Consider the following 288,358-nt stretch of genomic DNA (forward strand, 5'->3'; position numbering starts at 1 on the left):
TGACAAGGCACATTTGGATCTTATGAATCTGGATATAGCAAATAGCTTTGAAAGAATAGCAAAAACAGACTTTTCACACATTACAAGTCAGAACCAGACTGCTGAAATAGACAAAAGGCAGTATGATCATGCTGTTTCATGACTTTTACTATGGACAACATGAAGAAGATGGGCAGGCAGATCAGAAGACTCACATGAATTTTAAATGTGTCAGCTGCTTGAAAGTTCTAAAAAAATGTTAACTTTTTGAAGCACATGAAGCAACATTTGGAGCATGAGAGGGAGAAGAGTGACAGTTGGGAAATCCACACCACCTGCCAGCACTGCCACTGACAGTTTCCTACTCCCTCCAGCTGCAGTGTCACATTGAAAGTGTACACATCTTCCAGGAATCTTCCTCAGTTTGTAAATTCTATGAACTGTCATTTGAACTAGATCAGGTTTTCTTACAACACGTGAAGGACAATTATAAACCTGGTGAAATGCCCTACTTGTGCCAACTTTGCAATTACAGATCATTAGTCTTTGCTGATGTGGAAATGCATTTTAGAGCATGCCATGAAACACTGAACATTTGCTGTATCTGTTTTGTATGAAAAGAAAAAAATAATTCCCTTCTTTAATCCTACCCCAAAACACCAAGAAAACTACTAACCTCCCTGTTTTGTCTGCAAAAATGCAATATCATACATGAATCATTGTTGGCAGCATTGGAACAAGGGAGTCTTTCAGTGCTCCAAGTGCAGGCTACAGTTTTGACTTTGAAGGAGAGAATGATGCACAGAACCAAGGATCATCGATCATTTAAAAAGCCACAACTGGAAGGGTTGCCATCTGGAACAAAGGTTACTTTTCAAACTTCAGTTCAACCAGGGTCAAGACAGGCAACACCCATTACTGTGAGTGTCACTGACAATAAATGACCACAAGATTGACACCCATTAAAACCAAAAAGAGAATGGCTCTGAACACTAGACTTTCCTGACTCCTTTGCAGCTAGTAGTCTGGAGGACAACTATATCCTATGCCCATTTACAGTAAGTAGGGAAAACACAATTTACGCTAGGCCATCTGTATATTTTGGTTGTGGATACTCATGAGCAATGCCATCAAATGCGGGTTTTCCAATAACCATTCTTTAGCTTTCTGGTTTCAAAAAGTAACTCAAAGTTTCCTTCAAAAAGCCTCCCAGTCACCTTTCCTTTAAGTCATATGAATTCTAACCTCTACCCACAACCCCATAGGTTAGTTTTGCCTATTTTTTAACTATAAATAAATGGAAACATAAAGTGTATTCTTGACTTTGCCTTCTTTTATTTATTTTTTTAAGTTTTATTTTTATTTATTTCTCTCCCTTTCCCCCCCCCACCCCAGTTGTCTGTTCTCTGTATTCATTCGCTGCGTGTTCTTTTGTCTGCTTCTGTTGTTGTCAGCAGCATGGAAATCTCTGTCTCTTTTTGTTGTGTCATCTTGTGTGTCATCTCTCTGTGTGTGAGGTGCCATTCCTGGGCTGGCTGAACTTTTTTCGCACTGGGAAGCTCTCCTTACAGGGTGCACTCCTTGCATGTGGGGCTCCCCTACGCGGGGGACACCCCTGCATGGCAGGGCACTCCTTGCGCACGTCAGCACTGCACATGGGCCAGCTCCACATGGGTCAAGGAGGCCCAGGGTTTGAACCACAGACCTCCCATGTGGTACATGGATGCCCTATCCATTGGACCAAGTCCGCTTCCCTGCCTTCTTTTAAATACTGTCTGTGAGATGCATCCTTGATGTGTGTAGCAGCAATGCATTCTTTTAAAATTGCTGGCCAATTTCTATGAAATGAATATGGCACTTTTATGTATCCATTTTACTTTTATGGGCTTTAAGATTGATTCTTTAGCTGTTTTTAATAAATCTGTTAAGATCATTTTTGTGTATCTCTTGGTAGATATTTGGACTCATTTTTCTTTGCTATATATGGTTATGAGAAGAAGTGTTGGAACTGCAGATAAAGAATAGATACTATGAAATACTTTCCAAAACTAATTGAATCAATTATATTCTCAGTAGTCTGAGGGTTCCATTGGTTCATATCCTTTCCAACCTTTGGTACTGTGAGTCATTTTAATGAGAGTCATTCTCTTGTGCTTGTGAGTCTTGACTTTTTTTTGTTAAACTTGTTTGTCAGTTGTGAGGGATTGAGGGAAATGCTGGGGCACCTAAATGGCCTATGTCCTAGCCTGGCAGTGATTTCATGGGTATATATATATATGTGCTTTATGGTTCAGGACTTGCCTGTCCTTATAAAAATATTTTGCCTATGAAGGATATAAAGATATTCCACCAATGTTTTCTTCTAGAAATTTTACTAACATTTTATACTTAGGTGTATGATACATCTCAGATTGATTTTTTGTTTAAGATGTGAGAAGTCGAGGAATGAAAGATAATATTTCACTACATGCAAATCCAAATAAATCAGCATCGTTTCCTAAAAAGACCACTCTTTCCACACTATATTGCTGTAGAATTTTATATTAACCATGTAGGTGATTATATATGTGTTTCTGGAGTTTTTCCAATCCATTTGTCCTGTTCTCTATCCATGTCCTAATTCCTCATTATCTTAATTATTGTAGGTTCATATAATACTCATGATAAAAGAGAAATCACTAGGGGGAGTGGTTATGTCTGAGAGGTTGAGTGCCTGCTTCACATGTACAAGGTCCTGGGTTCAATCCCTGCTACCAAAAAAAAATCACTAGGGAATTTATGAAATACATGGGACTGAATGATAATGAATATAATGCAGTAAAAAACTATGAGACACAGCCAGATTGGTTCATAATGGGAAATATATAGCAATAAACAGAAAAAAGTGATCAAGAAGGAAGAAAATAATAAAGACTGTTTTAAAAAATAAAACAAATAAAGAAGAAAACAGCTTTATAGATGAATAAATCCAAAAGGTGGTTCTTTCACAAGATTAATTTTTTCATTTTTTATTATCATTTTCTTAAAAAGATACATACATCACACAAAACATAAGATTATTAATATAGACAAACTTCTGGCAGAATTACACCATGGCCTGGGCTACACTCCTCCTTACCTCTCTCACTGAGGTGACAGCCCCCAAAGCAAGGGACCCTTGAGTCCTTGGGACTGGTGTTTTGTCTTCCTTTTGCTCAAGTTCACCAGGGCCACAGCATTAAGCTCATAAGAGTGTGTTTTTTGTGTGCTTTCAGGGTCATGGACTCAGCCTGTCTGTGTCAGCCTCCCTCATTGTCCAGGGCAATGAGCAGAGGGGAACCCTCTCCTGTGCTGGAAGCAGCAGTGACACGGGGTGCTTTAACCAGGTTTCCTGGAACAAACAGCACCCATAACAGCCCCCAAATTCCTGTTTCATTGTGTCAGTTCTTTGCCCTAGTGTCCTGATCTCTTCTCTGGCTCCATGTCTGGCAGCACAGCCTCCCTGTACATCCCCAGCTTGAAAACAAGGCAGATTATCATTGCATCTCATACACGGGCAGGAACACTGACACACTGGTCCAGGCTCACAGGTAGTGAGACTACAACCTGCCCTGAGCTCACCAATGCCCTCCTTGCTAACTTCAGTCTTTCACTCCTTGTTTTCTTTTGTCACCATTTTTCATTAAAATAATTACAAACTTGTGAAAAAATTGCCAAAACAGGACAAAGAATTTTATATTCTTTACCAATAATGACAGATCTCAGTTGGACTCATTTACACTCTCCTCTCTTATTTTTTTAAGTTAATTTATTTCTCCACCTCCCCAACCCCCACCCCATTGTCTGCTGTGTTCATTCATTGTATGTTCTTGTCTGTGTCTGCTTATCATTAGGTGGCTCCAGGAACCGATCCTCGAACCTTCTGGAGTGGGAGAGAGGTGCTCATTCTCTTGCATCACTTTAGCTCCCTGGTCTGCTGTGTCTCTTATTGTCTCTCCTCTCTGTCTCTTTTTGTTGCATCATCTTGCTGCACCAGTGCTCCTGCACAGGGCAGCACTCTCGTGTGGAACATCTCTCCACTTGGGCAGCTCGCCACAGAGGCCAGCTTGCCTTCTTCAGGAAGCCCAGCATATTGAAACCTGGACCTCCTGTATGGTAAATGGGAACCCAATCGCTTGAGCCACATCTGCTTCCCTATTTTTTAAAGTAAATTTTATTTTAACTTCAAAAAAATATACTAGTAGGCGAGAGGCAGTTTAACAAATTATGAAAGCATTACTTTTATAAACCTACCCAGGCACATTTAACTTATTTAATCTTTAAATGAACTCAATTTTTTCTCCAGTATACAGAAAGATAAAGAAAAGAACAGAGGTTAATTAAGAGACATGACCAAGGTCTTCTTGTTAATAAAGAAAATGAAGAAAAAATATGCTTGACCATATTCATATCTCATAACACTAAATCCCATATTCTTTTTTTTAACTTTAGAATTCTTATCATATCTTCTTTGCCTTTGTAATAGAGGAATGTTCTTATATTTACATGATTTTTTAGGTTTACATTATGGTTTATATTTTAGACTGTACACTTTTATAAATTTTTGGTTACATTATGGTTTACAATTTTTTTGAAAATGAAATTTTTATTGTCTTTTTTAAAAGATACATAGATCACACAAAATGTTACATTAAAAAATATAAGAGATTCATCTACCACTAAAATCACTATGTTATACAGTCCCAAGATTATCCTCTAGTTGTCTTTCAATTAATCTTTGTTCTTTCAAGACCTTTTCCAAATTCCATGTTCCCTGAGATTGCTCTCCTGTGTTCATCCTGTGCTGATAAATTGTCTAGTTTAAACAAAAGATCTTGTCCACCAGGGGGCACTGAGGGCCCAGAATTGGCCAGTAGGGAGTTCCCACAGGGAAAGGCAAGGGTGGGAAATTGTGTGACAGTCACCAAGGGGAGACGGGAGAGGAGGTTGGAGAGGAGGAAACAGGAGAACCAGGGGATTGTCTCTGGCTCCAAGTCTGGCAACACGGCCTCCCTGAGCATCTCTGGGCTCCAGCCTGAGGACGAGGAAGGTTTTTATTGTAGCTCATATGCAGGCAATGGCATTTCCCACAGTGGTCCAAGTTCATGGGGAAGTGAGACCATAACCTGCCTGATCTTACTCAGGGACCTCCCTGCTAACTTCAGTCTAACTTCATTTTCCTTTATTACCATTTTACACAGAAATAATCACAAACAAGGAAAATATTGCCAAAGTAGCATAAAGAACTGTATATTCTATACCAATATTGATGAAATTTTAACGTTTGCCTCGTGCTTCATCATTCTCTTTGTCTCCTGGTCTCACTGTGCTGCTCTCTCCATCTCTGTATCTATTTATATATAAATCCACACATATGTGACAATATTTAATCTATTTGACTCTACATAGTACACATCATGAACCTTAACCCAAATATAATTATATTTATAATTAATTCATGTAGAGAAAGTTCTCCTTAATGACAAATTCTCCTTTTTAAAGACTGAAACAGTGTACATATTCTCTCTTACAGCAAGCATGACCACAGTCTAATTTCAGAATACTTGCAACACCCAAAAAGACACAATCTGCCCATTATAATCTTTTCATGTTATCCCTCCCTTCAGAACCTGGTGATCTAAATGATTTCTTTTCTGTTTTTAAAGATATGCCTTTTTGGGTTCTATGGTCATGGCAGATAGGGTTCACTGCCATGTCAGATGGCCCTTCTTTGTAGCTGGTGTTTCTGCGTGATGGAACTGGACTCAGATGGGATCTCTTTTCACAAGACTTTCATGCTACTTTACTGGAATTGTAGCTGGTTTTGGGGTTTAAGATATATTTAGGGGATTTGAATCTCTGGACTGACAATATGATGGCCAGACCCTGAGCCTCAACAGACTCCAGCTCCTACAGTCTGATTTATTGGACTCACCTCACTCAGCTAAGATGGAGTTGAAGAAGGACAACCACCACACCATGGAGCCTAGAGTGCCTACAACTGAAAGCAGGAGGATTGCATCCAGTAACCATGTGGAATCTGAGCCTCCTCTTGACATAGAGGTGCAACGGACACAACCAATCCAAGGTCCACAGAGAAAAGGTGGCATTGGAGTGGGAAAAGTGGACATGGTGGCTGATGGGTATGGGGAATGGCAGGAAGAGATGAGATGTGGAGGCGCCTTTGGGACTTGGAGTTGCCCTGGATGGTGCTTCAGGGGCAATCACCGGACATTGTAAATCCTCCCAGGGCCCACTGGATGGAATGGGGGAGAGTGTGGGCCATGATGTGGACCAATGACCATGAGGTGCAGAGATACCCAGAGATGTACTTACCAAATGCAATGGATGTGTCATGATGATGGGAGTCAGTGTTGCTGGGGGGGGAGTGGTGGGGTGGGGGTGGTGGGGTTGAATGGGACCTCATTTTTTTTAATGTAATATTTTTACAAAATCAATAAAAAAAATTTTTAAAAAATAAAATAAATTGACCAAAGTGAAAAAATAAATAAATAAATAAATAAAGATATGCCTTTTCTGATCATTTTTTAAATGCATTAATTCAGTATGTGTCCCTTAGTATTAACTAAAATATTTATACTATTCTGCATTTTTCTAGTATTTGCCCCCATTGTAAGCCTAGGACCATCCCCTTCTTTATGTCACATCTTTCACATAAAATGTCATTCATCAAACACCAATAAATGTCTCTAATAAAGTTTTAAAGGAATTATTCATCAAGACATGTGCCCTAGCACAATTAAAAATGCAATTTGGATCTTGAGAACAATAAAACTGGATTTAAAGTTTTTATTTGCAAAGCACTTTCATTTCTTAGAGGTTTATCAAACACATCTTAGACTCAATCTCTAGGAGGTTAATCATTTCCAGACACTTGTTAGTGCTGCAGCCAATGAGGCCCATGTACTGAGGCAGATGGACCATCTTCCAGGCAAAAGCAATGTATTGGGGACATCTTGGAAACAAACTGAACCTACACTGTCATGTCTAAAGTGTTCAACCCATTTCTAGAAAATGGGGGCACCCACACCCCTTCTTCCTCTTCTTCAAGTGCTTCCACATATTAGAAAAAAAAGACTAAGTTAACAGACAACCAGCACAAAGCCACAAGTCCTGGTTCTCTGTTACTTGGATCCACAGATAACAAGGCTCCTAGGTATCCAAAAAATACCTTACAATAAAAAAAATGACCATGTGATACTTTGCCAAATGGACCAAACAGCATAAGCAACACTTCACCAAATGGTGCTGGCTGGAATCTAGGGCTTCTAAGCTCACAGAAATCCAGAGGGGCAATTTGGATGTTAAATAGTCTTGTTTCAGTTGGAGGTTTTAGAGAATGGAAGGAGGTTCATTTTAGATCAAAATAGCAAAAGTCGAATAAATGATTGGGTTCAAGTCTCCCTGAAGTTTCTTTTGGGAAACTGACTTCTGGATGCACGTGCAGAAGGGGGCACTGTGGAAGCAAGTACCTGTGCAAGGGGACTTGACTCAGCTCTGAAACTTTCCTGCTGACATTGACATGTCCCATAAGTGCTAGTGAGTGTGCTCTGCAGCTGTGGATGTCCCCACACTCAGAGACAGAAGACAGCCGGACACAGGAAGACGATGAGAACCTTGAGCTTGTTCTTGACTGCTGAGTTTGAGAATTATGAGAGAGAAGCAGGTATGAAAAACAAGTTTAAAAGAATTATTAGGTGATGATAGGTTTGAGATGTAGACATTTGTGATGAAGAAATCAAGTACAGAATAACACACCCAGAATAATCTTATTCACATAAACTGATAAATATGCATAATATCATTTCTTGTATTCATTTGATAACTCTTTGCAAATGCCTTCCATGGTCTTTTTACTCTGAAGGCCCTGGGAAGAAATTGTAAGCACATCACTGTAAGAGCACCTTTTTTAAAAAAATCTTTATTTTGTACATTGGATAACTGAAAATATAAACAATTAAAAACTAAAAAGAAAACAGTTGAATAAAAACATGCATTTCTCAATTACATCCATTGGATACATATAATATTTTTTAAATCATACAATATGTTACACAATATATTTGGTTCACAGTAATGCAATCATACAGTATTTGTCCTTTTGTGTCTGGCTTGCTTTGTACAACATAATGTCCTCCATGGGTTCGCCCATGTTGTCATAAAATCTACAACTTCATTTCTTCTTAAAAGTGCATAATACTCTATCCTGTGAATATACCACAGTTTTTTCATCCATTCATCTGTTGATGGAGAACTGGGCTGTTTCCAACTTTTAGCTATCATGAATAATGCTGCTATGAACATCAGTGTGCAGATGTCTGTTCATGTCGCTGCTCTCAGTTCTTCTGGGTATATACCCCATAGTGGTATTGCAAGGTCACATGGCAATGCTATATTCAAATTCCTTAGGAACTGCCAAACTGTCCTCCACAGTGACTGTTCCATTCTTCATTTCCACCAATAGTGTATGTGTTCCTTTCTCTACACATCCTCTTCAATACTTGTAGCTCTCTGTCTTTAATAGTGGCTATTCTGATAGGTGTGAAATGATATCTCATTGTAGTTTTGATTTGCATTTCCCCTAATCACTAGATAATTAGTGAAGTTGAACATTTCTTCATGTGTTCTTTTTCGCCCTTTGTATTGTATTTCTTCTTTGGACAAATGTCTATTCAAATCTTTTGCCCATTTTTAAATTGGGTTATTTGTCTATTTATTGTTGTGTTGTAGCATTTCTTTATATATCCTGGATATTAAATCCTTATCTGGCATGCAATTTCCAAATATTTTCTCCCAGTAAGCAGGCTCCCTTTTCACCCTTTTGACAAACACCTTTGAGGTACAATAATGTTTAGTTTTGAGGAGGTCACATTTATCTGTTTTTCCTTTTGTTGCACATCCTTTGGGTATAATGTCCAAGAAACTGTGGGGGTTAATTCCACCTCCTCAGCAAGGGCATGGTTAAACGATTTATAACACTTTTAAATATTGCTTATTTAACTTACAACATATTAAATGAATTAACTATTTTATTACTTTACTTCTTTTAAGGTAAAAGAACAAATCCTTTCCAAGAGCCTGAAATAAAAGATACTTTTCAGGATTTGACTTTGAGAAAGGATGTTTGAACATTAAGTTCTCTTAAAGTGGTAAGACTTGCTTTTTCTTAAACAGCCAAGGACATGATATGGTTAAAGTACAAGAAGCTATTCTGATAAAACAGACTTTCTTTGTATTCTGATTATTCATGAAAAAAAACTCTTTATAATTTTTTACTAAAACAGACCAATGACTTAAGAGACTTTATGGAATTATTTATTTAAACACTTCAATTCAAACAATGTTTCTGTTGCTGCATCCCTTCCCCCAGCCTTTGTTATCTCCTTCCTCCAGCCGTTGCTGTCCTTCCCGCCAGTCCCGCCCACGTTGCCAATATATAATCTGCCTTCTTCCCTAGCTACTGCCTACCTCATAGCCGCCTGCACAACTCCACCTATCCACTACCGCCCCGTAGTTAATCCGCCCCAGCTCCTGCCCCTCCCTCTACCCAACCCTATATAACCAAGTGTATTTCCGCAATAAAGCAGACTTGTTCCTGCGCTCAGGCTGTCTCCGTGGTTTTTACCGCGCGTCCCCCACGCCTGGAGAACCTAGGCCTACGCGCTGGCCTAGGGGCTTCCCGCCGAGCCGTGGAAGGCTGCCCGGACCTCGTGGGCCGCTAATCACTGCCAGCGAGCCCACACTTGGGGGCTCGTCCGGGATCCTTTCCTTCCACCGCCTTACGGCCCCTGTTGTCTGCTGTTGCTGTTGTCTACTGGTGACCATTTCAGCTCTCCAGGTAGGGACCCCGTCGCCGTCTTTTCTTCTCCCACTGTGGGCACCTCCCTCTCTTCACACCATACCCCTCAGGTTCGGCTTTTAGCCGCCCTGCTTGATACCAATGGGGTTCGCGTTTCCCTGAAACAGCTCCAAAAATATTGGGACTTACTACTCCCCTTCAATCCGTGGCTCGCCACCTGCCAGCTCTGGAGCCCGGACACGTACTCACGGCTAATAGATCGAGTTACCTCTGCCATAGAGCATGAAAGGCGGTCTTTTCCGCCCGGCCTGCTGCCTACTCTTGTGGCCGTTCGTGCCTGCCTCCTTGGTGCACCATCCGAAGTCATCCGGGACAAATCGATCAAACAACCCAATGATTATGAGCCCGATGATCTTAGAGACACGAATTCTCTGTCTGACCAGCTCGCCGCAGCTCTCGAGCGCGAGCCTCCCCGCTCGCGCTCCCCGCCGCCTACAGAAACCGTTTCTGTGGCTCCTCAGAATAGCGGACCTCCTCCTCCTTCCTCCACCCCTGCCCAAGATGGCGTGCTTCCTGCTTCTTCCTCACCCGGATTAGAGCCCGCCGGCGGGAACAAAGGTGCTTCCTCTCGCCTTTACCCGCCCCTTCCTGTCTCGTCATCCCCCGGGCCGGCCCCCGGAAATGATGTAGCTTCGCCGCCATCTTGGCCGGCCCCCGGAAATGATGTAGCTTCGCCGCCATCTTGGCCGGCCCCCGGAAATGATGTAGCTTCGCCGCCATCTTGGCCGGCCCCCGGAAATGATGTAGCTTCGCCGCCATCTTGGCCGGCCCCCGGAAATGATGTAGCTTCGCCGCCATCTTGGCCGGCCCCCGGAAATGATGTAGCTTCGCCGCCATCTTGGCCGGCCCCCGGAAATGATGTGACTCCGCCGCCATCTTGGCCGGCCCCCAGAAGTGACGTAACTTCGCCGCCATCTTGGCTGGCTCCCGGAAATGACGTGGCTTCACCGCCATCTTGTCCGACGCTCAAAAGGGTCCCGCCACCAGCTTGTTGCCGCCTTGACGCTGCTAAGCTGCCACTCCCTCACTTGTTTCCTGCTACCGCTCATCCCTCGCCACCACCATATAACGGCGACTCCGGAAGAGCGCACCCTTCCGCCCCTCAGCTTTACCCGCTCAACCCGCTGCCTACGCCACAGCGCCCTCAGACCTGGCTTCCCTTTACGGCCGAAGAGATCAAGACACTGCGAAAGGCCATGAAGGAAGATGGTATAGGTAGCCCATATGTCCAACAATTGTTAGAAGAACTGGGAGTTCAACTTGCGCTCCCCTATGACTGGATTTCCTTAGCCCACGCCATCCTTCAGCCCGGTCAGTTTCTTGAATGGCGTGCCTATTATCAGCATGCTGTTGAGCAGCAAGTAGCAGAGAACGCCTGCATCGGTGTCAGAGATCCACCAGACGCCTACACCGGAATCAACGGCTTTGCTAATCCTCAGTCTTATGTCAATATAGATCCAGGGTTTTGGCAACGAGCAAAGAACCTTGTCCAGCGGTCATTTTTGCTAGTCTCCTCCAAGCAATCTACCAAATTTGCGCAAATGCTTCAAGACCCACAAGAGACCTTTCCTGCGTTTGTCGCACGCGTTCTAGAAGCCTGTCAGCGGAAAATCACCAATGAAGACGCCCAATTTATGTTAGCAAAAGAGCTTATTCTCGACGGATGCCTCGCACCCTTCCGGACTGTCATCCTCCCTCTTCGCGACAAGCAGATACACGAGTGGGTCTTAGCCTGCCGAGATATTGACCCTCAAACTAAAGCGCTTACTACTGCCTTCGCCTCCGCCATGGCTGTGTCCTCTGCCTCTGCTTCTGCCTGCTTTCGATGCAGTCAACCTGGTCATTTCATCCGCGAGTGCCCTCAACAAGTGGCTCCCCGCCCTGCCGAGGCACTGCGCCGACCGAGAGGCCCCCCCACACCATGCCCGCGCTGTGGAAAAGGGTACCATTGGGCTCACGATTGCCGTTCCTCGCAACAGCCTTTAAACTTCCAACGGGGCAGGCCTCAGCCCCTCTCCCAAGAGGCCTTCAAGAGAGCTCCAAAGCCCTAATGTGGACAATGCCTATCACACGTCACCAGAAACCTTCCCTCGAGCTCAAAATCAACGGGCAGTGGCTTGAAGGGCTCTTAGACTCTGGTGCTGAAATCTCTTGTATTCCCTTTGAAATCGCTGCCTTCAACCACTGGCCCCTCGAAACCGGCCCTCAAGTCATTGGCGCCACGGGAGCTGCTACCTCCTGGAAGACATCACAGCCTTTGCATTGGAACGATCGAGAAGGTCACGAAGGCCAAATTCGTCCACTCGTCCTTTCTTCAGTTCAAACCATCCTGTGGGGACGAGATGTCCTCAGCCAGCTAAAAGCTCGAATCACCACAGAAGCCTTCTCAGCCGCGCTGCCCCCCCCCCTTCTAGGGGCCACTGCTCCTGTCTCAAGACCTGACCCTATCCCTCTGGAATGGGACACAGAGGAGCCCATCTGGGTCGAGCAGTGGCCCTTGCCCGTGCACAAGTTACAGGCTCTCTCTGCCCTCGTCGAGGAACAACTACAAGCGGGGCACATTGAGCCGTCCACCAGTCCCTACAACTCACCAATCTTTGTCATTAACAAAAAAAACACTAGCAAGTTCTGCCTTCTCCACGACCTTCGAGAAATCAACAAGCACATCAAGCCGATGGGGTCACCCCAGCCAGGCTGCCCCCATCCTACTGCAGTCCCCCAGCATTTTCATGCGGCGACCATCGACATCAAGGACTGTTTTTTCTCCATTCCTCTTCACCCGCGGGACTGCCCACGATTTGCATTTACAGTCCCACGCACTAACAACCAGGGCGCAGCACGCCGATTCCAGTGGAGAGTGCTACCACAAGGTATGCGGAATAGCCCCACCATGTGCCAGCTTTATGTCAACTGTGCCCTCGAGCCGCTGCGCTCTCATTTCCAGCCTGAAGAAACATACATCATCCATTATATGGACGATCTTCTCTTAGCAGCGAGTTCTAGTACCCTTCTCAATGACCTGCTTTCTGCAGTGATGACCAACCTCTCGAGTCTCGGGCTTACCGTACAGTCAGACAAAATAAACCTCAAACCTCCTTTTCAATTCTTGGGCTTTCATTTCCATCACTTTATACAACCGTCAAGCCCTCGGCTGCACATCTCTCCCACTATGACACTGACTGAACTTCAGCAACTTTGTGGGCAAATCAATTGGCTTCGATCAGCTCTTCCCATCACGACAGCACAAATGCAGCCTCTCTTCGAGCTTCTGCAAACCAAAGATAGCCCACCTGCTGCAGTCCGGCAAAAGATCACCATCACCCGCGCTGCGCAAGAAGCCGTCCAACAAGTCAGTGATGCGCTTCAGCAATGCCGCCTCGAGCGATTCTCTCCAGATCTTCCAATCTTTGCCCTGGTTCTACCAACGCCGGTCACCCCTACAGGTCTCCTGTGGCAAGATGGTCCTCTTCTTTTTCTGCACACGTCAAAGAGCAAACTCCCAAAAATCTGCCCTTTCCTAAGGGCCTGGATTGCGTTGGCCACTGACTTAGTCTTCCTTTCCATACAAACGTATGGTATCCCACCGCACACTATTATTTGGCCTCTTGATGCCAAAGAAGTTTCTTCCCTTATTATGAACAATACCCAGATGCAGAGCTTAGTAGAGCTCTTTCGCGGCTCCTTTGATAATCACTACCCTCATCACCGTTTGCTGCAAGGGGTGTCTCAGTTAGCATTCTCTAACCCGTTCCGCCCGTTGCCTGCGCGGAACCCCATTCCATCAGCCATCACTGCCTTCACAGACGCCTCAAAAACAGCGTTTGCAGCCGTTATCTACACTCCTGGAAAACCTGAGCCCCAGCACTTAGTATTGGCCAATGACTTTTCTGTTCAAGTAGGCGAGCTCCTAGCGGTCGCAGCGGTCCTCAATCTCCACCCAAGCCAGCCTCTCAATATCTTTACAGACAGCCTATACACACTACAAGTTTGTCGCAGCCTGCCACTTGCCACCTTTTTGCCAGGCGATTCAAACATTGACCGAGCACTTGCCTTCATGCAGCGCTTACTTGAAATGAGACAGCAGCCCTGGTTCATCACACATTTGCGAAGTCATTCCAACCTTCCGGGGCCCCTTGCCCACGGCAACAACCTTGCCGATGCGGCGGTGTCAAGCTTTAGAGTATTTCCTTTAGCCTGCAAAGATTATGTTGTGGATGAAAATCTGCTTGGAGACCCCATCAACCACGCTAAGTTGCTGCACTCGCGGTTTCATTACTCAGCGCGGACAATTCGCAAGCTCTATCCAGAATTACCCGCTGAAACCTGCAAGCACCTAGTGCGCTCGTGCCGCGTGTGCGCCCCTCTCCTCCCTCTGGGGCCCCTGCAACCCCGAGGTGTCAACCCTCGCGGCCTCCGACCTAACTCGCGGTGGCAACTAGATGTCACTCATGTCAGCGCCTTCGGCCGCTTCAACTATCTTCACGTAGCCATTGACACCTTTTCCCATCTGTGCTACGCGGTGCCCCTCGCAGGGGAGAGTGCCAAACATTGCATCAAGGCTCTTCGCCAAGCCATTCTGTTCATGGGAGTCCCGTGGGACCTCAAAACAGATAACGGGCCAGCATACTGCAGTGCTTCCTTTGCCAACTTTGTGCAAATGTATCACATCACACATCACTTCGGCATTCCGTATAACCCACAAGGACAAGGAATTGTCGAACGCACTCATCAACAGCTCAAGCTACTCATTCAAAAAGAGAAAGCCTCTTCCCCCCACAAAGCTCCAGCAGATGTTGTAACAGCTTGTCTCATCCATCACAATCTCCTAACTTTTGATAGTCAAGGACTCTCTCCCACGCATAAGCATTGGGGACCTATGTGGCCGCCTTCCCAAACTCCTGTGGTCTACTGGAAAGACCCAGCTTCCAATCGCTGGCAAGAAGAACCTGCCCCTCTGCTAGCACAAGGAAGAGGGTTCGCCTGTATTTTCCCAGAAACAGAACGACAGCCTCTTTGGGTCCCAGGAAGGTACATCCGGCCTGCAACACAGCAGCTTGACCTAGATGATATCCCGCGCCCACTAGCGCCAGACCCCGAAGACATCCCACGTCCTTTGATACCAGAACACAATGCTAATGGCAATGATTGAGACATCGGCCAAGCCCCCTCCTAAAAATGTTTCTATTCCAATAAGTGCTCTCTCTAAGTTTCTTTCTGCTGATTGCCCCTCCTCTATGGGGGCTCTTTTTTCCTTTTTGTCATTCCAGATCTTTCCAAAGACCCAACTCTGCACAAGAGAAGCCTCTGCTACCTCCGCAACCCGCCGTTGACAAGTGCCTGACCTTCACCAAAACGTGCCTTATAACCTATCAATAAAGGGAACTCACCGTGCAAATGCTCCTCAAGCTCCCCTCCCACCCACTCTTACTTTGCTTTTTTCTTGCAATTTTCATTTTTCTAACAATCTTTTCAGCTGTCTGTCTCGCAGCCACAGCCCCAACAGACTGGAACCTTCGTCAACGTCTTCTCCTCGCTATTGCCTGGTTGCTTCTAATTGCTATCCTCATCTCTCTTGTAGTCCTTCTCCCATGACCACTATGCACCCCCAAGTACATTCATCTGAGCCTACTACCCCAACACCGTCGCCCATGGGGACCACACCAGCTCTCTCTCGCCGCGAACGACTTCGACAACGCTTCTTTGCCCGCCGCCTAAGCCGACTTTCTCTTGAAGATGATGACCCCATCGAACGCCAAATTCTTCAACTCCTCAGACAAGCCCGCTCTATCCAGACCCCCGCCTCCTGCCCCTCCACCCTCCCCCGTCTCATTCATCTCCTTATCCTCATGCTGTCTCTAGCCTCCTCTGCTACCACCAACCTGAATCATCAGCCCTTCAATTGGACCCTCAGCCTCTGGCAGTTTGAAAAACTTCTCGCCTTCAACGTGACTGCTGGAGCCCCCTCCTTCACGCTGCACGTTTGCCGGCTAGGTGGATACGATCACACAGATACTAAAATCTCAGGCTCTGTTATAAATACATTTAACATGGGATACATCAGTAATAAGTTGCCACCCCGACCCAAGTGCTCAGGCACCCCTAGCAGTGGCCTTACTGGCCCCTACGGAAAAACTCTTTCCGGTTACTATATATGCCCCCCTTCAGTGAGAGGCTGTCATGATCCAACACATTACTACTGCCCATCCTGGGGCTGTGAAACCAAAGCCTATGGCCTGTCTACAACCCCAAAAGACAAAGACCCATATCTCACCCTCAAGTATGGAAATCGATGGGACCGCGTCACACTTTCTGTCAAAGACCCTAATTCAGATCAGTGGTTCACAGGCCGCACTTGGGGGATCCGTCTGTATATGACCGAGTATGACCCTGGTGCCTTTTTTATTATAATGAAAAGACCTGTCTCCGCCCCACTCTCTGCTATTGGTCCCAACCACATCCTTAACCCTCCTCCCCCACCCACTGTTCACCTTCTTCCGTCCTCATCTACTCCCCTCAAAATCTCTTCCACCTCGACCGCCTTCGTTCCTTCTACTAAGCCCACTTCCCCCCCTGCTTCAGATTTACAACCACATCCTCTCATCTCCTCTAGTCCCTACTTCAAGCTCCTAAACGCCTCCTATTTCTCTCTCAACGCCTCCCACCCCAACCTCACTCGCTCTTGCTGGTTGTGTCTTTCCCCCAGCCTCCCCCTCTATGATCCACTTGCTATTCCTTCACCACTCTTTACTTCCTCCACCGACGATTCCCCCTCTTCCTGCAATTGGAATCAATCTACTCATGTCCCACTCACTTTTACGCACATCTCTTCCAAAGGTTTATGCATTCACCCCCGTTCTTCTCGCACTCCCAGCCTTACAGCCTGTGCCAACTATACCTCCCCAAATATCTCTACCAAATACTTAATTCCTCTAAACACTACCCTATGGCTTTGCTCTTCCACCGGACTTACTCCATGCTTATCTGTTGCTACACTTAACAAGACCAAAGAAACATGTGCTCTTATCCTCCTCACACCTCGAGTCATTTATCACACTCCTCTACATTTCTTTGAAGCCTTTGATCACACGCAAGAAGCTATTTACCTCCACAAACGCGAACCTATTACTGCTGTACTCACTGTCACTTCCCTCCTAGCTGCAGCTGGAGCTGCCACTGGTGTTGCAGCTCTAGCCACACAAGCATCTGCCCTCCAAAACCTCAGACAAGCAGTAGACTCTGATATCATCTACCTCCGTGATGCAGTCAAATACCTTAAAGACTCTCTTAATTCTCTCTCTGAAGTTGTCCTGCAAAACCGCCGAGGCCTTGACCTCCTCCTCCTTAAAGAAGGTGGCCTATGTGCTGCTCTAGGAGAAGAATGCTGCGTCTATGCCAACTATACCGGTTTAGTAGACTCCAGCTTAAAAGAACTTGAAAAAGGTCTCAACCAACGCCGACTTGAACGAGCCCAAACTGCTGGTTCCTGGGGCTTCCTGCAGCCCCTCCTCCCCTATCTCCTCCCGTTACTAACCCCAGTTCTGCTCATTGTCCTGGGCCTCACCATCAGTCCCTGGGCCATTCGACGAATCATCCGCCTTGCCAAAGATCATGCTGACAGTGTATTCTCCTCATTTGTCCAAATTCAATACCAACGTCTCGTTGCTTCTGATTCCATTCCTCAATCTCGACCATGTCCTCGCCCCCCTTCCCACCGTACTTCCTGCCTGTAAGCTGCTCACTGTAGAACTCCCTGACCGTAGCCGCCGGCACGGGTTTGTTTCCCTCGGCGTAAAGGGCTTGGGTGCACCCCCCGCCCCCCTTTATTGCTATACGTCAGAGAAATTTTGCAGTTAAGTTAGCCACAGTGCTATCCACCCCAAAAAAGCAACATCAGGTTAGATATTTCATCTAGCACTAGCGCGTACCGACCCTAAGGGCTATACATGCATCCTGATCAAATGCTATGTCATTTGCCCTTAGCCAGTCAATTCTGCCCCCTCACCCCTCGTCCTCCCCAGAGATACTCTGTTTTCATCTACTCTCCCTTAAAAAACAGAAGGAGCAATTGTTGCTGCATCCCTTCCCCCAGCCTTTGTTATCTCCTTCCTCCAGCCGTTGCTGTCCTTCCCGCCAGTCCCGCCCACGTTGCCAATATATAATCTGCCTTCTTCCCTAGCTACTGCCTACCTCATAGCCACCTGCACAACTCCGCCTATCCACTACCGCCCCGTAGTTAATCCGCCCCAGCTCCTGCCCCTCCCTCTACCCAACCCTATATAACCAAGTGTATTTCCGCAATAAAGCAGACTTGTTCCTGCGCTCAGGCTGTCTCCGTGGTTTTTACCGCGCGTCCCCCACGCCTGGAGAACCTAGGCCTACGCGCTGGCCTAGGGGCTTCCCGCCGAGCCGTGGAAGGCTGCCCGGACCTCGTGGGCCGCTAATCACTGCCAGCGAGCCCACATGTTTCTACAAATTTCCTATAATTATTCATAACTACATAGACTATAATTATTTTATCTTAAGACAAATTTTACCTTCACAGAACACATTCTCTCACTGAATGCTACCAAAATACTTTCTACAACTTTCCATATGCATCCAAGTTTTGTCCTGCATATTTCCATTTGGATTTTATGAAATATAACCATTTTATTTTAGAACAAAGCACACATTTTTGAACAAATATCAAATTTCAGTTCACTTTCCAATAAATATTTTCCTTTTTGAATATTCATTTAAGTTTTACATGCTTCATTTTATCCCGTGAAGAAAAATATTCATTTCAATTTAAGCAAGAACTATTTTTTATGAAGACTTGTAGTAATTTAAACAATTATAACACATCAAAAGAAATATAAAATTTACAATTTGACTCGTAATTCTAGGCTAGATTTCCTTCATCTAGGAAATAAGAACAAATACATCAAATTGCTTTAAGTAATTCCAAGAAGTTATCTTCTTTGACAGAACAATCAGCCACTTTTAGCAGCTGTTACAAGGCTCTTAAATATACTGTTTGACCTTGTGTTAGGGTTTTTACCATATTATACTAGTGTCTACAGTCAGCTTATCTCTCTCAGGGCAGCTGATGTCCCATCTGTGGAGGATGCATGGTCTGCACTATGCAAACACGTTCTCATAATTCAAAATCTAAGTTTCCCTCATCGGGGAAGTATGGACAAAAAGTCTGTACTGATTGAAGCAATGTAATAATTTGTTCTTTCACTTCTTTCACTTTACAATTAACTGCTTTCAGTAGTTGTTGGAAGGTGCAGAGATAGATCTCCTGTTGCTTTGTTAACGTTATTTCCCATGTTATAACAGCATCTGTGGTCAGCTTACCTCTCTCAGGGCAGCTGATGTGCTATCTGTGCAGGATACATAGTCTGGACCAATTTCACTACTCAGACACATCCCTATGACTGAACCCAGTGAGCAGCTTACCTCAAGGGCGACTGTGATTGCTCACACTGTCAAACGTTCAGATTGTAGTTACACTGGGCTGTTCCTGGGGGCTGTCCTGAAAAATTCCCCTCAGCTAGGAGGAAAATTAGCTGTCCCACATTGGGCACCAATTGCTGTGGGAATGAAAGACTAACACAACAAAACCGATATGCAGAGAGGGTACTGTCTGCTTCTTTCTCTCGCTTATATATCATGCATTTTTTGATTCAGCCAAAGACTGTGGTTAAAGGTAAATTTCTCAAGGATGTTTAGTCTTGCAGCAAGAAACCTTGTCACACATCCTACCTAGCAGTGGAAAAGGCAAGAGGAATCCATTTTCAAACTTCAAGTGAAAAGAGATAGCTTGGGCAGAGACAAGCAAAGATAGAGCTATTTTTACTCTGAAACAAGAACAGACAAGCTTTTTTAAAAATTTATTTATTTTTTATTGTATTTTTTGAAGATATATGATCACAAAAAAGTTACGTTAAAAAATATAAGAGGTTCCCACATACCCCACTCCTCCCACATCAACAACCTCTTTCATCATTGTGGCACATTCACTGCATTTGGTGAATACATTTTGGAGCACTGCTGCACCTCATGGGTTATAATTTACATTGTAGTTTACACACTCCTCCGGTCCATTCAATGGGTTATGGCAGGATATATAATGTCCTGCATCTCTCCCTGCAATATCACTCAGAACAACTTCAAGTCCCAAAAATGCCCCCATATCGCAATTCTTCTTCCCTCTCCCTGCTCTCAGCAACTCCTGTGGACACTGTCTAAACCATAAATGATATAATTTCTACCATTCCTAGTGTCACAATAGTTCTATAGTAGAATATCAGTAAGTCCACTCTAATCCATATTTTATTTCTCCATCTTGTGGATGCTGGGATGGTGATGTCCACTCCATTCTAAATTGAGAGGGGGTTTAGATCCCAATGGCTGATGGGTATGATTTTCCTGCTTGAACTTGTAGACTCTCTTTGTTCCCTGGTGTGGTGGTTGACCATCCTCACCTCACTGTTAGTTGACCTAGGTAAGTCCAGTGAACTGGAGAGTAGGTGTTGCAACTCTGCTGAGGCTCAGGGCCCAGGTGGCAAATGGACGGTCCAGAGATTCAAGTCTCCTGAGCACACATCAATAGCAGCGCCAACCACAGGTTCAGTAAAAGTAACAGAAGAGCCATGTGTAGAGAGGAAACATCTGAGTCCAACTCTATCATACTCAAACACAAATTCCAAAGTAAGGCCCACTGGCAAAACACTGAACTCCAGAGCCATCTGCTATGAGCATAGAACCTGTGTGTCTCTGTAGCCTTCAGGAGCACCAATACCTGGGCTTGTATCTACTTTGGCTGTCTCTGAGATCATACTGAGACGTGCATAAGTGTGACCCCTCTGATGATCTAATGGGTCATTTTGAAGTCTCTTAGCCATGTAAGCTCATTTGTCTTTACCATTTCCTCCTTTGATTAAAGGTCTTTTTCTAGTTGCATCACCAGTTGGTAAATGGTAGTAATCCCTTGGTGCCAGGGAAGCTCATCCCCAGGAGTCATGTCCCATGCTGGGGTGAAGGTAATCCATTTACATGTTGAGATGGCTTAGAGAGTGGCCACATTTGAGTAACATGGTGGCTCTAAGGAGGTACCTTTTAGGCATCCTGCAGCTCTAAGCCTCCTTGGAATTTCAAGCACACTAGCTCATAAGCATAGTCATCAGCATCAATGGTGCATCATTGGGCCATCCTTCTTCACTGGTCTTTGCCCTTGCACTTGGGGTATTGTTCCTGTTCCATTGGGGAATGCTACAGTACTCCCCTGGCTCAGAACTAAGCACTCCCTTAGTTGTTATGTGTAACTCTACTTACTATGACCATATCCAACAGATATCTGAACATATGTATATACCCTATATACATGCCCTGGAGAACTACCTCTCACCCATGCATCCCCCGTCAATGATATCCCACATTAGTGCTCCTCCCCTGCCATAGTTGAACCCTTCTGTGATCCAAACTTCTTAAAAAGTGAAGCCTAGTATATAGCCAAATTCAACTAGTAGAAAAATGAAATAGTAATGATAGGTTTAAAGATTAGAAATAGAATACATAAAAATTTAGAAAAAACTAAAATAGAGTAAAACATAAATTTGCCCTCTTTCTTTATAGCTCTGAGACATTTGGCCATGCTGAACTGCCATGAGCTGGCATAGAAAACCTGGTATGCAATGGTACCAGTAGACAGCAGATTGGGCCCTCAGCTGGTCACCTGGGAGGACAGCAAGAGCCACAAAGCATTGCCTGGCTTCTGAGCACTGAGTTGGTCTGTGCAATATATATCAAGTGCTGACAGAGAGTGTGGGCTGCTCTTCCTGAAGTCTAAATGTAGGCTCTCCGATATGGCATCCAGTAACTACTTACCCATCAGAAGTTCTGAAAATGTGATTATTAAAACTGAATAACTCATTTTAATATTTAATTACATGGAGCTTAAATTCTAGTAAATGAAGATGTTTAAAATATGATTCTGCTGAGACTTCTGAAAAAACAGCAGATTAGAAAGTCATGGGCCACTCTTCTCCAGAAAAAATAGCCAGAGTACAGCCTGAAATAGCTCAGAAAATGATCTTCTAGGATTTAGGACACTTGGTGAAGGCTGGATACCACACAGAGTAGAGAGGGACAAAGGAAGGGAATCAAGACAACATAACTGTGACCTGCAGCAGCTGCTACTGGCATCATCACCCATATTACAGACATCTTAGGATACTGGGCTTCTGAGCATGCAGCTAGAGACAAATGCGGCTCCAAGGACCTACCACCTCAGGAAAGGAGAGAGGGACACAGCCTAAGACTGACTCAGCTTTTAACCTACAAACTTGCTCTGCTCTGTCTGATTAGCCCTTCTAGGCCAGGTAGAGCCACGCTTTTGTTTGCCTTGGGAGTCTGCAAGGGGCTATAGATAAATGACACTCTCTTTCTCTCCACTTACTGGACTGATGGTTGAGGATGTAGAGAGGAGTGGAACTATTTCCTACCCAGGAAAATGGAGGGGGCTGCCGGAGAAGGCTGGAGAACTATCTCTGAGAAAGTTTGAATTATAAGGCTCTTGGCCTCTGGACAGGAAGCTCTATCACATAGATCTGGACTGTGTTGCAACAAACACATTCTGAGCAGGCATTTTGAAGTGAAAGTGTTGCCAAACATCATCATTTGCTGGCAGACCAAGGAAGTGCATGTGTGAGAATTAAAAATAAGTAAGAGAGGATTTTCTGGCCTTTATAACCTCCCTCACCAAGACCCTAGGAAGTGGGTCTGCAACTAATTACTGGTCTAGACCCCCATTTTGAGAAACAACCAGGGACAATCCTAACAATCCAAGTTGAGCCAAGAATCAAAGAGCAGAGGTAACAAACAGCCTCCTACCACTATATCCCTACAAAAGGGAAAGATATTGAGCATCTGGGTAAAGTACATCCTAATCAGAGGCTTAGACATAACCAAAAAATGGTGAGCCCTACTAAGAAAATAGAAGACCTGGCCTAAGAAAAGGAATGTATCAAAGCACCAGAGCAGATGCAGCATTTGAGAGAACTAATTAGCAAGATGCACACAAATTTCCAAAATCAAACTAATGAGTTGAAAGCTAATACAGCTCGAGGCAAATGACATCATGAAGACATTGAGCAAGGACAAAGAAGAAGTTGAAATCCTAAACAGAAAATATATAGAGCTCATGGGAAAGAAAGACATAATAGGTGAGTTAAAAAACATATTAGAGGCTTACAACAGCAGACATGAAATGATAGAAGAAAGAATATGTGATACTGAAGACCAAAAAAAGTTGAAATTAAGGAGAGAAAAGAATGGAAAAAATGAGCAGTGGCTCAGAGAGTTGAATTATAACATGAAACACAACAACATATATGTCATGGGAGTTCCAGAAGGTAAAGAAAAGATAAAGGGGGCAGAAAGAGTATTTGAGGAAATAATAACTTAAAATTTTCCAAGTCTCATGAAAGAAATTTACTTACATATCCAAGAAGCACACTATACCCCAATCAGAATATATCTGCATAGACATACTCCAAGACACATACTACTCAGAATATCAAATGTCAAAGGTAAAGAGAAAATTCTCAGGATAGCAAAGGAAAAGGAAGCCATCACATACAAGGGACACTCAGTAAACCTTGGTTCAGAGTTCTCATCAGAAACCATGGAAGTAAGAAGACAGTGGTATGATACAATTAGGATACTGAGAAAGGAAAGCTCACAGCTGAGAAATCTTTATTCAGAAAAAGTTGTCCTTTAAATATAAAGGTGAGTATAAAATATTCACAAACAGAAACTAAGAGAGTTTGTAAGAAAGAATTCAACTTTGCAGGAAACATTAAAGGAAGCCCTAGAACCTGAAAGAAAAAAACATGATAGAGAGGCCTGGAAGACAGTATAGAAGAAAGAATATCAGAAAGGATAACCAAAAGAGCAAAAAGACAGACAAAATATAATATGACATAGACCAAAAAAATAAAATGGTGGAAGTAAATAATGCATTCATAGTAATACCATTGAGTTGAATGGAATAAACTCCTCAATCAAAAGATACAGGCTGACAGAGTGGATAAAAATACATGAGCCATCCATATGCTGCTTATAAGAAATTCACTTTAGACCCAGGGATTCAAACCAGCTGAAAGTGAAAGGTAGGAATAAGATACTCCACATAAATTGTAACCAAAAATGAGCAAAGGTAGCTATACTAATTTCAGACAAAACATATTTTAAATGCAAAAAAGTTATGAGATCCAAAAGGCCATTTTATATTAATAAAATGGACAAAACACCAAGAAGATATAACAGTCATAAATATCAATGCACCTAACCAGGGTGACCCAAAATACATGAGACAAACTTTGTCAAAACTGAAGGGAGAAAGAGACATCACTATTGGAGACTTCAACACCCCACTCACATCAGTAGATAGAACAACTTGACAGAAGACCAGAAAAGATATGGAGAACTTGAAAAATATTAAGCAATTTAGACCTAACAGACAAATACAGAATGCTGCATCCAAACTCAATGGCCTATACATTCTTCTCAAGTGCCCATGGATTTTTCTCTAGCATAGAGCACATGATAGGGCACAATGCAGCTCTCAATAAATATGCTGAGATTGAAATTATACAAAGCACTTTCTCAGATCATAATGGAAAGAAACTGGAAATCAGTAATAGACAGACAAAAGATAAACTCACAAATGTGTGGAGGCTAAACAACACATCCTAAATAATCAGTGCGTCAAAGAATAAAGTGGAAGTGAAATCAGAAAATATATTGAGACAAATGAAAATGAGAACACAACTTACCAAAACTTATGGGACACAGCAAAGGCAGTCTTGAGAAGGAAATTTGTAGCCCTAAATATCCACATTAAAAAAGAAGAAAGAGCTAAACTCAAAGAGGGCAGCAAACCAATCCCAAAGCAAGCTGAAGGAAAAAAATAAAGATTAGAGCAGAAATACATGAAATTGAGAACAACAACAACAAAAAGAAATCAGCAAAACCAAAAGCTCATTCTTTGAGAAGATGGATAAAATTGACAAACCCCTACATAGACTAACAAAAAAATGAGTACAATAACAAATGAAAAGGGGGAAGTTACAATGGACCCCACAGAAGTAAAAAGGCTCATAAGAGGAAATTATAAGAAAATGTATGCCAACAAAATAGACAAACTAGATGAAATGGAGAAATTCCTAGAAATGCACAAACAACCTACACTGACACTACAAGAAATACAAGAATTTAATAAATCAGTCACATTTAGAAAGATTTAATCTGTCATTAAAAGTCTCCTAGCAAAGAATAGTCCAGGACTAGATGCTTCACAGGTGAATTCTACCAATCATTTTAAAAAGAATTAACACCAATACTGTTTAAATTCTCCCAAAAAATTGAAGAGGAGAGAAAAATAACCAACATATTTTATGAAACCAACATCACCCTAATACCAAAGCCAGATAGAGACACTACAAGAAAAAGAAATTACAGACCAATTTCTCTAATGAACACAGATACAAAATTTCTTAACAATAATATTTCAGATAGAATCCAAAGCAAAGCAAAAGACTTGTACACTATCACCAAGTGGGATTTATTCCTGGTATGTAAGGCTTGTTCAATATGTGAAAATCAATTTTTGTAATATACCATATTAACAAGTTGTAGGAAAATACCACGTGATCATCTCAATCAATACAGAGAAGACATTGGATAAAATCCAGTATCATTTATTTCATAAAAACATTTCAAAAGATAGGAATAGAAGGAAAATTCCTTAATAAGACAAAAAGCATAAATGAAAAACTGACAGCCAGCCTTGTACTCAATGGGGAAAGTTTGAAAGATTTCCCTGTAAGATTGGGAACGAGACAAGGATGCCCACTGTCACCATTGTTAATTGATATTGAACTAGAAGTTTTAGTTAGGTCAATTAGACAAGAAAAAAAATTAAAAGCATCCAAATAAGAAAATAGGGCATAAAACTCGCACCATTTGCAGATGATATGATCCTGTATTTAGAGAATGCTGAAGCATCCATGACAAAGCTACTTGAGATATTAAATGAGTCCAGCAAAGTAACAGGATAGAACATCAACACCCAAAAATCAGCAATTTTCTAGTGTACAATTTTGTACACTAGTACTAAATAACCTGAGGTGGAAATCAGGGGGAAAATTCCAATTCCAATAGCAACAAAAAGATTTAAATACCTAGGAATCAAGTTAGCCAAAGTACAGGACTTACATGCACAAAATTACAAAACAATGCAAAATGAAATCAATAAAGACCAAATCAAATGAAAGGCTTTCTCTGTTCATGAAGTGGAAGACTAAATATTGTGAAGATGTCAATCCTACTCAAAACTGATTTATAGATTCAATGCAATACCAATCAAAATCCCAGCAGCCTACTTCACAGAATTAGGAAACGGAATTACCAAATTTATTTGCAGTGGAAAGCGCACCTAAATAGCTAAAATATTTTAAAAAAAGAAAAGCAACATGGTTGGAATTTCATTGGCTGACCTAGAAATGTATTACAAGGCTGCAGTGGTCAAAACAGCATGGTACTGACATAAAGGTAGACAGATTGATCAGTGGAAAGAACTGAGAAATCAGAAACCCTCCCCTATACAATCAACTAGTTTTTGACAAACCTACCAAGTCCATGTTAATGGCACATGACAGTTTCTTCAACAAATGGTGCTGAGAAAACTAGATATCTATAACCAAATAAATGAAAGAGGATGCCTATCTCACTTCCTATTCAAGAATCAACTCAAAATGGATCAACAATCTAATTATAAAAGCCAGAACCATAAAACTACTAGAAGGAAATATAGGGAAGCATCTTCAAGACCTTGTAGTAAGTGGTAATTTCTTGGATCTTACACCCAAAGCACAAGCAACCAAGGAAAAAAGATAAATGGGACCTTCTCAAAATTAAACACATTTTCACCTCACAGGACTTTGTCAAATGGGTAAAAACGCAGCCGATTCAATGGGAGAAAATATTTGGAAATCACATGTCTGATAAGGAATATTTTTAAAAGATTTGTTTATTTATGTATTTCCCCCCATCCCCTCCTCCTGCCCTGCTGTTTTTGCTGTCTGTGTTGTCTTCTCTTCTCATTTTCTCTCCTCTAGGATTCACCAGGATTTGATCCTGGAGACTTCTGATGGGAAGAGAGATTCCCTGTCAATTGTGCAACCTCAGTTCCTGGTTTCTGCCGTGCTTCACCTTGATTCTCCCCTTGTCTCTCTTTTGATGTGTCATCATCTTGCCATGTGATGCACTTGCATGGGGCACTGGCTCACCATGTGGGCACTCACACAGGAACTGGCTTGCTGCAAGGGCTTATTTTCTCTTCTTCTTTTTCACAGGATGCCCCAGGGATTAAACCCAGGTCTTCCCATATGGTAGGCAGAAACTCTATCTCTTGAGTCACATCCACTTCCCCCAATAGGGTTTTAATATCCATTATATATAAAGAGATGTTAAACTAAACAATAAAAAGACAACCCAATTAAAATTTGGGCAAAACACATGAATAGACATTTGTCCAAAGAAGAAATACATATGGAAAAAAAAGCGCATGAAGAAATGTTCAGTATCTCTAATGATTGAGGAATACAAATCCAAATTACAGTGAGGTATTTCATACCTATCAGAATGGCCACTATTAATAAGACAGAGAACTACAAATGTTGGAGAGCATGTGAAGAGATAGGAACACCTATTCACTGTTAGTTGGAATGCAGAATGGTACAGCTACTGTAGAGAACTGTTTGGCAATTCCTAAAGAAGTTGACTGTATACTTGCCACATGACCCTGCAATATCACTCCTGGGAATATATCCAGAAGATATGAGAGCAGTGACACAAATTGATATTTGTACACCTATGTTCATAGTGGTGTTTTTCACAATTGCCAAAATTTGGAAAGAAACCAGGTGTCCATTAACTGATGAGTGGATAAACAAACTAATGTACTCACATGATGTGCTATTAGGCAGGTGTAAGAAGAAATGAATATGACATGGATGAACCTGGAGGACATTATGTTGAGTGAAGCAAGCCAGACACAAAAGGACAAATACTGTATTATTTCATTACTATGAACTAAATATATTGTGTAACATGTAAAATCAATTTATACAATGATAATAATGACTGATGATAATGTAGAGCTAAGGGGTGTGGGGATTTTCTTTTTGGAATAATGAAATTTAAAAATTGGTGATGATGAATGTACAACATTGTGGTTATACTAAAAGCCATTGATTATTCACTATAGATTATAGGATATGTAAATATCTCAATAAAGCTGCTTAATAAATAAATAAATAATTGTTCAAGAATACCCAGAAATAGCAGCTATGTATAGCAGGGAAACAGAGGGATTGAGTGGTGATGAATTTTCTTCTCTTTTTTCTTGTATATTTTTATTATTATGAATAATGAAAATGCTTGATTAATGACTGAAGTGATGAATACACAACTATGTGATTGTACCAGACACCATTGCTTGAACACTTTGGATGAATTATATGCTTTATTAATATGTATCAATAAAATTGATTTGTTAAAAGAAATTTTTTAAGTCAGGTTTGGAAAAATGTTAAAAATAAAATAAAAAATAAAAATAATATAATTCAATAATATAATACTCTACCCCCCAAAAAAGCTAAAAGGTGACCCCACTTTGGATGGAAAGAGATTAGCAAGGGTAGAACACATTGGGTTCAATTGAGGTTGTGTCTTCACCTGGCCATATACATGGAGCATTTCATTTCTAATAAGATCCATGTTTCAGCCTCTTGTTAAAAAGTTTTGGAAATTGTGTTCAGGATAGTAAACATGGGAGACTTGGTCCAATTCTTTCAACATCTCTCCGTAACTATAATACTAATGCACTGTCTATGGTGGTTTGAAACCAAGTGGATCCCTGTGTGTGTAAACATATTGAGAGAAGAACCCTTTGATGAGGTTAATTTAGTTAAGGGGTGGCCTAGGATGGGCCTTAATCTTCTTCCTGGAGTCCTTTATAAACATGATTAATATGAAGAGAGAAAGAGAGAAAACCATGGAAGCTGGCATCAATGAAACATGGAAGAGAAGGGGGAGACCAGTAGATACCACCATGTGCCTTGTCATGTGACAGAAGAGTCAGGATTGGCATTGCCATGTGATAGAGAAGTCCAGGATCACAGGCAGTTAGCTCTCAGGAAGTAGGTATGGTCTTAATGATTCTTCACCTTGGATATTTTCATGAAGTCAGAACAGTAAGCTTGCAAGCTAAAATTTCTCCATTGTAAAAGGCAATCCATTTCATGGATTCTGCATTTTGGCAGCCTAGCTGACCAAAACACCATCAAATCCAGGGGAACCTTTATGCATCCACCAACTCTAACATCCACTACAAACCCTCCTGCAAGTTGTCTGGCTGCTTTACTGAATCAAAACTTGTACCTCCCTATTTATTTTTTTCTTAGGATGAATTTACAATAAATGACTTGTCTGTCACACAATAACAAGCCTCTACCAACATAACTATATGAGTCCATATTTTGTTCAGATACTTCAACGCAAACAGCATATGGCAACAGATTGAAAACTGAAATAGAGGTCAGAATCCAGCTGCCTATATTGAGCCAGATTTTAAGAGATTTGCAGTATTAATAACAATGCCTCACCTAACAATATTTTTTAATTTCAAAAATTGAATCATTTCCTAAAATTGTGCTATATACATTTTGGTGTAATTGGTTTAATTGTGTTATTTATTCTTTATAAATATATATTAATATTTCAGATCTAATTATTACATTAAACATCAATAGATAAAAACCACACAAACAAAACATTTGGGGATCATCTCTAATTTTCAAGGGCATAAAGGGGCTATGATACCAATACTCTTAGAAGTGCTGGCCTGGGAATGAGGATTAGAAAAAATATAATCAATGTTTTTTCTACAAATGTAAGAATTTTGTTCCTAATCATCAGAAGAATCTCCTCAAAAGATTCTCAACATTATTATTCCATGATTGGATCTTGACGAGGCCTTGGTATTTCCTACAGGGAATGGTTAGCACTCAGCATCAGGACTGCACACTCCCTACATACTCTCAATAGGTTCTCTGTAATTTTACAGCTAGATCAACTCTAAATGTAAATATTTTTCAAATTCCCTGATAAATGTTTGCACCCCTTATTTCACTTGTGATGTCTTTTTTGACATAATTTCCAAAAATATTATTTAGTATCAATCATGGCGTTAACTACATGTAGCTCTCTTCAAATAGACAAAGAGGGTAGATAAATGCAGCTCCTAGGTTAACCTGATGCATGTGTCTTGTAGGATGGGCTGGACCAAGAAGAGAACTGGGGGCTTGAGAACAATCTTTCCTTGGTAGCATCTCTGGGGTGGAGCCCAAGTGGCACTGTTCCAACCCCCAGCTATCAACTCACCTTGATGGCATCTGAAATGGTTGTTCTGCCACTTCTTTTTTGAAGTTTTAATTTAATTTTTTAAAAAGCTTTAGATTACATAAATGTTACCTAAAAAATATAGGGGATTCCCATACTTTCCCACATTAACAACATCCTTCATTAGTGTGGTACATTTATTACAATTGATAAACACATTGAAGCATTGTTATATAGACTATAGTTTACATTATTGTTTACACTTTGTCCTGCACATTTTGTAGTTTATGACAAAATATATAATGGCCCATATCCATCATTGCAATATCATTCAGAGAATTTCAATGTCCCAAACTGCCCCCATATTATACCTTTTCTTCCCTCTCTCTCCCCTCAGAACTTCTGGTGGCAACTGCCTTTATATCAATGATACAAGCTCTTCCATTGCTAGAATAATAATAATTCTATAATAGAATAATAATAAGTCTAATTTGGTCCATTGTTCATTCCCCAATTTGGAGGATTTGGGGATGCTGATGACCACTCTGTTTTTAGCTGAGAAGGGGATTGAGTCCCATGGGTCTGCCGCCTCTTAATTGTGGTCTATGCTCAGAATATATGCAGCTTCCAAGAACACCACCAAAATAAAACTAAAAATCAGCCTCTGAGACCTTGAAAAGGAAAGGATGTCCTCTTAACTTCTGAAGAGTAAGCACCTGTGCTTTGTCTCTCTATCCAGAATTCTCTACCTACCATCCTTAGTCCTCACTATGCATAATTACTGGGACAATCTCAGAACACTTCTTGCCTTTGTTCAGGGACTCCCACTCTTAGGATCTTTGACAAGGGGATCCCTGGGACAGGCAGTGATGCTGAAAGATAATTCTCAAATCTTTCTGTACCCCAAACTCCATATCCCATCCTCACCATTCCTATTAGAGTCAGGGTCACTTGTATTTATCATTAACAATCTGGCATTCCTTTTTAGTATTTTGATGTCATATCACTTTATAGGAGCCCAATAAACTGATTCTGTGCCAGGAGGGAAGAGATGGTTCTGTGGGAGGGAGGAAAGCTCAGAGTCCGGGCTCTCAGGATGTTCTGATGTAACTGGTGCAGAGGACAAACCCAGTGCCCATCTCTGTGCAGACGAGGTAAATCTGAAGAGAGCCCTTGGACAAGGAGTCTCAGGCCAGGAAACAACGGCTGCTCTCTAGACTTGACCCGGCTTAGTCAGATGGATTCATTCAGGTTTTTCTATCTCCATCGTATGTTTCTTGACATTCTCATAAGCCTTGCACTTTCAAGGCCTTTTAAAATGCTGACACTTATTGAAGGGAGGCAATGGTTCACCTGAGTTTCTGTTCCTAAGCATTGTTTATCTCTACCCATTCAAAGTATGGGACTTACATGTAAGTAATTTTTATATGACATTTAAACATATTGGTAATCATTATTCATTTCACAGTTTGTGCTTCTATAACTGGATAGTGATATTTTTTACTCTTTTTATTTGCAAACATTTAACTTATATGGAAACAGTTACCAAGTCCTTTTCAATATATATTTTAAATTTTCTTTTATAGTATTTTTAGATTTCTAATAGTTCCTGGCATTGCAGAAACAAATCCTCTTCCTCTCTGCTTTCTTTTGTAGGTTTTCAGAATAGACTTTTCTTTAGAGACACATTGCTTAATATTATAATAAAATAATAAAATAATTGAATTATTTCTCAGAGAAGGAACTCATCATGATTTGTTTTCAGAATTCCAGCTGACCTTGGCCTGACCATGCAGGCAGAATTCCTACATGGCTTCCATGACCTTTGCCCCTGGTGTTCCTCCCATGATTACTTCATGTTTCTTGGCAAAAGGATTTAGAGCTAAAATTAAGATTATTAATCAGTAAACCTTATGATGGGGAGATTATCAGTGTTAGCCTAACCTCATTTGAGAAGATGGGAAAGATAGATTTTTGAAACACCAAATGTATTCAACAGGTCATGATTAAGTATGAACTTTCCGACCCTCATGCAAGAATCAAGGAGTTATCTGTAGACGCTGAAAGAAAATCCCAGCTGATGGGCAACAAGGAAACAGGGCCTTCAGTTCTGCAATACAATGAACTGAATTCTGCCAACACCATGCATGAGTTTGGAAACAGATACTTCACTATAGCTCCCGATAAGGGACCAGTTGAATGACGCCTTGATTTCAGCCCTGTGCTACCCTAGGCAGGGAAAACATTCAAGTATGTCCAGATTTCTCTCCTGCTGAACACTGATGTAATAAACAATTTTTGTTTTAATTTACAAAGTTTATGATAATATCATATGCAACAATATAAAAGTCATAGAGTCATTTCAGGAGTTTTGTTGTAGCTCATAGCTGAACTCTATAATTTTTAGTGACTTAAGAAAAGTTTTGTGAAGAGGTTTATCAATTAATTTATTTGTTTCTTTTTTATTTCTCTTCAAGGAAACTGCCTAACCACGTTGGGAACAATACTGTGGTATGCAATGTTGGTTGACACACAAAGATATAATGTGCTCATCTCTTTTATCTATCTATCTATCTATCTATCTATCTATCTATCATCTATCTATCTATCTATCTATCTATCTATCTATCTATCTATCTATCTATCTAATTCCCCCTTCCTCTCCCCCTCCCCCACCCTGCTGTTTTTGCTGTCTTATCCATTCACTGTGTAATCTTCTGTATCTGTTTCTCTTTTTGGTCTACTCTTCTCATTGTTTCTCCTTTAGGATTCATTGGGATCTGTTCCTGGGGACCTCTGATGTGGAGAGAAGTTCCCTTTTAGCTGCACTACCTCAGTTCCTGGTTTCTGCTGTACTGCACCTTGACTCTCTCCTTTGTCTCACTTACATTGCATCGTCATCTTGCTGTGTGACTCACTTGCACGTGCACTGGCTCTCTGCACTGGCACTCTCACCACATGGGCACTCAGCTTGCCATGTTGGTACTGGCTTGTCACATGAGCACTGGCTCACCATGCAGGCATGCTTTCTCTTCTTTTTCACTGGGAGGCCCCAGGGATTGAACCCAGGTCCTCCCATACGGTAGCCATAAGTCCTATCCCTTGAGCCAAATCCGCTTTCCTGCTCTTCTCTCTTGCTATGGAATTCATTTCTTTCAAGCATATTCTTTGATTTCCTAGAAGGTGGGCCCATCCATGTGCTTAGGGATGAGCAGAAATAGGTTCTAATCTTGGCTAAGAATATTCAATTAGCAGACTGCAGGGAGGTTTTGGAATGGATTGCATTTTATGTGAGAGAGAGAGACATTGAGAAGAAAGATCTGCATGGCATTGCCACCTGTGCCTGTCTTGGATATGGTAGGAGGATGTGCTGCAGCCATCTTGTTAGCATGAGGAGGAAGCTAACATAAGGAGAGATATGCTGATTCAGGGCCCTGCTGTCTCTGAAGCAGTGCTGCTGAAAAGTTATTCTCAGACTTCTTGTTATAATAGAAAAATATTTCTTTAATTATTTAAACTATGGTGAATGGACTTTGACTTTTTCTTTACAACTGGAAGAATGCCTGTATTCCAAGACTTTCCCAAACCCAAGTCTCCTTTTTTGCCCTCATGTTTATATCAGTGTTCTTTCTTTTCTAGTTTCCAGAGGTGATCTTGCCCATGAGGGACACTATGAGCCCCTAAGAGGCTGCAGTAGGGGTACCACAGAAAGAAGTTGGGGGACTATGTTACAGTGAAGCAGAGGGAGATGGGAGAAGAGGATAGAAAGGTGGGATGTGAGAACCAGGTCAACTAAGAGAAAACTATAAGTCTGCAAGTTGGGTTGTGACGAGACCTGGGGTATGTTTTCAAATTCCTCATGTTGTTGTGGGGACTGTCCCAGGGGAGTGAACAAGTGAACAGGAGGACTGGAAAGAACACCTGAGATGTTCTCTGTGGGAGGTCCTGGCTTGTACTAGGGTGATAGTGACCAGCTCCGCTTATGTCCTGGAGGCACAATCAGCAGGATTAATTTTGGTTTAGAGGTAGGTGCAAGGATAAAGGAGGGGTTGAGGTCACTCTTCCAGCATGGTCTTGATCCCTGAGGTTGGATCTGTGAGAAAGGAGAAGGTTTAAAAACATTTAAGTGGACTTCTGCTCATTAGATTTAAGATGTTATTGTTAGTGGAAAAAAACTAAGGAAAGAATAGCACATAAAATATTATCGAATTCATATAAATACATGTAATTTAATTTATTGGATACATAAAGTAGCTCTTGGCAAGCCTATCCAAAGGCATTTACACTCTGGGTGAGCTAGGGAGACAATTATGAGCTCAACACTGTAACCTGCATCTTAACAGATTATGTCTCATTTACATTTGTAAATAACTTTGTGCTTACTTTAAGAAGTCTCCAGTAGATTTATCAGTAAAAGAGCAGTTTCCTGGAGAGCACCCAGGGGCTGGTGTTAGTAGGATGATCCCTAGGAGAAATTCCTTTATTCTCAGGGAAGCAGCTGTGGATGCCAATAAGGGACAGTGCAGGGAATTTTGGGCACTGGGGTCACTGTCATGTTCTAGGGGTTCAAACAATTATGTGCTGAGCAGAGGTCTGTGGGCATAGCCAGGTCTGAGGGGGTGGGAGTAAACTTAAAGGCTCACTGGCTTGAGCAGACTCTCTCAGTGGCTATGCCTCCCTGGGGACTCACTCTCAGAGCTATTTCAGGAGAATGGAGTGTCTAAACCTCACCTTCCTTACTGAGGCCCCAGGAGACAGGAATCATTGACAGGCCCTACATTCAAGTCTCATTAGCCATAGTTTGCATAGTTTCATGCCAACCAACTCAAGGGTATGAGTTGAAGCCAATCAACTCAAGGGCAATGAGTTGATTGGCATGAAAGCTCCTCCCACCTGCAATCCAGTGCTACCTGGCAGATAAAGTTCCAAGTCTGTTCTGCTCACCTGTGGGTCTCAAGAGGACAATTCAGGGCTTCCCAACATGATTTGAGCTCCCCTCCTTCTCACAATCCTTGCTCACTGCCAGGGGAGATATCTTGATATTGGTCAATGGGTGACCCCTTCCTTTACTCCTTTCCTGTCCCATTGGGAGCCTCATCTTGAACTTACTCCTCACGGCTGAGGGGTGCACCAGGGAATGAAGGAGAAAAAGGAAAACTCTTCAAGTCATGATCAAGACAAGCCCAGAGAAGATGGGAAAGTTCTGATAACAATCTGGGCCAGACAATCCCAGGAAATACATCCTATAACTGCCTCCTCTGGAAATAGCCCTCACGCCTCCCTTTGAAGAGACTGACCATATTTCACCAGGTGAAACGTTAGTGTTAGCAGAATGCCCTGAGGCGGTTGTCTTGTAGGTCACTGCTATTTCCTCTCATGACCCCGCCCCTACCGTCCTCACTTTCCCTGTATCTGTAACATAGACTGAAGTCCCAACAAGCCCCTCTGGGAGAATCGCAGCAGACTCTTAGGAATCTGGAGCAAAACTCTGCCATCTTCTCCAGAAAATGTACTCTCCTTTTGAGAATCAGTTTTTGATCAGCTACTGGGCCTTAGTAGAAATCAAACACTTAACCATGGGCCACCAAGTTACCATGAGACCTGAGCTACCAGCATGAACTTGGTGTTGTCTGACCCACAAAGCCATAAAGTTTAGGTGTGTACAACACTAACCCTTATGAAGTGGAACTGGTATATAAAGATCAGGCTCAGGCAAGCCCCAAAGGCACAAGTTACATGAAGTGGCCCAAATGTTCATATCCCACCATCCCACCCCCACCATATTAACTTTCCTATCCCAGACTACAGCATGGCTTCTTGGGGAGTTTCCTACAATGAGTTGATTAAGGAAAAGAAAATCTGAGTCTGGCTTACTGACTGTTCTGCATAATATGTAGGTACTATCCAAAAGTAGACAGTTGCAGCATTACAGCCCCTTTCTGGGACATTCCTGAAAAACAGTGGTAAAGGGAAGTCCTTCCAATGGGCAGAGCTTTGAGCAGTGTCCCTGGCTGTTGATTTTGCTTGGAGGGAGAAATGACCCGAGTTGCATTTGTATACTGACTCATGGGCTGTGGCCAATGGTTTGGCTGGATGGTCAGGAACTTGGAAAGAACATGATTGGAATATTGGTTGACACAGGATATTCATTCCAGGATAAAAACTGATAGTGTAAGGAGTGGGTGTAGCTCAGTGACTGACACATGCATTGCATGTACAAGGTCCTGGGTTCATCCCTGGTACCTCCTAAAAAGAAGTGACAGTGAAAGAGAAAGAAACAATACAGACATAAACAAGACCACATGCAGGGATGAGAGATGTGTCTGTTGGTGTCATCCTGTGGAAAGTATTTCTCCCTTTGATGGAAATGATCATAATACCAACTCAGAAAAGGTGCTTGAGGGAGCTAATTCCAGATGGAGAGAACATGCTGTCCTAAGTTTCAATGCTTGGCCTCAGACCACCACTACCCTCCCCAACCCCTCCCTCCATCTGCAGAATGGCCTCCCTCAATTGTGTACACTTCCCCATCCTCCAGACCTAGCCCTGCCCCCAAATCTTTGATCAGCATCTTCCCAAGTTATTTGACCATCTGTTGGCTCTAATAGCCCTCATCTTCCCCCTGTTCCTGATATTGCCCAACCCCAATGTCCACCCCTCTGCATGTTCCCAGTCCCTTCCTCTGCTCCATGCCCAGGCCCAGCCCAGGAATCCAGGTCCAGAGGCTCTGTCAGAAGCTTATGTCCCCACCCAGCTTCAGAAGTTAGGGGACATCATGGCCAAAATCCTCTGAGGTCATCACCCCTCTCAGGCAGGTCAACTCCAGGAGGCCAAACTGAGTCCTGTCAGTCCCTCTTGGATGCCCCTTGAAGTATCCCAGTAGGACTACCTAGGAGTAACCAGGCCCCCTGAGCCTCTGATGAGAACCTCTGAAGCCATTCTCAGGTGTTTCCTCCTGGCCAAACCTCACTCCTCCTGCCCAAGTCTTCTCATATGAAAAAAAAAAAAAATGTTTTTCTGACCCAATGATATTGAACACTTGCCCCCTATTCCATTTATCATATTCATTCATTTTATTTGTAATCATTTTAAGGAAGTCACACTTTCAGAGGAACTGCCTCACTATTTAAAACAAAAATAAAACTACAAATCAGGCTGTATCTAAGAGGAGACTCAAAAGATTGTGTTGATTTGTTTTATTCATCATAGAAAAGAAAAACAAAAAACTTGTTCTATATCATTATAACTACAGTCTGCCTGCAGAGAGCAATGTTGCCACAAAATTGATGTTGAGATGCCATCCGCTGTCTAGAAAAGTGATGGAGGCATCTATTACTAATAGACATGCTATGCAACTACAATGTGACCGGTCCAGTCCCGGGCGGAGGATGTTAGTGTCAAGTGGAGGGTTGATAGCAGTGATGAAGTTCATGAAGAGAGAGACACATGGGGAAGTGAAACACAAAAGCTGTTCTTCTGTTTCACACTCTGTCCAAGCCCCAGGAGGACTGAAGACAAACCATGGGCAGATTAGACCCAGTTTGCCAAGAAGCAAATCCTGCAGGCTTCTTTTTCCTCTCAGCCCTCCAAGCAGGTTCTTCAAGGATGGGCTGTTGACTGGCAGCACCCCACATTCCTGGTGTTTTCTGGGCTGCACTAACCCACAGAACTGTGCTGTTTCAGGTAGGATCTAGACCCCAGGTTCATGGGCAAATAGTAAAGGAATCTGTTGAATTCACATAGAACCCCTTCTGCAGAGCTGATACCCACCCCCTTCTCCACAGCCCTGGGAGCCCCAAGCAGTTCTGAGCTGTGGCTCTCAGTATGAAGTGTGGTTGCTGAAAGCTGCCTCCCTAGGATTGTGGTCACAGTAATATGTTGGTCTCCTGAAATTAATGCCAATTCCAAGACAGTGTCCAATAATCCCTGAAATGTCTGAACATTTCCTTTTCTCCTGGTTAAAGGCTGCAAAATTCTTTGGGAAAAGCTGGAAGTAAGATGAACAATATAAATTTTGGGAAAGGCATCAGGGTCCTTCCCCAAGGGGACCAAGGCATCCCTTCATTCAAGGGGTTCTGAGTCTGTAAACTGTCTCAAATCTGGGAATTGATTTAGGGGCCATGACCCTGTTTTTCTTCACTGTTCTAGAACTCTTCTACTTATACAAATGAAGAAAAATGTAGTGGACTGTCCATATATTTCACTTCTAGATACCCCACATTGAACTAGCCAAAGTTATAGGTTTCTGGGTGTCAGACTATTTTGATTGCTTCTTTGAAACTACCTTCCTATGGCTGCCATACCCACTGTGTCATCATCTGACACCCTGCAATCTAATTATTCCCACTTTGTGCAAGGTTCCAAGTTTCGTGGCTGCAGTTCCCACATTAGTATTTGACCTATAGAGAAAAGTAACCACAGATTTCTTCAGTGGTGTCAGAACTGTTATTGATTTTATTCCTCAAGGTCCTAATGAAAGATTTGCCCTTTGAACCTTCCTGGGGCCAGGAAAGGGGATCAGCAAGTCTCCCATGATAAATCCACTCTAACACTCCAGAGTATCTAGGGCATTGAATACCCTCTTCTACATTATACCAGGGAAGTTCTGGCATTTTAACTTCACACAGTGTTGGCCATCTTTTGTCCATGCTCCTACCAACCTCCCAAGCAAACTTTAGCACACTTTCTTACCTTTTGAGCTACATCATTAACTCCAGAATCTCTCTTTAGCAAGACCACATCAATTAATTCAGCTTCATCCAACTTTATGTCCATTTCACCATTATCCCACACCCTTTCTATCCATTCCTGAACATATTTCCCTATTTTCTGTCTATTTAAATTAGCAAAATCATACAGTTCTTTCAGAGTGTAGCATACCTCCTCATGGGTTGTGCTTGATACCCCACATTTCAGGGCCTGTTGGAATTTTGGTATATTTATAAGTCATGAAGACAAGAGAGCTAGTAGAGGTGTATCACAAAGGAATTCACAGTGTCTTACAAGTCAATTATCATGTGGACTTCCATCAGTTTCATCTGGGGAAACAAGACTAATCAATTTGGAAAGAAGTTTGAGGATTGTTTCCTCAGGCAAAGCAGCTACAGTTCTGTTAGGCACAGGAGGGTTAATCTCTTGAGGTGAAGGTGGGGTGACTGATTCCTCAGACTGGAGGTGGGGTGGTTGATTCCTAGAAGGGGCATTACAGGATTATCTGGGAAGGAAGACTCAGCAGAATCTGTAGATTCAATAACCCCATCACCCTCATTGTAAGCCACTGTGTCTCCATGTCTATTTTCAGGATCTCACCCTTCCTAATCAACTCCCTTACTTTCACAGCAGACATTCAGAAAGGTTGGGAATTTAATTTACATTGCAATTCACCCACTCATGCCATGAGATTTTGAATCTGGTTTTCAGAAATTTCTGCAGATGCAAGAAATAAGAGTTTCTTTTACAGCAAAGGTTCACATCCTTCACATGCAGTTTGAACTGTGAATTGGGAATCTTGAGCTCTTAACTTTCTTTAATAACTGTATCCAGACTATTTAAGAATAACCAGCCATCATTACACATTTTAACCTCACAAAATTCCACTAAGGTATATAAAATACACTGTGACCCAAAGCTTTGCCTCTAATAAGCTTTTTTTTAAATTTATTTGTTTCTCCCTCCCCTCCCCCCAACCCCCGTTGTCTGTTCTCTGTGTCTATTTGCTGCATCTTGTTTCTTTGTCCGCTTCTGTTGTTGTCAGTGGTGTGGGAATCTGTGTTTCTTTTAGTTGCGTCATCTTGTTGTGTCAGCTCTCCGTGTGGGTTGTGCCATTCTTAGGCAGGCTGCACTTTCTTTCACTCTGGGCAGCTTTCCTTATGGGGTGCACTCCTTGTGCATGGGGTTCTCCTACATTGGGGACACCCTTGCGTGGCAGGGCACTCCTTGCACGCATCAGCACTGCACATGGGCCAGCTCCACACAGGTCAAGGAGGCCCGGGGTTTGAACCGCAGATCTCCCATGTGGTAGACTGATGCCCTAACCACTGGGCCAAGTCCATTTCCCTCTAATAAGCTTTTGAGTAGCAGTATCCAATGATATCCGCTGAGAATGAAGACTATGTCCCACAGGAGCTTGACATTGGTTTTCCCTACTCATTTCTGAATCTCCACCTGGATGACAGTGTAGAGCAGCCACCAGGGGAAGCAGAGAGTCACCTGGCAAAGCTACTGGAGATGGGGTATGCCCTGGGCATGGGGGAGATTCTAATTTGCAGAGAAAGTTAGTGACAATAACCTCAGACCTGAACCAGAAGATGTCCTAAATGCATAGGTTCATGCTCACACTGATGTACAAATTCTGCTCTCAAGATTCTCCTCTTCAACTCTTGGAGATGTTGCCTCTTTCTCTGGACACAGGCCCAGGCACTCCAGTTGTGTTAAAGCAGTGCAAATCCACATCCTCCCTGTGATCCCGTGTTTTCCACCTCCTACCCCTTTACATCTGCTTCTCACTTGCTCTGGAAGCAACCCCCACAGTTCCTGTACCTGCCCTTTGTCTGTCCAGAGAAAGTTTTTAAATGTTTTTCTCAATTTCTCAGGACCTTCACACATCAGTATCTCCTTACACATTCCCTGATTTGATTAATTACATTAAACTGTTTATTGTATAATGCATTTCCTCTAGTAAGTGGAGAGAATTTATTTTTAATAAAAAACCTTTGCATTATATTTGGGTTTTGAGTCCCACTTTCTTTTCCTTATACAGGAGACAGAACCAGTTTTGAATCTTACACTAACCTCACAGTGGGGATACTGTGGCAAAGAACCCCCTACCTGCCGAAGAGCTCACAGCAAAGGACAGAAACCCATCATGCCTCAGGATCTCCAGGAGCATTTACAAGGAAGGAATTTTATTCTGGCTCTGTCACTCGAGAAGGGTGAGCAAGAGAGGACACTTCACTTGCCATATTGTTCTCCTATTTTCATATATGGGATGGAGATGAGGAGAGCCTCTGCCCTGGAGCTCTTGAAGGTCAGGTTAGACATCATACAGGAGATTCCATAGGTGGAGCATGGAAAAGACCCAGAATCAGACCTTCTCTACAAAATGCTTATGGAGTTATGGACAGGAGAGCTTTGGGGTCCTGGAACAAAAATGCACCTGAATCAAGTGATCAGAGGAAGGGGCAAGACACAGGATAATTCCATCATCACCACTGGGCTTCCCTGGCCACCTCCAAGACAAGACCTCATTTAATCCCATGAACAAGCACTTCAAGTTTTCTGTAAAATGCAGACAAATGTCCCCTTTGAGCTGAGCTTGGCAATATGTCCACGGACTGGCCTGCCAAGGACAAGGCCAGGACAAGGTCTGGGAAGTAGATTTGGGAATGGATACCTGGGACCAGGAGGTGGAAGGGGATATGAGGTGCACGGTGGGTTGGAGAGGTCTGCAGGAGTCATCCTTCCCCTCTCTGTATCCCTGTTGACTGAGCCATCCCTGAAAGCCACCAAACCCCTGAGCTCATGCTCATTTGCGTAACTGGAAGTTCTCCTCATCTACACTCTAAAAGAGGCCTATGGGAAAGCAGCCCATCTGTGAGGACTCAGGGAGAAGATCCGGGGGCACCTCCATGATGGCCTGAACCACTCTTCTCCTTGCCCCCTCACTCACTGCACAGGTGCTGTCACCCAGGGTCATGCCCACCACTCAGTGCATTGCTCATGGAGCTGTGAGCCACAAGAGAAGCTGCTCCTTCCAATAGAGGGAGCTGGTATCTGTATTTCGAGCAAAGGCTCCATCCACCAGCACAGCCCCGGGACAATTGCAACAGGGGCTGATGTGAGGGGTACCCAGCTGGATAAAAGAATTCTTGCACTCAATCCAGATCAGAGAGGAGGGGAATCTCCAGATGATGAGGACCTCAGAACTGGCAAACCTCTCCTTTCCTCTCCTGCAGGCTCCATGGCTTCCTATGAGTTGACCTAGCCATGCTCAGTGTCAGTGGCCCTGGGACAGACAGCCAGATTTACCTGTGGAGGAGAAAAGATTGGAGATGAAAGTGTGCGGTGGTTCCAGGAGAAAGCAGTCCAGGCCCCTGTGCAGCTCATCTATGGTGATAGCATCCAGCCCTCAGAGGTCCCTGATCTATTCTCCAGAGCCAACTCAGGGAACATGGCCACCCTGACCATCGTCAGAGCTGAGGCCGGGGATGAGGCAGACTATTACTGTCAGGTGTGGCACAGCAGTGCTGTTCACAGTGACACAGGCGGATGGGGAAGTAAGACAAAAACCTGCTTCCATTTTCTGTGTCTCACTCTCCCTCAAACTCCAGGAGGATTGAGCACTAACAATATCATGTCTGGCCCTGTGCACACATATGAGACCCCCAGGCTGTCTGGGCTGCCAAAGACTCCCCAGATCCTCTGAGCTCAGGTTAGATCAGTGAATCTGAGAATTGTTGGGGAAAGCAGAGGTGTTTTACCTTCCATTGATCCTACATGGGGGCCAGGACTAGAGGCACATCCAGGGCTCAGTGGCCCACATACTGTTTGGTGGGAGAGGGGAAGGAGGGGAGGTGGTGAGGGATTACCTACACCTACCTGAGAATCTCCAGCCCAGGTGAACAAGTAAACTGATGGGGACCTGAATCATCTGTGACTAACCTGTCCCTGCCCAGAGGTACTGTCTTAGAAACCACAAAGACTTGCTGAGCCACAAAGACCTGACTTATTACCCAGAAATTCCTCCTCCCCACACCAGACCACTTATCCCTCCTGCCTTAGAAAAATCACTTAGAAGCCAGGGTCACCTCAGATATGAAATTGGTTTTAATCCCAGCTGCCTTCCAGTTTGCCAATGTCATCCTCCAAAGAGCACGCCCTTCTCCAAGGGCACTAGCCCAGCTCTGCCCATCCCCTCATGGCCTTGATCTTCGTTTCTCTTGTCCCATCAGCAGCTCCAGTCACCTCTTTTGAGAGGCCTCTCCCACCCCAAGATTAGGGACCTGGCTGTTTATTATTGTCTGTCTAAATTATAGACTATCTGCAGAATATCTACAGATATAATTATTTTTATTAAATGATTTGCTTTGCATTGATTTTTTCCCCTAAATCAATCATCAGTATTCATTTTTGGCAATGACAACATGACCAAAAAGGCATCAATAAGAATGAGCCTATTTTGCTCCCACAAAATAAGTGTCCATTTTTGTAGGGGTTGTTTTCTTCATCCTCACCAATTCTATTAGGGACCCAGGATCTTTCTAATTATTCATGCTATGCACCATGCTGGCTTTGTGTTCATTGTGGTGATTTCAGATCTCACAATGACTACTGCAGTTCCACCATCCCACCACATATTCAAAAGGAAATATGTGGTGATGCAGAGAATATTCATGGAGGAAGATGGACAGCTCCATAGACACAACAGAGGCCCCAGGAAGAGAGATGAGCAATTCTCCTGATTGTTTACAGCTGACCTTGTGAAGAGTACAAAGCAGCTGAGCCTGGAAAGAAATGTGCCCAGGAAGAGAGAGGAGCCCTATGCCAGCCTACAGCTGAAATGGGAAGAAGCTGGACCCAAGACCTTTAAGAGAGAGAGGAAGGCTGAACCCTTGGAAACATCACCATCTTGTTTCAACATGTGGCAACAGACTTTGGTGAGAAAAGTGACCTTGAGTTGTACTCTTTAGATCCTTGTAACTGTAAGCTTTTACTCCAAATAAATACCCTTTATAAAAAAAAAAAAGAAAAGAAAAGAAAAGAAATATGTGGCATAAATCCAGCCTTTTTCTATCCTTCAAAAGAGGAAATATTGACTGAGAACACCAGCAGATTGATCTTGTTACCCAATGGGCAGCATTGGGACATAAGGTCAATTGTGGCTACAAGGGACTGGGGAGAAGCAAGTGTTTAGATTTTAAACACCTCAACAGGTAATATACAGATAGAAGTGTTTTGGGAATGCCTCCCAATTGTTTTCCAAACCAAGTGTGTCTACCACACAGCCCCACCCAGAAGATTGGAAACTCCCAAGGAGCAGGGGCCTGTTCGTTCACTGATGAAATCTCATGACCTAATCCTTGTTTCATACCAATTAGGTGGGGGGATGCTCTCTTTTCTCCAGATTTGGTCAGCAGCCTTCGGCACCCCGCATTTGTCCTGCCCTCACAGTCTGCACTAGGGAGTGCCAATACTTTACCCTAATACCTCCCGGGGTAAGACCTGGGACCACTCATGTGACCACCTCCCACCCAGATATATGTGCAGGTGCCTCTGTTTGACCCTGCCCTCTCTTCCTCCAAATGGGACTGTGCATATTGTCATGGCAATCTGAGCCCTTTCTTCCTGTTGTTGAGGAGGGTGCTACCAAGGAAAGAGGAGTCATTGCTCCCCTGGGGCCAGAAGTCCAGGGATCAGGGAATCTCAGCCTGGAGCTTGAGGTTCTGAACCTCCACCCAGGTAAGGTCATCTCCTTTGCCTCCAGGAACCAGTGCAGAATGGCCAACAGGGGGCAGCAGAGATTCACCTGGCAAAGCCACCTGGAGATGGGACAGGCTGAAGTATGGGGGAAGGGGACATTTAAACATGCAACAAAGTTTAGTGACACTGACCTCAGACCTGAATGAGAATGTGACCTTCTTTCCCTGCAGGATTGTCCTTGACACAGATGTATAAGTGCTTTTGGCTTCCTATTTCTCACATTCAGCTTTTGGAGATGGTACATACCTCTTCCTCCCAAATGGTACTGGATTTCCTTCCCCACCCCCTGTAATCATGCTAAATCACTGTAAGTGTCCATAAATGCCCTGTCACCCTGTAGTCCCATGTTTCCCATCTGCCATCCCTTTACTGCTGAGGCAGGCTTATCCTACAGACACAGCTGCTCCTCAGTTGCCTGGAAGCACCTCTACAATATCCTGGACCTGCCCTTCATCTATGCAAGGTGAAGGGTCAGATTTTATTCTTCTCATTTGTCAAGTCCATGGATCACAACAGTTGTTTGATAAGCTTTGTGGACTTCATTAATTCAATTAAGATGTTTACATTTCTCCAGCAACTGAAGACAGCTTAAGTATTACAAAATTCTTGGAGTTCTTTTTGGGGTTTGCTTTCTACTTTCATTCTCATGTACAGTGGACAGCACCTGAACTCTACTGGCCCTGACCCGACATTGGAAATGCTGAGGCAAAGCACCAATGACCCACCCCAGGAACTCACAGCTAATAGCACAACTAACTGTGCCTCAGTGGTTCTTGAAAAGTCCATGTGCACCAAGCAATGAGGACTTTTATTCTGGCTCTCCACTCAGGATCCCTGTTCTCTTGTGTGATGATTGCTCTTCTCTAAGCCCCAGTACTGTCACCTGTATGATGAGGATGAAAAGGTCACTACATTGAGTTCCAGGTGGTCAGAGGAGATATATTTAAAGCTTTCAAATCTGGAACGGGGATGAGATCCAAATTTGAACCCTCCACAGATGCTTCTAGACAGAATTCCTATGGAGACCTGGACTGTAAACACCTGCTTCCATTCAGAGCCAGGATCAGGAAATGGAAAGATCTTGGTGCCAGTATAAGTCCAGCATGGCCACCTAGATTCTGGTCACTTCCAGGACAGGTACCAGGACCACTCCACAGCAGAGATGACTGGTTTACTGAAAACACAGACAAACGCCCCGCTGATCTCTGCCATCATCAGGCCCTAGGAGTGAGTCCAAGACAAGGTCTGAGAGTGCAGATGTACCTCAAGGAATGGGACCAACAGAGGGGAGAATCATCTGTGCTGAGGGTAGAGGCTGCAGGACTCGCCAATCCCCTGTCTGTGTCCCTGGGGGCTGAGCCATTCTCTGGAGGATACAAAACTCCCTCAACCAATCCCTAAGCTCAAACTTATTTGCATAACCAAGAACTCTCTTCAGCCAGGAGATCAGAGAGTCCTGGGGGAATCCATTCCATCCTCAGAGTCTTTGGGAAGTGAAATCTTGGTGCCTCCACTACAGCCTGAACCTCTCTGTTTCTCACCTTTTTGCCTCATTGCACAGGTGCTGGCCCACAGGGTGGCACTCACCTACTCCATGATTTGCTTTCAGTGGACTCTGAATCCCTGAGGACAATGCACTGAACACAGGAAGGATAGGATTTTTTCATCCTTCAGAGGCTCCATCCACATGCCCAGCCCATGGGCCACTGGGGGCTGATGGGAGCCAGTGCTGTGGGTGCTCAAACTCCCTGCAGCTCAATCCAGGCCAGGCAGGAAGGGAATCTCCTGGGGATGGGCCCCTCATAGCCAGCCCACCTCTCCTTTTCTCTCCTATAGTTTCTGTAGCCTCCTATGAGCTGACCCTGCCATTCTCAGTGTCAGTGGCCTGGGGACAGATGACCTTGCTCACCTGTGGGGAAACAACATTCAAAATACAACTACACTCTGATAGCAGAGGAAACAAGGCCAGGTCCCTGTGCTGCTCATGTATGATGATAACAAGTGGGCCTTGCAGATCACTGACTTTTTCTCCAGCTCCAACTCAGGGAACACTGCCACCCTGGCCATCAGCAATGCCAAGGCCAGGAACGAGGCTGAGTATTACTGTCAGGTGTGGGATAGTGACAGCAGAGTTGCTCAAGGGGACACAGGTAGATGGGGAAGTGAGAAAAAATCTCGTTCCCTTGTCAATGTGGCTTGACCATCTGGGATGAATAGAAACCTACCCTGCTCTGGCCCATGACCTTCCATCTTCTCCAAGGTTCCTCCCTCCTATTACAAGTGTTTACCTGAGTTCCCCATGATCTTCAGGCACAGAGTAGACAAGGTGGTATCACAGCAAATAGCCACTCAGATCTTCATCCTCCAGGACAGACATATAGATACCCACAGCCTGGCTAGAATTCCTTGGAGCCTTCTCTGATTCACCCTGTAAAGTATCCGCAAAACCTCCTGGGATCATCTGCTGAAAACCTCTAAAGTCATTCTTATATGATTTCTCCTGGCCTCACCACATTCCACCTGCCCAAATCCCCTTGCTTGGTCAAGACTTTTCTGAATTTAATTAGTCAATGTTTCTAAGAAAATCTCAGTGACAAATTTGAATATTGAAGAAAGAATTTTATTCATTCACCCATTCATTTTATTAGCATTTTTGTAAGGTGTCTACTTTTAAAAAAAGATGTTCTCAGTAATTTATAATACAGCCAGTATTTAAGTAGAAAATTCAGAAATTTGTGGCTCACTTGTTCATTATTTCTCAGAGTTTAATCCTTCCTGCTGGTTATTCTTGCAACCCCCATGGCTACCTCCACCTGCAGGGGCAGTGTTGCCATTCAATTCACAACAAGAAGTCAGCACCTGTCAGGAAAATAGACAGAGGCATCAATTTTTTTGACAAATTTTTTAGCTGCAGCTTGAAAGGCAGAGGCTCCACCTTGTTATGAAAAGACTCTGATTAGATAGTTTATTTACTTAGTTATTTAGTTACTTAGATGAATGGACAGAGACAGAGAGACCATTTATGAAAAAAGCTTCATCTATCTAAATCTATCTGTCTATCTGTAGGCCAGATATGTTCCAGTTCCATAAGGGCCCCCGTGTCTGCCTAAATATGTTTTATGTACAATGCTAGTTTGGCATCCATTATTGCTGATTTAAGCTCTCTGTACGGGTATTGAAGTTCCAGCTATCACAGCATGATTCAAGAAGATTAGAAATGCACTAATCCAGTCTGATTCTTTCCAAAACAACACTAAAGGTTCCCCATGAATTATTCCCCAAAACTCACATTTACATCCCATTGTCTGGCACTCAACCACATCGACAGTCCTGACTGCCCTGGATGTGGGAGAAGCAAGTATTTGGCTATTGAATACTATAGCAGATGATGTCAAGTTACAAGTTCATGTCTATGGGATCTGCAAGCCAAACGTGACCCACATTCAGCACTCACAAGTTTGCAAACACCCTGAGTTTCCAGACCTTGTCTTCTTCCTTGCTGTGTTTTCAATCCCTGGTAGTTGGAGACCAAAGATGAGTAGATGGATGTTCTCCTATTTGTGACTTTTTCAGCAATAAACACCACCATGCCTTCCACATTGGTTCTGGATGCACAGCCAGAGGCAGAAAGAGTAAATCCATGCCAAGTACTGTGACACCCATGGGATCAACCACTCAGAGACACTTGCAGGTGCTCAGGTCAGCCTGCCTCCTTCTCTTCCAAGTGTCTACATATTGTATGGATACTTTGAGCTGCTTGTTCCAGGTCTTGAGGCAGGCAGGTGGGGACACATAGGGAAGAGCAGCTTCTTCTCTGGGGCCATGACCAGGAAATCTCAGACCAGAACATGAGATTCTGAATCTCCACCTGGACAAGGATGCCCCTTGTGCTTTCAGTAGGCCATAAGGAGCAGCCAGCAGTGGGCAGCAGAGAGTAACATTGTAAAGCTTCTTGAGATGGGCTGGACCCTGAGCATCACAAGGTTTCTAAAGTGCAGGGAAGTTGAGTGACACTGACCACAGACTTGAAGTAAAAGGCACCCTGCTTTCTCTTCAGGATCAGCCCTAACACCTATGGAGAAATTCTTCTGCTTGGTGGGTCTCCTTTCCAGCTCTTGGAGATGATGCCTCTTTCTCAGGCTACAAGTCCAGGATTTGTGTCTCCTTTTTCTCCACAAAGCTGTGTATCTTGGTTTTCCTGAAAGTATCTCAAACAGTGCACTAGACCTGATTTTGTCTTTCTCTCATAGGGGGATCGTTACCAAATTTAATTTCCTGAAGATGCAGACAAACACCAGACTCATTGGACAAGCATTGGGCGGAGAATCCAGTGGGCTGAAGGTGTGGTCTTGAGGGGTCACCCCTCCCTTCTCTGTGTCCTTGGGGTCTGAACCCTCCTGTGGAAGGCAGAGCTCCCTCAGGAGCTACCATGAACTCACACTAATTTGCATAGCTTCAAGCCCTCCTCAGCCAGGGGATAAAAATGTCTGGGGAACATCAGCTCATCCCAGGGTGACAGAGAGCAGAACACAGGGTGCCTCTACCATGGCCTGGACCCCTCTCTTCCTCACCATCCTGGTTCACTGCACAGGTGCTGCTTCCCTCAGGATTACATCTATACCTCCAACCACTTCTGGTCAAGTGTGGTCTTGCTTTGAACTCACCAGGACATCAGCACGTTACAGGACAGGGGGCCAGTCGGGCAGAAATCCTTCCACACTGTGCTTATTGGATTGTGAGCCACAGATGGCCCTGTACCTGCCAAGAGAGGGGGCCAAGATTTTCCCATTACTTTCAAGGCTCCATCTACTAACCAAAGCCACTGAAGAGGCCCTAAGGTTGAGGCGAGGGGACACCCTGGGAACCTAGAGAATCCCAGCACATCCACCCAGTGAAGGTAGACAGGGATATCCCGGGGTTGAGACTGTTAACTTCAAGCCCACTTCTCTCCTTCTTGCAGGCTCTGTAGTCTCTGTTGTGTTGACGCAGCCGCCCTCAGTGTCTGTGGCCTTGGGACAGACGGCCAGGCTCACCTGCTCTAGTGAGATCCTCACAAAAAAATATACTTATTGGTACCAGCAAATGCCAGGCCAGTCCCCTGTGCTGCTCATCTATCAGGATGACAAACGGCCCTCAGGGATCCCTGACCGATTCTCAGGCTCCAGCTCTGGGACCACAGTCACCCTGACCATCAGTGGGACCAAGGATGAAGACGAGGCTTACTATTACTGTCTTGCAAACCAGGGCAGTGACAGCAGCCCTGATTATCTCACAGTGACACAGACAAATGAGGAAGTGGGACAAGAACTTGCCTGCCAAGGAAATGTCACACACCACCCCCTCTCCCATGTTGATCACACAGAGCAGAATGGAGCCTTCTTATGAGTAGAATCTTCTAATTTTGCCTCTGACTATACATTCCTGAGATTTGTCAGCAACTTCCTGTACCTGGTTCAGGCTCAGCTTCTTCCAATAGAAACTGATCACATCATTTTTATTTATCAACCTCTCAAGGACCAGCAGGAAACCAGTTCATCAGTAACAGTAAGTCTACAAGGACTCAAGGGGCCACCATTAAGTCACAGTCATAGTAGGGTTCCAGCAGAGGTTGGCAGGGCTGGGTAGTTTTAGGGGTTCAGCATCTGTATTTGAGCAGTCAAAGGCAGAACTTGAAGGCAGGAAATTGATTGGAATTGGACACATGTATGGTGAGTACAGTGAGGGGAATTTGTTTTAAAGCACCCAGGACCTCATAAATGCAAAGCAGGCATTCAATGATTCAGTTACACCTGATCTGTAAGGGGGAGATGTAGAATGAGAGTTGATAGATGACGGTTTATGAAATGAGTGAGCTGTTGTGTCAGGTATAATCTCTTTGCTCAGGTGAGCATATGGTTTATCTGGGTAATTGGAGTCCAGAAATTTCCTAAAACAAAGTGTGACATTATATCCTCTTATTCCTAGGAAAGAATTTCCTAAATCTAACAGTTAAGTCATGTTGACCAAAGAGATCTAAATTCTCACAAGTGGCAAATAGGAATAAATCCATGGACAAAATCTTGGGCTGGGTTGAAAGATGTGAATTTATTTGGCCCAGTCCTATGGAAGCTCATTTGGATCTGTGATAAAAATGATGACATGAGGGGCCAATCTGAGGGTGGTTGGGGCAGGATGCAGGTGGAGAGAACACACTTCCCCAGGTCCCTTGACTGCCTGTGAAAGGTGATGCTTGGCCCTGCCTTAGCCCAGGACCTTCCATCTTCTCCTCCCAGGCTCCTCCCTCCCACTGCAGGTGTTGACCTGAGCCTACCATGATCCTCCGCAGCCTCCATAATCTCCATAGTACCTGACTCTTCCTGGCCCCACCCTGCTCTAGGCCCTACTCCCAGGTTCCTCCCTCTTCCTGCCCAGGCTCTGGCAGGAAGCCAGGCCCTGAGACACTGGGAAGCTAAGGTTCCCACCCAGACACAGGGCAGGCACCATAGCATCAGAACAAATACCCACTCAGATCTTCAGCCTCCAGGGGAGTCAGGTTGGCACCAGGGGACAAGTCTGACTACCCTGGAGGTCTCTCGGATATGACCTGAGAATCCTAGGAGGATCTGATGAGATCCTCTCACATCATTCTTCTATGCCCTCCTGGAAACACCTGACAACACCTGCCAAAACCCCTTACATGGGTCAACTCCTTTCTGACCCCATTGGTAATGAACCCCGGAATCCTTTTCTGTTTTTCAGTTGAATTTAATTAGTGGGTATTTCTAAGAAAATCTGGGAGCAAATTATCTTAGACTGTGTTTTAATCATATATTCATATATTTCATTTATAAATTCTGCATCTCCCTTTAAAAATTAGCTCATTTATTTAAAATGAGTGCAGTATTTAAATGGAATATTCAGAAATGTGTGTCTCACTTTGTCAATTTGTCTCATGGAAAAGTCCTTCATGATGGTCATTCTTGTATCTGTCATGGTCACCTACGTCTGCAGGGTCAGTGTTGCCATAACATTCACAGCAAGAAGTCAGCTCTGGAGAGAGACATCAATTCCTTAATGGCAAACTCTGTCATTGAAGCTTAGGGTAAAAGGTTCTTCCTTCTTTTGAGAAAAGACTTCAGACTTAGAGTCTGAAAAAGCAGTCCCCTCCCTCACTATGTCCCTCCTGACTGGAACCATCTTGGCTTCTCTGGAGGAGAGAAGGTTCTGGGGAGTCCACCCAGCTGTGGGGACTTTAGGGGCAGAGCTCCAGAGCATGTTTCTATGGACCAATCCCCTCCCTGCTCACCTCCTCACTCTCCACACAGGTACTGCCCACTCATGCCCACCCCCAAAACCTCAGCCCTTCTAGGCATCTACCCTGGACCTGATCTCAGCCCAACCTGAGGGCTGCTCCAGAGCTGGGACCCCTGGGAGCGGACCTTGAAATTCACCTTTCTGCTCCCTGCAGGAACTTGGCCTGGGAGAGATGCCAGCCCAGCAGAAGCCAGGACTACCTTGTATCAGTTATTTCTCGAAACATCAATGGCGTGTCAGAAACATCTGTGGCGTAATCTATCCAAAGCTTCGAAAACTTGCAACAATGACCCAGGCTGTAGGGTTGTAATCCTCAACCCAGTCTGGCCAAACCTGACCGCGCTGTCTGTGAAACCTAGTATTTCCCCTGCTCCAATATGTGTGGGAGAAAGCCTTGGCTTGCAGGGTGGACCTGGTTCCAGTTTTGATTCCCACTAGGATTGTTTCCTGAACTCCTAGGCCTCAGTTCCCTGGGCTGTGCACTGGCACATCTGCCTCCCAGCTGTCCTTGATGTTCACAGCAGTAAACACCACCACACATTGGTCCTGGATGCTCAGCCAACAGCAGTAGGAACCAATGCATGCACCTGCATCCTCTACTGTGACACTCAGCCATCACAGGACCATACACCACATTGATACGAGTGCCCTTTTCATCTGAATGGGCCTCTGCATATTTTCATGGATAAACTAAGCCCTTTGCTCGAGGTCTTGAGGCAGGTGGGGTCACACAAGGCAGAGCAATTCCTCCCCTGGGTCAACCGTCCATGGAACAGGGAATCTCAGACCTGAGCAGGGGGTTCTGAATCTCCACCTAGACTAGGATGCCACTGAGCATGCAGCAGCCAATGCAGAGTGGCCACCAGGAGACAGCAGAGAATCACCTGGCAATGCCACTGGAGACAGAGATGGGCCTGAGCATCAGGGAGATAGATTCAAATGTGCAGGGAAGGTTAGTGGTACTGAACTCACAACTGAAGGAGACAGTGTCTTTTTTTCTCTACATGATCATCCTTGACACTGATGTCGATATTCTTCTGCTTTCTGTGATTCCTCTCCAGCTCATTGAGATGGTGCTTTTTTCTCTGGATAAAGGCCCAGGCATCAGGTTTCCTCCAACCTCTCCCCAGCCCTGCATCACGCTTTTCTTGAAAGAAACTCCCAAGGGCACTGGACCTGATTTTTTCTGTTTTTCTCTTGGAAGCAGGTGCCAAATTTCATTTCCTGTTTTCTAATGCCTGGCATTTGTAGGTTTAAACATGTTTATTTGCTGGTTTGTTTTTTCTTAATACATTTTCCCATGAATTGAAGAAAATTCATTGCAATAAAATTATAATCATGGTCTTCCTATAACTTCATCCTCTTTTCCTTTTACTCTCTAAAAAGCAAACATTTCTTACAGAAAAAGTCCTCTAACCTCACCCTGGATAGTGAGACCAAGCACCTATAACATGTCTCAGGAACTCACAGCCAAGGGCAGAACCTAAATGGATCTTTGAAGACCTTCATGTACATTTGGAAAGGAGGAATTTGATCTGGCCCATATGTAGGCCTCCAAAGGGCCACGCCTCTGACTCAGACACAAAAGAAATATGTACAGGAAAGCTCTGTGTTTTGAACCAAAATTAACAGAGGAGGAAGGGCAAAGGTCTCCGGTCCCAGGACCACCCAGAATCAGTCTGTGACTCTCTGACCACCTGCATGAAGGACCTGGTATACCACATGGGCAGGAAGTTTGGTTCCCTGGAAAACACAAATAGATGAATCTGCTGAGCACTGCCACGACCAGGCCAGGCCAGAACAAGGCCAGGGTGATGTGTGGGTATGGAGTTGAGGCCCAGACTCATGGAACCAACAGGGGAAAGAGAATCCATTGGGGTGAGGGTGGGGACTGCAGGGGTTGTCCCTCCCTTTTCTGGGTCCCTTGGGGCTGAGCCCTCCTTTAAAACCCACAAAGCTTCCTCAAGAGGTGCCCTTGAGCTCACACTGATTTGCATAACTGGAAGGTCTCTTCAGCTAGCGTATAGAGAGGCCTCAGGGCAAACCAGCCCATTCTTGGGCCTCAGAGAGCTGGTCTCAGGGCACATCCACCATGGCCTGGAGCCCTCTCCTCCTGACCTTCCTGGCTCTCTGCACAGGTGCTCCCTCACAGGGTCATGTCTATATCTCAGTCCCCTCTGGGTCAAGTATGACCAAACTCTGAGATCAGCAGGGGAATGTTCATGCTATGGACAAGGAGCCAGTGGGGAAGAAATCCTCTCACACTGTGCTTATTTCACTGAGAGCCCCAGATGGTCCAGCACCTGCCTAGAGAAGGGGCTGTGTCTTTCTCTTTTCTTGAAGGCTTCATGCACCAGCAAACCCATGGTAGAGGGGGCTAGTTGTGATGGAAAGGGGTGTCCTGGGAGCCCACTGAATCCCTACAGATCTGACCAGTAACAAAAGACAGGGATTTCCTAGGGATGAGACTGTCAGCTTCAAGCCCACTTCTCTCCTTGCAGGCTCCATGGTCTCTGATGTGCTGATGCGGTTGTCCTCCATGTTCATGGCCCTGGTACAGACAGCCAGGCTCACCTGCTCTGGGGAGATCCTTAAGGAAAGTTATGCTTATTGGCACCAGCAGAAGATAGACTAATCTGCACTATTTATCTATGAAGATAACAAATTTGCCTCAGGGACACCTGACTGATTCTCTGGCTCCAGCTTGGAGAACATGGTCACCTTGACCATCCCCAGGTCCAGGGCAAGGACAACTCTTACTATTACTGTCATTGAGTAGATAGTGGTGCTGCTCACAGTGACACAAGCAGACAGGGAAGTGAGATACAAACCCTTCATTCCAGGCTGCCTCACCTGGGCCCTCCCTCCCTGCCCTGATCACACTGAGCAGAATGGAGCCTACTATTTTGTATGGACATAATTTCCTGTTTATTCCAAGTCATTGCCCATGGTTTCTCTTCCTAATTTCTGGACATAATTTCCTGCTTTTTCCAAGTCATTGCCCATGGTTTCTCTTCCTAATTTCTGATGGGCTCGAATGAACTCATATACAACATTGTTGGCTGCAAATAACAGAACTGTGCACTTGGTCCTACTCTTGAAAGACACTGCATGGGGTACAGAGATTGCAGTGGAATGACTTGGCTGGGTCTGTAGTCATCCACTTTCCCTGTGAGGATTGTGGAGCTTTTCTAGGGGCCAGACCATTAAATCAAATGAAAAAATAAAATAATCCACAACTTGTGGGTTCTTATGTTTTTTAGAGTTGGCACTAATTTATATCATTCCCCAGGCCAACTGTGACAGGTTTAATTTCACTCTCCTTGATGAGGTGGAATTGATGGGGACACACATATTCCTTGGCCTTCCCTACACTGATAGTTCTTACCCCACAGGTCTACACCTCCTACTGGGATCTGTGCCTCCTAAAAAAGACATCCAATCCAGCAGATGAAGACCTGAAAGTTGATTGCAATCTGAAGATCCATGACTTTTCACTGCAAGGTTTATGTCTCTTTCTGACCCAGTAAGGTTCTTGAAAATTGAATATCAGGCTTACCTTTGCCAAGAGTCAATGCACCTATATCTCCATGATTCTCATATTAAGTATTCAAAATGGTACTTAATTGTTTCTGTTCTAATTATAGGAGATTTGAGTTTCTTTTACTTCCTAGGACCTCTTCTGGTTCCTACTCTTAGTGTTCAATAGATAATTAATGCCCATGGATGATTAATTATCTTCCTTCCAAGGATCAACTGCCTTCAGTAACAACTTTCCAATTCCCTTGTTCTGAAAATTGCTATAGTTTCTTCATAGTTCCACCATGGGCTGCCCAGCTCCACATACTTTGCAAACTCAGTGCATTTTGGCCTCATGATCCCTGTTCCTCAGAGATGACAATTTTTTAACATCACCTTCTACCTCGTGCCAGAGTGAATTGGGCTGTGCCCACCACTTTGCTGGAGTCTTTAGTTTAAGTTAGTAATATAGTACCAACATCATGATGTAACATCTGACCAAGTTGGATTCAATAGTTACTGACTGACTTCCCCAGTGCATAGTATCTGACACAGAGATTCAATTGACAAAAAATAATAATAACAGGGATTGCTCCCAGGACCAACACATGTGAAAAGTAAAGGATGCAAGACCAAGCAGAGGGTGATTGAGTTTGACGAATGATCAACAAAGGCCATAGCTGACCCCAAGAGGAGCCCTGGATCTGGGAAAGCTCTTCAAGATTTCCCTGCATTATGGTGAGGGGATCAATATTTATAACACTGCATCGGAAACTGGGGATTCCAGGTGATAATCACTACCCCAGGGCAGTGGTGAAAGGGAAACTCAGCACTCATAGTACCCAGGGGATTGATGGTTGGATCTGGGAGGCACAGCACAGATCTCAGACAAGGCACTGACCTCTCTTCAGACAAAGACACTGCTGAATCCCACACTTATTTTCCTCTTCATTGAGAACCTACCAGTCTTCCCTGCCTGCCCAGGACATATTCCAGAGTGTTCTAGCACTTACCCCTGATTAATTAAGAGGCCCATCTATTGAGTCCCATCCATGCAGTGGGGACCTGAACAGATAAAGCTTCTCACATTTCCTGGGGTCGATGAATAGATAAATATAACAAGTGTGCTTCCAAATCAGGGAATGATAGGATATAGACATGAGTTCAGGAAGGTTTGAAAGTTGCATCTTCTCAACCCCTCATCCATTGCTCTCTGTACTGAACATCATGAAGGCCCTGTCTCCCAAATCCCAGCATCCTTAAAGCTGGAAATGGACCACTCGAGGAGATCATGAATAAATCTGGGCCCTAGATTTCCTTTGTCTCTCCCTGATCCTTCTTCACTCCAGTGACTTCTCACTTCAGAGGGAGAGAAGACCTGTTCTGATTTGACCGGAAACAGAACATAGAAGGGACGAAGACCCTCACAGGTGAAAGCCATGATAGAACCTGTCTGAATCTCCACCTGGACAAAGATGCCCCCTCCACATGCAGCAACCAGTGAGGAGCAGCCATGAGGGTGCAGCAGAGAGTCATGTGGCAAAGCCACCTGGATTTGGGCTGGATGGACCCTGGGCATCAGTGGGATAATGTCATTTATGTTTAATGACAAGGTCCTGAGACCAATATTAAAGACATTCTGCTCTCTCTACAGGATCACCCACAACCCTAATGGTGAAATTTGTCTCCTCTGTGTGTATCCTTTTTGCCTTTCCTAGATTCTCCCTCTTTCTCTGGCTGCTGATCCAGATACTCAAGTCCTCTCCATCCCCACCCCAGCCATGCTTCTTACCTTCCCTGAAAGCACCTCCAGCAGGGAACCGGACTAGGTTTTGTCTGTCTCTCCCAGGAGGAAGGTGTCAAATTTAATTTCTTGCTTTCTACTGACTGTCCCTCTATAGTTGCTCTAACACTTTTGTAGGCTTAAATGTGTGTGTGTGTTTGTGTGTGTTTAATTTAATACATTTTCCCCATGAAGTGAAAGCAAATTGAGTATAATGAACTGTAATCATGGTGCTCCCATAGCTCTCAACCTGCTTTCATTCTCCTCCTGAGCAAATATTTCTTACAGAGCAGACAAACCTCTGATGCATACCTTTCCCTGAACCCACACAGGGGATACTAAAATGCAAGTCAAAGCATCTATGACTTGACCAGGAGATCACAGCCAAGGGCAGAAAAGCTCAGCACCTAAATGGATCAATGAAAATGTCATGTACATCTGGCATGAAGGAATTTTCACCCACTTCATATGTAAAGTCACCAAAGGAGGAGCTCAAACTAGACACTGCATCTGACTCAAGGACAATCCAGTTATTGACAAGGAGCCTGTGGGTCTTGGACAAAAATTAAGAGCATCCTGACTGATACCAGCTGAGGCAGAGCAAGGGCCTGTGGGCCCGGGATCACTCAGTGTCACCCTATTAATCTCTAGCCACCTCCAGGGCAGGCCCAAAAAACCCCATGGGCAAAGACTTCAAATACCTGGAAGATGCAGCCTAACATCCCCTCTGAGATTTGGAATGGCCACATCAGCCCAGTGTGGATCTAAGACAGAGAATGAAGGTGCAGATAGACCCCAGATTTATGTACCAGCAAGGAGAAGAGAATCCCTTGGGCTGAGGGTACGGATGCAGGCCCTGCTCCTCCCATGTCTATGTCCCTGGGACTGAGCCTTCCCCAGAGACTTCACACTTCTTCAGCAGCAAGCCCTCAGCTCACAGGAATTTGCATAACCATAAACTCTCTTCAGTCAGGGGATAAGAGAGCCCTGGGCAGAATCATCACCACCTCAGGGCCTCAGCGAGCAAATCTCCTGGCACCTCCACCATGTCCTGGACTCCTGTCCTCTTTTCCCTCCTAACTCAATGCACAGGTGCTGGCCAAAGGGTGGCACTCACCTACTCGGTGCTTTCCCCTCAGTGGATTCTGAGCCCCTTAGGATGTTTCACAAGCCACAGGAGGGACTCTGTCTTCCAACAGAGCCCCTGAGACACTTGGGTAGGGACTGATGAGAGCCAGTGCTGTGGGTGCCCAAAATCCCTGGAGCTCAATCCAGAACAGGCAGGAGGGGAATCTCCTGGAAACCACAAAGCTCCCTCAAGACCAAGCCCTGAGCTCTGGTTGATTTGCATGACTGGAAGCTGTCCTTAGCCAGGGATTAAAAGAGGCCTGGGGGAAAGCAGCCCAAATTCAAGACTTAGAAAGGTACATATCTAGGCACCTCCACCATGGCTGGGACCCCTCTCCTCCTCACCCTCCTGGCTCAATGCACATGAGCTGACTCACAGGATCTCTTCAATAACTCCATCCATTCTGGGTCTATGTTGGCCTCGCTCTGAGCTCACCAGGCATGAGCAAGCTCCTTGACAGTGGGACCAGGGGGACAGAAATCCTCCCACACTGTGCTCTTTGGATCATTAGTCCAAAGGGACCTTGCACCTGCATAGAGAGTGGGCTGAGCCTTTCTCTTTTCTTGCAAAGCTCCATCATCCAACAAAGCCCTCTGCAGAAGGGGCTATACCTCAAATGAGGAGATGTCTTGAGAGCCCACAGAATTCCTGCACATCTGCCCAATGAAGGTAGAAATGAATTTTTTTGTGAATGAGATTGCCAACTTCAAGCCCACATTTCTCCTTGAAGACTCCATGGTCTCAGATGTGCTGATGTAGCCATTCTCAGAGTCTGTTGCTCTGGGACAGATGGCCAGATTCACTTGCTCTGGGGAGATACTCACAAAAACATACTCAGTGGTTCCAGCAGAAGCTGGGCCAGGCCCCTGTGCTGCTCATTTAAAGGACACTGAGCATGCTGTGGGGATCCCTGACTGATATTTCAGATCATGGTCACCCTGATCATCAGTGGGGCTCAGGCCAGGGATGAGGCTGAATATTACTATCAACTGAGGGGCATCAATGATGCTCATAGTGACACAAGCAAACAGGAAACTGAGACACAAACCCTATACTGCAGCATGTCTCCCCAGTCCCTCCCTCCCTGCTCTGGTCATCCTGAGAAGAATGGAGCCTTCTACATTGTGTAAACCTAAATTCTCATCCACTCCAAGTCATTGCTCATGGTTTCTCTTCCTAATTTTTGATGAGATTGATTGAATTTATATATGACTTTATTGGCTGCAAATAACAGAACTTCAGCCGCATTATTTTGAAAGACATAGTATGTAGGCATTGCAAATTGAACTGTTTAGTCAGATATGTAGTTACCCACTTTACCTACAAGGAGTCATTCAGCCTTTCTAGGGACTATATTAATAAAGCAAATGAAAAAGTAAAAATAAACCATAATATGTGCATTCTTATGTTTTTACAGTTGACTTTAATCTGTCATTCCCCAGGCCCATTGTGCCATTCTTTTTTCACTTTTCTCAGTGGTGTGGGATTGGGGGGCACTCAAACAATTTGGACTTCCCTACTCTCAAAGATCTTACCCTACATGTCTATAGCTCCCTATAGAGATTGTGCCAATTAAAGAAAGATGTTCAATACAGCAGGTTAAAGTTTTGTTGCAATCTCAATATCCATACCTTTCCTTTACCAGATTTATGTCCATTTCTGGCTGAATAAGGAACTTGAAAATGGAAAATCAGTCTTGCTTTTGCTGAAAGTCAATTCTCATATGAAGTATTCAACATGGTCCTCAGCTGTTTCTGCTACAATTTTAGCAGATTTGAATTTGTAATTCCTGGGAACTCTCTCTTTCTTACACTTAGTGTTTAATAGGTGAATAATCCCCATGGGTATTTCATTAACTTCATTCAAAGAAAATGCTGCCTTCAGTAATATCTATTCCATTCACTTGAGCTAACAATTACTATGGTTTCTCCATACTTCTTTCATGGTTTCTCCAACTCTTCATATATCACAGTCCCAGTGCATTTCTGACCTCACAATCCCAGCTCCTCACAGGTGACAGTTTGAATCATCATTCTCTTCCTTGTGTGAGCATGCATTGGGCTATGCCCACCATTTTTCTGGGGTCGTCAGTGAATGCTAGTAATAGTCTCAATACTATGACAGAGCATTTGGGTCATTCTGGATTCAACAGTTGCCAGTGTATTTCCCTGGGATGCAGAATTTGACAGAGATTCTTTTTTCCAAAAAATAATAGCCACTGCTCCCAGATCAACACATGTGAAAAACAAAGGATGCAGAACCAAGCAAAGGGTACTTAGCTTTGGTGAAAGCTCAAAAAAGAAATTAACTGGCCCTGTGGGGAGTTCTGAACCTGGAAAAATCTCTCCAAAACTTCTCTGTATTACTGTGATGGAGACAAATTTATAACCCTGCATTGGAAACTGGAGACTCCAGCTAATAATCACTAGCCCAAAGCAAGTGGAGGTGGCTCTCACAGCTCCCAAGGGATTGATAGTGGGATCTGGGAAGCACAAGACAACTCTCAGTCCAGGAACTCACCTCTCTCTGGGCAAAGACACTGCCCAATCCCACCTCTATTTCCCTATACAGTAAGAAAGTGCCAGTCTTCCCAGTCTTCCCAGCCAACATTACAGAACCTTCCACCACCCACTTCTCATCAGGTAAAAGGTCCATCTATTAAGCCTCATCCATGTGGTAGGGACCTGAAGAGTCACGGTTTCTTACATTTCATAGGGTGAATGAATGCCAATTACCATGAGAGAGTTTCCAAATCCAAGGAATGATGTGACATACACTATGCCACATAGTCTAGTGATCACTGCACCAAACATCATGGAGGGCCCACCTCCCAAATGCCATCATCCTCATAGCTAGAAATGGACTCCCCAAAGGAGATCATGGATAAATCTGAACTCCAGGTGCAACCTTATTATACCATGATCCTTCTTAACTTTGGAGCTTGCCTGTCCTAGAGGAAAAGAACATCCCTTCTGATTTTAACTTGGACAGAGCATAGAAGGGAAAAAGTCCCAAATGAAGGCTGAGGGAGTTAAGATCCTCACAGGTCAAAGCTTTGGTAGGACCTGTCTGACCCTGCACCTGGACAAGGATGCCCCCTGAGCCTGCAGCAGTTAGTGTGGAGCAACCACTAGGGGTAGGAGAGGGTCACCTGCCAAAGTCTCCTGAAGATGGGCATCGAAGATTCTAATGTCATTTATGTTTAGTGACAAGTACCTGAGACTGGAATTAAAAAGGCATTCTGAGGAGGCAGTGCAAGATGGTGTCTGAGTGAGCGCACCTTATCGTCTCTCCTGCAAAGAAGCAGCTGGGCAGCATTGGAAATTCTACAGAACCAGGTTGTTTTGGGATTTTGCAGGGCAGGAGGTGTCTGGACATTGATTTGGTGGGACGGTGACAGAGAAGATTTGTGTAAAAGATAGAATTGAGGCTCTCTTACACAGAGATAGGGGCTGTGTGCAGGATGCGCCCCCCTGGGGCGGGCAGCATGGCAGCGGTGATTCCTGGAGGCTCTGCGATGCTGGGGAATTCATAAGCCCTGAGCGGGCTATTCCCGGGCTTGCAGGGCAGGAGGTCTTTGGAAACCGATTTCATGAGACAGAGATGGAGTTTTTGCAAGGTGTGGAATTTTGGGTTTATGACATGGAGATAAGCGCTTCTGGCTAGAGCCCCGCCCCCTAGGGCTGGCTGCCGATCTGCACTGTCCTTAAATTGGTTACAATATAGAGGCGCCCCCAGCAGGCTGTTTCGGGGGCTTGCAGGGCGGGAGGTGTCCTCAAGTCAAATAGGTGACACAGCGACAGAAGAGACTCTTGTGAGAGGGGGAATTTTGGGTTTCTGACACAGAGGTCAGAGGTTGCGGATGTGACCCTCCCCCCCCCCTCCATAGGGATGGCACCCAGCTGCGGGGATCCCTGAAGGCTGTTGCACTGTGGTGCTCCCAGGCTCCCTGTTAACCGGATCTGAGGTTGCCAGGTCTGTGTCCCCTAAACCTTGGTGGCCCACACCCCAGAGACTCACACCTCTTGAGTCTGAAATATCACAGACTTCCCATCCCTGAATCCACCACGCCCTGAGGTCCATCTGAGGTCCTTGATTGTCCTAGCCCTCGACGTTTGCAGTTTTTTTTTTCTTCTTTCCTTTTTCTTTTTTCCTGGTTGCTAATATCACATTATCTCCTAGTCTTTTCTCCCATTGTATCCCCCAAGATCTTTTTTCATTTATTTCAGGGTTTTTTTTTTCTTTTTCTTGCTTATTTCCCTCCCTTTCCTTTGCCCACCCCCCCCCTTTTTTGTTCTCTTCTCTCTTTTTTCCCCCCTCTTTTTCTTCTTATTTTATTTTATCTTAATTATACAATAGGTGCTGCAGGGAACACCTCACATTTGCTGGGTTTCCTCATCCTCCATTGCCTCGTTTCCATGTGAATTGATTTTGGCCACCTACACTATCCCTTTTCCCCCACATCTTGATATCCTCCATCATCTATTGTCTTTCCTATATTCCACCTCCCTTTCTTTGGTCCCCAAATTGTCTCACTTTTAATTCTAATACCTTTGTTTTGTTTTCTGTCTTTTATCCACTCTTGATACTATTGTGTTTCTTTTCTCTTTCCCTCTCTCATGAAAACACTGGCTTTTTAATTCATACTATATTCCTCCCATATTCAGTCAACTACCTCATTATAGGTACTCTACTTACTGCTATAGCTCTACACAACTTACATGAATCTAATATCCATTCTCCCAGATCTCATATTGTTGCTCTGTTAACATTTATTACCAATACTACTTTACACATTTTCCTTTTTTACACAATTGCCTTTCCCTGGCCCTAATATTTTCCTTCAAAGTGAACACAGCCAGCAACAAGAAATTAGAATAAGAAGAACAAAGAGACAAATGGAAGATATAATACTTATGTAAGAACAACAGCTAATTAATCCCCAAGACTAGACAAAGAAGCTAAGGAACTGATTAAACCTGTCAAGATAAAATGATGACCAGACAGCAACAAAAAACCAAACCAGTAACCAGGAAAACATAGCTGAATCCAATGAACAAACTAAAAACCAGGAAGGGGAGCAGAACTTTGGACAAGTAATTAAAGATCTCAGAACATATATCAGAGACAAACTTAATGAAGTAAAGGAATTGTTTAACAATATGAAGAAAACACTTGGAGAGGAAATTGCAGACATATGCAAAAAGATAACAGATATGATGGGAATGAACACCACAGTTCAAAAAATCAAAAATACACTCACAGCAAATAGCAGCAGATTAGAAGAGGCAGAGGAGAGAATTAGCCATGTGGAAGACAGTACATCAGAAATCAAACAGATAGTAGAATTGATCGATAAAAAGATTAAAAAAATCCAAATAGGACTTAGGGAACTGAATGACAATGCAAAATGCTCAAACATATGTATTATAGGCATCCGGAAGGAGAAGAGAAGGGAAAGGGGTCAGAAGGGGTGTTGCAGGAAATAATGGCTGAAAACTTCCCAGATCTACTGAAGAGAGACAGATGTACATATCCAAGAAGCACAATGCACCCCAAACATCATAAACCCTAACAGGCCCACCCCAAGACAGATACTTGTCAAATTATCCAATGCTCAAGACAAAGAGAAAATTCTAAAAGCAGCAAGAGAAAAGAAAACCATCACATACAAGGGAGGCTCCATAAGATTAAGTACTGATTTCTCATCTGAAACCATGGAGGAAAGAAGGCAGTGGTATGATATAGTCAAGGTACTAAAAGAAAAAAATTTCCAACCAAGAATTCTCTACCCAGCTAAACTAGCATTCAAAAATGATGGAGAATTCAAAATATTCACAGATAAACAGAAATTGAAAGAGTATGCCAACAACAAGAAACCTGCCCTTCAAGAAATAATAAAGGGAATTCTGCAGTAAGAAAGGAAAAAACAGGACAGGCAGAGTTGGAGGAGAGTGTAAGAGCAACAAAAAAGACAAAAAGAAAAAAAAAACCAAAATATGAAAAACATAAGTCCAATCAAAATATGGCTAACATAAATAATTCCTTGAAAATAATAATACTGAATGTCAACGGATTAAACTCACCTTTCAAAAGATTCAGACTGGGACATTGGATAAGGAAATATGACCCGTCTATATGGTGTCTACAAGAGGCACATCTTAGACCCAGAGATTCATGGAGGCTGAAAGTGAATGGTTGGAAAACAATCTTACAAGCAAACAATAACCAAAAAAAAAGGCAGGAGTAGCTACATTAATATCAGACAAAATAGACTTTAAATGCGAAACGATTGTGAGAGACAAAAAAGATACTACATATTAGTGAAAGGGACAATCTCCCAAGAAGAATGAACAATCATAAATACTTATCCTCCTAACAAGAGCACCTCTAAATAAGTGAGGCAAACACTGGAAAAACTAAGTGAAAGAATAGATGCATCTACAATTATAGTAGGAGATTTTAATACACCACTATCAACGCTGGACAGAATATCTCAAAAGAGAATCACTAAAGAAACAAAATATTTGAACTGTATATTAGAGCAGCTGGATCTAATAAACATATACAGATCATTACACCCAAACACAGCAGGATATACATTTTTCTCAAGTGCACATGGATCATTCTCCAAGATAGACCATATGCTAGGCCACAAAGAGAGGCTTAATGAATTCAGAAAGATTGAATCATACAAAATAATATCTCTGACCACAGTGGAGTGAAGCTGGAAATCTGCAAGGGCCAGAGGGCCAGATTTCACACCAAGATATGGAAATTAAGCAGCACACTCTTAGAAAAACAGTGGGTCAAAGAGGAAATCTCAAAAGAAATCAATAACTACCTTGAAACAAATGATAATGATAACACAACATACCAAAATTTATGGGATGCAGCAAAAGCAGTACTGAGAGGGAAATTTATAGCCATAAATTCATACATCAAAAAAGAAGAAAGAGCAAAAATTGAAGAACTAACTGCACATTTGGAGGAGTTAGTAAAAAAACAACAAAGTAATCTCACAGGAAGAAGAAAGAAAGAACAAAGATAAGAGCAGAACTAAATTAGATAGAAAATAAGAAAGCACTTGAAAAGATAAACAAGACCAAGAGCTGGTTTTTTGAGAAGATCAACAAAATTGACAAACCCTTAGTGAGACTAACAAAGGAAAAAAGAGACAAGATGCAAATACACAAAATAAGAAATGAGAAAGGAGGTATCACCACTGAGCCCCACAGAAATAAAGACTATCATAAAAGGATACTTTGAAAAACTATATTCCAACAAAAATGACAATTCAAAGGAAATGGACAAATTCCTAGAAACACATAAGCAACCTATATTGATGAAAGAAGAAATTGATCATCTCAACAAACCAAGCACAAGTAAAGAGATAGAATCAGTCATTAAAAACCTCCTAACTAAGAGCCCAGGGCGAGATGGCTTCACAGGTGAATTCTACAAAACATTCCAGAAAGAACTGACACCAATCCTGCTGAAACTCTTCCAAAAAATTGAAACAGAAGGAACATTGCCTAACTCCTTCTATGATGCCAACATTACCCTAGTGCCAAAGCCAAACACAGACACCACAAGAAAGGCAAATTACAGACAAATTTCTCTAATGAACCTAGAACCAAAAACACTTAACAAAATACTTGCTAATCGTATTCAACAACACATTAAATGAATTATACACCATGACCAAGTGGGATTCATCCCAGGTATGCAAGGATGGTTCAACATAAGAAAATCAATCAATGTAATACACCATATAAACAGATTGAAGGAAAAAATCAAATGATTATATCTATAGATGCAGAAAAAGCATTTGACAAAATACAGCACCCTTTCTTGATAAAAACACTCCAAAAGATCAGAATACAAGGAAATTTTTTGAACATGATAAAGAGTATATATGAAAAACCCACAGCCAACATCATTTACAATGGAGAAATCCTAAAATCCTTCCCTCTAAAGTCAGGAACAAGACAAGGATGCCCACTGTCTCCCCTTCTATTTATCATTGTCTTAGAAGTACTTGCTCGAGCACTGAGGCAAGAATCAGATATAAAAGGCATTCAAATTGGAAAGGAAAAAGTCAAAATTTCATTATTTGCAGATGACATGATCCTATACATACAAAACCCTGAGAGGTCTACAACAAAGCTTCTAGAACTAATAAATGAGTTTAGTAAAGTCGCAGGTTATAAGATCAATGTGCAAAAATCAGTAGCATTTCTGTACACCAATAATGAGCAAGATCAGGAGGAAATCAAGAAACAAATACCATTTACAATAGTAAATAAAAAAATCAAATATTTAGGAATAAATTTAACTAAAGATGTAAAAAACTTATACATTGAGAACTGCACAAGACTGTTCAAGGAAATCAAAGAAGACCTAAATAAATAGAAGAATATTCCCTGTTCATGGATAGAAAGACTAAATATTATTAAGATTTCTATCCTACCAAAACTGATCTACACACTCAATGCAATCCCAATAAAAATCAACACAGCATTCTTTAAGGAACTAGAAAAACTAACTATGAAATTTATTTGGAAAGGAAAGAGGCCCTGAATAGCTGAAGACATATCGAAAAAGAAAAATGAAATTGGAGGAATCACACTACCTGACTTCAAAACATACTACAAAGCTACAGTAGTGAAAACAGCATGGTATTGGCATGAGGAGAGGCACACAGACCAATGGAATCGAATTGAAAGTTCTGATATAGAACCTCATACATATAGCCATTTAATATTCAATAAAGCCACCAAACCCTCTCACCTGGGAGAGAATGGCCTATTCAACAAATGGTGCCTGGAGAACTGGATATCCATATGTAGAAGAATGAAAGAGGGTTACCACCTCACACCTTATACAAAGATCAACTCAAGATGGATCAAAGACCTAAATATAAGAGCCAAAACCATAAAGACCTTGGAAAGCAGTGTAGGGAAACATGTACAAGACCTTGTAATAGGAAATGGCTTCATGAACATCACACCAAAAGCACGAGCAGCAAAAGAACAAATAGATAAATGGGACTTCCTCAAAATTAAAGCCTTCTGCACCTCAAAGGAGTTTGTCAAGAAAGTAAAAAGGGAGCCTACACAATGGGAGAAAATATTTGGCAACCATATATCCGATAAGAGACTTATAACTTGCATATATAAAGAACTCCTATATCTTGAAAATAAAAAGATAAACAACCCATTTAAAATATGGGAAAAAGATTTAAACAGACACTTCTCCAAAGAAGAAATACAAATGGCTAAAAAGCACATGAAAAAATGCTCCAAATCTTTAGTTATCAGGGAAATGCAAATCAAAACTACAATGAGATACCATCTTACTCCCATAAGATTGGCAGCTATGAAAAAAACAGAAGAATACAAATGCTGGAGAGGATGTGAAGAAATGGGAACACTCATCCACTGCAGTGGGAACGCAGAAGGATCCAACCATTCTGGAGGGCAGTTTGGCGGTTTCTCGAAAAACTAACCATAGATTTGCCATATGATCCAGCAATTCCACTGCTGTGTATATACCCAGCAGAACTGAAAACAAAGACACAAACTGATATATGCACACCAATGATCATAGCAGCATTGTTCGCTGTCGCCAAAAGTTGGAATCAACCCAAATGCCCATCAATAGATGAGTGAATCAATAAAATGTGGTATATACATACAATGGAATACTACTCGGCTGTAAGAACAAATACACTACAAACACACGTGATAACATGGATGAATCTTGAGAACCTTACGTTGAGTGAAGCAACCCAGGCATTGAAGGACAAATACTACATGACCTCAAAGATATGAAATAAGCAAGCTGCCTCGGAGAGCTAGAGACTGGAAGATAGGCTTACAAGAAATCGGGGGGTAGAGAAAGGATGTAAGCTGACATCTACATGGGTGAAATCTATGATAAGCTGGAGGTAAGTATGTGTAAAAGGAAAGGATAAAATGAGGGCATAGGGTTACCTCTGGGTGGGGCTTTGTGGGCTTGAGGGGGGTTAGGGATGGGCGGATGGGTAATATTGCCCAAGAAATTGGGGGAAGGGTGGGGTAACATATGAACATAGAAGATTGTCAGGTGTTGGTTGAGAGTATAATGCTGAGAAAACCTTTTCAAAATATAATTAGGAAAGTTACCTGTTTAAGATACTTAAAGGGGATAATCTGATGTAAGACAGACTCCTAGGGAATATGTGAATGCTCATTTTGCCAGAGTGGGTTATACCATTGGGTAGAGACCCATATAATGAGAATTAAGGTATACCCACATTCTTGGGAGGACTAATGCCATCAAATAGAGGGAACTGTATCTCTCAAGAGAAACAGTGGCTCCCAGGGCATTAGGGCAGTTGAGCAAGTCAAGCCCTCAACGCTGTTGCAAGTATCTCTGAACATGGCTCCTCAAGAAATGAAGATTGACTGTCACTGTGGGCCCCAAGGGGAAGGGGAAATAGATATTGAATAGATGGAACCAATGTAACTGTGAGGGCAATAGAAGTAGGCAAGGATGGGTATAAAACATATAATATTACACCAAAAACATATAGGGGCCGACAGACTAATAATGTAAATCATAATATAAAACATAGGATAACTAAAAATTTAGAAAATTGTATAGCCTAAAGTATAAACTACAATGTAAACACAAATGTTACCTTGTTTGAAAGCTATTGTCTCAATATCTGTACATCAGTTTCGGTAAATATGGTATGAATATCTTAAAAGATTATCGCTGTGGAAGGGAAAACGTTTTATATTGGATATGTGGGAGTACTGTATATTGTATATATGAATTACCATGATCTATAGCTCTTGTGAAGAGAAGCTTAATAATTAGGAAAAAAGAAAAGAAAAAGATAGGATGCAGAATTTTTTCAAATCAATATGTATTCTATATCTAACCTTTAAGCTCATCACTATATTCCATTTTACTATTAAGGGAACCTGGCATTATATTGGGCTTCACTTTTCAGGAAGTTTTGGATCACAGAGTGGTTCAACAATGGCAGTGGAGGAATACTGGTATGGGATGTTATTGACAGGGGACATACGGTTGACAGGGAGCTATACAAGGCATGTGTCCGGGGTGCATGGAAATGTTTGGATATACTCATAGTGGAAACAATTAAAAACAATAGCTGTGGGGGTGCTGGGTTCCTGGCCAGGGGGGCTCTGTCATGGTCCCTAGGGGAGCAGTGGCAGTCCCCCACATGCAACGGCAGGGACCAGGAAGGAATGAGGGTCCAAGAGTGAGCCCCTGATACTAATGACTATACTTGTGAGCCTATACACCTGAAATAAGAACAAGGCCTAGAGCAACACTGTGCCTAAGAGTTCCCTCCTCACAGCCTCCATGTTACTCAAATGTGGCCAGTCTCAAAGCCAAACTCAGCATGTAAATGCCCTGCCTTCCCCCCAGCATGGGACATGACACTGGGGATGAGCCTCCCTGGCGCTGAGGGATCACTACCAAGTACCAGCTCATGACGTAACTAGAGAACGACCTTGAATTAAAGGTTCAACATGGACCAGCAGAATATCCCTGTCTACATATAATAACAGGAGTTAAAAATGCTTCTTGACCTAAATTAAGGGGGAAATGGAAAGGACAAATGAGTTTATATGGCTATGAGTCTCTAAAAAAGAGTCTGGAGGGTTGTCAGAGGGATTGCCCTTATGCACACCTGAGCAGAGTCTCAGAGACAGATAAAGTAGATACAACCCCAGGTATTGGTTCTTCTGAGGGCTAAAGAGACCCACAGGTTTTATGGTCATGGCAGATGGAGTTCACTGCCATGTCAGTTGGCCCTTCTTTGGAGTTGTTGTTTCTGCGTGATGGAGCTGGACTCAGATGTGATCTCTTTTCACAAGCCTTCCCTGTTACTTTACTGGAATTGTAGTTGGTGCTGGGGTTTAAGATATACCTAGGGAATCTAAATCTCTGGATTGACCATATGATAGCCAGGCCCTGAGCCTCAACAGACTTCAGCTCCTACACTCTGGTTTATTGGACTTACCCCACTCAGCTAACACAAAGTTGAAGAATGTCAACCACCACACCAGGGAGCCAAGAGTGCCTACAACTGAAAGCAGTAGGATTGCATCCAGTATCTATGTGGAATCTAAGCCCCCTCTTGACATAGATGTGGAATGGACACAACCAATCCAAGTTCCACAGGAAGAAGGAATACAGTAAGGATTAGAGTGGACTTACTGATATTCTATTCATGAACTATTGTGGTTAGTAATCGAGAAAATGTGGCATTGGTGTGGAAAAAGTGGCCATGGTGGCTGCAGGGTGCAGGGAATGGGAGGAAGATATGAGATGGGGAGGCATTTTCGGGACTTCGTATTGTCCTGGGCAGTGCTACAGGGACAATGACTGGACATTGTAGATCCTCCCACGGCCCACTGAATGGAACGTGGAAGAGTATGGGCTATGATGTGGACCATTGACCATGAGGTGCAGCGATGCCCAGAGATGTACTCACCAAATGCAATGGATGTGTCATGATGATGGGGGAGAGTGTTGCTGTGGGGGGAGTGGGGAGTGGGGGCGGTGGAGTTGAATGGGACCTCATACTTTTTTTATGTAATATTTTTAAAAAAAATAATGAAATTTTTAAAAAAATTCTTCTGCTCTGTGGGTCTTCTCTCTGGCTGTCAGAGACTCTACATCCTCTCTTGCTACTGGTCCAGAAACTCTAGTTCCCTCCATCCCCACACCAGTCATACTTCTCACCCCCCCCAATGCCCCTCCCACAGGAATCTGGTCTCTTTTTTCTGTCTCTCCCTAGGTGGCAGTTGTCAAATTTCTAATTTTCTAGTAAATGGCATTCTAGAGTTGCTCTAACCCGTTTGTAGCCTTAAATGTATGTGCTTGCATATGTGTGTGTGTGTTTACCTTAGTACATTTTTCCCATGAGGTGAAAACAAATTAATTAAAATAAAACTGCAACCATGGTGCTCTCATAGTTTGACTTAGAGAGAGGCCACATTTGAGCAACAAGGTTTTCAGGATATAACACTTAGGCAATATGTATTACTAAGTTATATTTCAATTTCACAAGAACAACGTTCATAAATACAAGCACCAATATCAATGGCTTTACTGCACATACAGGGCAACACCTATTACAGTGCTGAAAAGCAAAATGTCAAAAAAAGTTTTATGATATTTTTTATTTTTTAATACCCCAATTTATATTTTACTTTAGTTTTTCTAACTTATTATGTATTCTACTTCTAATCTTTAAACCTATCATTATTATTTCATTTTCCTTCTAATTGAATTTGGCAATATATTAGGTTTCATTTCTGAAAAAGTTTTGGATCATAGAGGGGTTCAACTATGGTAGGAGAGGACCACTGGTGTGGGGTGTCATTGATGGGGGATACATGAATGGGAGAGAGTTCTCCGGCATGTATATAGGGTATATATATAAATGTTCAGATGTTCGTTGGGTATTCTTATAGTGGATAGAGTTATACACAACTGAGAGAGTGCTGAGTTCCCATCCTTGGGAGCTCTGTCACATTCCCCAGTGGAACAGGAATAATCCCCCAACTGCAAGGGCAAACACCAGTGAAGAAGGATGGTCCAGTGATGGGCCCTTGATAGTGATGACTATGCTTATGAGCCTGTGTGCTTGAAATTCCAACTAGGCCTAGAGCTGTAGGGTGCCTAAGAGTCACCTCCTGAGAGCTTCCATGCTCCTCAAATGTGGCCACTATCTAAGCCAAACTCAGCATGTAAAAGCATTACCTTCTTCCCTGCATGGTACATGACTCCCAGAGATGAGCCTCCCTGGTGCTGAGGGATTACTACCAAGCACCAGCTGGTGATGCACTAGAAAAAGACCTTGAATAAAAGGGTGAAATGGTGATGAAATAGGAGATTAAATGGCTAAGAAACTTCAAAATAATTCAGGAGGTCATCAGAGAGATTTCAAGTATGCACGTCTCAGCAGGATCTCAGAGACAGTCAAAGTAGACAAACCCAGGTGGTGCTGTTCCTGAGGGCTACAGAGATACAAGGGTTCTATGGTCATAGCAGATGACTCTGGAGTTCAGTGCCTTGCCACTGGGCCCTACTTTGGAATTTGTGCTCCTGAGTGTGATGGAGTTGAATTCAGATATGACTTCTCTACACATGACTCTTCTGTCACTTTTACTGAACCTGTGGTTGGCACTGGAGTTGGTTTATGCTCAGGAGACTTGAATCTCTGGACTGTCCATGTGCCAGCTGGGCTCTGAGCCTCAGCAGAGTTGCAACACCTACTCTTTGGCTCATTGGACTTACCCAGGTCAGCTAACAGGGAGGTTGAGGATAGTCAATCACCACACCAGGGAACCAAGAGAGTCTAACCTATAAGCTGGAGAATCCCATCCACAAGCCATGTGGGATCTAAGTCCCTTTTATATATATATATCAAGGGCTTGCTAAAAGCACTGCCCATATACTCTTGTGATTCTTGCCACTATATTAGAGAATGCAGCAGGACTCCTTAGGATGGGAATTCAATATTCCATTGGTATTTGTGTGGGTCTCCACCCACTGAAGCATCCAATGACCACTTGTATGCATACATATTCCATAGAGGCATGCCCCAGGTTACTCTCTCCCCATACATACCCCTATCACCTATACCCCACATGAGTAAGGCTCCCCAGTGAAAGCTTCAACCCTCCTGCAAAGAAAGCCTCACAAAAGCAAAAGCGAAAACAAAAACTAATGATAATAATAATAAAATAAAAATGTTTTCTTTTGTATTGTGCCTTATATCACCATAAGATCTGTTATCTTTTATGTATACTGAGAATTTCTTCTGTGTGTTTTCCTAGCTTCTTATTTTTTTCACTTTATTTTCCAAGAAGTTTTAGGTTACAGAAAAGTCACATAGAAAAGTCTCCTTTTTGCTCAAATATGGCCTTTATCTAAGCCAAACTTAGCATAAAGTCATACATTACCCCCAGAATGGGACATGAATACTTGGGACAAGCCTCCTTGGAACCGAGGAATTATTACCAAGTGTCAACATTTGGAAAAAGACCTGGACCAAAAGGGGGAAATATTAAATACAAATGGGTTTTTATAGCTAAGAGATTTCACAGTGAGTCAGGAGGTCATTCCGGAGGTCAGGTTTTTGCATGTCTCAGAAGAATCTCACTGACTGCCAAAGTAAATGTTGCCCCAAGCAGAAGTGCTCCTGAAGGCTCTAGAGGCATCTAGAGATTATAGGCAGGGCAGACAATTCCAGGAAGTCAGCAACCCATCAGTGGGCTTTACCTTGTAATATACAGTAAAAATTTTCCCCAGTGTATGAGTTAGACTCCTTTTATACTTTTCTTAAACATGATTTTTCTGTCCATTTTATTTTAACCTATAATTAGCACTACACCCATTAAATATATGTCCCATAGACTTAAATATTCTAGCTGTTCCTACACTGGAGGAGCCTTGAATCTCAACTCAACAGAGTTACGTCCAATGCATGCTCTCCAGTTCATTGGGCTTACCCAGGAAAACTAACAAAAGGTTGATGATGGACAGTGCCCATTCCCCCAAAACAAAAAGTATCTACAACTGTAAGCAAAACAGCTATATGCATTGTCCCCATGGGATCTAAGCACCCTCTCAATTGGAAGAGTGGGCATCACCATCCCCAAATCCTCAAGATTGAGGAATGAACAAACATAAAGGGGGAATGCAATTATGGACCAAAGTAGACATTATTATTCTAGTAATGGAAGAACTGGTAGCATTGATACAAAGATTGTGGTCACCAGAGGTTCTAGGGAGGGAGAAGGAAAACAGGTGTAACTTGGAGCATTTTTTGGACAATGGAATTGTTCCATATGACGGTGCAATGACAGACACAGGCCATTATATATTTCATTCTTTTCTTTTCCAGATACTTTTTTGAGGATTCTGATGACTTTTCTCCCACCAACTCAAAGGCCACAGAGCCAGCTCTTTCACTTGTGCAGGTCATTTATCATGGAAAATTTCTCTAGTTGCATTTGATTTGTGATGTGTTTTATGTGGTTAAGGAAAGAAGAGAATTTAATCAAAATTCACCTAATGATAGCTGGAAAACGTACTTACTAAAAATTTCTTCACTTACACACCTCTAAAAATTCTGATACACTAATTGAGATAGTTTACTATTGATCTAATTTTAGAAGTTTATTCTTTGCACTTAGATCCCGGAAGGATTTTAACCAGACCAACTCAGTTTTGCTTACAGGAATAAGATTACATCTCAAAACAAAACTGGGCAGAATAGTTCCAAGAACACCTTATGAAACAATAAATATGTAACTTTTCTCAGAGACAAAATCTTGATATCCTTGAGTGGTTGGCTGAGAAAAGAGCCATGAAGCCCTTGCACCTGCAGAACAATATCTAAGCTGTGGTAAATTAGCAACTGAATCCAGGAAAATAAAATCAACTTGGATATGCAAGACAATGCAGAGCAGAGAATTTGCATGCACCCTCCTAACCTAGCATCACTTGTTTTTCTCCTCACCTAACTGTCTTCTTTGCCTAAAATATTTCAGCTCCCATTTTCACTTTGAACTGCTTTTAGGAAGATTCCAGCACTCCCAATAAATCACCTTCTCACTAAGAAACATGTTTCTCCTTTGTGTAGTCAGATACGTCGAGCCCTTCTATTGGAAACACCCATGCTTATGGCAACACAATTAAACATATTTCCCTATTGTGAAATGTATCATATCTAAAATAGGGTTTGTTAAAAGAATATTTATAATTTTAACAACTGTCATAAATGGAAAGTCATCCACCCTTTCCTGCATCAATCCTCTCCTCCAAGCATATCTATCTGTCCTTCTCCCCAAGTAAAGACAATCCTGAACATGGCAGGGAATGTTCCCTTACTTTTCCATGTAGGTGGGAAACCTCCTTTCCTCAGAGTCATGGATCCATAAAGGGTCTGTGCCAACCAAGGACAAAAAGGTTTTTTCACAAGTCCTCCTTTCACACCTGGGGTGGCCCCATTGGAATGGTTAGCACCCAGTTCATGATTATTTCTCCTAACTACCAGTGAGTTAAATGAAGTTGTACAACTAAATGAATCATGAGTGCAAATATGTATGTCTCACTGTCCATTGTAAAACTTTATCTCCTTTATCTCTTTTCCTTTTATATTTTTTGCATAAATTTTAGAGGACGGAGGTAAATCTGTAGTGTGGTCCTAGATGATATCCTAAAGAGGAAGGGATTTTTTAGGTAGGAGGTGGGAATTTTCCTTGGGACCTCTCTTTGGTGGCCCCAAAAGACACACTCCCATCCCTTGTCTCCACAACCAGGCCCAGTCCCCAAAGTGCCAGAGTCTGAAGAGCTCACCTGCTCTGTCGCTTCATTATTGAGGTTTACATTTGGACGATATTCTTCTTGGAAGGACATCTGAAAAAAAGTTAATGAGAAAAGGTCATGGAGATCTGGATACATAAAGGATGTCCTCCTAGCTTCTATAGAGAAAACATACAAGTGCCACATCTGTATAACAAACATTTCCTCCTCATGAACCGTAGACATCATGGAAAGATTTATTGGAATGACCTAAGAACACTTCTCACCATGGTTCACTTAACACAGGTCTTAAGAACTTAGAGAAGATAAACTGTGGGTATGTGGTAAGGCTGAAAGATCATCCTCTGGGAGCTGTCATTTCCCTAATTCTATATCTATCCCCCTATTCCTATTTAAGTTAGGTTGATGAACACATTCCCATTCAATGAATGATCCCACATCCATTTAGTATTTTCATGACTCATCTTGCTCTATGAGTCTCTTGAAAATGTCTTTGGTAAGCGTCAAGGAACATTTCCTCAAGGAGGAGGTGAGCTCAGAGCACAGGCTCTCAGGGTGTACAGAGATCACTGGAGCAGAGGACTGATCCAGCAAAGTCTTCTGTGCAGACAAGAAGGCCAGTAGGAGGAGAGCCCCTGGACATGGTGTGGAGGCCAGGGTAATGCCAGCTGCTTTCTGTTCTCGCCACATTTATATATATACACAGCAGAAGCAGTCCAGTGGATTCCATTTGCTTTTCCCTTTTCCAGAGTGAACACACCTTGCATGTCCACAGGTTTTGCTCCTCCAAACCTTTCCCAATCTCTTCCTTCACTGCTCCCCTTTCCTCCAGAGCTTATCTGGCATCTAGTTTCAGATGGAATCTTCTCCACCAGGGTGCACTGTGAAACCAGAAATAGCCACTGGAGTGGGTCCCACAGAAGGAAGGTGGGATGGGGGCTGCGCCACAGTAAACCAGAGGGGCAAAGTGAAGGATGATGGAGAGATCCTGTGTGGTAGGCAGGCACAGTGGCTTACTAGGGTGAAATGCAAATGAGTACATTGGGTTTTGATATAATGTGAGGGATGTTTCCATATTCCCTGCAGTTTCTGTATGGACAGAGTCCATGGGGAAATGAGCAAGGAAGCAGAGGGACCAGGTGGGACCCTCCTACTGCTCCTTGCAGGATGTCCAGACTTGCATCTCAGTGGAGTTGGGCAGCATTGGAGACATCCTGAAAGAAAAACAAGTAGGACTTGTGTTTGGACTGGATGTGGGAATAAGGTGAGGTCAAATGTCCCTCATAGAGCTGGTCAGTTCCATGATTTGGAAAATGAGAGAGGAGCGTCTAGGAAAACTAAAACTGAGAAGTCTTTGGGATGTTAGATGTAAGATACTATTTTTGATGAAAATATCAAGTATAGAATACCATGCAATAAAATCCTATTCAATAACAGTATAAATATGTGTAATATTCATTTCTTACACACATTTAATAAGTTTTTGGAAACACCCCTGATGGAATTTACACTCTGGGATGCAGTGGATTGAGTTGTGAGTAAATTACTGTAGTATGATTCTTGGTGATTTCTGTCTCATTCATATTCACAAACAACCTTTGGATACCTAAGCATGTCTCTGGTATGTTTCTCTAAAGCACAGGGTCCCAGAGAGCATCATGAGCTGGTGGTAACAGACTGTCCCTGGAGGGAAACTACATTATGCTCTGGGAGGCAGCTGTGGGCACAGACCAGGGACATGGCAGGGAGCCCCTGTCTGAGCACTGGGGTCACTCTCATAGTCCAGGGTTTCCAGTTCACCTGTGCTGAGCTGAGGACTCTGGGTCCTATCCAGGTCTGCTAATCACTGATCCTCAGTGGACAAATCACTCCCAGCTTCTCTGTCTCTGTGGGGACCCAGCCTGAGGTATTCTGATTAGGAACACCCCTGGCTGCCATCCCTTTGTTGCTGAAGCCCTAGGAAGCAGGAGACCCAGAAAGGTCCCACACTCCAGGCTCTGGACCAGAGGCTAGGTGAGCATATTTGCATAGGAGTTCCTGGAGCCTGGTAACACAGGGCTGCATGGGGATAAAGCTCATGAGGCTGTACTGCTCACCTGTGGGCCTCAGTGGCCTGAGCTCTACATTTTTGTTATTTTCCATAGTATAATATTTTCAAGATTCATCCATGTTGTGGCATGTGGGATTGGTACATTCTATTTTATGGCCCAATAATATTCCCATTTATAAGAATACCACATTGTTTATCAATTTACCAGTTGAGAGACTCTCATATTCTTTTTGGTGTGGCCCATCTTCCACAACCATTGGTTTCAGGGGAACTGTAGATGAAGAGTACTGGAAATCCTATCACTAAAACACTGCACATGATATAATAGAAAATGCAACCACTATTTCACTCGAGGACTTTTTCTAGGAGATGACAAATGCTGCAGTCCTGTGTCACTCTTTGGGACTCCTGAAGAAAGCCATGTTGCCGGGCATCTTCCTTCCTTACTACTTGCTCTCTGGAAGATAGTGTGGATGGACCATTAATTGCAGAGAGGCAGGTCCTGGGCTTCATCTTAGCATCATCAGGTCAGCATGGGATGGCTTTTTCCTGCCCTTGTTTCTTTCCTCTTTTTTTTTTTTGGCCAGTTTCTTTGTTCAGGATTCTGGCAACTTGGATCCCACCACTTCCAAAGGCCACAGAGACGGCTCTTTCAACTTCTACTGGTTATTGCTCATGGAAATTTCTCTAGTTCTGCATTTGTTCCATGTCTGTGTTCTATTTGGTTAAGTAAAAGAGGAAAATTCAGGGAAAATTCACCTGTTTAACTTTTTTTTCTGTGATTGTGAAATGTATCATATCTAAAGAATTATGCTGACATGAATATTTACAATTTTAAAAATGAGTATAAATGGAAACACATCCATCCATTCCTAAGTCTACTCTCTGCTCCAAGTATATCAATCCATCTGTCCCTCTCCCCAAAGAGACAATATCCTCAATATGGCATTGAACATTCCAACACTTTCTCATGTATGTGGGTAGATTTCTTTCCTCAGAGCCATGGACATATGTAGGGTCTATGCCCCTTAGCACTGGGATGACCCACCCAGCTATGCACCCCTGATTAGTATAACTCTTCACCAAGGCCACAGCTCTACTCATAACATTCACTTATTCATCCAAAAATATTTTCCACCCTGCACTGTGCTACATGACGGGAGTTCCATGGTGATAAAGATGGGCAAACTCCCTGCCCTAAAGGAGCTTAAATTCTGTTTGTCTGTGGCAGTGGGAGGAGTGGGGAATAGTCATTAAATGAGGCAATAAATCCAATGTGTGCTGAGAACATGATGACCTTGCTGGGCAATATCGGGAGGATGGTTTTAGGTGGATACGGAAGGTCATCTGCCAGGGGCACTTCAGACTCGTACTCCTCCTCCTGCCTCTCCCACTGCTTCTCTTTCTCCTTTGCTGGCTCCTCACACCACACCCACACCTATGTGTAGAAGTCGGTCAATATTTTGTCCAGAAGTTTTCTCTTTGCTATATGTGGTAATCACTGCAGGTTTCATGCATATAGTGCATTTTCTATTTCATCACTTCCCCAATTTATATTGTGGCCTAACCTCCACCTGGAGTTCCAAACCTGGAACCCCACGTACCACTGGGCATCTCCCTTAGATAACACACAGGCACTTCACATTTAGATAAAACCTGGATTATTTTCCCAAAGTCAATCTGCCCTTGGTTTTCCTCTTCTCCATCAATGGCACATCCTTGTCATAATAAACTTTAGAATCATCCTTGATTTTTCTCTCTTCTCCATCTTCCAATGCAACTGTCATTAAGTTCTGTGACTTTTGGTTCCAAATCTATATCTAGTGCCTTCTCTCCATCCCATCTCCATCTACCCTATCTCAATTGTTTTTATTTACACCACTGCAGCTGCTTCCAAATTGTACTGGGGACCCACAGTCCCCAGAGGAATCTCTGAAGTTATGAATCGGATCATGACACCCTCCAGTTTCTTAACATTTTGATTAACAGCCCATCATCTTAAGAAGAGAGCACAAGGGCCCTCCCCACCATGACCATCAACATGTTTTACGTCCTGGTTGCTAAATACAACCTGGTTTTTCATTTCTGAATCTGTTTAATCTTTTACTACTATGTTTATACTACTCTGCATTTCCTAGTATTTACCCCTATTATAAGCCTAGGACCACACCCTTCTGTATGTCACTTCTTTCACACAAAATGACTTTCATCAAACATGAAGAAATGTCTCTAATAAATGTTTAAAGGAAGAGTTCATCAAGGTCAGTGTCCTAGAACAAATTAAAAATGCAATTTGGATGTTGAGAGCAATCATATGTGATGTTAAAGATTTTATTTGCAGAGCATATTCAATTCTTAGGAATTTATCAGCCCCAATTTAGGCTCAATATCTAGGAGGTAAATAATTTCCAGACACTTGTTTGTGTTGCAACCAACAAGAATTCATGTTCAGTGGTAGACAGAGCCATCTTCCAGGCAGAAGTGGTGTATTGGGGACATCATAGAAACAAACTGAATCAAACACTGTTGTGTCTAAAGGGTCCAACCCATTTCTAGAAAATGGGGCCACCCTAACCCCACCTTCTCCTCCATCAACTACTCCTGCATGGTTGGAAAGAAGACTAGGGCAACAGGCACCTATCACAAAGAAATGAGTCTTGATTCCTGGCATGGTGATGTCCTCTCCACCTCTAGATCAAGAGGGGGCTTAGATTCCACATGGATGATGGATGCAATTCTTCTGCTTACAGTTGTAGGCACTCTTGACTCCCTGTTGTGTGGTTGACCACCTTCACCTACCTGTTAGCTGACCTGGGTAAACCTTGCAGCTGGCCCATGCGCAGTGCTTATGTGTGCAAGGAGTGCCATGCCACGCAGGGGTGCCCCCGCATAGGGGAGCCGCATGTGCAAGGAGTGTGCCCCATAAGGAGAGCCGCCCAGCATGAAAGAAAGTGCAGCCTGCCCAGGAATGGGGCCACACACACGGAGAGCTGACACAACAAGATGATGAAACAAAAAGAAATGCAGATTCCCATGCTGCTGGCAACAACAGAAGTGGACAAAGAAGACACAGCAAATAGACATAGAGAACAGACAACTGGGGTGGAGGGGGAGGGGAGAGAAATAAATAAATAAATCTTAAAAAAAAAGAAAGAAATCACAGAAGGGTCACAACCATGACAGGGGAAGATCACTGGTGTGGGTGTTTGCAATGGGTGAGTATGTGGGGAGGGGTGCACCTGGAGCTTGCCTCTAAGGCACATGAGTTTATTCAAATGTTCACAGGGCATTGCCTTGGTGGGTGGACACCTGCACAACAACTGAAAGAATACTGAATTCTCATCCTGGGAAATCCTGCTACATACTCTAATAGAATAGCAGCAACTCCACTGAGTACATGGGTAGTGCCTAGTGAAAGAAAACAGACAATTACACCAGGACCTTGATATTGATGATTACATCCACGAAAATTTTCTTGTGAAAGTAAAACTTAGGCTAGTATTATATATTGCCTAAGATTACCTTCTGAAAGTCTCAGCGTTGAGGCCTCTCTCTATGCCAAACTCAACATATAAATGCATTATCCCCCTCCCAGTATGGAATGTGAACCTCTTGGATGAGCATCCCTGGCACTGAGGGATTATTATCAGGGGCCAAGTAGTGATGCTTTTGGAAAAGAACCTTGATCCAAAGGGAGAAATATTAAATGCAAATGAATTTGTATGGATAAGAGATTTCAAAGGGAGTCAGGAGGTCATTCATGAAGTTTCCCTTATGCTTGTCCCAGCAAGACCACATTGACTGCCTCAAACAGTGGGGCTTTTGAGGGCTCCAGAGACATCTAGACACTACAAGTAAGGCAGACAGACTCAGGAATTCACTACACTGTCCGTGTGCCTTACTATGGAATTTCAGCTCAAAAGTGAAGCAGAGTAAGACGTGTTTATATTTTCCCAACATGGCTCTTCTGCCCCTTTCATTTGAACCTATAATTAACACTACAGTTTTTAAAGATATGTCCCAGAGACTTAAACCTTTGGTCTGTTCATGTGCCAGTTGAGCCCCAAATCTCAGCAGAGTTGCAACACCTACTCTCAAGTTCATTGGACTCGCCCAGATCAACAAACAAGGAGATGATGATGGACAAAGCCCATCCCAAGGAACAGATCATGCCTGCAACTGTAATCAAGATAGTTCCATATAGCTGACCCATGAGATCTAGGCCTTCTTTCAATCAGAAACAGACTGGGCATCACCATCCCCAAATTTTCAAGATTGGGGAATGAACAATGGATTAAAATAAACTTATCATTATTGTATTGAAGACATTATTATTCCAACAATAGAAGAACTTGTATCACTGATATAAAGGCAGGGGCCACTAAAGATCCTGAGGGGAGTGAGAGAGAAGAAGAAGTGTAACTTGGGGACATTTTCAGAACATTGGCTTTGTCCTACATGACATTGCATTGATGGATACATGCCATTATACTCTTTGTCAAAACTTATAAAATGGTGTGGGGCAGTGTGTAAGCTATAATGTAAACTGTATTCCATGGTTAGTAGAAATGTTTCAGTATGTGTTAATCAACTGCAATAAATGTGCTGCACTAATGAAAGATGTTAATGTGTGAACAGGGAAGGGAGAGTGGGTGTGCCATATGGAAATCCCCTGTTTTTGATATAACAATTATGTAATCTAAAGCTTCTTTAAAAGTAAGAAGATAAACATTTTAAAAAATTAAAAATAAAGTTTAAAAAGTTGAAAACTATGCCACAACATCTGATGAGCTGAAGGAGTCATTCTGAGAAGTTTTCAGCTGTTTCTGGGCACTTAACATCACCTTGACCACCATCAACAGGAATCATTTTCACCACCTTGCAAAGCTGACATTTCCTGGAATCTTCTAATCAAGATGTAGCTTCTCAAAGTAAGCAGGAGTGAATATCAGTTATAGAGATTGGCCAAACCTGGTTGCCATCTGAAGCACAATGATGTAAGGAATTTTGGATAGCAGCTCTCAACTGTATAATTCTACTTCAAAGGTTCAACTCTGTGATCTATGTATCTTTTAAAAGTAAATTTGGGAAACGGACTTTGGCCCAGTGGTTAGGGCGTCCGTCTACCATATGGGAGGTCCGCGGTTCAAGCCCCGGGCCTCCTTGACCCGTGTGGAGCTGGCCATGCGCAGTGCTGATGCGCGCAAGGAGTGCCGTGCCACGCAAGGGTGTCCCCCGCGTGGGGGAGCCCCACGCGCAAGGAGTGCGCCCGTGAGGAAAGCCGCCCAGCGTGAAAAGAAAGAGCAGCCTGCCCAGGAATGGCGCCGCCCACACTTCCCGTGCCGCTGACGACAACAGAAGCGGACAAAGAAACAAGACGCAGCAAATAGACACCAAGAACAGACAACCAGGGGAGGGGGGGAAGTTAAATAAATAAATAAATCTTTAAAAAAATAAAAAATAAAAAATAAAATAAAAGTAAATTAAAAATATATTTTAAAAATAGGTTAAATACCTTGATTATAGAGGAGTGGTGATTTCAGGTAGGAGATCGTCCTCTTCTTGACTCCAAGTTCAAAGGCATCACATACCACACACCTGAATGAATCACAAAGAATAGAGAGATGTGGCTGAATTCCCAGTTTGAATAGTCTGAGCACAGTCAGAATTTACATCCTTATGCCCACTCTATTTCTCAGTCTATCCAGATATATATGGTTTGCTTAACAAATGTTCTTTTTGGGGGGGGAAACAAATGTTCTTGAATGCTTGCAATATTTTAGGTACTTGGGATGTGTTTGTGAATTAATTAGATAAAAATTACTATCTTCATAGGGATTATGTTCTTTTGAGGCACACAATAGACATAAACAATTAGTAATTGTTTTTTATTAGAATGAGGAATTTAATAGTTGATTAAGTATTAATAATTAACTTCATTATCTATTAGCACAGAAAGATGGGTCATGGAATACCGTGGAAGAGCCTTAGTGAAGCAAGAATTATAGGGAATTCTATGGTAGTAGAAAGTGGCACTTTTAAGAAGGGTGGTCAACGCAGACTTCAATGGGAAGAAGCATTGCCATAAAGTCTTCTTTTTATTATTATTATTTTATTATATTTTAAAAGAAGCTTTAGATTGCATAAATGATTGTATTTGTCAGCCAAAGTGGTGCTGATGCAAAATACCAGAAATCATTTGGTTTTTATAAAGGGTATTTATTTGGGGTAGAAGGTTATAGTTACAAGTCTGCAAAGAGTCCAACTCAAAGCTACCTCTTCACCAAAGTCTTCTGTCACTTGTTGGAGCAAGATGGCTTCTGACATCTGCAAGGGTCAAGCCATCATCTTCCTCTTAAGTCTTCCTGGTCCCAGTTTATTCAAATATCAGAGTTGGCTGAGATAAGTCTCATCTCTCTCCCAAGTCTTGCTTCTCTCCGGGTTCAGTTGCTCTGTTCTCTCTACAAGGTCAGCTGTAGATTCTCAGGCTCTCTCTCTTCCTGGGTCCTCTGCTCTGTCTATGGAGCCATCTCTATTCTTTTGTGTTCTTCTTCTGAGTGCTTATCTCCAGGGGATCCAGCTCAAACTACAACTTCCTCTTCTGCTGTGACCCAATCAAAGCCCTAATCATAATTTAATCTAATAAAGGTGAAACCTCCGAAGTTAATAAAATCTGATACACCCAGAGGAACAGACCAGTTTGCAAGCATAATCCAATATCTATTTTTGGAACTCATAAATAATTCCAAACTGCTTCACTGATACCCTGAAAATATAGGTAGATTCACATAAAAGCCAGGCACTTTCCCTCCCACACTTTTCCCCACTAACATCTTTCATTACTCTGGTGCATTTTGTATAAATGATGAACACATATTGAAGCTTTTCTACTAACCATGATTAATAGTTTACATTATAGTTTACACTTGGGCCACACATTTTTATAGGTTTTTGCAAAACATATAATGGTCTGTATCCATCATTGCAATGTCAAGCCAAACAATTCCAATTTCCCAAAATGTCCCACGTTACACCTTTTCTTTCCTATCCCTCCCTTCAGAACTTCTGATGACCACTGCCTTATTTATTTATTTTTTTCATATTTCAGATGTATCTCGCTTTATTTTTTTATTAGAAAAATTATTTTTTATTTTTATTTTTTGTCTTTATTCATTTTTTAATATTACATTCAAAAAATATGAGGTCCCCATATAGCCCCCACCCCCTCACCCCACTACTCCCCCCAGAGCAACATTCTCCTCCATCATCATGAGACATTCATTGCATTTGGTGAATACATCTCTGAGCATTGCTGCACCTCATGGCCAATGGTTCACATCACAGCCCACACTCTCCCACATTCCATCCAGTGGGCCAAGAGAGGACCTACAATGTCCGGTAATTGTCCTTGCAGCACCACCCAGGACAACTGCAAGTCCCGAAAACGCCTCCACATCTCATCTCTTCCTTCCATTCCCCACATCCAGCAGCCACCATGGCCACTTTCTCCACACCAGTGCCATACTTTCTTTGATTACTAATCACAATAGTTCATGAATAGAATATCAGTAAGTCCAGTCTAATCCATACTCTATTCCTCCATCCTGTGGACCTTGGATTGGTTGTGTCCATTCCACATCTATGTCAAGAGGGGGCTTAGATTCCACATGGAAGCTGGATGCAATCCTCCTGCTTTCAGTTGTAGGCACTCTTGGCTCCATGGTATGGTGGTTGACATTCTTCAACTCCATGTTAGCTGAGTGGGGTAAGTCCAATAAACCAGAGTGTAGGAGCTGAAGTCTGCTGAGGCTCAGGGCCTGGCTATCATGTGGTCAGTCCAGAGATTCAGATCCCCTGGGTGTATATTAAACCCAAGTACCAACTACAATTCTGGTAAAGTAACAGGGAAGGCTTGTGAAAAGAGATCACATCTGAGTCCAGCTCCATCACACAGAAACACAAACTCCAAAGAAGGGCCAGCTGACATGGCACTGAACTACATCTGCCATGACCATAAAACCTGTGGGTCTCTGTAGCCCTCAGAAGAACCAATACCTGGGGTTGTATCTACTTTATCTGTCTCTGGGACTCTGCTGAGGTGTGCATAAGGGCGACCCCTCTGATAACCTCCCAGCTATTTTTTAGAGACTCATAGCCATATATACTCATTTGTCCTTTCCATTTCCCCCTTGATTTAGGTCAAAAAGCATTTTTAATTCCTATTATTATATGTAGACAGATATATTCTGCTGGTCTGAGTTGACCCTTTTATTCAAGGTCATTTTCTAGTTACATCATCAGCTGGTACTTGGTAGTAATCCCTCAGTGCCAGGGAGGCTCATCCCCAGGAGTCATGTCCCACGCTGGGGGGAAGAAAATGAATTTACATGCTGAGTTTGGCTTCGAGACTGGCCACATTTGAGCAACATGGAGGCTCTCAGGAGGTAACTCTTAGGCACACTGCTGCTCTAGGCCTTGTTCTTATTTCAGGTGCACAGGTTCACAAGCATAGTCATTAGTATCAGGGGCTCATTGTTGGACCTTCATTCTTTTTTGGTCTTTGCCATTGCACTTGGAGGATTGTTTCTGTTCCTTTAGGATCTATGATAGAGCCCCCCTAGCTAGGAACTCAGCACTCCCTCAGTTGTTGTTTTTAATTGTTTCCATTGTGAAAATATCCAAACATTTTTATGTACCCTGGATATATGCCCTGTAGAACTCCCTGCCAACCATGTGTCCCCTCTCAATAACATCCCATGCTAGTATTCCTCCGCTGCCATTGCTGAAACTCTCTGTGATCCAAAACTTCCTGAAAAGTGAAGCCCAATATATTGCCAGGTTCACTGCCTTTATATCATTGTTACAAGATCTTCCATTGCTAGAAAATTAGCCTGTCTACTTTGTCCATAGTTGCATTGCCCTCCTATGTTTGTTCATTCTTCAATATTAAGGATTTTAGCATGGCGATGCCTGCTGTGTTTTTGATTGAGAGATGGACTTGGAAACCATGGGGTAGATGGATGGAACTGTCATGCTTGCAGTTGCAGTTACACTCTCTTTGGGGGATGGGCATTTTCCACCATCACATTTTCTTATTTGTCCTAAGCCACACTGATGAAGTGGGGAGTAGGTATTGAAACATAGCTGAGATTCAGGGTTCAACTGGCATATGAACAAGTAAAGACTGAAGTCTATGATAAACTGCATCTGGAAATAATTCTTCCCTTTTCATTTCCTTATCCCCTTGTATTAGTTAGCCAAAGAGGTGCTGATGCAAAGCACCAGTAATCTGTTGGCTTTTATAAAGCATATTTATTTGGAGTAAAAGTTTACAGTAACAAAGCCCTAAAGAGTCCAACTCATGCTTCTTTCTCCTCAAGGTCAGCTACAATATGTTGAGTCACGTGGTGAGTACCCTCTGCCTGGCTTCGCCTTCCTTCTTAAGGCTACAGGGTCCCAGCTTCTTCTGCTCTCAATCAGGCTGCATAGGGTTCATCTCTCAGGGCTTTCTACATCAGTGTGACAAAGGGCTTGTTTCTTTCCAGCTATCTCAGCTGCTCAACTGCTCCCCTGCAAACTACCAGAGGAATGGCTCAGCTCTCTCAGGGGCCCCCAAATCAAACAGGACATAGCTCTCTGCTCTTCCCTGTATCTTTAAGAATGAGGATCTGTTTGTAAGAGCCCACTAAGGGAGTGGGATTCAACCCTGGGTTCTGAATCACATGCCCAGACTGGCCATCAGATGGTGATATTCAGCCCAAGTTTCTGTGGAAGTGTTTCAGTGTCAGGTGTCCTGCATTCCAGGGTTGAATGTATTAATACTGTATTAGTCAACCAAAGTGGTGCTAATGCAAAATACGAGAAATTGGTCGGTTTTTATAAAGGGTATTTATTTAGGGTAGGAGCTTACAGATACCAGGCCATAAAGAATACATTACTTCCCTCACTGTAGCAGTTTGATATGGTTATGAATTCCAAAATTAGATATTGGATTATATTTGTAATCTGGTCTGTACCTGGGTATAACTGAATTATGATTGTGTTGGAGGAATCCCCTTCCCCTAATGTTGAAGGAATCCCCGTCCCCTTCCTTCTTTCCCATTGTGCAATGCTGAAACAAGCTGCTATCTGATAATGCAGCCCTTGGGGGGGAGTGTGTGCTGTGTGCTGTAGGGTGTGTACCTGTAAGAACTTGCTTTTGCAAGCCAGTAGGCTAATCTTAGATAGCAGCCATTGCCTCAGCCTGTGTCCGTTTATCTCAGGTAACAGCAAAGTTTGCTTCTGTACTCCCACTTGCTTCCCTCCCCCTATATAAACCCTTGAAAACCGCAGTTCAGGGCCCAGAATTTGGAGACAAAATTCTCCTCTGGGTCCAGATGCATAATAAAACATAAGTTCCTCCATCTCTCCTAGTATTGCTTGGGTTTTTGTCTGAACCTGGACTTCTGCAACAACTGGGCCTTTGATTGGGCCTTGTCATTAGGGCATTGAGTCCCTGCCCCTTGGTGGGTGGGGACTCACAGATAAAAGATATGGCAAAGGACGGAGTTGAGGGTTCTTAACGTTAGAGTTTGGATGTTGGAGTTTGATGCTGAAGTCTTAAGCTGGCGCCCCAGGAAGTAAACACACAGAAGAAAGAGAAGCAGTCCCCAGCAAGAAAGGAACCTTGAACCCAGAGAGAAGCAAAACCCTGGAAGGAATGAGGAAAGTAACTTATAAAGCCCAACTAATTTCTGGTATTTTCCATCAGCACCCCTTCGGCTGAATAATAAACCCAGCAAAGGTTACTTCCCTCACCAAAGTCTAGTTCCACATGGTGGAGCAAGATGGTTGTTGACATCTGCCAAGGTTCAGGCTTCCGGGGTTCCTATGGGCTTAGCTCCTCTGTTTTCTCCACAAGGTCAGCTGTATACTATCAGATAAATGGCTTTGTCTCTCTCCCTGGGGTTTCTGCCATGTCTAAGGAGCAGTCTTTACTCCTCTGTGTTCTTCTCCTGGCACAAGTCTTCTCTTCCTGGGGCTAGCTTTTCTTTCCTCTGCATGCTGACTTCCTGGGGCACCAGCTTAAGACTTCAGCATCAAACTCCACCATCAGAAACCCTCAACCCTGTCCCCTTGGTGGGTGGGGACTCAATACCCTAATGACATGGCCCAATCAAAGCCCTAATCTTAACTTAATCGTGCCCAGGTACGGACCAGGTTACAAACATAATCCAATGTCTATTTTTGGAAGTCATAACTATATCAAACAGCAACATATACTATTAATGGTCTAATCACATGATTGAGTCAAAGCCCAAATCCTAACAAGTAATTTAATCAAGACATGTTAGCTGAATCTAATGCAGTCAAAGAGGTACTCTAAGTGTACACTTAGAGGAACAGACCAGTTCACAAACATAATTTTTTTATTAGTAACCAATCTCAAACTGCCACACCCCTCCTACAGCACTGTCTGATCTGATGTGTGGTCACCCCTGTCCATCCCCAATAGCTCACTGGTAAACTGGAGATAAGGTGTTGGGGATCATGAAGGAGAGACAGAAGGGAGATTCCCAACCCTGGCCCCATCCCTGCAATGAGCTCTGGGCCTGGAGTGTGGCCCCACCTACTTTCTGTCCTTTGATTGATTAGATGAAATGTTTTGGCAATCACACTGGACCTCAGCCCCAAATCTGACCAGGTGCAGGAATGTGATTGGAGCCCCATGTATCTGTCATAGATGGGATTACCTGAGCTATAAAAGGGTTGAATCTTCAGTCCTGGCCACAGAGCACCTTTAAGAGAGCCAGGGGAGAGTTGTACAGACACAGAAGTATGTCAGGGAGTCTCTGGAGAAATTTCTATGCGATGTGGATGCAAGGATACTCTTGTTTCATCCTCCCTGTAGCCCAGACTAGAAAATATTGAGCCACACCAAATCAGCTGCACATATGATGCATGAACTGGTGAGCTAAGAAATTTGGTAGCCTCCATATTGCCTTCCTTTGATAAAGATTTGGACACTGGGAAGTCTACCTAGTAAATATTTTGGCTGTTGGGACCATATTATGATAGTAAGTTCTTTAGCTTAGCTTGGGTGTAACAGTGTGAAAGCAGATACATGGGCACTGTCAACATGGGAAAAACAAATTTGTTGCAGGGCAACAAAGGTATTTATTTAGGGTCTTAGGATTTCAAGTCTGGGAGAACTGATTCAGGTAGCAATCCCAATTGTGTCCCAAGGTGGAAATCCAAGCAAAGGTTTTTTGTTTGTTTGTTTGTTTTTTAAAAAGATTTATTTTATTTTTTATTTATTTCTCTCCCCTTTCCCCCCCCCCCCAACCCCTCCATTGTCTGCCCTCTGTGTCCACTTCCATCCTCATCAGCGGCACTAGGAATCTGTGTTTCTTTTGTTGCCTCATCTTGTCGCGTCAACTCTGTGTGTATTTGGCACCACTCTTGGGGAGGCTGCATTTTCTTTCACATTGGGCAGCTCTCCCTATGGGGTGCACTCCTTTCGTGTGGGGCTCCCCTATGCAGGGGATACCCCTGCGTGGCAGGGCACTCCCTGCGTGCATCAGTGCTGCACATGGGCCAGCTCCACATGGGTCAAGGAGGCCCCAGGTATCAAGTGTGGACCTTCCATGTGGTAGGCAGATGCCCTATCCATTGGGCCAAGTCCACTTCCCCTAGGCAAAGGTTTTTAAAAGAGAATACACAAGTTGCTGGTGGTTGGAGGATATTTGGGGTATTACCATTGTGCTTCAGTTTACTAGAGTGAGTTCTTAACTTATGGTTTGTTTTAAGATGTCCACATGTCCTGGGGTTTGGAGGAATATTGTTGCTTAAGGCTTTATACTTTTTTGCTGTGTGTAATATATGGCTGAGAATTACCTAAGGGTAACTTCTAGAATATGTAGTCAGGAGGTCATGGATACTCATTATTCTGAGATGTTGAGCATCCATCCATTCTTCAGTCATGTGCCCTTGGAGCCTCACTCTCTAAACTATTTCCTGCCCAGCAGTTCTGGGGCACAGTGTGGCTGGTGTATGGCAGGAGAAGTCAATTTGGAATTAGCAGCAAATAGTAAAGATATGGAACAGAATGGAAATGGTAGGGAGTCTGAGAGCTAATGCTGTTCTAGGAATTGGTCTTTGTACTTTAAAATTGGATCCTCTTGTAGTGAATTCCCACAGTAATTTTATCTAGGGCTTTCTAGAACAGAGAAAGCAATATGGTACTTGAAGATCTGATGCTCAAATCAGACACAGCTAGGTTTTAAATCCTGGCTCAATGTAAAACTAACTGTCCTTCAATGGTTTCAGCCTGTGTTCCTTAGGTGTAAAACAGCAATATTGTTAAGCATCTCAGTGTTTGAGGGTAAGATTAAAGAAAAGAATGATTTTTATCATTCCAAATAAATTCTGACTAATGTCACGTGGTTGTCATTAGGGGCAATTGACAAATGGAAAGGCCTCGAAGTTGATGGAGCCACTGGTGCCAAGAAAAGATGAGTTTTAAAATGGCAGATCTCTTGTGCAAGAAATAGCAGCAGCCAGCCCCATGGATGAAGAATGGCAAATAAATCAAATGCCAAGTAGATGAAGATGATAATGTGACGTATGATAGTGCAGAACATATCAGTGAAGATACTGCCATTGTCTTTGTTAAGGAAACCTCACATCCAAAAGCCATCATTTCAAAGATTTTTTTTATTGATTTTGTAAAAATATTACATTAAAAAAAAAATGAGGTCCCATTCAACTCCACCACCCCCACCCCACCACTTCCCCCCAGCAACATTCACTCCCATCATCATGACACATCCATTGCATTTGGTAAGTGCATCTCTGGGCATCTCTGCACCTCATGGTCAATGGTCCACATCATGGCCCATACTCTCCCCCATTCCATCCAGTGGGCCCTGGGTGGATTTATAATGTCCAGTGATTGCCCCTGAAGCACCGTCCAGGGCAACTCCAAGTCCCAAAGGCACCTCCACATCTCATCTCTGGCTCAGGGCAAAAAAGTAAGAAACACCTCATGAGTGATGAGAGTTATTGTGCATGGAAAACTGCAACTGAAGTATCCCCAGCTTCAAAAGGAATGGCCAATTTGCAGGTTTCTCAACTGGAATCAAGAACAAAAGACAATCCTATTGTTATACATTCCCCCAAATCTGCTTGTAAAAGGAGCCCACCACAAGTCATGCTTCATGATTTTTCTGATTGGCTCTCACCATGGCCTCAGAATCCAGTTGGAGTTGCTCTTTCTGAAGGAGGAAAAGAGGAAGCTCACTGTAATTCAAAGTGTTATCCCCCTTCTGATGTGAAAAGTGACAACCCCAAAAGGCCTAAACTCAGAGAAGATATTGCAAAGGAATGTTTCTCTGATACCCTTTCAGACATGTTTCCTATAATGAACCCTGGTAAACACCCAAAGTTTGATCCAATCTCATTTAAACATGTTCAAAATGGAACACTTTCTCCATTGGCATGTCAAAATGCCAAGGTACATTTGGCTCTTACCTACCCAGACATAGCAAATAGCTTTGAAGAACCAGCAAAAACAGATACTTTGAGCACAAAAAGTCAGAGCAAGACTTTTAATTTCAAGGAAAGAAAAAGGATCATATTACTTGATGACTTTTTCTATGGACAATATGAAGGAGACAGGCAGCCAGAAGAGAAGACTCATGCAAATTTTAAATATGCCAGTTGTTTGAAAGTTCTAAAAAATGTAAAGTTTATGAAGCATATGAAACAGCATTTGGATCTTGAGAAAGAGAGGGGTGACAGCTGGGAAGTCCACAGCACCTGCCAGCACTGCCACCAGCTGTTTTCTACTCCCTTGCAGCTGCAGTGTCACATTGAAAAAGTGCATATCTCTGAAGAACCGTCCTATGTTTATAAAATCTGTGAATTGTCATTTGAAATAGATCAGGTTCTCTTAAAACACATAAAGGACGCTCATATGCCTGGTGAGATACCCTATTTGTGCCAGGTTTGCAATTACAGATTTTCAGTCTTTGTTGATGTGGAAACCCATTTCTGAGCATGCCTTTTACCAGTGAGCACTTACCCTAAATAAATATCACTAATAAAGCCAACAGCTTAAGTCAGCTTAAGGGGTGCTGATGCAAATTTCCAGAAATCTGTTGACTATTATAAAGGGTATTTCTTTGGGAATAAAAAGCGTATAGTTAAAAGGCTGAAAGAGTACAAATCAAGGTACCATAAGAGATAATTTCTCATCAAAGTCTGTTGCCATTGTTGAAGCAAGATGGTGGGTGATCTCTGCCTGGTCTCACAGGCCTTCTTCCACTTAAGGCCATTTGATGCCCAGTTTCTTCTGATCTCAGCTATAGGCTTGCATAGGGTTCATCTCTTTTTCTGGGACTTTAGCTGTTTGAGCCTTCTTTCTGTCACATGGCAGGATTGAAATGACCAAGTTCTCTCCTCTTCCGTGTCTTTGGAGCTCTTTCTCTTCTCCCTCTGTTTTCTTCTATGAGTGTCCATTTACATCAGTACAAGAAGGGGGCAGGGACCCAACCCTGATTTTAACAACTAATTTAATCAGATATCTCACTGAATTAATACAATCAGCTGGGACCATACCAAGAGGAACAGAGCAGTTAACAAACATAATCCTACTTTTTTGGAATTCGTAAATAATTTCAAATGGCTAAAAAGGTTATAAAAGAATTTGGTATCAGGGGAGTGAGGGACAGTTGGTTGTAATTAACAAAAATGATGAAAAGTTTTGCTTCTTTTTTTTTTCCCTAAAGAGTTGGAAAGTACATGCATATGTGGAACGTATTTTTATAAATGGGTAAGGGTTTGGGTTTTTTTTCCCACTTAAGGTTCTTTGGGCCCAGTTTCTTCTGATCTTAGACCTAGAGGGGCATCGGTCTCATCTCTTTTCCTGGGACTTCAGCTGTTTGATCCTTCTCCTTTCTGTCACATGGCAGAACTGAAATGACCAAGTTCTCTCCTCTTCTGTGTCTTTAGAGCTCTCTCTCTTCTCCCTGTCTTCTATGAGTGTCCATTTACATCAGCGCACTAAGTGGGTGAGGACTTAACCCTGATTTTAACAAGTAATTTAATCAAACATTTCATGTGAACCAAATACAATCAAAAGGGACCATACCCAGAGGAACAGAACAGTTAACAAGCATAATCCTTTTTTTTTTGAAATTCATAAATATCAAACTGCTAAGCAGACTAATAAAAAAATTTATACCAGGAGAGAGAAAGACAGTTTGTTGCAATTATTGAAAATGCTGGAAAGATTTTTATTCCCCTAAAGAGTTGGAAAGTACCTAGAGATCTGGGACATAATTTTATACATGGGTAAGGGGTTTTTTTGTTTGTTTGTTTGTTTGTTTTTTGAGGAATTGTGGAATGCTTCATGGGAAATGCCTAGGTTGCTCTGAAGAGACTTTTGGTAGGAATATGGAGTCTAAAATTATTTCTGAGAAGGCTTTAGAAGGAAATGATAAAACTATTGCAAACTGGAGGACAGGCAATCTGTGTTTTAAAATTGCAGAAAACTTAGCAAGCTTGACTCCTGATGTTATGTGGAAGTCAGAATTTGAAAATGGTGAGCCTGGACATTTTACAGAAGAGCTTTCCAAAGTAAACTCAGAGAATGCAGGTTGACCTTACCTTGCAGTTTATAGGAAACTGCTAGACAAAAGGGATAAACTGAGAACTGAATTGTTGGGCACAAAGAAACCAGAAACTGATTCCAGACAATGCAAGTCAATGGCAATCAAGACCGCATATTATAATACCCCATTTGAGGAATTATCTAACCTTGGAACATCTAAGCCAGGATTGAGAATGCAATTATCCAGGAAAGACTTGGAAAATGTTAGTCTTATGGCTTGGACCTCTGCTTCCCGCATGCTGAACTTACATGCTTTTTGCAAGATCTATATGAACAATACCACTTTCAGTCTGAACTAAAAGGGACACGGAGGGGAAAGATGGAAGGGAAAATGTCTTTAAGAGGAAAACCATGGAGGTTGAGGCCTGGAATTAAGACATCTCCTTGGGTCAAGAGAAGAACCCCACCCATGTACACAGAGAGTGTGAGTTTGCCCCAACGCATGAAGAGGGTGGATGTACAGCCTGCTATTCATGGAATTTTTCCACTCCAGGCTATAAAGAATGTGGAGTACATGCCCAAATGTTTTCTGAAGGTGACATTACCACCCCAGTGTGCTGAGAAGTGTGGGACTTCTGGGTTGGGGAGAGTGAAGTTGACACCTCAGTGCTCTTAGAGGGGTCGGCCTGCTCCCCATAGATTAGGGAAGGCCAGTTTGCCAATTCACTGTACAGACTGGATTGGGCCCATACACCAGAGAGTAAGGAGAATGTTACCACCTCCTCACTGTACTAAGGGCTTGTGACTCTATACCAGAGATTGGGTGAAGTTGGCCATCACCCCAAAGTTCTTGGATGGTGAGGTCTGACACTCAGTTGCCACCCAGATGCTTGATGAGAGTTGAACAATGAAAATGGCAATTGGGCCAGCCTATGAAAAGGGTGGGGACCCATTAGGATCCAAGCAAGAGAACAAACCATGGATTATACCCTGCAAGTTTACAGAATTGTTGGTTAAAAGCTACTAATATTTCCCTCAAAAATTCTCCTTATGGCAAAGCAAATGTTTATCTCATGCCTGATCCTTTGTATATTGGACGCAGATAACTTGTTTTGTAAACTTCACAATTTGGGCAGACACAGAGCTGAGTCATCAACACTTTGATGGGCTGATATAATGGACACTCTGTTAAGAAGACACACAGAAGACTCAGGGAGAAAGAGAGAGCTCCATAGACACAGTGGAGGAGAGAACTTTGATCCCACAGCCCCAGGAAGCCTGGGAAGAAACAAACCCCATGCCAGCCTGTAGCTGAAAAAGAGGAAGGCTGAGTCCTCACACAGATGACCTGCCATCATGCTTCAACATGTGGCAGGTGACTTTGGTGAGCAAGCAAACTTGAGCTGGACTCTTTAGGATCTTGTAATTGTAAGGTTTACCCCAAATAAATACCCTTTATAAAAGCCAACAGATTTCTGGTACTTTGCATCAGCACCCCTTTGGCTGACTAATACAACTAGCATCACTTGATTTTCTTCTCCCCTACCACTCCCCTTTGCCTATAAAATTCCTAATTGCCATTCTCACTTTAAGTTTATTTTGGGAAGTTTCTCCCAATTCCTTCCTTGGGTATTCATAGTAATTCACCTTCTCAATGAGGGACTTGCTCCTCCTCAGTGGCCCAGATAGAGCTGAACTTGCTATTGGAAACAGCCAAGCTTAGGGTAACACTATTAAACATTTTTTCTGCTATTGTGAAATGAATCATATCTACAGAAGAGTTCTGTTAGTGAATATTTGCAATTTAAACAACTGTTACAAATGGAAAGACATCCACCCCTTCCTACATCTAAGTCCTGCTCCAAGCATATCAATCTATCCCTCTCCCCACATAAACAGCATCCTGGCCATGGCATAAAAAATTCCATTACCTTCCATGTGGGTGGAATCCTCATTTCCTTAGAGTCAAGTTCCCTGGAAGTGTCGATGCTCAGCCAAGGACATTGAGTTTGTTTCCCAAACCCCTGTGTATGGTTAGCACCCAGCATATGATTCTCTATCCTCATTCTCAGTGAGTTCAATGAGGTTGTACAACTAAATCAATCATGAATACATATATATATATAAATTTTATCATTTCAATATAAAATTGGTTTCCTTTAATTCTTTTCCTTTTTATTTTTTAGTGAAATTCATAGGATGGAGGCTAATCTGAAGAGTGTCTCTAGACGACATCCTAGAGAAGCAGGTATTCCTCAAGTAGTTGGGCACCTGCCCACCACATATGAGGTCCTGGGGTCAGTTCCCAGTGCCTCCTAAAGAAAATGATCAAGAGAGGGAGCTGATGTGACAGATTGGCATGTCAAGCTGACACAAGTTGATGAAACAACATGACACAGAGAAATGAAGCAACAAAGAGATACAGTGAGAAAAATCTATTAGAGACACAATAAGCAGGGAGTAGATGTGTCTCAAGTGATTGTGTGACTCCCTCCCACATGGCAGGCCCCACGTTTTGTTTTCAGTATCTTCTAGAAAGAAGACAAAGAGAGAGCAAACAGTAAGCCCAAAGACTGAGGGGGGAGGGATATAAATGTTAAAAACAAACAAACAAAAAAAAGGACATCCTAAAGAGGAAGGGATTTTAGAGTTTGGAGGTAGGGATTTTTCTGAGGAACTCTTCATGGCAGCACCAGGAGACACAGTTCCAGCCCATGTCTTCTCCACAACCAGGTCCACTCTCCAAATTGTTGGCAACTGAAGAGTTCATCTACTCTGCCACTTCATTACTGAGCTTTACATTTAAATGATATGCTGCTTGGAAGGACACCTGTAAAAAGCTAATGAGAAAAGGTCATGGAGATCTGGACAGGTAAAGGATGTTCTCTTACCTTCTACAGAGAAAGTACACAAGCACAGCATCCGTGTAACAAATATTTCCTCCTCATCAACCCCAATCCTCATTGTGAACATTTGCTGAGGTGACCTCAGAACTCTTCTCACCCTGGTTTTCAGACCACAAGTCTTAAGAACCTAGATACATGGACATGTGTGGTGGGCTGTGATCTTAAAAGATCATCCTCAGGGACTACTCATCCTCCTCTCTCTTTAGCCACCTCCTTATTCTTATTAAAATCTGGTTGATGAGGACTTTTCCCTTCATTTGTAAGCTCTCATATCCCTAGTTAATATTTTGAGGATGCATCTTTCTCTAGGAACCTCTTGAAAATGAGTCTTTTCTAGGAGTCAAGAGAAATTTACTCAGGAATGAGGTAAGCTCAGAACACAGGCTAAAAGGATGTGCAGAGTTCACTGTGCAGAGGACAGAGCCAGTGTCCTCTGTGAAGACAATGAGGCCTGTCTGAAGGAGAGCCCAAGAAAGGGAGCCTTAGGAGGTAGGATGCCAGCTGCTCTTAGTTCTCACCCTCATTAGCATAACACAGGAGTAGATGTGACCCCTGTGGGGTTCACTGAGATTTCCCTCTCTCCACAGTAAACAATTCTTGGACTTCTCTGCAGGTTTCGCTCCTTCAAGGAATTTTCCAAATCACTCTACCCTGTCCGTGCTCTCCCACCTTAAACCAGAGTTCATTCTCTGTCTAATTTCCCCAAAAGGATATTGTATTCCAGGGGGCACTGTGGGATCGGAATTGGCTGCTGGGTGGGTCCTACAAAAAGGTGGCTCTGAGGGATGGGTCATGTCCAACCAGGGGGAGACAAGGAGAGTGATGAAGAGGAAGGATGTAGGAGGCAGGAGTAGTAGTTTACTAGGGAGAGATGCAACTGTGGACATCAGTCTGTGACATGAACTGAGGAAGGTTTTCAAGCTCAGTGTGGTTGCTGAGTACCCAGATCATGTGACAGATAGGAAGAGGAAGCTCAAGACCAAGTGAATGTCCTTGAGCTGCAAACTGGAACAGGTCCTGGATGCACCTGGAGCCCAGATATCAGCTTTGGGGTCATCTATGAGGGGTATCAGCAGAAGAACTTGCCTTTGGATAGGCTATGGGGATGATAGTAAGAGATGTGTGGAAGCCCTCAAGGACCAATCTTGACCCTTGAGTTTGAGATTAATCAGAGAGTAGAAGATGTCAGGGAAAATTTAAGAAATCTTAATGAGCCTTGTTAGATTTGTGAGGTCAAAATTGTTGAGGGAAAGAAGCAAGTGTAGAATATCACACACACCAAAATCCTATCACATAAGAGTGAAAATACATAAAATGTGCATTTTTTAGACTTCTTCTGTAAGTCTGCGAATACTTCTCAGGACCCTCATGGCACTGGGCACAGGCTCAAGAGCACTACACCTATATCCACACTGTCATGGTTTATTCCTAAATTGTATTCATTAAACACCCTTGTGGATGCATAAAGATGTGTCTGAAAATTTTGCCACTAAAAGAGCAGGACGCTGCGAAGCAGCATGCTTGGTATTGGCAGGACTGTCCCTGGGGGAAACTCTTTTATCTGCTGGGAGGCATCTGTGGACCCTCTTTAATACATATTGAGGTATCTGCATTTTGGCAGAGGGGTCACTCACTACATTCCAGGAACTCAAACTGGATGGCCTGAGCAGAGGTCAGGGAGCTCTGTGACTTCTGTGAGGGGCTATGGTAAGGGCAGAGCTTAATGGTTGAGTCACCCCCACTCAGCTGCACTGTGTTCCCTGGGAAAAGAGCTATTTCAGGGCAGCACATGTCTCTCTGCCTTACATGTCTCACGTGGGCTCCAGATTCAGGACTCAATAAAGGGACCCAAACTCAGTGTTTCTGGCAATGTAGTTTGTAATTAAGAGTGTCTGGGCTCAGTGAGCAGATTTGCATGAAGTGTCTGTCCCCTTCTATCAACAGGCAGTCTGTGGGATAAAGTCCTTGATGCTACCCTGCCCACCAGTGGGTCTCAGGTGCAGAGCTGTGGGTGTCTCCACCATGGTCTGGGCTCCCCTCATCCTCATGCTCCTCCCTCAATGCCCAGGTGAGACAGCCCTTCATCTGAGAAGGGGTGACCCTTTATTTACAATTCTGCTGATGCACCTGGAGCCTGGTCCTGAACTCAACATCTTTCTTTTCCTTTTCAGGGTCCTGGGCTCAGTCTCCTCTGACTCAGCCTCCCTCAGTGTCTGGGGCTCTGGAGCAGACAGCCACCCTCTCTTATGCTGGAAGCAACAGAGACATTGAGGCTTATAACTATGTCTCCGTGTACCAACATCGCCCAAGCACAGCCCCCAAACTCATCATTTATGATGTCAGTAAACAACCCTCAGGGATCCCTCCTCGCTTTTCTGGCTCCAAGTCTGGCAGCAGGACCTCCTTGAGCATCTCTGGACTCCAGCTCGAGGATGAGACAGATTATTGCTGCTTCTCAAATACAACCAGTATCACTAACCCTAGTGGTTCAAGTTCATGGGGATGTATAACAAAAACTGCCTCTAGCCCTCAGCATCTGCCACCCTCACACAGTGTGTGGGGTCTGACTGTCGTCTTCACTCTACACTGACAGGATTCCTCATGGTCAAGCACAAAAGTGAATCTATCTCCCAGGGGACCTGGCTCACCAAAATGCAAAGTATATCTCCCTCTGTTCTGTGATGTGGCCTGTGGCTGTAAATGCCATCTCACTCCATGATGGCCAAAACAGGGAAGGGACAGTCACTTCTCCTTGCACCTGAGACAGTCAGGATCACCTCATGTGAAGACATCTTCTGTTCAACTGCACATGGGTTCAAGTACTCCTGGGTCCAGCATCACATGTCTCCTATCATTCTCCTCTCTTTGTCTCACCTGGGTCCAGAACATCCATGCATTCATTTTCTTGTGCTGCCTTAAGAAGTTATCATGAATTTTGTGCCTTCAGATGACACCCATGTACTATGGTTACCTGTAGTCAGGACTCCATGCCATCCTTTTAGGGGTATTCTACTAAGGGTCTTTCCAGGCTGAACTTAAAGAGTTAGATTTTGTTTTCTCATCTAGAGGCTCGGCTAGTGGAGACTCTTCTTCCACCTCCCTGGTGGAATTCATTTCCTAGCTGGTTTTTGAGGACTGTGGACTGACAGCCTGCATCAAGGCCTAGAAATTGACCACAGGCCCTGCCAGGTATAACTCTCATTGGGTGGGCAGAAAAGAAATGTTTGCATCTTGAGGCTCAGCATAGAAACTGCCTCTCCAATTACTAAGATGGTATCTTAAATAATGCAATGTAATTATTCGAGTGACATCCTAATATCTTTACTCTATTTTCATGTTTAAAAGCCAAAGGATGCTCCCACATTTCATGGGAAGAGATTAACATTGGTGGCACTCTAGGGTTAACTGAGGTTGCATCCTCACCTGGTCTTAAACATGGAGCAGCCTCCCTGAGCATCTCTGAACTCCAGCCTGATGATGAGGCCAATTACCACTATGCATCAGGTTCAAGCACCAGCATTTCCCACAGAGGTCCAAGTTCATGGGGAAGCAAGTTCAAAAACCTCTTACTCTGGAAAGTGGATGTAGCTCAAGTGATAGAGCTTCTGCCTACCATATAGGAGGACCCAGGTTCAATCCCTGGGACATCCTGGTAAGAAGAAGGAGAAAAAGCATGCCCATGTGGGAGCCAGTGCCTGTGCAAGGGTCCACGTGGAGAGCGAGAGACTACATGGTGAGCCAGTGCCTGAGCAAATGACATGCAACAAAATGATGATGCATCAAAAGAGAGACAAGGGGAGAGTCAAGGTGAAGCACAGCAGAAACTAGGAACAGAGGTGGTACAATTGACAGGGAACCTCTCTCCACATCAGAGGTCTCCAGGATCAAATCCCAGTGAATCCTAGAGGAGAATGATGAGAAGAGAAGACAACACAGACAGCAAAAGCAACAGGGTGGGAGAAGGGGAAGGGGGAAAATAAAATAAATAAATCTTTTAAAAAAAGACAACAGACAAAAAAAACCCTCTTACTCTATCTAGACACTACAGCAGTGTTGACAGTCCAGGAGTTTGTTGCCCTACCAGTGGGCCCTACTTTAGAATTTGTGATCCACAGTGTGACAGAGTTGGACTCAGTTGTGGTTTCCTTACACATGGTTCCTCTGCCCCTTCTGTTTGAACCTAGAGTTAGTTCTAGAGTTGAAAAGTGTATGTCCAAGAAACTTAAATCTTCAAACTGTCCATACACCAGGTGAGCCCTGAATCTCAACAAAGTTACAACACCTACTCTCTAGTTCATTGGACTCACCCAGAACAAATAACAAGATGATGATGAACAATGACCACCCCAAGAAACAGAGAGATTCCACAACTGCAAGCAATATATAAGCCCTCTCTCAATTAGAGGCAGAATTGACATCACCATAACAATCCTCAGGATTAAGGAATGAACAATGGACTAGAGTAGACTTACTGGTATTCTACTATAGACTTATTGTGATTCTAGCAATGGAAGAACTTTTATCATTGATATGGAGGCAACAACCACTGGAGGTTCTGAGGGAAAGGAGAGGGAAAAAAAGTGTAATGTAGGGCATTTTTGGGACTTGGGAATTGTCCCCAATGACATTGCAAAGACAGATCCAGACCATTATATATGTTGTCATAACTTACAAAATTGTGCGGGAGAGAGTGTAAACTACAATGTAAACTAAAAACCATGCTCAGTGACAGTGCTCCAAATCATGTTCATCAATTGTAACAAATGTACTACACTAATGAAGTATATTGTTAAAGTAGGGAAATATGGGAGGGTTAGGGAGTGGGGCATTTAGGAATCCCATATATATATGATTTATTTTAGTTATTTATGCACCTGCCTTGTGGCTTGCTTGCTGTCTGCTTTCTGTGTCCATTCGCTGCACATTCTTCTGTGTCTGCTTGTCTTCCTTTGTTGCATCATCTTGCTGTGCCAGCTGTCCATGTACATGGGCCACCAGCATTCTGTAGGCATGGGCCATCAGCTCTCTGTGGGCACAGGCCAGCTTGCCTTCACCAGGAGGCCCTGGGAAGCAAATCCAAGGCCTCCCATATGGCAGACAGGAGCCCAATTGATTGAGCCACATCTGCATCCTCCCTATATTTTTTATGTATAATTTATCTAATTTAGCATCTTTTAAAAAGAAATTTTATGCAATAATGATGAAAGAGGTTGATGTGGGAGGAGTGGGGGGTGGGGGTGGGGTATGTGGGAACCTCCTATATTTTTTAATGTAACATTTTTTATCATCTATGCACCATATAAAAAAGACAATTTAATAAAAATAAAGAAATAAAAAATTAAAATATGTTTTAAAAACCTCTCACTCTGTTATCTCCTGTCTCCTGTGTTCATTTCCTAGGCCTGCAGGGGCTTCAGCAGGGGTGACCCCACAAAGTCATTGTAGTTCCTTACAATAAAGTGAGAAACACAAGTGGTCCCTGTGCTACTTGTCTTACAAGAAAGTAAAATAAACCTCAATTTTTCCACTCAAGTCATCTGAAGTTGTAGATCTGCCTTGCTCTTGAGTGTTAAGAACAAATCCATATCTTAGTCTCTTGTGGGAAAATTCTGCAAATTTTGCTAAGGGGACCTCAAGAAATCACAGGCTTGGTCTTGTCTTGTCTTTCAAGATCTCTTACCTCAAACTATCATTATTTCACAATGTGAGCCAAGGGACTTCCTACATGATCTAACCTTGGACTATCCATCTCAAGACCTCTCTCTCCCCTACGATCTCTGACTGCTGTTCTTAGCTAAATTTCAAACCTCTGTTCAGTACTTCCTTAGGCTGGCTTGGAGAGAAGTGGTCCCTCTTTCTTCATGAATAAGCCATCAGTGATGTTTCTTCTAGTGGGAGTGTGGAATTTTGAGATTATTTATGAATTCCAAAAAGAGATACAATGTTAGTAACCTGGTATGTTCCTTTGGGCATGATAACCCTTTGATTGCATTAGATTCAGCTGATATGTTTGATTAAATTTTGTTAATATTAGCACTTTGATTCAACCACATCATTAGAGTGTGACTTAGTATTAAGTTTCCACCCCCTCAGTAGGCTGATAAAGCAGACTCGCACAGGGAAGCAGATACACAGAGAAGAACCAAGAGAAAAAGAGACAGCTCATTAGACATGAGGAGGCTACTATAGCTGATCTTGTGAAGAGACCAGAGCAGCTGAGTCCAGAACAAATTGAGCCCCAGGGAGAGAGATGAGCTTTATGCCAGCCTACAGCTGAGATAGGAAGAAACTGAGACCATGGAGCCTTACAAGGAAAGAGGGAAGGCTGAACACTTGCAGACATCATCCACCATCTTGCTTCAACATGTGGCCGAAGACTTTGGGTGCGAAAGTACCTCTTATGGTACCTTGAGGTGAACTCTTTAGGGCCTTGTAATTGTAAGCTTCTACCCCAAATAAATACACTTTATAAAAGCCAACAGAGTTCTGATACTTTGCATAATCATCCCTTTGACTAACATAACAGGGAGTGTTTTCTTTGAAAATGCCATCCAAAATGATACATGGCTACAGACTGAATGCAGAAATAGGCCTGAGAATTCAACTTTCTTTATTATGCCAGAAAATGAAGAGATGAGCTGAAATACATAACAATGCCTCAGTTCATCATAAGCTATTTAACATTTTGAAAATCAAATCTAGTTTAAAGAAATAACATGTTCTTTTTTCAAAATTAAATTTTATTTTAGTATATCATTCATACATGAATATACATTAACCATAAATATATAGTAAAATTTATGAATTTATAAAGCAAACATGTGCATCACCCTACAAGGTTCCAATACATCTCCCCACCTCCAACATCTTCCAATGTTGTGAAACAGTTGTTACAAACTCTGAAAGAACTTCATCAAAATAATTGGTGTATTTTCCCCGCAATACACCCAATTATTAACACACTATATTAGCATTGCATATTTGTTATCATTCAGGAGAAAATGTTCTTACATTTGTTCTGTTAACCCCAGTCCATGTTCCACCACTTGATTCCCTATTGTTGTACAGTCTCATGGTTTACTCAGTCCATTCAAAGTGTATACTCAGTGGCTCTCATTTCATCACAATTGTGCAGTCATCACCACAGTCAATTCTAGAACATTTTATTTACTCCAGAAGGAAAACTCCTATACATCCTTATATCTCCCTATTGTTTTCCGTTAGAATTGATGTTCTTTTTATTTAGGTATGAGGAGTATAATACTGTTTTTTATAAATTAAATATTTTTGTTTTTACAGTTTTAACTAATATGGTAATCATTACTAGATATTACCTATATAAATAAAATATTTGGGATATACTCAGTAATTGTTAAGAGGATAAAAGATTCTGCCACCAAAAGAGCTTGATAACTGCTGACCTAGAAAGGAATCTAACAAATTAAAAACACTGTTTTTCTCTCAAGTGGTGAGAAGTTTGGTAAGGACACTTTTCTCCCTGGAATGGTTAGCACCCAGCCCACAGTTATCTCTCTCCACTCATTCCAGCTCACAGAGCCCACGTTCTCAGGATATTCATAGGTAAGCAGTGCAGAGGACAAACCCAATGTTATCCCCTGGGCAGGGCAGTTGCAGATGTATAGGGGCCCCCAGACAGGGAGCCTCAGGGCAGTGGGATCCAGCTGCATTCTGGCCTTAGTCCCATTAACAACTACAGGAGCAGACTCAATCCCAGTGAGATTCCATTTGATTTTCCTCTCCACAAGTGTAAGTTCCTTGGGTGTCTCTTTGGTTTTGCTCTTTTGAGATGTTTTCCAGTTCTCAAAATCTCCATGTACTCATGCTCTCCTCCAGAACAGACTCCTTGTCTAGTTTGTATAGAAGTTCCTTACTCACCAGGTGGCACTGTGGGAGCAGAATTGGCCATGGTAGTTTCCCACAGAAGGCAGATGGACTGAGGGCAGTGCCACAGTGAACCAGGGTCAGACTGAAGAGGAAGTTGGAGAGGTGGAATGGAGAGACAGGGTCAGGGGTTTGCTAAGGGAAAATTACAAATTGTATGTTAGGTTTTTACAGGACCTGAAGGACGTTACCGAGTTCCCTGCAGCTGCTTATGGACACTGTCCTAGGTGTGATGGACCACAAAGCAGGATAATTGGGGGCTCTTTGTGTTGATCACCATGGGAGGACCTGACTTGTCCCTGGGTGGTAGTGGACAGCTTGGGGATATCCTACAAGTTAAATCATCAAGACTTGCTTTTTGGAATGGATGTGGAATTGAGGAAAGGGAGGGGTCAAAATCACTTCTAGAGCATGGTCTTGACCCCTTAATTTGGGAAAAATGAGAGATAGTAGGTACCAAAAAAAAAATTTTAAGAAGACTTATTGGGCTATGTTAGATTTGATAGTATATTTTTCATTTTAAAAAAGTAAATACAGAATTACACTCACAATAAATCCCTATACACATAAAAATTAGAAATATATATCATATCCATGTCATATTCATTTGATACCTCTTTGCAAACACCTCCAATGGATACTCTGGGATGCAGGGGATAGAATTGTGACTGCAATGCTGGAATTTGCTTCTGGATGATTTTTTTCTCATTCTCATTTATATCCATAAACACCCAAGAAGCTTGATAACAAAATGAGCTGGGCTACAAAGAACCTTCAGGGACTGGTGTTAATTAGCAGGAGTTCCCCTGGTGGGAAACTCTCATGTTCTAGAAGGGAGCTGTGGATCAGCGACATGGCAGGGAGGCTTCATTTGGGCCCTGGAGTCACTCCCATAGTCCCAAGGCTCACCCAGGATTGCTCAGCACAGAGGCCCGTGGGCTCTGCCAGGTATGTGAAGGGCTTAGGCTGAGTGACTTAGGTCAGGCCTGGTTTGCAAGTCTGTGTCCCAGGGACAGCCTGAGAGCTCTCTTAGGGGGGAACTCATCTCTCAGCCACACACTTGTTGCAGTTACCAGAGGCATACCAGGGCTTCTGAAGGTCCCACCCTGAAGGCTCACTAGCCTGAGGGTGCTGTGAAGGAAGTCAAGGCTCCATGAGCAGATTTGCATGAAGTCCCCACTCCCCTACAACCCAGGCAGCCTGGTGTAATAAAGTCCCCCGAGGCAGCTCTGCCCATCTGTCACATGTTCCTTGCTCAGTTCACAGGGGAGACCCACTGACTATTGGATAATGGGTGACCTCTCTTTATGCCTCTCCTGACTTACCTGGAGCCTGGTGCTGATCTCACCATCTTTCTTTTCCTTTTCATTGTCATGGGCTCAGTCTACCCTGACCCAGCCCTCCTCAGTGTCTGGGGCTGTGGGACAGACAGGCACCCTCTCCTGTGCTGGAATCAGCAGTGACATGGGAGTTATGATGAGGTCTTCTAGTACTAACAGCACCTGGGCATGTTCCCCAACCTCTCATTTATTACACCAATAAATAACCTCAGGGATCCCTGGTAGCTTCTCTAACTCCAGGTCTGACAAAATAGCCTTCCTGAGTATCTTCCCGCTCCTGTCTGAGGATGAGGCAGACTATCAATGCATGTCCTACTGGAGCAGCAGCACTTTCTTCAGTGGCCCAAGCTGATGGAGAAGTGAGACTTAAACTTGTCCTGAACTCACCAGCCCCTCCCAGCTAATTTAATCTCTTATTTGTTTTCTTTTGCTACCATTTTATTTTGAAATAATTACAAACTTATAGAAAACAATACAAAATAATATAAGAACTCCTGTATATCCTTCACACAGTTTATACATTTTTAACATTTTTCCAATGACTTTTCTGTCTCTTTCACTTTGTGTCTTTCATGCTCTCTATGAAAAGTTCCATTTAAAAAAAAAATCACCTTTTAAGGGTATAATTGAGTGGTGTTACTATATCCAAAGTACTGCAGATATTTCCTCTATTTACAGAATATTTTCAACACCCTAAAAAAGGACTCCGTCCCCTTTAGCAGTCATTCCCCATCCCCCACCCCCAGCACCGGGGAATGTTAATAATCCATTTTCTGTCTCTATGGATATGCTTTCCTTGGCTATTTCTTACAAAGTTTTTAATACAGTATGTTGCCCTTTGTGTTTCTGCTCGTCTTCTTAGGATAATGTTTCCAGGCTTATCCATGTCATGGTATATATGAGCTGTTCATCTATTTTATGTCCCAATAATATTCCCTTTTATGGTTGTACCATATTTTTTTATCCAGTCATCAATTGATGGACTCTAATTATGATTATTTTCCCTTTTCTATAGAACCATAGGATTATGGAATCCTTTCAAGGTGAGGATATTGGAAATCATGACACAACCATGACTTCACAGAAAAAGATAGAAAATACAACCAGTACTTCCCTCTAGGACTTTCTCTAGGAGAGGCCAATGCTGCTCTCCTGTGTCACTCTTTGAGCTTTCTGAGGAGCCTCTTGTTGAGGAGCATCTCCCTTCCTTTCTACCTGCTGGACATGCACTGGACAGGTGGGAGGTGGCAGGGAGGGGGGGAGGTCCTGCACCTCATACTCGGCGTCATCAGGTCAACATGGGATGACGTTGTCATGCCTTTGGTTCTTTCCTGTTCTTTTCCAGTTTCATTGTTAATAATTCTGGTGATTTTGCTCCCACCACCTTCAAGCCCACAGAGGCTACTCTTTCACTTTCTACTGATCATTTCTCATGGAAAGTTTATCCAGTTCTGTATATATTCTGTGGCAAATATTCTACGTAGATAAGGATAGAAATTCAGGTGCAAATCACCTTTTAAATCATTTTCTATTATTATGAAATATATCCTAAAAATGAAAATGAATGAAATGAGTCTTTACAATTCACACAGTTATCATAAATGGACACACATGCTTCCATTCGTACATCTATCTCCCAGTGCCTCTTCCCAAACACTTCCATCTAATTCTTTGGCCAAGGAAAATATTCTGAATTTGGGATTGGATACTCCATGTCTTTTCTTTACATTCTTTCCACCTAGGGATGCCCACCCAAACAAATTATTTGTACTTTTGAATAATGGGTATCAGCCAACAAACCAGCCATGTAATCAAAGGCATTGTAATTTTTAGGCCAAGTCCACAGAGATATGAACCTTAACTGAGACTGTGGTCACAGTGACATTTTGGGTACCCTGAAAATAGGGTCTGGTTTGAATCAGTATCATGTTGTGGGGTCAGTGTTGGCTGAGCTTCTCTGGGGTTTCCAGAGTCCACCAGCAGTGTAGAGTCCATAGCTGGGCCTCGGGCATGGCAGGGGTGGAAGCTTCCTACCAGCTCCTGCCAGGAACCTTGTCAAGACATCAGTTGCCCCATGTTTTATGCTGCTTAGCTCTATAGGATCCCCAAGAGGAGTCTGAAAACACTCCTGAGGAAGGGGGAAAGATGATATTCATGGCTGAGGGGTGCATCGGGACATGAAGGAGATCAAAGAAGCTCTTCAAGTAATGGTCAAGAAAAGCCTAGTACAGATGGGCAAGTTCTGATAAGAATCTGGGCCAGACACGCCCCAGAATTATATCCTATAACCATGTCCTCTTGAACTACCCCTCCACATCTTGCTTTGAAGAAACTATGTTTGAATACCCTGGAGGAGTTGGTTTATAGCACATTGCTATTTCCTCAGATGACCCAGCTCCCCACCTCCTTTCACTTTCTCTGAATCTATAACATAGACTTTAGGAGAATCACAGCAGACTCAGGATTCTGGAGCAAAATCCTACCATCCTCTACAGATAAAGTACTCTCCTTTTGAGAAACAGCTTTTGGTCTGCTACTGGGCCTTAGCAGAAATCAAATGCTTAACCATGGGACAACAAGTTACCATGAGATCTGAGTTAAGAGCATGAACTGGGTGTAGTCTGACCTACAAAGGCATAAAGTTTGGGTGTGCACAGCACTACCCCTTATGAAGTGGAAGTGGTACATACAAGATCAGGCTCAAGCAAGCCCTGAAGGAACTAGGAAGTTATATGAAGTGACCCAAATGCCCATGATCCACCCCTACTCCCACCATATTACTTTCTCTTTCCAAACCCAAAGCTATGACTTCTTTGAGAGTTCCCTACAATGAGTTAATCAAGGAAAAGAATATTCAGGTCTGGTTTACTGACAGTTCTCTACAATATACAGGTACCACCTGAAAGTGGACAGTTGCAGCACTGCAACCCCTTTCTGGGACATCCTTGAAAAAAAATGTTGAAGGAAAGTCCATCCAGTGTGTAGAATTTTGAATATTGTATCTAGCTGTTCATTTTGCGTGGAGAGAGAAATGGCTGGAGTTGCATTTGTACCCTGATACATGGGCTGTGGCCAATGGTTTGGTAGGATGGTGAGGGACTTGGAAGGAACATGAATGGAAAATTCATGGACATTCATTCCATGATTAAAAGTGACAGTGAGAGAGCAATGAGCCCAGAGCTGGATGAGAATTGTGGCTAACTGTGCAAAAGCAAGAATATCCTGTGAACTAGAATATATGTGCACCAATTTTACAGGGTGGTAAGAATATGGAGAAGCATGGGAAAATACAATTAATATAACCTATGATGTATAGGTAACAGCAATACTATAATATTCTTGCATCAATGCAATAGGTGTACTGTATTAATAATAGTGGAGTATGGGAAAACATACCAAATGCATACTATGGGCCATATTATCACAGTTAGTGATAATAGTCTGATGATATAATCTCATAATCTATAACGTATGTTCTACGATGATGTGATGTATTGGGGATGGGGTGTTGCATGGGATTTTTACATATGTGCATAACTGTTTTGTAAGTTCACAACTTCTGTAATAAAATATATATTTTTTAAAGTGATAACGAAGGAGAAAGAAGCCATACAGGCATAAACAACACATGTGCAAGGAGAGAGAGGTTGTGTCAGTTGGTCTCATCCTGTAGGACCTATTTCACCCTTGGATGGAAATGACCACAAGGCAGGCCCAGAAGGTGTCTGAGGGCACTGGTTCCAGATGGAGAAAACAGGTTGCCCTAAGTTTCATTGCCTGGCCTCCCCTGCTTCTTGACTTCCTCACCTTCGCTTCCCTGGTTCCTCTCTCCTTCTGCAGGGGGTCACCTCTAGTTCCATTATTCTCTGCTGCCTCCCTCAATTTCATATACCTCCCCCTCCTCCATGCCCAGCCCTGCTCCCAAATCTTCCCATCAGCATCTTCCCAGGCTCTGTTTTCCTCTACTGGAATCTCCATCATCATCCCTCTTTTCCTGACATTGTCCAGCCCCAACATCTGCCCCTCTGCATGGTCTCTGATGCCTCACTCTGCTCCATGCTAAGGCTCAGCACAGGAAGCCAGGACCAGAGACTCTGTCAGGCACTTAGGTCACCACCTGGCTTCAGAAGTCAGGGGACTTCAGGCCAACTCCCCTGAGGTTTCCTCCCCTGATGAGGCATGTCAACTTCAGGGCACCAGCCTGAGCCCTGTCAGTCCCTCTCAGAAGCTTCCTGAAATAGGCCAGTAGAACAACCCAGGTGATGACACACAACCCAACTCTGATGAGAACTTCTGGAGCCTTTCTCCTGGTCAGACCTCACTCCCCTTATGCATGTCTCCTTTTATGGATAAAGGTCTTCCTGACCCAATAGTATTATCCTTGCTCCCTATTCCATTTATTATTTGAAATGGATAGCTAGGTGTGCCAAAGAAAAATTCAGAGTCAACTTGAGTATTGAGCAAAGAGTTTTATTCATTCATTCACTTTATGTGTAATCCTTTTAAGGGAGCTAAACTTCTAGAGGAACTAGTTCATTATTAAAAAAAGAAAGAAAGAAACACAAAACAGCCATATCTAAAGAGGAAATTCAGAAAATTCTGTGTTTTTTTTCTCTTGAATTAAAGTTGTTCTCTCTCGTTATAATCACAAGCTACCTGCAGAGGGCAGTGTTGCCATGAAATTGAGGTTGTGATGTCTGCCCTTGGCCTGAAATGTGATGGATCCATTATTTTTGGACAGGTTATGAAACTACAGTTCGAAGGGCCCAGTCCCAGCGGGAGGCTGTTACTGTCAAATGGGGGGGGGGGGGTGATGACAGTGATGAAGCTCACAATGATGGAGGCACATGGGGAAATGAAACACAAAAGCTGCTCCATTGACTGTGTCTCACATGCCCTCCAACCCAAGGAGGACTGAAGACAACTGGCAGATTAAGCCCAGATTAGAAGCAAGACCTCTATGCTGTCCTTTCCTCCCAGCCCTCCAAGCTGGTTCTTCAAGGGTTGGCTTTTGGCTGACAAAACCTGGTAGCCCTGGTGTTTTCTGGGCAGGATTAATCCACAGAACTGTGCTGTGCTGTAGGACCCTAGCTCCAAGGTTCATGGCAAACCAGTGTAGTGGACTCTGTGACATCCATATGGCACCCCTCTTCAGGGCTGATAGCCCTTCCCTGCAGCCCTGGGAGCCCCAGCAGTTCAATGCATTGGTCCTCAGTGAGTTTTATGGTTGCAGAAAACTGCAACCTAAGATTGTGGTCACAGTGACATTTTTGGTCTCTAAATTAATGTCAGTTCTGAGCAATCCTGAAGTGTCTGATCATTCCCTTTTCTCCTGGGGAAAACTGGGAGGAAGATTAACAGTATAAAATTTTGGGATTGTAGCAGGGTGCTTCCCAAAGGAGACCCAGGCATCCCTTCATTCTAGTGCTTCTGGGTCTGCAAACTGTCTTGATCCTGGGAATTGACTGGGGACACAGGACTCTCTGTTTCTCTTCACTCGATCTAGAAATTTTCTGCTTATACAAATCAGGAAAGAATTTAGTGGACTTTCTATTTCACTTATACATATCCTACAATCACCTACCAATATCACAGGTTTCTCCATGTCAGATCACTCTGATTCCTGCTTTGAGTCTACCATCATTACATTGGCCATGCCTACTAGGTCTTTGTCTGTTAAGTGCTGCCACATGGCTCCTGACACCCCAGGATCCAGTCATCCCCATTGTATTCAAGAATCCAAGATCAGTCACAGCAGTTCTCACAGTAATATTTGACCTACAGAGAAAAGTAACACAGAGCTCTCCAGGGATGATAGAACTCTTCTTAAATTAACTCCTCATTGTCCTGGTGAAGGATGTGTTCTTTGGACATTTATGGGAGCAGGAAGGGGGATCAGCAGGTCTTCCATGGTAAATCCACTCTAACACTCCAGGTTCTCTAAGCCTTTGGATGTCCTCAGCTACATTAAACCAGGGAAGTATTGACATTTCAGGTTCAGACAACGTTGGCTACCTTTTGGTCCATGCTTTGCCGACCACACAAACAAACTTTTAAGGTAGGAGTTTTTAACCTTTTTTGTTCCATGGACCCTTTTGCCAGTCAGGTGAAAACCCCGGACCACTTCTCAGAATGTAGCAACAGATAATTTTACGACACTCATCATTGGCATGTCTTTAAATTAAATTGTAGGATTATTCAAACTTAATTCATGCTCATGTACCCTCTGAAATCTTTCTATATACCCCTTGGTGATCCATGGACCCATGGTTAAGAACCCCTGCTTTAGAGCCCTTTCTAACCCTTTGAGCTACATTGGGAATCCAGAATCTCTGCCTAGCAGGACCATATCAATAAATTCTGCCTGATCCAACTGTACATCCCTGTCATCCTTATCCCACAGCCTTAATATTCATTTTTGCCCATATTATCCTGATTTCTGCCTATATGAATTGGCAAGGTCAAACAGTTCTTTTAGAATGTAGTACACTTCCTCATGGGTCACACTTTTTATCTCACATTTCAGGGACTGTTGTAACTTCAGTCTATTTATAAATCTCGAATAAAAAGAATGAGTAATGTCTTGCAAGCCTTCTACCTCAGGAATTCTATTTTAGTTCCATCTGGTACAGGACTAATCTATTTGAAAGGAGGTGTGAGGCTTTTTCTTTAGCAGAGTCACTTAAAGGTCTAACACAGCAATTGAAGGTGTAATAACTGGTTCTTCAGGTCAGACCTGAGGTGGGGTGACTGAATCCTAATGTGGACAATTACAGGATTATATGGCAAAGTAGACTCAGCAAATCTATAGATTCAAGGTCCTCACCTTCATCATTATCAGCCCATATGTCCCCATTCCTATTTTCAGGATTTCACCCATCCTAATCAGTCTCCTTACATTCCCAGCAGACACTCTGAAAGGTTGGGAATTTAACTGGCATAGCAATTCACCCACTCATACAATGAGTCTTGGAGTTTGTTTTTTCAGAAATTTCAGGTCTACAGCCTCAAGAAGGAAGAGTTTCTTTTAGGGCATGCTTAGAAATGTTCACATCCCTCACATGCAGCTTGAGCATGGAACTGAGAGCCTTGTGCTCTTACCTTTTTTTTAAACCACTGTATCCAGTCTATTTATGAACAACTAACCATCATTATTCCTTTTAACTTCACAAAACTGTGTTAAGATATCAAATACACTATCACCCAGAGCCTTGCCTCTAATAGGCTTTTTTTTTTCTTCTTAAAAATGTTTGGTTGATTTATAAGAGCTGCTCTGGACTGTTACCATTTGTTTACAATGAGGAATTATCTAACTGTGAACATACAGTACATGGCAATTAGAAGCCATCATGGCAAGGAAAATACACAACCTATCTGCTGCAGCCAACACAAAAATAACCAAAGAACAGTACGGAAAATGGTAGGGATTAAGGTAGGAGTTTAAAAAATTATTATTGTAAAAGAAAAAAAATGACTTCAGAAATCTTGAAGGAAAGGAATACCTTGCACTATGGAAAAAGACACCAGAATACAATTCCCATTGTGTGATTCCAGGCTTTCCCCATCTCTTCAAAGGACAGAGATAGGAAGACTCCAGAAGCCAACAAGTAATTCAGTAAAATGGAAAAACTTAGAAACCCTACAAATATGATTAAAATCAAACTTGTTTTGCTTTAAAAATGTTTTTAATACATCAAAAGTCCTGCTTTCCAGGAGGATTGCATCCAGCATCCATGTGGAATCTAAGGCCCCTTTTGATATAGATGTGGAGTGGACACAACCAATCCAAGGTATACAGGATGGAGGAATGGAGTATGGATTAGAGTGGATTTACTGATATTCTATTCATCAACTATTGTGATTAGTAATCGAAGAAAAGGTGGTATTGGTGTGGAGAAAGTGGCCATGGTGGCTGCTGGGGCTATGGAATGGGAGGAAGAGATGAGATGTGGGGGCATTTTTGGGACTTGGAGTTGTCCTGGGTGGTGCTGCAGGGACAGTTACCAGACATTGTATGTCCTCCCATGGCCCACTGGGTGGAATGTGGGAGAGTGAGGGCTATGATGTGGACCATTGACCATGAGGTGCAGTGGTGCTCAGTGATGTATTCACCAAATGCAATGAATGTCTCATGATGATGGAGGAGATTGTTGTTATGGGGGGAGGAGTGGGGTGAGGAGGGTGGAGGGTATATGGGGACCTCATATTTTTTTAATGTAATATTAAAAAAATAAATGAAGACAGAAAAAAAGAAAAAAAAAGACCTGCTTTAGTAACATGCTACTCCCCCCAGAAAACAAGCACAATACCTGCTTTGTTGGGAACATGTTCATTGAGCAGCCAACTCATTATGCTACCACCCTTGTGTGTATCAGCACATGTGTATCTTTTACATCAGAGCCACCAGACTCAGGTGACTTCGTCTGCTAATAACCTGCTTCCACCTGTGAATTGGACATATTTCTGCTCCCTTCAAAAAGGTGGGCAGGGCACAACCAAACTCCTTAAGTGGTTGGGAGGAAATAATGGCTCTATATAGCCAACTTCTCTAGCTATGTCTTTCCTACCCCCACTCAAAAGGAGACCCTTATTTCTAACCAGACTTGAATCAAATTTGCCTCCTGGTGCTTAGAATGTTTTTTGTTTTTTCTTCAATTCCATAGTAAAACACGCATATCCACACACCTATATTTATAAATTTTTAGTTTTTACATTTAAACATAAAAATAATACTCTGCTTTCTGTTATGAGTGGACGGCCAAGTGGCAGGAACATTTTATTCTTAAGGTAGGGATATATATCAGTTTATTCTCTGAGGTTTGTCTTCAAGCCAGGGCTTTTAACCCCAAGCCAGGGAAGCATAACAACCAAGAAACCATGGGCATTTTCCTCCTAATTTCCTTAACCATCTTTCTCTACCGATTCCCACTTCTAATTTGGTTATAATCTTTTTAAAAAATGGAACTTCCCACCAAATGGGAGGAGGTTTTCTAACAACAGAGTAGTCAGATCCCCCTCACCTTCAGCTACCTCACAGAAAATTCCTGCTCTCCCTTCACAAACACAGATTCTCTCTGTCCAGACAGCTATGCCCACTGGACAAACACTCCTGACTAAATGGGAGCAGTGGTTAGGTTTCCCTATCACCCTCCTCATTAATGCACTATTACCTCAGTCTTCAGAAGCCTCAATGATAGAAAAAATGGGTGGGGTGGGATGTGTATGCAGACATTAAGAACTTGACCCCTCTACCTTGGCCAAAAAGGATGTTATTAACTGGGCGTGAGTAATAATATTCTGCCCTTTGAGTTACAGCTAGTAGGACAATTGAGATAGAGGAAAAGTGGGTTAGGGATGAAGAACTGGGAGGAGTTTGATGCCTGGAGGTCTAGTCCACTTAGTTTTTATATTGGTAAAGCTCATTGCCAGTCTGATTGAGAAAACATGTGCATAGGAGGGGTTCTGTCATGGCAAAGGAGTCAAAGTTGGCAGATGGGTGGTGGTCTTCAAAGTAACCCTTCTTCTCTTGGCCAGCAGTCCAGGGAATGGAGATACCGGTGCCATGGATGGCCATACTGTCAGAAAAATTCATGTTAGAGGTTTCCTGGAATCCAGTTAGGCACTGGGTATTGTCCAGCTCCCTCCCTTAGGATCGTATACATGGATATGGTACTGGTGATGCTTGCCTAGTTTCATGATGGACTCCTCAATATACATCAGACTATTCTCTTCTCACTTGGCCTTGGAGCTGAAGTTGGTGTGGCAGCATGCACCATTCCAGTACTCCAGAATGGGCTTAGGATCAAAGGTTGTTATCACAGCAAATCCTTGCATACAAGATGCAAGATGAAACAAGCCACCCAAAGATGATCTCCCATGTCAATTTCTTCATGGGGGCCTAGCTGGAATTCCCACTGGGCAGGTATGACCTCAGCATTCGTTCCTCCAATCTTGATGCCAGTGTACATGAAGGTTCAGTAGTGGGCCTCCACGAAGTCTCTGCCCTAGGCTCCATCTACTCCCTCACCACCTTAATAGGGGCCTTGGGGCCCAGGGAAGCCATTGGAAGACCAGCCAATGGGGCACCAATCTATTCCCATCAGGGTATATTTCTGCTCCATTCCAAACCAGAGGAGCTGGTTGCTAACCATGTCAACTGTCCGTTTATGTGTGTGCCTCAAATTGGTCTTGCAGGCTTCCATTTGTACTTGAAGACTTCATAGGACACCAGTGTGTTATGGTTTTTGCAAAAAGAATCCTGAAACATGGCACTGTTTGAACCTTCAAACTGAAAAGTGCTAGAGCCATCAAAATTCCACTTGGGGAGCTCCTCTCTATGCTTGGGCACACTGTCCAGGGTGCATGTCTTGCACCGCAGTCCTTCTCCAGTGCCATCGATCCACATATACATGGCTTGGACTTTCTAGCCCTAATACAGAGCCATGCAAACCTGCTTGGTGCCTTTGTTCAAGTGGGAACTTGTTGAGGTGTTCAGTGTGGCAAGGAGGAAAGAGAGTGTGCAGGCCTTGATTGCAAGTTGAGGAGAGGAGGCTGGCTTTGCAGGTTAGGTGCCCAACTCTTCTCTCATTCTCAGCTCTGCTCTTTAATAAGCTTTTGAGTAGCAGTATCCAATGATATCCACTGAGAACAAAGACTCTGACTCACAGGAGTTTGACATAGTTTTCCCACTCACTTCTGAATCCCCAACTGGACAAGGATGTCCCCTATGTTTCCAGCTGACAGTGCAGAGCAGTCACCAGAAGCAGCATTGACCTGGCAAAGCTACTGGAGATGGGGTGGGCCCTGGGCATCCGTGAGATTCTAACTTGCTGGGAAGTTGACAATAACCTCAGACCTGAAGCAGCAGATGTCCTTAATTATAAGATCATCCTTGACACAGACACACAAATTCTACTCTCCAGAGCCTCCTCTTCAGTGCTTCAAGATGATGCCTCTTTCTCTTTAAAGGTCCAGGCACTCCAGTTGTGTTGAAACAGTACAAATCCCCATCCTCCCTGTGATCCCACATTTCCCACCCATCACCCCTTTCCGGCTGCTCCTCACTTTCCCTGGCAGCACCTGCCACAGTCACTTAACCTGCCTTTTGTCTATCCAGGGAAAGGTATTCAATGCTGCTTTAGTTTTCTCAGTACTTTCATACATCAGTATCTCTTTAAACATTACCTGATTTGATTAATTACACTGAATTATGGATTGCATAATATATTTTCACCAATAATTGAAGAACAATTAATTTTAATAAAAATTCATTGAGGAATCCTTGGGGATATGTAGCCCACTTGCCTTGTCTTACACAATGGACTGCACCAGATCTGAATCTCCCTCTGACATCACACTGGGGATACTGAGGCAAAGAACCCCTGACCTGCCCAAGGTGCTCGCAATCAAGGGCAGAAACTCATCATGCCTCAGGATCTCCAGGAGCATTTACAAGGAAGGAATTTTATTCTGGCTCTGCCACTCATGAAGGGAGAGCAAAGGAGGACACTTCACCTTCCACATCATCCTCCTATTGTCTTGTATAGGATGGAGATGAGCAGGGCCACTGCCTGAAGGTCAGGTGACATGTCATACAGAAGCTTCCAAAGGTGGAATGAGGAAAAGAGCAGAATCTGAACCCCTCCACAAAATGTTTATGGAGTTATGGGCAGGACACATCTGAGTCTTGGAACAAAATATATGATCTCTTTCCTTAGCCAAGTGAGCAGAGGAAGGACCAGGATACAGGATAATTCCAGCATCATCACTGGCATCCTCTGCGCACATCCAGGACAAAACCTAATTTCATTCCATGAGCAGGCATGTCATTTTACTTGGAAAATGCAGACATCCCCTCTGAGTGCTGCCCTGGACTGTCCTGCCCAAGACAAGTCCAGGACAAGGTCTGAGCATACAAATGGAACCAGATGAATGAGACAAGCAGGTGGAAAACGATCTGAGAGGATGGCCACAGGGGATCTGCAGGGGTCTCCCCTCCCTTCTCTGTGTCCCTGGGGACTGAGCTCTTCCCTGAAAGACACAAGGCTCCCTCATCAGCACCCCCTGAGCTAGGGCTGATTTGCATAACCAGAAGTTCCCTCAGCCAGGGTACAAAGAGGCCTGGGGAAATGAGCTGGTCTGCTGGGACTCAGGGAGAGGATCTGGGGGCTCCTCCATCATGGCTAGGACCACTCTCCTCCTCACCCTCCTCACTTATTGCACAGGTACTGCCACCCAGGGTGTCACCCACCATGCAGTGCATTGCTCATGGAGCTCTGAGCCCTAGAAGATGCTGCTTCTGCTAAGGGAGGGGGCTGGTTACTATATTTCCATCAAAGGCTCCATCCAGCAGTGCAGCCCCTGGACAACTGCAACAGGGGCTGATGTGAGGGGGCAGAGTAGGGTTACAGGATTCTTGAGTTAAACCAGGCCAGATAGGAGGGAAATCTCCTGGGGATGAGCCCTTTACAGCCAACAAACCTCTACTTTTCTCTCCTGCAGGCTCCATGGCCTCCTACGAGCTGACCCAGCCACGCTCAGTGTCAGTGGCACTGGGACAGACAGCCAGGCTTACCTGTGGAGGAGACAATATTGGAAGTAAAAATGTTCAGTGGTTCCAGCAGAAAGAAGGCGAGGCCCCTGTGCTGCTCATCTATCATAGTAGCAACCGACCCTCGCGGATCCCAGACCGATTCTCTGGTGCCAACTCGGGGAACACAGCCACCCTGACCATCAGCAAGGTTGAGTCTGGGGACGAGGCTGACTATTACTGTCAGGTGTGGCACAATGGTGCTACTGCTCACAGTGACACAGGCAGATGGGGAAGTGAGACAAAAACCTGCTTCCCCTTACTGTGTCTCACTCTCCTTAAACTCCAGGAGTTCTGAGCACAAATATTGGGGAGGTCTGGCCCTTTGCACACAAGTCAGAGACACCCAGGCTGCTCAGGCTACCAAAGGTTCCCCTTATCCTTTGAGCTCAGGACAGGTGAGTGAGTTTGAGGAGCGCTGGGGAAAGCAGGGTTGGTTCACCTTAGGAGACCCTAGATGGGGGCCAGGACCAGGGGCCCAGGCAGGGTTCAGGGACCACACACCACATTGTGGTGAAGAGGAATGGGGGAGGCAATGGGGACTTATCTACACCTACCTGAGAGTCTCCAGCCCCAGGTAAACAAGTAAGGTGATGGGGCCTGAACTCACCTGTACCAACCCATCACTGCCCAATGGCACTGTCCTGGAGGCCACAAAGAGATGCTAAGCAGCTGCTGAGATCACCTGATTTATTGCCTGGAAATTCTTCCTCACCGCACCTGAGCACTCATTCCTCCTGCAGCAGAAAGTTCACTTAAAAGCAAGGTCACTTCAGATCTGAAACTGGTTTGAGTCCCAGCCCCCTTGTGGTTTGCCAATATCCTTTATCATCCTCCAGCAGAGCAGACCCTTCCCAATGGCACTGGCCCAGCTCTGCCCCTCCCCACACATACACAGCTGTGCCCTTCTTTCCTCCTCTTTCCCATCAGCAGATCCAGTCACCTCTACTGAGAGGCCTCCTTCATCCAAGGATCAGTGAGCTGCTTGCCTTTCATTGTTTGCCTAAATTATGAACTAACTATCTACAGATTACCTACAGATATAATTACTGTTATTAAATGATTCGTCTTACATTGTTTCCCTAAAACAATCATCAACATTCATTTTTGGCAACAACCACCTTACCAAAAAGGTATCCATAAGAATGAGCCTATTTTTCACCCACAAAATAAGTCTCCAGTTAAATGGGGGTTGTTTCCCACATCCTCTCTAATTCTATTAGGGATCCAGGATCTTTCTAATTATCTGTGCTATGTACCATGCTGGCTTTGGGTTCATTGTGGTGACTTCATATTGCACAAAGGATTCTGCAGCTCCATCGTCACACTACATATTCAAAGGACATATGTGGCACAAGTCCAGTTTGTTTCTATTCTTCAAAAGAGCAAAAGGTGCCAGCAGAAGGCAGGCCAGACCCCTGTGCTGGTCATCTCTAAGGATAGCAACTGGCTCTTGGGGGACCCCTAATTGTTTCTAAGGCTCCAACTCAGGTAAAACGGCTATCCCAATCCTCAGTGGGATGCCGGCTGTGGTCAAGGCTGACAATTACTGTCCAATGTGGGGTAGTGGGACAGCAGTGCTGCTCACAGTGACACAGGAAGACAGCAAGTGAGGAAAAAACCATTGCCCTGTCAGTGTCTCCCTCTCCCTCCAGCCCCAGGACATCTTTCAGACAAATGAGCCCAGCCTGCCATGTGCGCCTCCACCTTCCCTTTTCTTCCAGTTAATCAAGTCAGAGGAGTGCTGGGGAAAGTATTTCTGGGTCACCTTCAGGACACACTGGAGCATACCAAGACCAGAGGTTCATACAGGCTCAGGGACTCACAGTCCATGTTGAGTGCATGGTAATGAGGCAGCATCCAGGAGACTTGGCAACCCCATAGGCCAGTGTCCTCAACAGTCAGTAAAATACAAAGGAGCTGGACTGATGCCCCTTTGTGACTCTTTCACTGACAGGGGATCCCTCCTGGGGTCCATGAGTCCCTGCTAAGCAGCTGTCCAGGACAATTGATGCATTATGTATAAATTTCCCCTTTACCACACCTCACCTCACATCCCTGCATCAAATTCCCCACTTGGAAGTCGTATCACATCCTACCTGATCTGGTTTGAACCTCGACACTCAAAAATTGGTCTTATTTTCCCCAGATCCTGGAATATTCCAGACCTTCCCAAATAGGGCCCTGATGTAGCTCTTGCAATCCACATCTGTCTATTACCTCTTTCCTGATTTTTTTCAAATCATAAGGAAGTTTTTGACAGGATCTGTACAAAAGAGAAATGTTCAGTTGACAAAAAAACAACAAAGGGATCCTGCCTTGGGCTGGGTGGTGGCAGCAGGACAGATACCCCTCCCTGGGGGGTCCAGGGTCAAGCTCTTGAAAATGCAACAAAAAGGCCTGAAGGCTGGGTGGGGTGTGGATGGCAGCCCAGTTCCCAGAGGATTCCTTTTGCAGTCTTCTTTCCTTTTTGTTGTTGTTATGAAAACTTGGACTGGAGAGATTTGTGGGATGACATCCCCCTGTATGTACTGTCATTGGATATGATACCCACAGAATGAAAATCCAAGATGACAAATTGGCTATCCTGAAAGGGGGCAGTTACAGGTCAGTTGCCTTTGCCCACACATCCCATGTCAGGCCTTGAACGGACAGCAGCACTGGCCCAAGGTAGTCCCTCCCATGGCCAGCGCTGAATGTGGTCACCTGCCTTGCTCACCTGTTGCCAGCTAGCACCCCAGTTAGCCCCAGCCAGGGACTGGGGGGGGGGGGCTCCAAAGACAAGAAAGAGCTGCTCAATCCATCCTCTCACCCCCAGCAGGCTCTCCTGGGCAGGGACCCTGTCCTCAGGGTGAGGAAACAGTCTCAACCATCTGAGGGGATGGAGGTGGCATCATAATTCCAGGTTTGAGGGAACAGCATGCAGGCTCTGTGCTGGCCTTGGAACTGGCTCCAGGTCTTCCACTGAGACAGGGCAGTGAGGGGACAGACTCTGCAGATGCCCCTGTCCCTCCACCTCAAGGTCACAGCTATTTCTGGGCCCCCACATGGCCTATGACTAGCATCTTCTCCTACAAAGATCCAGCAGGCCCTGCCCAGGCCCAGGGGCTCAGCCCAGGCTGCAAGGCGCAGCCCAGGAAAGGGAGCAAAGAAAAGCTCTGCCCCAGGGTGGGGAACGGCTCTAGCCAGGGCCCAGGCCATGCACCGAGGCTCAGGAAACCTCACAACCAGGGCCCCTTCATGTCCAGATCTACACAGATGGGTGCTGAAGTGGGCACAGGTGCCAGAGAAGGTAGTAGACCCCCTCCAACTTTAGTTCTTTCCACAAATGTGCCAACTACCTAAAAGTGGCTGTCAGGCCTGGGGACAGGACACAATGGCAGTGATGAGGGCGGGGATGTAGATGGTAGTCAAGGTGGCCATGGTGCCTGTGGTGGGGTGCAGCAGTATTTTGCTTAGCTGGGGTGGGGTGAGAAGCACCCAGGGGCCAGGGCCATCCCAAGTGGGAGGCTTCGTGTCTCTATCTCCTCAATAGACAGGACATGTGGACCAGGAGACTTCTCCCAACAGCCCTGAGAGTTGACAAGGTCACCTGCTCATAGCAGATAGAGAAACTGAGGCAGAATAGGGTGGAAGCCAGGAGGCCTGCTCAGAAAGCATTTTGGAATTAGAGACCCTCTGCATACACCCTCACCCCCCACCCTGGGGTGTGACAGCTACCATGCAGAGTGCCACCGGCGATTCCAAGTGTAGGGTGACATAGCCCGAAGACTCAGTCGGGGAGGTCAGGAAGCTTCTAGTGCTGTCGCTACCGCCCGCCGGGCTCTAACTCTACTGCCCCCAGGAGGCGCTCAGGACGCTGCACACAGGCCCGGTTGACTCAAGCGTGGCTCTGAGATCCGCAGGACACCGCTGCCGCCAGAGGGTGCCCGCGGCCCGCCGCGCTCTGTTGTGTGGCGGTTCCAGGGGTCGTCGTGCGAGAAGGGTCCCAGCGGGACTGGAGGACGGCGCAGGGCCTGAGGCTCGCGCTCGAAGGCGGTCAGAGCAAAGGCGTGGGGCAGCAGTGAGGCCGGGGCGCAGCAAGTGCCAGGCCCGGGGTGCCGCGGAGGGCTGTGCAGACTGCCGGGGTCGAGTCGTGCACGTGGCGACTGTCCAGGTCTGGGAGGTGCAGCGACAGCAGGCGCTCCGCTGATCGGCGACTTGGGCTGAACGTGAACGCGTGTTTGGCGAAGTCCAGCAGACTCCCGCGGCGAGGGTCAACACCGTAGGCAGCCCCAGTGCCTCAGGGCAGCCGGTTCCTCCCCAGAGCCCCACGGGAAGCGGGATTGAGGCCAGCACATCCACGTGGTCGGGGCGGGACCTGCAGCTACTGCATTTTGTCCTCCTGCAGGGGCCGCAGCGGGTAAAGCTGTACGCCCCCCTCCAGGGTCGAGAGCTCGCATTTGACCGTCCTGTCCAGCACCAACAAGTAGCACCGGCAGCTGTAGTCGAGGGAACGCTCCAACAACACCAGGTCGGGTGGGACGCCACCCTCCACGCTGGTCTCAATAGTGACGGGCCAGGGGACCATCCACGTGCGGGGGTAGGACAGGGAGGTGATGGAGAAGCAGGTGGCCAGGGTGAGGGTGGAGAAGGTGGAGAGAAAGACCTTGCAGAGGCCCTCGTTCCACTCGTCCTCTGGGTGCTGCCAGAGCAACTGGACCACGGAGTAAGTGGGGATAGGCACCGCCACGTGGAGCATGTGGGTGGCCCTGGCACAGCAGGAACTCCAGCGGCTTCCACTTCCGCTTGGCACCAACCCTGAGGACGCCCAGGCGTTGGCGAGCAGGGACGCCCCCCGCACGCCACTCATCCCACCGCGCTGCCGGCCAGGCGCCCGCTCCTCACTCATGGAGTCCCGGCCAGCGCGGGCCGGGGTGTCCTGCTTGCTGCCAGGCCTTGACTCAGAGCAGCGCCCCTCACACGCGGCGGCCCCGGCGCACTTGGGACCACGAACATGGTGCATTTCTCCTGCGCGATGCTCCCTCCTGCGGCTTCAGCTCTGGCTGGGTCTCTCCTGCTCCCTGGGTTTAGCGCGTGCCACCAGGGGCCTCGAGGTTGGCTCTCGGTGCAGCAGCCGGCTGGCCAGGACATCCTCTTGGCGCCCGCCCGTGGCCAGCGCGGTCTGCGCTCCGTTTCCTGGTCGCGGTTCTCCTCTGGATTCCGCCTCCCACCCCGCTCCACCGCTGCAGCCCTCTGCTCCAGCGGTCAGCTGGGCTGCGCCGACTGGCGGCGCTCCCACGGCGGCTGTGGTCAGGAGCCTCTTTCCTCTTCTTGTCCTAATAGCAGCTCCAAGGTCAACTCCTGAGAATGGCCACCCAACCCCAAATGATAGAGCAGCCTGCCTGTCGTTTTCTGTCAAGGTCTGCTCTCATTTTCAGCAGAACATCTCCTCCTGCTCACACTGAGTCATTCTGAATTCTCTCCCAATCTCTCTCTTTCTATAGATGTATAAACACACACATTGTTCTACTAAGTGCAGCATCTTTCTCACAAAGGAAAAATCTATCAATGATCCTCTCCCATTTCTTAAACACATTTCCTGACCTGCACAGAAATTTCAACTCTGGCTATATAACTGTGTTACCAATAAGGACCCAAAAATCCCACCATTACATTTCATAGTGATTCTCTCCTGCCCAGCATTTCTCAAGCAACATTTCTTGGAAGTTTCGTCTACTGCAAAACATTGCAGGGAGATCCCCAAGAACTGGCTGCATGCAATCTTCACAAGACCCAGTAATAGCATTGGGGGATTGTGGTCAGTGTGCACCTTAGGACCATTCATTCAACAGTACCAAGGTGATATTCGAGTAAGACGTGGAGAAGAGACTCAGTCATGATTTTTGGTCCTGAATAGCACCAAAGAGAAGACAGTGGTTGATGACTAACAGGCATGGGTGACATCCCCTGGCAGAAAGGGATGTTCAAAGAAGCCGTCTCTGAAGATGGAATTTTTAAAAAGCAGATTTATTAAAATACATTCACATACTATAAAAACATTTTTTTGTGTGTAGAACATTTTTAATGTCTTTATTTAAGATACATAGATCACACAAAATGTTACATTAAAAAATTATAAGAGGGAAGCGGACTTGGCCCAGTGGATAGCGGGTCTGTCTACCACGTGGGAGGTCAGTGGTTCAAACCCTGGGCCTCCTTGACCCGTGTGGAGCTGGCCCATGCACAGTGCTGATGCCTGCAAGGAGTGCCACACCACTCAGGGGTGGCCCCCATGTAGGGAAGCCCCATGCACAAGGAGTGTGCCCCATAAGGAGAGCCGCCCAGTGCGAAAGAAAGTGCAGCCTGCCCAGGAATGGCACCACACATATGGAGAGCTGACACAGCAAGATGACGTAACAAAAGAGAGACACAGATTCCCATGCCGCTGACAACAGCAGAAGCGGACAAAGAACATGCAGCAAATGGACACAGAGAAAAGACAACGGGGGGGGGGGGGGTGAGAAATAAAAAATAAATAAATCTTTAAAAAAACATTATAAGAGGTTTCCTTATACCCCACTCCCTAGCCACCCCCACTCCTCCCACATCAACAACCTCTTTCATTCATTGCCTTTGATGAATACATTTTGGAGCACTGCTGCACCAACAGATTATAGTTTACATTGTAGTTTACATGCTCCCCTAATCCATTCAGCAGGTTATGACAGGATATACCATCTTCTGCATCTGTCCCTGCAATATCGTTCAGGACAACTCCAAGTCCCGGAAATGACCCCATATCACACCTCTTCTTCCCTCTCCCTACCCTCAGCAACTCCCGTGGCCACTGTCTGCTCATCAATGATACAATTTCTTCCATTGCGAGAGTCACAATAGTTCTATAGTGGAATACGAGTAAGTCCACTCTAATCCGTATTTTATTCCTCCATCCTGTGGACTTGGGGATGGCAATATCCACTCCATTTCTAAATTGAGATGGGGCTTAGGTCCCACATGGCCGATGGGTGCGATTCTCCTTCTTACTGTTGTAGACTCTCTCGGTTCTCTGGTGTGGCTGACCATTCTCACTTCCCAGTTAGCTGACCTGGGTAGAAACCCAACACTCCCAGATCAGAACTCAGCCCTCACTCAGTTGTTGTGTATAATTCTTCCTACTATGACAATACCCAACGAATATCCAAACATATTTATATACCCTACATACATGTCCTGGAGAACTTCCTCCCACCCGTGCATCCCCCATAAATGACATCCCACTCCAATGCTCCTCCCCTGCCATAGTTGAACCCCTCTTCAAAAACTTGAAGTTGAAACTGGTTGTTGTTATGGGGGGAGGGATGGGAGGAGGGGTGTGGGGGGTATATGGGGACCTCATATTTTTTTAATGTAACATTAAAAAATAAATAAAGACAAAAAAATTAAAAAATTAAAAAATGAATTGTAATTAATTGCCAAATTCAATTAGCAGGAAATTTAATAGTAATGATAGGTTTTAAATATTAGAAATAGAACACATAATAATTTAGAAAAGTAAAATAAAGTAAAATATAAATTGGGGTATTAAAAATGAAAAATATCATAAAACTTTGTTTTTGATGTTTTGTAATAGATGTTTCCCTATATGGACAGTGGCAAGTTAATCTCTTCCATTCCTTCCTCAGTGTCTACATGCTTTAAAAAATTTTTTTTATTATGTCTTCAAAAATGTTTCAGATCACAGTAAAGTCACTGAGGCAAGAAGTGTTGTTTCCAAATTGATAAGTGCTATATATACAAGCTCATCCAACTTCAAAGACTTAATGTGAAAAAACAGAAAAAGTAAAATATCTTATAAATAATTTTACATTGTTTACGTGGGAAGTGATATTATTTTGACAAGTTGGATTAAATAAAACATGATATTAAAATAAATTTACCTCTTTATCTTTTTCATGTGTTGAGAAGATACTTCAAGTTCAGATAGGGCTCACAACCTATTACAATTCCACAGGAGTCTACAGACTCTCAGGTGAGAGGTGATTTCAGGTGACCTGGAGGGAATCCCTGTGTAGATTCTTCTCCATCAGCAAGGGGCATTAGTGCTGCATCGAGGAGAAGCTAAGGCTGCTCTGGGGGAACCTACTTGCAAGAGAGCACTGAACTGGGGGAAGCTCAGATGTCAAGACTGAGTCCTCAGACTGGCACGTCAGGATCTTCTGCCATCCCCTCAAACTGAAAACATCATGTCCTGAGGAATAGACTCCAATAGACCAAGCTCCCAGCAGCCACCGTGAGTGATCACCTGAGCATGAAATATGACAGATTCTGGTCCCAGCCCTGTGTCCTCAGGAAGCAGAGCTCTGGAGGCTTCTCCATCATGCTCTGGATTCCTCTCCTGCTCACATGCTGACTCTCTACAGTGTCTCTATCCAGAGAGAGGAGGAAACAATTCACCTGCAACTTCATTCATAGCATTTGTAGGTGCTGAAACGGTGGTGATGGTCTAGGAAATGCATTCTGCAGACAAAAAACTACCACCTAAGAGAGACCAAAGTGCCAGTTTTAAGGAATGTTGTTTTGAGTTAACCACCAGGTGATCTTGGAAGGAACAAGAACAGAATGAAGGCTGAGGGAGGGTTGAATGTCCCAAGTCAAAGCTGAATCAAGAACTTTTTTTTTAAAGATTTATTTATTTATTTATTTCTCTTCCATTGCCCCCACCCCCCACCTCCCCTACCCTTCACCCCCACTCCCCCACTCCCCAACCCTTCACCTCTCCACCCCTCCACCCCCCCCACCCTGGTTGTCTGTTCTCTGTGTCTATTTGCTGCATCTTCTCTGTCCACTTCTGTTGTTGTCAGTGGCACAGGAAGCTGTGTCTCTTTTTGTTGCGTCTTCTTGCTGTGTCAGCTCTCCGTGTGGGCAGTTCCATTCTTTGACAGGCTGCACTTTCTGTCGTGCTGGGTGGCTCTCCTTATGGGGCGCACTCCTTGCGCATGGGGCTCCCCTACCTGGGGGACACCCCTGCATGGTGTGGCACTCCTTGCACGCATCAGCACTGTGCATGGGGCACCTTCACACAGGTCAAAGAGGTCCAGAGTTTGAACCACAGACCTCTCATGTGGTAGACAGATGCCCTAACCACTGGGCCAAGTCTGCTTCCCTGAATGAGGATCTTAACATGATCCTGAGGTGATGACATGGAGGAGGCAGTGGAGGGTGGACCTAGGGGAGGCAACTCCCACCACTTCTCTCCTGGGAATCCTCACTTCTCTAAACTCAAACTGCCTTCCCAGGTGGCCAATGAGTGCTGGTCTGTTTTACATACCAAGAGGCTCTTCCCTGGGGGGATAACAGGGGTGGGGGAAGTCTGCTCAGCTGGGACCACAGGAGGAAGAGCTCTGGAAAGTTTCCCCCATGGACTAGAGCTCCCTCCTGCTCACCCTCCTCATCCTCTGCAGAGGTGCTGTGTCCCAGGCCCTGCCCACAGTCTCCACCCCCACAGGGGGCTCCGTGGGCCTCCTCAAACACTGTGCTAAGCCCTGACCACAGACAGAGGTGAGCACCCCAGGAATGAATCCCTCAAATTCAAGCTAACCTCTCCTCTTCTCTCACTGTAGGGTCCACAGCCTCCTTTGAGCCTATCCAGCCATGCTTTATGCCCATGGCTCTGGAAAAGACAGCCATGCTCAAATGCCTGAGAGATGGCCTGGAGGTAGATGATATGAACTGGTACCAACAGAAGTCATACTGGGCCCCTGTGATGCTCATCTACAGTGACACTGAATGGGTCTCAGGAATTCTGAACAGTTCTCTGGCTCCAAATTGGGAGACACAGCCACCCTGACCTTTGGTGAATCCCAGGCTGAAGAGAAGGCTGCCTATGACTGTCAAGTGGGGTTTTCCAGCAGTCAGGAAGCTCACAGTGACACAGACAGATGTGAAGTGTCACAGAAACCCTGCTCCCTGTCTGGGTCTTACTCTCCCTCCAAGCCCCAGGGGGACTGAGGACACATAGGGGGCAGAACAGGCCATGTCTGCACAGGCCTGAGACCCCCAGGCTGCCCTTTCCTCCCAGTGCTCCAGGCAGGCTCAGCAGGACCATGTAGCTTTGGTATATTCTGTTCTTGGCTATGCATTGGGCACTGACGTCCTGCATGGAAAGAAAGATGGGGGAGACATCCCTCCATGATCATGATTCCTGGGTTTCCATATGTAGTGACAAGGCTACCCTTCAACCAACTAGTTTAATATTAAGAGCTGCTCAGGTGCAGGTGAGACCTCGAGTCCCCCAGTTAAGGGGACCTGGGATTCTGACAACAAAACCAATGACATAGACCATGTGGTGTCCATGGTGGTCCCTCTTCAGGGCTGACACACTCACTTCAGCCTATGGGTCCCCTAACAACACCCAGCCATTTCTCACAGGGATTATCATCATCTTAAGGAAACTGACCCCTGTAAGGTTATACCATGCTAAGAGGGCTGTTGGGATCTATTAACAGAGGATGTTGAGGCCCCAAGGCAATGCCACAACTGGGAATAGCTTGAAAGTCTCCCTGCTCAGAATTCCCAGTGGAAAGGCTGACTCCTCAATTCCATTCACATTGTAGGTACTATCTCCTTCTGTCCCATCCTTCCATGGAGATTGTCTCAAAATCCTTCCATACACAAAGCTCCATTGCAGAGTCTGCCTCAGGCATCCAACCTTAGCTAACCAACTTATCCCCGATGTGTTACCAAGAACCCAAGAGCTCCACTCTGCCACCCAGCAAGCCACGGTTCTCCCTGGACTTCAGTGAGCACATCCACACACCACAGCCAGGCCCAATCTTCCCTTCCATTTTCATGTAGTGTAAACAGCCTGGCAGGGGAAATCCTTGAAGCAATGAAAGAGTCAGAGAATGAGATCCATACTAAAGATGATTCTAGTGAAAGGGGCAAAAGGCCTAAGAAATGAACCAGCAGTTCAGCCATTGGGAATGTGAGCTATGAAAAGGGCATGGCTTCAATTCCACCCTCCAAATTGCATTGGTCACAGGTGCTACCACCCAAGTCCTGAGAGCAGGTTCAATCCCCATAGACCTTGCCTCAGGGTAGGATTCCTGGGAGTGGCAACCTCACCTTGAACCACCATCCCTTCCTTTGAAGGCTCTGTCATGGTCTCCAGTGAGATGACAGAGCTGCCCTATTTCTCTGTAGCCCAGGGACAGATGACTGCTCTGAACTGCCAGGAGCAGACAAAGAAGACCTGGTGTGCCCCAGCACCAGCAGACAGCAGGTCATGCCCTGCGCTTGTGAGCTGGGAGACCCTCAGAGTGCCTGGCTTCTCAGGGAGGGCTGGTCTCTGCAGGTTAAGCCACAGGCTAAGGGAGGGTGAGGGTTGCCCTCCCTGAGGCCTAAGCTTCGACTCAACAATATGGCAGCCCATAGCCATTTTCTGCTAGGAAGTACTGGAAATGGGGGCATTACAACTGAATAACTCATTTTTAATTGAATTATATTTAGTTCACATTCCATAAATGAAGCAGTTTAAAATATGATTCTGATAAACACTTTTTTATCATTTTTATAGAACCAAAATTCACTCAACCATTACATTCCATTTGATACTGTTGTGTTTTATAGGGGGTGTTGAATGTGCACAGAGTTTCCAAGATTTCACAACCCAATCCCACTGATCCACTTGAGGTCAAAGGGTTAAATAATTTTAGAATATCTTCCTAAGCTCTGATTTTTAATATGGTAAAGTGTTTATTTAGTTATTTTGTGAGTGCAGCATGATTAGAGTGATACCAATGTAAATTGTAATTGGTAATTCAATTGAGAGTCTTACTATGTTTATCATCATATGATTAATTTCTAATTTTAAAAAATATTGACTTTTTAAAAATTAATATCTAGCTGATTACTGATGCAGAAATAAATCTTCTACCATGTCTAGTCTAATAAAGAAAAAAAGTTTCTAATAGTCATGTTAGGCATCAAGGGATTGCCATGTGCAATGTCCCACCAGCCGTGGTGGAAGAGACTATGGATTCCATCATCTGCCACATTCTCAACCTGTACTGATGGAACATGAGCTTGTACCAGGTGCTGAAGGCACGTGTGTCCAAAGCGTCAAGCAGATCCAATAGCTGGCCTCAAGCACAGGCCATATCTGTGGTCCACATCTTCTGGGCCTTATTACTTTGGTCACATGGGGCAGGAGGTTGTGGTTCGAGCCAAGGCCTTTGGATTCTGTGGCCTGTTTAATGACCCCTACTTGCACGATGGTACAGAGTGGTCCCTGGGCATGCAGAGGATCTACACATTGAAGGACTTGCTCAATCAGAGTGACTGCATCTCCTTGCAGTGTAATCTCAATGAACATAACAACCACCTCATCAATAACTTGACTATCAAGCAGACGAGGTTGGGGCATTCCTAGTGAGTATGGGCCATGGTGGACTGGTGGATGAGAAAGCCTTAGTTTAAGCCCTCAAGGAAGGAGAGATCCGAGGGCAGCACTTGACACACAAATTGGAGACTTTTAGCTTTGCTCAGGGCCCACTGAAAGATGCACCAAATCTAGTCTGCACTCTACACACAGCTTGGTATAGTGAGCAAGCATCACCAGAGATGAGGGATGCAGCTGCTACTGAGATCCACTGAGCAATCACAGTTTGCATCCCAGAAAGCTTAAGAAACTTTGTGAACAAGGAAATTTTGTTAAAACAGATACTTGGTCAGTAACTGATCAGCAAGCAATTCACCCAGAGCACAATGGTGCCACTTGCAGGCATCCAGGGCATGGCTCTGGGAGGCCATCCAGTGGCCATGGAAGGGATCATCCCCAGAGGCATCCCGGTGACCCATGATCTCCCCACGGTAGCACAAACTTCCTGAGCTCCTTCTCCCAACCAGCCCACAAAACATGGGGACAATCGAGAGCACCCCAATGAGCAATAGCAGAGAAGCTTGAAAGACCATCAATGAGATAAACCTGGGACCAAGAGACAGTGAAAAGTTGATGAACTAGGAGAAAAGGAATTTGACACTGGCTTTTTAACTTATTCTGGATGCTGCCGTGTTAACCCTATAAAAGAGCTAGAAGCCGAGGCATGGGAAACGTGAAGTCATCTGTTTCCAAAGTGCAGAAAGACTAAGACGTGATTTATTATTGACCAATGTCTGTTTTTGTGCATTGTTTTTCTTCTGTGCATCAAATCACAATGAATAAATAGATCTTTTTCCTTTGTCAGTCCCTTATGCAAGTAGGTCCTGAGCACCTTGCTCTAGAATGTTGCATCAGGATTTCCAAACATCGAACTAAAAAGATAACAGATGCTGGATATTACATATCCTTCCATAAGCCACTAAATGGACTGGGAGCAATTGTAAATTACATTGTAAACTGTTCATGCTGTATAGCAGTTCTCCAAAATGTACTCACCAAATGCACTGAATGTACCACACTAATGAAAAAAGTTGATGTGGGAAAAGTGGGGGGTGTGGGGAGTGGGACACATGCAATATAATGTTACATTATATTTTTAATGTAACATTTTATGTGATCTATGTATCTTTTAAAAATAAATTCAATATATATAAAAAAAGATAATAGAGGAAACCCCTTTCCTATGACTCTAGCCCCTTTCATTCATAGGGCTGGTTATCACTTTGGGGAAGATTTTAGGAAGGTTAAGTTACTGAACCTGTGTTTAGTGCTGGGTTTGGGTATGTGCCCAAGAGACTTGAATCTCTGGACTGTTACTGTGCCTGCTGGGCCCTGAGCCTCAGCAGAGTTGCAGCACCTACTTTTCAGTTCATTGGACTTACTGAGGTCAGCTAACAAGGAGACGAGGATGGTCAATCACCACTCAAAGGAACCAAGAGAGTCTACACTGCAAGCAGAAGAATCCCATCCATCAGCAATATAAGATCTAAGCCACCCTCAATTTAGAGGTGGAGTGGGCATCACCTTCCAGGATCCTCAGGATGGAGGAATAAAATATTGATTAGAGTGGACTTACTGGTATTCTACTATAGAATTATTGTTGACACTAGCAATGGAAGAAATTATATCATTGATGGAAACAACTTCATGGGAGTTACTGAAGGCAGGTAGAGGGAAAATAGGTGTGATATGGGGGCATTTTTGGGACTTGGAGTTTTCCTGAATGATATTGCAGGGATAGATGTAGGGCATTATATATCTTACCATAACTCACTGAATGGACTGGAAGAGATTGTAAACTACAAACATGAACTATAACCCATGCTGTGTAGCAGTACTCCAAAATGTACTCATCAAATGCAATGAATGTATAACACTAATGAAAGAAATTGTTGATGTGTGAGGAGTGGGGAGTGTGGGGAATGGTGTATATATGAAACATATTATTTGGTATGATCTGTGGGTGGGGGCTGTGTATCTCTTCATAAATAACCTGGACTGTGGGTGTCAGACAATGAAAGACTGCAGCTTCACCTTTCATAACCATGTCAACCACTGCAGTCCTGGGAAGCCAATGAACAATGTAAGCTCTATAGACTTTGACTATTCAAGGAGGATGCAAACTAAATATGTTAATTCAAGCCTACCTAGACATGTTAACTCAAGCTTATCTGGAACTCAAAGAACCATTGGCTCTTCCTTTGTATAAAAATAACCCAAAAATCTTATTTGGGATTTGGGTTTTTGGACAGAGAAACTCCCAAGCCCAGCTGGTCATAAATAAATTCTTTTTTTTCCTTCCCAAAATTATTACTGAGTCCTGGCCTTCCATATGCAATTATTAAACCTCTCGATTTCTATAACAATATATGTATGTTTTTTAAAAAGATAATAAAAATTTTAAAAATTTCTACAAAATGTGGGAGAAAACTGTCTGTGTTAGACCACTGCAAGCAGAAGGTGGAAGACAGCACAGCTCCTGTACAGAGAAGTGCTTTTCTCACATCTGAACTGTGTCCTGAGCAGGCACATTGGCTGAAGTTCAGTAGAACCTTCTGATGAAGAAAAAATGTATTACATTTCACAGGCTGTTTGTACTCTGATATATTTTCTCAGTTTCAAGTTCTCAGCTATTTTATTGAGTGGAAAGTCTTGAACTTAAAAGGGTTCAAGAAGAATAATGTTGGGATGTGAAGCTTCATCAGTCTCTCTGGGCAACTACAGTCTAAGTCTGCACGTGGATTATTCCACATAGCTGTGACTCTGTCCATACCCTTGGCAAAGGAGAAAGTTGGAAGAAGATTCATTGGTCCCTGGTGCAAAGAGAGCAGCTTGAGCCTCCACAGCTTACAGTACCAACTACATGTTTGGCTCCTACTGCAAAACCAGCAAGGGATGTTAATGTGGATAAACTGAGTGTTGCCTTTAAACTTCTGCAATAACTTTTGAGTTGAGAGTTCATAATAATGACATGGTGCAAGAGTTAGTGCAGTTAATTAATTTGGCAAGGATATCGATTTTGAAACTGCTAAGCTTCTGCTTCAGTGTTGAATCAATTCCTCAAAGAAAAGTTTCATCAATATGAATTGAATATTAGGGAAATGATACTTTGGAACTCTTTTCAATTCTTGAAAAATGTTAAATACTCTTTAGAAATGCAGAATGCAATTATACTCTAACAATTGTGAATTTCATGAAACCTTAATAAAGTCCAAGTATTGCCGATTAAAATTTTGTTTCCAAGTGATAAATGTTACAAAAATGCAAAACACGTCAGATTTCAGACATATTTTGAAAAAAATGTAAAATGCCTTATTAATAATTTTGTTTAAATGAAGAAAAGATGCTATTTTTAATACATTGAATTAAATACAATGTTCTTAATATTTATTTGCCTGTTTCTTTTTATTTTTTCACATGGTGAGGAGATACTTAAGGTAACACCTTAATTCTGTTGTGTAGTGAGGGGCAGACACCTTCAGGTGAGAGGTGCTTTGGGGCAACTTGGAAGAAAGGAGCCTCATCTGGGTTCTTCTCCACCAGCAGGGGGCAGCAATGCTGCATGTGGGAACATCCAGGAGATGCTGAGGCTGCCCACTACTTGCACAAGAGTGCTGAGGTGTGCATTCTCAGGTGTCAAGACTGAGTCCTCAGACTGGCAGGTTGGGACACCCCCCCACACACACCAGGCACCTGCTCAGGCTGCAGCCATCAGGTCCTGAGAGACACACTCCAACAGAAGAAGTTCCCAGCAGCACTGAGTGAACACCTGGGAAGAGAATGAGATAGAATCTGGACCCAGCTGGGGCCCTTGGGAACCAGAGCTTAGGAGGTTTCTCCACTGGGTCCTGAGCTCCTCTTCCAATCACCTACTGACTCTCAATCCTTTCTCTATCCATCCTCAATCATAGTGTGTGTATGTGCTGAAAAGATGTAGGAAATGCACTCTTCTGCAAATTCCTGCCACCTCAGAGATCAGGATTCCAGTTGTAAGGAAGAGTGTTTGAGTTAACCATGGGCAGAGCAGGCAAGGAACAAAGGACAGTGTGAAGGTGAGGGAGGGTTGACATTCATGGGACAAAGGACTTCCTCATAGGCAGTAAGTTTGTGTCTGGGTCTCCTTGCCTGGGGGAGGAATGTGGAGGTGACAGTGCAAAGGGGAGGCCCCTTTCTGGTTCTCTGGGGACTGGTCTCTTCCTACAACCCCAGCTGCCTTCCCAGGCTGCCCCAGGAGGGCTGGTCTGATTTACATTCCTGTCCCCGCCCTTCCCCTGGAGAATAACAGAGGCTGGGGGAGCCCTGCCCTACCAGAACCTCAAGACCAGAACTTTGGGGTGTGTGGACCATGGCCTGGACAGCTCCCCTGCTCACCCTCCTCACCCTCTGCACAGGTGCTGCCCCCAGTCCACACCCACAGGCTCAGCCCCCAGGAACCTGAGCCTGAACTTCCCGAACCTTGAGCTCACCCAGGGCCTTCATCTGCCAGGACTGAGTTCATCGGCCTCATCCATATTTTCCTTCTTCCTTCCAGGTTCTGTGGCCTCAAACGTGCTGACACAGCCATCCTCTGTGTCAGTGGCCTTGGGACAGACAGCCAGGATGTCCTGCTCAGGGGACAACCTCGGGGGTAAATACATTGACTGGTACCAGCAGAAGGCAGGCCAGGCCCCTGTGCTGCTCATCTATGATAATAACAAACGGCCATCGGGGATCCCTGACCGATTCTCAGGCTCCAACTCAGGGAACACGGCCACCCTGACCATCAGCAGGACTGAGGACAAGGATGAGGCTCACTATTACTGTGCCACAGACCATGGCAGTGGGAGCAGCTGGCCACAGTGACACAGACAGATGCGGAAGTGGGACAAGAACCTGCCTGCCCAAGCTTTCTCACAAAGGTCCTCCCTTCCTCCCTGTGCTGGTCACACTGAGCAGGATGGAGTCTTCATATGGGGTAGAACCTTCTAGATCTGCCACTGCCTTTACTTCCCTGAGAGGAGCAGTAACTTCCTGTCCATGGTCGGGTGTCAGTTTGTTCCATTATAAACTGATCCAGTCATTTAGATTTATCAACATGGGGGCTCTCAAATACCATCAGAAAACAAGTTCAACAGCACTACTATGTCCTAGGATTCCTGAGAACCCCACTCTGACAGAGTCCTAGTGAGTCCTCAGAAGGGGTGGGCAGGGTTGTATAATTTTCAGGGTTCAACTTCATATTTGAACATTTAAATCAGGTTTTCTAGCCAGGAAAGTAAGTAGAATTGGTTCCCATTTGTAAAATAAAGAATATGATTGGCCTATAGGTGAGGGAAACATGTAAAAACATGTAAAACTTAAGTGTTTTAAGTAACCTTAAAATGATAACTGAACTGTTTTCCCAGGTTTGAAATCCACCCTTAGATGAGCAAATGGCTTATCAGGCAACTGGAATCCAGCAATTTCCTGAAGCAAAGCTTGACTTTAGCCATACGTTTACATACTGTGCCCCTAGAAAGTGTTTCCTGAATCTAACACTGTGGTCACATAGACACAGTTACTCTCAGTTCCCAGAATTAATAAAATATTTGATGCAGGATTCAAAGTGACAAAGTGGAAAGAATTTAGTAACTTTGTATATGGTTAAAGATATAAAAAAATTCCTTGTGCAGGAATAAAACCTGAGACATTTGATCCAGTCCTATGTAAAGTCACTTGACACTTTGATAGAAACAAAAGCCTGAGGGAAACCTTGGAGAGTGTTTGGGGGCGGGTAGCAGGTACAGAGAAAACACATCTAAAGGTCATTTGACTGTAAGTGATGGCTAAAGCCTGGCCCTGCCCTGGCCCTTGACCTTCCATCTTCTCCTTCCAGGCTTCTTCTCCCAACCCCCTACAGGTGTTGACCTGAGCTTCCCATGATCCTCTGTGCCCCCCCTCATCTCCATATTCTCCACCTCCACCTGCCTCCCTCTGTACCCAGGCCCTACCTGCTACCCATTCCCAGGATCAGAGATGCAGTGGGAACCTGAGTTCCCGACCCAGACACACAGCAGACACAGGAATGTCAAGACAAACAGCCACTCAAATCTTCATTCTCTAAGACAGACACATGGGTACTGGAAAAGTGGCCTGAGCCCCTGAAGCCCTCTGGGATACATCATGAGGAGTATCAACAAATCCTGATAGGAACATTGGATGGCAGCCCATGTTTCCTCCTGGCCACACTTCACCTCATCTGCCCAAACTCCCCCATAGATCAAGTCCTTTATTTTTTTGAGCTCTGAAGTATGATTCTTATTTAACAGAAGTGAAACCGGAGGCTTGCAGTGCTTAAATGACTTTCCAAAAGGTAGTAAATCCAGGACTCAAGCATGAATGGAGTCAATTTAGTTCTGTTAATTTTGTTTTAATCCCAAATATCAACCTGCATCTAATTCAGATTTTAAAAGTGTGCTCTCTCTGTAGAATTCAATAAATATTTTTGTTCTTTTAAAGCCATTTTCTAAAAAAGGACATGATTTTAATTTGCTGGGCTGCTGAAAGCAGTGTACCAGAAAAGGGTTGGGTTTAACAATGGGAATTTATTTACTTGCAAGCTTACGGTTTTGATGCAGTTAAAAGTATCCAAATGAAAGCATTGTTAGGCAATGCCCTCTTGCCTAAAAGCAGCTGCTGGTGATCCCTGGATTCCTCTGTGACATGGTGTCATCTGCTGGTGTCTCCCTTCTCTTCTGGGTTTCATTGCTTTCAATTTCTTGCTTCCATGGTTTTTTCTCTTTTTTCTGAATTTCATTTTCATATAAAGGACTCCAGTAACAGGACTAAGACATACCCTGAATGAGCAGGGGAAGATGTTAAGATCCTACTCCATAAAATATCTTACTTACATGGTTCCATGCTCATAGGAATGGATTAACTTTAAGAACATACTTTTCTGAGGCTCATAGAGCTTCAAACCATTACACCCATTCTCTAGACCCCAAAAAGACATGTCCTTTCCATACACAAATACATTCATTCCATCACAATATCCCAAAAGCCTTAAGTCATTTCAGGAACAATATTTTGTACAAAGTCTCATCAAAACTGGCTATAATTTATCCCATAAGGGCCTAATATCCAGAATATATAAAGAAATCTAACATCTCAAAAATAAAGTGTCAAACAAGCCATTTTTTAAAAAATGGGCAAGAGATTTGAATAGACACTTCTCCATAGAAGAAATATAAATGGCTAAAAAACTCATGAAAACATGGTCAAAAGCACTAGCTATTAGAGAAATGCAAATCAAAACTACAATGAGATATCATCTTATACCTATTAGTCTGGTAGCCATCAAGAAGAAGAGAAATAGAATGGTGGAGATGATGTGGAAGAAAGTGAACCCTTGTCCAATCCTGGTGGGAATTTACCATATTGCAGCCCTTGTGGAGGACAGTTTGGCAGTTCCTCTGGAACTTAATTATAGAACTGCCATATGATCCAGCAGAAGTTGAAAAGAGGTTAGAAATTGGAAGCACAAAAGTGTCCATCAAGAGATGAATGGATAAGCAAATTGTGGTGTATGCATACAATGGAAAATTACTCAGCTGTAAGAAGAAATGTAGTATTAACACATAGAACAACATGGATGAATCTTGAAGACTTGAGTGAAGTAAGGCAGTCGCTGAAAGACAAATATTACATGACCTCATTGATGGCTTAAGCGAATTGAGCAGATTCATAGTGCTGGAGTCTGGATGATAGCTTATCAGGAGACAGAGTAGAGGATGGTGAGCTGATGCTCAATATGGGCAAAATCTATGATAAGGTGGAAGGAGGTGGTTGAACAGTGAATGGGGGTGATAGTGGTGCAGTGATATGATCGGGTTGGACAATGCTAGAAGTAAGACAATGCTGGGAGTAAGATGGGGGATTGGGTTGGACTATCCACAGTAATGAGGGGAGGTCTGGAGGAAGGAACAAGTGAACTCTGAGGATTTATAGGTCTGTGGTTAAATTACAACGGTGGGAATATTCTTTTGGCAAATATGACAGGGGAAGACTACTTATGCAGGATGTTGGAGGTGGGGAGATATGCGGGAGGTGTGCACCAAGTGTATGCTTCTATGGAATATGAAAGTTTTCATCTTGTCATAATGTGTTAGCTTTGTGGGTGGAGACCAGCACAATAAAGAAGAAAATAATACACTCGCCTTTGAGTGAGTCCTGGTACGTTCTCAGTTAGAGGGGCAAGAATCTCTTGAGATCATTAGCGGTGCATAATAAGAGACGACAGACCAATATGCCAAGCTCTCAATATTAATGCATGTAACTATGAACTTACTCTTCAAAAACTGAAACCTAGTCATTACCACAGGTTCTGAGGAGAGGGGGCATTTTTGTGTCTTTGGATTGTTCTGCATGATCTTACAAGGACAGAAATAGGCCATTTAAAATTTTGTCAAATCTTATTCAAGTGTACGGTACAAAATGTAAACTACATATCATGGTTATTAGCTGTACTTCAATATTTGTACAACAATTGTAACAAATGAGCCATACACATGCAAAATTTTATTAATAGGGGAGAATGGGAAAGGGGGAGGAGACTGAGTATAGGATAATCCCCTATATTTTCTATGTGCCTTTTCTGTAACCTAAAACTTCTTTGAAGATAAAGTGAAATTAAGACACTGGGGGAATGTACAGAAGAAATTGTCATTGTACATGAAAGACAGCAGATCTTACAGTGATGAATGACAAAAATTATTATATTTTAAATTATTTGTTATTTATTTTTAATTTTATTTGTTATTTTATTTTATTATTATTTTCATTTGATTTTTTTGGGCTTTGGTTTTGAGGAGGTGTTAGATCAAAGAAGGGTATTACTATGTCAGGGAGGACCACTGGTGTGGGCAGTTGGTGATGAGTGATGTGCAGGAAGGGATGCATATGAGGCATGCCTCTATGGCATATGAATGTGTTCAAGCGGGCATTGGGAGTGAAGACCCACACAATAACTGAAAGAATATTGAATTTCTATCCAGAAAGTCCTGAAAGAATTCCCCAAGAAATGGGCAGTGCCTTTCATGAGAGGACATACCATTTCCCCAGACCCTTGATATTGATGGTTGTATTTATTAACCTTTTCTTATGAAATTGAAACTTTCTCTAGTATTATATATTGCCTAAGAGTTTCTTCCTGAAAGCCTGTTTGTGCTCAACAGTGGCCTCTCTTCAAGCCAAACAGCACATAAATGCACTACCTTTCCCTTCACCCCCAGTGTGGGACATGACTCCTAGGGATGAGCCTCCATGGCACCAAGGAATTTTACCAAGCACTGCTTAGTGACATACTTTAAAAAAGACCTAGAGTTAAAGGGGAAATTTTTAAATACACATGACTTTTTATGGAAAAGATATTTCAAAGTGAGTCAGGAGGTCATTCCAGAGGTTGCACTTCCACATGTCTCAGAAGGAAATCATTGACTGATACAACAAACAGTGCCTCAAACTACAGGGTTCCTGAGGCTCTAGGGACATAATAGACAGTTTAGTCAGAGCAGACAATCTCAGGATTTTGGTACCCTGTCAGTGTGCCTTATTTTGAAATTATGTTCCCCAATGTAACAAAGTTAGGCCCATTTATAATTTCCCAACACATGGCTCTTCTGCCCCCTTTTTTTGAACTATACTTAGAACTGTGTCAGTTTGAGATTATTTATGAATTCAAAAAGAGAAGGATTATGTTTGTAAACAAATCCATTCCTCTGGGTATGACACCCATTGATTGTATTAAATTAACAGGTTTTTAAGTTTTTAAATTTGTAAAATCAATTTAGGGCTTTTGCTTGCACCATGTCAGTAGGCTGTGACTCATACTGAGTACCCACCCCCTTTGTGAGCTGATACAAATGGACAGTCACTGAAGAAGATACACAGGAAGAGAGAGAGCTCTGTCATTTTTTATCCTGGGACCCCAGGTGACATGAGCCATTTGCCTAATAGTTTGCAGCAGATGAGAATAGAGCAGCTGAGCAGCTGAGAAGGCCTAAAAGAAATGACTCCTATGCCAGAGACTGAGATAAGGAGCCCTGAGAAATCAGGCAGAGATGGTCCCCCATCTTGCTATAACACAAGACAGCTGACTATACTGAGAAAGTACATCTTATGGTACCTTGAGATGGACTTTCCATGACCTTGGAACTGTAAGCTTTTATCTCAAATAAGTACTCTTTATAAAAGCCAATACAGATTTCTGGTACTTTACATCAGCTCCCCTTTGGCAGACTAATACAAACACTGACTTGTTAAATATATGTTGTAGAGAATGAAATCTTTGGTCTGTTTACATGCTGGTTGAACCTGAATCTCAGCAGAGTTGCAGCAAATACTCTCCAGTTCATTGGACTCACCAGGGCAACTAACAAAAGGATGATGATGGCCAACAAACATTCAAAAAACAAAGAATATCTAGAACTGCAAGCAAGACAGTTCCATCCATCTACTCCATGGGATCTAAACCTCCTCTCAATCAGAAAAATAGTGGGCATCACCATCCAAAAGTCCTCAATATTGAGGAATGAATAAACATAAGGGGGAAATGCAACTATGGACTAAAGTAGATTTATTATTATTGAAATGGAAGAATTTTATCATTTATATAAAGGCACAGGCAATCAGAGGTTCTGAGGGAAGGGAGAGGGCAGAATAAATGTAACATGGGGCATTTTGGGAACACTGGAATTGTCCTGCATGACATTGCAATGATGGATACCTTTTGTCAAAATCTACAAAATTGAGTGGTGCAAAGCAAAAACTATAAAGTAAATTATAGACCACAGTTAGTAGCAATGCTTCAATAATTGTTCACCAACTGTAACAAATGTACTAAACTAATGAATGATGTTTTGATTGGGGGAAGTAGGGGAGGACATGGAGTGTGATATATGGGACTTCCATATATATTACTCTTTACTAGTTTATTATGTTTTTAAAAACCTGAAGATCCCACATTTTAAAAGACCTTTTTACATAAAAGAGAATTTCTAATTGACAGATTCGGAAATCAGTCTGAACTGAACATACTATGGGTTCAATACACAGATGAGATTTCCTCAATGCCATTAACCTTGACATGGATCTGATACCCTCTCAAAAGAATCCCAAAAAAATTGCATCAAAGCCTCTTTGAAATTGCAATAGTGCAGCAAAACCATAAGTAAACAACTGACTGTTAACCTGTTATTTCAAATATAGACCAAAAAGCCAATAGGTGATTTTTTGTGTGTGCAATTCTTTTAAAGCAAATTGTAAGTTGAAATATCAAATCTGCACAGTGCTGCCCCTTCATAGAAGGGAAGAAACTGTTGGTGCATCACATCAGAGTCCAGCCTCAGTGCTCTAGGCTATGAAAGTGGGCTTCCTTCAAGGTCTGGCTGATGTGGAAGTAAAGGCCTTGTCATAGTGCAGATGGCTCACGCCCAGGCCGAGTAGGGTTGGGTCTGGAGCCAGTGATGATATGGCTTAAATTGCTTTCTGCCCTGCTGGCCCTGTTTGGGCTATTGATGCTGCTGCTGCTTCAGGTGCTCCCATTACTATCACTGCTTGAGGACTTGGTGTCCCAAGAATCCTGAAAGACAGGTTTCTACTACTCAATTTGTTCTGCCGGGAGATGGTTATCTTCTTCATTGCAATGCCTTCTCCTTTTCCTGGGGCAAAGGCATCTGATCAGGCAGAGGGTGGAGGAGAGTGATGGGAAACAGCTCTCAGTTCCCTGTATTTTTGATGTAACATTTACATACCTAAAGCTTCTTTAAAATAAAAATAAACTAATAAATGGGTATAGGTGTGTTCTGTCCTGGGGCAAAATTTCCATGCAGCTGTGAAACTTACAGTGCAGGTTATCTGCTTCCAAGATACAATGGAGGGATGGTCACAGGATAAAATTCCAATTGCCATAAGGAGAATAAGAAGGAAAATAGGGATCAAGAGTACCAAATAATTCTGCAACCCTGCAGGACATACTCCATTAGATTTCAAAGTCTGAAAGTCACATATGGAATGATGGTTTGTCTGCTGGGCTTGATGGAGCAGCAGCCTCACCTCCAAGGGCTTGTGCAGTGGCCAAGATCTCCACAAACATTGTGGTGAAGGCACCAACACCTCCAAGCATTGAGGTGATGGTCCAACTCTCAACTCTCCAAACTCCTGGGTGAAACTCACCCTTGCCACATATATGGGTGGGTCCACTCTCTTGGCCCAAATGTCTTCAGTCCAGACCTTAGCATTCATGTTTCTGCCTTTGAAGTATTTTTCTTTCAATCTGTCCCTTCTAGTCCAGTCTGGCAGTGGTTCCATTCATACAGATCTTGCAACAAACTTGTTGGTTTAGCATGATTTACAAGGGGATCCAAACCATCAGACAGTGGGGCTTTCCACAAATCCTTTCTGCATAACTGCATTTCCAATCCTGACTTGCACTGAAATGGCTGACTGGTTCCATATTCAGTTAAACCCTCACATGGAGCACTATTGTCCAGGGACTTGCTCTCCAGAAACTCAGACTTTTCCAAACCATCAATTTCTGGTTTCCTGAGCTCAGGATTTCAGTTCTCTATTTATCCCTTTCCTCTCATATTTTACTATAATTTGCAAGGAGAAACCAAGAAGCACTTTCTATGTTTAGTTTGGAACTCTTCTCAGTTAAATATCCAAGCTCATCACTTTCAAATTCTGCCTTCCATCCAAAACGAGGACTCAGTTTTGTCAAATTTTTGCTACTTTAACACAAGAATTACCTTTCTTCCAGTTTACAATGGAACATATTCATCATTTCTATCTAGAGCCTCATCCAAAGTGCTTTTAGCATCCAGACTTCTACCAAAAGTCTTTTCAAAGCAATCTAGGCTTTTTATATCAAGCACCTCACAAGTCTTCTAGACACTATCCTTACCCACTATAAAGCCATTCCCACATTTTTGATATTTGCAATAGCAGCAAACCAATACACTACAAATGCATTGGCTTAACAATGAGAATTTATTTACTAGCAAGCTTACAGTTTTGAGGCTGTTAAATGTCCAAATCAAGGCATAACAGGCAAAACTTTCTTCCCAAAGACTGGCTGCTGGTCATCTTGGACTCCCCTATCACATGGTGGTGTCTTCTGGTCTCTCCTGTGTTGTCCCAGTAACATGTACTTTGTAGGTTGGCCAAAAACAAATTGGCCTTAGAGGTGAGAGTTTATTTCTGGACTCTATTCTAGTCCACTGCTCAATGTGTCTACCTTTATGCTAATACCATACTGTTTAGACCACTGTCATTTTGTAGTATGTTTCAAGGTCAGGCTGTGAGAACTCCTCTCATATCGATCTTCTTTTTTAGAATGCTTCTACCTGTTTGGGTGCAATTTCCCCTCCAATTAAAATTGGTAATTGCCTCTCTAATTATTTAAAATAAGTAGCTGGAAACTTGATTGTTATTGCATTGAAACTATAAATCAGTTTGGGTAGAATTGGCATCTTCATGATACTTAGTCTTCCAATCCATGAGCACAAAATATCTTTCCATTTATTTGGGTCTTCTGTCATTTCTTTTAGCATTGTTGTTTTTTGTTTGTTTGTTAGTTTTCCGAATGAAGGTCCTCTACTCCTTTGGTTAATTTTGTTCATAGGTACATGTTTCTTTTTGTTGATATTGCAAATGTAATTTTTTCCCCTGATGCCCTCCTCAGACTGTTCAGTACTACTATACAGAAATGTAAGAACGAAATCTCCTTCTGGAAGAAAATAAGACTCACCCAATTGTGGAGAAAAGAATTTATTCTCAATCTTGAAAGAAGAGGTGCACAACCAGAAAATGTGGCTAATGCCTTGAACAAAGAAAAATGACACAATTTATATCCTTAGGCCTAATATACAAGTCCTTCCTCTGTTTCTCCGTAGATTGGATACCTCAGAGGCTACAGCCTATCTGAGAAATCTAACTTTCCCGTGCAAATTCCCCAATTTTTTAAAACAACTTCCCCATCGCATTTCAACCATCTGGCTTTTACCTGCTTCTTTTGCTAAATAAGGTATGGAATTTAGTGCTGAATCAATAATGACTTAGCTCTTTCTTGTGCAGCCTTTTTGCTGGCTACAGACTGCCTTAACCTGGTTTCCTTTGTTCTTGCTTAACCCTGGTGTGGAAGACTGAGGCAATAGGCTGCCAGGTTACACTAATATTTTCTTCCTTTATGTGAAAACTAAGCTGACCCCATCTCTTACAATTGTCTCTCTTTCTTTTAAACTCTTTTTAGTCTTCACAATTCCATTCTTCAAATTTTCTAAGAGCTATCTCATATTCTTCTACATAGGGATCTTTTGTTTACACTGTATGGGCTTTTGTTTAGTTAGGACAGTTTCAATGAATCTTTGAACTAGCCCCTGAGCACATGGAGTGATACATCTGACTGTGGTAAGCACTCCAGCTAGATAATGAGGGAAGTTAAGATGCACAGTGCAACCCCTTTCCATGCTGCAAACCAATTTTCAAGCCGTCCTGTGAGTGAATTGCTAATGCCAGAATTCTCTGCTAATTCCTCAGATAAGGCTGTTAGGCCTTATAAAGCTTTACTGATAGTTCCATCAGGGGTAGTATTATTGGGGATGAATGTACAGCAACTACCTCCAATCATAACACAGTCTCTCCCTTTATCAACTAGCATCATATCTAAGGCCATTCTATTTTCCCATGCCATTCTGCTAGTAGCATCTAATTGTCCTGTTATTCTTTTAACTGCATTCCCAGTGTAATTTATAAATCTCTGTTGATCATATTAAATGCAATTAATCCAATCTATGTTTTTATTAATGGTGACCCACCAGAACAAGAATGACTCAAAAACCCAGCTGCTACCTGATTTCTAGCCTTAAATTCATCTGGGACTCTGGGAACTCTTATATTGTCTAGATAGACCTGCTCATCAAAAAACCAAGTAGACTTCTCTTCTCTCTCATCTGGGACTCTGGGAACTCTTATATTGTCTAGATAGACCTGCTCATTAAAAAATCAAATAGATTTCTCTTCTCTCTCCCTCCCTGGGATGTTATTTTTGCTTCTTTTTCAAATGCCATGGTGAATGAGATAGCCAACTGGACCAGAGCACAGGTTCCATCCCACCTCTCAGGCAGTATTTTTCAGAGAACTCCCTTTTCATAGTACCATGACAGATCTGCTCGAGGTATGACCAAACTGGAGAAATTGTCAGTACAATCACTGCTCACATTCCACACTCATGTACATGAGGCCCTGGTTCCAAGGTCCCAGAATACTGCCCACTTTCCAGAGAAACAGGCAGTTGATTCCCTGGGCCCAGACATAGGATGGGTATGGCCTTGATGTTTCTGTTTTTGACCAGTGGGAAGCAAGAGGGCATTATACTGTTGTGGAGAGAAAGAAGTTGGGTGTATGTGGTAATGAAGGCCAGGATGCAAGAAGCTGAGAAGGAAGATTTATTACAACTGGCCAGACTTGGTGGACTCCTGACCTAATAAAAACGTAGCCTCATATGGGATTTTTGGGTTTCTTTTATATAGAGTATGTAGGAGTGGGGAGTCAAATGGCACTTATATGCAAAAGGACTTTTCATTAGTTTCTTAGAGTTTCAAGTGTTTTACCCGAGTATTAGATAGGTTTTGAATTAACACATACTGTCCAGGTTAGCTTGAATTAAAACATATCCTCCACATTCCAGGTAAGCTTGAATAAACACATTAAGCTTACACAATTGCCCAGGTTATTTATGAAGAAACACACAGGCCCCCACACGCAGCCCATATCATTCCCCCCTTTGATGCCAGCTTAACTTGTTAAGCCTTGGCATCACTATTGTTGGAGTTGTGAGGTAGGTGGCTGTTCATTGTTTTGATTACTCCATCTATTAATTTCCAAGGGAGGGCCTAAACATAAAGTTTTTGGGTAATATCTGGGTCTTTTTCTTGTTCCCAGAAGAAGTTTTTGTTCTGGATAGCAGAATCTTTGGGGTGGGTGTTTTCCAGCAGCCATCTTGGGGGTTACTGATATTCACATGGACTTTCTCCAGGTTCCAGATCCATCTATTAATTTTTCAATCTTATTAGCTTGCTTTATTTTCCCTTTAGAGAGTTTAGACTTTTAATCTTAAAGGGATGCTGAAGGGAGATGATCTTTTTCTGTAACTGCTTCCTGCTGGCCATGGGCTGTAGTACCTATCTGATAAGGTGTAAAAACTCTGTTATTTTATTTCAACTGGAGGAAAATAGATCTGGCATTCTGTATGAAGCTGGATGAAGTTTTCACATGGCTAACAAGATGCACATTCTGAAAAAAACAAACTTAATTAGAATTTTGGGAATACATAGTTTCTTTATGAGGATACTGGATCACAGAAGTAGAAAAGTTTAGGTGCCTGCAAAGATGGCACCTTTTTAAAGTTGGTGGGTAACAGTGTGTGTGTGTGTGTTTGTGTGTATAGTTATTTTATGCTTTTGGTTAACCCCAGAGAGAAATTTTAATAGACAACTGGATTAGGCATAAGTCACTAATATTAGTTTTTATGGTAGAGAAGAGAAATGAGAAGAGGTATTCTCTTTTCAGCTAAGCCAAAGGAGATGAAAAGAGGCTAGGTTTTTAAAGGGAAGTCTGGGTTTGTTTGTTTTTTTCCTAGCAATAGGTATTTGGGCTAGAATTAAAAGAAACAGTTGATTTTGGCATAGACATTACTTAGCTTTGTTTTTTGAAGATGCATCCCAGGCTGTCCAATGTCTGGCACTCTTGTGTTTTGTCAGGTGCTTCTGGTGAACTGGTACTCTTGGGTAGCTGACTTTATTCAGGATTAGTGTATGAAGCTGGACATTTCTTTAGCTTTAATAGCTATGGGAGTGATTAGAGCTACAGAGTAAAGTTTTTATATTTTTACTTTAATTAACTCCTCCTATTTTTTTTTTTTTTTTTTACTGTTTTTACCAGGCTTTGTTTTTTGGAAAACCCATTTGGTTAAGCTAGTTAGGACATTTTTTTCCCAGATGAGTGCCTTGGCAAAGTTCAGGAAGGACTTTCTATTGCACTGCTCCTGATAGGTAGATTTGAGCATTTTTAATAAGCTACACACCAGTTTTTAGGGTGAACATCACTAGCTGTCCTAGTTTGTTTACCCTGGGTACACTGTGGAACTTTAGGTACTAGTACAGGTGCTGGAATAAGTGATAAGAAGGAAACCTGAGTTGAGAGTTTGATACACCCTTATTTGCACCTCAGGGATTTCTATCAATTGGGTCTGGTATTAATTAACCAAACACATGTAAGCCATTAGTGGCTCTGGGTTTAAAGCACATTTTTTACCTGGTGTGGGGCGAAGATGGTTCCCAAGTTAATTTGGTTCTTGAGTTAATTTGGTGGCATTTTCAATTAAAAAACTGTTGGCTTTATTGCTTTTGGGTAAGGTGGCCATTTTTATCTTATAGACATGCTCATTAACTATTCAGAAAATGAAATTGATTAGGAATTTTAATACATGTTCAATGTTTTTTTGCATATGATTTGCTAGAAGCATTACCATAGTTATTAGACATATATCTAGAATAGGATATAGGTACAGTACTCAATACTAATCAATGTACTACTTAATGCATCAGTCTTTTTTTTTAAGCAGCAATTAACAGTTTTAAGCTTCAGGTTTGCAATACCATACAGGTTATTTCTTCATGGAAGCAAGCTATAGTGCCAATTGTGTTTGAGTTCTACTCACAGTACTCTGGTTTTCATTGCTCCACTTTGTATGTTCTTCACAGAAGCTGCAGCACCGTTGACCCTAGAGAGAAACTAGGGAGTAGATTTTACCGACTTGGTGCATAGTGCTCTCTGACATTATGAAACAGAGCCAGTTTGGATATGATATCCATTGTACATTTGGCTGTACTGAGCCGCTGTTGGCTGCTGCAGGACTTTGAAACTACAAAGTAGTTCCCATCCACTTCAGGAGTGTGACCAGAGATGTAGTAGATATTTTTATTGTTTTAGGAATCAGTGAGCAATCTAGCCAATAACTCACATGGAGATGTACCTTGCAGTGTATTGGACTCAAATTCAAATGCATAAGAGACTTCGACAATGCTAAAGTATATTTTTTGACTTTTATATATCATTTAAGCACTTTTAATGCAATATGTTATATATTAAATGAATGTTTAGTACTTTGTTTTTTACTTTTATACTTTTATCATGAAGATGTTCATTACACAGGTATTTTATTTTAGTAGTAGAGGAAAAACCACTTTTTATTTTTATAAGGAAAACTGAAGATTCCCAATGGAATCAGGGTAACTTTTTACTGCCACCACTTTAATATGCACATTAAGGTGACATTCAGACAGGTTTTATTGTTATGAAGCTATTTTTTTTTGTCATTAATACCCATTTAGATTTCTAATTAATATTGGCTTTTTAGAACTAGCCACTTAATGCTTTAATTTGGAAGATGCTCTCACAACTTTCTATACTTAAACACAATTACATAGATTGGTTTATTTGACTTAGATTATAATTGGCAAACATTGGATTTTACTTTATGCATTTAGGAGAAGGCAAATTTACTTTTTTAAACTTAATTTCATTAAACACAAATTTACAGTCTTTATTAGTTTAAAGATCTAATACATACAATGCTAACCTATTAACCTAGTGTTTTACAAACTAAAGAGACAACACTTAAGGCAAATAAGTGGAAATTGTTATTGTTTAAACAAAGAATGCTGCCATTTTTATTTCCTATAACACAAGTTTAGCTGTAAAACAATATTTGAAAAATTTTCCAGAAGGTTTTCATTTTCCTGGCTTTTTCGGACTAGGGGTTCACAGTTTCCCCTCTTTGTGGCTTTTTAATTAGTGGTTTATAACTAAAGTGTTTCCAATGCTATGATACCATTTTTTTCAGACTTGCAGTAACCGTAAGTAAAGGCAAACTCGATTACCATTACAATAATTGAAGTCTAGGGGTAAGTGAAATTAGTTATAAAATAGCTATAATTAAAGGTAAATTTAAGTTATAACTACTATTACTATAGTAAGCACTAAATAAGCTTTAAGTAGTCATAAACAAAAGTAAATTAGTTTAAGGTTACTATTACAATAGCTGAAATTTAAGCTACATTTACTCTACTATAATAATTTCAATTATTAGTTATATAAAAAGGTACTTATATATATTAGTTATATATAAAGGTACTTATACAATGATTTTAATTCTTGGTCTCTAGAAAGCTTTTACTTAAAATTAATTTATGTACCTTTATTTATTAATTATGCAATTAAAATAATTAGTAACAATTCTGTGCAGTTTTTCTGGCTTTTTCAGCAATTAAATAAGTTTCACTCATGAGTTATGCATTAAATTTACCAGCAAGATAGTACTGGCATTCAAAGATTCATTTCCAGATTACCTTTTACCATCATCCAACTTGTAACAGGTGAACTTCAAATTTGATTTTCTAGGCACAAGCAAACTGACAAAGTTAAATAGGTCTCAAAGTTGAACACAAAATTAAGCACAGATTAAAACAAAAGAATTTTTATTCCTTTAGTATCTTAAGGATCCCTTTGATTTTAATTGATGGCACATGAGGGTTTTCTTGGGGGTATCTGATTCCAAATATCAGATCAATGACCCCAAGCCAACTGGGAGGTCCGAGCAATGGCCCCAAATCAATGTACCTGAGACATCTATCCCAGGAGATATTTGGCTGTTTTCTGAATGGATAGGCCTGAATATTGGGAGCCATTCAGTTTCTTGCTCTGGATTTTGGCACTCCTCATCATTACAGTGTTTGAGACTGATTTACCAAACAGAAGTTCCTGAGTTAAATCTCAGGTAATGTTTGGCTGCTCTATAATTAATAGATTCCCTGCCAATGGGCATTCCCACGGCAGTTTTAGACTTGGGAGACAGGCTGACTAGATTTTAACTTGAAGCTGCCAAGCCAAATAGTGTTGTTGTTGTTTTTTAAATCTCCTTCTCTATCAGAAGTTTTAGGCACCGTTTTAGTCCTATGCCTTTATTGTCTGATAGTTTTCCAGTTAAACCAGTCATCAAGAGGCCATTAAATGATTAGAGGTTAATTGCTCTAGCTAAGAGGCTTTGGGGTTTGAGGCAATAGCTTCCTTACTAGACAAAGGCATTTTTACTTTTACAGTTTTAAAAACATCCCAAAGCATTCTGACACAAACCTGCAAAGAGAAATTCAGTAGCAAGAAGTAAAAGGTAAAACATGGGTAAAGGTAAATTATGCAAGGGTATCCTGACCGGGACCACCCTGGGAAAGGAATTTTCATGGCATTTATTTTGGCTTTGCCCATAGCATCCCTACTTCATTTTTCCTCCAGGTAGCTGGATGTGGTTAAATAGGAATGCTGCCTGCAAAGGCCTGGGCCTGATGGGAGGGGTAAGCCCCAGGCTCTCTGTCATTGCCATGCACCCCACCTCAGGGGAAGGGGTGTGAGAAGGCAATGGCAGGTAAGTTGCAGGACAAAGACTGGCTGCTAAAATGGCTTGAAGAAGTTTCACAGTGCCCGGTGCTCTCCTGGGGGTCTTCTGTCCTGGCCAGGCCATGTTATAAGCCATTGTTCTATGACCCAGCCATCCTGACTGGGGCCAGATTTAACAAGCCTGGGCACGTGGTGCAGATGTGGACACAGATGCAGAGAATTCCCAAGCCTCAGCAAATGACAAGAGCAGCACATGAAGGGAGGAACACGTTCAGAAGCAAGAGAGTAGAGCATGTGCACATTCAGACTTGGCAGTCTACTTTATAAGCTATAATTATTCTACTCCTTTGTTAATGGCAGGAGAGGGGCTCCAGCTCAACCAAAGTTCACCATTTCACACAATTTAATACTACCATCTGGAGGAATGAAAATATACAATGACATCAAATAAACACAGACAGAAACACAAAGCCCATCAATTTGACTCATAATTTTCATTTTTCTGATATGGCTGTTTTTGAGCTACAGCTTGTTAATTACTGCAACCTTAGTGAGGGAGAACTTCTAACACCAAATTTTTAACGGGACTTTTTGCCTACAATTTTGTTTGCAATCCAGCACCAAAACAAAGACATTTCTGGCTAAACATTTCCATTATTTAACTCATATTTAGACCAAGCTTTATTACAAGTACCGATCCACTTTTCTGTAACCAAGATTTTTCAAATCCAGACTAATTTTCCAGGATGTATTAGGACTCAAATCCATCAACACTCTTTTCCACTGTAATCAAACCTTCACTATCTTATTGAAGACAGAACCAGATGCCAAGCTGCGGTTAGCTAAACCTAAACATCAGGCTTTCTCTCTTTTCTTTCAGACCTAGAGAAGATGACTTCCCCTGAATTTTTGGAGGTACTGGGGTCTTCTTTGAGAGTTGATCAGGCTCCCCTTCTAGTGTTTAAAGTTAGGTTTTCCTGACACAATGTCCCCTGGGGTGTCTTACCTGTTTGGTATGTGGAGATTTTTGCTTCATTCTCAGGGCTCCTTCTGAACCCTCTGGTGCCTCTGGTTTTTCTGGGAGGGCTCTGGTGGAGTCCACAACCTTTTTCTGGACTAAGGGAGTCCAGGCTCACCCAGGGCTGGTGTTCACCTGAACCCTTCCAGCTTCCCCAGAGATATCCAGGAGGGGCAATCAACCGCTGCTATCTCTGGCCCTCACAACATATCCTGGAGGAGCCCTCAGATGTTGTGGAAAGAGCGAAGTTGGGTGTACACAGTATTGAAGGCCAGGACGTGAGAAGCTGAGAAGAAAGATTTATTAAGACTGGCCAGACTCAGCGGACTCCTGTCCTAATAAAAACCAAGTCCTGAATAGGATTTTTGGGTTCTTTTTATACAGAGGATGTAGGAGTGGGGAGTCAAATGGAATTTATATGAAAAAGGACTTTTTGTTAGTTTCTTTGAGTTTCAAGTGTTTTATCTGAGTATTGGATAGATTTTGAATTAACACATACTCTCCAGGTAAGCTTGAATTAACACATATCCTCCACATTCCTGGTAAGCTTTAATTAACACATACCCTCCACATTCGAGGTAAGCTGGAATTAACACATTTAGCTTACACACACAGCCCAGGTTATTTATGAAGAAACACAGGCCCTCACCCCCAGCCCATATCAATACTCCAATTTTCACTAGGAGTAACGTTCTGGAAGAGGAGTATTATGCACTTAAGCTCCCTTTCATGCTTTTCCATACCTAGTAGAAAGGGTACAATATGAACTGTGGGTCTGCCTGTTGCACAATCATAACAGTTGCTTTTGTTCAGACTCCAGACTGTGTATTTCATCCATTCTACCTAGGCATTTGTGTCCCCATAACCTATCTCTATTTCTACGATTTGCTTTAAATCTTCTGCTTTAAGTATCTTGACTGCTTTGGGACCATTTTAAATTGGGGAACTGGCTTTTGGTTGGTTTTCCTGTGGTATTTCTGAAGGGTTAGCTTGAGAGGGCATTGTTGATGCCATATTTACAGGGGGAGGAAGGACTCAGATACAGAACCTCCCCAGAACATCTTTAGCTGTAATGTCTGCTACCATTCCATATATTCTATCAACTACTTGGTCTCTGGTGCTGCTTCCAATTTCTAATTAGTCTATTTTCTTAATAGTTATTACTACTGGATTGCACTGAAGACTTTTACAGTCTGATGAGGTATTACATATATAAAAGTTTATTTTATCCTTTAATGACCTCAAACTTGGTGAGACCTATCCCATATTCACGGTCCATCCCTTACCCTGGGTAGCCCACCATGCAAAGTCCCAGGAGGGGCAAAGGGGTGGGGCTTTACTGTAACCATTCTCCACTGGCTATGGGCATAGGTATTTATTTTCCCCACTCAGCCATCACTAGTGTTCCAAATTCCCACAGTCCGTTACTTGGCAGACATCAAACTGCATGGTCTTGGAATCCAGATCTTCAATCAAGTTTATAATTAGTTTGATGGGGCTAGTTGCTTCTTGGATTTGAAACATCATGGCTAGTAAGATTATTTTCACCTGTAACTTAAGGTCTGAATTCCTCCTTTGGTATTCCAATAGGACTAGGGCCATTGTTGGCTAGGATGAGACACAGCTTCCCCTCCTTCCCCTTACCCCCAGTTATTGTCTTTTCCGTGTGATCTTTAAAGAATCTGGGGCTGAAATTATTTTTCAAGACTCAGAGGAAGTTGTTGGAAACTTATCTTCCAATTCAGGTACTGATCCCTTTACTCGAGTGTAGTGAGTCCAGCCTTTTCTTGCCATTCAGACAGCCATTTCAGTTGTCAGTAAGACTTGATAAGGTCCTTCCCATGTCAGATGGAGTTTGGACTCTTTCCATGACTTGATTAGGTCCCAGTTGCCAAGTTGGTGTTGGTGGACTGCAAATTCAAGAGGCAGAGTATGAACCAGCAAACCCAGATGTCCGAGGGATGACAAGGAGAATACAAGGCCAATATATAATTTTGAAGAATGAGATCTTTTGACTCTAAGGAGGGGAGGTTTTCAGACTTCTCAGGGAAGGGCAGACCAAAAAGCATTTCATAAGGAGAAATTCCCAGTTCTCTCCAAGGGGCAGTCCAGACTCTTAACAGAACTATAGGAAACATTTAACCTATGTTAATTTGGTTTCTAAGACCAACTTAGATGTTTCTTTAAGGTTTGGTTCATTTTTTCCAATTTTCCTGAATATGGCTCGGCCAGGGTGTATGGAATTCCCATGTGACACCTAGACCCTGCATAACTATTTTGCAACACTCTGAATGTAAAGTGACTACCATTGTCTGAATCTATATTTTCTACTAACCCATATTGGGGAATGATTTGTTCAAGGATAACTTTTGAAGTCCCTGATGCTGTGGCTGAAGCAAGAGGATATACTTTTACCCACCTTGTCAAGTGAGCCACAATAACCAGAACATACTTTAGTCGACCTACAGGGGACATTATAGTATAATCAACCTGAATGCTCTGGAATGGTTTGAGGCTGGACTCCCTCACCCTTGGCACTTGCTTCCTTAAATCCTTCTTATTAACTCTCTGACAGATTATGCTTCATTTACTTATTTGTTTGGCTATAGTATAAATGTGCACACACCCGAAATGCTTGAGGACCAGGTCACATATGGCCTGTGTTCCCCAATGACTCCCTTGGTGCAAAACTGCTTGTACTTCCCTCATTATCTGTTTATTCAATATCTGCCAGCCATCTGGGAGGAACCATTTTCCTTGGCTATCTAAGTTTACCCCCAATTGTTCTGGTTCTATTACTCCTTTTTCAGAGAATACAGGGAATCCAATTTCTTTGGGAATGGAGGGAATCAGGACCATCGGTTTCAGAGGGCAACAGAGGCAAGCCCCTTTGGCCTTTTCATCAGCCAATCTGCTGTCTTTTGCTTCAAAAGTGTGACATTTCTGATGCTTATTTATATGTAGTATGGATATTTCTATTGGTAAGAGCAGATTGGATAACACTTGTTTTACCAGTTCCACATGGATTAATTCCTTCCCTCTGCTATTCATCAATCCCCTTTCTTCCCAAATGTTTCTAAACATGTGGACCATGCCAAAGGCATATTTAGAATCTGTATAGACTGTACCATCTTTTTCCTCTTACAATTTAAGGGCTTGATTTAACGCATAAATCTTACAAGTCTGAACCAACCAATCATTGGGCAGTCAGCCACTTTCTTTAACCTCACAAGTTAGCCCATCAACAACAGAACAGCCATTATGCCTTTTTACCTTCCAGGACCCTGGAAGACCCATCTATGAACAACTTTTCCCCCGATTGTAAGGGAAGGTTCTCTAGGTTGGGACGAACTTGGGTTTGGTATTCAGTTTAATCTAAACAATCATGTTCAGGAGTTTCTACCTGGTTGGGCCCTTTCCAAAGGAAAAAAGCTGGGTTCAGCCTATGGTCAATTGTTAGTATTAAATCATCCTTTTCCATTAGAATCACCTTATATTTCAGAATTTGAGAATCCATTAACTATCTTCCTGCTTTTTGAGGCAAAATAGTCCTGACCTGATGAGGGGTGTTAACAACTAAGTTCCCTCCAAAGGACAGTTCCTTGCTTTCTCTAAGAGAGCAGTTGCTGCCATGGCCTCAACACACCCTGGCCATCCCCTGGAGACAGGGTCCAGGATTCTGGGAAGGAAGGCCGTGGGATTCTTTTGGCCTCCCCAGATCTGGGTTAAGACTCTCAAGGCTGTCCCCTTATCTACTGTAACAAACAGATGGAAAGGTTTTTTGAGGAAGGGAGCTGGAACAGGGGCTTGCACCAATGCCTGTTTGAGCCCCTCTAAGGCTTTTACTTCCTCCTCCTCCTTTAATTTGTCAGTCTCCTCCTCCAACAGTTTTTGTTATAATTCCTTGGTTTGGGATGTATAAGAATTTATCTATAATTTACAATATCCCACCAATCCCAAAAATCTTCTTGGATGTCTTTCTGTCTGGGGAAGAGGTAATTCAGTAATGGCCTGAATTCTTTCTGGATTTATCTTCCTCCTTTCCTCACTAATGAGATGACCCAGGTGTTTGACTTCATTTTCCACAAATTGTAACTTACTTTTTGACACTCTTAGCTCTTGATCTCCAAGGAAATTCTATAAGCTTTTTGTCATTTGGGCCACCATCTATCTTTCTTCACCTGATATTAGCAGATCATCTACATATTGTAAAAGGGAAATTTCAGATGGGACTACAAATTTCTCCAATGCTTTTTCCAGTTCCTGACCAAAGAGGTTGGGGAATTCTGTGAAGCCTTGGGGTAAAACTCCTATATTGCTGTGGGTTTTTTTTTCCAGTAGAGGGATCCTCCCACTCAAAGACAAACAAGTCCCTACTCTCTGGATCAAGAGGACAGGCCCAAAAGGCATCCTTTAGACCTATTACACTAAACCATTTATGATGGTAGGGGATCTTAATAAGGAGAGTGCGTGGATTTGGGACTACTGGGTGTCGGACCTGAACAATTTGATTAATGGCCCTTAGATTTTGTACCATCCTCCAACTACCATCCAATTTCTGAATGAGCAAGATAGAATTGAAGGGGAACATACAGGGCTCCAAGAGTCTATCCTGAAGGAGGCCTTCGATGATGGGTTGAAGTCCCCGCCTCCCCTTAAGGGAAATAGGATATTTGAAGCAGGCTAGTAAGATAGGGAATAGATGGATCTGGAACCTGGCAGAGTCCACGTGGACATTTTGAACCCCCAAGATGGCTGCTGGAGGAACTCCACCCCTGGATTCTGTTACCTAAAAAAAAGCCTTCTTCCTGGGAATAAGGAAAAATCCTGGATGTTCTCTCACTAAGGAATTGATGGGTGGAGTAATTAATCCAAATAGCAAACAGCTGGAGGCCCCTCCCCTTCCATTAGCAAGGGAGTGGAATAATTAGCAATTTAAAAGCAAACAGTGAGGCTTGAGCACTCTCTTGACTTACACTTTTGCTGGTGGACCTGTCCTGTCCTCTGTGCACCACTGTCACCATTTTTCCTCTGCCATGTGGCCACGCAAGTAACCCTGGGGACTTATAATCTATACTGGGGAATTGTAGCTTGTAAATTAGCCCTCTTCATCCCTTTTCATCCCCTTCCTCACTACCTGGGACCCCTGCTCTGTTATTTTCTGTTTTCTCCCATTTATCTTCCCTCCTTACCTGAATAAATTACTGGCCTAACTCACCTGGCGTGCTCTTGAAATTCATTTCTCCAGCATAGCCAAGGACCTAGATAGAATCCGGTAACATATTGTCTTCAACAAATAGCTTCCCCTTCCTTTTTCAATGTGATTTTAATAGGGGGTACCTGCAACCCCCCTCTATTCCTGTCTCTCACCCACACTTCCTCTCTGATATCTTTTTTATCTTCTTAAGTGAACATGGCTAAGTCTACTTCTATCTGCTCATCCCTTACTTCCAAATCCAGACTCATGAATACTGTTAAGCCCCTTCCTAACAAATTACTCTCCACTTCTGGGATATACACTAAAGGGCTTACAATTTGATTGTCCTCCCAAAAGATATTAGTGGGAGAAAGAATGTGGACCTCAAATCTTTCTCCTTTTACCCCTGAGACTGTAACAGAATTGCCAGAGTTTGATCCCTTTGGGGAGATGAGCCACAGAGGATCAGGCTGTTCCAGTGTCCACTAAAAATGTAATTTCTTCTTTTTTTTTAAAGATTCATTTATTTATTTATCTCATCTCCCCCCACCCCCACCCCCCTGCCCTGGTTGTCTGTTTTCTGTGTCTATTTGCTGTGTCTTCTTCTTTGTCTGCTTCTGTTGTCAGCAGTACGGGAATCTGTGTTTCTTTTTGTTGTGTCATCTTGTTGTGTCAACTCTGCATGTGGGCAGTGCCATTCTTATGCAGGCTGAACTTTCATGCTGGGCAGCTCTCCTTATGGGGCGCACTCCTTGCACGTGGGGTTCCCCTATGTGGGGGACACCCCTGTGTTGCACGGCACTCCTTGTGCACACCTCTTCAGCACTGCTCATGGACCAGCTCCACACGGGTCAAGGAGGCCCGGGGTTTGAACTGCAGACCTCCCATGTGGTAGACGGATGCCCTAACCACTGGGCCAAGTCTGCTTCCCTGTAATTTTTTCTTGATATGGGTCCATCTTTAGATTTACTAAAGGTTCCTGGTGGGCTTTAGAAGTGAGGAGTCTCAGATGCCCCTAATCCTCAAAATTCTGAGGATGGTTACCTGGCTCTAGTTCTTTAAACTCTGGCATTCGCTTTTGAAATGACCAGGACTCCCACAATGATAGCACCCTGCAAAGTCTTCCATTCTTGTCCCCTAACCTAAACAAACTCATTTTTCGTCTTTATCTCACCTCTGCCTGTTCCCTCCCTGACTCCTCTCCAATCTTTTCTTATTTGGTTATCTGTACTTACCATAACCTTTGCTTTGTTTCTGCTTTTCCTTCTCTCTCCTTACAAATGCTTTCTGAGACTGTCCCAATAACTCTTCCAATGGCTTATCTATCCATTCTTCTATTTTCTGAATCTTCTTCTGAATATCAGGCCAACACCCCTCCACATAGCTGACTTTTCACATTCCCTGAGCCACAGGATCATCAGGGTCCCTCCCAGAATATTTCTTCACTTGGTCCCTCAATCATTGCAGGAAAGCAGATGGAGTCTCGTTCTTCTCCTGGGCTACTTCAAAGGTCTTATTCAAGTTTGGAGATTTGGGTATGGCCAATTTGATTCCCTGTATAATGAGGTTTCTAAGATTTTATATCTATGCTTTGTCCCCCAGGTCGTTATTATCCCAATTAGGGTCTGTGCTTGGGAACTTCTGTTCTGCTGCTATTACCCCCTGTCTGAGAGGATGCTGCCTTTCCCACTCCATCATAGCTGCTCTCTGCACCATTCCTCTTTCTTTTCCCATAAAGAGAATATTCAGTATGGACATAAGTTTGGGCCAGGTATATAAACTAGGGCCTAGGAATTGATCTACTTGCACCGCTGGATCTTCCATTAGTGATTTCACCTCCTTTTTGAAGTTCCTTACTTCAGTGGGGCATTTACATAGCCAATCTCCCCTGGCCTTATTGGTCCTTCTCTCAGTGGACACAAAGACTTAATGGAGTATTGCTCTTTAACCCTCTTCTCAGGTGCTCTAGAGAATGGAAAATTTTGTTTATCTTTCATACACTGTTTCAATTCTTTCCTCAGCTGTTGGTGGGTTGTAACCAGTGGGGCTATTGGCCAAGCTTAATTCTCTGGTTCCCCAGGGCTTAGAATGGGTTCTAAAGGGCCCTCCAATTCTAATGACCCTTCTTCCAGGAGGGGGGATGCAAGGAGGAGGGAAATTCAACAGGGGGTCCCAGGCTTTAGTTTCTGCAGCCTTCGTCTCTGCAAACTGAGTCTTGGGGTCTAGATTTTCAGCTTTCATAGGATAGAGAGTGGCTCCCTTTCCCTTTTTTATATTATTTTATTTTATTTTATTTTTTTATTTCTCTCCCCTTTCTCCCCAGTTGTCTGCTTTCTGTGTCCATTCACTGTGTGTTCTGTGTCCGCTTGTATTCTTGTCAGTGGCATCAGGAATCTGTGTCTCTTTTTGTTCCATCATATTGCTGTGTCAGCTCTCCATGTGTACGGCCCCACTCCTGGGCAGGCTGTACTTTTTTGCACGGGGTGGCTCTCCTTATGGGCCACACTCCTTGTGTGTGGTGCTCCTGTATGTGGAGTACACCCCTGCATAGCACAGCAATCCTTCATGCATAAGCACTGAAAGTGGGCCAGCTGCACTATACGGGTCAGGAGGCCCTGGGTTTGAACCTTGGACCTTCCATTTGGTAGGCAGATGCTCCATCCATTGAGCCAAATCCACTTACCCCTCTTTCCCTTTAACCAGCATGTGGTATCATCAGGCTCTTCTTTGGAAAAGGATGTTTTCCCATTAACATACAATACAAGGTTGGCACAAAGTTAATCATCACCTGCCCCGTATTTTTACCAGAATATATCAGGCAGTAAGATAATTTCCTCATTCCAGATACAAGTGCAATATTTAATCATTTTCTTTTTGTCTTTTCCACTGGTCTGATCACTATCAGTCCAATGCCTTAATACCCTCCCTAATGGACTATCTGGAGGAATATCTCCAGGGGATCCTACAGACACCTATTTCTCCTTTTTCCCAGTCAAATGACTGCCTCTATTTTCCCTTCTGCATCTTGTCTGGGTCTCTTTCTCTTGAATCTTTCACTTCATCCATCTCTGGTCCTTTCACTCATGAGAGAAGGGAAATGCAAATTGGGACTCCACACTCACTTCGTGCAGTATGTCACGTGTCTCATGCACACACAATCATCCTCAGACTCATCAGAATTTCCAACCACCAAAGTAATGCTTAATAGCCCTTGTTCTTACCTTGGTCCATGCATGGAGTCACCTGGTGAAAGAAAGTCAGAATTTCCCTTCTCTTTTTCTCATCCACAATCAGCGGATCTAAGTACCTGTTCTCAGATATCCAAGCTGCCCATGTAGTCCCCTGCCCATGGAGTCCAAGATCACTTAAACAGCAGGGTGCACCTCCACACTGTCCACCCCAGGGGTCCAATATGAAGATTCAGGATCCTGGACAAGCCCCCAAAGTTGTAAGAAAGAAATCTCCTTCTGGAAGAAAATAAGGCCCACCTGATTGTGGAGAAGAAAAGAATTTATTCTCAATCTTGCAAGAAGGGGTGCACAACCAGAAACTATGGCTGGTGCCCTGAACAAAGAAAAATGACACAATTTATACCCCTAAGCCTAGCATGCAAATCCTTCCTCTGTTTCTCCATAGATTGAATACTTCAGAGGTTACAGCCTATCTGAGAAATTTAACTTTCCAATGTAAGTTCCCCAGTTTTTGATCAACAACATCTCCCATCACATTCCAACCATTTTGGCTTTTACCTGCTCCTTTTGCCCAACAAGGTACGGAATTTAGTGCTGAATTTGTATTGACTTAGCTCTTTCTTGTGCATCCTTTTTACTGGCTATAGGACTGACTTAATTAAGTTCATTTCCTTTGATCTTGCTTAACTCAGGAGTGGGAGACTGAGGCAGTAGGCTGCCAGGTTACATTAGTTAATATTTTCTTCCTTTATTTGAAAAAAAACTGATCCCCATCCCTTACAGTATCAGTCTTAATTTTTGTGTGTTGCCCTTGTATCCTGCCATTTGCTGAACTTGTTTATTAGCTCAAGTAGCTTTTTTGTAGACATTTCAGAATTTTCCAAATAAAGGATCATGTCTTCCACAATGAGTGAGAGTTTTACTTTCTCTTTTCCTATTTTGATGCCTTTTATTATTATTTTTCATCCACTTGTTCTAGAGAACTCCTAGCACAGGATTGAATAACAATGGTACCATGGCATTCTTGGCTTGTTCCTGATCTTAGATGGAAGACTTTTAAACTTTCCCCTTTGGGTATCATGTTAGCTATGAGTTTTTCATATATGCCCTTTATAATAATAATGGAATTTCCTTCTCTTACTACCTTTCAAAGTGTTTTTAACCAGAAAGAATGCTGGATTTTTTCAAATAATTTTTCTGCTTCAATCAAGATGATCATGTGGGATTTTTTCTTTCAGTTTGTTAATGTAATGTATTACCTCAACGGTTTTTCTTATGTTAAACCACATTTACATACTGGAAATAAATTCCACCTGATCATGGTGTATAAATATTTTAATACGCTGTTGGATCCTATTTGCAAATATATGTTGAGAATTTTTGTACCTATGTTCATTTGAGAGATTTGTCTGTATTGTTCCTTACTTTTGGTGTTAATTCTTTTACAATTATTTTGTACATTTTATAATTGCAAATATAAACTTAGAAACTAAAAAGAAAACACAGTTGAATAAAGACATCATACAGTATTTGTCCTTTTGTGATGACTTGCTTTGCTCAGGATAATGTGCTCCAGGTTCATCCATGTTGTCATATGCTTTATGACTTCATTTTTCTTACAGCTGCATAATATTCCATCATGTGAAGAGAGCACAGTTTGTTTATCCATCCACCTGTTGATGGATACCCGGGTTGTTTCCAACTTTTGGTAATCATGAATAATGCCACTATGAACATCAGTGTGCAGATGTCCATTAGTGTCACCGCTCTCAGTTTGTCTGGGTCTATAGCCAATAGTGGTATTGCAGGGTCATGTGTTAAGTCTATATTCAACTTCTTTAGAAGACTGCCAGTCTTCTACAGTGGCTGTGTCATTCTGCATTCTCACCAACAGTGAATAAGTGTTCTTACCCCTCCACATCCTCTCCAACAATTGTTAGTTCTCTGTCTTTTTAATAGTGGCCCTACATTATAGGTGTGAAATGATATCTCATTCTAGTTTTGATTTAGATTTCCTTAATCATTAGAGATGGTGAGCACTTCTTCATGTGTTTTTTGCCATTTGTATTTCTACTTTGGACAAATGTCTATTCAAGTCTTTTGTCCATTTTTTAATTGGGTCGTCTGTCTTTTAATTGTTGAGTTGTAACATTTCTTTATATATCCAGGATATTAAATCTTTATAGGATATGTGATTTCCAAATATTTTTCTCCCATTGTGTTGGTTGCCTGTTCACCCTTTTGACAAAGTCCTGTGAGTTGCAAAAGTGCTTAATTTTCAGGAGGTCCTGTTTATCAATTTTTTCTTTTGTTGCACTAGCTTTGGGAGTAATGTCCAAGAAACCACCACCTACTACAAGGTCTTGAAGATGCTTCCCTACATTTTCTTTTAGTAGTTTTATGGTCTTGGCTTTTATATTTATGACTTTGATCCATTTTGAGTAGATCCTTGTATAGGGAGTGAGATAGGAGTCCTCTTTCATTCTTTTGGTTATAGATATCCAGTTGTCCCAGCACCATTTGTTGAAGAGACTGTCCCATTAACATTAACTTGGTAAGTTTGTCAAAAACCATTTGACTGTATGGGTTTATTTCTGGGTTCTCAGATCTATTCTACTGATTGTTGTGTCCATTTTATGCAGGTACCTTGCTGTTGTGACCACTGCAACTTTGTGATATCTTTTAAGGTCAGGCAGTGAAATTCCTCATGTTGCTCCTCTTTTTTAGAATGCTTTTGGCTATTCAGGTGCACTGTCACTTCCACAGGAATTTGGCAATTGCCTTTTCTAATTCTTTGAAGTAAACTGTTCAGATTTTGATTGGTATTGCATTGAATCTACAAATAAGTTTGGGTAAAATTGACATTTCCACAACATTTATTCTTCCAATCCATGAACATGGAAGATCTTTCCATTTGTTTAGGTCTTTTTATATTTTATTTAACATTGTTTTGTAGTTTTGTGTATACAGGTCCTATATTTCTTTGGTTAAATTAATTCTTAGGTATTTGAGTCTTTTTGTTGCTATTGACAATGGATTTTGTCCCCTGATTTCTTCCTCAGATTGTTCAGTACTGGTGTAGAAAAACATTACTGATTTTTGCGTGTTGATCTTATATCCTGCCATTTTGCTGAACTCATTTATTAGCTCAAGTAGCTTTGCCATGGATCCTTCAGGATTTTTAAGTACAGGATCATGCATCCACAGTGAGAGTTCTACTTCCTCTTTTTGCATTTGGATGCCTTCAAATTTTTGTCTAATTGCTCTAGCTAGAACTTCTAGTGCAATGTTGAATAGCTATAGTGATAATGGGCATCCTTGTCTTGTTCCTGATATTAGAGGGAAAGCTTTCAAACTTTCCCCATTGAGTATGATGTTGTTGGCTGTGGTTTTTTACATATGCCTTTTATCATATTGAGAAATTTTCTTTCTATTACTATGTTTTGAAGTGTTTTTTAATCAAAAAGTATGCTAGATTTTGTCGAATGCCTTTTCTGCATCGATTGAGATTATCATATGCCTTTTTTCCTTCAATTTGTTAATGTGGTGTATTATGTCGATTGATTTTCTTATGTTAACCAGCCTTGCATACCAGGAAAAAAATCTCACTTTGTTGTGAAATATAAGCCTTTTGATATGCTGTTGGATTTGATTTTCAAGTATTCTGTTGAGAAGTATTGCATCTATGTTCATTAGAGAGATTGGACAGTTTTGGAGTATTAGCCAGTATAAAGTATGCTGGGATACTTGACATCGCTGCTTTAAATAGAAATGTGTACAGTTTGGCATTGAAATAAATGGCTCAGAAAGAAGTCAGTGAAATAGATGGTGGTTTCTTGTTCCTCATTTTATGGGTACATGTTAAGGTCAATGTGCCTAGTGTTTGCCAAGTTTTTAATTATAGCTTTGCAAGGGCCTTTTTATTTTAAAGAGCATTGTTTGGAACTGTACAAATACTATGACTTTGTACAATAAACTTGTCAGTAGCACTTGCTCTGATACCCTGAACCCCAGTCTGCATGAATTTTTCATTTCTTCATGAGCTACCATTGACAGGACAGTATGCTCTTTCTTGTAGTATCTTTATCTAGCTTTGGTATTAGGGTGATGTTGACTTCATAAAATTTCATTTTCCCTCATCTTCAATTTTTTGGAAGAGTTTAAATAGTGTTGGTGTTAGTTCTTTTTGAAATGCTTGGTAGAATTTACCTTTGAAGCCATTGGTTCCTGGATGTTTCTTTGTTGGGAGATTTTTAAAATTATATATTTATTACAGAAGTTGTGAACTTACAAAACAATCCTGCATTTCTGTAGAATTCCCATACAACACCCCTTCACCAACACACCACAATGTCGCGGAACATTTGTTATGGGTTATGAGACAATATCAGACTATTACCACCAAGCATGGCTGTTGGGAAATTTTTCATGGCTGGTTCAATTTCTTTAAATGTGATTATTTCTGTTAAGTGTTTGTATTTCTTATAGAGTCAATGTAGGTTGTTTGTGCATTTCTAGGAATTTGTCCATTTCATCTAGGTTGTCTACTTTGGTGGCATCCAGTTTCTCATAATATCCTCTTATGATCATTTTTATTCCTTTCTATTTCTGTCAGTCACAACATCCCCCCTTCATTTCTGATTTTTTTAAACAATCCGCTTTATTGATACATATTAATAAAGCATACAATTCATTGAAACTGTGCAAACAATGGTATATGATATAATCACATGGGTTGTGCATTCATCATTTCAATCAGTATTAGAGCATTTTCATTATTTCAATAATAATAATGAATAATTAAAAAGGAGCAGATGTATCTCAAGCAGTTGAGTGCCTGATTGACATATATGAAGTCCCAGGGTCGATCCCTGGTACCTCCTAAAAACACAACAAACAAACAAGCAAAACCAACTCAAGGAAGCTGATATACTTCAGTGAATGAGTTTTGGCTCTTCCCACATATGAAGTTCCAGGTTCAATTTCCAACTCTAGTACCACAAAATTTGTTAATTGATTAATTAATTCTAAATTTTAAAAACAGACAAACCACTAGGAAAATTTTTCACCTCTCAAACTCTCTGTGCTTCCCCTGTCATACATAGTTGTTTTTTTCTGAATATTCTTATGTATTTATTTATTTTTAAGCAGTTTTATTGAGATATATTCACATACCATATGATCTGTTCAAAAATTATTTATTTTTAAGTGGTTTTATTGAGATATATTCACATGCCATTGATCTATATAATCAATCACTTAATATTCTGTATTGCCTTTTAAGCACAGTTGGCAGCACATCGGACTCATAATTAGATTTTACTTTCTTATAATTTTCTCCTCTTATCTATTAGTCTAGCTAGAAGTTTATCAATTTTATTGATCTTCTCAAAGAATTAGCTTTTAGTTAGCTCATTTTCCATGTTGTTTTTTGTCCTCAATTTCATTTATTTCTGCTCTAATATTTATTATTTCTTTCCTTTTGTTTGCTTTGGGATTAGTTTGCTGTTATTTTTCTAGTTTCTCTAGTGATTCAGTTAGATCTTTGATTTTAGCACTTTCTTCTTTTTTAATATAGGTTTAAGGGCTGTACATTTCCATCTCAGCACTGCCCTCACTAGATCAAGTTTTTTCTAACCAAAATGATATAGAAACCTGAACCCCTTTCCCTTTTTGACTTGATTTTAATTAGTTTGTGTTTCTAAGAAAACCTCAGGGAAAATTTGAATATCGAAGAAAGCATATTATTTATTCATTCATTCAAAGCTTGTGAGGTAACTACCTTTTAAAAAAATGGTCTTGGGAAGCAGATGTGGCTCAACTTGTAGAGTGTCTGCCTACCATATGGGATGTCCAGGGTTCAAACCCAGGGCCTCCTGGCCCATGTGCTGAGCTTGCCCACATTCAGTGCTGCCACATGTAAGGAGTGCCGTGCCATGCAGGGGTGTTGCCCATGTAGGGGAGCCCCATTCACAATGACTGTGCCCCACGTTGAGCCACCCCACATGAAAAAATAAAAGCACAACCTGCCCAGGAGTGGTGCCACACACACGGAGAGCTGACACAGAAAGATGATGCAACAAAAAGAAAAACAGATTTCCAGTGACACCGAGAATGCAAGTAGACACAGAAGAACACACAGTGAAAGGGCACAGAGAGCAGACAACGGCGGGGAGGGGAAAGAAAGAAATAAAATAAATCTTTTAAAAAAAAGTCTCACTAATTTATAATTCAGTTTGTATGTTTACACACAAAAATATCAGAGATTTGTGGTTACTTGTTCATTCTTTCTCAGGGAAACATTCTTCCTACTGGTTATTCTTGCATCCACCATGGTCACTTCTGCCTAAAGAGGGCAGTGTTGCCATAATGTTCACAACCAGAAGTCAGCACCTGACAGAAAATGGGGCAGGGCATTAGCTCTTTTGTGAAATTCTGAAGCTGCAGCTTCAAGGGCACAAACTCCACCTCATTTTGCAAAGACACTGGCTAATTGGCTAGTTAGCTAGAAAGCGAGACAGAGAAAGTTTATGTATCTAAATCTGTGTTTCCCTGTCTATAGGCCAGATATGTTGATATGTACCATTTCCATAATGGACCCAATGCCTGACTAAGTATGTGTTTTATGGTGTCCATTCTTGTTGATTTAAGGTCTCTGGAAGGCTGCTGAAGTTCCAGTTATCATACCATGATTCAAGAAGATAGGTGATGCAATAATCCACTCTGAATTTTACCAAAACAGCATCAAAGGTTCCCCCTGAATTTTTCCAGACAACCCACATTTACATGCCATTGGATAACAGTACTCCACATTAGCAATCCTGACTGCCCAGGATGTATGAGAAGCAAATGTTTGGCTACTGAATGATAGAGCTGATAATGTCAAGTTAGAAGTTCAGGTCCATGGATCTGCAAGCCCAATGCACGTACCTCACTTCTCTTCCCCACAAGATTGGAAACACCCCTGAGCTGTGAGACCTTGTCTTCTTAATTGCTGAGTTGCCAGTCTCCGAGAGATAGGGACCAAACATGAGTGGCAAATGTTCTCCTCCCCGTGATTTTTGCAGTGGTGTGCCCTGGTTACACTGAGCAGAATGGATCTTCTACACTATGTAGACCCAGCTTCCCACTCACTCCCATTCATTGTTCACAGTTTCTCTTCCTACTCTCCAATTGGCTTGCATGAACTCACATATGTCACCTTTGGCTGCAAATAATGGAACTGTGTCCACTTTATTCTTCTCTTAAAAGACACTACATCTAGAACAGTTATAGAGATGGGACTACTTGGCAATATCTGTAGTCACCCACTTTCCTTCCAAGGATTTGTTCAGCTTTTTTAGGGACCAGATTAATAAATCAAATGAAAAAATAAAAATAAACAATAATGTGTGCATTCTTATGTTTTACAGGGGGCACTAAACTATGTCATTTCTCACCCCCACTGTTATATACTTTATTTCACCCTTTTTTGAAGATTTACTTTTTATTTATTTCCCCTTCCCCCCCACCCCCAGTTGTCTGCTCTCTGTGTCCATTCGCTGTGTATTATTCTGTGACAGCTTCTATCCTAATCAGCAGCACCAGGAATCTGTTTCTTTTTGTTGTGTCATCTTGCTGAGTCAGCTCTCCGTGTGTGTAGTACCATTCTTGGGCAGGCTGCACTTACTTTTGCGCTGGGTGGCACTCCTTGTGTGTGGGGCTCCCCTGTGCAGGGGAAACCCTTGCACACATCAGTAATGCACATGGGCCAGCTCCACACAGGTCAAGGAGGCCCGGGGTTTGAACCACAGACCTCCCATGTGGTAGAAGGATGCCCTATCCATTGGGCCAAATCCGCTTCCCTCACCCTTTCATTGGTGTGGGATTGAGGAGACACTCAAGTACTTCAGCCATCCCTACTCTGATAGATCTTACCACAAAAGTCTACAACTCCCTGTGTAGATTGTTCCAACTAAAGAACACATCCAGACTAGAAGGTGAAGACCAGAAGGTTCATGGCCACTCTAAGATCCACGAATTTTCATTTCAAATATTAATACCTTTCTGGCCCGATAATGGCCTTCACAATGGAAAATCAGGCTTGACTTGGTTGACAGTGAAACTGTATTTCCACAATCCACATATTATGGATTCAACTTGGTCCTCCATTCTTTCTGTTGCAATTATAGGAGATCTGAGTTTCTCTTTATAACATTTTGTACTTCCTGGGATCTCCTCTGCCTCCTACTCTTACTGTTTAATAGATGAATTATTCCCAAGGATCCTTCATTGTCTTCCTTCAAAGATCAGCTACCTTCAGTAATAGCTGCCAATTCCCTTGTGCTGACAGTTACTATGGTTTCTCCATAGTTCCTCCATGGTTTCTCCATCTTCTCATACATTAGAGCCACAGACCATTTCTGGCCTCATGATTCCAGTTACTCACAGGTGATAGTTTGAGTCATCAACTTGTGCTAGTGTGTGAAGTGTTCTGTCCAATATTTTTCTGGGGTCTTGAGTGTAACTTAGTGATAGAGTCCCAACAGCATGACATAGCATCTGTGCCAACCTGGATCCAACAGTTGCTGGCTGATTTCCCCAGGATCCATAATCTGACACAGCAATTCAATTAGGAAAACATAATAGGGACTGCTCCCTGGACCAACACATGTGAATGGCAAAGGATGCAGGACAAAGCAGAAGGTGACCTAGGTTTGAGGAAGTCTCAACAAAGACCTTAGCCGACCCCATAGGGATCTTGGAGCCTAGGCAACCTCTTCAAGATATCCCTGGATTTAGGTGAGGGGGCCAATGTTTGTAACAGTACATTGGAAACTGGAAATGTCAGGTGAAAATCACTATTCCTTGGCATTGGGGTGTGGGGGTTCTTGTGGTAGCCTTATCTGGCTTTGCTAGGAGAGTTATGCTCAACTTGTAGAATGAATCAGGGAGTAATAATGTGATATTTACACATTGGAACATTATTCAGCCATAAAAAAATGAACTTCTGATATATATGACAACATGGCTGAACCTTAAAGACATCCTGTTGAGTGAAATAAGCCAGACACAAAAGACAAAGATTTATTTACTCATCATTGTGAAATAATTAGTATAATTATGGTTATAGGGTTAGCATCCAGAATATAGTTTACTAGGTGATGGGGTGAAGGTAAGAAATAGGGTGTTATGGTATTAATTCTACAGAATTTCTATTTGGGATGATAGAAAATTTTTTGGTAATGAATGGTAGTGATAGCACAACATTGTGAACATATTTAACAGCACTGAAGTGTGTATTTGAATAAGGTTAAAAGGAGAAATTTTAGGTTGTATATATGTTACTAGAACAAATACTTATAAATGTCCATGTAACTGTCCAACACAAACAGTGAGCCATAAATTAAATCAAGGTCTATAGTTAATAGTATAATTATAAAACTGTGCTTTCATCAATTGTAATAAATGTACTACAACAATGCAAGGTGTAACAATAGGGTGGTATGGTGTCTTAAAACTATACATAACTCAGATAATCATATTCTTAAAGCTAATTCTCTCCTTTGGGTGTAAAGCTATTGTAAGTAAGACCTTTGGATGAGGTTACTTCAGTTAAGGTATGATGCACTGTGCATCTTAATTCACTTATTGGTCTTCTTTATAAAAGAATGAAACCCAGACAAAAAGAGAGAAAGTGAAAGAAGCAAGAAGCTAAACACAATAAAAGGCTGAAGAATAGGAAGAGAACCGCAGGTGCCAACATATGCTTTGCCATGTGGTAGAGGAGTCAAGGATGACTAGCAGCCAGTCTTTGGGAAGAAAGCATCACCTTGATTTGGACATTGTTCTCAATATCAAACATGAAAGCTAATAAATTCCCATTATTGAGCCAATCTATTTCATGGTATCTGCTATGAGCAGTGTAAGAAGTTAAAACAGGTGGAATATGATAATCCTGAATTTTATGCATGATTGCTCTATAATCCCATAGCTTCTCTAAAAATAAGAAAAGTTAATGGAACTTAAAACAATATTAATTTTCCTCTATCTTTTTATTTTTCATGTGATATATAGGTCTTTCGAGTTCTGATTGACACCATATTGCTACTGGGCACTGAGGGTGCCAAATCCCTCAGGTGAGAGGCACTTTGGGGTAACTTGGTGGAGGGACGTCCCATCTGGGTTCTTCTCCACCAGCAGGGGGCAGCAAGGCTGCATGTGGGAACATCCAGGAGACACTGAGGCTGTCCAGGGGGAACATACTTGCAAAAGAGCACTGAAGTGGGGGGTTTCCAGGTGTCAAGCCTGAGTCCTCAGACTGGCAGTTTGGGACCCTCCAACCACCTTCTTAGGCTGCAGCCATCATGTCCTATGGAGTAGAGTCTGAGAGAACAAGCTCCCATTGGCAGCAGTGAGTAACCACCTAGGCAGGGAATGTCACAGAATCTGGTTCCATCAGGAGAGTCTCAGAGGGCAGAGGAGCTCAGAGCTCAGAGGAGCCCCGGGCTCCTTGCCTTTTGCTGACTGTCAACAGTTTCTCTATCCAGACAGAGGAATCAAAAACTTACCCATAACCTCCTTCATAGCAATTGTAGGTGCTAAAATGATGGTGACAATATAGGAAAAGCATTCTGCTGCTAATACCTCCCACCCCAAGGGAGAGCAACATACCCATTGTAAGGCATGTTGTTTGGAGTTAACCACAGAGAGATCAAAGGAGGAACAAAGACAGAATGGAGGCTAAGAGAGGGTTGAAAGGTTGACAGGACTAGGCCATAGTCTAGCATAGGAGTTGAGAAAGGCCCTGAGGTGGTGACAGGGAGGAAATAGTGAGGGGGTGCACCTAGAAGAGGCAGCTCCCCACCAATTCTTTCTTGGGAAACCACTGCTCAAAACTCAAACTGCCCTCCCAGGTGGCCAGTGAGGGCTGGTCTGTTTTACAGGAAGCTCTTCCCTAGGGTGATAACAGGGCTGGGGGAGCCTGCTGAGCTGGGGTGTCAGGAGACAGAGCTCTGGAAAATCTCCCCCATGGCCTGCAGCCCCCTCCTGCTTACCCTTTCACCCTCTGCACAGATGCTGCCCCCAGGCCCTGCCCACAGACTCAGACTCCACAGGGGACTCCCTGGGCCTCCCCAAATACTTCTACACCCTGATCAGAATCAGATAGGCACCCCAGGAATGAAGTCCTCTACTTCAAGCTCACTTCTCATCTTCTCTCATTGTAGGGTCCATGGCGTCTCCTGAGCCCACACAGCCTCTGTGTGTGTGGCTCTTGGAGAGATAGCCAGGCTCACTTGCCTGGGAGATGGCCTGGAGGTCGATGATGTGCACTGGTACCAGCAGAAGCCAGGCAAGGCTCCTGCACTGCTCATCCACAGTAACAGAGAATGGGTCTTTAGGATCCCTGACCAGTGCTCTGGATCCAAACTGGGGGAAACAACCACTCTGACCATCAGTGAGGTCCAGACTGAGGACAAGGCTGCCTATGACTGTCCAGTGGGGTTTTAGAAGTCAGGAAGCTCACAGTGACAGAGGCAGATGGGAAAATGATACAGAAACCCTGTTGCCCTGCCTGGGTCTTACTCTCTCTCCAAGCTCCAGGGGGACTGAGGACACAAAATGGACAAGAATGGCCTGGTCTGCACAGGTCTGAGACCACCCCTCCCCTCAGCTCCCCTTTCCTCCCAACACTCCAGGATGGCTGAGCAGGACCATGCAAAATTGATGTGTTCTGTTCTTGGCTGTGTATGGGGGAATGATGTCCTGCCTGGAAGGACAAACAGGGGGAGACATGCATCCTTCATCACGATTCCTGGGTTTTCATATCTGGTGACAAGGCCAACACTTCCTACATTAGTTTAGTACTCAGACCTGCCCAGGTGCAGGTGAGATGCTGAGTCTCCACAGTTAAAGGCAGCCTGGGATTCTGTATGACAAACCATTTTCATGGACCCTGTGGTGTCCACAGTCATCCCTCTTCAGGGTAGACACACCCACTGCAGGCCATGGAGAACTTTGCAGTACCCAGCTGTGCCCCTCTTAAGGAATTGTCATCATCTGCAGAAACCTGCTTCCTGGAAGTTTATGACACCTCTAAGAGGGCTGAAGGGGTCTAGGGAATGCAGAGGCCAAGGTCCCAAGGCCCATTCTCAATTGGGAAGAGGTTGAAGGTGTCTGTAGCAGTTTGATATTATTGATGAAATCCAAAAATAAATATTGGATTATGTTTGTAAACTGGTCTTTTCCTCTGGGCATATGAGATGATATTGGATTCAGAAGTTTATTTGATTACTTAAATAAACCTCTTGTGTCAATAGGGTGTTGAGTACCCACCCCTTGGTGGGTGGGGACGCACAGATAAAAGATATGCAAATGACAAGGTTGAGGGTTCTTAATGTTGGAGTTTTGATGCTGGAGTTTGATGCTGGTCTTAAGTTGGAGTTCCAGGAAGAGAGACAGAGCCCTTACCTTGATATTCTACAGGTGACCTTCTTGAGAGAGGCAAAGCCTAGAGGGCCGCATAGTCTACACCTGACCTTGTGGAGAAAACAAAGGAGCTGAACCCAGAGGAAACCATGAAGGCTGAACCTTGACAGACATGGGCAGCCATCTTGCTCCAACATATGAAAATAGACTGGTGAGGGAAGTAACTTATGCTTTATGGACTGGTATTTGTAAGCTCCTACCCCAAATAAATACCTTTTATAAAAACCAACTAATTTCTAGTATTTTGCATCAGCACCTCTTTGGCTGACTAATACAGTTTCCCAACTCAGAGTTCCCTGTGGGAAATACTGACACCTCAATTCTACAGATGTTGTAGTTTCCTCTCTTGCCTGCTCTCACCCCCCCCCCCCGTCATATCCTTCTTTTAGGATTACCCTAAAATCATTTGACATACAAATATCCCACACTGAGTCTGCTTTCAGGCACGCAACCACAGCCAACCAGATTTCTTCAGATGAGTCACCAACAACCCATTGACTCTACTCTTCCACTCAGCAAGCCGATGTCTACTCTGGACTCCTATGAGCACATCCACCCACCCGGGCCAGACTGGATCATCCTGCCCATTTTCATGAAGTGAAAAGGGTGCCTGTCAGGAGAGTTACTTGTGGTAGTGAAAGAGAAAATGAGATCCATCCTGAAGATGATTCAGGGTAAGGGGTAGTAGGTGCCTCAGACCTAAGAAGTAAGCCAGCATTCAGCCATTGGGATTATGATCTACAAAATGGATGTGACTTTCATTCCACCCTCCGAATCTCCAACAAGGATTTCTCATTTGGCCACAGGGCTACCACCGAAGTCCTGAGTACAGGTTCAGCCTCCAGAGACCCTGGCTTAAGGCAGGATACCCTAAGAATGGGGCCCTCACCTCAGATCGTTTTCCACTCCTTTGAAGGCTTGCCATGATCTCCAGTGATGTGACCAAGCTGCCCTCTTTCTCTATAGCTCTGAGATGCATGGCCACTCTGAAATGCAAGTAGCCAGCATGGAAGACCCAGTGTGCTCTGGCACAAGTAGATAGCAGGTCAGGCCCATGCCTGGTCACCTGGGAGGATGGCAGCAGCCACTTGAGGGTGCCTGGCCTCTCAGCACTAAGCTGGTCAGTGCAACTTATATCAAGGGCTGATGAGAGAGCAGGAACTTCTCCTCCTGAGGTCTAAATCTGAGCTCTCCAATATAGCAGCCAATAGCCACTTACCTCTAGGAAGTACTGGAAATATAGGTATTGCAAACTGATTAACTTGTTTTTCTATTATATTATATTGAGCTTAAATTCTATAAATCAAGCAGTTTAAAATAGGATACTACTAAAATGATTTTTAAAATCATTTCTTATGACCACAATTCATACAACCAAAAGATATTGTAGTATTTTTGTATGTATGTGGGAGAGGGGGGGTGTTGAGTGCGTGGAGTTTTTCCAAGATTTCACATACTTATTCCACTATTCCAGTCAAGTTGAATGGATTAAATCATTTTGAAATATTTTTCTAAGCTCTGGTATTTAATATGGTAGGGTGCTTGTTTTATTATTTTTTGTGTGCAGCATGATATAGAGTGATTCCTCTGCAAATTATACCTGGAACTTCAATTAAATGTTTAATATGATTATTGTTATACAATATAATTTCCAATTTTTAAATTCTGTTTTTATTTTTAATTTTATTTTTAAAGAAGCTTTAGATTACATAAATGTTACATCAAAAATATAAGAAATTCCCATATACCCCACCCCTCTCACTGTCCACACTTTTTGCCATTATAAACATCTTTCATTAGAATGGTATTTGCTACAATTGATGAAAACATATTGAAGCTTTGCTGTAACCATGGTCAATAGTTTACATTATGGTCTACACTTTGTAACATACAAAATTATAGGTTTTGAAAAAATGTATATTGACATGTATTTGTCATTGCAACGTCATAGAGAACAATTCCAATGTCCCAAAAATGCCCCATGTTACATACATACTTCCCTCTCCCTTCCCTAAGAGTATCTGGTGACCACTGTATTTATGTTAGTGTTATATGTTCTTCAATTACTAAAATAATAATGTCTACTTTAGTCCACAGCTGCATTCTCCTTATGTTTGTCCATTCCTCAATATTGAGGATATTGGGAGGGTGATGCCCACTCTGCTTCTGATTGAAAAGGTGCTTAGATCCAAAGGGACAGATGGATGTAACTATCTTGCTTACAGTTGTAGATACTCTCTGTTTTTTTGGGATGAGTGTTGCCCATCATCATACTTCCGTTATTTGTCTTGGGCAAGTCCAATGAACTAGAGAATTGGTGTTGGTTACAACTCTGCTGACTTTCAGGGTTCAAACAGCATGTGAACAGCTGGAAGATTTAAGTCTCTGGGACACATAATGAATGGGTATAGTGCTTTTATAGGTTCAAATAGAAGGGTCATAAGAGCCATTGTAGAAAAATTATAAATCAGTCTAATTCCAATACATTGGGGGAATGGATTATCATGTATTTCAAGGGAAGGCCCACTTACAGGGTGCCAGATTCCTGGTATTGTCTGTCCTCCCTATAGTATCTTGATATCACTAAAGTCCTCAGAAGCCTCCCTGATTGAGTGGTTTACTGTGGTAGTCAGTGAGATCCTCCTGAGATGTGCATAAGCATAAACTCTGGAATGGCCTCCCAATGTACTTGGAATTCTCCTAGCTATAAACATTCATTTGTATTTTATATTTCCTCCTTTTGATCAAGGTCTTTTTCCAAATGCATTGCTTGTTGGTGCTTGGTAATAATCCCTCAGTGCCAGGGTGGCTCATCCCCAGGAGTCATGTCCCACACTGGGGGGAAGGTAGTACATTTATATGCTGAGTTTGGCTTGGAAAGAGGCCACAGTTGAGCAACCAGGAGGCTTTCAGGAGGTAACTCTTAGGCAATATATATAATACTAGACTAAGTTTCAGTTTCATAAATATGAGGTTAGTTAAGTACAAGTGTCAATATCAAAGGCCTGGTGTATTGTTCTGTCCTCCTTCACTAGGCACTACCCATGTACTCTATGGATTCTTGCCACCCTTTTGGAGAATGTAGCAGGACTCCCTAGGATGAGAATTCAGTATTCTTTCACTTATTGTTTGGATCTTCACCTACTGAAACAATAACCCTTGAACATTGAACATATTCATGTTCCATAGAGGCATGCCCCAGGGGCACTCCTTCCCACACATCCCCCACCACTGACAGCCCACACCAGTGATACTCCACTCCCACAGTATGACCCTTCTGCAATCCCAAACCTACCCAAAACAAAGACCCAAAATAAATAAATAAATACATTTTAAAAAGTTTTAAATAATAGAAAGTAACATGAAAAACATTACATTTTTTTGTATTACACATTTCATCAACTTAAGATTCCTTAACTTTTCAATCACATCTTACATGAGTATTGTACATTTGTTACAGCTGATGAAGAAAAGTGAAGCATATCAACTAACCATGGTCAATGGTTTATATTATGGGTACGTTTTGCACCATACACTATATAGGTTTTGACAAAATGTTTAATGGCCTATATCCATCATTGAAAGATCATGCAGAACAATTTCAATGCCCTAAAAATGCCCAGTGTTCCATCTATTCTTCCCTCCCCCTTCCCTAAAAACTTATGGTAACCATTAAGTTTCAGTTTCTGAAGAGTAAGGTTCATAGTCACATGCATTACTATTGAGGTCTTGACAATATTGGTCTGTTTTCTTTTATTATGTACTGCCTAAGTCCTCTATGAGATGTTTGCCCCTCTAAATGAGAACATAGCAAGATTCCCCAGGATGGGAGTTTAATATTTTCTTGTTTATTGTGTGATTTCCATCCATGGAGATAACACACTATGATATGATTAACCCTTTCATATTCCATAGGAGCATGTCCCAGATGCAGCCTATCCCACATATCTCCTCATCCCCAACACCCTGTACTGGTTAAATCCTCCTGTCATATTTGCCAAAAGAGCATTCCCACAACTGTAGTTTTAACCACAGACCTACAAATCCCCAGAGTTCACCTGGTCCTTCCTCCAGCCCTCCCCCCCATCCATGGAAGTTCAAACCAACCTCCTCACCCTATTCACTGTCATATTCCAGGAACGTCAACCCCATTCATATCACTGCACCATTACCACTGCCATCCACTGCCAAATAACCCCCTTCCACCTTATCAGAAGTTTTGCCCATGTTGAGCATCTGCTCACCACACTCTACTTCCTTTCTGTCTCTTGACTTACTTTTTTAAACATTTATAAACTAGCCAATTACTGATCCAGAAATAAAACAACCAGCATGAGTAGAAAAATTTCAAAACTTTAAGTCAGAAATCTCACAATGCATGGCAAATGCATTCAGTTATTCTTTGGATATTACAATAAAGTAAGTAAAGTAGACGCATAAAGAGGCTAATGACAAAATACATAGTGAACATGATAGGAAGTCCTGTCTGAGTCAATAAACAATTAATGAAATTAATCAACTTAAATAAAAATTATATTTTCAACAACAAAATATTTAAATGATTTTTCAAAAAATCTACTCTTATAAATTTATCCAGCTGTAAAACAGTTTGAATTCTTGAACAAAAAAAAATCATTTTGCAATTATGGATATTTAAGACAATTATGTAACAAAATCTTAAACATAATTTAGGAAAAATAATAGCCAATAGTAACAAGACTTGTTACTAACCCAATATTGGGTTATAACTAACCCAATAGTAACAAGACTTTGCTTACAATATCAGAGAACAATTTGCTCAAAATTCCCAAATTGCAAAAACTGTTCTTTAGCTTTATAGTAATTTTACAATTTAAAATTACTATAAATGCATACTATATAAGCAGTACTTTAGTACATTTTATGTCAAAGGATCCCCAAATCTCCAATACAATAGAGACTGTAAAACTGACACTGGCACACAGGTACGTTTAGAAACTTTCACATCAGCTTCGACAGAATGTAAGATGTATATAAAAATTTGTACATATCAAAATAGACTACACTTCATCTCTGATCAATAACAGCTTTATTGGAATTTTAAAACAAAAGGCTGATGCTTTTCTTATTGATTCATTCTATTCTATATACCATTAGAATATTTGTTCTTAGTTTTCTTCAGCAGAATCTATGAAAAACCTCTGGATCTGGTGGTTAAAATCAATCAATGCACCTGGACAAATGCTGAGACTCACCACCTCTTCACGGAATTGTTGAAGGAAATAGAAGGCAATGAATGGAAAGATCTTGGGCTCTTTCCTAACACTTGTTGGTTCAGTTGTGGAAGACTTTGATAAACTTTACTATACTGGGAACTGCTATCCAATATTATCTTTAAACTCAAGGAATGCCTGCCAAATACTCAGGAATCAAATAAAAGAACTATGACATCAGGTGGAATATTTTCTCATCAATACCTCACTGCATATGAATGAGCATCATTTACAAATTCAAGTATTGGAGCCACGCCAGCAGGATTTTGTGAATAGGCTGCAAAAACTGAAAAAATAAACTGAAGAGCATTTGCAGATGTGGATAAAATGGGGGTTGCCTTTCAACTTCTGCAGGATCTTTTGAGTTGTGTTCATAATAAAGAAATGGAGCAAGAGTTTGTGAATTTACTTACTATGGGCAGCTATAATGATTTTGAAATTGATAAGCTTTTGTTTCAGGGTCAAATCAATTCCCATAAGAAAGTGAACTAGTTCCGTCAATGTGAGATATAATAGTAAATGAAATGATACTGTAGTCCTCTATTTGGTTATTGGATAAATGTAAATGATATTTTGACAACATGGATAAGTAAATCTACTTTTCTTAAAAACAGCTTTATTGAGATATATTCCCATACCATTCAATCTATCCGAAGGGTACATCAGTGGCTTTTACTATAATCACAGTGTTGTGTACTCATCACCAGAAAAAAGTTTAGAATAATTTCATTACTCCAAAAAGAAAACTACACGCCCCTTAGCAATCACCTATCAATCCCTCTATCTGTCCACCACTTTACATAACCACTCATATAATTCTGTCTTGAAAAATTGATTTATATTTACATTTCATATAAATGGAATCATACAGTATGTTATACTTTGTGTCTATTTTCTTTCACTTGGCCTAATTTTTTGCTGATATTTATATCGTGTAACGTTAACACACATAATATTTATTCAGTTTCAAAGAAAAACAGTCTTATAATTTCAATATTACCCATATTCATATTTCACATGAGAAATTTCAAGAAGAATTAATGCCAGTTCTTTCGAAACTCTTCCAAAAAATTGAAGAGGCAGGATAATTACCCAAAACATTTTATGAAGCCAATGTCACCCTAATACCAAATCCATATAAAGATACTACAAGAAAATCACAGACCAATCTCTCTAATGAATATAGATGGAAAAATTCTAAACAAAAAAGAATTCAACACCATACAAAAGAATGGTGCACGATGATGAAGTGGGGTCTATTCCTTTAAATCTACTTTAAGAACTGTAAATTTCATGAAACCTTAACAAAATTCAATTATTTCCTATAAAATTAAGTGTCCAAATTTTTAGATGCTACAAATATACATTTGATGTAAGATATGAATGTCTCAGTATGACCAAAAAAAATGCAAGATAACACATAATTTTATATTGATTATGTTGGGAAAATATTTTTTGACATATTGCATTAAATAAAATATGTTATTGCAATTAATTTGCCTATATCTTTTTTTTTAATACAATGAGAAGATATTTAAAGTTCAGAGAGGCATACTCCCTCTCTATTGAACAGAGGGGATGCAGAACCCCACAGGTGAGAGGTGCTTTGGGGCTACCTGGAGAAGGGAAGCTCCTTCCAGGTTCGTCTCCACCAGGAGGGGGCAGCAATGATACATGTGGGAACATCCAGGAGATGTTGAGGCTGCCCAGGTGGAACCCACTTGTAAAAGGGCACTGAGGTGGGGGTCCTCAAGTGTTAAGACTGAGTCCTCAGACTGGCAGGTCAGGGCCCTCTGCCACCCCCTCAGGCTGTAGGTGTCATATGTTGAGGGACAGACTCCACCAGACCAAGCTCCCAGCAGCAGCAGTGAGTGACCACCTGGGCTGAAAACGTCCCAGAATCTGGTCCCAACCCTGGGGCCTCGGGAGCAGAGCTGGACTGTCAAAACCTTTTCACTATCCAGAGGGAGGAGACAAAAATTTACCCTGTAACCTCCTTCTTAGATTTTGTAAGTGCTGAAATGATGGTGACAATCTAGGAAATGCCTTCTGTTGCAAATACCTACCAGCCCCACCAGGGAACAAGGTGCCAGTTGTAAGGAATGCTGTTTTAGTTAACCACAGGGAGATCAGGGAAGGAGCAGAGGACAGAATGAAGGCTGAGGGAGGGCTGATATTAACAGGTCAAAGGTCTGGCAGGAACCCTCCCAGGTGGTGAGGTTGAGTCAGGGTCTCCTTGGCTGGGGTGGAGGAATGTGGAGGTGACAGTGCAAAGGGGAGGCCCATCTCTGGTTCTCTGGGGCCTGGTCTCTTCCTATAACCCCAGCTGCCTTCCCAGGCTGCCCCATGAGGGCTGGTCTGATTCACATCCCTGGGCCCACCCTTCCCCTGGAGGATAACAGAGGCTGGGGGAGCCCTGCCCTGCCAGAACCTCAAGGCACAGAGCTTTGGGGTGTGTGGACCAGGCCTGGACAGCTCCCCTGCTCACCCTCCTCACCTTCTGCACAGGTGCAGCCCCCAGTTCCCACCCACAGGCTCAGCCCCCAGGAACCTGAACCAGGACTTCCCCAAAACCTGAGCTCACCCAGGCCCTTCATCTGCTGGGACTGAGTTCATCTGCCTCATCCATATTTTCTTCCCTTCCTTACAGGCTCTGTGGCCTCCTACGTGCTGTCACAGTCATTTTCTTTATCAGTGACATTGGGACAGACAGACAGAATCCCCTGCTCAGGGGTAAACTTTGGAAGTAAATACATCTATTTGTACCAGCAGATGGCAGGCCAGCCCCCTGTGCTGCTCATCTATGAAGACAGCAAATAGCCCTCAGGGATCCCTGACCAATTCTGAGGCTCCAAATCAGGGAACCGGTCACCCTGATCATTGGCAGGACTGAGGACAAGGATGAGACTGACTACTACTGTGCCATGGGCCGTGGCAGTGGAAAAAGCTTTCATTTATAAACAGTGACACAGACAGATGGGGAAGAGGGACAAGAACCTGCCCACCCAGGCTTTCCCACAGGGACCCTCCCTCCCTTCCTATGCTGGTCTCACTGAGCAGCATGGAGCCTTCATAGAGGGTAGAACCTTCTAGTCCTGCCTCTGCCTGTACTTCCTTAAGAGGAGCAGCAACTTCCTGTCCATGGTCAGGTGTCAGCTTGTTCCATTATAAACTGACCCAGTCATTTGGGTTTATCAACATGGAGCCTCTCAAACACCATCAGAAAACCAGTTAAACAGCAACACTGTGTCCTAGGATTCCTGAGAACCCCACTCTGACAGAGTCCTAGTGAGTCCTCAGAAAGGGTGGACACAGATGCATCATTTTGGGGTTCACTTTCTGCATTTAAGGCAGGGTTTATAGCTAGGACTCTAAAAGAATTGAGTCCCATTTGTGGAATAAACAACAGGATTAGGGTGTGGGTGAGGGGAAGTACTAAACAAATGCTGATAAGTGAACATTTACATAAGTGAACTGTTTTCTCAGTTTGGAAATCTTGTCAGGTGATCAAGTGGCTTATCTGGTAACTGGGGTCCAGCAATTTCCTGAAGCAAAGCTTGACACTAACCATATGTTTACATCCTGTGTCCCTGGAAAGTATTTCCTGGATCTAACAGTGTGATCACATTGACACAGGCATTCTCAGTTCTCAGAACCAAAAAACATTTGATGTAGGGTTCAAAGTGATAATTAAAGAAGAAAGATTTAGTAACTTTGTAGAGGGATAAAGACATAAATAGCCCCTCATGCAGGAATGAGAGGTGTTGAGGCACTTGGTCCAGTCGGAAGTGAGCTCCTTTGATCCTCTAATAGAAACGAGACCCTGAGGGACCCCTCCAAAGGAGTTTGAAGACAGGTTTCAGGTGGAGAGAAAACTCATCCCAGGGCCCCTTGACTGCCTGTGATGGGTGAAGCCTGGCCCTGCCCTTGCCCATGACCTTCCATGCAGTCACCCCTCGGGCTGAAGTGTGGTTTGCTGACCTGGTGGGGACCGGCGGCCGCGGTAGGCCTATTCCAAACTGCTGCCCCTGTAATAGGGTGGTTGGTCGGACCCACCGCCACCCCTGAAGGAAGCTCGGCATGGGCGCAGAGTGCCCTCAGGTCTCCCCTTCTCTGCAGCCATGCTTCCGTGGCCGCCCCTCCTCCCAGATAGCGCCACACGATGCCTTCTTTCTCCCTGCGCAGGCGCAGGACGGAAAAATCCAGTCTGCCCTTTTCCCTCCCCCCGACAGCAGCAACAGCCAGGCGTGGGCGGGAAACTCAAGTCTGCCCTCCACCCCAGCAACAGCAGCCACCAATCCCTAAACCCTGCCCCTTCCCCAGCAACAGCGACAGCCAATCCCTAACCACCACCCCTCCCCCGTCCAGCACCTCCCACTGACCTTTCTCCGGCAACCAATCAGAGCAGGGCGTGGCTCCGACCAATCAGCCTTCCCCAGCCCCTATAAAACTGTTGCCTCTCCCTCAATAAAGTTGGACTTGCGTGTTTACCTTGTCTCTGCGGTAGTTCTTCTGCCGTGCGCCCTCCAGTCCTGAGAGCCCCCGACAAGGGCCTGGCCTCCCTTGTCCCCAGTTCGTCGCCTGCTTCTCCAGGCGACCCCTTCGTCGCCGGCTTTGCCGGGCGACCCCGTCAGCCGAACCGCGCAACCCCTGTGAGACCGACCCCTCGTCTGCTGCCGGACCGACCCCTCGTCCCAAGCGGGACCCATCCCTCGTCCCAAGCGGGACTGACCCCTCGCCCTGAGCTGGACCGACCCCTCATCCGCAGCCAGACCCCACCTCTACTGACTGAGCAAACCATCGCACAAAAAAAAAAAAAAAGCAGACAAGTAAATTCTTCCCCTCTCAATCTCTTATTTTATTTTAATTTTTTAAAGATTTATTTATTTATTTTTATTTCTTTCCCTTCCTCCCCCTCCCCAGTTGTCTGTCCTATTTTGCTGTGTGTTCTTTGTCCACTTCTGTCATTGTCAGCAGCATGGGAATCTGTGTTTCTTTTTGCTGTGTCATCTTGTGTCAGCTCTCTGTGTGTGCCAGACCCCACCTCTACCTATCGAGCAAGCCGCCGCAGTTGGCGCCCAACGTGGGGCAAGGCAACTCCACCACAGCACAACGTGGGGCAAGGCAACTCCACCACAGCCTCACTCCATAACCTGGCGACCCCCCCCTCCTCTCTTCTCACTGTGGGACTTCTCTCGTGCAACATTGCTGCTACCTGAGCCTTGGCTACCTCATATGATCCACGGCGGTCTGGGAGAATCGCTGGGTGGCTTTCTCCTTCCATGTCGGGGGCTTATACCGACCCGCTATGATTAAGAGGAGCCTTGGATTTCTCGGGAGCGTGCGCTTGCATGTCTGAAGTAACCCTCCCACAGCCCTACGCCCTCCTCTCTTCTCACCCCTATCTTTTCACTCTGCATTGCTGCTCCTGAACCTTGGTGACCTCATACAATCCACGGCGGTCTGGGAGAATCACTGGATGGCTTTCTCCTTCCATGTTGGGGGCTTATACCGACCCGCTATGATTAAGAGGCGCCAATAAAACTCTCAGGAGCGCATGCCTGAGCACCTCCACCCCTGCCTTCACCTCTGCCTCCTCCCCTCCACGCTTGCTCCCCTTTGCCTTGCTCCACTGCTCGTCGTTCCGCCCTCCCCTCGTCGGGGCCTTCTCTTGACCCGCGACCACCGTCGGAGCCCCACCGGCTCTGACCCCTCATCTCACCGCGCACCTCGGCTCCCATCACCACACTCTCAAGGTAAGGGCCCCTTTTCTTATCGGCTCCAAAAGGCCATTAGCAATGAGTAACATCCTATCTGCTAAGCAAGCCCCACAAGTTCGGGCCCTCGCCGGTCTCCTAGACACTCACCGGTGTAAGATCTCTTTGAAACAGCCCCAAGTCTTCTGTAACCGCGGCCCCCCATGCCGCCATCACTCTCAAGCAGCTCCAGCCCCGCTAAACGGCCCGCAACCCACTTTCCCTGGCCCACGGCCTGCTTTCTAGCATCCAATAACGTTTCTACTCTTGCCTCCCCATACTTCTGCGGAGCTTCCTCCTGTCTCGACCTCACTCCTCTTCTCAGCCATCCAAAGCGTCCTTTCTCGTCCCCCGCCCCCTCCTTTTTTGCTTGAACCCCCATTGCGTTGCAGATTGGGCCACCCCATGTCGGCCTGCCCCATTAACATCGGCCTCTCTCGCGCCCATAGAGACTTTGGCCTTCTTAGTGCCCTCGCCTACGTCTCCACCACTCCCGACGCTGCTGCCACCACCATCGCTGGTGCCCTGACGCGACTTGTCCTCACAGCTGCAATCCTCCAGACCATCACACAGTCTGCCTCTGCCGTTCTTCGCCGCCAAGAAGAGATCAACTACCTGTAACGCGCTGTCATTTGGGACTTTTAACAACAGATGGATCTTATAGCCACCAAGATCAACAAGAATTGGACATTGGCCACCCTTGCTTGCAACGGCAAGATACCGCCCCCTAAATTGTACATTTATGTCCCCGTCATACTCACCTCCCTCTTCAGCCCCGCTTCCCTCATTGCTTACTGCCTCTTGGGCCTCGGCTACTTGTTGCTGCTGTCATCCTGGCCCTTATTTGAAAAGAAGGGGGAAATGCGGTCACCCCTCGGGCTGAAGTGTGGTTTGCTGACCTGGCGGGGACCGGCGGCCGCGGTAGGCCTATTCCAAACTGCTGCCCCTGTAATAGGGTGGTTGGTCGGGCCCACCGCCACCCCTGAAGGAAGCTCGGCATGGGCGCAGAATGCCCTCAGGTCTCCCCTTCTCTGCAGCCATGCTTCCGTGGCCGCCCCTCCTCCCAGATAGCGCCACACGATGCCTTCTTTCTCCCTGCGCAGGCGCAGGACGGAAAAATCCAGTCTGCCCTTTTCCCTCCCCCCGACAGCAGCAACAGCCAGGCGTGGGCGGGAAACTCAAGTCTGCCCTCCACCCCAGCAACAGCAGCCACCAATCCCTAAACCCTGCCCCTTCCCCAGCAACAGCGACAGCCAATCCCTAACCACCACCCCTCCCCCATCCAGCACCTCCCACTGACCTTTCTCCGGCAACCAATCAGAGCAGGGCGTGGCTTCGACCAATCAGCCTTCCCCAGCCCCTATAAAACTGTTGCCTCTCCCTCAATAAAGTTGGACTTGCGTGTTTACCTTGTCTCCACGGTAGTTCTTCTGCCATGTGCCCTCCAGTCCTGAGAGCCCCCAACAAGGGCCTGGCCTCCCTTGTCCCCAGTTCGTCGCCTGCTTCTCCGGGCGACCCCTTCGTCGCCGGCTTTGCCGGGCGACCCCGTCAGCCGAACCGCGCAACCCCTGTGAGACCAACCCCTTGTCTGCTGCCGGACCGACCCCTCGTCCCAAGCGGGACCGACCCCTCGTCCGCAGCCAGACCCCACCTCTACCGACCGAGCAAGCCGCCGCACTTCCATCTTCTCCCAACTCCTCCCTCCCACTGCAGGTGTTGACCTCAGTGTCCCCTGATCCTCTGTGCCCTCCCTCAGCTCCATAGTCTCTGCCTCCACCTGGACCCTCCCTGCACCCAGGTCCTACCCGTTGCCCACTGCCAGGTCCAGAGATACCGTGGGAAGCTGAGGTCCCCACCAAGACACAGGGGAGTCCCAGTAAACAGGCGCTCAGATCTTCATCCTCTAGTGTAGACTTATAGTACCAGGGGACTGGTCTGAACTCCCCGGCCTCATCTCAGGTTCACTCTGTGAAATACCAGGAGTGCAGTATCAGCAAGGTCTCCTGGGAGCATCTGCTGAGAACCTCTAAAGTAGTTCTTCAGTGTTTCCTCTTGGCTACACCACACTCTGCCTGCCAAAATCTCAAGTCTTTTCTGACCCAATTGGTTTGAATCCTGACACCCCCTTCTATTTATCATTTGAATTTAATTACTGAGTGCTTCTAAGAAAATCACAGAGCCAAACTTGAATATAGAAGAAAAACTTTTATTCATTTTTCCATACATTCATTTTATTGGAAGTGTTTATAAGGTGTCTACCTGTAAAAAAAAAAAGTTTCACAAATTTATAACACTGGCAGAATTTAAACAGAAAACTCAGAAATCTGTGTTTCCCTTGTTTATTATTTCTCAGGGAAAAGACCTTCCTATTGATTATTCTGCGTTTACGATTGTTAGCTCCACCTGCAGGGGGCAGTGTTGCCATAAACTTCAAAACTAGAAGTCAGCAGCTGGCAGGAAATGGGGTAGAGACATCAATTCTTTATGACAAATTCTGAAGCTGCAGCTCAAAGGGCAGAGGCCTCCAAATTATTCAGGAAAGACAATAGTTAATTAGTAAGAGGGTGAGTGAGTTCGTTAGTTCGATGGAGAGAGGGAGAGAGAGAGGGAGATATATATATATATATATAATATATTAAGTAAAGTTCCATCTAACTAAATCTATGTGTCTCTATCAGAAGATATAGACCAGTTCCATAAGGGACCCAGTATCTGTCCATATGTGTTCTTTATGTACAATGCAACTTGGTGTTCATTCTTGCTAATTTAATGTCTCCGGATGGCTGCTGGAGTTCTGGCTATCACAGCACGATTCAAGAAGATCCAGAACAACACCACACTTTCCCTGTGTATTTTTCCAGACAACTACTATTACATCTGGCCAGTTAGGGTGGAAGGGGATATACTGGAGTGAGACTATCAGCATCATGACCACTTCTATCTTCAGTATAGGCTCTGTGGTCTCTGATGTGCTGACGCAGCCATCCTCAGTGTCTGTGGCCCTGGGACAGAAAACCAGTCTCACCTGCTCTGGACAGACCCTCTTGAAAAAATATGCTCAGTGGTACCAATCAAAGACAGGCCAGGCCCCTGTGCTGCTCATCTACAGTGATGACAAATAGCCCTCGGGTATCCTTGACAGATTATCTGGCTCCAGCTCTGGGAAAACAGTCAGCATGACCATCAGTGAGGTCCAGGCTGGGGACGAGGCTGACTATGACACTCAGTTGAGGCTTCTTAGCAGCTACTCAGTGACACAAGCAGATGAAAAGTGAGGCCCTATGGTAAACTGTGGGCTGCCTCATCTGGCCCCTCCCTCCCTGCCCTGGTCACACTGAGCACACTGGAGCCTTCTACATAGTGGAGACCTGAGTTCCCTTCCACTCCAAATCATGGCTCACAGTTTCTCTTCCTAATTTCTGATGGGCTCAAATGAACTCATATATAACCTCAGAGGCTGCAAATAACTGAGCTGTGGCCACACTATCCTGCTCTTGAAAGACACCACATCTAGGACAGATATTGCAAATGCAACTCCTTGGAAGAATCTATAATCATCAAATTTCCCACCAAGGATTTGTTCAGCTTTGCTAGGGGATGGATCATTAAATCAAATGAAAAAATAAACCACACTGTGAGCATTCTCATGTTTTTACACTAGACATTATTCAAGGTTTTTTCCCAGCCCCCTGTGACATGTTTTATTTCACTCTCCTTGATGAGTGGGATTGAGGGGACCCTCAAATCACTTTGCCTTCCCTATTCAGAGATTTTACCCCATATGTTTATAACTCCCAGTGGAAAGACATCCAATCCAGAAGGTGAAGCCCAGAAGGTTCATTGCAATAGTAAGATCCATGACTTTTCATTTAAGGGTCCTGTCCCTTTTTGGTACAGCAAGGGCCCTGAGGATGGAAAATCAGGCTTGCCTTTGCTGAGAATCAAATGTATCTGCACCTCCACAATTGTCATATTAAGGATTCAACTTGTTCCTCATCTGTTTCTGCTCCAATTATAGGAGATTTGTTTCTTTGTATACCTTTTTGTACTTCCTGGGTTCTCCTCTGGCTCCCACTCTTACTGTTTAATAGATAAACAGTGGAACTTTCATTGTCTTCCTTGAAATGATCAGATCCCTTCAGTAACAGCCATTCAGTTCCCTTGTGCTGACAATTACTATGGTTTCTCCATAGTTCCTCCATGGTTTCTCCAGCCCCTCCCATTTTGCAGCCCCAGTGCATTTCTGGGCCCATGATCTGTGAGGATCTCAGCTCCTCGCAGGTGACAGTTTGAATCTTCACCGTCTAACTGGTGCCATTGTGCACTGGGCCCTGCCCACCATTTTCCTGGGTCTTCAGTGTAAGTTCGTAATACAGTCCCAACGTCATGACATACCATGTGGGCCATGCTAGATTCAACAGAGGCCGACTGACTTCCCCAGGACACAAATCTGACTGTTTCAATTTATGAAACATGGACCAACACATGTGAAAGAGAAGGGACACAGGACCAAGCAAAGGGTGACTTAGCATTGATGAAGGTTCTAGAAAGAACTTAGCTGACCCCATGGGGAGCTCTGAGCCTGGGAAAGCTCTTCAAGATTTCCCTGCATTATGGTGAGGTCACCACTGTTTGTAACACTGCATTGGAAGCTGGAGACCCCAGGTGATCATCACTACCCAGTGCAATTGTGGAGCAGGAGGGTGAAAGGTGAGAACAGCATTCACAGCACCCGGGGGATTGATGGCTGGAAATGGGCCCCTCAAAGTAGATCATGGATAAATCTGGACTCTAGCTGCATCCTTGCCACTCCATGATCCTTCTGCATTCCACTGCCTGCCCACCCCAGAGGGAGAGAAAACCTCTTCTGATTTGACCACAGAGAAAGCATAGAAGGTACAGAGACCAGAATGAAGGCTAAGGAAGTGAAGATTCTCACAGGTCAAAGCCATGGGAGGACCTGTCTGAATTGCCACCTGGAAAAAGATGCACCCTCTGCCTGCAGCAGGCAAGGCAGCATGGCCACCAGGAGGCAGCAGAGAGTCACCTGGCAAAGCCACGTGGAGATGGGCTGGACCCTGGGCATCAGGACAATTCTAATGGCAGGTATGTTTAGTGACATGGCCCCGAAAGCCAAAATGAAAGGAATTCTCCTATCTTTACAGTATAGTACATAACACTAACATGAAAATTCTTCTGCCCTGTGGGTCTCCACTCTGGCTCTAGAGATGCAGTTTCTCTGGCTCCTGGTCCAGACAATCAACTCCCATATAGCCCCAGCCCAGCCATTATCCTCTCCTGCCCTGAAAGCACCCACCACAGGGCACTGGACCTGGTTTTCTCTGTCACCCCAGGAACCAGGTGTCAAATTTAATTTCTAGTTATAGCCTGGCACTCTAGATTTGCTCTAACCCATTTGTAACATGAAATGTCTGCAAGGTATTTTCTTTTTTAACTTAATACATTTTATGCATGAGTGAAAGTAAATTAATTGCAACGAATTGTAGTCATGGTGCTCCCATAACTTTCATCCTGCATCCCTGCTCTCCCTGAGCAAATATTTCTTACAGAGCAGACAAGCTTCTGACCTGTACCTGGCCCTGACCCAATGGAGGGATACTGAGGCAAAGACCCCATGACCTGCCCAGGAGCTCACAGCCAATGGCAGAAACATTAAGCCCTAAATATACTTGAAAACTTCGTGTGCACTTGGCAAGAAGCGATTTTAATTTGATTCATATGTAAAGACACCAAACAAGGAACTCAGTCTAGACACTGCATCTGACTCAGCCACAATCCAATTAACAACAAGGAACTTTTGCACTTGGACAAAAATTAAGCTGATGGGACAGAGCAAGGGCTTGGGGTCCCAGAACCACTCAGGATCACCCTGTGACTGTCTGGCCACCTCCAGGACAAGCCCAGGATACACTATGTGCACAGAATTCAGGTACTTGGAGAACACAACAAGAAGCCCCCTTATCTCGGCCATAGCCAGGCCAGCCCAGGACAGACCCAAGACAAAGAATGAAGGTGCAGACAGACCCCAGACTCAAGGGACCAGGAAGGGAATGAGAATCCTCTGGTCTGAGGTTGGGTGTTCAAGGTCTGTACCTCCCCTTCCTGTGTCCCTGGAGGCTGAGCCCTCCTCTCAGTGTCACAAAACTCCATCAGCAGCAACCCCTGAGCTGAGGCTGCTTTGCATAAAGAAACCTCTCTTCAACCAGGGGATAAGAATGTCCTGGGGAACTCCAGCCCTACTTCAGGGCCTCTGGGAGCAGATCTCGGGGCACCTCCACCATGGCCTGGGCCCCTCTCCTCCTCACCCTCCTGGCTCACTGCACAGGTGCTGCCACCCGGGTCACTCCCATTCCTTACCCCCCAGGGCTCTGGGCCAAGCCTGGCCCTGCCTCTGAGCTCAGCAGGGTCTGGGGATGGGGGGTCTTCTTGGCAGCCAAGGAAATGGGGCTCTGGGGAAGGGCTGATGGAGAGGGGTGGCCTGTGGGACCATGGGATCCTTGGAACTCAGTCCAGGAAGGCAGGCTGGGGGCTCCCGTGTCTCACACCCAAATTTCATTTATCTCCTGCAGGCTCCGTGGCCTCCTACGTGCTGACCCAGCCACACTCGGTGGCCCCGGGACAGACAGCCAAGCTCAGCTGTGGGGGAGACAACATTGGAGATAATTATGTGCAGTGGTACCAGCAGAAGACAGGCCAGGCCCCTGTGCTGGTCATCTATGAGGATAGCAAACGACCCTCGGGGATCCCTGACCGATTCTCTGGCACCAACTCAGGGAACACAGCCACCCTGACCATCAGCGGGACCCAGGCCTTGGACGAGGCCGACTATTACTGTCAGGTGTGGAAGAGTGGTGCTGCTCACAGTGACACAGGCAGATGGGGAAGTGAGACAAAAACCAGCTTCCCCTGCCTGAGCCTCACTCCCTCCCAAGCCCCAGGAAGAATAAACACAAACAATGGCCTAATTCACCCAGATCTGAGACCCCCAGGCTGCCTAAGCTGCTCAATGCCCCCCCACCCTCTGAGTTCCCCACCAGGTCAGGGAGTCTGGGGGAGCACTAGGAAAGCAGTACTGGGTCCCTCTTGGGAGTCACTAGATATGGGCCAGCTCAGAGGCACCTAGTGCAGCACCTGTGCTTCATGCAGGGGACCAACAGCCCCCACCTGAGAGTCCTCAGCCTCCAGGTAACAAGAAAGGTGTGGGGTCTGGACACAACCCACCCAGGACTATCCTACTGCCCAGCCACACTGGCCTGGAGGCACAAGGATTTGCTAAGCCTCTGCCTGGAGCACCTGATTTACTACCTGGAACTCACCTCCTCAACTTGAACGGAACCCCTTTGGGCCCCAGGAAGTTTACTCACATGCAAATGACACATTGGACCTGAAATGCTTTTGAATCACAGCTCCTGTCAGATTGGCCCCTGTTCTTTCAAGGCCTCCAGTCACATCAGCCTCCCCACAGGACCCTGGAGCAGCTCTGCCCCATGCATAGCCTGGGCCTCCTTTCCTCTGCAAGTCCCCATAGTATCTCCAGTCACCTCCAGAGATGAGATTAGAGAACAGCCTGCTTTCCTTTTTTCTAAAGTATTATCTGCAGAGTATAGAACTTGCTGTGTTTTTTCATTATCATTATTTTTATTAAGTGGTTTATTTGTTTTAAATAAGTCAGGAATGTTTATGACAAAAAAGGTATGAACTAGCCAGAGACTATTTTTCTTCCACAAAAGAAGTCTGGACAGAGATGATGTAGTTTTCCAGATTCTCACCAATCCATGAGGGACCCAGAAACTTTTTAATTGTCTGTTCTAGGAGAAGGGGGCAAGATGGCGGCTGAGTGAACTTCCCAGTTACTAGCTCCTGCAGGGAATCGGTTGGGCGGCGTTGGAGACTCTTTGGGACCGGGCTGTTTCGGGATTTTTGCTGGTCCAGAAGTGTCTGGACATCGATTTGGAGGGAAGGTAACAGAGAGGATCTGTCTGTGAAATATATATGGACATTCCAGCTACGTGTGGAGGATTCCCTCCTTGGGTAGGCGGAGCTGAGGCGTCTGGCGCCGCGGCGGCGGGGAGAGCCAGGCCGAGTGCCAAGCGGTGGCGGCCGGGGGAGCCAGGCCGAGCCCGGCGGCTGGGTTTCTGTTCTTTGTGGGTTTTTTTTTTTGTTTTTTTGGGGTTTTTTTTGGCCTCTCTTTCTTGTCCCTGATCTTCTTCTTATTCTATTTTATCTTAACAGTACAATAGGTCCTGCAGGAAACACCTCACAATTGATGGGTTTCCTCATCCTCCACTGCCTCATTTCTCTGTGAATAGATTTAGGCTATCTACACTATCCCCTTTCCCCTACAACTTGATATCCTCACCATCTGCTATCTCTCCTATATTCCACCTCCCTTTCTTTGACCCACAAAGTGTCTAACTCTTAATTTCTAATACCTTTGTTTAGTTTTCCATCTGGTATCTGCCCTTGAAACTATTACCTCTCTTTTCTCTTTCCCTCTCTTACGAAAGCTATAGCTTCTTAGTACGTACCATATTCCTCCCATATTCAGTCGTCTACCTCATTATAGGTACTTTCCTACTACTATAACTCTACACAATTTACACGATCTAACCTCCATCCTCCCAGAACTCATATTGTTGCTTTGTTAACATATAACACCAATACTACTTTACACTTTTTCCTTCCTTACACAGTTGCCTTTCCCCAGCACTAGTACTTTCCTTTAAAGTGAACTTAACCAGCAATAAGAAATCGGAATAAGAAGAACAAAGGGACAAAGAGAAGATATAACACTTACGCAAAAACAACAGCTAATTAATCTCCAAGACTAGACAAAGAAGCTAAGGAACTGATTAAACCCATCAAGATAGAATAATGGCCAGACAGCAACAAAAATCTACAAACCAAACCAGTAATCAGGAAAACATGGCTGAATCCAATCAACAAACTAAAAGTCAGGAAGGGGAACAGATCTTCACACAAGCAATGAAAGATCTCAGAACATTTATCACCGACAAATTTGATGAAGTAATGAAAGAGGTTAACAACATGAAGACAACACTTGGAGGGGAAATTGCAGACATGTGCAAAAAAATAACAGAAATGATGGAAATGAACACCACAATTCAAGAAATCAAAAATACACTTGCAGCAAATATCAGCAGACTAGAAGAGGCAGAGCAGAGAATTAGTGATGTGGAAGACAGTACATTGGAAATCAAACAGATAGTAGAAGTGGTCGATAAAAAGGTAGAAAAATTCCAAATAGGACTTAGGGACCTGAATGATAATGCAAAATGCTCAAACATACGTATTATAGGCATTTCAGAAGGAGAAGAGAAGGGAAAGGGGTCAGAAGGAGTGTTGCAGGAAATAATGACTGAAAACTTCCCAAATCTACTGAAAGAGACAGATGTACATATCCAAGAAGCACAACGCACTCCACTGGTCATAAACCCCAACAGGCCCATTCCAAGACATATACTTGTCAAATTATCCAATGCTCAAGACAAAGAGAAAATTCTAAAAGCAGCAAGAGAAAAGAAAACCATCACATACAAGGGAAGCTCCATAAGAATAAGTGCTGATTTCTCATCTGAAACCATGGAGGCAAGAAGGCAGTGGTATGATATAGTCAAGGTACTAAAGGAAAAAAATTTCCAACCAAGAACACTCTATCCAGCTAAACTAGCATTCAAAAATGATGGAGAGTTCAAAATATTCACAGATAAACAGAAACTGAAAGAGTATATCAACAAGAAACCTCCCCTTCAAGAAATTCTTAAGGGAGTTCTGCAGGAAGAAAGGAAAAAACAGGACAGTCAGAGATGGAGGAGAGTGTAAAAGCAACAAAAAAGACAAAAATAGAAGGGGAAAATAAAATATTACAAACAAAATATAACAAACACAAATCCAACCAAAATATGGCTACCACAAATAATTCTCTGAACGTAATAACACTGAATGTCAACGGACTAAACTCACCTATCAAAAGATTCAGACTGGGACACTGGATAAGGAAATATGACCCATCTATATGCTGTCTACAAGAGACACATCTTAGACCCAGAGACTCAAGGAGGTTGAAAGTGAATGGCTGGAAAACAATCATACAAGCAAACAACAACCAAAAAAAGGCAGGTGTAGCTATATTAATATGAGACAAAATAGACTTTAATTGCAAAACAATTGTGAGAGACAAAGAAGGATACTACATTTTAGTGAAAGGGACAATCTGTCAAGAAGATCGAACGATCATAAATATTTATGCTCCTAACAAGGGTGCCTCTAAATACGTGAGACAAACGCTGGAAAAACTAAGTGAAAAAATAGATACATCTACAATTATAGTGGGGGATTTTAATACACCACTATCAAATCTGGACAGAACATCTCAAAAGAGAATCACTAAAGAAACAAAACATTTGAACAGTATACTAGAAGAGCTGGATCTAATAGACATATATAGATCATTACACCCAAACACAACAGGATATACATTTCTCTCAAGCGCACATGGAACATTCTCCAAGATAGACTATATGCTAGGCCACAAAGAAAGGCTTAATGAATTCAGAAAGATCGAAATCATACAAAACAATATCTCTGATCACAGTGGAGTCAAGCTGGAAATTTGCAAGGGATGGAGGCCCGGACTTCACACCACAATTTGGAAATTAAACAGCACACTCTTAGAAAAACAGTGGGTCAAAGAGGAAATCTCAAAAGAAATCAATGACTACCTTGAATCAAATGATAATGATAACACAACATACCAAAATTTATGGGATGCAGCAAAAGCAGTACTGAGAGGGAAATTTATAGCCATAAATTCACATATCAAAAAAGAAGAAAGAGCAAAAAGTGAAGAACTAACTGCACTTTTGATGGAATTAGAAAAACAACAACAAAGTAACCCAACAGGAAGAAGAAGGAAGGAAATAACAAAGATAAGAGCAGAACTAAATGAAATAGAAAGTAAGAAAGCACTTGGAAAAATAAACAAGACCAAGAGTTGTTTTTTTTAGAAGATCAACAATTGACAAACCTTTAGTGAGACTAACAAAGAAAAAAAGAGAAAAGATGCAAATACACAAAATAAGAAATGAGAAAGGTGATATCACCACTGATCCCACAGAAATAAAGACTATCATAAGAGGATACTTTGAAAAACTATATTCCAACAAAAATGACAATTTAGAGGAAATGGACAAATTCCTAGAAACACATAAGCAGCCCATATTGACGAAAGAAGAAATTGAGGATCTTAACAAACCAATCATAAGCAAAGAGATAGAATCAGTCATTAAAAATCTCCCAACTAAGAAGAGCCCAGGGCCAGACGGCTTCACAGGTGAATTCTACAAAACATTCCGGAAAGAACTAACACCAATCCTGTTGAAACTATTCCAAAAAATAGAAACAGAAGGAACATTGCTGAACTCCTTCTATGAGGCCAACATTATCCTAGTACCAAAGCCAAACAAAGACACCACAAGAAAGGAAAATTACAGACCAATTTCTCTAATGAACCTAGATGCAAAAATACTTAACAAAATATTTGCTAATCGTATTCAACAACACATTAAACGAATTATACACCATGACCAAGTGGGATTTATTCCAGGTATGCAAGGATGGTTCAACATAAGAAAATCAATTAATGTGATACACCATATAAACAGATTGAAGGAAAAAAATCACATGATTATATCTATAGATGCAGAAAAGGCATTTGACAAAATACAGCACCCCTTCTTGATAAAAACACTCCAAAAGATCGGAATACAAGGAAACTTTTTGAACATGATAAAGAGTATATATGAAAAACCTACAGCCAACATTGTTTACAATGGCGAAATCCTGAAATCCTTTCCTCTAAACTCAGGAACAAGACAAGGATGCCCATTGTCTCTGCTCCTATTTAACATTGTCTTGGAAGTACTTGCACGAGTGCTGAGGCAAGAACCAGATATAAAAGGCATTCAAATTGGAAGGGAAGAAGTCAAAATTTCATTATTTGCAGATGACATGATCCTATACATAGAAAACCCTGAGAGATCTACAACAAAGCTTCTAGAACTCATAAATGAGTTCAGCAAAGTCACAGGTTATAAGATCAATGTGCAAAAATCAGTAGCATTTCTGTACACCAATAATGAGCAAAATCAGGAGGAAATCAAGAAACAAATACCATTCACAATAGTAAATAAAAAAATCAAATACTTAGGAATAAATTTAACTACAGAGGTAAAAAACTTATATACTGAGAACTATACAAGACTGTTCAAGGAAATCAAAGAAGACCTAAATAAATGGAAGAATATTCCTTGTTCATGGATAGGAAGACTGAATATTATTAAGATGTCTATCCTACCAAAACTGATCTACACATTCAATGCAATCCCAATAAAAATCAACACAGCCTTCTTTAAGGAACTAGAAAAACTAACTATGAAATTTATTTGGAAAGGAAAGAGGCCCCGAATAGCCAAAGACATATTGAAAAAGAAAAACGAAATTTGAGGAATCACACTTCTTGACTTCAAAACATACTACAAAGCTACAGTAGTGAAAACAGCATGGTATTGGCATAAGGAGAGACACACAGACCAATGGAATTGAATTGAAAGTTCTGATATAGAACCTCATGTATATAGCCATATAATATTCGATAAAGCCACCAAACCCTCTCAACTGGGAGAGAATGGCCTATTCAACAAATGGTGCCTGGAGAACTGGATAGCCATATGTAGAAGAATGAAAGAGGATTACCATCTCACACCTTATACAAAGATCAACTCAAGATGGATCAAAGACCTAAATATAAGAGCCGAGACCATAAAGATCTTGGAAAGCAGTGTAGGGAAACATCTACAAGACCTTCTAATAGAAAATGGCTTCATGAATATCACACCAAAAGCATGAGCAGCAAAAGAACAAATAGATAAATGGGACTTCCTCAAAATTAAAGCCTTCTGCACCTCAAAGGAGTTTGTCAAGAAAGTAAAAAGGGAACCCACACAATGGGAGAAAATATTTGGCAACCATATATCTGATAAGAGGCTTATAACTTGCATATATAAAGAACTCATAAATCTTGAAAACAAAAAGATAAACAACCCATTTAAAAAATGGGAAAAAGATTTAAACAGACACTTCTCCAAAGAAGAAATACAAATGGCTAAAAAGCACATGAAAAAATGCTCCAAATCTCTAGCTATCAGGGAAATACAAATCAAAACTACAATGAGATACCATCTTACTCCCATAAGATTGGCAGCTATGAAAAAAACAGAAGAATACAAATGCTGGAGAGGATGTGAAGAAAGGGGAACAATCATCCACTGCTGGTGGGAATGCAGAAGGATCCAACCATTCTGGAGGACAGTTTGGCGGTTTCTCAAAAAACTAACCATAGATTTGCCATATGACCCAGCAATACCACTGCTGGATATATACCCATCAGAACTGAAAACAAGGACACAAACCGATATATGTACACCAATGTTCATAGCAGCATTGTTTACTATCGCCAAAAGTTGGAATCAATCCAAATGTCCATCAACAGATGAGTGGATCAATAAAATGTGGTATATACACACAATGGAATACTACTCGGCTGTTAGAACAAATACACTACAATCACACGTGATAACATGGATGAACCTTGAGAATCTTATGTTGAGTGAAGCAACCCAGGCATTGAAGGACAAATACTACATGACCTCAATGATATGAAATAAGCAAACTGCCTCAGAGAGCTAGACTCCGGAAAAGAGGCTTACAGGAAATCATGGTGTGGAGGAAGGATGTGAGTTAATGTCTGTAGGGGTGGAATCTGTGCTGAGCTGGCGGTAAGTATGAGCACAAAGAAGAGATAAAATGGGGGCAAGGGGTTACCTTCGGGTGGGGCTTTGTGGGTTTGAGAGGGGCTGGGGATGGGCAGAGGGGTAATATTGTCCAAAAATTGGGGGAAGGGAGGGGAACATATGAACATGGGAGAGTGTCAGGTGTTCGTTGAGAACAAAATGTTGAGAAAATCGTATCAAAGTATAAGTAGGAGGGTTACCTGTTTAGGATGCTCAGGGGGTATGATCTGATGCGGGACGGACTCTGGGCGAATAGCTGAAGGCTCATTTTGCCAAGGTGGGTTGTACCATTGGGAAGAGACCCAAGAAGTGAGAGTTGGGGTGGACCCACATCCTGGGGAGGACTAATGCCGTCAAATAGAGAGAACTGTATCTCTCGTGAGAAAGGATGGCTCCCAGGGCATTAGGGCAGTTGAGAAATTCAGGCCCTGAATACTGCTGCAAGTATCTCTGGACATGGCTTCTCAGGAAATGGAGATTGGCTGGCGTTGTGGGCCCCAGGGGGAGGGGAAAATGGATGTGGAATGGATGGAAACAAGGTAAATATGGGGGCAAGAGAGGAGTTTTGTGAGAGTACACAAAGATGAATATAAAACATGTAATATTACTCCAAAAACATATAGGGGATGACAGACTAATAATGTAAACCATAAGGCAAAACACAGGATAACTAAAAAATTTAGAAAACTGTACAACCTAAAGTATGGACCACATAGTAAGCACAGATTTGTTTGAAAGCTATTGTCTCGGAATCTGTACATCAGTTTCAGGAAATATAATATGAATAAGCTAAAAGATTATCGCTGTGGAAGGGAAAAGGTTTTATGGTGGATCTGGGGAAGTACTGTATATTGTATATATGAATTTCAGTGAACTAAGACTCTTGTGAAACTGACATTATGCTGGGATTCACTTTACAGGAAGTTTTGGATCACAGAGTGGTTCAACAATGGCAGAGGAGGAATACTGATATAGGATGTTACTGACAGGATATATATGGTTGACAGGGAGTTATACAGGGCATATGCCCAGGGTATATAGTAATGTCTAGATATACTCATAGTGGAAACAATTAAAAACAACAGCTGGGGGGGTACTGGGCCCCTGGCCGGGGGGTCACTGTTGTGGGCCCTGGGGGAGCAGCAGCAGTCCCCCAGGTGCAACGGCAAGAACCAGGAAGGAAGGAGGGCCCAACAGTGGGCTCCTGATACTTATGGCTATGCTTTTGAGCCTATACACCTGCAATAAGAATAAGGCCTAGAGTAGCACTGTGCCTGGGAGTTTCCTCCTGACAGCCTTCATGTTACTCAAATGTGGCCACTCTCACAGCCAAACTCAGCATGTAGATGCAGTGCATTCCCCCCAGCGTGGGACATGACACCCGTGGATGAGCCTCCCTTGCACCGAGGGATCACTACCACATACCAGCTGAAGATGCAACTAGAAAAGGACCTTGAATTAAAGGTTCAACATGGATCAGCAGAATATCCCTGTCTACACATAATAACATGACTTCAAAATGCTGTTTGACCTAATGTAAGGGGGAAACAGAAAGGAGAAATGAGAATATAAGGCTATGAATCTCTAAAAAAGAGTCTGGAGGTTGTCAGAAGGAATCCCCTTATGCACAACTGAGCAGTCTGAGAGACAGATAAAGTAGATACAACCCCAGGTATTGGTTCTTTTGAGGAATAAAGAGACCCACGGGTTCTATGGTCATGGCAGATGGGGTTCACTGCCATGGCAGATGGCCCTTCTTTGGAGCTGGTGTTTCTGCATGATGGAATTGGACTCAGAGGGGATCTCTTTTCACAAGACTTGCATGCTACTTTAATGGAATTGTAGTTGGTGCTGGGGTTTTAGATATATTTAGGGGATTTGAATCTCTGGACTGATAATATGACACCCAGGCCCAGAGCCTCAACAGACTTCAGCTCCTACACTTTGATTTATTGGACTTACCCCACTCAGCTAACATAGAGTTGAAGAAGGTCAACCACCACACCATGGAGCATAGAGTGTCTACAACTGAAAGCAGGAGGAGTGCATCCAGTATCCATGTGGAATCTAAGCCCCCACTTGACATAGATGTGCAATGGACACAACCAATCCAATGTCCACAGAGAAAATGTGGAATGGGTGTGGGAAGGGTAGCCATGGTGGCTGCTGGGTTTGGGGAATGGGAGGAAGAGATGAGATGTGGAGGCGTTTTCGGGACGAGGAGAGGTCCTGGGTGGTGCTTCACGGACAATTACGGGACATTGTAGATCCCCCCAGGGCCCACTGGATGGAACGTGGGAGAGTGTGGGCTATGATGTGGACCATTGACTATGGGGTGCAGTGATGCTCAGAGATGTACTTACCAGGTGCAATGGATGTGTCACGATGATGGGAGAGAGTGTTGCTGTGGGGGGAGTGGGGGGTGGGGGCGGTGGAGTTGAATGGGACCTCATATTTTTTTAATGTAATTTTTTAAAATAAATAAATAATTTTAAAAAATTGTCTGTTCTATGTACTCTGCTGGTTTTGCTGTCTAGTGTGTACCATAGAAGACATGATGGCTGCTGCAACTCCAACCATTATGCCCACATTCATTAGGAAATGTGCTGCATGAATCCAGGCTGTTTCCTTCCTTCACAAGCACTAGCGTTACCTGACAGACCCCCGGCAGACTGATATTTACACCCCATTGTCCAGATGTGGGCTGTATGGTCAATTCTAGGTGCAGAGGAACTGGGTGAATCAGGCTGCGGACTTTAAATAACTTCAACAGAAAATGCATGATGAGAAGGTTATTTGAAGCAACTCCTTGGTTTGCAGACAGTCCCACCCAGATGATGGGAAACTCCCTGGGAACAGGGTCCTTATCTGGTCAGTACTGAGTCATCAGGCTCCATGCTGCTTGCTGGACCAATGAGGGTGTGTATAAGTACGTATTGGCAGATGTTCTCCTACCTCTGTCTTGAGTAACATAACCACCACCACCCCTCGTTGGCCTTGCTCCCTGAGTCCTGAGCCCCCCAGAGCCAAACCCAGGACTACCTGTATGACCACCCACCACTCAGATCTGTACATGTGCCTCAGGTTCACTCAGCTTCTCCCTTCCAAATATGACTATTTACTTCAATATTTTCATAGGTAACCTCAGTCCCTCTTTCACAACCTTCAGGCAGGAGGGGTCTTACAGAGAAGAGTCACTCCTCCGCTGCGGCCAGGAGTCCAAGGACCAGGGAATCTCAGTCCTGAGCAGGCTGGGTTCTGAATTTCTACCTGAACAAGTCACCCCTTTGCCTGCAGCAGCCAGTGCAGAGTGGCGACCAGGGGGCAGCAGGGAGGGACCTGGAAAAGCCACTCATAAATGGGGCTAGACCTGCACATCACGTGAATTCTAATAAACAGGGAAGGTTATTCACACTGACTTCAGGCCTGAAGGAGAAAGAGCCCTCTTGCACTGCGGAGCGACATTGACACTGATGCACAAAAGCGTCTGGCTTCATCTTGTGGAGATGGTGCCTATTTTCTGTGTATGCTTTCAGGTACTTGCCTCCCCTCCCAGCCCACCCCAGTGATGCTGAAAAGCTATAAGTGGCCCCAAATGCCCCAACTTCCTGAGTTCCCAAGTTTCCACATCCCCCCCCCCCCCATTGATTGCCAAGAGCCCCCTGTCCTGCAGACACAGCTGCTTCTCACTTCTCAAGAAGCATTGCCCACAACCCTTGTTCCTGGGTTTGTCTGTCTCTTTCCAAGGACAGTGTTCAAGTTTATTCTTCATGATTTCATAGTACCTGGAACATATCCATTTCCCAGTAAACTTTTGTGGATGTGATTAATTAGAAGAAAATGTTCTTACTTGGTATATTTTCTTCAGCAACTGAATACAATAAAATTATATAATATTAAATATTCCTTACATGTCCTTGGGGATTATAGCCCACTTCATGCCATTATACTCAGACAGCACATGATTCCTACCTGGCGCTGATGCCCCACTGGGGATAATGAGGCAAAACACCTAGGACTGGCCTCAGAGGTCAGTCAGGACAGAATCCAATTACACCTCAAGAATCTTTAAATGCTCCAGGAGCACTTCCAAGGAATGAGTGTTATACTGGCTCTGTCACAGAGTTGGGGGATCAGGGGAAGGACACTGCACCCCATAAACTCTCCTATTGCCAAGTATAGGGTGCAGATGAGGCGGCAACTGCCCTGGGTTTTTGGACGGACTGAAGAGAGGTCATATTTAAAGTTTCCCAAGGTGGAACTGGGATTAGGCCTGCCACCTGAATCCTTAGCAAAATGTATGGAAAGGACTTCTCTCGGTCCTAGGACAGAACTAATGCCCCGCTCCTGTGTAAGCACTGGGCTGTATAAGCATTGGGCCTGAGAGCCTACGGGTGCCAAGCATCACTGTGTGACTTTCTGGCCACCTCCAGGACAGGGATCAGAGTCATGAACGGGGATTTCAGGCTCCCTGGAAAATGCAAACAGGGGTCCCCTCTGAGCTCTGCCTAGAAGAGGTGAACCCAGGGTAAAACCAGAATGAAGTTTGAGGGCAGACAGTCCCCACACTCTTGGGGCCAGGAGAGAAGGAGAATCCCCTGGGCTGAGGGTGGGCCTGCAGGTTCCACCACTGCCCTCTCTGTATCCCAGGGGGCTGGGGCCTCTGAGAGCCACAAAGCTCCTTCTACAGCAAGCCCTGAGTTGGGGCTGATTTGTATAACATGAAGTTCTCTTCATCAAGGGGATAAGAAGGGCCTGGGCGATTCCAGCCCCTACTTCAGGACCTCTGGGAGCAGATCTCAGGGCGCCTCCACCATGGCCTGGGCCCCTCTCCTCCTCACCCTCCTGGCTCACTGCACAGGTGTTGCCTTCCAGGCCACATCCACTTCTCAGCACCCAGGGCTCTGGGCCAAGCCTGGCCCTGCCTCTGAGCTCAGCAGAGTCTGGGATTGGGTGGCTGTTCTTGGAAAACAAGGAAATGGGGCTCTGGGGAAGGGCTGATGGAGAGGGGTGGCCTGTGGGACCATGGGATCCTTGGAACTCAGTCCAGGGAGGCAGCCTGGGGGCTCCTGTGTCTCACGCCCAAATCTCATTTCGCTCCTGCAGGCTCTGTAGCCTCCTACAAGCTGACCCAGCCATGCTCGGTGTCCACGGCCCTGGGACTGACAGCCAAGCTCAGCTGTGGGGAAGACAACATTGGAAATAAAGATGCTCAATGGTACCAGCAGAAGGCAGGCCAGGCCCCTGCGCTAGTCATCTATCAATATAGCAAATGACCCTTGGGGATCCCTGACCGATTCTCTGGCACCAACCAGGGAACACCTTGACCATCAGCGGGACCCAGGTCTCCTTGACCATCAGCGGGACCCAGGCCAAGGACAAGGCTTACTGTTACTGTCAGGTGTGGAATAGTAATGATGCTGCTCACAGTGACTCAGGCAGATGGGGAAGTGAGACAAAAACCCACTCCCCTGTCAGTGTCTTCCTCTCCTCCAGCCTCAGGAGGACTGTAGACAAGTGAGCCCAGGCTGCCAAATACTCCCCCAGCCTCTTTTCCTTCCAGTTCAGCAGGTCTGAGGAGTGTTTGGAAAGCAATTCTGGGTCACCCTTGGAAGACCCCAGATAGGGACCAGGACTTGAGGTTCATATGGGATTCTGGAGCTCACAGGCCATGTGGTGGCAGCATCCATGGAGCTTGGCAACCCACTGCTCAGTGTCCATAGCTGCCAGTAACAATACAGAGGAGCCAGGGAACTTGGCTGATGCCCCTGTGTGACAATGTCACTGGCCTGGAGTAGTGTCCTGGGGTCCATGAATCCCTGCTAAGCAGCTGCCCAGGTCACCTGATCTATGTCCTTTACCACCCCTGACCACATATCCCTGCTTCCCCAAATTCCCCACTTTGGTCATGTCATGTCCCTGATCTGGCTCTGAATCCCAACTCTCCCATTGGCCCCTGTGACACCTAAGAACCTCCCCACAGGGCCCTGACAGAGCTCTCCAGCCCTCCTCTGCCCATCACCTCTTTCCTTCTCTTGTCCTAATCGGAGCTCTAAGGTCAGTGCTGGAGACAGGCCTCCCCAGCCCCAGATCAGAGCAGCCTGCCTGTTATTTTCCTCCAAAGCCTCCACTCATTTTCTGCAGAGCACCTGCCCCTGCTCACTTGGGCCACAGTGAATTCTCTCTCTTCCTCTCTTTCTATAGATATATAATCACACACAGTGCTCTACTAAGCACAGCATTGTTCTCAAAGAGGAGAAAACTGTCAATGATCTTCTCTCATTTCATTGTCACATTTCCTGAACTGCACAGGAATTTCTACCACAGCTGTGTAATTGTGTTAGCAGTCAAGACTCAAAAATCCCACCATTATAAACTCTCCTGACAGCATTTTTCAACCAAGAGTCTTTGGACGCTTTGTCACCTGCTAAACATTGCAAAGAGGTCCCCAAGGAAAGGCTGTGTGCAAACTTCACAAGGTTCAGTGCTTGCAGGGTGGGACTGTGGTCAGCACACACCTTAGTACCATTCATTCAGCACAGCAGGACCATGGGGTTGTTCGAGTTTGTTTAAGATGTGGACATGTTTGTTTAAGATGTGGACATGCAATGAGAGGCTCCTTCATAGCTCTTCACCCTGAATTGCACTGAGGGGAAGACAGTGGTTGACAACAGTCCTGATCACTGACTGACAGGCATGGAAGTCATCTCCAGGCAGAAACAGAAGTTCAGAAACATGACATTCTTAAGATGGAATTTAAATGTAAGGTATTTTCTCAAAACACAATAGAAGTAAGCTGGAATTAATAACAGGAAAACCAGCAAATTCACACGAATGTGGAAAGGAGCAACACATTCTTAAAGAGTAATGGGTCAAAAACTCAAAAGGGAAATTGTGAAATACATAGAGAGATATGAAAATGAAATGCGAAGAGAAAATTAAGTGGATGGGATGCATCCAAGGCTTTTCTCAGGGGAAAAAGTATACGTTCAGACTACTACATGATAGATGTAGAGAAAGAACTTTCAATAACCGAAGAGCTCACCTTGAGGATCTGGAAAAAAAGAGCAATCAAGCTCAAAGATAGGAGAAGAAGTATTACTTAAGGTTAGAGAGGAGATAAATGAAAGAGAGAATAGGAAACGACAAGGAGAATCAACAAAACCAATGTTTTTGAATAGATCAATAAAAATACTCAATTAGAAGAAATGACATCATGATGAAAATGTTATCATCAATATATCACTGTACTTGAATAAACAATATTTAAAAACCCAGGCATAGGAACCAAACTGCTAGGATTTTTTTGAACAAATCAATGATCTTGATACATATTAATAAAGCATACAATTCCTCCGAACTGTACAATCACTGGTTTTCAATATATAATCACATTGTTGTGCATTCATCACTTCAATCATTATTAGACCATATTCATTATTTTAATAATAATAGTAAATAAAAAGAAGACAAGAAAATTCTTCACCTCTCAATATCTTTAATTTTCTGCAAAAACCAAAAGAAAATTTGAAGAATATTTGTACATGAGGATAAATTTAGAGATGCATTTTAATTCAGCAGTAATTTTTTTTAGTTCAGTGTTCATAATAATGAAATGACAAGGAGTTAGTGAGAATTTAATTAATTTTTGCAAACATAATAGTTTTGAAACTGAGGTTTCTGCATCAAAATGAAATCAATTCCCTTAGGAAAGTGAACCACGTTTTGTCAATGAGGATTTAAATATTAAAGGAAATGAGACTTTGGAACTCTATTTAGTTACTGGAAAAATTTTAAATGTGCTTATATAACATAGATATATAAATCTACTTTGCAAACAACTGTAAATTTCATGAAATATTAATGTAGATCAGGTACTACTATTAAAATGTTTTGTCTTAATTGATAGGTAATTTCACATCTGATTTCAAAGTCTTCATGGATAAAAAAGAGAATGTAAAATATCTCATAAATAATTTTCCATTGATACTGTGTTTGTTATATTAGATGAAATAAAATATGGTATTAAAATTAACTCGCCTCTTTCTTTTTATTTTTCAAGCAATGAGTAGTTCCTTCAAGTTACGATAGGGCTCACAACCTACTGCCATTGGACATGGGGCTGCAGACCCCCTCAGTTGAGAGGTGATTTGGACAACCAGGGGGAAGCCCGGTCTGGGTTCTACTCCACCAGCAGGGGGCAGCAATGCTACAAGGAGAGCGTCCAGGAGGAACTGAGGCTGCCCAAGGGAACCTACTTGAAAAGGAGCACTGAGGTCGGGGGTGCCCAGATGTCAAACTGAGTCCTCAGACTGGCTGGTTGGGAACCGCCAGCCACCCGCTTAGCCTATAGCCATCGTGTCTTTAGAGGGACAGGCTCTGACAGAACAAGCTCCTAGCAGCAGTGGTGAGTGACCACCTGGGCAGAGAATATTACAGAACCTGGTCCCAGCGATGGGGCCTCGCCAAGCAGAGCTCTAGAGGTGACTCTTCCAGGTCCTGGGCTCTTCTGCTGAACAATTTCTCTTTTCTGAGAAAGGAGGCTAAAATGCACCAGTAACCTCATTCACAGCACTTGTATGTGCTGAAATGATAATGACAATCTAGGAAATGCATTCTGCAGAAAATATCTACCTCCTCAAGAGAGAACAAGGTGTCAGCTTTAAGGTACATTGTTTTGAGTGAACCACGGTGAGATCAGGGAAGGAACAAAGCACAGAATGAAGGCTGGGGAAGGGCAGGTGAACCATCACAGATCAGAGCAGAGACAGGACTTTGAAGCAGAGCCTGAGGTGGTGACAGGGAGGAGATAGTGGGAGCTGGACCAAGGGGAAGCAGCTCCCACCACTTCTTTCCTGGGAATCCTCACTTCTCTAAACTCAAACTGCCTTTCCAGGTGGCTGATGAGGGTTGTTCTGTTTACACACCAGGAGGCTCTTCCCTCGGGGGATAACAGGGGTTGGGGGAGCCTGCCTAGCTGAGACATCAGGAGCAGAGCTCTGGAAAGTCTCCACCATGGCCTGCAGCCCCCACCTGCTCACCCTCCTCATCCTCTACACAGGTGCTGCCCGCAGGCCCTGCCCACAGGCTTAGCCCCCACAGGGGACTCCCTGGGCCTCGCCAAACACTGTGCCAAGCTCTGACCAGAGACAGAGGTGGGCACCCCAGGAATGAGTCCCTCAACCTCTAGCTCACCTCTTATCTTCTCTCATTGAAGGGTCCATGGTCTCTTCTGAGCCCACACAGCCACCCTTCTTGTCCATGGTTCTGGGAGAGACTACCAGGCTCACCTGCCTGGGAGATGGCCCGGAGGTCAATGACATACACTGGTACCAGCAGAAGCCAGGCTGGGCCCCTGTGCTGCTTATCTACAGTGACAGCGAATGGAGCTCAGGGATCTCTGACCACTTCTCTGCTCCAAATCACAGGACAAGACCACCCTGACCATCAAAATGGCCCAGGCTGAGGAAGAGGCTGCCTATGACTGCCAGGTGGGGTTTTCCAGCAGTCAGGAAGCTCACAGTGACACAGGCTGATGGGAAGTGACACAGAAACCCTGCTCCCCTGTCTGGGTCTCACTCTCCCTCCCAGCCTCAGGGGACCTGAGGACACACAGTGGGCAGGACTGGCCTGGTCTGCACATGTCTGAGACACCCAGGCTGCCCTTTCCTCCCAGCACTCCAGGTAGCTCAGCTGGACCATGCCACTTTGCTGTGTTCTGTTCTTGGCTATGCATTGGGGAATGACATCCTGCATGGAAGGACAGATGAGGAGACATACATCCATTGTCATGATCCCTAGGTTTCCATAAGTGGTAATGAGGCCACCCCTTCACCCAACCAGTTTAGTCCTTAGAGCTGCACAGGCGCCAGTGAGACCCTTAAAAGCAGCCTGGGATTCTGGACAATATACTAGTTCCATGGGCCCTGTAGAGTCCTTGGTGGTCCTTCTTCAGGGCTGACATGCCTACCGCAGCCCGGGGAACCCCTCATAGTGTCCAGCCATCTCTCACAGAGATTGCCATCATCTGCAGAAACTGACCCTTGTACGTTTATGCCACTGCTAAGAGAGCTGATGGGGTCTAGTGATGGTGGAAGCTGAGGTCCCAAGGCAATGCCTCAACTGGGAATAGCTCGAAGGTCTTCCAGCTCAAAGTTACCAAAGCCTGATACCTCAATGCCATTCACATTGTAGGTCCATCTCCTTCTGCCCCATCTTACTTCCCTCACATCCTTCCATGGAGATTTCCCCAAAATCCTTCCATATGCAAAGCTGCATTGCAGAATTTGCTTCAGGCACCCATACTAAGCCTACCAGTTAACCCCAGACGTGTCACCAAAAACCGAGTGGCTCCACTCTGCCACCCAGCAAGTCCTGGTTCTCCCCTGGACTCCAGTGAGCACATCCACTCACCCCAGCCAGGACTGATCATCCCTTCCATTTTCATGGAGCAAAAACAGAGCCTGGCAGGGGAGATGTTTGAGACAATGAAAGAGTTAAAGAATGAGATCCATCCTGAAGGGGATTCTGGGGAAAAGGGCAGCAGGTGCCACAGGGCTGAGAAGTGAGCCAGCAGTTCAGCCCCTGTAACTGTGAGCTACAAAATGGACATGGCTTCCTTTCCACCCTGCAAATTGCATTTGAACACAGGTGCTACCAACCAAGTCCTGAGCACAGGTTCAGCCCCCATAGATCCTGCCTCAGGGTGGGATCCCTAGGAGTGGGGCCCTCACTGCAGACCACCATTCCCTCCTTTGAAGACAGTGAGGTGACATAGCTGCCCTACTTCTTCGAAGCCTGGGACAGATGACTGCTCTGAACTTCCAGGAACCAATTTAGAAGACCTCGGTGTGCACAGGCTCAAGCAGCCAGCAGGTCGGGCCCTGGGCTGGTCACCTGGGAGGACAGCAGCATCCCTCAGGGTTGCCTGGCTTCTCATTGTCAGGTTGGCCTGTGCAGCTTAAACCATGGGCTGATGGAGAGTGAGGGCTGCTCTCCCTGAGATCTAACCCTGGTCTCTTCAATAGGGCAGCCTCTTAACCCTAGGAAATATTGGAAATGTGACTATTACAACCAAATAACTCAATTGTTAATTGTATTATAATTAGGTTAAATTCTCTAAATGAAGCAGTTTAAAATATGATTCTGATAAACACATTTTTATAATTTGTATGGGAACACAATTCACTCAACCAGTTCATCACGAGATAATGTCCAATTTTTCTAGGGGGTGTTGGGTGTGTGCAGTGTTTCCAGTATTTCATTATCTCACCCCACTGATCTCTTCAGAATCAATACAATAAATCATTTTGAAATAGTTCTCTAAGATCTGATTTTTAATATGTTAACTGTTTTCATTATTTTATGAGTGTAGTGCAATTTAGTGATAACTATGTAAATTATAATTGGTAATTTATTTGAAATGCTTATTATGTCTATTGTATAATTGATTTCTAATTGTAAAAAGCTATGACTATTTTTAAAAATTTACAATCTAGCCAATTACTGATGCAGAAACAAAGCTACTACCATGACTAGAACAAGAAAGGAAAAAAAGGATAAAAAAATGTTAAAGCGCCGGACTTGGCCCAGTGGTTAGGGCATCCGTCTACCACATGGGAGGTCCATGGTTCAAACCCCGGGCCTCCTTGACCTGTGTGGAGCTGGCCCATGCACAGTGCTGATGCGCAGAAGGAGTGCCCTGCCACGCAGGGGAGTCCCCATGTAGGGGAGCCCCACGCGCAAGGAGTGCGCCCCATAAGAAGAGCCACCCAGCATGAAAGAAAGTGCAGCCTGCCCAGGAATGGTGCCACACACACGGAGAGCTGACACAACAAGATGACACAACAAAGAAACACAGATTCCCGTGCCTCTGACAACAACAGAAGTGGACAAAGAAGACACAGCAAATAGACACAGAGAACAGACAACCGGGGTGGGGGGGAAGGAGAGAGAAATAAATAAAATAAACAAATCTTTAAAAAAAATGTTAAGTCAGAAATCACACAGTATATAGCAAATACATTCAGTTATTCTTTGGTCAATAGAAGTAAATCCTGCAAAGTTGACACAGAGATATATGAGCAAATATATAGTGAACTTTTTTCTTTTTTTTTTCTTATAGCAAATTTTGTTAATTGTCTTTTAAAAAAAAAAGATACATAGATCACACAAAATGTTACATTAAAAAACATGAGGTATGTACCACAATGTAAGCACAGATGTCACCTTGTTTGAAAGCTCTTGTCTCAGAGTCTGTACATCAGTTTAAGTAAATAGGATATGAATAAGCTATAAGACTATCGCTGTGGAAGGGAAAAGGTTTTATGGTGGATGTGTGGGAGTACTGTATATTGTATATATGAATTACTGTGATCTAAGGCTCTTGTGAAGAGAAGCTCAATAATCAGGAAAAAAGAAAAGAAAAAGATAGGATGTAGAATTTTTCCAAATCAATACGTATTCTAGATCTAACCTTTAAACTCATCACTATATTCCGTTTTACTAGTAAGGGAACCTGACATTATATTGGGCTTCACTTTTCAGGAAGTTTTAAATCACAGAGTGGTTCAACAATGGTGGCGGAGGAATACTGGTATGGGATGTTATTGACAGGCGATATATGGTTGACAGGGAGTTATACAGGGCATATGTCCAGGGTGCATGGTAATGTTTGGATATACTCATAGTGGAAACAATTAAAAACAACAGCTGGGGGGGTACTGGGTTCCTGGCTGGGGGTGCTCTGTCATGGTACCTAGGGGAGCAGCGGCAGTCCCCCAGGTGCAATGGTAAGGACTAGGAAGGAATGAGGGTCCAACAGTGATCCACTGATACTAATGACTATGCTTGTGAGCCTATACGCCTGAAATAAGAACAAGGCCAAGAGCAGCACCGTGCCTGGGAGTTTCCTCCTGACAGCCTTCATGTTACTCAAATGTGGCCGGTCTCGAAGCCAAACTCAGCATGTAAATGCAATGCATTCCCCCCAGCGTGGGACATGACACCTGGGGATGAGCCTCCCTGGCACCGAGGGATCACTACCAAGTACCAGCTGATGATGCAACTAGAAAATGACCTTGAATTAAAGGTTCAACGTGGACCAGCAGAATATCCCTGTCTACATCTAATAACAGGAGTTTAAAATGCTGTTTGACCTAATGTAAGGGGGAAATGGAAAGGAGAAATGAGTTTATATGGCTATGAGTCTCTAAAATGAGTCGAGGTTGTCAGAAGGATTGCCCTTATGCACACCTGAGCAGAGTCTCAGAGACAAATAAAGTGGATACAACCCCAGGTATTGGTTCTTTTGAGGGCTAAAGAGACACACGGGTTCTATGGTCATGGCAGATGGGTTTCACTGCCATGTCAGTTGGCCCTTCTTTGGAGATGGTGTTTCTGCGTGATGGAACTGGTCTCAGATGGGATCTCTTTTCACAAGACTTTCATGCTGCTTTACTGGAACTGTAGTTGGTGCTGGGGTTTAAGATATATCTAGGGGATTTGAATCTCTGGACTGACAATATGATAGCCAGGCCCTGAGCCTCAACAAACTTCAACTCCTACACTCTAATTTATTGGACTTACCCCACTCAGCTAACATGGAGTTAAAGAATGTCAACCACCACACCATGGAGCCTAGAGTGCCTACAACTGAAAGCAGGAGGATTGCATCCAGTGTCCATGTGGAATCTAAGCCCCCTCTTGACATAGATGTGCGATGGACACAACCAATCCAAGGTTCACAGAGAAAATGTGGCATTGGTGTGGGAAAAGTGGCCATGGTGGCTGCTGGGTGCAGGGAATGGGAGGAAGACATGAGATGTGGAGGCGTTTTCAGACTTGGAGTTGTCCTGGGTGGTATTTCAGGGACAATTACCAGACATTGTAGATCCTCCCAGGGCCCACTGAATGGAACGTGGGAGAGTATGGGCTATGATGTGGACCATTGACCATGAGGTGCAGCGATGCCCAGAGATGTACTTACCAAATGCAATGGATGTGTCATGATGATGGGAGAGAGTGTTGCTGTGGGGGGAGTGGTGGGGTGGGGGCGGTGGGGTTGAATGGGACCTCATATTTTTTTAATGTAATATTTTTTAAAAATGAATAATAAAAAAAAACATGAGGTTCCCATATACACCGCTCCCTATCTCCCCCACTCTTCTCACATCAACAACCTCTTTCATTTTGCATTTGGTGAATACATTTTGGAGCACTGTAAATCACATGGATTACAGTTTACATTGTAGTTTACACTCTCTCCAGTCCATTCAGTGGGTTATGGCAGGATATATAATGTCCTGCATCTGTCCCTGCAATACCATGCAGGACAACTCCAAGTCCTCAAAAAGCCCCATTGATAAAATTAATCAACTAAAATCAGAATTATATTTTCAGAAGCAAAAGATGTAAATGAATTTTTTATAGTCTATACTTATAAATTTGGCTAGCTATAAAAAGGTTTGCATTCATGAAGAAAGCAATCATTTTTCAATTATGCATATTTTGGGACAATTACACTACAAAATCTTATACATATTTTAGGGAAATTTAAAAACTCTTTGATTATGATACCCAAACCATTAGAAACAATACCTTATAAAGAAAAATTTATTAAAAGTCCAAAATTGTAAGAATTATTTTTAACTTTGCATTAACTGTACAATATAAGAGACTTTTAGAAATTAATACTTTAGCCTATTATGTCTCAAAGAACCCCCAAACTACACTGACATGGCAGGCTGAAACACTGATTTTGATGCATAGGTATGTTTAGAAACATTTATATCTGACTCAAGAAAATATAAGTTGTATATGAAAGTTTGTTTGAATCAATCTGATCATCTCAGATTGATCAAAAACAATTGGAATTTTAAAACAAAAGTCTGATTTATTATTGTTTCTTTTTCTTCTACAAACCATTGAAATAGTTCTGCTGAATTTTCTCCAGCAGATTCTATGAAAAGCCTCTGGAGCCCATAGTTATAATCAATCCAGGCATCCATGCTATAGCTGGGAATCATCACCCAGTCATGGAACTGTTGAAAAAAAAACAAAATAAAGCAAGTGGGAGGGTCTTGGGTTCTTCTCTAACACTTGTTGTGTCAGTCATGGAAGGCTTTGACAATCTTTACTGCACTTGCTTGGAACTGCTATGCAAGATTTCCTCTAAACGCAAGGAAGGCTTGCCAAATAGCCAATAATCAAATAAAAGAACTATGACATTGCAATGAGTATTTTCTCATCAATACCTCCCTGCATATGAAAGAGCATTCATTTAAAAATCCAAATATTGGAGCCAACTTGGCAGTATTTCATTGAACTGTCTGCAAAAACTGAAAAAAAATGAATTGAAGAGCATTTACTGATGTGCATAAAATGAGAGTTGCCTTTCAATGTCTGCAGGATCTTTTGAATTATGCTCATAACAGAGATGGAGCAAGAGTTCATGAATTTACTTATCTTGGGCAGGCAAATGATTTTGAAATCGATAAGCTTTTGCTTCAGAGTCAAATCAATTCCTGCAAGAAAGTGAACCAGTTTTGTCAATGTGAGCTTGAATATTAAATTAAATGATACTCTACTATTCTATTTACTTATTGAGAAAATGTTTAATATATTTTTAAAACATGGATATGTAAATCTACTTTTTAAAAGCAGTTTTGTTAGAATATATTCATATATCATACAATCTATCTGAAGTGTACAAACGGTGGCTTCTACTATAATCACAGTGTCGTACATTCATCACCACAAAAACTTTAGAATAATTTCATTTCTCCAAAAAGAAAACTCCACATCCTTTCCAGTCACATAGCAATTCCTCTATCCATCCCCCACACGATATAATCACTAATCTAATTCCATCTTTTATTAATTTTAAAATTTATTCATGTATACCACTCACACATAAACATACATAAACAATAAGTGTATAGTAATAGTTGTGAACTTATAAAACCAACATACATAACATCATACAGGACTCTCATAACTCACCCTACCACCAACACTTTTCAATGTTGTTAAATATTTTAAACTAATAATTAAAGAGCATTGTCAAAATATTACTACTAACCCAAGTATTTGCCACCAACCCACCCTAATATTATTATCATCTTTGTATCATTTATATATGAACATACATAAACAATAAGTGTATAGTAAAAGTTGTGGCCTTACAAAGCAAACATGCATAACATTATGCAGGGGTCCCATATAACAACCCTCCATCAACACCTTGTATTGTTGTGAGACATTTGTTACAGATTATGAAAAAATATTGTCAAAATCTTTTTACTAATTATAGTCCTTATCTTACATTTGGTGCATTTTCCCATGACCCACCCAATTATTATTCATTGATTTATATTTATATTTTATATAAATGGAATCATACAATGTTATACTTTGTTAGATTTCTTTTACTTAGCATATTTTTTGCCTAATATTTATATCTTGTATAATTAATATACATAACAATTGTTCACTTTCAGAGAAAAACAGTCTTATAAATACAATATCACCCATTTCATATTTCACATGAGACATTTTGAGAGGAATTAACACCAATTCTGTTTAAATTCTTCCAAAAAACTTGAAGAGGCAGGATAATTACCCAATACATTTTAGGAAGTCAGTGTCACCCTAATACCAAATCCTGATAAAGATACTACAAGAAAAGAAAATCACAGACCAGTCTCTCTATTGAATATAAAGCAAAAATTCTCAAAAAAGTATTTGCAATTAGAATTCAACACCACAATGAAAGGAAGTTACCCCATGACCAAGTGGATTTTATTCCTTTAAATATACTTTAACAACTGTAAATTTCATGAAACGTTACCACAGTTCAAGTTTTTCCTATAAAATTTAGTGTCAGAGATGGAAGACCAGCTGCATCAGAGAAGGAAGACCAACTGCTGAATCTCATCCACACAGCTGGGACCTGAGCAATCCCTGTGTCTCACATTTCCTGAGATGAATGAATGGACGATTACCACAATTGAGCTTCCAAATCAGGGGAACACTGAGAGACAGACATGAGTTCAGAAAGTCTTGGAAGTAGCACCTACTTCTCGATGCCTCAACCGGTGCACTTTGCTGTGAACACCACAGAGGTCCCACATCCCAAATATTTCCATCCTCCAAGCTGGAAATGGGCCCTCAAAGGAGATCATGGATAAATCTGACCCCAGCTGCACCCTTGTCACTCCATGATCCTTCTGCATTCCACAGCCTGCCTGCCCTGGAGGGAGAAAAGACCCCTTTTGATGTGACCACCAACAGAACATAGAGAGGACAAAGACCAGAATGAAGGCTGAGAGAGTGAAGATCCTCAGCGGTCAAAACAGTGGTAGAAATGGTCTGAATCTCCTCTGGACAAGGACCGCAACTGTGACTGTTGTAGCCAGTGCAGAACGGCCACTAGGGGGAAGCAGAGAGTCACCTGATAGCCACCTGGAGATGGGCTGGACCCTAGGACTGGAAAGTCAGGTATGTTTAGTGGCATGGCCCTGAGGCCCGAAATAAAAGGCATTCTGCTATCTTTACAGTATGATAGAACATTAATGTTAAAATTCTGTTCTGTGGGTCTTTACCCTGGCTCTAGAGATGCTGTTTCTCTGGCTACTGGTCGAGACACTCAACTCCCCTATAACCCCAGCCCAGCCGTGCTTCTCACCTTTCCTGACAGCACCCACCACAGGACACTGGACCTGGTTTCCTCTGTCTCCCCAGGAACCAGGTGTCAAATTTAATTTCTAGTTTTCTAGTGCTTAGTCCTCTAGAGTTGCTCTAACCCTTTTGTAGCCTTAAATGTGTTAGAGGTTTTCTTTAAACGATACATTTTCACATAAGTGAAAGCAAATTAATTGCAATGAAGTGTAATCATGGTGCTCCCACAGCTCTCATCCTGCTTCCCTTCTCTTCCTGAGTAGATATTTCTTATAGAGCAGACAAGACTCTTAACCTGTACCTGGCTCTGAACCCATGAAGGGGATACTGAGGCAAAGCCCCCATGACCTGCCCAGGAGTTCACAGTCAATGGCAGAAACATTAAGCCCTAAATATACTTGAAAACTTCATGTGCACTTGGCAAGAAGGAATTTTAATCTAGCTCATAAGTAAAGACTCCAATGAGGAACTCAATCTAGACACTGCATCTGACTCAGCCACAAACCAGTCAGTGACAAACCTATGAGATGGCCCACTAGGTGGAACGTGGGAGAGTGTGGGCTATGATTGGACCATTGACCATGAGGTGCAGTGGTGCTCAGAGATGTATTCACCAAATGCAATGAATGTCTCGTGATGATGGAGGAGATTGTTGTTATGGAGGGAGGAGTGGGGTGAGGGGGGTGGGGGGTATATGGGGACCTCATTTTTTTTAATGTAATATTACAAAAATAAATAAAGAAAAAAAAAGGAAATAAAAGGAACCTATGAGCCTTGGGAAAAAATTAACCTGATGGGACATAGCAAGAGTATGGGTTCCCAGGACCACTCAGCATCACCCTGTCTGGCCACCTCCAGGACAGGACCAGGATACACTATGGGTAAGGAATTGGGATACCTGAAGGACGCAACCAGATGCCACCTGAGCTCTGCCATTGCCAGGCCAACCCAGGATGGGTCCAAGACAAGGTCAGAATTTGCAAACAGACCTCAGACTCAGGGGACCAGCAAGGGGAAAATAATTCCCTGGGCTGAGGGTGGGTGTACAGGGCCCATACCTCCCCTCTCTGTGTCCCTGGGTGCAAAGCCCTCCTCAGGAAGCCACAAAGCTCCCTCAGTAGCAATGCCTGAGCTCAGGCTGCTTTGCATAAATGAAGCTCTCTTCAGCCAGTGGATAAGAGGGTCTTGGGGAACTCCAGCCCTACTTCAGCACCTCTGGGAGCAGATCTCTAGGCACCTCCACCATGGCCTGGGCCCCTCTCCTCCTCACCCTCCTGGCTCACTGCACAGGTGCTGCCACCCAGGTCACACCCACTGCTCAGTCCCCAGGGCCCTGGGACAAGCCTGGCCCAGCCTCTGATCTTAGCAGGGTCTGGAGATGGGGGGCTCTTCTTGGCAGCCAAGGAAATGGGGCTCTGGGGAAGGGCTGATGGAGAGGGGTGGACTGTGGGACCATGGGATCCTTGGAACTCAGTCCAGGGAGGCAGGCTGGGGGCTCCTGTGTCTCACACCCAAATCTCATTTCTCTCCTGCAGGTTCTGTGGACTCCTATGAGCTGAACCAGCCACGCTCAGTGTCTGTGGCCCTGGGACAGACGGCCAAGCTCAGCTGTGGGGAAGACAACATTGGAAATACTTATGTGCAGTGGTATCAGCAGAAGACAGGCCAGGCCCCTGTGCTGGTCATCTATCAAGATAGCAAACAACCCTCGGGGATCCCTGACCGATTCTCTGGCACCAACTCAGGGAACACGGCCACCCTGACCATCAGCGGGACCCAGGCCTTGGACGAGGCTGACTATTACTGTCAAGTGTGGGATAGTAGCAGTTATGCTCCTCACAGTGACTCAGGCAGATGGGCAAGTGAGACAAAAACCCGTTCCCCAGTCAGTGTCTCCCTCTCCCCCAGCCCCAGGAGGACTGTAGACAAATGAGCCCAGGCTGCCAAGTGCTCCCCCAGCCACTCTTTTCTTCCAGTTCAGCACATCTGAGGAGTGTTATAAAGAACAATTCTGGGTCACCCTTGGGAGACCCCAGATAGGGGCCAGGACTTGAGGTTCATACTGGATTCAAGGGCTCACAGGCCATGTGTCAGCAGCATCCATGGGGCTTGGCACCCCACAGCTCAGTGTCCTCAGCTGCCAGTAACAATTCAGAGGAAGCAGGGAACTAGGCTGATGCCCCTGTGTGACCCTGTCACTGGCCCAGAAGAGCCTTCTGGCATTCATGAATTCCTTCTAAACAGCTGCCCAGGTCACCTGGAAATTCCCTTTACCAACCTTGACCACACATCCTTGGTTCCCCAAATTCTCCACTTTAGAGTCTAGTCAAGTCCTGCCTGATCTGGTTCTGAATCCCAACTCTTCCTTTTGTCCCTGTGACACATATGAACCTCCCCATAGGGCCCTGACCGAACTCTCCAGCCCTCCCTCTGCCCATCACCTCTTTCCTCCTCTTGTCCTAATAGAAGCTCTAAGGTCAGTGCTGGAGACAGGCCTCCCCAACCCCAGATGACAGCAGCCTGCCTGTTATTTTCCTCCAAACTCTCCACTCAGTTTCTGCAGAGAACATCCCCCTGCTCTCACTGGGTCATGATGAATTCTCTCTCTTCCTCTCTTTCTCTCTCTTTCTATGGATGTATAAACACACACAGTGTTCTACTAAGCACAGCATTGTTCTAAAAGAAGAGAAAACTGTCAATGATCCTCTCCCATTTCATTGTCACATTTCCCAAACTGAGATTTGTTTAATTTTTTGCAGACATAATGGTTTTGAAACTGAGGCTTCTGTATCAAAGTCAAATCAATTCCCCTAGGAAAGTGAGCCAGGTTTGTCAATGAGGATTTAAATAGTAAAGGAAATGAGAATTTGGAACTCTATTTTTAATTTTTAATTTTTAAATGTGTTTTTAAATGTGTTTATCCAACATAGGTATATATAAATCTACTTTGTAAACAACTGCAAATTTCATGAAACATTAATATAGATCAAGTACTACTGATTAAAATGTTTTATCCTAATTGATTGGTGATTTCACATCTGATTTCAAAGTCTTAACGGGAAAAAAAGAGAATGTAAAATAGCTCATAAAAATTTTACATTGATGCTAGGTTATATTGGATTAAATAAAATATGGTTTTGAAATTGAATGACCTCTTTGTTTTTATTTTTCAAGCAGTGAGTAGATACTTCAGTTAAGATAGGGCTCACAACCAATTGCCATTGGACATGGGGCTGCGGACCCCCTCAGATATGAGGTGCTTTTGGGCAATCAGGGGGAAAGCCTGGTTTGGTTTCTACTCCACCAGCAGGGGGAAGCAATGCTGCAAGGAGAACATCCAGGAGGAGCTGAGGCTGCCCACGGGAACCTACTTGAAAAGAGCACTGAGTATGACCTTGAATAAAAGGGGGAAATGGAAAGGACAAATGAGTTTATATGGTTATAAGTCTCCAAAAAAGAGCCAGGAGGTAATCAGAGGGGTCATGCTTATGCACACCTCAGCAGGGCCCAAGAGAGAACCAAAGTAGACACAACCCTAGCTGCTGGTTCTCCTGAAGATCCACAGGGTATATGGTCATGGCAGATGGCTCTGGAGTTCAGTGCCATGTCAGTGGGCCCTACTTTGAAGTTTGTGTTCCTGAGTGTGATGGAGTTGGACTCTGATGTAATCTTTCTAAACATGCCTCTTCTGTCACTTTTACTGGACCTGTGGTTGGTGCTGAGGTTGGTGTATACTAAGGAGACCTGAATCTCAGGACTGCCCATGTGACAGCCAGGCTCTGAATCTCAGCAGACTTTCACATCCTACCCTCTGGTTTGTTGGACTTACCCTAGCCAGTTAACTGGGAGGTCAACCAACACAGCAAGGAGCCAAGAGTGCCTACAACTATAAACAGGAGAATTGCATCCATCATCTAAGTGAAATCTAAGCCCCCTCTTGTTATAGAGGGGGAGTGGACATAACCATCCCAGGGTTCACAGAATGGAGGAATATAGTATGGATTAGAGTGGACTTACTGATATTCTACTATGGAATGATTGTGATTAATAATGGAAGAAATTGTAGCATTGCCGTGGAGAAAGTGGCCAAAGTAGCTGCTGAGGGTAGGGAGAGGGAAGAAGAGACATGATGTGGGGGCATTTTCAGGACTTGGAGTTGTCCTGGGTGGTATTGCAGGGACAAATGCTGGACATTGTATGTCTTGCCATGGCCCACTGGGTGGACTGGGGGAGAGTGTAAACCACAATGTAAACCATTATCAGTAGGGTGCAGCAGTGCTCCAAAATGTATTCACCAAATGCAATGAATGCCTCAAGATGATGAAAGAGGTTGATATGTGAGGAGTGGGGTGAGGGAGTGGGGGTATATTGGGAACTCATATTTTTTTTAATATAATATTTTTAAAAAGTAAAGAGGGAAAAAAAGAAACAAAGGCATTGAACAATATGATAGAGAATCTGGACATCATAAACATATACAGAACATTATACCAAATTCAGCAGGAAATGCATTCTCAAGTGCACATGGATCATTCTCCAAGATAGACCACATGCTAGGCCACAGAGAAAGTCCCAATGAATTCAGAAAGATTGAAATCTTACAAAACAGTTTCTTGAACCACAGTGGAATGAAGCTGGAAATCTTCAAGGGTCAGAGACCCAGATTTGGCACCAAGATATGGAAGTTAAGCAACACATTCTTGAAAAACAGTGGGTCAAGGAAGAAATCTCAACAGAAATCAAAAACTACCTTGAAACTAATGAAAATGATAGCACAACATAGCAAAACTTATGGGATGCAGCAAAAGCTGTACTGTGAGGGAAATTCATAGCCATAAATTCATACCTCAGAAAAGAAGAAAGCGCTAAAATTGAAGAACTAACTGCACAACTGCACAAAGAAAGAAGAAAGAAAGAAATAACAAAGATCAGAGCAGAACTAAATGAAATAGAAAATAAGAAAGTGCTTGAAAAAAAATAAACAAAACAGAGAGCTGGTTCTTTGAGAAGATCAATAAAATTGACAAACCCTTAGCTAGACTAACAAAGAAAAAAGAGAGAAGGTGTAAATACACAAAATAAGAAACAAGAAAGTGTGTATATCACCACTGATCCCACTGAAATAAAGACTATCATAAGAGGATACTTTGAAAAGCTATATTCCAACAAGAAAGACAATTTAGAGGAAATGGACAAACTCCTAGAAACACATAAGCAGACTACATTGACAAAAGAAGAAATCAATGATCTCAACAAGCCAATCACATGTAAAGAGATAGAATCAGTCATTAAAAACCTCCCAACTAAGAAGAGCCCTGGGACAGATAATTTCACAGGTGAATTCTACCAAACATTCCAAAAGAACTAACACCATTCTTGCTTAAACTTTCCCAAAAAATCAAAACAGAAGAAACATTGCCTAGCTCATTTTATGATTCCAACATTACACTAATACCAAAACCAAGGAAAGACACCACAAGAAAGGAAAATTACCAACTGATCTCTCTAATGAACCTAGATGCAAAAATCTTCAACAAAATACTTGCTAATCATATTCAAAAACATATTAAATTAATTATACACCATGACCAAGTGGGCTTCATTCCTGGTATGCAAGAATGGTTTAACATAAGAAAATCAATTAATATAATACACCACATAAACAGACTGAAGGAAAAAAACCCACATGATTATATCTATAGATGCAGAAAAGGCATTTGACAAAATGCAGCACCCTTTCTTGATATAAACAATGCAAAAGATCAGAATAGAAGGAAACTTTCTGAACATGATAAAGGGTACAAATGAAAAACCACAGCTAATATCAATTACAATGGTGAAATCCTAAAATCTTTCCCTCTAAGATCAGGAACAAAACAAGGATGCCCACTATGACCCCTTCTATTTAACATTGTGTTAGAAGTACTTGCTTGAGCACTGAGGCAGGAACCAGACATAAAAGGGACCCAAATAGGAAAGGAAGAAGTCAAAATTTCACTATTTCCAGATGATGTGATCTTATACATAGAAAGACCTGCAAAATCTATAGCAAAGCTTCTAGAACTTACAAAAGCATTCAGTAAAGTCACAGGTTATAAGGTCAATGCACAAAAATCATTAGCATTTCTGTACACTGATGATGAGCAATCTGAGGAGGAATCAAGAAACAAATACCATTTACAATAGTAAATTAAAAAATCAAATAACTAGGAATAAATTTAACTAAAGATGTAAAAGATTTATACACAGAAAACTACACAACACTGTTCAAGGAAATCAAAAAAGACCTAAATAAATGGAAGAATATTCCCTGTTTATGGATAGGAAGACCTAATATTATTAAGATGTCTATCCTACCAAAACTGATCCACAGATTCAATGCAATTCTAATAAAAATCAACACAACATTTTTTAAGGAACTAGAAAAACTAACTATGAAATTTATTTGGAAAGAGGCCCCAAAATGACAAAGACATAGTGAAAAAGAAAAATGAAACTGGAGGAATCACACCACCTGACTTCAAAACATACTATAAAGCTACAGTAGTGAAAACAGCATGGTATTGGCACGAGAATAGACACACTGACCAATGGAACTAAATTGAGAGTTCCAATATAGATCCTCAGATATAGAGTCATCCGATATTTGACAAGGCCACCAAGCCCACTCAACTGGGAGAGAATGGGCTCTTCAACAAACGGTGTCTAGAAAATTAGATATCCATACACAAAAGAAGGGAAGAGGATTTCCATTTCACAACTTATACAAAAATCAACTCAATATGGATGGAAGCCCTAAATATAAGAGAGCCAAGACCATAAAGACCTTGGAAAACTATGTAGGAAATCATTTACAGGACCTTGTAATAGGATATGGCTTCATGAACTCCACACCCAAAGCACAAGCAGCAGAAGAGAAAGTTTATAAATGGGACTTCCTCAAAATTAAAACATTTTTCATTTCAAAGGAGTTTGTTGAGAAAGTGAAAAGAGAGCCTACCCAGTGGGAGAAAATATTTGGTAATCACATATCTGATAGGAGACTCATATCCTGCATATATAAAAACTCCTATACATCAAAAAGAAAAAGAAAAACAACCCATTAAAAAAAAAAACGGGCAAAAGAACTGAACAGACGCTTCTCCAAAGAAGAAATACAAGAGGTTAAAAAGCACATGAAAAAATGCTCAAAATCACTAGCTATTAGGGAAACGCAAATAAAAACAACAACAATATATACCATCTTATTCCCATAAGACTGGCAGCTATCAAAAAAAAAACAAAACAGAAGACCACAAGTGTTGGAGAGGATGTGAAGGAATGGGAACCCTCATCCACTGCTGGTGGGAATGTGGAAGGATCCAGCCATTCTGAAGGACAGTTTTGCAGTTTCTCAAAAAGTTAGCTATAGATTTTGCCATATGTCTCAGCAATTCCACTGCTGGGTATATACCCAGAAGAACTGAAAACGAGAATACAAACTGATATAAGCACACCAATGTTCATAGCCACCCTATTCACTATTGCCAAAAGTTGGAATCAACCCAAATGCCCATCAACAGATGAATGGATGAATAAAATGTGGTATATACATACAATGAAATACTACTCAGCCGTAAGAAGGAATACAGTACAAACACATGTGATAACATGGATGAATCTTGAAGATCTAATGATGTGTGAAGCAAGCCAGGCATTGAAGGACAAATACTACATGACCTCTCTGATATGAAATAAGCAAACCAAGCTTTCTCAGAGAGCTAAAGATTGAAAGATAGGCTTAAAAGAATTCAGAGGGGAGAGGAAGGTTGTGAGCTGATGCCTACATGGGTGAAGTCTCTGATAAGCTGGAGGTAAGTATTTGTACAGGGAAAGGATAACATAGGGGTATAGGGATAACTTTGGGAGGGGCTCTGCAGGATTGAGGGGGGACTAGGGTTGGGAGGATGGGTCTGATGGCCCAAGAAGCTGGGGGGAGGGCTGGGTGGAAACAGTTGAAGATGGGAGACTGTCAAATAAAAGGTTGAAACTTTAATTGAGAAAATTCTTTAGAAAATGTAATAAGGAAGGGTTACGTGGTTAAGGTGCTTACGGGGAGGCATTTGGCACAGGGGCAGCCTGCTAGGGAGTGTGTGAGTACTCATTTTGTCATAATGTGTTAAATCATTGGGTAGAGACCGTACAATGAGTGTGAAGGTGTACCCACATCCTGGGGAGACCTGATGCTCTCAAACAGAGAGAATTGTGTCCCTTGAGAGAATCGGTGGCTCCCAATGGATTAGGGCAGTCTAGTATGTCAAGCCCTCAACATTGATGCAAGTATCTATAAATCTGGTCCCTCAAGTAGTGAAGACTAATCATCACACTGGGACCTGAGGGTAGGGGGAGAGAGAAACAGAATAGATGGAAGCAGGGTAACTAGGGGGCAATGAAAGTGCTCCATAAGATCACACAATGATAGATATAGGACATGTTAACTTACACCAAAAGTGTATACAAGTCTATATAAGCTAAAATTTAAACCATAATGTAAAACATAAGGAAACTGGAAATTTAGAAATTTGTATACTCTAAAATATAAACCATAATGCAAAACAAAATGGAATCATATTTGAAAGCTATGTTTCAAAATCTGTACATCAGCTGCAACAAAAGTAATATGAACATGTAAAAAGATCATTGCTGTGGAGGGGGAAAGGGTTTGATATTGGATATATGGGAGTCCCCTATATTGTATATGTGAATTACTGTGATTTAAAACTTTTTTGAAGACAAAATTAAAAATTAGAAAATAAATAAATAAAAGAAAGAACGGATGTAGACATTGAGGAAATAATGAAAGAAAGTGCCTTGCCACTGTACATATGGGGCAACACCTATTACAGTGATGAAAGGGAAAACATTAAAAACAAAGCTTTATGACATTTTTCATTTTTTTAAATACACCAATTTATTTTTACATTATCTCAGTATTTCTAAATTAGTATGTATATATCTAATCTTTAAGCCCATCACTATATTTCATTTCCTATTACTTGAATTTGGCAATATATTAGGCTTCATTGTTGAAGAAGTTTTAGACCACAGAAGAGTTCAAGTATGGCAGAGGAGGAACATGGTGTGGGGTGTTATTGATGGGGGCACATGGTTGGGAGGGAGTTCTCCAGTGCATGTATATAGGGGACATAAAAATGTTCTGATATATGTTGGGTAGTTTCATAGTAGTTACTCCCTCAAACAACTGAGGGAGTGCTGAGTTCCTACTCAGGGGAGCTCTGTCACATTCCCCAATGGAACAGTAGTAATCCCTCAAGTGCAACAGCAATGAACAACAAAGTAGGATGGTCCAACCATGAACCTTTGATACTGATGACTATGCTTATGGGGCTGTGTGCCTGAAATTTGAACCAGGCCTAGTGCTGTAGGATGCCTAAGAGTTACCTCCTGAGAGCCTCCATGTTGCTCAAATGTGGCCAATCTCTGAGCCAAACTCAGCATGTAAATGCATTACCTTCCCCCCAGCATGGAATATGACTCCAGAGGTTGAGTTTCCCTGGCACCATGGTATTACTACCAATCACAAACTGGTGATGCAGCTAGAAAGAGACCTTGAATAAAAGTATCAACTCAGACAAGCAGATTATCTCAGCCTACATGTATGATCATGTGTTAAAAATGACTTTTTGACCTTGAATAAAAGGGGGAAATGGCAAAGAGATATGAGTTTATATGGCTTAAAGTCTTCAAAAAAGATTTGGGAGGTCATCAGATGGGTCATGTTTACCCATGCGTCACAGGACCACAGAAAGAGCTAAAGTAGGTAAAACCGTAGGTACTGATTCTCATGAAGACTACAGACTTCTGCAGGGTATATGGTCATGGCAGATGGATTTTGAGTTCTGTGCCATGTCAATGGGCCCTACTTTGGATTTGTGCTCCTGAGAGTGATGGAGCTGGACTCAGATGAGATCTTTCTACACATGCCTCTTCTGTGACTTTTACTGAACCTGTGTTTGGTGCTTGGAATGGTGTGTACTCAAGGGACTTGAATCTCTTGACTGCACATGTGCCAGCTTGGCCCTGAGCCTCGACAGAGTTGCAACCCTCCTCTCTGGTTCGTTGGACTTACACAAGTCAGCTAACAGGGAGATGAGGATGGTCAACCACCACACCAGGGAACCAAGAGTGCCTACAACTGCAAGCAGGACAATTGCATCCATCGGCCATGTGGAATCTAGGCCCCTCTTGATATAGAAGTGGAGTGGACATCACCATCCCAGGGTCCACAAAATGGAAGAATAAAATATGGATTAGAGTGGACTTACTGATATTCTACGATAAAACTAGTGTGACTTTTAATAAAAGAAATTGTAGCATTGATGTAGAGAAAGTGGCCACAATAGTTGCTAAGGGCAGGGAAAGGGAAGAAGACATGATGGGGGGCATTTTTGGGACTTGGAGTTGTCCTAAATGATATTGCAGGGTCAGATGCTGGACATTATATACCCTGCCATAAGCCACTGAATGTACTGGGGGAGAGTGTGAACTACAGGGTAAACTACTATCGATGTGGTGCAGCAGTGCTCCAAAATGTGTTCACCAAGTGCAATGAGTATGCCACAATGATGGGGGAGATTGTTGGTGTGGGAGGAGTGGGGCTGGGGGTTGGGGGGTATTTGGGAACCTCATATGTTTTTTATAATGTAACATTTTTTGTGATGTATGTTATGTATTTTCAAAAAAATACAATTTACAAAAATGATGGGGTTGGGGCATGGGGAGGGATTTATATTGGAACCTCTTATGTTTTTTTAATGTAACATTCTATGTGTCTATTAGCTTTAATTTTTAAAAAGTGTTTAAATTTGAAAAAAAAAGAATAATCAGTTGGCTTTTAGTCAAAGCACGTGTTGTACATTCATCACCACAAAAAATTTTGGAATAATTTCATTACTGCAGAAAGAGCATTCACCTCTCAATCCCTCTATCCTTCCCCAGCCCTACATAAACCATTTCCCTATTTGATAAATGAATTTATATTTACGTTTTATATAAATGGAATCATAAAATATACAGGACTTTGTGTCTGGTTTCTTTCACTTAGCATAATATGCCTTCTTTGCCTGATATTAACATCTTGTACCATTAACACACATTTGTTCAGTTTTATGGAGTTTAAATTATAAAATATTTTCTCAAAACACAATTAAATTAAGGTAGGGCCAATAACAGAAAGAAAACCAGAAAATTCAAATGTATGTCGAAAGTAAGCAAAGCATTCTTAAACAATAATGAGTCAAAAAATCACAAGGGAAATTAGGAAACAACTTGATAGTTACATAAATGAAAGCAGTACTTTACATGTGTAAATGCCTATATTATAGATATGGAGAAAGAACCTAATTTAATAATCTAAGAGCTCACCTTGAGGATCTAGAAAAAGAAGAACAATCAGGCCCAAGGTTAGGAGAAAGAAGGAAATACTAAATTTTAGAGGGAAGATAAGTGAAAGAGAGACAGCAAAACAATAGTGAGAATCAAGAAAACCAGAAGCTGGATCTTTGAATAGATCAATAAAAGTAGTCAGAACACAAAGATCTCATGAAGAAAATTTTCTCAATACCACTGCATAGGGATAAACAACAAGTATCGGAACACAAGCAGGTGGGGTTTTTAACTGTTGCAAAAACAGAATGAAAAAACATTGAGGAACATTTGTGGATGTGGATAAATTTAGAGCTATATTTAAGTCGAACTTTTGAGTTGAGTGTTCATAAAAATGAGATGACAAAGAATTAGTGAATTTACTTAATTTAGGAAGACCTAATGGTGTTGAAACTGATAAGCTTCTACTTCAAATTCAAATCAATCCCCCTAGAAATGTGAACCAGTTTTGCCAATTTGGTTTTGAATATTAAATAAAATGAAACTTTGGTATTTTATTCAGTTATTGGAAATTTTTGAAATGTGTAAACATCATAGATATGTAAACTTGCTTTAACAACTGTAAATTTCATGAAACTTTAATACAGTTCAAATGTTTCCTGCAAAATTTTAGTGTCTAAATTGATATGTGCTATATAGAATTCATTTTAGATGTCGCAGGATGTAAAATAACTCATAAATAATTTCATACTGAAAACATGAGGAAATGCTATTTTAGGTATATTGGCATAAATAAAATATGTTAATAAAATTTATTTGAGTGATGATTTTTATATTTTATTTTGTTTTATTTTTTTCTGCAGTAAGAAGGTATTTAAAGTTCAGATGAGGCTCACACCTTATAGCTATGAGAGTGGGTCTGATTTACATCCCTGGGCCTGCCCTTCCCCTGGGTGATAACACAAGCTGCAGGAGTTCTGCCCAGCTGGGAACCCAAGACTAGAGCTTTGGCTTGTGTGGACCATGTCCTGGATGGCTCCCCTGCTCACCCTCCTCACCCTCTACACAGGTGCTGCCCCCCAGACCCCACCCACAGGTTCAATTCCCCCAGATCCCTGCACTGGGCCTGTCCCAAGCTCTAGGATCATCCCAGCCCATCCTAGGGGTGGCATCTGAAGGTTGTGAGCTCAGAGTCCTCATTTCACGTCTTCTCTCATCCCTGCAGGCTCTGTGGCCTCCTACATGCTGACATATTCATCATCTGCATTGGTTGCCTTGGGACAGATGGCAGGTATTCCCCACTCAGGAGACAACCTCTGGGATGAATACATTAATTGGTTCCAGCAGAAGCAAGCCAGGCCCCTGTGCTGCTCATCTATGCAGATAGCAAGCAGGCCTCAGAGATCTCTGACTGATTTTCTGGCTCCAAAACTGGGAACATAGCCACCCTGCCTAGCAGTGTCATTGTGGCCAGGGATGAGGCTGACTATTACTGTGCCACAGCCCATGGCAGTGGGAGCATCTGGCAGTGAATCACAGTGACACAGACAGATGGAAAGGGGAATTAAATCTGCCTGTTAAGGCTGCATCACATGGCCCCCCTCCTCCCTCTGCTGCTCACACTGCACAGGAAGGAGACTTCATATGGATAAGAATCTTCTAGTCCTGTCCCTGCTCTCCCAGGCTCCTCCGTCTGTCTGCCCAGGTCCTGCACAGGAGACCAGGCCCAGTGACACTGTGGGAAGATGTGGTCCTCACCCAGACACAGACCAGATGGGGGGTTGTCGTAGCAAACACCAGCTCATACCTTTCACCCCCAGGATAGACTTGTAGGTTCTCTGGGGATTGGCCTGAGCCCCCTGGAGTCCTCTCAGATATTACCGAAGAAGTCTCTGCAAGACCTTCTGGGACATCTGATGAGGCCCTCTCATGTCATTCTTCCCTGTTTCCTCTTGGCCACACCTCACGCCACCTGCCCACATCCCCTTCGTAGATCAATTCCTTTATGATCATATAGGTAATGAACCCTGGTGATGCTTTTCATTTATCCCTTGAATTTATGTAGTGGATAGTCTAAAAATTGGAAACCAATTAGATATTTGAAGGCTGAAGTCATCTGTTTCCAAAGTGCAGAAAGACTAGGACGTATTTATTATTGACCAACTTCTGTTATTGTGCATTAAGTTTTTCATCTGTGCATCAAATCACAGTGAATAAATAGATCTTTTTCCTTTATCAGTCCTTCAGGCACTGCAGGTCCAGAGCACCTTGCTCTAGAATATTGCATCAGGATTTCCAAACATTGAAGTAAAGAAGATAATAGATGCAGGATATTATATATATCCTGCCATAACACACAGAATGGACTGGGAGAGAGTGTAAACTACAGTGTGAACTATCCATGCTGTGTAGCAGTGTTCCAAAATATAATGCATCAAATGCACTGAATGTACCACACTAATGAAAAAAGTTGATGTGGGAAAAGTGGGAGTTGTGGGGAGAGTGGCAAATAAGAACCTCCTATATATTTTTATTAAGATTTTATTTGTTTGTTTGTTTGTTTGCCCACCCCCTTGCAACTTGCTTTCTCTCTGCTCTCTTTGTCCATTTGCTGCACATTCTTCTGTGTCTGCTCCTCTCCCTTTGTTGTGTCATCTTGCTGGGCCAGTTCTCTATGGGTGTGGACCATCAACTCACCACAGGCAGAGGCCATCAGCTCTCTGTGGGCCTGGGCCAGCTTGCCTTCATGCAGAGGCCCTGGGATGTGAACATAGGGCCTCGCATATGGTAGACGGGAGCCCAATTGATTGAGCCTTAGCTGCTTCCCCTTCTATATTTTTGTTGTAACATTTTGTATGATCTATGTATGTTTTAAAAATAAAATATATATGAAAAAAAGATAATAGAGGAAACCCCCTTCTTATGACTCTAGCCCCTTTAGTCCATGGGGCTGGTTATCACTTTGGGGGAGATTTTAGAAAAGTTAAATTACTGACCCTGTGGTTGGTGCTGGAGTTGGTAATATGCCCAGGAGACTTGAATCTCTGGACTGTCCATGTACCAGCTGGGCCCTGAGCCTCCGCCGAATTGTAACACTTACTCACTCTCCAGTTCATTGGACTTACCCAGGTCAGCTAACAAGGAGGTGAGGTTGGTCAACCACCACACCAAGGAACCAAGAGAATCTACACTGCAAGCAGGAGAATCCCATCCATCAGCCATGTGGGCTCTAAGCCAACTCTCAATTTAGAGGTGGAGTGGGCCTCATCATTCCGGGATCCTCAGGATGGAAGAATAAAATATAAATTAGAGTGGACTTACTGGTGTTCTACTGGAGAATTATTGTTGACTCTAGCGATGTAAGAAATTATATCATCCATGTGGAGACAGTGGCCATGGGAGTTGCCGAAAGCTGGGAGAAGGAAAAATAGGTATGATATGGGGGCGTTTTTGTGACTTGAAGTTGTCCTGAATGATATTGCAGGGATAGATGCAGGACATTATATATCCCCCTATATCTTACTGAATGGACTGGGAGAGAGTATAAACTACAGCATAAACTATAATTCATCCTGTGTAGCACTGCTCCAAAATGTATTCATCAAATGCAATGAATGTACCACACTAGTGTAAAAAGTTGTTGATGTGGGAGGAGTGGGGAATAAAGTATATCTGAACCTCTTATATTTTATAATTTAACATTTTGTGTGTGTATGTATCTTTTAAAAAGAGATAAGAAATATATATTTTTTTAATTCCTACAAAATGAGGGAGTAAACTGTTTGCCTGTGTTAAACCGCTGCAAGCAGGAGATGGAAGACAGCACAGCTTCTGTACAGAGAAGTGCTTTCCTCACATCTGAATTTTGTACTGAGCAGGCACATTGCCTGAAGTTCTGTGGAGCCTTCTGATGAAAAAAAGAGTATTACATTTCACAAGCTGTTTGTACTCCAATATGTTTTCTCAGTTTCAAGTCTTCAGCTATGTTATGAGAGGAAAGTTTTGAACTTAAAGGGTTCAAGAGGAATAATGCTGCTTTTCCTTATGTCTCAGGAAATACCTTTTATGTTATCTTGTCAAATTGTCTATGAACAAAACCACTTTTTCAAACATTGATTAGGTCTTCTTTTCTTCACGTGATATTTTATAAAGGGACACTTCAGATGTGTTATTAGCTGTGACTGATTTTAACAAATCCTATTAGATTTGTATCAACTAGTTAGATGCGCTATTCATAGTCTTGTGAATCATCACAGTTTTGTTTAAAAAGGCCTATTTTGAGCCTTTGCATACGTGCATCCTGTTTTGTGAACACACACACACAAAACAACTTTAAGACAGTACCAAACAGAAAAATAATGTCAATCAGAAGTATGTTTTGTTTTAGTGTGAGTTATCGTAACTGTATGTGTTTATTGAGAAGGTGGACATTTAGTGTTCAGTGTAGTTTTCAATAAAAAGCAACAAATTTTTTAAAAAAATTATGTCAGAAATCACACAATACATATAAAATGGATTCAGTTATTTATTGGATAATACAAGTAAAGTCTGCAAAGTGGACACAGAGAGAAACATATAAACAAATACACAGGGAATTTTATAAGCAGTTTTCTTAACAGACCAAAAAGAACTGATAAAATTAATCAGCTGAAATCAGAATTTAAATTTAAATGGCTTTTTAAAACTCTCCTCCATTCATTCTTGAACAAAAAAAAGAAATCATTTTTCAATTATGCATATTTTAAGGCAATTATATGAGGACATATTAAACCTATTTTAGGAAATATAAATTCTCTTTAATTATTCCACCAAACGTATTAGAAACAATACTTGGTTACAATATCAAAGAACAATTTGCTCAAAATTCCAAATTTGCAAGAACTCTTCTTTGGCTTTACTTTGTGCAATTTAAGAGACATAATGCAATAAATACTTTATTATGTCTCTAAGACCACCATATCTGCAATGAAATGCAGCTTGAAAAAACTGAATTTGGTGCACAGGTATGTTTAAAACCTTTTGCATCTGCCTCAACAGAATGTAAGATTCGTGTGTATCAAAATAAACTATATTTCATCTATGATAGATCAGAAAACCAGATTTTTTTGAATTTTAAAACAAAAGTCTGATGTTTTCCTTACTGATGCCTTCTTTTCTATAAACCATTGAAATAGATGTACTGAGTGTTCTTCAGCAGACTCTGTGAGAAGCATCTGGATTGGTGGTTAAAATCAACCAGTGCATCTGTGCAAGAGCTGGAAATCACCACACATTCATGGAACTGTTGAAAGAAATAAAAGACAACAAATGGAAGGATCTCAGTCTCTTTCCTAACAATTGGTTCAGTTGTTAAAGGCTTTGATAAAATTTACTGCACTGTGAAATACTATCCAAGATTTTTTTTAAACTTAAGGAATGTGTGCCACATAGTCAATAATCAAATAAAAGAACAATGACATCGTGATGAATATTTTCTCATCTATATCACTCTGCATATGAATGAATATCATTTAAAAATCCGAGGAGGCAGGGTTTGTTGGTTTTTTTTTTTAATTGGCAGCAAAAACTGAATAAAAAATCTGGAAAATATTCTGATGTGGATAAATTGAGAGTTGCCCTTCAACTTCTGCAGGAAATCTGAATTGTGTTCATAATAAGGAGATGGTGCAAGGGTTAGTGAAGTTAATTAATTCAGGCAAGCATAATGATTTTGAAACTGCTAAGCTTCTTCTTCAGTGTCAAATCAATTCCTCAATGAAAGGGGGGCAGTTCTGTCTGAATGAGTCTGAATATTAAGGCAATGATACTTTGGAACTCTATTCAGTTCTTGGAAAATGTTAAATATACTTTATAAATGCAGGATGCAAATATATTCTAACAAATGTAAATTTCACAAAACCTTAATGAAGTCCAAGTATTGCCAATTAAAATTTTGTTTACAAATTGATAGATGTTACAAATATACAATACATATCAGATTTCAGACATATTTTGGGAAAAATGTTAAATACCTTATTAAATTTTATATTGTTTACATAAAGAAAAGTTGCTATTTTTAATATATTGGATTAAATACAGTGTTCTTAATATTTATTTGCCTGTTTCTTTTTATTTTTTCGCACGGTGACTAGATACTTAATGTCACACCTTAATTCCATTGTGCAGTGAGGTGCAGACTCCTTCAGGAAAGCGGTGCTTTGGGGCAACATGGAAGAAATGAGCCCCATCTTGGTTCTTCTCCATCAGCAGGGGGCAGCAATGCTGCACATGTGAACATCCAGGAGAAACTGAGGCTGCCCACTATATGCAAAAGAGTGCTCAGGTGTGGGACTTCAGGTGTCAAGACTGAGTCCACAGAGTGGCAGGTTGGGACTCCCCCAAGCACTGGTTCAGGCTGCAACCATCATGTCCTGAGGGACAGACCCCAACAGAACAATAGCAGCAGTGAGTGACCACCTGGGCAGGGAATGTGACAAAAAAGCCCCAGATGGGAACCTTGGGAAGCGGAGCTCTGGAGGCTTCTTGACCAGGTCCTGGGCTCCTCTCCTGCCCACCTGCTGACTCTCTACACTTTCTCTATCGAAATTTCACCCATAACCTCATTCATAGTGTGTGTAGGTGCTGAAAGATGTAGGAATGCACTCTGCTGCAAATTCCTGCCACCTCAGAGATCAGGAGTCCAGTTGTAAGGAAGGGTGTTTGAGTTAACCATGGGCAGAGCAGGCAAGGTACAAAGGACAGCATGAAGGTGAGGGAGGGCTGCCATTCATTGGTTAAAGGACCTCCTCATAGGCAGTAAGTTTGTGTCAGGGTCTCCTTGACTGGTGGAGGAATGTGGAAGTGACTGTGCAAAGGGGAGGCCTCTCTCTGGTTCTCTGGGGACTGGTCTCTTCCTACAACCCCAGCTGCCTTCCCAGGCTGCCCCATGAGGGCTGGTCTGATTTACATCCCTGTCCCCGCCCTTCCCCTGGGGGATAACAGAGGCCAGGGGAGCCATGCCCTGCCAGAACCTCAAGACACAGCTTTGGGGTGTGTGGACCATGGCCTGGACAGCAACCCTGCTCACCCTCCTCACCCTCTGCACAGGTGTGGCCCCCAGTCTCCACCCACAGTCTCAGCCCCCAGGAATCTGAGCTGGGACTGTCCCAAACCCCAAGCTCACCAAGGCTCTTCATCTGCTGGGACTGAGTTCATCGGCCTCATCCGTATTTTCCTTCTTCCTTCCAGGTTCTGTGGCCTCCTACGTGCTGACACAGCCGTCCTCTATGTCAGTGGCCTTGGGACAGACTGCCAGGATGTCTTGCTCGGGTGACAGCCTTGGGAGTAAATATGCTTACTGGTACCAGCAGAAGACAGGCCAGGCCCCTGTGATGCTCATCTATGAAAATAACCAACGGCCCTCAGGGATCCCTGACTGATTCTCGGGCTCCAAATCAGGGAACACGGCCACCCTGACCATCAGCAGGACTGAGGCTGAGGATGAGGCTGACTATTACTGTGCCACATACCATGGCAGTGGGAGCAGCTGGCAGTGAGTCACAGTGACACAGACAGATGGGGAAGTGGAACAAGAACCTGCCCACCCTGGCTTTCTCATAAAGGCCCCCCCTTCCACCTTGTGCTGGTCACACTGAGCAGGATGGAGTCTTCATAGGGGGTAGAACCTTCTAGCCCTGCCTCTGCCTTTACTTCCCTAAAAGGAGCAGCAACTTTCTGTCTATGGTCAGGTGCCAGCTTGTGCCATTATAAACTGATCCAGTCACTTGGACTTATCAACACGGAGACTCTCAGGCACCATCAGAAAATCAGTTCAACAGCAACTCTGTGTCCTAGGATTCAGGACAACTCCACTCTGACAGAGTGTTTGTGAGTCCCCAGAAGGGGTGGGCAGGGCCAAATAATTTTCAGGGTTCAGCTTCTGTACATGAACATTTAAGGCAGTTTTTCTAGCCAGGAAAGTAAGTAGAATTGGTTCCCATTTGTGAAATAAAGAACATGACTGACCTGCAGGTGAGGAGAGCATTTTAAATAAGTGTTTTAAGTAACATTAAAATGATAACTGAACAAAAAAAAAATGATAACTTAACTGTTTTCCCAGGTTTGAAGTCATCCTTCAGATGAGCAAATCAGGTAACCGGAGTCCAGTCATTTTCTGAAGCAAAGCTTGACATTAACCATACATTTATATCCTGTGCCCCTGGAAAGTATTTCCTGAATGTAATGGTATTGTCATGTTGGCACAGGTGCTCTCAGTTCTCAGATTAAAATATTTGATGCAGAATTCAAATTGATAATTAAAGAGGCAAGATTTCAGTAAGTTTCTATATGGTTAAAGATATAAAAATCCCCTTGTGCAGGAATGAAACTTGTTAAGACATTTGATCCAATCCTATGTAAACTCATATGACACTTTGATAGAAACAAAGGCCTGAGTCACACCTCTGAGGGTGTTTGGGAGCAGGTTGCAGGTACAGAGAAAACACATCTAAATGTCCCTTGTCTGCCTGTAATGCCCTGGCCCTTGACCTTCCATCTTCTCCTTCCAGGCTTCTCCTCCCAACCCCCTGCAGGTGTTGACCTGTGCTTCCCATGAGCCTCTGTGCCCACTCTAATCTTCATATTCTCCACCTCCACCCGGCCCCACCCTGCACCCAAGCCCTCCCTGCTGCCCACTCCCAGGCTCAGAGGTGATGTGGGAAGCTGAGGTCCCCACCCAGATACAGAGGAGACACAGGGGTGTCAAGACAAACAGCCACTCAAAACTTCGTTCTCTAGGCCAGACATGTGGGTACCTGAGGAGTGACCTGAGCCCCTGGAGCTCTCTTGGAAACATCCTGAGAAGTATCAGCAAATCCTGATAGGAGCATCTGATGGCAGCCCGTGCTTCCCCCTGGCCACACCTCGCCCCATCTGCCCAAATTCCCTCATAGATGAAGTCCTTTATTTTTTTGAGCTGTAAGGTATTATTCCTTTTTAAAAGAAATGGAACCTGAGGCTTGTAATGCTTAAATGACTTTCCCAAAGATAACATAGCCAGGACTCAAGCATGAATGGAGTCAATTTGGATCAGTTAATTTTGTTTTAATCCCAAATATCAACCTACATCTAACTCAGATTTTAAAAGTGTGTTCTTTCTGTAGAATTCAATAAATATTTTTGTCATTTTAAAACCATTTTCTTTTTTTTTTTTTGAAAATTGAAAAGTTTTAATTTCTTTGTAAATAACATCAACAGTAGTTTAAACGGTGTTTGCCTTCTAGTTGTACAAATTACAATACAAAGCACCTTTCCTCTCTGCCTTGGCTTACCATACTCCTGTCTAAGTTTGGATCAGTTTCCAAGAGTTTATCCTTTGCAGTGTCAAAGTGTCAAGTATCTCTTACAGGTCCTTTTATGAAGCTTTATGTTGACATCACTTTCTCCCAGGCAACTTTATCCTTTTCATCACAACAATTTTCCTCACTTATGTTAAGTTCACCTTCACCAAGCTTCTTTGGCTGCATATGTAGAGTTTCTCAAACAGCTGTAGTGTCTGCATTCCCAGCCAGCCATTTCTTCTAGAACTCCATTTACATGCAATTTGAATTTCCCTTCCAGTTTTATTTTTTTTAATTTCTTCACTTTCATTTTTGTTGGCTGAATGGATTTTTTTTTTATGCCAGTAAAAAATTTGTTTGGGAAATGGGGGAAAGAATAGAGCTTGCTGAGAAATGGAAGAGAAAGATGGAAATACATACCAGGATTTGGTGTGGGCCACTCTAAGCAGAGGGAGCACTGGATAATCTTTTAATTATACATTTTTGTAAAATGGCATGAGTGTTTATCACAGGGAGTCAAGGAGGCAGGCAACACAACTACAAACTCTGCTGTCTGTGCATGACCTGACCTGAATAACAGATACAGTCATCAATCACCCGCAGACTTGGAAACAAGTGATTGGGCATGCTCACGATGCACATCTCTTATTTACAGTGATGTGTGGCCTGAAATGGTAGCCTCTTAAGGCTGTATGCACTTACTCAGTTAATATGCTGTGTTAACTGAAATTTGAACTGTGTTGTTGGAGGACTGGTAAGTAAACTGCTTAGGGAACTTTGTACATATTGGTCTGAACTGGGCAAAGTGAGAACTATCTGTGTTTTCCCAAAATAGGGGGGAAGGTTTTAATTGGGAGATGCTTGTGCGTAGGTTGGCAAAATGTGCTTCTCATACTACTGAAACCCAAATTATAACATTTGCCTTCTTTTACATTGTTTCCAGTGTCCACACCATCTAAGACCCTGCTAAATGAGCTCAGACTATATTACCTTATTCACCACATTTACAGAATTTTCTCTGAATGAACTTTCTGATGTCGATAAAGACTTGAGGTCTTGATGAAAACTTTTCCACATGTTTCACATTTGCAAGATTTCTCTCTATTATGGATATGCAAATGTTGAACAAGACCTCATTGTTGCCTAAAGAATTTCCCACAATCTTTACATTTATATGGTTTCTCCCTTGTATGGATTCTCTGATGTTGACCAAGGTATGACTTGGCAATGAAGGCTCTCCCACATTCATTACCCTTACAGGGCTTGTATCCCAAGTGGATTCTCTGATGGAGAATTAGACTGGAACTGACATTAGAACGCTTACCACATTCTTCACATTTGTAGGGCTTTTCTCTGGTGTGGATTATTTGATGTTGGATAAGGCATGTGCTTGTAGTAAAAGCTTTCCCACAGCCGCTGCACTTGTAAGTTCGCTCGCCAGAGTGGATTCTCATATGAACAATGAAACTGGAGCTCACTCTGAAGGCTTTCCCACACACCCGACACTAATACGGTTTCTCTCCGGTGTGAATGTCAGGTCTCTGGGTACCAACTACATTGAATCTTTCAAATATCTCTACTGGAGATTTTATTTCTTCAGAAACTTTCTGCTGTACAACCAACTCCTTATTGTCAATTCCAAGTCTACCATCCTTGTCTTGTAGGGAGAGGTTGGACTGTGGAGATTCACTTTTTAACTCCAGCGTGGTTTCCATGAGTTCTATCTTCATCTGGGGCACTTCCTGTGTACTAACAAGAACCTGCTCCCCTGGCTCATCCAGCTCTCTTTCTAAATCCTCCAGCGCAGTCACCACCTCCTGCCCGCTCTCTGGGTGCTACTCCAGCACCCAGGCCTGCAGCTCCTTGGGTAGGATGGTCAGGAACTGCTCCAGCACCAGCAGCTCCAGAATCTGCTCCTTGGTGTGGGTCTCTGGCTTTAGCCACGGTGGGCAGAGCTCCTGGAGCTGGCTCAGTGCCTTGCGGGGCCCAGGGGTCTCTTGATAGCAAAACGGCCTGAAACGCTGGTGACAGATTTCCCTGCTATACAGTTTCTTCCCTTGAAAGCTAGATTCTCTGCAAATATGTTCATCTTCATCCTTTTTTGGGGTTAGAAGCCTCGCAGGTTCCTGGGGAACTTGGAGGGACAAAGCTGTAGTTTTTATTGGTTTCATGGTGCGCTGAGTTTAAATAACTCAAAGGAAAAAATGATTAAACTCCGCGTTGAGAGTTACTTCCCTGAGATTCTTTACAGCGCGGAAAGGAAACAGGCAACTCTTCTATGATGAGCAGAAACACCTAGATGCCAGATACGTTCGGAGTGTCTCTGTGTTCAGAGTTTTCACTGAGGCTTCAACACGTAGCCGAGGTTGATGGATTCTTTACCCCTGTGGTTGATCTCAGGTTCCAAGGACACCCACCCTGGAGATAAGACTAATAACCTGTGGCCCAAAGCCCCAACTTCAAAAAACCATTTTCTAACAAAGGATACAATTCTAGTTTGCTGGGCTGCAGAAAGCAGTATACCAGAAATGGGTTGACTTTAACAATGGAAATTTATTTACTTGCAAGCTTACTATTTTGATGCAGAGAAAATGTGTCCAAATCAAAGCATCTTCAGGCAATGCCTTCTTCCCTAAGACCAGTTGCTGGTGGTTCTGGAGTCTACTGTGACATGGTACCATCTGCTGGTATTTCTCTTCTCTTCTAGGTTTCATTGCTTTCAGTTTCTTACTTCCATGACTTTCTCTCTTTTTGTCTGAATTTCATTCTCATATAAAGGACTCCAGTAAGAGGATTAAGATATACCCTGTAGGAGAGGGTAAGATGTTAAGATCCTACTCTACCAAAGATGGTACTTACAATGGTTCTATAATCATAAGAATGGATTAATTTTAAGAACATACTTTTCTGAGGTACATACAGCTTCAAACAATTTAACTCCACTTTCTAGACCCCAAAAAGACATATTCTTTCCATACACAAATACGTTAATTCCATCACAATATGCCAAAAGCCTTAAGTCATTTCAGGAACAATGTTTTCTACAAGTTCTCCTCAAAACTTGCCACAATTTATCCCATAAAGGCCTAATATCCAGGATATATAAAGAAATCCTACATCTCAAAAATAAAAAGTCAAACAAGCCATTAAATAAAATGGAAGAGATTTGAACAGACACTTCTCCTTAGAAGAAATATAAATGGCTAAAAAGCACATGAAAACATGCTCAACATCATAGCTATTATGGAAATGCAAATCAAAACTAGAATGAGATATCATCTTACTCCTATTTAGTCTGGTGGCCATTAAAAAGCAGAGAACTACAATGGTGGAAAGGATGTGGAGGAAGGGAACACTTGTCCAATCCTGGTGGGAACTTACAATATTGCAGCCATTGTGGAGGACAGTTTGGTGGTTCCTCAGAAAACTAACTGTAAAACTGCCATATGATCCAACAAATGTTCGAAAAAGATTGGAAGTTGCAAATAACCAAGTGCCCATCAAGAGATGAATGTACAAGCAAACTGTGTTATATGCATACAATGGAATATTACTCAAATGTCAGAAGGATTGCAGTATTAACACATGGGATAACATGGATGACTCTGAAGACGTTATGTTGAGTGAAGTAAGCCAGTCACTGAAAGACAAATATTACATCACCTCATTTTTTAAAAATTTTATTTTATTTTTTTAATTCATTTTTAAAAAATATTACATTCAAAAAATATGAGGTCCCCATTCACCTCCCACCACCCCCACCCCACCACTCCCCCCACAGCAACACTCTCCCCCATCATCATGACATCCATTGCATTTGGTGAATATATCTCTGGGCATTGCTGCAACTCATGGTCAATGGTCCACATCACAGCCCATACTCTCCCACGTTCCATTCAGTGGGCCATGGGAGGATCTACAATGTCCGGTAATTATCCCTGCAGCACCACCCAGGACAACTCCAAGTCCCGAAAATGCCTCCACATCTCATCTCTTCCTCCCATTCCCCACACCCAGCAGCCACCATGGCCACTTTTTCCACACCAATGCCACATTTTTTCTATTACTAACCACGATAGTTCATGAATAGAATATCAGTAAGTCCACTCTAATCCTTACTGTATTCCTCCATCCTGTGGACCTTGGCTTGGTTGTGTCCATTCCACGTCTATGTCAAGAGGGGGCTTAGATTCCACATGGATCCTGGATGCAATCCTCCTGCTTTCAGTTGTAGGCTCTCTTGGCTCCATGGTGTGATGGTTGACATTCTTCAACTCCATGTTAGCTGAGTGGGGTAAGTCCAATAAACCAGAGTGTAGGAGCTGAAGTACATGACCTCATTGATATGACTTAAGAAAACTGAGCAGATTCACAGTGCTGGAGTCTGGATGAAAGGTTATTAGGTGAGAGAGAGAGAGTAAAGGGTGGTGAGCTGACACTAAGTATGGGCAAAATCTATGATAAGGTTGAAGGGGTTGGTTGGGCAGGGGATGGGGTGATAGTGGTATAATGATGTGACTGGGCTCAACAGTACTGGAATATGAGGAAGAATAGGATGGGGTGATGGGTTGGACTATCCATGGAAATGAGGGGAGTTCTGGAGGAAGGAACAGGTGAACTCTGGGAATTTATAGGTCTGTGGTTAAATTGCAATGGTGGGAATATTCTATTGGCAAATATGGCAGGGTGGACTACTTGTCCAGGTTGTTGGAGGTGGGATGATTTGTGGGATACAGTGCACCAAGTGTATGCTTCTATGGAATATGAAAGTGTTCATCTTGTCATAGTGTGTTAGCTTTGTGGGTGGAGAATAACATAATAAAGAAGAAAACATTAAACTTGCCTTTGGAGAACTGCTGCTATGTTCTCAGTTAGAGGGGCAAGAATCTCTTGAGATTAACAGCAGTGCATAATTTAAAAAAACAGACCAATATGCCAAGCCCTCAATATCAATGCATGTAACTATGAACTTATTCTTCAAAAATTGAACCTAGTGGTTACCATTGGTCCTGAAGAGGGGGGTGAGCATTTTTATGTCATTGAATAGTTCTGCATGATCTTGCAATGACAGATACAGGCCATTTTAAATTTTGTCAAAACCTACTGAAATGTATAGTGCAAAATGTAAACCATATATCATGGTTAGAAGCTGTGCTTCAATATTGTGCAGCAGTTGTAACAAATGAGCTATACACATGCAAAGTTTTATTAATAGGGGTGAGTGGGAAAGGGAGAGGAGACTGAGTACAGAATAATCCCCTATATTTTCTATGTGATTTTTATTTAACCTAAAATTTCTTTGAAGATAAAGTGAAAAAAAAAACTGGGGGAACATACAGAAGAAATTTTCATTGTACATGAAAGACAACAGATCTTATGCTGATGAAAGATAAAAATTATCATTTTATTTATATTTATTTATTTTTGCATTTTATTTGTTATTTTATTATTATTTTCATTTGATTATTTTTTGTCTTTTGTTTTGTGGAGGTGTTGGATTGAAGAAGGCTCACTACTGTGGCAGGGGAGGACCGCTGGTGTGGGCTGTTGGTGATGAGGGATGGGTGGGGAAGTGTACATATAGGGCATGCCCTATGGCATAGGAATATATTCAAGTGGTCATGGGGAGTGGAGACCCACACAATAACTGAAAGAATATTGAATTCCCATCCTGGAAAATTCTGCTACATTCTCTAGTAGAGTAACAAGAATCCTCTGAGAACATAGGCAGTGCCTTGCGTAAGAGAACAGACCATTATACCAGACCCTTGATATCAAAGGTTATACATATTAACCCTTTCTTGTGAAATTGAAACTTATCTAGTATTATATATTGCCGAAGAGTTACTTCCTGAAAGCGTGTGGCCTCTCTTCAAGCCAAACATCATATAAATGCACTACCTTCCTACAGCAGTTTGATATAGTTATGAATTCCAAAAATAGATATGGATTATGTTTGTAAAATTCTTCTGTAACTGGTCATGAGTAAAATATGACTAGGGCTCTGATTGGACCCCATCAGTATGGTATTGAGTTCCCACCCCATGGCGGGTGGGGGCTCACTGATAAAAAGCATGGCAAAAGACAAAGTCTGAGAGTTTTGATGTTGCAGTTTTGATGTTGCAGTTTGATACTGAAGCCTTAAGCTGGAGCCCTGGGAAGTAAGCACAAGATGAAAGAGAAGCAAGCCCCAAAAAGAGAGGAACCCTGAGCCCAGGAAGAAGCAAGCCTTGGAGGAGAGGAACCTTAATTCTGGAGAGAAGCAAGACCTGGGAAGGGAGGATCGCAGGAAACCTGAACCCTCACAGCTGTCAGCAACCATCTTGCTCCAACAAGTGAAAATAGACTTTGGTGAGGGAAGAAACATGCTTTATGGCCTGATATCTGTAAGCTCCTACCCCAAATAAATACCCTTTATAATGGCCAGCAGATTTCTGGTATTTTACATCAGCACCCCTTTGGCTGACTAATACCCTTCCCCTCCACCCCCAGTGTGGGACATGACTCCTGGTGATGAGCTTCCCTGGGACCAAGGAATTTTACCAAGCACTACTTAGTGATATACTTGGAAAAAGACCTAGAGATAAAGGGGAAATTTTAAATACAAATGAGTTTTTATGGAAAAGATATTTCAAAGTGAGTCAGGAGGTCATTCCAGAGGTTACATTTATGCATGCCTCAGCAGGAAATCATTGACTGTCACACTAAACAGTGCTTCAAACAACAGGGAACCAGAGGCTCTAGAAACATATAGACAGTATAGTCAGAGCAGACTATCTCAGGAATTTAGCACCCTGTCAGTGTGCCTTATTTTGAAATACATGCTCCCCAATGTAACAGAGCTAGGCTCATTTATAATATCCTGATACATGGCTCTTCTTCCCCTTTTATTTGAACCTATACTTAGAACTGTGTCAGTTTGAGATTATTTATGAATTCAAAAAGAGAAGAGTTATGTTTGCAAACAAAAGCATTCCTCTGGGTATGATACCCATTCATTGTATCAAATTCAAAGGTTTTAAGTTTCCTTGATAAAATCAATTTAGGGCTTTTTCTTTCACCACATCAGCAGAGTGTGACTCATACTAAGTCCCCATCCCCACGCATGGCTGATATAAATGGACACTTACTCAAGAAGACACATAGGAAGAGAGCAGTGTCAGTTTTTATACTTGGGACCCAAGGGACATGAGCCATTCACCTAATAGTTTGCAGCAGAAGAGAACAGAGCAGCTGAGCGGCTTAGAAGGCCAAAAAGAAATGAGTCCTATGCCAAAGACTGAGAGAGGAAGCCCTGAAAGACCAGGCAGAGATGGCCCACCATCTTGCCTTAACTCATGATACCTTACACTGAGAAAGTACTTCTTATGGCATCTTAAGTTGGAATTTCCAAGGTCTTGGAACTGTAAGCTTTTACCTCAAATAAATACATTTTATAAAAGCCAATAGATTTCTGGTACTTTGTATGAGCACCTCTTTGGCAGACTAATATAAACATTGACTTGTTAAATATATGTTGCAGAGAATTGAATCTTTGATCTGTTTACACACTGGTTGAACCTGGAATCTAAGCAGAGTTGCCACACCTGCTCTTCAGTTCATTGGACTAGCCCAGGGCAACTAACAAAACGATGATGATTGACAACACACATCCATGAAACAGAGAAAATCCATAACTGCAATCAAAACAATTCCATCCATCTGCTCCATGGGATCTAAGCCTCTTCCCAATCAGAAACATATCAGGCATCACAATCCAAAAGTCCTCAATATTGAGGACTGAACGAACATAAGGAGGAAATTCAACTATGGACTGAAGTAGACTTATTATTATTATAGCAATGGAAGAATTTTATCATTGATATAAAGGTACAGGCAACCAGAGGTTCTGAGAGGAGGGAGAGGGAAGAATAAATGTAACATGGGTCATTTTGGGGGTACTGGAATTTTCCTGCATGACATTGCAATGATGGATACAGGCACTTAAACATTTTGTCAAAGCCTATAAAATTGTGTGATGCAAAGAGTAAACTATAAAGTAAACTATAGACCATGGTTAGCAGCAATGTTTCAATATGTGTTCATCAACTGTAACAAATGGACTAGACTAATGAATGATGCTATTAATTGGAGGAAGTAGGGGAGAACAGGAGGTGTGGTATATGGGAGTTCCCTATATTTTTTATGTAACATCTATGTAATCTAAAGCTTCTTTAAAATAAAAATAAACTAAAAAATGGCTATAGGTGTGTTCTGTCCTAGGGCAAAATTTCCATCTAGCTGTGAAACACAGCTTATCTGCTTCCAAAACACAATGGAGGGATGGTCATAGGATAAAATTCCTATTGTCATAGGGACAATCTGAAGGAAAACAGAGATCAAGAGTGCTGTACAATTCTGCAACCCTGCAGGCCATACTGCATTAGATTTCAAAGTCTGAGAGTCATCTATGGAATGATGATTTGTCCACTGGCCTTGATGGAACAGCAGCCTCACTTCCAAGGGCTTTTGCTCTGGCCAAGCTCTCCCCCAAACATGGGAAAAGGGACCAACATCTCCAAGCATTGAGGTGATGACCAGGCTTTCAGCTGTACTCTTGTCAAGCAGTGGGGTAGTAGCGAGCCTCTCTGAAATTTCCCAGGCATCTGAGAAACCCAGGGTGGGCAGAAGGCTCATCTTCACCAAGCTCCTGGGGCAAATCACCCTTTCCACATACATGGGTGGGTTCACTCTTTTGGTCCAAGAAGATGTCTATAGTCCAGACCTCAGCTTCCATGTTTCTGCCTTTGAAGTCATTTTTCTTCCATCTGTCCCTTCTAGTCCAGACTGGCAGTGGTTCATTCATACAGATCTTGCAAAAACTTGTTGGTTTAGCAAGAATCACAAGGGGGTCCAAACCTTCAGACAGTAGGTCTTTCCACAAATCCTTTCTAGATAACTGCATTTCCAATCTTAGCTTGCACTGAAGTGGCTGACTGTTTCTATGTTCAGTTAAACCCTCACATGGAGCACTATTCTCTGGGAACTAGCTTTCCAGCGCTCAGACTTTTCCAAACCATCAATTTCTGATTTTTTGATCCCAAGAGTTCAGTTCTCAGCTTATCCCTTTCCTTTCACATTTTACTATAATTTACAAGGAGATGGGAAGTGGACTTGGCCCAATGGATATGGCATCCACCTACCACTTGGGAGGTCTGTGGTTCAAACCCCAGGCCTCCTTGACCTGTGTGGGGCTGGTCCATGTGCAGTGCTGATGTGCACAAGGAGTGCTATACCATGAGGGGTGTCCCATGTGCAAGGAGCCCCACGTGCAAGGAGTGCGCCCCATAAGGAGAGCCGCCCAGTGTGAAAGAAAGTGCAGCCTGCCCAAGAATGGTGCCACACACACAGAGAGCTGACACACGATGATGCAACAAAAAGAAACAGATTCCTGGTACTGCTGATAAGGATAGAAGCAGTCACAGAAGAACACACAGCGAATGGACACAGGGAGCAGAAAACTGAGGGGGGGGAGGGGAAAGAAATAAATTTTTTAAAATGTTGTTTTAAAAAAAAATTTACAAGGAAAAACCAGGCAGCACTTTCTGTGCTTACTTTGGAACTCTTCTCAGTTAAATATCCAAGCTCAACACTTTCAAATTCTGCCTTCCATCCAAAGCCAGGACTCAATTTTGCCAAGTTCTTTGCTACTTCAAAACAAGAATCAACTTTATTCCAGTTTATAATGACACATTCACCATTTTTGTCTAGAGTCTCACCCAAAGTACTTTTAGCATCCAGATTTATACCAAAAGTTTCTTCAAAGCAATTGAGGCCTTTTCTATCAAGCACCTCACAAGTCTTCTAGACTTATCCTTATAATGCCATTCCTACATTTTTTATATTTAAAATAGCAACCCAATATACTACAAATGGATTGGCTTTAACAATGAGAATTTATTTACTTGCAAGCTTACACTTCTGAGGCTGTTAAATGTCCAAATCAAGGCATCAACAGGCAAAATTTTCTTCCCAAAGACTGACTGCTGGTCATCTTAGACTCCCTTGTTACATGGTGGTGTCTTCTGGTATCTACCTGTTTTGTCCCAGTAACATGGACTTTGTAGGTTAGTCAAAAACAAGCTGACCTTAGAGGTGAGAGTTTATTTCTGGACACTCTCTTCTGATCCACTGATCAATGTGTCTACCTTTATGCTAATACCATGCTGTTTAGACCACTGTAGTTTTGTAGTATGTTTCAAGTTCGGGCAGCAAAATTCCTCTGGCATCGCTCTTCTGCCTATTCAGATGCAATTTCCCTTCCAAATAAACTTGGTAATTGCCTTTTCTATTTCTGTAAAGTAAGTTGTTGCAATTTTGATTGGTGTTGCATTAAAACTATTAATCAGTTTGGATAGAATTAGCATCTTCATGATATTTAGTCTTCCAATCCATGAACACAGAATATCTTCCCATTTGTTTAGGTCTTCTGTGATTTCTTTTAGCATTGTATTTTTATTTTTTTGAATGTAGGTCCTGTACTTCTTTGGTTAATTTTATTCTTAGGTATTTGTTTCTTTTTGTTGCTATTGTAAATGGAATTTTTCCCCTGATGTCCTCCTCAGATTGTTCAGTACTGGTGTAGAAAAACATTACTGAACTTTTTTTATTAACATTTTTTAAAAGATACATAGATCAAACAAAATGTTACATTAAAAAAATATTAGGTAGGAGGGGCAAGATGGCGGCTGAGTGAACATCCCTGTTAGGGTCTTCTGCAGGGAATCGGCTGGGCGGCGTTGGAGACTCTTTGGGACCGGATTGTTTCGGGATTTTTGCTGGTCCGGAGGTGTCTGGACATCGATTTGGAGGGAAGGTAACAAAGAGGATTCGTCTGTGAAAGATACACGGAGATCCCAGCTACCTGTAGAGGATTCCCTCCTTGGGTAGGCGGAAACGAGGCATCTAGCCCCCCTCGGTGGGGCTGAGCCAGGTCGGGCCGCAGCGGCGGACACCGGAGCCGGGCCGGGCTGCGCCGGCGGCGAGCAGGGCCGGGCGGGGCCGAGCAGGGCCGAGCCAGGCCGCGGTGGTGTGCGGGCCGGGCCGCGGCGGCATACGGAGCCGGGCGGGGCCGGTGCAGGCCGCGGTGGCGAGAGGCAGACGCCGGAGCTGGGCCGGGCCGCTGTAGCGAGTGGAGCCAGGTGGAGCCGGGTCAGGCCGCGGCGGGTACGGAGCCGGGCGGGGCCGGTCCAGGCCGCGGTGGCGAGAGGCGGACGCCGGAGCTGGGCCGGGCTGCTGTAGCGAGCGGAGCCAGGCGGAGCCGGGTCAGGCCACCGCGGGTACGGAGCCGGGCGGGGCCGGTCCAGACCGCGGTGGCAGGAGGTGGACGCAGGAGCCGGCTGGGCCGCTGTAGCGAGCGGAGCCGGGCGGAGCCAGGCCAGGCCGAGGCAGCGTAAGGAGCCGGGCAGAGCCGGTCCAAGCCTCCGCGGCGGGCGGAGCCGGGCCTGCGGAGGGGTTTCTGTTCTTTTTTTTTTTTTTTTAATTTATTTTACTTTATTTTATTTTATTTTATTTTTTTTTGGAGCATCTGCAGTACTGGGGAGTTCGTGGGCCCTGGGCGGCCTATTGGGGGTTTGTGGGAAGGGAGGTGCTTGCAGACCCATTTGGGCAGACAGACGGGGGTTTTAGGGCAAAGCAGGGGGGAGTTGTTCTTTTAGATAGTGTTGCAATTGTGACACATGTATACCTGTATCTCTCTTCTCCCTATCCGTTCCCCACCGTTTGCCCATCCTCTTTTTCTTTCTTCCTTTCTTCTTGTCTTTCTTTTTTCTTTATTATAATTAGTTTTTTTTTTTCGGTTTTCTCTTTCCCTCTTGTCCCTCATCTTCCACTTATTTTTATTTTAATTCAAGTATACTATAGGTGCTACAGGGAACACCTCACATTTGCTGGGTTTTCCGATCCTCCACTGCCTCATTTCTGTGTGAACTGATTTAGGCTACCTACACTATCCCCCTTCCCCTGCATCTTGATATCCACTATCATCTACTGTCTCTCCTATATTCCACCCCCAACCTCCCGTTCTTTGATCCACAAAGTGTCTAACTCTTAATTTCTAATACCTTTGTTCTGTTTTCTGTCTATTATCCACTCTTGAAACTATTACCTCTCCTTTCTTTCTCCCTCTCTCATGAAAACAATAGCTTTGTAGTTCATACCATATTCCTCCCAAATTCAGTCATCTACTTCATAAAAGGTACTCTACCTACAGCTATAACTCTATACAATCTACATGAATCTAACCTCCATCCTTCCAGATCTCATATTCTTGCTTTGTTAACATACATCACCAATACAACTTTACACTTTTCCCTTGCTTACACAATTGCCTTTCCCCAACACTAATACTTTCCTCTAAAGTGAACTTAACCAACAACAAGTAACTAGAATAAGAAGAAAAATCTGACAAAGAGAAGATATAACACCTATGCAAAAATAACAACTAATTAACCTCCAAGAGCAGACAAAGAAGCTAAGGAACTGATTAAATTCGTCAAAATAAAGAGATGACCAGAAAGCAACAAAAATCTACAAACCAAACCAATAATCAGGAAAACATGGCTGAATCCAATCAACAAACCAATAATCACGAAGGGGAGCAAAACTTGGCACAAGCAATGAAAGATCTTAGAACATTTATCACCGACAAATTTGATGCAGTAATGAAAGAGGTTAACAACATGAAGATATCACTTGGAGGGGAAATTGCAGACATACGCAAAAACATAACAGATATGATGGGAATGAACACCACAGTTCAAGAAATCAAAAATACACTTGCAGCAAATATCAGCAGACTAGAAGAGACAGAGCAGAGAATTAGTGATGTGGAAGACAGTACATCAGAAATCAAACAGATAGTAGAAGGGGTCAATAAGAAGATAGAAAAAATCCAATTAGGATTTAGGGACCTGAATGACAATGCAAAACGCTCAAACATACGTATTATAGGCATTCCAGAAGGTGAACAGAAGGGAAAGGGGTCAGAAAGAGTGTTGCAGGAAATAATGGCTGAAAACTTCCCAAATATACTGAAAGAGACAGATGTACATATCCAAGAAGCACAGCGCACTCCACAAGTCATAAACCCCAACAGGCCCACCCCAAGACATATACTTGTCAAATTATCCAATGCTCAAGACAAAGAGAAAATCCTAAAAGCAGCAAGAGAAAAGAAAACCATCACATACAAGGGAAGCTCAATTAGATTAAGTGCTGATTTCTCTTCTGAAACCATGGAGGCAAGAAGACAGTGGTATGATATAGTCAAGGTACTAAAGGAAAGAAATTTCCAACCAAGAATACTTTATCCAGCTAAACTAGCATTCAAATATGATGGAGAGTTCAAAATATTCGCAGACAAACAGAAACTGAAAGAGTATACCAACAAGAAACCTCTCCTTCAAGAAATTCTAAAGGGAGTGCTGCAGGAAGAAAGGAAAAAACAGGAAAGGCAAAGTTGGAGGAGAGTATAAGACCAACAACAACAACAAAAAAGACAAAAAAAATATACAAACAAAATATGACAAACACAAATCCAATCAAAGTATGGCTAACACAAATAATTCCTTGATAGTAATAACACTGAATGTCAATGGATTAAACTCACCTATCAAAAGATTCAGACTGGGACATTGGATAAGGAAATATGACCCATCCATATGCTGTCTACAAGAGACACATCTTAGACCCAGAGACGCATGGAGATTGAAAGTGAAAGGCTGGAAAACAATCATACAAGCTAACAATAACCAAAAAAAAGGCAGGAGTAGCTATATTAATATCAGACAAAATAGACTTTAAATGTGAAACAATTGTGAGAGACAAAGAAGGATACTACATTTTAGTCCAAGGGAAAATCTGTCAAGAAGATCGAACAATCATAAATATCTATGCCCCTAACAAGGGTGCCTCTAAATACATCAGGCAAACGCTGGAAAAACTAAGTGAAAGAATAGATACATCTACAATTATAGTGGGGGATTTTAATACACCACTATCAACTCTGGACAGAACATCTCAAAAGAGAATCACCAAAGAAACAAAACATCTGAATAGTATATTAGAGGAGCTCGATCTAATAGACACATATAGATCGCTACACCCAAACACAGCAGGATATACATTTTTCTCAAGCGCACATGGATCATTCCCCAAGATAGATCATATGCTAGGCCACAAAGAAAGGCTGAACGAATTCAGAAAGATTGAAATCATACAAAACATTATCTCTGACCACAGTGGAGTCAAGCTGGAGATTTGCAAGGGACAGAAGCCCAGATTTCACACCACAATTTGGAAATTAAACAGCACACTCTTAGAAAAACAGTGGGTCAAAGAGGAAATCTCAAAAGAAATCAATGACTACCTTGAAACAAATGATAATGATAACACAACATACCAAAATTTATGGGATGCAGCAAAAGCAGTACTGAGAGGGAAGTTTATAGCCATAAATTCATATATCAAAAAAGAAGAAAGAGCAAAAATTGAAGAACTAACTGCACATTTGAAGGAATTAGAAAAACAACAACAAAGCAACCCAACAGGAAGAAGAAGGAAGGAAATAACAAAGATAAGAGCAGAACTAAATGAAATAGAAAATAAGAAAGCACTTGAACAGATAAACAAGACCAAGAGCTGGTTTTTTGAGAAGATTAACAAAATTGACAAACCTTTAGCAACACTAACAAAGAAAAAAAGAGAGAAGATGCAAATACACAAAATAAGAAATGAGAAAGGTGATATCACCACTGATCCCACAGAAATAAAGACTATCATAAGAGGATACTTTGAAAAACTATATTCCAACAAAAATGACAATTTAGAGGAAATGGACAAATTCCTAGAAACACATAAGCAGCCCATATTGACGAAAGAAGAAATTGAGGATCTTAACAAACCAATCATAAGCAAAGAGATAGAATCAGTCATTAAAAATCTCCCAACTAAGAAGAGCCCAGGGCCAGACGGCTTCACAGGTGAATTCTACAAAACATTCCGGAAAGAACTAACACCAATCCTGTTGAAACTATTCCAAAAAATCGAAACAGAAGGAACATTGCTGAACTCCTTCTATGAGGCCAACATTATCCTAGTACCAAAGCCAAACAAAGACACCACAAGAAAGGAAAATTACAGACCAATTTCTCTAATGAACCTAGATGCAAAAATACTTAACAAAATATTTGCTAATCGTATTCAACAACACATTAAACGAATTATACACCATGACCAAGTGGGATTTATTCCAGGTATGCAAGGATGGTTCAACATAAGAAAATCAATTAATGTGATATACCATATAAACAGATTGAAGGAAAAAAATCACATGATTATATCTATAGATGCAGAAAAGGCATTTGACAAAATACAGCACCCCTTCTTGATAAAAACACTCCAAAAGATCGGAATACAAGGAAACTTTTTGAACATGATAAAGAGTATATATGAAAAACCTACAGCCAACATTGTTTACAATGGCGAAATCCTGAAATCCTTTCCTCTAAACTCAGGAACAAGACAAGGATGCCCATTGTCTCTGCTCCTATTTAACATTGTCTTGGAAGTACTTGCACGAGTGCTGAGGCAAGAACCAGAAATAAAAGGCATTCAAATTGGAAAGGAAGAAGTCAAAATTTCATTATTTGCAGATGACATGATCCTATACATAGAAAACCCTGAGAGATCTACAACGAAGATTCTAGAACTCATAAATGAGTTTAGTAAAGTCGCAGGTTATAAGATCAATGCGCAAAAATCAGTAGCATTTCTGTACACCAATAATGAGCAAGATCAGGAGGAAATCAAGAAACAAATACCATTCACAATAGTAAATAAAAAAATCAAATACTTAGGAATAAATTTAACTAAAGAGGTAAAGAACTTATACACCGAGAACTATACAAGATTGTTCAAGGAAATCAAAGAAGACCTAAATAAATGGAAGACTATTCCTTGTTCATGGATAGGAAGACTGAACATTATTAAGATGTCTATCCTACCAAAACTGATCTACACATTCAATGCAATCCCAATAAAAATCAATGCAGCCTTCTTTAAGGAACTAGAAAAACTAACTATGAAATTTATTTGGAAAGGAAAGAGACCCCGAATAGCCAAAGACATACTGAAAAAGAAAAACGAAATTGGAGGAATCACACTACCTGACTTCAAAACATACTATAAAGCCACGGTGGTGAAAACAGCATGGTATTGGCATAAGGAGAGACACATAGACCAATGGAATCGAATTGAAAGCTCTGATATAGAACCTCACATATACAACCACATAATATTCGATAAAGCCACCAAACCCTCTCAACTGGGAGAGAGTGGCCTATTCAACAAATGGTGTCTGGAGAACTGGATAGCCATATGTAGAAGAATGAAAGAGGATTACCATCTCACACCTTATACAAAGATCAACTCAAGATGGATCAAAGACCTAAATATAAGAGCCAAGACCATAAAAACCTTAGAAAGCAGTGTAGGGAAACATCTACAGGACCTTGTAATAGGAAATGGATTTATGAATACCTCACCAAAAGCACGAGCAACAAAAGAACTAATAGATAAATGGGACTTCCTCAAAATTAAAGCCTTCTGCACCTCAAAGGAGTTTGTCAAGAAAGTAAAAAGGGAGCCCACACAGTGGGAGAAAATATTTGGCAACCATATATCTGATAAGAAACTTATAACTTGCATATATAAAGAACTCCTATATCTTGAAAATAAAAAGATAAACAACCCATTTAAAAAATGGGAAAAAGACTTAAACAGACACTTCTCCGAAGAAGAAATACAAATGGCAAGAAAGCACATGAAAAAATGTTCCAAATCTCTAGCTATCAGGGAAATGCAAATCAAAACTACAATGAGATACCATCTTACACCCATAAGATTGGCAGCTATGAAAAAAACAGAAGAATACAAGTGCTGGAGAGGATGTGAAGGAAGGAGAACACTCATCCACTGCTGGTGGGAATGCAGAAGGATCCAACCATTCTGGAGGACAGTATGGCGGTTTCTCAAAAAACTAGCCATAGATTTGCCATATGACCCAGCAATACCACTGCTGGGTATATACCCAGCAGAACTGAAAACAAGAACACAAACCGATATATATACACCAATGTTCATAGCAGCATTGTTCACTATTGCCAAAAGTTGGAATCAACCCAAATGCCCATCAACAGATGAGTGGATCAATAAAATGTGGTATATACACACAATGGAATACTACTCGGCTGTAAGAACAAACACACTACAAACACATGTGATAACATGGATGAATCTTGAGAACCTTATGTTGAGTGAAGCAACCCAGACATTGAAGGACAAATACTACATGCCTCAATGATATGAAATAAACAAGCTGCCCTAGATAGCAAGAGACTGAACGATAGGCTTACAGGAAATCGGAGGGTGGAGGAAGGATATGAGCCGATGTCTGCAGGGGTGGAATTTAAGACGAGATGGTGGTAAGTATGAACACAAAGAAGAGATAAAAGGGGGGCAAGGGGTTGCCTTTGCTTGGGGCTTTGCGGGTTTGAGGGTGGCTGGGGAGGGACGGATGGGTAACGTTGCCTAAAAGTGGGGGGAGGGAGGGGTAGCATACGAACCAGGAGAGGGTCAGGTGTTGGTGGAGAGTAAAATGCCGAGAAAATCATATCAAAATATAATAAAGAGGGTTACCTGTTTAGAATGCTCGGAGGGGAGGGTCTGATGCAGGACGGACTCCTGGGGAATATCTAAATGCTCATTCTGCCAGAGTGGGTGACACCATGGGGTAGAAACCCAAGTAGTGAGAGTGGGGGTGGACCCACATCCTGGGGAGGACTAATGCCATCAAATAGAGGGAACTGTATCCCTCGAGAGAAAGGGTGGCTCCCAGGGCATTGGGGCAGTTGAGTAAGTTAGGACCTGAACACTATTCCATCTATCTCTGGAAGTGGCTCCTCAGGAAACGGAGGTTGGCTATCACTGAGGACACCAAGGTGGAAGGGAAAATGGACGTTAAATGTGTGGAACCAAAGTAAATGGGGGGTAAGAGAGGAGTTTCTTGAGAGTACACAAGGATGGATATAAAACATGTAATATTACACTATAACATGATATGTTATATATATATATACATGATATGATATATATATATAGTGTATGATATATACACTATATATAACATATAGGAGATGACAGACTGATAATGTAAACCATAATGTAAAACATAGGATAACTAAAAATGTAAAGAACTGTGTATCCTAAAGTATGCACCACAATGTAAGCACAGATGTCACCTTGTTAGAAAGCTAATGTCTCAGACTCTGTACATCACTTTAAGTAAATATGATATGAATAGGGCGTAAGAGTATCACTGTGGAAGGGAAAAGGTTTTCTGGTGGATGTGTGGGAGTTCTGTATATTATATATATACATTGCTGTGGTCTAGGACTCCTGTGAAGAAAAGCTGAATAATTAGGGGGCGGGGGGGGGGAAAGAAAAAGATAGGATGTGGAATTTTTTCAAGTCAACATTCTTTATCTAAGTTCTTTATCTAACTTTATCCAAGTTCTTTATCTATCCTTTAAGCTCATCGCTATATGCCATTCCCTAGTAAGGGACCATGAAATTATATTGGGCTTCAAATTTCGGGGAGTTCTGGATCACAGAGTGTTTCAACAATGGCAATGGAGGGAAACTGGTATGGGGTACCAATGACAGGTGATATATGGCTGACAGGGAGCTGTACAGAACATATGTCCAGGGTGCATGGTAATGTTTGGATATACTCATAGTGGCAACAATTAAAAACCACAGTAGGGGGGGTACTGGGTTCCTGGCCAGTGGTGCTCTGTCGTGGTCCCTAGGGGAGCAGCGATAGTCTCCCAGGTACAGTGGCGGGGACCGGGAGGGAGTGAGGGTTCAACAGTGAGCCCCTGATGCTAATGACTATGCTTGTGAGCTGATAAACCCAAAATAAGAACAAGGCCTAGAACAACTTTGTGCCTGGGAATTTCCTCCTGTCAGCCTTCATGTTACTCAAATGTGGCCAGTCTCGAAGCCAAACTCAGCATGTAAATGCAATGCCTTCCCCCCAGCGTGGGACATGACACCCGGGGATGAGCCTCCCTGGCAACGAGGGACCACTATCAACTACCAACTGATGATGCAACTGGAAAATGACCTTATACGGAAGGTTCAATGCGGATCAGCAGAATATCCATGTCTACATAAAATACCATGACTTTAAAATGCTGTTTGACCTAAAGTAAGGGGGAAATGGAAAGGAGAAATGAGTTTATATGGCTACGAGTTTCTAAAAAAGAGTCTGGAGGCTGGCAGAAGGTTTGCCCTCATGCACAACTGAGCAGAGTCAGAGAGACAGATAAAGCAGATACAACCCCCAGATATTGGTTCCTTTGAGGGCTAAAGAGACCCACGGGTGGAGGCATTCTCAGGACTTGGAGTTGTCCTGGGTGGTGGTGCCCCAGGGACAATTGCCGGATGTTGTATGTCCTCCCATGGGCCACTGGATGGAACGTGGGAAAGTGTGGGCTATGGTGTGGAACACGGGACATGGGGTGCAGCGATGCCCGGAGACGTACTCACCTGACGCAATGGATGTGACATGATGATGGGGGAGAGTGTTATTGTGCGGGGAGTGGTGGGGTGGGGGTGGTGGGGGCGAATGGGGACCTCATATTTTTTTAATGTAATATCTTTTTAAAAAAATGAATGAGTAGATTTTGGAAAAAAAAAAAGAGAGAGAGAGAGCATTTACTCATAATTGGCTATGAATCCCAGCTCTGCTACTTATTATCTGTGGAATCTAGGGTGTAAATTATCTAATCTTTCTGGTATTCAGTTCCCTTACTGTTCAATGGGAATAATAGTATCTACCTTATCGGATTGCTGTGAGGATTAAATAAAACTAGTACGTGTTAAGTAGGTGTCAATAAATGTTAATTATCTTATTAAAAAAAAAAAAAAAAAAAAAAAAAAGAGACCCACGGGAGTTATGGTCATGGCCGATGGGGTTAACTACCAGGGCAGATGGCCCCTCTATGGAAATGGTGTTTATGTGTGATGAATCTGGACTCAGATGGGATCTCCCTTCATAAGACTTTCATGCCAATGTGCTGGAGGTGCAGTTAATGTTGGGGTTTAAGATATATTTAGGGGATTTGAATCTCTGGACTGACAATGTGATAGCCAGGTCCTGAGCCTCAACAGACTCCAGCACCTACAATCTGATTTATTGGACTTACCACACTCAGCTAAGATGGAGTTGAAGAAGGACAACCACCATACCATGGAGCCTAGAGTGATTACAACTGAAAATGGGAGGATTGCATCCAGCATCCAGGTGGAATCTGACCCTCCTCTTGACATAGAGGTGCAATGGACACAACCAATCCAATGTCCACATAGAAGAGGTGGCATGGGAATGGGAAAAGTGGACATAGTGGACGAAGGGTATGGGGAAAGGCAGGAAGAGATGAGAGGTGGAGGCGTCTTTGGGACATGGAGCGGCCCTGGATGGTACTTCAGAGGCAATCACCGGACATTGTAAATCCTCACAGGGCCCACTGGATGGAATGGAGGAGAGTATGGGCTATGATGTGAACCTATGTATATGAGGTGCAGAGGTGCCCAAAGATGTACTTACAAAATCCAATGGATGTGTCATGATGATGGGAACGAGTGTTGTTGGGGGGGGGAGGGGGGGGGTGGGGGGGATGGGGTTGAATGGGACCTCACATATATATTTTTAATGTAATATTATTACAAAGTCAATAAAAAATAAAAAAATTTAAAAAAAAAATTAAAGGTTCCCATATACCCCAATCCCCACAACCTCCACTCCTCCCACATCAACAACTTCTTTCATTACGGTGGTACATTCATTGCATTTGATGAGTACATTTTGGAAAATTGCTACACAGCATGGATTATAGTTTATATCATAGTTTACACTCTTTCCTAGTCCATTCAGGGGGTTATAGCAGGATATAAAATGTCCTGCATATGTCCCATTACTGATTTTTGCGTGTTTATCTTGTGTCCTGCCATTTTGCTGAACTCATTTCTTAGCTCAGGTAGTTTGTCATGGATACTTCAGGATTTTCTAAGTACAGGATCATGTCAAACAGTGAGAGTTATACTTCCTCTTTTAACATTTGGATGCCTTCAATTTTTTTTGTCTAATTGCTCTAGCTAGAACTTCTAGTACAATGTTGAGTAACTATAGTGACATGGGCATCCTTATCTTGCTCCCAATAAGCTTTCAACCTTTCCCCATTGAGTATAATGTTGGTTGTTGATTTTTCATATATGCCTTTTAACATATTGAGAAATTTTCATCCTATTCTTATTTTTTGAAATGTTTTTTATCAAAAAGGATGCTAGACTTTGTTGAATTTCTTTTCTTTGTTGAGATTATCATATGTTTTTTTAATTTTCCTTCAATTTGTTAATGCAGTGTATTATGGTGATTGATATTTTTATATTGAACCAGCCTTGGATACCTGGAAAAAAATCTCACTTGGTCATGATATATATGTCTTCTAATATGCTGTTGGATTTGATTTTCAAGTATTTTGTTAAGAATTACTACATCTATGTTCATTAGAGAGATTGGTCTGTATGTTCTTTTTGGTAGTATCTTCTTCTAGCTTTGGTATTAGAGTGATGTTGACTTCATAATATTAAATTTTCCCCATTTTCAATTTTTTGGCAGAGTTTAAACAGGATTGGTGTTATTTCTTTTCAAAATGCTTGGTAGAATTCACCTGCGAAGACATCGGTTCCTGGATGTTTCTTTGTTGGGAGATTTTTAAAATTATATATTTATTACAGAAGTTGTGAACAATCATATATATGTGTGGATCCCCACAAAACACCCCTTTACCAGCACACCATGAGGGGGAATATTTGTTACAGATCATGAGACAATATCAGACTATTACCATCAAGCATGGTTGTTGGGAGAATTTTGATGCCTGGTTCAATCTCATTAAATGTAATTGGTTTGTTAAGTTCTTATATTTCTTATAGAGTCAATGTAGGCTGTTTGTGCATTTCTAAGAATTTCATCTAGGCTGCCTAGTTTGGTAGCTTACAGTTTCTCATGATATCCTCTAATGATCCTTTTTATTCCTTTTTTTCCATCAATCGTAACACCCCCCTCCCTGCAGTTCTGAGTTTTTTAAACTATCAATTTTATTGATACATATTAATAATTCATACAATTAATCACATGTGTGCAAACAATGGTATTTGATATAACCATATGGTTGTTCATTCAACACTTCAATCATTATTAGAGATTTTTCATTATTTCAATAATAATAAATAATGAAAAGGGAGTGGATATATCTCAAGCAGTTGAGTGACTGATTGACATGTGTGAAGTCCCAGGGTCGATCCCTGGTACCTCCTGAAAACACAACAAAAAAAATACAAAATCAACTCAAGGGAGCTGATATAGTTCAGTAAATGAGCTTTGGCTCTTCCCACAAATGAAGTTCCAGGTTCAATCCCCAGCTCTGGTACCCCAAAACTTGTTAATTAATTAATTAGTTCTAAACAAAAAAAATCCTAGACAAACCACCAGGAAAATTCTTCACCTCTCAAACTCTCTATGCTTCCACTGTCATACATAGCTGCTGTTTCTGAATATTTGCGTATTTACTTATTTTAAGCAGTTTTATTGAGATATATTCACATGCATTGAGCTATATAATTAATGGCTTAACATACTGTATTGTATTTTTAGCACAGTAGGCAGCACATCAGTCTCAATATGATTTTATTTCTTTAAACACTTTCTCTTTTATTTACTAGTCTAGTTAGGGATTTCTCAATTTTATTGTTCATCTCAAAGAACTACATTTTGGTTAGTTTGTTTCCCCGTTGTTTTATTGTTCTCAATTTCATTTATTTCTGCTCTAATATTTATTATTTCTTTCCTTCTGTTTGCTCTGGAATTAGTTTGCTGTTATTTTTCTAGTTTCTTCAGTGATTCAGTTAGATTTTTGATTTTAGCTCTTTCTTCATTTTTTATTATAGGCATTTAGGCCTATACATTTCCATCAGAGCACTGTCCTCACTAGATCAAGTCCTTTCTAATGCACATGATATAGAAGCCTGGGCACTTTCCCCTTTTCACTTGTTATTAATTAGTTTGTGTTTCTAAGAAAATCTCAGGGACAATTTGAATATTGAAGAAAGATTATTATTTATTCACTCATCCAATGCTTGTAAAGTAACTACCTTTTAAAAAATGGTCTCACTAACTTAAAATGCATGTTGTAATTAAAGAAAAAATTCAGAAATTTGCGTCTCACTTGTTCATTATTTCTCAGGGAAAAGTCCTTCCTACTGGTTATTCTTGCATCCACCATGGTCACTTCTGCCTAAAGAGGGCAGTGTTGCCATAATGTTCGCAACCAGAAGTCAGCACCTGGCAGAAATGGGGCAGGGGCATCAGCTCTTTATGACAAATTCTGAAGCTGCAGCTTGAAGGGCACAGACTCCACGTCATTCCGGAAAGACACTTGTTGGTTGGTTGGTTGGTTAGTTAGAGAGAGAGAGAGAAAAACTTTATAAAGTAAACTTTATCTATCTAAATCCATTTTTCCCTATCTATTGGCCAGACATGTTGATATGTACCAGTTTCATAATGGACCCAATGTCTGTCTAAATATGTGTTTTATGGTGTCCATTCTTGATGATTTAAGGTCTCTGGATGGCTGCTGAAGTTCCAGTTATTACAGCATGATTCAAGAAGATAAGTGATGCAATAATCCAGTCTGATGTTTTTCCAAAACAGCATCAAAGGTTCCCCCTGAATTTTTCCTGACAACTCCCATTTACATGCATTGGCCAACAGCATTCCACATGGAAAATCCTGACTGTCCAGGCTGTGTGAGAAGCAAGTGTTTGGCTATTGAATGATACAGCAGATAATGTCAAGTTAAAGTTCAGATCTATGGATCTGCAAACCCAATGTGTGCACCACACTTCTCTTCCTTACAAAATTGTAAACTTCCTGAGTTGCCAGACCTTGTCTAATTAATTGCTGAGTTCCCAGTCTCTGGGAGGTAGGGATCAAACAAGAGTGGCAGAAGTTCTCCTGTCTGTGATTTTTGCAGTGCTGTACCCAGGTCATACTGAGCAGAATGGAGCTTCTACACTATGTAAACCCAACTTCCCATTCACTCCAGTTCATTGCTCACAGTTTCTCTTCCTACTTTCAAATGGGTTTCAATTAAGTCATATATGACATCACTGGCTGCAAATAATGGAACTTTGGCCACTTTATTCTTCTCTTGAAAGACATGACATTTAGGACAGCTATAGGAAATGGGAATACTTGGCAGGATCTGTAGTTGCCCACTTTCCTTCCAAGGATTTGTTCAGCTTTTCTAGGGACCAGATTAATAAATCAAATGAAAAAATAAAAATAAACCACAATGTGTGCATTCTTAGACTTTTACAGTAGGCACTAACCTATGTCATTTCTCAGCCTCACTATGGCATACTTTATTTCACTCTTTTGATGATGTGGGATTGAAGAGACACTCAAATACTTTGACCAACATTCTTCTGATAGATCTTACCATAAAGGTCTACAATTCCTTGTGTAGATTGTTCTAAATAAAGAACAAATCCAATCCAGAAAGTGAAGACCAAAAGGCTCATGACCACCCTAAGATTCATGATTTTCAAAGCAAGTGTTAATCCCTTTCTGGCCCAATAATGGCCTTGACACTGGAAAATCAGGATTGACTTGACTGAGAGTGAAATGTACCTGTATTTCCACAATTCACATATTATCGATTCAACATGGTCCTCCATTCTTTCTGCTCTGATTATAGGAGATCTGAGTTTCTCTTTAAACCTTTTGTACTTCCTGGGATCTCCTTTGGCTCCTACTCTTACTGTTTGATCAATGAATTATCCCCATGGATCCTTCATTGTCTTCCTTCAAGATCAGCTACTTTCAGTAACAGCTGCCAATTCCTTTGTGCTGACCATTACTATGGTTTCTCCATAATTCCTCCATGGTTTCTCTGCTCCTCATATATTAGAGCCCCAGAGCATTTCTGGCCTCATGATCACAGTTTCTCACAGATGACAGTTTGAATCATCCACTTGTGCCAGTGTGGGATGGCCTCTGTCCAACATTTTCCTGGGATCTTGAGTGTAACTTAGTAACACAGTCCCAACAGCATGATGTAGCATCTGAGCCAACTTGGATGCAAAATTGCTGGCAGATTTCCCCAGCATCCAGAATCTGACAGAGCAATTCAATTATGAAAAAATAATAGGGGGAAACGGACTTTGGCCCAGTGGTTAGGGCATCCGTCTACCACATGGGAGGCCCACGGTTCAAGCCCGGGCCTCCTTGACCCGCGTGGAGCTGGCCCATGCGCAGTGCTGATGCGCGCAAGGAGTGCCGTGCCACACAGGGGTGTCCCCCGCGTAGGGGAGCCCCACACGCAAGGAGTGTGCCCCGTAAGGAGAGCCCCACGCGCAAGGAGTGCACCCATAAGGAGAGCCGCCCAGCGCGAAGGAGGGAGCAGCCTGCCGAGGAATGGCGCTGCCCACACTTCCCGTGCCACTGACGACAACAGAAGCGGACAAAAAAACAAGACGCAGCAAAAAGACACAGAAAACAGACAACCGGGGGAGGGGAGGGGAATTAAATAAATAAAAATAATCTTAAAAAAATAATAATAATAATAGGGACTGCTCCCAGGACCAAGACATGCAAAAGGCAAAGGATGCAGGACCAAGCAGAAGATTTGAAGAAGTCTCAACAAAGTCTTAGCTGACCCTATAGGGATCTTGAGCCTGGGAATCCTCTTCAAGATTTCCCTGCATTTTGGTGGTTGTACCAATATTTATAACAGTGCAGTGGAAACTGGAAACCTTAGGTAAAAATCACTATCCCAGGCATTGGGAGGTGGGGGTTGAAATCACCACTCACAGCACCTGATTTTGAATACAGTGTAAAAGAAGGTAAAATATCTCATAAACAATTTTATATTGACTTCATGGAAAATGATGTTATTTTTGATATATTAGATTAAATAATACAGTATTAAAATTAATTTGGCTCTCTGTCCTTGCAATCAAGAGCAAAGGCATGTAGTCTCCTCAGCTCCTTAGTTTTTCTCAGGGTGATACTTTGGTTCAGCGAAGGTTTCACTTCACTATTTAGAAAAGTTCTCTGTTTAATCTCCCTGAAACATAGTGTCACTCATTCCTTACTAAAGAATGAACAATATCTCTCAAATGAATGATTTCAATGCCGTTTTTGTGTCCCATCATGGAGAACAAATTCCTTTCTCAAGCTTAAAGAAAAATAGTCTGAAAACATAATTTTTAAAAAAGAACAAAATACAAAAAAGGATAATGGATGTAGAGTTTAAGAAACCATTGCCTCACACAAAGTCATGAAGATGATTCTCTACATTTTCTTCTAGGAGTTTGAGTAGTTCTGGCACTTATATTTAGGTCTTTGATCCATTTTGAATTGATTTTTATAGATGGTGTGAGGTAGGGGTATGCTGTCTTTCATTTGCAAATGGCTATCTAGTTTTCACAGCACCATTTCTTGATTATATCAGTCTTTCTTAATTGAGTGGTCCTTGTTGCCTTGTCAAAATCAGGTGGCCATAAACATGAGAGTTGATTTCTGGGTTCTCATTAGATTCTGGTGGTCCATATAACCATCTGTCTGCCAGTTGCAGATTTTTTTCAGGATTTTCTGTATATAGGATAGTGGAATCTTCAAGTGGCAGAAGTTTTTCCAATATGGATACCGTTTATATCTTTTTCTTGACTCATTGCTCTGACTTGAACTTCCAGTACAATATTGAATAATGGTGGTGAAAATGAGGATCTTTGATGTATATAATCTGGTAGGAAAAGTTTCCAGTATTTCACCATTAAGTATGTTGTTACCTGTGGTTTTTTCATAAATGGTCTTTATCATGTTGAGGAAGTTTCTTTCTATTCCAATTCTATGTGATTTTTATCAAGAAGGGTGCTGGATTTTGTCAAAAGGCCTTTGCTGCATCAATTGAGGTGATTGTTTTAGTTTTGTATTTCCCCTTCATTCTGTTAACGTGGTGTATTACATGACCTTAAGTGGTGACAGGGAGAAGATAGTGAAGGGTGGACTTAAGTGAGGCAGCTCACGCAACTTCTCTCCTGGGAAATCTTTTTGCTCAAAACTCAAACTGCCTTCCCAGGCGGGCTAACAAGGGCTGTGCTGTTTTACATACCAGGAGGCTATTCCCTGGGGCAATAACAGGATCTGGGGGAGCCTTCCCAGCTGACACCTCAGAAGACAGAGCTCTGGAGAGTTTCCACCAAGGCTACCCTCCTGCCCACCCTCCTTACCCTCTGCACAGGTGTTGCCCCCAGGCTCTGCCCACAGGCTCAGCCCTCACAGGGGCCTCCCTGGGCCTCCCCAAACACTGTGCTAAGCCCTGACCACAGACAGAAGTGGGCACCCCAGGAATGAAGCCCTTAACTTCAAGGTCATCTCTCTTCTCTCACAGTAGGGTCCATGGCCTCCTCTGAGCCCTCATGCTACCCTTTTTGTCTATGTCTCTGGGAGAGTTGGCCAGGCTTACTTGCCTGAGAGATGGCCTGGAGGTTGATGACATGCACTGGTACCAGTGGAAGCCAGGCTGGGCCTCTGTGCTGCTTATCTACAGTGACAGTGAACAGGTCTCAGGGATCCCTAACTGGTTCTCTGGCTCCAATTTGGGGGAAACCGCCACCCTGACTACCAGTGAGGCCCAGACTGAGGATAAGGCTGCCTATGACTGTCAGGTGGGGTTTTCCAGCAGTCAGGAAGCTCACAGTGAGACAGGCAGTTGGGAAGTGAGACCGAAACCCTGCTCCCTGACTGGGTCTCACTCTCCCTCCAAGCCCCATGGGGACTGAGGACACACAATGGCAAGACTGGCCTGGTCTGCACCAGGTCTGAGACCCCCACTGCCATTTCCTCCCAGTGCCTCAGGCTCATTCAGCAGGACCATGCAGGTTTAGTGTATCCTCTTCTTGGTTATGCATTAGGAATGACATTCTTCACAGAAGAACAGACAGTGGAAGACATCCATCCTTCATGATGAATCTTGGTTTTCCATATGTGGTGACAAGGTCAACACTTCCTACAAGTAGTTTAGTGCTCAGATATGCCCAGGTGCAGGTGAGATGCTGATTCCCTACATTTAAAGGCAGCCTAGGATTCTGTATAACAAGCCAGTGTTGTGGGCCCTGTGGTGTCCATGGTGGTACTTCTTCAGGGTAGACACACTCACTGCAGGCCATGGAGACCCTTGCAGCACCCAGCTGTGTCCCTCATAGAGAATTATCTTCATCTGCAGAAACCTGCCACCTGCAAATTTATGCCACCTCTAAGAGGGCTGAAGTGGTTTAGTGAATGCTGAGACCATGGTCCCAAGGCCCATTCTCAATTGGGAAGAGTTAAAGGACTCCCAGCTCAGAGTTCCCGATGGGAAATGCTAACACCTCAATCAGATGTTGTAGTTTCCATCTCCTGCCTGGTCTTATCCCCTCACATCCTTCCACGAAGATTGCCCTAAAATCCTTTTTCAAATATCATTCAATATCCCATACTGAGTTCAAATATCCCATACTGAGTCTGCTTTTAGGCACTCAACCATAGTCAACCAGCTTTCTTCAGATGAGTCAGCAACAACCCAATGGCTTTATTCTTCCACCCAGCAAGCCCAGTTCTTCCCTGGACTCCTATGAGCACATCCACCACTCCAGCCAGACTGGATCATCCTTCCCATTCTCACAGGGTGAAAGTGTATCTGTCTGGAGATTTGCTTGTGGTAATGAAAGAGATAAAGAATGAGATCCATCCTGAAGGTGATTCTATGGAAAAGGGCAGCAGGAGCCTCAGACCTAAGAAGCAAGTCAGCATTCAGCCCTTGTGATTGTCATCTACAAAGTGGATGTGACTTTAATTCTACCCTCTCAATCTTCCACAAATATCTCTCATTTTGCCACGGTGCTACCACCTAAATCCTGAGTGCAGGTTCAGCCTCCAGAGACTCTGGCTCAAGGTGGGATATCCTAGGAGTGGGGCCCTCACCTCAGATCATTTTCCACTCCTTTGAAGGCTCTGCCATAATCTCCACTGATGTGACCAAGCTTTCCTCTTTCTCTGTAGCTCTGAAACACATGGCCACTGAACTGCCTGGAGCCAGCATAGAAAACCAGGTGTGCTCTGGCATAAGCAAATAGCAGGTCCATCCCTCAACTGGTCACCTGGGAGGACAGAAGCAGCCACACGAGGTTGCCTAGCCACTCAGCACTGAGTTAGTCTGTGTGACTTATATCAAAGGCTGATGGAGAGCAAGAGCTTCTCTTCCTGAGGTCTAAACCTGGGCTCTCCAATATGGCAGCCAATAGCCACTTACCTCTAGGAAGTACTAGAAATGTGGGTGTGACAAACTGATTAACACATGCTTCTATTACATTATATTGAGCTGAAATTCTAGAAATGAAGCAGTTTAAAATAGGATTCAACTAAAATGATTATTTAAATCATTTTTTATGACCACAATTATACAACCACAAGATATTGTTGTATTTTGAAGGGAGGGAGTGTTGAGTACCCAGAGTTTCTCCAAGATTTCAAATACTTATTCCACTATTCCATTCAAGTTGAATGGATTAAATCATTTTGAAATATTTTTCTAAGCTCTGGTTTTTAATATAGTAGAGTGTTTATTTTATTATTTTATGTGTGCAGCACAAGATAGGGTAATTTCTATGTAAATTATAGCTGGAAATTCAATTTAAATGTTTAATATGATTATTGTTATACAGAATAATTAATTTCTGATGTTTAATTCTTTTTGTATTTGTTTTAAATTTTATTTTTAAAGAAACTTTAGATTACATGCTACAGCAAAAATATAAGGGATTCCCATATACCTCTCACTGCCCACACTTTTTGCCATTATGAACATCTTTCATTAGCATGGTATTTGTTACAATTGATAAAAACATATTGAGGGTTTGCTGTAACCATGGCCAATAATTTATATTATGGTCTATGCTTTGTCATGCACAAAATTATAGGCTTTTAGAAAGTGTTTATTGACATGTATTGTTATTACAATGTTGTATAGAGAAATAGCAATGTTCCAGAAAAGCCCCATGGTACATCCATACTTCCCATTCCCTTCTCTCAGAACCTCCAGTGACCACTGCCTTTATATCAATGTTACAAGTTCTTCCATTACTAAAATAACAATTTCTACTTTAGTCCATAGCTGCATTCCCCTTATATTTTTGTCCATTCCTCAAACTTGAGGATATTGGGATGGCGATGCCCATTTTGCTTCTGATTGAAAGAGGTCTTAGATTCCATAGGACAGATTCATGAAACAATCTGGCTTACAGTTGCAGATATTCTTTTTTGGGGGGATGGGTATTGTCCATCATCATACTTCGGTTATTTGTCTTGGGCAAGTCAAATGAACTAGAGAACTGGTGTTGGCTACAACTCTGCTGACTTTCAGGGCTCAAATGGCATGTGAACAGCTGGAAGACTGAAGTCTCTGGGATATATAATGAATAGTTATGATGCTTATTATAGGTTCAAAGAGAAGGGTCTTAAGAGCCATGTGTAGGAAAATTATAATTCCATTTAATTCCAAAACATTTGGGGGATTGGTTATCATGTATTTGAAGGGAAGGCCCACTTACAGGGTGCTAGATTCCTGGGATTCTCCTTTCTATACTATCTTCATGTCACTGAAGTCCTTGGAAGCCCCCTGATTGAGTGGTTTATGATGGTAGTCAGTGAGATCCTCCTAAATTGTGCATAAGCGTAAATTCTGGAATTGTCTCCCAATGCACTTGAAATTCTCTTAGCCATAAAAACTCATTTGTATTTCACATTTCCTCCTTTTGGTCAAAGTCATTTTCCAAATGCATTGGTTGTTGGTGCTTGGTAATAATCCCTTGGTGCCAGGGAGGCTCATCCCTGGGAGTCATGTCTCACACTGGGGAGAAGGTAGTGCATTTATATGCTGAGTTTGGCTTTGAGAGAGGCCACAGTTGAGAAACTAGGAGACTTTAAGAGGTAACTCTTAGGCAATATATAATATTAGATTAAGTTTCAGTTTCATAAATATGAGGTTAGTAATATCAAAGGCCTGGTGTATTGATCTGTCCTCTTTCACCAGGCACTGCCCATGTACTCTAGGGATTCTTGCCACCTTATTAGAGAATGTGGCAGGACTCCCTAGGATGAGAATTCAGTATTCTTTCAGTTATTGTTTGGGTCTTCACCTACTGAAACAATACCCCTTGAGCAATGAACACATTCATATTCCATAAAGGCATGCCCCAGGGACACCCCTTTCCACACATCTCCCCACCACTGACAGCCCACACCAGTGGTACTCCATTCCCACCGTTGTGACCCTTCTGCATCCAAAGCCTACCCAAAAACAAAGCCTCAAAAATAAATAAATAAATATAATTTTAAAATTTTAAACTATGAAAAACAATAAATTTCTTTGTATTGCACCTTTCATCACATTAAGATTTTTATCTTTTATGTATAATGACTATTTCTTCTGTATGTTCCCCCAGTGTTTTTTTTTTCACTTTAATTTCAAAAGAACTTTAGGTTATAGAAAAGTCACATAGAAAATCTAATGGGTTCATTATACTTTTCCCTATTAATAACATCATACATGAGTATTGTACATTTGTTAAAAATGATAAATATTGAAGCATGGCAACCAACCATGGTCAATGGTTTATATTATGGTTACAGTTTGCACCGTACACTATATGGGTTTTGACAAAATCTGTAATGGCCTATATCAATCATTGCAAGATCATGCAGAACAATTTCAATGCCCTAAAAAAATTCACTGTTACATCTATTCTTCCCTTCTCCTTCCCTCAAAACTGATGGTAGGGAAGCAGCTGTGGCTCAATCAATTGGGCTCCCATCTACCATATGGGAAGCCCTGGATTCACATCCCGGGGCCTCCTTGTGAAGGCAGGCTCACCCACAAGCACCACAGAGTGCTGCTACTCCTGCAAGTGCTGTTGAGTGCCACCTGGCCCACAAGCACTGCTGAGTGTCACCTAGCCCACAAGTGCCACAGTGTGCCACCAGCCCACAAGTGCCGTGGAGAGCTGACTCAGCGAGGTGATGCAACAAAAAAGTGAGACAAGCAAAAAGAAGCTTGCACAGGAAACAGACACAGAGAGCAGACAACAAGCAAGCCACAAGGGAGGGGGAATTTTAAAAAAACTGATGGTAACCACTAATTTTCAATTAGAAGCATGCCCCAGATGCACTCTATCCCACAAATCTCCTCACCCCCTCACCCCCAACACCCTGTACATGATAAGTAAAGAAATAAAGATCATTTATCACCACTTCTATTCAACATCATACTAGAAGTCTAACCAATACAATTTTGCCAATAAAATAAATAACAGATGTAAGGATTGGAAATGAAGGAAAATGTCAAGATTAACAAATCACCTTATCATAAGTACAGAAAATGAAAAATAATCTATAGACAAATCAATGGAATTAATGTGTCTCTAGCAAGATCACCAGCTACAAGGTCACTATTTAAAAATGAATTGTATTTTTATAAATGATGCAAACAAATAGAAAACACAATCTTTAAAATGATACTATTTACCATAGCATTTGGAAAGTATCAAATACATAAAATATAGCAAGAGATACATTCTGAAAAATATAAACGTTATTAAGAAAAATCAAAGAAAACCAAAATAAATAGAGTAATATGCCATATACTTATTTAGGAGACTCAAGACTATAAAAATGTCTATTCTCCTCCAAATTAATATATACTTTCAATGCAATTTAAATAAAAGTCGAGGCAGGCCTTTTTGAGGAAATTGATAATGCTATTCTAAAATTTATATGGGAATACAGAGCTGAGAATATCAAAGAATTAATAAAGAAAAACAAAGGATCTAAACCTGATATAGGAAGATATAGTAATTAATTTTAAACATTTATAAACTAGCCAATTACTGATACAGAAACAGAACTACTACTATGAGTAAAACAATAAAGGAAAAAAGAAATTTCAAAACTTTAAGTCACAAATCTCACAATGTATGGCAAATGCAGTCAGTTATTCTTTGGATATTACAAAAAAGTAACAAAGTAGATACAGAAAAAGGCATTGAGCCCCTTGAATACATAAGTCTTATGGGAGAATGTATTGTAGATTTTATAAAATGATTCTTTGTGGAACCCCAGTTCCCATTTTATCACAGTGCTCTATCTCAGGCAGGCCGGAAGGGGAGCTGCTTTTTAGCTCTGAAATATTTTACTTCTCACCCAGAGACAGATGGAAAGGTTTACAAGCCATGAATATTTATAATTTGGTCTGCCCTCCTAACTCAGACCTCAATGGCGCCATTAGGCATATGCTGGGTTCTCAAAGCCAAGCAGCTCAGAAAGAATGTTTACAACAGGCTTCAGATCATTTCAGTGGTCACTCCACAGAGCCAGGCCTGGAGATTCTGATCCCATCTCCCACTTTTTGTCTGAGTTGTCCAGGTTGACATATGGATGCTTCCACAACTTGTTGGATAATGTTCTAACTTTCTCTTGATTGAACAGAAACAACGAGGGCCTAATCTGGCACCCCAAGTATTGTCATCAATAGTCCAGACTTGCTATGAGCCAGGCATCACTCCGAGAAGCTTTAAATATGTTAACTCCCAACATCTCTACATTTTGAGGCCAGTCCTGCCCTGATCCCCATTCTACAGATGAGGTATCTGAAGCTTGGAAATACAGCCAACATAATATAACTTGAACCCAGACATCTTCTCTTCAGAGTCTATGCTCTGACCCACTAGACTATGTGGAATTTCATCTGATTTCTGATAATATATGCAGGATAGGAATCCTACCACATGGAATTTCACACTTAAAAGAATGGTCATTTGGAAATCCCGGCTTTTTTGGGGGGGGGGGGGGTAGGTACCAAGGATTGAACCCAGGACTCGCACATGGGAAGCAGGTACTTAGCCACTGAGCTACATCTGCTCCCCAAATCCCTGTTTTTTAAACTCCATAAAGAACTTCTCAAAAGGCAAATATCATTACCCCTGACAAACCTCATTTGACTGGTTAACAAAAATCATGTGGGACTCGACATAAAGTATTAAGATAATAGAGTTGAAATCAAGATTTGTGCTTTCATGCTACTTTACTGGAATTGTAGTTGGTGTAGGGGTTTAAGATATATTTAGGGGATTTGAATCTCTGGACTGACAATATGATAGCCAGGCCCTGAGCCTCAACAGACTCCAGCTCCTACAATCTGATTTATTGGACTCATCTCACTCAGCTAAGATGGAGTTGAAGGACAACCACCACACCATGGAGCCTAGAGTGCCTACAACTGAAGGCAGGAGGATTGCATCCAGTATCCATGTGGAATCTGAGCCTCCTCTTGACATAGAGGTGCAACAGACACAACCAATCCAATGTCCACAGAGAAAAGGTGGCATTGGAGTGGGAAAAGTGGACATGGTGGCTGATGGGTATGGGGAATGGCAGGAAGAGATGAGATGTGGAGGCACCTTTGGGACTTGGAGTTGCCCTGAATGGTGCTTCAGGGGCAATCACCGGACATTGTAAATCCTCACAGGGCCCACTGGATGGAATGGGGGAGAGTATGGGCCATGATGTGGACCATTGACCATGAGGTGCAGAGATGCCCAGAGATGTACTTACCAAATGCAATGAATGTGTCATGATGATTGGAGTGAATGTTGCTGGGGGGGGGAGTGGTGGGGTGGGGGTGGTGGGGTTGAATGGGACCGCATATATATTTTTTAATGTAATATTTACACAAAATCAATAAAAAAATAAAATAAATAAATAAATTAAAAAAAAAAAGAAAAAGGCATATGAGGAAACATACAGTGGACTTGATATGAAGTCTCCTTTGAGACAAAAAACAATTACTGATACTGATGACTATGCTTGTGAGTCTGTGTGCCTGAAATACAAACTTGGCCTAGAGCTGCAGGGTGCCTAAGAGTTACCACCTGAAAGCCTCCATGTTGCTCAAATGTTCCACTCTTTAAGTGAAACTCAGCATGTAAATGCATTACATTCCCCCAACATGGGACATGACCCCAGGGATAAGCCTCCCTGGTGTCAAGAGATTGTTACCAAGCTCCAGCTGGTGATGTAAATAGAAAAAGGCCTTGACTAAAAGGGTCAACTCAGACCAGCAAATATCTCAGTCCACATGTAGGATCATGTGTTAAAAACTGCTTTTTGACCTTGAATAAAAGGGGGAAATGCCAAAGACAAATGAGTTTGTATGGCTAAGATTCTTCAAAAAATAGTCATGAAGTCATCAGAGAAGTCACGCTTATGCACTTCTCAGGAGGACTCCAGAAACAGCCAAAGTGGACACAACCCCAGGGACTGGTTCTCTCAAGGGCTACAGAGATCCATAGGGATATGGTCATGGCAGATAGCTCTGGAGTTCAGTACCATGCCAGTGGACCCTACTTTGGAATATGTGTCCCTGAGTGTAATGGAGTTGAACTCAGAATCGACCTTTCTACACATGCCTCTTCTGTACTTTTTACTAAATCTTTGGTTGGTGCTAGGGTTGGTGTATACTCAGGAGACTTGAATCCATGTGCCAGCTGGGCTATAAGGCTCAGCAGTGTTGCAATTTCTACTCTCTGGTTCATTGCACTTATGCAGGTTAGCTAGCAGGGAGGTGGAGATGGTCAACCACCACACAAGGGAACTGAGTGCCTACAACTGCAAGCAGGAGAATTGCATCCATCAGCCATGGGGAATCTAAGCCCCCTCTCAATATAGAGGTGGAGTGGATTTCACCATCCCAGGGCCCACAGAATGGAGGAATAAAATATGGACTAGAGTGGACTTACTGATATTCTACTATAAAACTATTGTGAGGGAAGAGGCTTTGGTCCAATGGAAAGGGCATTTGCCTACCACATGGGAGGTCCATGGTTCAAACCCCAGGCCTCCTTGAGCTGTGTGGAGCTGGCCCATGTGCAGTGCTAATGCATGCAAGGAGTGCCATGCCACGCAGGGGTGTCCCCCATGTAGGGGAGCCCCATGCGCAAGAATGCGCCCCATAAGGAGAGACACCCAGTGTGAAAGAAAGTTCAGCCTGCCCAGGAATGGCACCACACACACGGAGAGCTGACGCAACAACAAGATGATGGAACCAAAAGAAACACAGATTCCCGGTACTGCTGATAAGGATGGAAGTGGTCACAGAAGAACACACAGTGAATGGACACAGAGAACAGACAAAACTGGGGGGGGGGGGGAATAAATAATAAATCTTTAAAAAAACTATTGTGACTATTAATAGAAGAAATTGTATCATTGATGGGGAGAAAGTCGTCATAATAGTTGCTGAGGGCAGGAAGTGGGAAGAAAAGATGTGATGAGGGGGCGGATTTGGGACTTGGAGTTGTCCTAAATGATATTGCAGGGTCAGATGCTGGACATGATATATCCTGCCATAACCCACTGAATGTACTGGGAGAGAGTGTGAACCACAGAGTAAACTATTATCTATGTGGTGCAGCAGTGCTCCAAAATGTGTACACCGACAACGATGAACTAGTAATTAAAATCAATCAATGCACCTGTGGAAATGCTGGGAATCACCACCCCTTCATGGAATTGTTGAAATAAATAAAAGACAATAAATGGGTGGATCTCAGGCTCTTTCCTAACACTTCTTGGTCCTGACATGGAAGGCTTTGAAAAACTTTACTGCGCTATGAATGGCTATCCAAGATTTTCTTTAAACTCAAGGAATGCTATACAAATAGTCAGTAATTAAAGAACTATGACATAGTGTGGAATATTTTCTGCTTAATACCTAACTGTATAAGAGTGAGCTCATTTAAAAATTCAAGTATTGGAGCCAATGTGGATAAAATGAAGGTTGCATTTCAAATTCTACAGAATATTTTGAGTTGTGTTCATAATAAAGAGATGGAGCAAGAGTTCATGAATTTACCTAATTTGAGCAGGTAGAATGATTTTGAAACTGATAACCTTTTGTTTCAAAGTCAAATCAATTCCCGTAAGACAGTGAAACAGTTTTGTCAATGTGAGTTGAAATTTTCAATGAAATGGTACTCCAGTCCTCTATTTAGTTATTTGGAAAATATTAATGATACTTTAAAAGCATGGATATGTAAATCTACTTTTTTAAAAAGCAGTTTTATTGAGATATATTCCCACAGCATACAATCTATCCAAAGTGTACAATCAGTGGCTTTTACTGTAGTCACAGTATTGTGCATTCATCATCAGAAAAAGGTTTAGAACAATTTCATTACTCCCAAAAGAAAACTCCACACACCCTTTCCTGCTATTGTAGCAGGAAAGGAGCCATAGACAACAGCTAAATGAAGGGATATATGGATCTTCTAATAGTACGTCATTTATGGAGGCAGATTTGAATTTCAAATAATCTTCACATCACCAAAAATTTCTCCTTTTAATTTTTCACCAACCACTTCAAAATGTAAACACAATTGTTAACGCTCTACAAAATGTACAAAGCAGGTTGCTGGTTGCCTGGTTTGGCCCCAAACGCAACTTCAAGGGAACAGGGGCCAGGCCCCAGTACTTTGTCAAGTTCCATAACCACGGGGCACGCACTAGCACTTTTATGGTTAAGGGGACACATTTGGCAATTATGGACTTTCTGAGGAAAAAGGTAATCCCTAAGGGACTTAACCTTAGCTCCACAAGCCCTTCCAGGGACCTAGAGTCTTTACCACTTCCCCTGCTCTCCACAGACAGACCCCTTGAAAATGGCCACCTCCAGGGAGGCCACAGCAAGCACATGTGCATGCGTCCAACTAGCACCCTGCCTCTAGCCCAGGCCTGGCAGCCAATCAGTGGGTGTGGCCCTGTAAGGCTGTGATCCTCTGTTACGCATAAATAGAAATTGAAAAGTGGTGCAGGTCTTTTAGAAAAGTAATTCAGCCCTTTTAGGAGTTTTGCTTCAGGTTCTGACTGTACTGTGCAATTTGCCATAGTGTAGAAAGGTTTATGAAGAGGTTTTTGTTTTCTTTCCTCTTGATGTTTAACTTCTACATGAGTCCCTTGCCACCCTTTTGGAAAAGTGCTGTGGCAGACACTGTTGGTTGACTAGCCAAAGATATTCATTAGCTGCTATTCCTCTTTTCTAATAAGACTCCCATTTTTTTTCCAAGCAGAAATTATTTGATTTCATGGAAGATGGCTCCAGTCATGGATTTAGGGGCCAGCAGGCATATGTTCCAAGTCTGGCAAATAAAGTTTACATAGACCCTGCTGGGAACTTTGGAGAGAGAAAAAGTTGAGGAGAAATGCTCTGCATGTCGCCCCCTACTACTGGCCTCCTACCTTTGAATGTAGTGTGAGGTTGATCTGCAACCATTTTGTGACTGTGAGGTGACGGCAAAAGAATCACAGATATGCTAATTCAGGGCCTTGCCATCTTTGAACCAATGCTACTATCTACATCAAAATATTTATGTGACCAAAATATATTTTACTTGCTTAAACTAAGAGAAATTGAGATTTTAATTATTTACAACTGAAAGAACATGTATAATACATTCCAAGTCCTTTCCTAAATTCCTTGTTCTCTGTCCTTCCTCTCTGTACTTCTTCCAGTGCCCAACATCTTTTAGTTTTTTTAGATGACCTTTTCCATTAGGGACACTGTGGCTTCTATGGAGGGTCTCAAAGAAGGAAGGTGGTGCTAGTGCTGAATTGAGAAAAATGGGTATACAGGAGAGGCAGGGGTTGCCAAGGGAAAACTATAGGTTTGTAAGTTGGGTCATGACATGACCTGAAATATGTTTTCCCGTTCATTTAGTTTGCTGGGTGAACAGTGCCCATGGGGAGTGGAGAAGGAAGCAGGAAGACCAGGTGGGGACCCCCTGGCTTCTCCCTCTTGGAAGGGTCTAGTTAGCACCTGAGTCAGGGTAGACAGCTCTGGGCATCTCAAAGGCAGAATCAGCAGGACTTGCTTTTGGATTGGATGGTGTGTGTGAGGGCAAGTCAGGATTTAGGATCACTCCTAGAGTTTGGCCTTGACACTGAGTTTGGGAAGCATGACAGTGGGCCTGGCTTTAAAAATAAAATCTGATTGGGCCACTATATATTGGAAGTGTGGCTGTTGTTGAGAACCAAGTCAAGTGTGGAATAGCACAAAGAGAGTTTGAATTTTGTGAATCCCAAAAAGAAAGATTATTTTTTAAACTGACCTATTCCTGTGAGAGTGAGACCCATTTGGCCCAGTTATGCCAGTGAGGCCTGATTCATGTTGAGTACCTGCCTTCTTTCTGGGCCTGATATAAAGGGAGACACAGAGAGACTGACAGGTACAGAAAAAGGGACATGCCATGTTTGATTCTACCATGTGAGAGAGAGGACTGCCATAGTAGGTGATCTATTCCTTCATTTTGTTCCAAAGTCTTTCCTATTATGTTTCTCATCAGATCCACGCATGGGCAATCAGAGTTAAGCCCTACAGTTCAAGTTCAATTTATAAGTGCTTTCATAAGCTCATGAGTTTCCACCTTCTTCCCTGTACTTCTTGTGACCTGGGCCTCTTCTTTTTGGTCCTCTGACCAAACAACTAATGGGACTTTGGGTATCCAGTAATGCCATGTGTATCCTATGACTATGCCCATGCCCTAGGACAAGAAGCAAGAAGACAAAAGCAGTGGACTTGGGTGCCAGCATCAGAGTAAAATTGCTTTGAGGCTGCTATGGGGAAGGATAAAAGACAAGGAAAAAATAACACAAAAAACAAAAGAAAATAGGAAAGGAGATTTTTCAAATCTCTCTGAGCATTAGGCATCACCTTCCTTACATGTCAAGGTTGAACAAGAGCATCCACTTTTACTGCTTTTTCAGCTCTTTCTGTCTGCAAGCTGCTACCCCTCTCAGACACCTCTTTGTGTCCAGGTCATGTAAAATGAAAGAGAAAATGGGAAAAATCACCACTGCTTCAATACTGCTGCTAAGGCCCATACCTTCTCCATTCTACCTTCTATGTTTTACTTTTTTCTTTATTTTTTTTTATTAAATTATCTTTTTTAAGATATGTAAATTACAAAAAATGTTACATGAAAAAATATAAGAAGTTCCCACAGACCCCACACCCCACGCCCCCACTCCTCCCACATCAACAATGTCTCCCATCACTGTGGCACATTCATTGCATTTGGTGAACACATTTTGGAGCACCACTGAACCACACTGGATTTGTTTTTCCTGGTACTCAAGCAGCTGCCCTGTGAGTTCTGTGCAGGTTTGATAGCTTCACAATTGAGAGAGATGGAGTGGTGTATACTTACTCCATCTTAAATAGAACCCAAATCCTTTAACACTATCTTTAATTTGAAAGAAAAATAAAATCAGTCTGCACCATAGGCAGTGGAAAAAAGGAGAAGCTGTGAAAGAGCTTAAAACACTTTGAAGAAAGAAGCAGGAGATAGAGTTTGAGAATGGTTTCTTATCCCACATTTAAGAGAGCTAAGCTCAGCCTCTGAGAAACTGTAGGACAGCCACAAAAGCAGAAAAACACGTCTCTGGAGGAAGACAGAAAACTCAAGGTCATCATGTATATAATTTTTCAGATAATTGTAACGATTTCAATAACAATGCTTCCCACAGATGGACTCCAATGGACAGGATTCAGCTTGATAAATGGAGCTGAGAAAGAGCTGGTCACTGCTCTAGCATGGAAAGGGCAGAAGATGGAGAAACAAGACCCAGGTTCAGAATGTGGAAACCCTGCCCTGTGCTCTAGCCCATCCCCATTCTCCTTCCCAAATGTGTACCTGGGATGCTTTGTGGGGTCTCTGGATGAGTAGTCTGAGAGTGATGATCTGTTAATGGGACTCCAGGCTGCAGATGCTTCTACACAAAGGAAATGTGTTGAGGACAGTGAACAGGCTGCAACCTGGGGAGACACGCCTCCAAGAAATTGCAAGAGATTCCACGGGGACTAGGAGACAGGAAACCTACTCTCCTAGTAATGGTAGGACCCCTGGGGAGCCTTCACCTAGGGGACAGCATGGTGGGTGTGTCCCCAGCTGGAGAGGGTCAGGAGACTCATTTCACAGCAAAAGAATGGGAAAGACCAGGCAGAGAAGGTTCAGATCTTCTCTCCTGGGTTAATCAAGTACAAACATAGTTATGGTCTTCACATGATGGAAGTCATCCTCAGACAACCACATGTGAAAGAATTCGTTGGCCTCAGCCACACTCTTCTCCAGGGAGGTATCTTGCTCTTCAGAGAAGTCAGGGTGCAGGACTGAGAGGCAGGGAGCCAGGCCCAGCATAGGGATCTCAGTGAGCAACACTCTTGGGGCATATCCACTATGGCCTGGGCTACTCTCCTCCTTACCCCCCTCACTCAGAGTACAAGTGACAGCCCCCAAGGCAAGGGACCCTTGAGTCCTTGGGACTGGTGTTTGGTCTTCCTTTTGCTCAAGTTCACCAGGGCCACAGCACTGAACTCATAAGAATGTGTTTTTTGTGTACATTCAGGGTCATGGACTTTGTCTGTCCTGTCTCAGCCTTCCTCAGTTTCCAGGGCCATGAGCACATGGTCACCCTCTCCTGTGCTAGAAGCACCAGTGCCATGGGGTGCTTTAATGAGGTTTCCTGGAACTGACAGCCCCTAAATTCCTGATTCATGGTGTCAGTTCTTTGCTCTAATGTCCTGATCAGTTCTCTGGCTCCATGCCTGGCAGCACAGCCTCCTTGAGCATCTCCAGCCTGAAGACAAGGCAGATTATCATTGCATCTCATATAAGGGCAGGAACACTGACACATTGGTCCAAGTTCACTGGGAGTGAGACCACAACCTGCCCTGAGCTCACTCAGTGCCCTCCCTGCTAACTTCAGTCAGTCTCTCACTCCTTGTTTTCTTTTTTCACCATTTTTCATTAAAGTAATTACAAACTTGTGAAAAAATTGCCAAAACAGCACAAAGAATTTTGTGTTCTTTACCAATATTGACAGACCTCAGTTGGATTCACTTAGAATTTCCTCTCTTATTTTTAAAAATGTATTTACTTATTTCTCCACCTCCCCACCCCCCACCCGATTGTCGGCTCTGTGTTCATTCGTTGTGTGTTCTTCTGTGTCTGCTTGTATTATCATTAGGTGGCTTCCAGGAACTGATCCTTGAACCTTCATTCTCTTTCATCACCTTCATTCTCTTTCATCACCTCAGCTCCCTGGTCTGCTGTGTCTCTTACTGTCTCTCCTCTCTGTCTTTTTGTTGCATCATCTTGCTGCACACAGGGCAGCACTCCTGTGTGGGGCAATGCTCTGCATGGGCCAGCTCTCCACTTCAGCCAGCTCACCACAGAGGCCAGCTTGCCTTCTTTAGGGGGCCCAGGGTATTGAAACCCGGACCTCCTATATGATAAATGGGAGCTCAATTGCTTGAACCACATCTGATTCCCTGTTTTTTAATTTTTTTAATTTTAATTTTTTAAGATTTTATTTATTCCTCTCCCCTTCTCCCCCATTGTCTGCCATGTCCATTTGCTGTGTGTTCTTCTGCATCCTCTCACATCATCCTGAGGTACTGGGAAACTGTGTCCTTTTTTTGTTGTGTCATCCTGCTGCATCAGCTCTCCATGTGTGCAGCACCACTCCTGGGTAGGCTGTGCTTTTTTTCACATGGGTTGGCTCTCCTTGTGGAGTACACTCCTTGTACATGGGGGACCCCTATGCAGGGATGCCCCAGCATGGCATGGCACTCCTTGGGTGGCAGTAGCACTGTGTGTGGGCCAGTTTCCACACGGGTCAGGAGGCCCTGGGCTCTCCGTATAATAGATGGATGCTTTATCAGTTGAGCCACATCTGCTTCCCCCTGTTTTTTAAAGTAAACTTTATTTCAACTTCAAAAACTATACTAGTAAGCAAGATGCAGTTTAACAATTTACAGCAGCATTACTTTACTTGTCCAGGCACATTTATCTTATTTAATCTTTAAATGAACTCAATTTTTTCTCTGGTGTACAGAAAGATAAAGAAAAGAACACAGACTGATTAAGAGACATGACCAAGTTCTTCTCGTTAATGAAGAAAATGATGAAAAAATATGCTTGATCATATTCATATCTCATAACACTAAATCTCAGATTCTTTTTTTGCCTTTAAAATTCTTATCATACCTTCTTTGCCTTTGTAATAGAGGAATGTTCTTGTATTTATATTATTTTTTATGCTTTACATTATGGTTTATATTTTAGACTGCACACTTTTATAAATTTTTGGTAACATTATGGTTTACATTATGGTTTACTTTTTTTTGAAAATGCAATTTTTAATTGTCTTTTTTTAAAAGATATATAGATCACACAAAATGTTACATTACAAAATATAAGAGATTCATCTACCACTAAAGTCACTATGTTATACAGTCCCAAGAATATACTCTAGTTGACTTTCAATTAATCTTTGTTCTTCCAAGACCTTTTCCAAATTCCACATTCCCTGAAAAGGCTTTCCTGCCATCATCCAGTGCTGATAAATCATCTAGTTTAAACAAAAGATCTTGTCCACCAGGGGGCACTGAGGGCCAGAATTGGCTGGTGGGGAGGTTCCCGCAGGGGAAGGCAGGGGTGGGAAGTTGTGTGACAGTCACCAAGGCGAGAATGGAGAGGAGGTTGGAGAGGTGCAAACGGGAGAACCAGGGGTTTGCCAATGGAAAATTACATATTTGTAAGTCAGGTTGGGAAAGGAACCGAGGTAGGTTTTCAAGTGCCTTGTGGCTGCTGCATGGGCAATGTTCCTGGAGAGTGAGGGAAGAAGCAGGGACCAGGTGGGAGATTCTTGTTCTGCTCTCTGTTGTTGGCAGGAGGTCCTGCCTTGAGCCTGGGTGGTGGTGACAGTCCTGGGGGCTTCTAAGAGATGGAATCAGCAGGACTTGCTTTAGGATTAGAATGGGAGGGAGGTAGGTGAGGGTTCAGGTTCACTCCTAGAACTTGGGCTTTACCCATATGCTTAGAAGAAAAACATGAATCAATTATTTTTTACAAATAAAATAAGGAAGCATTTCTAGGCCACATTAGATTTGAGATTTCCTATATTGTTGACTAAAAGAAATCAACTACACTTACAATATAATCCTAGAGCATGAAATCATAGATACATAAATAATCATTCCCTGGACTAATTCAGTAATGATTTCCAAACATGTCCTATGGACTTTACACTCTGGAAATTCTGGGAATAGAATTGTGAGCATAACACAAGAATCTGCTCCTTGATGCTTTATGTTAAATTCACATTTGTAGACAACTTTGTGAATGCTAAGGATGTGTCTTGGAGTTTGGTCACGAGAAGAGCAGGGCCCTGGTAGACATTCAGAGGCTGATGTTGGCAGGACTGTCCTGGGTGGGAAATTCCCTTATGCTCTAGGAGGCAACTGTGGACGCTGACTAGGGACGTTGCAGGGAGACTTCTTCTGGATACCAGGGTGACTCTCACAGTCCAGAGACTCCAGTTCATCTGTGCTGAGCAGAGGTCTCTGGGTTCTTTCCAGATCTTAACGGGATTGGGGGTTAATGCTAGTCTTTCAGCACCAGCCTGACAGCTATTTTAGGTTGACTAGGTCTCTCAGCCACACCCTCCTTGCAGAGGCCCCAGCAGTCTGGAGTCCCTGAGGGCTTCCTCTCTCAAAGCTCTGGAGTCAGAGAGGGCAGAGATGAAGGTCAAGGTTCCATGAGCAGATTTGCATGAGGCCCCCTCCCCTGCATCAACTGCCAGCCTGCAGGATAAAGTCCCTGAGGCTGCCCTGCCCACCTGTGGACCTCAGAGGCAGAACTCTAGGTGACACCAGCATGGCCTGGGCTCCCCTCCTCCTCACCCTTCTTGCTCATTTACAAATGAGACACCCCATTACTGGTTCATGGGTAACCCTTTCTCTACTCTTTCTCTGGGCCACCCAGAGCCTTTGTCATGAACTCACTGTCTTTTCCTTTGCAGGGTCCTGGTCTCAGCCTCCTCTGACTCAGGCTCTCTCAGTGTCTGGGACTCTAGGACAGATGGTCACCCTCTTCTGTGCTAGAAGAAGCAGCAACATCGGGGGTTATACCTCTGTCTCCTGGTACCAACAGCACCAGGGCATGGCCCCCAAACTCCTCGTTTATGACATCAGTAAATGATCCTCAGGGATCCCTGCTCACTTCTCTGGCTCCAAGTCTGGGAACATGGCCTCCCTGAGCATCACCGGGCTCCTGCCTGAGGATGAGGCAGATTATCACTGTGTGTCATACGTGGGCAGCAAAACTTCCCATAGTGTCCAAGTTCACAAGGAAATGAGACCAAAACCTCAGGCTTTGTTATCTGATGTCACATTTGTTCATCACCATGGCTGCAGGTGCACCCACAGTGAAATCCCACAAAAAATGTTGCTGCTCCTTCAATTGAAATTGTAAAGAAAAGTCTCTCTCTGGGGACTTGACTTTAAAAAATGAAAATAAAACTTACCACTTTCCTCTTCCTTGGCCTGAGGGTATAGATTTGTGTTTGCTCTTTGATGATCAGAGCAGGGAGGGACAGTGGTCGTATTTAGCCTGACGTGATTCAGGGCCACTTGCTCTGTGAAGTCTTCTCTGCAACTTCAGAGACTCCTTCTGGGTCAGCAGGAAAATCTCCTTCTCCAGTTTAATAAAAGAGTCTAGTAAAATATAACGTACTTATGGGAATGACATCCCATTACCAGCTCATATAAGGTGGTCAAAAAGAGGTATCCCACCATTTTGGCCATATTTTATTAATTAGAAGCAAATGACAGGCTCCATCTATCTGCATTCAAAGTGGGGTTTGTGCAAGGGTGTGAATCACTGGGGCAGCCAAAGGATTCACCCTCCATGATCCATAAAAAAGAACTTTTATTCCTGTACAAATCCATTGATAAAGTCTGATTTGGAAAGTTCCTGCAAATTTGCTGGGTAAACAGCGAGAACCAGGAGAGCTGGGTTCTATTACTTTCAGTGTCCCTCACCTACCCTAGACTTTCCACTGTGGTCATCTGAAATAGGGGAACATGCTGTCCTCAGATCTCTGCCTCCTGACCTTGACTGCAGGTTGTTTGGCCTGGAGGCTTATCTGATGAGGAATCTGCTTCCCTGCTTTTTGCTGGATTTCATCTTCTAGTTGCTGTAGAACAAGGCCCTGGCTGTTAGCAGACTGTGGACTCTCTATCCTCTCCTGGTCCTAGAGGAAACCCAGAGCTGCCTACTTGTGGCCCCTCCATAGGGGAGAGTCCATAGTGGGGTAAGCTCTCCCTCAGGGCCACCAGGAGCCTCTCACTCTCCACTTTGTAAATACGGGGTCATACATACCATAAGACAGCAATGGGAGTGACCTCCATTTACATTTGCTGCATTAATTAGTTAGAAACTGGTCAGCATTTTTACCTGAATTTGGTGGGAGAGGATTTTGCTTGTTCGTGATACATCGGATTCACCATGTTACTAATCCATGAGCTCAGAGTATGTTTTCCATTGAGATCAATTTCTTGGTCTCAATTGAATTAAGTTCTACAAACTTTGCCAAGGGCACAGCACACAATTGTAGATTTGGTCCTACCTTCTTAGGATCTCACCCTTTACCTCAACCATATTTCAACATCTAAAAGTGAGGACTATTTCTGTGACAGCCCACCAAGCTGGTTCTTCAAGGGTGGGCTTTTGGCTGACACCTGGTAGCCCTGGTGTTTTCTGGACTGGATTAATCCACAGAACTGTGCTGTAGGACCCTAAGCTCCAAGTTTCTTGGCAAACCAGTGTAGTGGACTCTGTGACATTCATATGGCACCACTCTTCAGGGCTGATAGACCCTCCCTGCAGCCCTGGGAGCCCCAGCAGTTCAAAGCATTGGTCCTCAGTGTGCATTATGGTTGCAGAAAATTGCAGCCTCAGATTGTGGTCACAGTGACATTTTTGGTCTCTAAAATAATGTCAGTTCTGAGTAATCCTGAAGTGTCTGATCATTCCCTTTTCTCCTGGGGAAAGCTGGGAGGAAGATTAACAGTATAAATTATTGGAATTGTAGCAGGGTGCTTCCCAAAGGAGATACAGGCATCCCTTCATTCAAGTGCTTCTGGGTCTGTAAACTGTCTTGATGTTGGGAATTGACTGAGGACACATGACTCTGTTTCTCTTCACTTGATCTAGAACTCTCCTGCTTGTACAAATCAAGAAAGAATTTAGTGGACTTTCTATTTCACTTATACATATCCCACAATCACCTACCAATATCATAGGTTTCTCCATGTCAGACTATTCTGATTATTGTTTTGAGTCTACCATCATTCCATTGGCCATGCCTACTAGGTCCTTGTCTGTTAAGTGCTGCCACATGGCTCCTGACACCCCAGGATCCAGTCATCCCCATTGTGTTCAAGGATCCAAGATCAGTCACAGCAGTTCTCACAGTAATATTTGACCTACAGAGAAAAGTAACACAGAGCTCTCCAGGGATGATAGAACTGTTCTTAAATTAACTCCTCATAGTCCTGGTGAAGGATGTGTCCTTTGGACATTTATGGGGGGCAGGAAGGGGGATCAGGAGGTCTTCCATGGTAAATCCACTCTAACACTCCAGTTTCTCTAAGCCCTTCGATGTCCTCAGCTACATTAAACCAGGGCAGTTCTGGCATTTCAAGTTCAGACAATGTTGGCTACCTTTTGGTCCATGCTTTGCCAACCACACAAACAAACTTTTATGGTAGGAGATTTAACATTTTTTGTTCCATGGGCCCTTTTGCCAGTCAGGTGAAAACCCCAGATCCCTTCTCAGAATGTAGCAACATAGTTTTATGACACTCATCATTGGCAAGTCTTTAAATTAAATTTTAGGATTATTCAAACTTAATTCATGCTCATGTACCCTCTGAAATCTTTCTATATACCCCTTGGTGATCCATGGACCCATGGTTAAGAACCCCTGCTTTAGAGCCCTTTCTAACCCTTTGAGCTACACCATGAATCCAGAATCTCTGCCTAGCAGGACCATATCAATAAATTCTGCCTGATCCAACTGTACATCCCTGTCATCTCTATCCCACAGCCTTAATATTCATTTTTGCACATATTATCCTGATTTCTGCCTATATGAATTGGCAAGGGCACAAATTTCTTTTAGAATGTGGTACACTTCCTCATGGGTCACACTTTTTATCTCACATTTCAGGGTCTGTCGTAACTTCAGTCTATTTATAAATCTTGAATAAAAGGAATGAGCAGTGTCTTGCAAGCCATCTACCTCAAGGAATTCCATTTTAGTTCCATCTGGTACAGGACTAATCTATTTGAAAGGAGGTGTGAGGGCTTTTTCTTTAGGGGAGGAAGTTAAAGGTCTATCACAGCAATTGAAGGTGGAATAACTAGTTCTTCAGGTCAGACCTGAGGTGGGTCTCAGGTGACTGAATCCTAATGTGGACAATTACAGGATTATCTGGCAAAGTAGACTCAGCAGAATCTATAGATTCAAGGTCCCCACCTTCATCATTATCAGCCCATATGTCCCCATTCCTATTTTTAGGATCTCACCCATCCTAATAAATCACCTTACATTCATAGCAGACACACTGAAAGGTTGGGAATTTAATTGGCATAGCAATTCACCCACTCATACAATGAGACTTAGAGTTTGTTTTTCAGAAATTTCAGGCCTGCAGCTTAAAGAAGGAAGTTTCTTTTAGGGCATGCTTAGAAACGTTCACATCCTTCACGTGGAGCTAGAGCTTGGAATTGGGAGGTTTTTGCTCTTACCTTTTTTTTTTAATCACTGTATCCAGTCTATGTTCAAACACCTAACCATAATTACTCCTTTTAACTTCACAAAACTGTGTTAAGATATCAAATACACTATCACCCAGAGCCTTGCCTCTAATAAGCTCTTTGTTTTTTTTCTTAAAACTGTTAGGTTGATTTACAAGAGCTGCTCTGGACAGTTACCATTTATTTACAATGAGGAATTATCTAACTACAAACATACTGTACATGGCAATTAGAAGTCATCATGTCAAGGAAAATACACAATGTATCTGCTGCAGCCAACACAAAAATAACTAGAGAACCGTAGGGAAAATGGTAGGGATTAAGTTATTTAAAAATAACTTTTAAAATTATTATTATAAAAGAGAAATGACTCTTCAGAAATCTTGAAGAAAAGGAATACCTTGCACTCTTGGAAAAAGACACCAGAATACAAAATTACCATTGTGTGACTCCAGGCTTTCCCCATCTCTTCCAAGGGCAGAGATGGGAAAACTCCTTAAGCCAACAAGTAATTCAGTAAAATAGAAAGACTTAGAAACCCTACAAATATGATTAAAATCGAACTTGCTTTGCTTTCAAAAATGTTTTTAATACATCAAAAGTCCTGTTTTAGTGATATGCTACTCCCACCAGAAAACAAGCACAATACCCGCTTTGTTGGGAACATGATCATTGACCAGCCAACTCATTATGCAAACACCCTCATGTGTATCTTTTACATCAGAGCCACCAGACTGAGGTGACTTCATCTGCTAGTAACCTGCTTCCACCTGCTAATGGACTCATTTCCACTCCCTTCAAAAAGGTGGGCAGGGCACAGCCAAACTCCTTAAGTGGTTGGGAGGAAATAATGGCCCTATATAGCCAACTTTTCAAGCTATGTCTCTCCCACCCCCACTAAAAAGGAGACCCTTATTTCTAACCAAACTTGCATCAAATTTGCCTCCTGATGCCTAGGATGTTTTTTTTTTTTCAATTCCCTATAAAAACACACATATTCACACACCTATATATATAAATTTTTAGTTTTTACATTTAAACATAAAAATAATGCTCTGCTTTCTGTTATGAGTGGAGGGCCAAGTGACAGGAGCATTTTCTTCTTCTTAAGGTAGGGATATAGATAAATTTATCCTCTGAGCTTTGTCTTCAGCCTAGGGCATTTAGTCCCAAGCCAGGAAAGTATAAAACCAAGAAACCGACGGAATGTTCCTCCTGATTTCTTTAACCATCTTTCTCTACTGATTCCCACTTCTAATTTGGTTATAATCTTTTTTAAAAAAAATGGAACTCCCCACCAAATGGGAGGAGGTTTTCTAACAACAGTGTAAACAGATCTCCCTCACCTTCAGCTACCTCACAGAAAAAGTTCTGCTCTCCCTTCACAAACACAGATTCTCTCTGTCCAGACAGGTATGCCCACTGGACAAACACTCCTGACTAAATGGGAGCAGTGGTTGTGTCTCCCCACCACCCTCCCCATTAATGCACTATTACCTCAGTCTTCAAAAGCTTCAATGATAGAAAACATCAGGTGGTGTGGGATGGGTGTGCAGAGATTAAGAACTTGACACCTCGACCTTGGCCAAAAAGGATGTTATTAACTGGGCATGAGTAATAATATTCTGCCGTTTGAGTTACAGCTAGTAAGAAAATTGAGATAAAAGAAAAGTGGGTGAAGAATGAAGAACTGGGGGGAGTTTGATGCCTGGAGGTCTAGTCCACTTAGTTTTTATACTGGTAATACTCACTGAGAAAACATGTGCATAGGAGGGGTTCTGTCATGGCAAAGGGGTAAAGTTGGTAGATGGGTCTTGGTCTTCAAAGTAACCCTTCTTCTCTTGGCCAACAGTCCACGGAATGGAGATACTGGTGCCATGGTTGGCCATACAAGCAGAAAAGTCATTCATGTTGGAGGTTTCCTGGAATCCAGTTAGGTACTGGGCATTGTCCAGCCCCCCCCCCCTTGGGATCATTTGCATGGATGTGGTATTGGTGATGCTTGCTTAGTTTCATGATGGACTCCCCAATGTACATCAGACCACTTT

The 288,358-nt window shown here is 42.9% G+C and overlaps 5 pseudogenes and 1 gene segment (V, D, J or C); 3 read left to right on the forward strand and 3 right to left on the reverse strand.

Moving 5' to 3' along the window:
- LOC139436948 (zinc finger protein 280A-like) overlaps positions 1 to 11,863 on the forward strand; it is a 12,088-nt pseudogene extending 225 nt beyond the window's left edge.
- Positions 11,864 to 116,092: 104,229 nt separating this feature from the next.
- On the reverse strand, positions 116,093 to 117,184 carry LOC101417454 (glutamine synthetase pseudogene; annotated as a pseudogene).
- Positions 117,185 to 118,841: 1,657 nt separating this feature from the next.
- On the forward strand, positions 118,842 to 208,484 carry LOC101416152 (immunoglobulin lambda variable 3-1-like). The segment is given in 5 exon segments: positions 118,842 to 118,919; positions 191,647 to 191,928; positions 204,055 to 204,129; positions 204,264 to 204,349; positions 208,377 to 208,484. Coding segments are annotated over 5 exon segments (597 nt in total).
- LOC111760609 (probable G-protein coupled receptor 153) lies at positions 122,975 to 124,289 on the reverse strand (annotated as a pseudogene).
- Positions 124,302 to 132,154, forward strand: LOC105744728 (C-terminal-binding protein 2 pseudogene; annotated as a pseudogene).
- Positions 208,485 to 288,035: 79,551 nt separating the features above from the next.
- LOC101441672 (glutamine synthetase pseudogene) overlaps positions 288,036 to 288,358 on the reverse strand; it is a 1,108-nt pseudogene continuing 785 nt past the window's right edge.

Source organism: Dasypus novemcinctus, chromosome 19, assembly GCF_030445035.2.
Source record: "Dasypus novemcinctus isolate mDasNov1 chromosome 19, mDasNov1.1.hap2, whole genome shotgun sequence".
NCBI classification, from domain to species: Eukaryota; Metazoa; Chordata; class Mammalia; order Cingulata; family Dasypodidae; genus Dasypus; species Dasypus novemcinctus.